The 288,358-nt window shown below is 43.0% G+C and overlaps 1 protein-coding gene across 1 annotated transcript; it reads right to left on the reverse strand.

Annotated features, from left to right (window-relative positions):
• Nucleotides 1–5,077: 5,077 nt before the first annotated feature.
• LOC124798836 (mitoguardin) lies at nt 5,078–118,342 on the reverse strand. The gene is made up of 7 exons (XM_047262367.1): nt 118,085–118,342; nt 76,378–76,479; nt 25,047–25,159; nt 23,968–24,136; nt 23,644–23,877; nt 12,973–13,143; nt 5,078–6,100 (listed from the first exon to the last, which is right to left on the reverse strand). The coding sequence occupies exons 1-7, from the start codon at nt 118,340–118,342 to the stop codon at nt 5,927–5,929; spliced, it is 1,221 nt and encodes a 406-aa protein (XP_047118323.1). The 3' UTR covers nt 5,078–5,926.
• Between the last annotated feature and the right edge of the window lie 170,016 nt (nt 118,343–288,358).

Genomic DNA, 288,358 nt, shown 5'->3' on the forward strand with positions numbered 1-288,358 from the left:
TGACTGTTTTGATTATCTAATTGTTTTCATTTCTTCATCCTGTATTACTTAATATGAAGCACTGACTATTTAATGTGTCTATTCAGTGAATACCAATAAATGTCAGTGGTCCAGTTAACCACACTGAATGGATCAGTTAACCTCCTCCAGGGGGTTAAGTGGACCACTTGCAACTATATTACATTTTGATCTCTGCTTTTTAAAATATTTTGGTTGGGCTCTTAATTTTTTTTTGGAAACATTCAGTAAATATCAACAAAAATAATGGTGTGCTAAATGTTTACTTATTCTGCAAAATATAGATACAAAAATGAAAATGTCAGAAGTGGTCCAGTTAACCTAACTTTACCCTGTACTATGTAGGCTAGACACTAAGCCATGTGTAGTAGCAACATCTCCTCCCCTCCCCCAAAATTTTCCAAATTATTGAAACAAAATTTATGCATGAAGCATCTGGTGATGCTCTGACTTAGCACTACAGAATCCACTAGAAATTTATGATGAGTCTGATTAGAAGCAGGTGTTTCAAGAAATAGAGAGATATCATGAGCATCTATGTGCAGCCTACCTGATTGAGGACATTGCTGCTAGATGGACAGCCCAAGAAATCCTTCAATAGGACTTCCGTGAGTCATTCCTCTGTATGTCACTTATAATCCAATGCTTTGTGAACATTTTCATCTCCGTTGCATCAGATGAGAGAAGTTTTTCTAAACTGAAACTAATGACAAATTATCTTCACTCTTCGATGAATCAAGAATTACTAGCCAATCTCTCCATCTTATCAACTGAAAGAAAAGTTTCCAATGAAATAGGTTTCAACAACATAATTGAGAATTTCAGTAAAATAAAGTTATGAAAATACGAGGGCGGTTCAGAAAGTAACCTCCGATTGGTCACAGTGCGGGTTGTGGGGGGGAGTAGCGACGCCATCTGTGGGTTCACGCACTCAACAGGTCAGTCGGCATCAAGCCGTGGTCGAGTGAACGTCGTACCTGCGCTAGTTTAGTTTTTGTGGCAGTTTGAAATGTGTGCTGCAATAGAAAACCCCGTCAAATGTGGAGTGCGTGCTGTCATAAGGTTTTTTACAGCCAAAGGATATGCTGCAGCAGCTATTCATCGTGAGCTTTGTGCCGTGTATGGACCAAGAGTTATGAGTGAAGGAGTTGTCCGTGAATGGGTACGTTTATTTAAAAGTGGACGAGTAAACGTTCATGATGAAGAGAGGAGTGGTAGACCATCATTGGTGACTGACGAACTCGTTCAGACAGTTGATGCAAAAGTTCGTGAAAATCGACGTTTCTCAATGTCGGAGTTGTCTACTGGTTTTCCACAGATTTCTAAGACTCTCTTGTACGAGATAGTGACAGCAAGATTGGGTTACCGTAAGTTCTGTGCACGATGGGTGCCCAAAATTCTTACCGACCACCACAAAACTCAAAGAATGGCCTCTGCATTAGACTTTCTGTCACGTTATGAGGACGAAGGAGAACCATTGTTAAACAGAATCGTGACCGGTGACGAAACTTGGATTAAGTACATGAACCCTGAGACAAAAGAACAATCAAGGATGTGGGCACATTCAAATTCGCCTACCAAACCAAGAAAAGCCTCGCAAGATTTTTCTGCCGGAAAACGGATGGCAACGGTGTTTTGGGATGCCAAAGGGGTGGTGTTGGTTGAATTCATGGAACGTGGTACGACCATCAATCAAGACGTGTACTGTGAAACAGTAAAAAAGTTACGACGGGCCATACAGAACAAACGCCGTGGTATGCTGACTTCCGGTATCGTTTTTTTGCACGATAACGCCCGTCCTCACTCTGCTCGCAGAACAACGGCCCTTCTTGAGTCCTTCAAGTGGGACGTTATCAACCATCCACCTTACAGTCCAGACCTGGCGCCAAGTGATTATCACCTCTTCATGCATTTGAAGAAATGGCTCGGGGTCACAGCGGTTTGATGACGACGAAGAGCTCAAAGATGCAGTCACAGGCTGGCTCCAGGCACAAGCGGGTGATTTTTATGCAGAAGGAATTTCAAAGCTTGTGAAGAGATACGATAAGTGCCTCAATCGCTATGGAGACTATGTAGAAAAATAGTGCAAAGATGTAGTTGTAAGATGTATATATTAAAATATTTTTATTTAACTTGGTGTATTTTTTTAAATCAACCGGAGGTTACTTTCTGAACGGCCCTCGTATGTATCAGTACATTGAGCAAGTTTTGGAGAAAACTAAGGATAAATATAGTGAAAAAGAAACAAAAAATCTGAGGTTTTCTGATGACATTTTATGCTGTCAAAAATGGCAAAGGACTTTGAAGAGCAGTTTAATTGAAAGAATGGTATCTTGAAAAGAGGTTTCAAGATACATGGTGATTGATGGTTATAAGACAAACAACGGAAGTGATGAAATGTAGTCAGCTTAGATCAGATGAGGTTGATGTAATTAGATCAGGAAATGAGATACTAAAAGTGGTAGGGGTGCGTTGCTACTTGGGCAGCAAAATAACTCACAACGGCAAAAGTAGAGATGATATAAAATGCAGACACACATATGCAAGAAGTCCTGAATTTAACTGCCATAAAGGAATTTATGGTGGACTGTGATACGATATCCTAATACATCAAGAAATTGGGAACCATATTTGGTAATGGAGGAAAGTGGAGAGAGGAAGGAGGATGGGGAGGTAAGGCAAAAATTATATTGGAATACAAAACAAGAATACAATAGGCAGATTCAAAAGTATGCAGGCTACAGTAGTTACGCACAGAGGAAGAGGCTTGCACAAGATGGAACAACATTCAGGGCATCCAATGAATCTTAGGACTGAAGACTGCAACAGACAAAAATAGGAATGTAGTATTGTTAGATGGGAAGCAATGAACTTTTTTCAACAAAAAGGTTTTTTTATAAAAATTAATCTAGAACCAATTCTTTAATTATCATTTTATTTAGATTAGCACTAGCCATAATTTCTTGTTAGTACTCTTTAGAAAAGCAGACTGCAGTGAATGCTTTGACAGTTAATGTGGAAGTTTACTTGTTCCAGTAATAATGGGACTTACATGTGAATGAATGAATGAATGTCCTGGTGTAGCATAGAACAGCTTTCAGCGAGGGACTGCCAGTATGGTCTCTGCTAAGCACCCTTAACAAGCCAATGTAACAATATTACTGTTGTATGGGTTATCAGCTACAAACTTCAATGCCTTAAGAAAAATTATATATGAAAATTAAATACACCTCTTCTCACCTACTGATGACTGGTGGATGGTGCACCAGCACAAATGTGATCTGTAAGTCTATGTCCGCAAGGGACTGACTATCTGACCATAATTGAATATGAAATGTAAGATACGACAGATTATGTTGATAACTTTCAGTATGGCTGTATTTTCACCATGCTGACATTTGTTTCCCTACACCACTTTAGACAAATTGTAAGTGTGTTCATTTGGCAAACTAAATTTTTATTTTCTTTCCCATTCTTTTCCAGTTGTTTTTCCACTCTGTGAAGTCATGACCACAGAATTTTAAACTGTATACCAGAAAGATAAGAAAATGGTAAAGTTTACCAATAGTTTGAGATATTAAATATTAGTATTTTTGGTTTTAGTTTTTGAATTTGCTCAGTAGGATGCAATTACTATATTTACAGACAACTTACTGGGAAATTAGTCAATGGCATTTTAAAATTGAATAAGACTTCTTCAAAAACCAAGAAATATTTAATACATTACAAGCACAATACAATAGTTTGTAGCTGTAATTAGGTACCAGTAAATGATACAAGGACAGACACACACATTACCCCTGAAAAGTATATTTGCTGACCAAAGCTTAAGTAATGGAATGTAATCTTGCGATTATTTTCAGTACTCTTCAGGAAATCTTACATTAAAACTCAGATCTCGAATAATATAGAGACAATTGACTCTTACTAGAGATTGGAGTAATGACAAATTATACATTTGAAGCTCAGCTATCACAACTTGTAATCTGAACCATTTTGTTTTTGTTGCCTCACAAAATATGCTGCTTCTCTTCATTACATGGAATGGAAACTTCTATTTAGCACACTGCTATGTCAAAACATAATTCACAGCAGATGATGCAGCATGTCAATACTATACTGAAGGAGTGACAAATGTCACTTTTCACTTTTAAAACTTCAGATGTATTATTTTGTTCAATTTTTTTCAGTTTCAATACTAGATTATTTTTTGCAGATATGAATACAGAGAGGGAGAGAAGTTTAACAAAAAGAGAAAGCCTGTCTCATGGTGAACAGGCAACTGTTTTGCACTACACCCATTCCAAATGCATTCCATTTCATTTTAATGTTCATTCCCTTGCAATGCAATTTCCCCTGCAGAACTGTTTCCTCTTAGTTCCACTACTTGGGAATGGATGTGCGATTCAGAAGGCTTTAGATAAATATTAAATACCCAGCTTTAACTTACTCTCTTTTAATTATTGCTATAGTCAAAAATGGAACACTTCACAGAAAGCAGTTTGCACTGCCCTTACAAAAAGTTTCAAAAATAAGCAGTTTTGTCATACAACTGATTTGTTTTGAACTATTTCCTTATACACCAAAATTTTAATTACATTTACATGTTTAGTCAAATGTCATCAATGTAAATGTTTTGAAGGAAATGTGCTGTTTAAGAGAAATGTTTTTTGCTGGAAGTTTTTTGCCACAGCCTTACATGAGAAACAGATACACACAAAGAAGCATTTCTTTGTATGCACTGCAGTCTTGTTTCACCTCTTTACAAACAGTGTTTTTGTAAGGAAATTTATGCTACCTTTTTTCTATTAAATGAAAGTACCACATATCTCACAAAAGCCCAAAAAATACCTACTCTAAGGCATAATGAACGTTGACCAAAATGCAACACAAGCATTGCTGATGTTAATAAAGAGTTAACCAGTCTTTTTTCACTGCAATAAAACTTACACGTAAGACTGGCTGCTTTGTCTTTTATGTCTGATTAGTGCTTTGTCATTTCATTAATACCAATTTTCATATAATTTCTTATATCTTAAGACAACCTCTTCGACATCAATTTTGTTTACAAAATGCTAAAAGCAGTTTATTAATAATATGACGGCACAGCACAACAGTATGAATCACACACACTAAGATACTGATGTGTAAGCGCTAATGAATTATTGCTCGTGAACACCTCCACTCCACAGACATCCATCCTACCAAAAGAATTACAAATAAAATGTGTGACATGTTACAGTTTCTTCCCTAAAATCACTTACAGTACTAGGCATGCTACACCAGAAATTGTAATACTTAATTCCAGATAGAAAATAATATTACAGAAAAGGGAAAAGGTAGGCTGCAGAAAGGCAGAGAGAGAGAGAGAGAGAGAGAGAGAGAGAGAGAGAGAGAGAGAGAGAGAGAGAGAGAGAGATAACAGGAAGAAGAAGAAGGGAGAAGAGACCTGATCAGCTGAAAACCAGTTCTATAAATGTCTGCAAAACCCTAAAAAATAAAAATAATTTGAGAAAAACAATACATTTGAACATGTCACTAAATAGTTATTCCATACAATTTTCTGTAAAAGTTTTAAGAAAAAACAAAAAACTGAGATTCCACTTAATTCACAGATTCTTGATGTCACTTTCACATAATGATGAGAAAATATGAATTATGTACTTTAAACTGGAATGATTGTTCATAAATCATCATACAGCCAACATCACAATCCTAACATGGAAACAATTTGTTTGCACATCCTACATTTTCACTTATCAATGCAGCACCACACTGTGTAGAACATACAGGCGAGTATTGGTGACTAATAGTTTCACTATAACAATTTCTGTTAATAATAAATGTAATACTAAGTTGTCAAATACTGTTAAACTTCATCTACATGACACATGACATCCATTAGGATCTATGACATATTCAGTTTATCTACACCTATTTGTTCTTGTAAAGACATCTTTAAACTTAGACTTTCTGCTCTTCCTTTTGCATATTTTAATACATCTTCAGCAAGCTCCTCCACAGTTGTAAATCGAGATTTCTGGAAACTAAAGATGTCCACAAGGAATCCAACAACATGGTCCTGGGAACAGAAAAAGTAATGCCGAGTATACAGTATATGTAAAAATTGAGCAATCAGTAATTCCAGCTAGTAAAATGTTTAATAACAAGCACAAACAGAAGGGTAACAGCTGCATCCGGCTTTCAAATTGGAACAACGGACACTGTGCAGACAGATCACCATAATGTTCAATTTACAATATTTTGTAACATTTATATTTTCTTAGAATAAGCTATTCCAAAAGTGTTCCATCCATGAGAGTGCTCACTAGCGCAGCCCTGAGCAGCAATTAACTCGCTGCCCTCTTGTTAAATGATGATGAAACTGATGTTCACTGTTGCCCTTGTGTTGACAGAGGCAGCACCATAAGATTAGACATGGACCTAAGCTCTCACAACCAGTACCCATGCTCTCAAAGTGAGTTATGAACAAGGAAAAGATTAACCAAGACAGTTAGCAGCCTCTCTTTGGGAGGACATACAGTGATACCAAGATTTATGAAACTTGTTGCTCTAGAATGTTTTAAAACATGTTGATACAGACTGTTCACTGTGGGATCTGTACTAAGAGAATCAGATGTCTGAGTAACCTATAAAATTACTCTCACTATAGCAAACAGGAACAAACCTGAATTAGTGGCATGTCTTTGATAATATTTCCAGATGGAGGAGGCGTGGGGTGGGTGTCAGGAAGAGAGAGAATTTCATGCAAATTAATGCATTTGTCTACCGAAGCAAACACTATATCTGATATATATCTGTCAACACAAGGGCAACAGTGAACATCAGTTTCATCATCATTTAACAAGAGGGCAGCGAGTTAATTTTCCCACGTGGAATGTTTCCTTCCATTATATATATATATATATATATATATATATATATATATATATATATATATATATATATATATATATATATATATATATATATATATATATATATATATATATATATATATATAAAAAAAAAAGCAAATGTATGCATTTTCTTTTAATTATGCTTGACAAAAGTACACATACCTGGCTGCACAGTTTTCACTGTATGTATAGTTCTCAATTATAAAACACAAAGCTGTTTACTATCTATAGAAAAATTTACTGTCATAGCAGCTCAGTATGCATTTATCCACATATGTAAGATCTTACATAAGGCATTTCTGTATAACTTTTTTAGCTTCAGAGGGATTTCGGGAAGGACACTGACTTTTCACAAATGCATTCTTTATTATGCAAGACAACAAAATCTCAAACCTACAAGTGCTCCAGATGAATCAGGCAGCAGATTTAACAAGCTGCCAAAATCACTTAAGAAACAAAAGGAATCAATTTCTTTTAAATTGTTTAAATCTGTATTTCACACAGATATGTATATACAATATGGGTGGTATTAAATATCACGATAAATATTATATGTTACATTGTAATGGAAAATACGTAACAACCTCTTGTGTCTATAAAATTGAATCCTATTTCCTTTACTGTACATTTATTTTACACACACTGTGCAAGAGCTGTTCAAAAAATTCTGGAACTTTGTCCACAGATTTTTTCTACACTTATCTTTTACTTATTGTGCAAGGTCTCCTTTGAAATACTCTCCTCCATAATTGATACACTGCTCTCAATGCTGTTTCCACTTCCAGGAGCAGTCTTGGTACACCTCTTGCTGAAGCATGCAAAGTGCCATTTGTGAATTATTGTTCACCTCATCTATAATTGTAAATCCTTGTCCTTTCAATGGGGGTTTCCAACTTTGGAAACAAAGGAGAGTCCACAGAGGCCCGGTCCAGAGACTGGAGTATCAGGCAGCATAGTGATTTAGTTTTCTGTGCAATAGTGATGCACCAAGAGGAATGAATGCGCAGGTGCATTATCATGATGCAAAACCATGAACTGTTTCATCAAATCTCAAACTGTTTCCTTCTCACATTTTTTTGTAAGCATCGCAGCACATTCTGATAGTACCATCAATTAACAGTTTGTCCTTATGGCATGAATTCTTGAAGAAATAATCCTTTGAGGTTATAAAGAACTATCAGCATGGTTAACATTTGACCCGACCTGATGACCTTTTTTGGTCTTTAAGGACCTGTCCCAAACCACTGAAGACTGAACCTTGGTCTCAACATCATAACCGTAGATCAACATCCCATCACCAGTTACAATTGTCTTAAGGTACATCTTGTTTTCATTTGCATGGTCCATAAGCTCTTCACAGATTGAAACTTTGTGGCAGATTAAAACTGTGTGCTGGACCTTTGCCTTTCACAGGCAAGTACTCTACCAACAGAGCTACCCTAGCATGACTCACAACCTATCCTAACAGCTTCAGTTCTACTAGTACCTCGTCTCCTACCTTCCAAACTTCAAAGAAGCTCTTCTGTGAACCTAGCAGAAATAGCACTCCTGGAAGAAAGGATACTGCAGAGACTGGCTTAGCCACAACCTGGGTGATGTTTCCAGAATGAGATTTTCACTCTGCAGTGGAGTGTGTGCCAGTTCTGCTAGGTTTGCAGAAGATCTTCTGTGAAGTCTGAAAGGTAGGAGATGAAGTACTGGCAGAACTGAAGCTGTGAGGACAGGTCATGAGTCGTGCTTGGGTAGCTCATTGGTAGAGCACTTGTCCGCGAAAGGACAAGGTCCAGAGTTGAAGTCTCAGTCTGACATACAGTTTTAATCTGCCGTTTCATATCAACACACACACACACACACACACACACACACACACACACACACACACACACACACACACACACACTGCAGCAGCAGAGTGAAAATCTCATTCTTCACAGATTGTGAGGCACAAGTCTTTCTGGTCTTGACTCATGAGCTGTAGGATGAACTTGGCCACAGCATGATTCATTCCAAGATGCTGTGTCAGGATTTCATGACATGATCCAACTGAAATGTTACATTTTTCTGCAATCTCTCTGACAGTCTGATTGGCATGCACAATTTCGTTGATATTCCTGACATGAGCATCATCAGTAGACGTCGTAGAGTGTCCTAAACAAGGGTCATCTTTAAGTTCCATCCTGCCGTTTTTAAACAATTTGAGCTGCCCGTAGCACCAAGTATGGCTTAATCACTCGTCACCATTGGGATCCAGCATCATTTTTTGTGCGTCTAAAGGTTTTCTTGTGCGTCTAAAGGTTTCCTTGTGCGTCTAAAGGTTTCCTTGTGCGTCTAAAGGTTTCCTTGTGCGTCTAAAGGTTTCCTTGTGCGTCTAAAGGTTTCCTTGTGCGTCTAAAGGTTTCCTTGTGCGTCTAAAGGTTTCCTTGTGTTTCATGCAAAATTTAATGAAGACGTGTTGCTCTGCCTTCTCGAATTCACAAACTATGTGACTTAACACTCTACTCAATGCAGCACTGACAACAGACATACAACAATGAAAAATCCGGCAGTTACACATGACACACAGGTAAGTGCAGGGATGCCAACTGCATTTCACTCCAACACACTATTGGCACAAAATTACAGATGTTCCAAAAGTTTTTGAATAGGCCTTGTATTGACGCATTTATGTAATGTAACATGGTAAATGCAGTTAGAACATATGTTCATCTGTCTTTGTCTTATATAAAATTGTATAATGCTCCCTATACTCTCAGCTGAAAATGATCAACTGGAGTCCTTGGACAAACACAAACGAACAAACACACAGGCAGGCAGGCATGAAATGAGTTGCAGGGAAAAGGTACAAATTTTCTAGTGAAAGTGTACTGTAAATCATCAGATCAAAGTATTTTTGAACGATATAGAAGTGGGATACATGAGCATACTTTACTATAGCACTGTGTCGTAGCGTATTTGACAAAAATCTCTTTCCTTTGACATTCACAATTAAATTGATCATTCTCTCCAAATGGAAGCACAAGCAATGTAATATGTGTATGACCAAAATTGTGCATCAGACTTAGCATTCTGAGAAGACAACTTCATTTTTGCACTATAAATTTTCGAGCAGCTAATAATTTACATGCACAATGAATCTACAACTAAAAGGCAAATCAGCAATCAAAAATTAACATTATTTTATCATGTAACTTGCCTAAAATTACAGGAGGGTGTTGCTCTTTGTTACTACCAAAGCAACATATACCATTTAAAACGTTTAAATAATGAACAGGAAAGAAAATATTCAGCATACTTTCACAACTTCAGAAAATGATTTAATGTCATCAAACTAGTTTTAAGTTTTAGAATTTTCTGAATCCACATTTGCTGAAAGGTACTATAAGACACAAAATTCATCATCTATTACTTTTTTTTGATGTCTTTTTCTGAGATATATGCTGCTCATGTGAATATTCAGGACAAAATTTTACTTTGAGTAGCTTCTCGTTTATTAAAAAATAAAAAGCAAAAACGATAATTTCTTCAGAACAAAGAAGAGTACCATATTTGTGTACAGACTATGGGAAGAACGATTACGTAAACTGTCTGTGCACACTAATTAGTCTTGTCTTGCAGTCACTGTGGGAGTGATACACCAATCAGTCAGAATATTATGACCACTAACCTATTATCAACATAACCCCATACAGGCGCTAGCAGCATCATCTATGATGAATGACTGCTAGTCGGATGCATGCACTGTGCCTGAAGTTCCAGTGATCATGTTGTCCTGAGTAGAATGGGGAATGGGTACGATCTGAGTTTGACCAAGGACAGATTGTGGTGGCCTGGAGGCTTTGCACAAGCATTTAAAAAACTGCATGATTTGGCTGGTGTTTGAGGAGTGCTGTGGCATCTTCATCACATGGCAAAACCAAGGTGAGACCACATCCAGATGTCTTGAGGTTGGGTGGCCGCCCATCATTACACATGTCAGATGTTGTAGGCTTGGTAGACTGGTAAAACAGGATAGGCAGTGAACTGTGGTGGAATTAACATCATCAGACTAGTGCTGGGCAGAGTACAAGTGTGTCTGAACACACAGTCCACCAAACACTCGTAACAATGGGCTTCTGCAGCTGACAACACATTCATGTGCCAATGTTAACAGCATGACAGCGACAACTACAACTGAAAAGGCATGTGACCATTGGCACTGGCTGTTGGCACAGTGGTGGAGGGTTGCATGGTCTGATTAATCCCAATACCTTCTTCATCATGCCAATGGAAGGGTGCGAATCCATCATTTTCCAGGGAACAGTTCCTCGACACCTGTACTGCAGGACAGAAACAAGTTGGCAGCGGCTTCATTGACCCAGTGGAGCTTGTGCAATGCACCATGATGGCCACAGATGTGATGCCAACTCCCCCCAGTGACCTACCAAGGCCTCATTGCTTCCATGCCATGACATATCGCCAGTGTTATCCATGCCAAAGGTGGGCACACCAGCTAATAGGTAGGTGGTCATAATGTTCTGGCTGATCAGTGTACATGGGACAGTGGTATATTCCCAGATTTCTCACTACTGGTTCTTGGAACTTTTTAAGCAGGCTTTTGCAGCTGATAATTTGTATTTGCTATTACATCTCAAGTTTCAGAAAATATATTTAGTACCCTTAGTTTCCACACATCTGTATTTATTGAATTGCATACTGATTACACTATTTGATGCATAATGAGGGCATAGTTGTTCAACCCTAGGAAATTAGTGAGCCATGTTTTTAATATCTTCATCATACTTCTGCCCCACTTGCTGAGCAGCTTTAATGGTTGAGGTACAGAGACTGTCAGCAATCAGGTAAGCCTGGAATGTCACAGTACTTTCAGAATTTTGCCACAATTACAGAGATTGGATTTATGCAGAGAGGTACTGAGGTTGCCCATACTTGTCACAGCATATTTTTCACCAATTGGATGCAAACATCTCACAATCATAGCTAAAAGTCAGTAGACCTTTCACAGATTATAGAAGTGCAGAGATTTCTGCAGTAATGAATCTCAATCCTTGTCTTCCAAACAAAATATAGAAGGGGATTTTGGGGTGAGCGCAAGTAAAATCATTAGAATTTTGCATGATGCTTCACATGAATATTCCTTTATATCTATCATGAATTGAGCAAATAATTTACAAACTACAATGGACTTCTGCAATTCATATCTGAACCAAAATCTGAACTTTTCAATTCTTCATTCTATGAGTACATGAGGACTAGTTTGAATCTTATACATTGTAAATATTCACAGTACTCAATACAGATCACAAAAAAACTTTCACTTGTTACATCAAAAAGACAACCAGCAAATCTTTAGCATAAATACTGTTGACATCATTCTTTATCAAATTGTCAAATGATTTTTGTATAAACAATTAAATGGTGATCTGTACTCTAAACTCCTCCCAAATACACAGATTCTCCAGAATAATTTACAAGCAACATGGTGTCTGATGTGGTTGCAGGTATGGCATATTTTTCTTGTTTTTCCTTAACAAAATTATTTTTGGTTTATGAATTGATAGCAGAAGCCCAATTATGTGCCCACTGTGATCTTTTTCTTTTGTGAGCATGTAAAAGACCCTGTGTTCTCAAGAGCATTACACACCAAGAAGTGATACTAGAGACTGAATTTGCACAGCATTCCAGTCATTCCCAGATGCAGACTTTTCAGAGTACTCAAAGGAGACTAAAGTGAACTGTGCTTTGAATAATGCAGGAAACCTTTAAAATAGTGGATGGTGATGTCTTGCAAGTTTCATAACACAACTCTGTACTGTGTACACTAATTTTATCTTAAATCAGTAACCAGCATTTCCACCTTTCTATTTAATCTTAAAATAATTTCCTCTGCTTAAAGTTAAACAGGTCATTTAATTTATCACAGATCACTGCATGGAAACTTATATAAAATATTGAAATTAAGTACGTGCTGTGCTGTGCTAAATGTAACAATATAGAGCAGAAACCACATCATTAAGAAACTAGTATCATTACAAACCTTGAAAGCATGGCACATTTCTCTTAGATTTTCATCAGGACCAAGGTATCCCCAGGCCATGAGTGGTGAAACCTGTTCTGAAATTGCATAGAAATGAGCCATGAACCCATAGGGGAACTTCAGTATCCGGCGTTTTGCTTTCAATATTGACCACACTGCAGTAGCAAGAGCCTGTAATTTTGCAAATTCCATTTATTAGTGAAGAAATATTTACAAGAATAAATGAAAAAATGCATAACACATGTAGCCTATTCTTTGCAGCAATTCTTCAGGAAAACAGGAAATATTTCTGTTTACACTAAAATGAGCAAATCTTTAAAATAATATTTAAATTAGGAATAATGATCACGTAAGACATTATCAGGAATTATTTCAGATTTAAGTTGGGAATGAAGTGTAGAATTCACATTTTCTCCTATTATCTGTTTCTGGGTAGGTAGCCATAGAATGCTATATAAAGTATCTATGTGATAATACTATTAAAAATGAAGAATATTTATAGTTTTCAATGTTGTATCTTTCCCATTCATTTGACATTATTAGTTGTGACATGAATAATTTCCACAGTTTGTAAAAGTGTATAAACTGATGGGGAACGAATGGATATCTGCATTTTTGTCTTGTTTCCAGTCTTGTTTCTTTAACACCCATGTTTTACATTCCATTAATCCTCTCACTTTTAGATTCAAAGTCCCCTTTACTAGGTGAATTTTCATTATTTTCAACATTTACTCCCATTTTTCCATACTCCTGAACCACTTTTCTACACCACACTACGTATCACCATACCACCTTTCCTCCCCCTTTCTTCCTGGCACTCTACTCTCCCCAGCATAGATGACTACCACCACTCCTGCCAGTCATATCGTAGCATCAGGTATGTATCTACCTGCATAATTCACCATCTGGCATTAAGAAGAGTTACAAATATACTAAAGTATGTTTCTATCAGTATACTTACCAGGAGGAATTTAATGTTAGAATGCACATCTTGAGAAATAACTTCACTGAATTTCCTGTAAAGCATGTCTCAAAAGTATCGGATTTCAACACTTCTGGTGTCACAATTCTGTGGCCCTCAAGTGTCTTAAGACACTGACAGCCTTGGACATTTTGGAGAACAGGCCAGTAGGCTGAGTATTTATGGTGGTTGGGCCTTCTGTTCACAGTGTATAGCATCTAGGCAATGTGGTAAGCCTGCAGCACCAAGCAACACATGAAGAGATGTTTCACATGCTATCTTCCACTAAAATGGAAATAACGATACCTCTTAAGAAAATGGAATGGCTATTCCAGCAGCTAGTGATGGAACAAGGTGCAACCAACAACACACTGTGGAGCACATTGGAACAATAAGTGCATATAGTTTGGGGTCTGAGGACATATCTACGATTCCAACAATTGACATGGAAAATTAAGAGGAGCCACCTTATTTGTGGAATTTCAGCAAAGCTCACCCGCAGAATTGTTCCCAGAACTGGTTGGAGCTCTCTGGCTCTAAACTGTGTAGAAGACTTGGTTCTGTGACAAGGTAGACTGCAACTTTCTGGACTTTGGTCTCAGTGTAATTGGGCAACTCTCCATCCAATCCAGATAATGATAGATCGCAAAGTATTAGTCTAAGACTCAAAGAAATGAGCCCTACAAATGGAAAGTTTAAAATCCTAGTGATCAACTCACTAAGCAATTACAATGAAGGTTCAAAGTTTTATGCTGTCCTAAAAAGCAGTAGAGCTTACATTATGCTGGGCACAAAGCTAGTTATAACTGTTAACTGGTACACACTTAAATTTTCCTCAAAAATCCCTGTATCAGGAGGACAGGCTAACCAGAAATGGAGGTGATGCATTTTTCATATTGGACTAGAATCTCAAATCCAGTAAGTTACGAACTGAAGCTGCATGCAAGATTGTTTGGCTAAGACTCAGTATAAAGGATCCTACTGAGCACCAGACTCAGCCCAGATGTGCTCCGAAACTTTACACAAAACCTCATTTTGCTAGTACAAGTGTTTCCAATGCTACTGTCTTAAGTGGAGGAGAATTTAATGATCTAACTATAAATTGGATTAATTATAGTTTCAGTACTGATGGATGCAAAAAGACATTCTGCAAAACATCATTAAATACCTTCTCTGGAAATTACTTACAACAGATAGTTGAGAAGCCCAATCATGACAAATATTCTAATTAGACCTAATGCCAACAAATAGACCTGACCTCTTTGAGGAATTCCGTATTGAAACTGGTATCAGTGATCATGAGGCAGGTGCAGCTACAACAATTACTGAAGTACAAAGGGCAGCTAAATCAAGTAGAAAGGTTAATAAGTTTGGTAAAGGGGGGGGGGGGCAAACATGCAATATCTCAAAGAGGAACTCAAAATATTTACTTCTGAGCAGGAGCATGCAGAAGAACTACAGCCCAAGTTTAAAAACAATTATGACCATGCACTGGCTAGATATGTACCTAAGTGGAACAGTTAGAAAATATTAATAGTTATTAATCTTTATATACATGCCTCAGCATTGTATGCAAAAAACAATATAGCAGATTTTGAAATTAGGGAAAAAATACACCACCATAATGCCAGAGGCAAAACAAAATTAGACATACCTAGGCACAGGCTGACAAGAACAGGGAATTCCCATCTAATCAATAGTCTAAAAATATTTAATAAACTTCCATTTTCTTCTCGGTCAGCTCACATAAGTAGATTCAGGAGCAAGCTCCTAAACTGGTTACTAATCAATTCTTTTTATAATATAACAATTTATGAACATAAAATCAATTGACATTAATTTTTAAGGATTTCATTATGTGATGTCACTGAATGTATTTACCTTATGTTATGGTGTTTGTTATCTATGGGCACTATTTGCAATGCTCATTTAGCTGTAAGGTGCTATTCAAGGAAAATGTTATATGATGTCCATGTAAATTGCCTGTTCCACCTCAGGTGGTCAATGGTGAATAAAGAATCTGAATCCGTGATATAGAATCAGTGTGAACACACTTCTAAAGAAACAGAGACTATTGCACAAAAGTGTAAAACCAAGCATAGGGGCCATGGCTAAACAAATGCTGGATGACATATGTATGTCAGTCAAGAGGGCAGTTCATGAAGTCTTCAATGACTACTGTAGCAGTCTCTTATTCAAAGAACTTTCATATAGCCAAAAGAAATTTTTGGAATTTGTTAAGTTTGTAAGTGGTACCAAAGTCCATAACCAGATGCCACAGGAATCAAAATAAGAGTTTAGGCAAGCAAAAGTATGAATGCTGAAGTAAATTCTCTAATGTTCCTTAACTAAGGAAGCTACAGAAGTACTACTCTATTTCTTCCATAATTGGAAAGATAGATGATGATGTTATTAATGTTAGCAACATTGGGTAACAGCTAAAATTATGCAAGCCTCCTGGTCCTAATGGAGTCTGTCAGATTCTACAAGAATTTGCAGCTGAGCTGGTTCCCATTTTAATTAAAGTATACTGTAGAGCACTTTAGCAAAAAATTGTGCCTAGTGATTGAAAGAAAGCACACATCACACCTCACTACAAGTAAGTTAAAAGAAATTATATACAAAAGTAACATCCACTCTCACTGGCATCCATCTGCTTTAGAATCCTGTAACATATTCTGAGCATGAACGAGATTATGTACGCCCAACAGCATAGGTTCCAAAAACATCACTCCTGTAGATCCCATCTCACTTTTCTCACATGACACCCTTTAGGTCATGTATAAAGGCCATCAAGTTTATACAGTATTTCCTTACCTCACTTTACTTAGTATCACATCAATGTTCATCAACAAAATTCAGATTTTATGGAGGGGGGGGGGGGAGGGTATTAAAAAAATTGTCATTCTTGTTGGGCAGAACACAGCATGTTACCTTGGACGAAGAGAGACTACTTAATATCCAGTTTACATTATGTAGCACACATTTTATATGCGACTGCCTTATTTTTGTGCTATAAACTATTTTCATCTAGTTCCACAGAGTGTACAGATGGCATGTTTCTTGTTGTTTTGGTCCTCAATCTAGAGACTAGTTTGATGCAGTCCTCCATGCTGCTCTTTCCTGTGAAAGTATCTTCATCTCCAAGTAACTACTGCAATGTACATCCTTTTCAATCTGCTCAGTGTATTCATCTCTTGGTCTCCTCCTCCAATTTTTACCCTCCATGCTGCCCTCCAATACTAAATTGGTGATCCCTTGATGCCTCAGAACATGTTCTACCAACCGATCCCTTCTTCCAGTCAAGTTGTGCCACAAATTCATCTTCTCTCCAATTCTATTCAATACCTCCTCATTAGTTTTGTGATCTACCCATCCAATCTGCAGCATTCTTCTGTAGCACCACATTTCTAAAGCTTCTATTGTCTTCTTGTCTAAATTATTCATTGTCCATTTTTCACTCCCATACATGGCTACACTCCATACACATACTTTCAGAAAAGACTTCCTGACACTTAAATTTATACTTGATGTTAACAAATTTCTCTTCTTCAGAAACACTTTCCTTGCCATTGCCAGTCTACATTTTATATCCTCTCTACTTCGACCATCAGTTATATTTCCTCATCTAATTCCCTCAACATCACCTGATTTAATTCAAATACATTCCATTATCCTCATTTTGCTTTTGTTGATGTTCATATTACATCCTCCTTTCAAGACACTTGCCATTCTGTTCAGCTGCTCTTCCAGGTTCTTTGTTGTCTCTGGCAGAATTATGTCATCAGCAAACTGCAAAGTTTTTATTTCTTCTCCATGGATTTTAATTCCTACTCCAAATTTGTCTTTTGTTTCCTTTACTTCTTGTTCATTATACAAATTGAATAACATTGGGGTAGGCTACAATTCTGTTTCACTCCCTCCCCAACAACTGCTTCCCTTTCATGCCCCTAAACTAAAGGCAAAGAGTTTGGGCAGAGATGTCAGTCAAAGTGGAAGTACAAAGGCAAAGATGATGTTGAATGACAGGTGAGGTACGAGCAGCGCCAACTTGAAATTAGTGGAGGTTGAGGCATGGTGGGTAACAGGAAGAGAGGTATATTGAATGGCAAGTTCCCATCTCCGGAGTTCTGATAGGTTGGTGTTAGTGGGAAGTATCCAGATCACCCGGATGGTGTAACACTGTGCCAAGATGTGCTGGCCGTGCAGCAAGGCATGTTTAGCCACAGGGTGATCCTCATTACCAACAAACACTGTCTGCCTGTGTCCATTCATGCAAATGGACAGTTTGTTGCTGGTCATTCCCACATAGAAAGCTTCACAGTGTAGGCAGGTCAGTTGGTAAATCACGTGGGGGTGCTGCCAGATCTCCAGTTGCTTTCTAGTTCACCCTTATCTCTGCCCATATATTTTTATTTTTATTTTGATTTTCATTTTCATTTCAGCCTCATATTACAATTTCCACCTTCTAATACCATGTCACCCTCAACATCCCCACAATGACCCCATTAAGTTTGTTTACATTCCCTCCGCAAACATGCCTTCGCCCTAGCCAGATTGCGTTCCCATATTTTATTTACTCAGGCTTGTCTGACATTTGGCATTACCCCCAAAGGCCTCACACTTAAAGTTCCCATCTCTGGCTGTAACCCTTCTTTCCACCAGCCCCTATACCAGTTCCAAACTGAACAATCCATAGCCCTCACACACCTAATCCTGCACCTACACATCAACTCAGCCAATGAACACACCCATCAACTCCTATCCTCAATAAAAGTCCTCAATCTTTCCTCTCCCACATCCACACCAGCTGTTCAGAGCACCCTCCTACAGGCCAACCGCAAATTAGAACAGCATGCCACCCTCCACCACAAAAAGCTATCCTATCTCCTGGTTTCCCACCTCCGGAAAGGCAACTCACTCACCCTCCAGAACCTTTCCAACAAACCTCAACCTCCTCTCACTGCACTCAGACCCAGTCTCTCCTATCTACTCAATCTCCCACTTCCAGCTCCACTCCCCCCAAAATCTCAAAATTCTAATCAACACAATCTGGAACCACAACACCCTAATTCAGTAGTTAACCTTTCCTCCAAACCTCTCTCCCAATCCGAAACCTCTGTCCTGTCCAAAGGCCTCACCTTCAGCCCTACTCCCCAATTCAACCAAACAGCCCTCGTCAAAGATCTACCATCCTACACTCTTACTCTCTGCTGCAAATCACTTTGCCACGAAGAAAAATAATCCTAACCCTACTCCTAATGATCCAACTCCCCAAGACACTATCCAAATTGAACCCTGCCTGGAACAGCTCCGTCCTCCGTCACAGCGGGACCCACCTCTTCCTCAAAATCACCCTCTCCAAACCTTCCAGGAATTTCTCACTTCCAGCCTTGCCTCTCAATCCTCCTTGAAAAACCTTAATCCTATTCCCAGCATCACCACTGCTGAAGCCCAGGCTATCCGCGATCTGAAGGCTGACCGATCCATTGTCATTCTTCTGGCGGACAAGGGTTCCACGACCGTGGTACTTGATCGTCGGGAGTATGTGGCTGAGGCACTGCGTCAGTTTTCAGACAACACTACATACAAAGTTTGCCAAGGTAGTCCCATTCCTGATGTCCAGGCAGAGCTTCAAGGAATCCTCAGAACCTTAGGCCCCCTACAAAACCTTTCACCTGACTCCATCAACCTCCTGACCCCACCGAGACCCCGCACCCCTACCTTCTACCTACTTCCTAAAATTCACAAACCCAATTATCCCAGCTGCCCCATTGTAGCTGGTTACCAAGCCCCCACAGAACGTATCTCTGCCTACGTAGATCAACACCTTCAACCCACTACATGCAGTCTCCCATCCTTCATCAAAGACACCAACCAGTTTCTCGAACGCCTGGAATCCTTACCCAGTCTGTTACCCCCGGAAACCATCCTTGTAACCATTGATGCCACTTCCTTATACACAAATATTCCGCACATCCAGGGCCTCGCTGCAATGGAGCACTTCCTTTCACGCCGATCACCTGCCACCCTACCTAAAACCTCTTTCCTCATTATCTTAGCCAGCTTCATCCTGACCCACAACTACTTCACTTTTGAAGGCCAGGCATACCAACAATTAAAGGGAACAGCCATGGGTACCAGGATGGCCCCCTCATACGCCAACCTATTCATGGGTCGCTTAGAGGAAGCCTTCTTGGTTACCCAAGCCTGCCAACCCAAAGTTTGGTACAGATTTATTGATGACATCTTCATGATCTGGACACGCAGTGAAGAAGAACTCCAGAATTTCCTCTCCAACCTCAACTCCTTTGGTTCCATCAGATTCACCTGGTCCTACTCCAAATCCCATGCCACTTTCCTTGACGTTGACCTTCATCTGTCCAATGGCCAGCTTCACACGTCCATCCACATCAAACCCACCAACAAGCAACAGTACCTCCATTATGACAGCTGCCACCCATTCCACATCAAATGGTCCCTTCCTTACAGCCTAGGTCTTTGTGGCAAACGAATCTGCTCCAGTCCGGAATCCCTGAACCATTACACCAACAACCTGACAACAGCTTTCGCATCCCGCAACTACCCTCCCGACCTGGTACAGAAGCAAATAACCAGAGCCACTTCCTCATCCCCTCAAACCCAGAACCTCCCACAGAAGAACCACAAAAGTGCCCCACTTGTGACAGGATACTTTCCAGGACTGGATCAGACTCTGAATGTGGCTCTCCAGCAGGGATACGACTGCCTCAAATCCTGCCCTGAAATGAGATCCATTCTTCATGAAATCCTCCCCACTCCACCAAGAGTGTCTTTCCGCCATCCACCTAACCTTCGTAACCTCTTATTTCATCCCTATGAAATCCCCAAACCACCTTCCCTACCCTCTGGCTCCTACCCTTGTAACCGCCCCCAGTGTAAAACCTGTCCCATGCACCCTCCCACCACCACCTATTCCAGTCCTGTAACCCGGAAGGTGTACACGATCAAAGGCAGAGCCACGTGTGAAAGCACCCACGTGATCTACCAACTGACCTGCCTACACTGTGACGCATTCTATGTGGGAATGACCAGCAACAAACTGTCCATTCGCATGAATGGTCACAGGCAGACAGTGTTTGTTGGTAATGAGGATCACCCTGTGGCTAAACATGCCTTGGTGCACGGCCAGCACATCTTGGCACAGTGTTACACCGTCTGGGTTATCTGGATACTTCCCACTAACACCAACCTGTCAGAACTCCGGAGATGGGAACTTGCCCTTCAGTATATCCTCTCTTCTCATTATCCATCAGGCCTCAACCTCCGCTAATTTCAAGTTGCCGCCACTCATACCTCATCTGTCTTTCAACAACATCTTTGCCTCTGTACTTCCGCCTCGACTGACATCTCTGCCCTAACTCTTTGTGTTTACAAATGTCTGCTTGTGACTATGTGCAGATGGATGTGTGTGTGTATGTGCGAGTGTATACCTGTCCTTTTTTCCCCCCTAAGGTAAGTCTTTCCGCTCCCGGGATTGGAATGACTCCTTACCCTCTCCCTTAAAACTCAGATCCTTTCGTCTTTCCCTCTCCTTCCCTCCTTCCTGATGAAGCAACCGTTGGTTGCGAAAGCTTGAATTTTGCGTTTATCAACCTGCCAGCGCTTTTGTTTGGTAAGTCACATATATACACTCCTGGAAATTGAAATAAGAACACCGTGAATTCATTGTCCCAGGAAGGGGAAACTTTATTGACACACTCCTGGGGTCAGATACATCACATGATTACACTGACAGAACCACAGGCACATAGACACAGGCAACAGAGCATGCACAATGTTGGCACTAGTACAGTGTATATCCACCTTTCGCAGCAATGCAGGCTGCTATTCTCCCATGGAGACGATCGTAGAGATGCTGGATGTAGTCCTGTGGAACGGCTTGCCATGCCATTTCCACCTGGCGCCTCAGTTGGACCAGCGTTCGTGCTGGACGTGCAGACCGCGTGAGACGACGCTTCATCCAGTCCCAAACATGCTCAATGGGGGACAGATCCGGAGATCTTGCTGGCCAGGGTAGTTGACTTACACCTTCTAGAGCACGTTGGGTGGCACGGGATACATGCGGACGTGCATTGTCCTGTTGGAACAGCAAGTTCCCTTGCCGGTCTAGGAATGGTAGAACAATGGGTTCGATGACGGTTTGGATGTACCGTGCACTATTCAGTGTCCCCTCGACGATCACCAGTGGTGTACGACCAGTGTAGGAGATCGCTCCCCACACCATGGTGCCGGGTGTTGGCCCTGTGTGCCTCAGTCGTATGCAGTCCTGATTGTGGCGCTCACCTGCACGGCGCCAAACACGCATACGACCATCATTGGCACCAAGGCAGAAGCGACTCTCATCGCTGAAGACGACACGTCTCCATTCGTCCCTCCATTCATGCCTGTCGCGACACCACTGAAGGCGGGCTGCACGATGTTGGGGCGTGAGCGGAAGACGGCCTAACAGTGTGCGGGACCGTAGCCCAGCTTCATGGAGACGGTTGCGAATGGTCCTCGCCGATACCCCAGGAGCAACAGTGTCCCTAATTTGCTGGGAAGTGGCCGTGCGGTCCCCTACGGCACTGCGTAGGATCCTACGGTCTTGGCGTGCATCCGTGCGTCACTGCGGTCCGGTCCCAGGTCGACGGGCACGTGCACCTTCCGCCGACAACATCGATGTACTGTGGAGACCTCACACCCCACGTGTTTAGCAATTCGGCAGTACGTCCACCCGGCCTCCCGCATGCCCACTATATGCCCTCACTCAAAGTCCGTCAACTGCACATACGGTTCACGTCCACGCTGTCGCGGCATGCTACCAGTGTTAAAGACTGCGATGGAGCTCCGTATGCCACGGCAAACTGGCTGACACTGACGGCGGCGGTGCACAAATGCTGCGCAGCTAGCGCCATTCGACGGCCAACACCGCGGTTCCTAGTGTGTCCGCTGTGCCGTGCGTGTGATCATTGCTTGTACAGCCCTCTCGCAGTGTCCGGAGCAAGTATGGTGGGTCTGACACACTGGTTTCAATGTGTTCTTTTTTCCATTTCCACGAGTGTATATCAGTGAATATTTCATTATACCACTGAACTGTGGTATGATGAAATATTCACTGAAAGGAACATAAAAATCAACAGTACTCTCATAAATACTCTATTCTTGATCAACACTGTTACTACACTGTTTAATCAAGGAAATATATTGATCACTACAAAAACTATTCATGTAAAGGTCATACCATATTGCTTCCCTCCTCTAGCCATTTTGATCAAGGTTTTCCATACTTTTACCAAATAATTGCATATTAACATTAGAAGAGTTTTGTCTCCCTTTCTTCTCACACCAGATGAAGCACCTCCATCCCAGTTACCAAATATGCCATTACAAGAGATATATGTGCAACAATTTGCAAATTTAATGAGAAAATGTTTGCTGTTACAATATTTGCACTAAGTACGTAGCTGGTAGCCATATCATATGAAGTAAAAATCATAATGGGTTCCAGAGAAAACAATTTTATTTGTGCATCCCCGGAAACAGAGGAAAACAATGTCGTAAACAGATTTTAATTTCTCAACTACTAAAAGGTGCATAACTCAATAAATGTGACAGTTATTCAGTGGCAGCTAGAAAGTAAACAAATGAGACTACTGTGCCTGTGAGAAAGAGAAAAAATTAAATCTTACCGTTTCTTTAAATCCATTTGAGAGCCATCTGTTCTGGACAACTGCTGTAACTGAGGATGGTGGAGAATCCAGGTCTTCAAAAGCATCCATCAAAATATAATCAAGCACTATATCGTAAAATGTCATGGCTTTAACTCCTTTCAAACTCAGTTCCTGCTCAACTTCAACCCAGTTGCTCTCATTATGTAAAAATTCTAACATACTCTCATAGGCAACCAAGAATTCTTTTGGATCCTGTGAAAATACAGAAGTTTTTTTGCAGTTATTTACAACAAGGAAATATTAGTTAAAGCCTTATTACAATTAGCTAATAACAATTCTTACCCTGTCTGCAAATAAAATAAGATCAGTAAGAACTTGCCGACCCGTATCAGCAAACCATCGAGAAACTCCTGGGTCTCTAAACAAATACTGGAAAGCTAATCGTATACAGTGAAGTTTGCACAGATACTCTACATCAGATGAACAATGTACCATTTCAGTTCGTAAAGACCTGCAAAGTAAGCAAAAGTGTAGCATTACACATAAATGTTTTTAAGTGTCATTCCTGGGGTGAATTACCAGAAATCACAGTTAGTTATTCATATACAATACAGGGTGATTCAAAAAGAACACCACAACTTTAAAAATGTTTTTTTTAATGAAAGAAACATAACATAACCTTCTGTTGTACATCATTACAAAGAGTATTTAAAAAGGTTTTTTTCACTCAAAAACAAGTTCAGAGATGTTCAATATGGCCCCCTCCAGACACTCGAGCAATATCAACCCAATACTCCAACTCGTTCCACACTCTCTGTAGCATATCAGGCGTAACAGTTTGGATAGCTGCTGTTATTTCTCGTTTCAAATCATCAATGGTGGCTGGGAGAGGTGGCCGAAACACCATATCCTTAACATACCCCCATAAGAAAAAAATCGCAGGGGGTAAGATCAGGGCTTCTTGGAGGCCAGTGATGACGTGCTCTGTCACGGGCTGCCTGGCGGCCGATCCATTCTCTGTAAACTGTTTATACCAACGTTTAATACACCACCTATCAGGAGGTTTAACACCATACTTCGTTCGAAATGCACGCTGAACAACTGTTGTCGATTCACTTCTGCCGTACTCAATAACACAAAAAGCTTTCTGTTGAGCGGTCGCCATCTTAGCATCAACTGACGCTGACGCCTAGTCAACAGCGCCTCAAGCGAACAAATGTACAACTAAATGAAACTTTATAGCTCCCTTAATTCGCCGACAGATAATGCTTAGCTCTGCCTTTTGTCGTTGCAGAGTTTTAAATTCCTAAAGTTGTGGTATTCTTTTTGAATCACCCTGTACAAGCTTTGAACTTTACGATTTTTAATAAACAAGATTTAATTTCTTGACAAAAATAAGAACTACAGATGTACCAACATACCTGTAAGGAATACCAGATTCTTCAAATTGTTTTGTTGCTGACTGATACAATGCAAGACTTCCTATGTCAGGAAATATGTCAACAAATTCTTCAAATTCTCTCAAGTCAGCTACCTGAAAAAAAAAAGAAAAAAAGTAGTAGTAGTAGTAGTAGTAGTAGTAGTAGTAGTAGTAGTAGTAGTAGTAGTAACAATAATAACATACTGTTGGAATGGGAAGGAATCCTAATGTGTAGTAAAATGCTAAGTACATTCTGCCGTGCATGACATATAGCTTGCAGACTATGAATACAGATGTAGAAACGAAAGTTCTGCTGTTTACCTTTCAAAAATTAAAAATTAAAGAAAAATCAGTTGTTTAAACTGTAAACAACTTCTTGCAAGATATGAACTACAATACACATCCACTTTCAGTAAACAGGAAATAATATAGGTCATTGATTCAGCATCCCATCCAATACTGAAAACAGAAAATGGGCAGTAAGGCATACATAATAGCAGTTTCTTTATTACTAACTCATATACTCAACAGCACCTTAGAGACAGATCTCTATATCTTTGGCACCTTTTTCTACCCAATTATTGTGATAATGCTTCATAGTATGACTTCAGGAAGCCTTTTGATGGTTTATAAAATTTATATCTATTGCTAGCTGTGGGTAGCAAAATAGGTCCCAAAAATGGGACACATTACTTAAGAGCCAAAGGAAACAGAAAAATGAATTCCTAAACCAGAAAGCCATCTCCATTACCTCTCACTAGTTCTAGTTATAAACTGTGAAACACAATGATTCTAAATAAAATTAGTAAAAAAGATGCGGAGAGCATCCCATATCAACAAGTGGGTTGTTAAACAAGTCAGACACGTATAGATCAAGTGCAGTGTCTCCAAACTGTTACAGAATCAAGCTTTAAAGAATACTTTAACACAAGTATTGATAGTATTAGATATTACTCATGTTAACACCTAATCCACTGGTATCTACTGAAACGACATTGACAGATGGTCTAAGTCTTATGACACTGGTATCTTAAGTGGTAATGGGTTGGTTGGTTGGTTTAAAATTGGCGAGGAGGGACCAAACTATGAAGTTATCGGTCCCTCGTTTCTAATAAAACAGTGCCACAAGTGTGCGAATAAAACAGACAAGACATATAACACAAAACGGAAAGAAAGTAAAAACCACAGGAACGAAGGAAAGGCAATGAACACTAAAAGGAACAAAAGAGGACAAGAAAACAACATAGGTGCTAGAAACAGAAGAGAGTAAAACAAGAAAGAAGATTACAGTGGCTGCCCGGCCACAGCACTAAAGGAAAAGCCAGCCACTCTGCAACACATTAAAACCTCCACTCTAAAAGCACTAGGGTGGAGGACACAGAGGGACAAAGGACATGTGCTGAAACTTAGATCAAACGTAAAACCCACCCTAACAAATAAAACGTAAAACTAAATGCAAAGCCAACATTACCATCAGCCATTGAGCTATTGGTGTAAGCCACTTCAGAGTCCCGGAACACTTCAAGAATTGAGAGGAAGTGGCAATGGAGAGCCGCAGGGTTAACAGAGTCCTTAGGGCCACATGAAAGATCCAAGCGAAGATTCGGCCTACAGCTACACCATGGAGGTGTACGTGAATGGACCTCGAGGAGAGGTGGTGAAGGGAAGGACTCCAGTTCAGACAGAAGCAATCGCATACAAACCTCAATCGTTAGCCCTGACCTGGGCCGCCTATGTGGCAGGTGAACCTGTGTTGTTGGGAAACGAAGACGGTAATTAGGATGTTCAGGAGAGCTATGAATGTGTGCATCGTAACTGACGAGCAGTTGTGCACGTCTGATCTTCAACGGAGGGACTCCAGCCTCCACCAGTACGCTTGTCACCAGACTTGTCCTAAAAGTTCCTGTCGCTAGTCTAACTCCACAATGGTGCAATGGGTTGAGCAAACGCAATGCTGATGGCATCGTCGACACGTAAATCACACTCCCATAATCAAGGCAGGATTGAACCTGCACCCCAGATGGTGTTGCTCAGGCAGTGGGAGGCACTGAGGTGCTGCCAACACTTCCATTTAAGCTGACGAAAATGAGGAAGCCAAGTCAAACGAGCGTCGAAAACCAGACCTAAGAATCGGTATGTTTCCACTTCAGTGAGTGGATCGTCATTAAGGTAAAGTGCTGATTCCAGATGAACGGAACGACGCCGACAGAATTGCATTACACACGTCTTCACGCCGGAAAACTGGAAGCCATGGGCTAGAGCTCATGACCGTCTTGTGGATGGCTCCCTGTAGGCGACACTCAGCATCACCAGTACTGGAGCAGCAGTATGAAATGCATCGTCTGCATACAGAGAAGTTGAGACGGAGGGCCCAACAGCTAATGCTAGACCGTTAATGGCCACTAAAAATAGAGAGAGACACTCAATACAGAGCCCTGCGGGACTCTGTTCTCCTGGATATGGATGGAACTATGAGAGGCACCAACTTGGACACGAAAGTACAGAGCGACAGGAAGTTTTGGATAAAAATAGGGAGCAGGCCCTGGAGACTCCACTCATACAATGTGGAAAGGATATGTCGTGGCCAGGTCGTGTCATATGCTTTACATAAATCAAAAAATCGGCAGTCAGGTGTCGGCGCCTGGAAAAGGCTGTTCGGATGGAAGACTCTAGAGAAGATTATCAGCGACCCTGGCGGAAGCCGCCCTGACATGGAGCCAGTAGGCCACGTGACTCCAGGACCCAACCCAAATTCTGACACACTATACGTTCCAGCAGTTCACAAACAACGTTGGTAAGGATGATGGGCCGATAGCTATCCACATCAAGCGGGTTTTTACACAGTTTGACCACCAGATTAACGGTGCGCTCCTGCCATTGCGATGGAAAGACGCCATGCGCCAGATCCGGTTGAAGATAACGAGGAGATGTCACTTGTAGTCAGATAAGAGAAATTTAATCGTCTCACTGTGGATCCTATCTGGCCCAGAAGCAGTGTCGGGGCCATGTGCAAGGGCACTGAGCAGCTCCCACACTGTAAATGGGGCGTTATAGGATTCACTGTGTCGTGTAGTGAAAGAGGACTTTCCCTTCCAGCCGCCGTTAGAGTGCGAAAGGCTGGGGGGTAATTCTCCGACGCAGAAGCTCGAGCAAAGTGCTCAGCAAAGTGCACGGCAATCGCGTTTGCATCGGTAGATAACACGCCATTTATGGTAACACAGGGAACACCTGTTGGGGTCTGGTACCCGAAAAGACGTTTGACTTCCCAGACTTGGGAAGGTGACGTATGGCACTCAACGGGCGCGACGTATCTTCCGTCGTTTGATAAGTTGGCAACCCTGGCATGGAGTCGTTTAAAAGCTATGAGGTGCTCCAGGGAAGGGTGCCACTTATGCCGCTGTAGAGCTCGCCGACGCTCCTTAATTGCTTCAGCGACTTTCCGCGACGACCAAAGGGACTGCCTTGCACCAGGAGCCCCCTAAAGAGCGAGGGATCCGGTTTTCTGCCGCAGAGACAATTGTTGTGGTCACCTGCTCAACCATCACATTGATGTTATCATGTAGGGGAGATTGAACAGTGGCAGCAGAGATCAAAGTTTCCCAGTCCGCCTTGTTTAAAGCCCATCTGGGCAGGCGTCCGTGGGCATGACGGTGGGGCAGCAACAGGAAGGTGGGGAAATTGTCACTACCACACAGGTTGTCATGTGCTCTCCTGTGCATAGATGGGAGAAGTCCTGGGCTGCGAACTGATAAATCAATGGCCGAGTAACTACCATGAGCCACAATGAAATGCGTGGTGGCAGCAGTATTTAAGAGGCAGAGGTCGAACTCAGACAGTAAAGTTTCGACATCTCTGCCTTGGCCAGTAAGCACAGTGCTACCCCACAAGGGGTTATGACGTTAAAATCTCACAGAAGTAGGAAAGGTTTAGGGAGTTTATCACTCAGTGCAGCTAATACGTTCAGGGGTACTGGACCATTTGGAGGAAGATATACGTTGCAGATAGTTATTTCCTACGTCATCCGTATTCTGACAGCCACAGCTTCAAGAAGGGTTTGAAGAGGCCCAGTGTCGCTATAGACTCAGTTTAGTACATAAACGCACACTCCACCTGACACTATTATTGTCTCTGTGGTTCCTGTAATATCCCTTATAGCTGCGGAGGGCAGGAGTCTGCATTGCCAGAAACCAGGTCTCCTGGAGAGCAATGCAGATAGCAGGTGTAAAGCTTAACAGTTGCAACCGCCGCAATTCCACTGGAGGATGACGTCACCGTGCAACTGGGAAGGCATGGAATATTCATTAAGGCAGTTCACGCCTCAGGGTCACGTGCTGCAACCGACTTATTGCCTGAGCAGTCTATATTCATTGTGTCTGAGGGTCTGGCGAGATCTAGGTCCTCAGCGGACGTCAGAATCTCCACTCCATTCTCATATGCAGAGTTCGTAGTTAGCGGTGGTGTGGGTGACACAGCAATTTCCTTGGTCTTAGGGGTCTTTTTAAATTTCTCTTGCTGCTCCTTGGGTTTTCCTGTTTGGGAGAACTTCACTGGCTCTGTCTCTTGGACTGAGGATGAGCATGAAGCCCTATGACCAGCTGATTTTGAGCTCTTCAGTCACTGGTGGGTGTCATCTTTCCCACCTGGGAAGTGAGTGACCCAAGGGATCCCTTACTAGCGAGAGAAGCCGAAGAAGACTTACGCTTCTCCAGCTTATAAGTGGGGACAGACGTCCCTGACGGTTGGGGCGGGGGATTGTTGCTCCTGAAGTAGATGGTGCGGGAGCAACAGGGAGGGAAACTTCCAGCTTTTAAAGCCCCCATCAAAGGGGCAGGTGCAGTCTTCCGCCTAAGAGGTGGCTGGGGTTGGCAGAGCTGCTGGTGCCAGAACTGTTGTAATAGCGGTGTAAGACGATGTCATATGTAGAGGATGCAGGTGTTCAAATTTTCTCTTAGCCTCAGTGTAGGTCAGTCGGTCCAGGGTCTTTTACTCCATGATTTTCCTTTCTTTCTGGAGAATCCTGCAGTCTGGCGAGCAAGGTGAATGGTGCTCTCCGCAGCTGGGAGGCGTGGCACATGGAGTATTGGGATGTGATCTGCATCCGGAATCTCTACATGTGACGCTGGAAGTACAGCGGGAAGACATAGGGCTGAACTTCCAGCTTTTAAAGCAACGCGTTGGGGGAGGGGTATAGGGCTTTATATCACAGTGGAAGACAATCACCTTGACCTTCTCAGGCTCTGTATCACCCTCGAAGGCCAAGATGAAGGCACCAGTGGCAACCCGATTATCCCTCTAATCCCGGTGGACACTTCAGACAAAATGTACCCCTCGCCACTCTAAATTGGCGTGCAGCTCATCGTCAGACTACAAAATAAGGCCTCTGTGAAATGTGATGCCCTGGACCATATTTAAGTTCTTATGGGGCGTGATGGTTACAGAAGCATCCCCCAGCTTGTCACAAGAGAGTAACGTCCGTGACTGGGCAGAGGATGCTGTTTTGATCAAGACTGATAGAGATCTCATTTTGGACAATCACTCCATCTCATAAAACTTGTCCTCTAAATGCACAACAAAAACTGAGGCTTCATCGTTATGAAAGATTCCCCATCAGCTCTCGAACATACAAAGTACTGAGGTGAATAAGATCCGCTGCCATCCTTAGCCTGACGTTCCTCCCACTGTGTGGCCATGGAGGGGAATGATTTTGGGTCATACTTCTGTGCGTTGAATTGAGCTTGTGAATGCTTAGAGACTGCTGGTGTTTCACCACCAGCAAGAGGTGATGGACTACGCTTCATAGCGTGTCATCCGCCCTGATGCCACCCACTCTGACCAGGGGCCATCCCCATTTGCGCCGCCCAGCTGCAGCAAAGGCCACCTGGCAGGGTGGCCATTGCCAAGAGTCTCGAGGCATACATGAGGAGTTAACGGCACAGGCATCAGCAGAGCTATCCCCGTGTGGTCAGGGGGCTACAACCAACAGGGTACATGGCAGCTCTACCACGACGGACTAGCTACCGTGCTGGGTATCAGGTGCAAAGAAGTCCAGGGTCATCGTCGACGCAGAAAGCGACACTGCACAGTGCATGGTGGAAAATGCATCCAGGAAAGAGTCCTCGCCTAAGAGATGGAGAATGAGCAGGACTGAAATGCGACGACGAGAAAGTGGACTTCCCCAATTGGCTCGCTCTTCATGAAAATTTGGAAGAATGATGTCAAACCCTACAGGGGACCATCACATAAAGGTCGAAACGTGTGAAACTCTTTTTAGTCGCCTCTTACGACGAAGAAGAATACCTCAGTCCTATTCTTACCCTGAGACCTGCAGGGGGATCTTAAGTGGGGACTTAAATCCATCCCAAGTGAAACAGAAATAACGGATTGATGGAGTTAAAGGAACCAAACTGAGGTCACCAGTCATTTAATCCCTCTTGTGTCAAGCTGGGAATAGCCCCAGAGTGGAAGGAAACAGAACACAAACCCCAATGGATTTTATTGTATCTAAGTATCAAGCAAACCAAGAGACAGAAGTGTAAAACAGGGGTAAACGGGTGAAGATGGGAGAATTGCCACACCCAGAAAGCAGTTGTAGGCCACTGGGACAAACTATCCAAGCGGAGAGATACAATCTGCATCTGACCACTCGTTTCACACTATTACCACAAAGCAACAAGCTACAGGGACAAGATAAAATCTCAGGAAAGAGAAAACGAGTATGTCAACCATCAACAGATGTAGGGGAATAAGAAGAATTAAAAAGGTTGGGAATGGCAGGAGCAAGGCCAGAACACCAATCTCGGGCAGACATGGGCCCGTAGAGTCAGTGACAGGCCATTACTTCAAGCCCTCAAGCAGCTGATTACAGTGCCTTACATAATGAACAGGAGTAAAAACCACTTCCATGGGTAAAACGTAAAACCAAATGAGCCACATTGGCATCGTCCGTTAGCATCACAGACAATGTGCCAATAAGTTTAAGGCTTCACTGTAAGGTGAGCAAATTAGGGCAGTCCAGTAGGATGTGAGCCACCATAAGAGGGCACCACATCCACAGTGGAGAGTATCCTTGTGGATGAGGATGTGGCTGTGTGTCAGCCATGTGGGGGTCTTGTGAAGCCAATAGAAGACAGTTGATTGCCTGTGAAGCACAAAAGGAAAACTGTCACATGGTCGTGGTCTACTTTACAGTTTGCATTTTACTTGGAGTAACCAGGACACACCGATCAGTATTCCAAGCCACCAACAACTGTCAACAGAGCCGGTCAAAAATTCAGTTCTGGTACCCCCTCCCCCCCCATCGCTAAAGTCGGCATCCTGGTAGCCAACTTGGCCAATCGGTCAGCATCTTTGTTCCCTGGATTCCTAATGTCACTAGGGGTTCATACAAAGATTACAAATCTTCCCGTGTGGTCGGGTTCATACAGGAGAGACTGGATAGTCACAACCGTCTTGCGTCTAGAGCAGCAGTGCTAGACAGCCTGAACACTACCAAGGCGTCACTGCATATTAAGAATGACTCACCAGTGCAGGAATGAAGGTGGCTGAGGGATCAAGCAATGGCCACCAATTCTGCAGTGAATAGACTGCATCCATTCAGCAGGGAGTGTAGTTCACAGCACCTTGTATGTGTGCAGGCAAAACCGGTTAACCCATTCACTGTGAAGTCATTATGGTATACCATGCCTGAACCCAGAAATGTGTCAAGGGTATCCAGGAACAGATTATGAAAAACCATTGTCTCTCTTGAGTCGCTAGATAGAAAGGAGATGTTGAGGTAGATCTGAGAATGGAGTACCCACAACATGGGCACACCCTGGCAAGAGGTGACAGTGGGGATGCTGGAGTTCAGAACAGAGACTGTACACAAGCTGCGATCATGACTTGTCACCTTATTCCTTGCTGTGGGAGCAAGATCTCCCTGTCAGCAGAAAGGACAAAGTAGTTTGGATCCTCGTGGGAAAAGTGAATGTTTATTGCATAGTTGAGCAGCAGTTGTCAGGGACACCAGTCTATTAGCAGGCTTTTCCCCAGATCTGGTCCAAAAGGTGCCTATCCCAAGTCTGATTCCACAATGGTGTATCATTTCCAGCATCCACAATGCTGAAGGGGATGCCAAGCCATACAGCATGCTCCCATAATCAATACATGGTAGGATCAGAGCTTTGTAGAACTGCCAAAGTGCAGAGTGTCTGCACTGTAGCCAGTGTTACTGAGACAGGGTATTAAGGTGTGACCAGCACATCTGCTTAAGTTGCTGAAGCTGGGGAAGCCAGATCAACTGAGCATCGAAGATCAACCCCAAGAAACGATATGACTCCACCATACTGAGAATTTGGACACTGAGGAATAGTTTTTGTTGTAGATGGACAGTACAACAGCAACTATCCATGACACATTGTGATGGTTGAAAACTGGAAGCCTTGGGGGAGAGCCCATCACTGCTTTTTTTAAGGCACCCTGTAGGCAGCTTTCAGTAAGACCTACAGTTGAGGAGCAATAGTAGATGAACTCATCAGCATACAGCTAGTGTAACACAGCAGACTGCACAGCTGCAGCTAAACCACTGATAGCCACTAGAAAAAGAGGCAGAACCATTATAGAGCCTTGTGGAACACCACTATCTTGTGTATTGGGAGTACTGTGGGAAGCGCCAACTTGAGCCTGGAAAGTAGGGCAAGATAACAACTTCGACAAAAATTGAAAGTTGGCCCCAAAGATTCCACTCATGGAGGATAACAAAGCTGTTGTGATTCCATGTGGTTTCACAAGCCCTTTGCAAGTCAAACAAGACAGCAGCAAGATGTTTATGCCGGACAAAAGCTGACTGAATAGCAGATTCCAGGCAGTGCAAATTTTCAGCAGCAGAACAGCCTTAACTGAAACTGCCCTGTTACAGAGCCATAAGACCCCATGACTCAAGGTACCAACACAGCTGTTGGCTCTTGGTACGTCCAACTGAACTTGCAGAGAACGTTAGTGAGGCCAATTGGGCGATAGTAGGTCATATCGAGGGGAGTTTATCTCCTTTCAGAACTGAGACAGTCATGCTTTCTTGCCATTGAGAGGCAGACTTGCCATCACTCCAGATGTGGTTGAAAATGGCAAGGCTGTGACTACGGTGATTCTTTAAGAGCTTTTAATTAGGAACAAATAGACAAATAGGACGTAGATATGGGTTTGAGATTTCTCTAATTGGTAAATTCCATTGTTGTAAAAATCTATAAATGCAATATGTCACAGTCCAATGAAAGCATTACTAGGTCTGGTTTAAGGCTTTAGTGACCAGCAGCAGCTTCAAGCGCGAAGCTGAAAAAGACTCCAGAGGCAAGTGCAAAATTTGTACACAGGTTATCGTAATTAGTACCGAAAAATGATACGGGTGAAATTATATGATAATACTGTAAAGCAAAAAAGTTCCAGTAAATGTGGATGAAGGCATACAGCAATAGAAGCAAAAAAATTTAGTAAACGGGGGTCCGCAAACGAGCTGTTAGCAAAGTAATTACTGCTGTGTGGTTACGAACCGACAATGACTTCAGTACGAAAATTATCCAATTGTTGAGCCGGCCTAAGAAGTTCCCTGACAGCTCGCAGCTGTGTTGCCAGCTTCCAACTGCTAAGGGCTAACGGCTGGAGGCGAAATCTGAAGCCGTCCACACAGCTTTACAACACGGAGGCCTTGCGATAGAGGCGTTTACAAAGCCGCATTACCTTATTGGTTGAGGTAAGCCCACGAAGCTGTCGCGCCCTGCCCATTGCAGATGTCAAGGACTAACTTCCGCCGACTGAACTATAGTTGTCATAAATGAGTTTGAAATGTCACTTATTCTTGTCTGCAGTGAGTTAGGAGAACGGTGGAAAACTTTCCTCGAACAGACCTTGAGCATTACACAACCTGTAATCCTTGTCTGGGACAATGGACAAATAAATCTTTTCCACCCACAGTCAGGGCAGTGTTTTCGAAATTTTTACTTTGGTCATCAGACAAATGGCAAAACTGGAAACCACCTCTCAAATATTTCCAGCTGGGATATTCTCCTCTGCCCCGGTCCCAGTCTGCTTGCAAACCTATTTGGATGAAAGAAACCAAACTGTATAGTAGAGATTGGCAAATTTGTTCGTCCTTAGGAACTAGTTCACTGGTGAACTCCCTTTTTTGGGAACCGTTAATTTTTACTCGCTCGCCATTCATTTGTGCTTGTTATATGGTTCTTATGAAAAGTTAGTAGCATAGGTGACAGAAGATGGAAGGCGCCAAGGGAGGGCACTTGCCTTCCCCTGGAGTACAGAGTTTTTATAACGGAATTCTCACACAATTTTCGTTATCCTGCAAAACTTCTCGTTTAGCCAACTGTAGCGTTATGTGGCTGATCGCAGTGAAACAATGTTGGGTGACGCACGAAAAACCGGCCCCGAGTACAGACTGCTCCCCAGTTACGCACGATTTGTTGACCGCTAAGAGCAGAATAGATGAACACGTAATAATTAGGCAGTGAATAAATAGCAAAAAAGCTAATGCAAACAACAACAACAACAACGAAATAACATGATTGGTAGGAGACAGTGAGCAGTCTAGTACTCGGGGCAGATTTTTCGTGCGCCATCTTGTACCATTGAAATAATATTGTAGAAGTTATATTGTCTTTAGAAAATGTGACACCGACACTATTATGGAGCGCGGGCTTCATTCGGTTGTAAGTCGGTCTGCCTTCCATAACAATGGACATGTCCTTTTACCTTGGATTAAAAAAAAGACGGACAATGGCCACTCTTGTGTGCCGTGCCAACTTCCTTTGCATTTGTAATAAAAAATCTTGCCTTTTTACAAGTATTTCTTCTGCTATTTATCGAAATAGTGAAGTAACTTGATATCCCGCTTCGTTACGTAAAAAACTGTATGTATTAATACCACGTTATTTTTATGTAATTTACGTAATTATGAAATACTTTATACTTACCGGTCATTGACGCTGGATAGAATACGAAAAAAAAATCAGAAGTTCAGAGTTCAAAAAAGGTTTGAAACAACCAGAATGGGCGTGCGCAGCAGACGAAACGAACAACTCTATACTGAACTAACTATGAGCAGTCGGCAGTGGTACTGCGACGAGTGGCCACGCGAAGAAGGAAGAGTCCGGTCGTGCGAGACCGAGACAGACGGGAACGGGACCGAGGCTGGAACGAGACCGGCCGACGTGCCGTTGCGGGAACGAGACAGACTGTTTCCTGCTCCCAGGAACTAGAAGTAGAAAGCTGCGACCGAAGTGAACTATGAAAGACCTTTCCTTAGAATTCGTTCCTCGCTCGTTCCGTTTATCTTGGCGAAACGTTCCTTTGGACCCGTTAGTTCGCGAACGACCCATCTCTACTGTACAGCAGCCTAGCCAGCTCTCCTGAATTGGGGGGAGGGGGAGTGGGGGGAGGGGGCGTGCGGTCGAAAGCCTCATATTATTTGTATGTGAATGTCGTTTTATTCGACCTAAAAACACTGAGCAGTACTCTTATTCCTTTCCAAAAAGGAGTTTCCCTACAGTTCTCTCCTATGGACTATTAAAATAAATGTCGTTTAATCCCACTCCCTGCTAGGAACAGGTAGATGAGTTGGTGTGGCTTTATGTATATAAAGCCACGGCACTTCACCAACCTGTTCCTAGTAGGGAGTGGGATTAAACAAAAGTCAACAGATTAGTCAGTTCAGGAAAATTAATTACTGGCAGGCAGTTCTCTAAACGTCACTTGGTTCCGAATTTGGTCTTGGCCGAGTAGTGCTGGAAGAGGAAAACTGTCTATTTTCTATTAACCTCTGTTTACACAAAACTAAATGATGCCGAAATGTACATTCTTAACATGAAACCTGGCCCTCAGCCGACCGCCCTCGTGATTAAGTTCGTGTTGTTAACATAGGCGGCCGCCCATCAGATTTCTAAGTCCAGTAATACGCACAGTTTGGCAACACGGTAGAATACGCAAGTGTCTGGAGGTAGTGTTGTCCACCTCGAGTTGTTACCGTGTCAATCGCATTTCGACCCTTTGCCATGGTTATTAGTATCATGGAACCTCAAAGATAATTCACTTCACTGTCTAGCCCCTAGTAATAGCAAGAATTTTCGTGAACAGTTCCGCAAAACAGCTTGCGGCTGAGAAGATCAGAACAGTATACACTAGTGAGTTTTCACGCCCATCGCGGCCACCGGCTACAAGCAACCGGCCACACGCCATCCGGCGCCTCAAGTACTGTCCGACAATGCGACCGAAAGGTGTCTCAGTAGTTGGTAGAGCACATCATCTTTTTTGAAACACCAGATGAAAAACTGTGTTGACACCGCCCTTTGCTCGAGTACATATGTTGTTGGGGCTCAACCGCTAATTTCTTCTTAAGAAGTTAACATAACTGCATCTTAACTTGTCATCAGTCACAATATTCCGCAGGGATGCTCCATGAGCAAATTGATGGCGTCCATACAAATATGCCGTAATATTAACCATTTTAGTTTTTGTTGTTTTGGATTAGAGCATGTAATAGTCTTAAACCCCACTTGTGAAGCTCGCCTGTTGAATGCAAGTGTGACGACGGTTAAATGGTCGCTGTTAATCACTTATGTCAGTTACCGAGACTTCCTGAACTTTGAAAGCCATTCAAGTCAGAATAACTTTTCTTCAAACAATATTTTCTGACGTTTTGCCGAAAGCACTCACACCTCACACAGAATACAAAGGATTCGAACTGCCACCACTGCCTTTACCTCTATATTAACCCAAAGCGAACGATGTCACAAATGTGAGACTTCCCACTCGCAGCTCTGTTTTACAGCACTTAAACGACGTTCATGAGTTTCAAGTACGCAAAATCCAATACGTAACTTCAGGATAAATACTAGAACTTCAAAGAAATGACCTGGTCGGGCGGGACAAAATATGTGAGGCGGTGGGCGGTGTGCGCGCCCTGTTGACGGTAACCGGCGACCGCGGTAGGGCGAGGCAAGTCTAGCGTATACTGCTCTGAACTTGCACTAATGAGCTGTTTTGCTGAACAGTTTCTGGAAGTTTTTGCTGTTACTGGTAGGTTACAAAGTGAAGTGAATTTTCTTTGAGGTTCCATTAGACATAACTTTAGCAGACAGCTCAAATGCTGTTTAAAAAAGCAATGTATATGGACTAACTCGCGACTTCGTGACTTCCGCTTTCTACTGTGCTGTCAAATCGTGCGAATGGCCGAATTTACAATTCTGAGGGCGGCCATTTTATCAGCTGTCTTAAGTGAACGACTGACAGTCCTTTTGGCGGCCAAGTTTTATGTTTAAGACCGTACATTGGAACCAACAGACATGAATTACTGCACCTCATGTCAGTGAAAGTGTTCTGTGCGAACATGATTCTACTGCTTGCGAAATGACTTTGAAAAGTTTGTGAGGGTAATTTGCAAGACCTGAGAAATCACAGAAAATTTGAGAGACACGAATCGCATGATACTGTGTTATATAGTTGTGCAGAGTAAAAAGCCTTTCTTGCGGAATTTTACCGGTTCCAAATGATTTGCGACCCTTTTACGCAAACTGGTGATTGTATTACGCATTTAGTACAGGCTTAGGTGGGGCAAGCAGTCATTTCTGGACTGGAGACTGGAAAGACTGAATCTAAATCGCACTCTTACTACCTTCACATCCAAAGTACAAGCAAAATGCCTGTTCAGGCTCCATCTGGAGAGCTCTCAGCCGCGTCTTCCAACATTTCTTCATCCTTTAGGTCTATTCTCTCATAAAGGCCTAGGTAGCCTTCAGTCCTTTCTGCTGGTATCATCGCATTTCTTCCAACTTTGTGTTATAATTTTAAACACATTTAATTCTTTTCGTCTCTTAACTTATCCTAGCCAACCTAGAGCATCCTTCCCCAGTTCCATAGAATCTCATTTTCCGCTGTTTGGATATCGTTCGAATCCCTCATTTCACATCCACATATCAGACTTGGCACAACCATTATCAATTTTTTCCCTAGTGTCTTCCCTAGACTGCTTATTCAGCGATATGCTGCTGCTCCCACACACTACGTAAGCGTTGTAGTTTCATATCTACATCTCTCTTCTTTTAATTTACTTCGGTATAAATAACCAAGGTTTAGTATATGTTCAATGGAAGTGTCATGATTACCTATGTGTGTCTTTGGTGTGATGGGCCAGTTACTTTGCAAACAGTCACTTAATTCTGGAAGTAATATGTCTTGGTCTTATTGTTCTGAAATGTGTTCTAATTTGTGAACGGACTTTCCGGCGTTTATCACTTTCCTCCTTATGTCCATTTTTCAAGTACATTAAGAACGAATAGGGCTTAATGTCTCCTTAAAGTTGTTTGAAACATCGTAAAGATATGACTAGGCTGGTGCTGCTTAATCGAATGCGATTTATTTACTTGGCCCTACGCCGACAGGAAGCAAGATAGACAACATTCCAAGCCAACACTACGCTTCCCCTATCTGTAGTCTCGTTCAACTAAGGGACCTAATTTTAGAAGAGTATACAACAACCCCCCCTCCCCTTTTTCTCGATCTCTCCCATTACATGGATAATTCGCCTCTTTGAACTAGGCTTTTGTTTCCCAAGCTGACAAACTAAAAACCATTACCTTGTCACTTCGACAAATATAGCAGGTGGATGTTAATACGACGTTAGTAATTGGGGAATGCATGTATTACAAGACAATCTGGATTGACCTTCACTGAGTCACTGTCGAAAGGACGGCAGAATATTCCAGACGAGTTTAACTTCTGACACGCTAAATTTTAAGCAATACGTAATCTATTTCGTAATAAATATTTGGTTATTTTGAAACAATTCTCTCCGATAATTACGATGTTACCTAATAAAAGAAGAAAGTCTAATGTAAAACCGGTGCATCTGGTGAAATTAGTGTAGTTTATCTTTAGGTTCGTGATAAGCACCTTAAGATGCCACAAATCACATCTTATATTAGCATAATTTAAGAAAAATATGTTCCTAGTTTTTTCTAGATTATATGAAATTTCCGTTTTCAAGAAAGCATGTGATTTTAAATGGAGTTCACCTTACGAGCTGACAGGCTAACTCCCGTTGTAGTTACGACGTCCATAAATTTTATAGACGGTTAAGGAGAATTTGAACGCCCTATGTAGTCAATATTAAATGTGCTGACTATCTCTGCAACTGTAGCAGCTAGAACTTTGAAATTTTGAATTCGACATGCATTGTTAGCTCACTGAACTAGTACGAATGCTTGTTGGTACAATATTTATATTTTTACCCTTATATTTGAGGATATTTTTATAGAACTTCCTGTGATTAGAAAATAAGTCATGATTCTAGTTGAGTAGTCCATTTTACTACTGAGTACCATATCTGAAAAACTGAATATTAGTGATTTAGTGGTTCGTGAGATGCATTTCTCACCTGAAAATTTCGAAAGTTAACACTTGAGATTAAAGCAATTTATTATGAGAACTCTCAAATGTTTTTGTTTTGTAGTCAGAAGTTGTCTTGCCGAGTAATTCTTCTTTTCCTTGCACTCTTGGTATTAAAATTCAACTGTGTTTTGATTATTGCGTATTGGCACTTTGTCCAGAAGCTGAAGACTTCATAGTATTAACATCAAGAACAATGGCACGCGTTTTCAAGACCAATAATCTACCAAGATAACCATCATTAAATGAAACAAAATCACTGATCACCAGTTCAAAGTTTTTATCCTAATAAATACCTATTTAGACATATTAATGCATGAACGGCTGTTTTTGAGCCTGGGTACGATTACGAAGTAATTTTCTGAGAACGTTTGGTTGCCCCGAATCTGTGTATATTACTTTAATTACTTCTATAACAGCCACTGGGACAATTTTTATGTTAATAAGGAACTCTAGTAGCTTGTGGTTTTCTATATGTGCACCACGAGAGGGGGTCGCCTGGAAAAGCGAAATCGAATGGCTTATCATTAGTCAACGATCGGTGTAACTATGTTGCCATACAGCTGGCCTCATTTCCAGCAAATAATTTACATTATTTCTTATTGCCATATCATAGTATTGCTGAAGTTCGGTTATAATTTTATCTGGTAAGCGACCTATAATACTTTTTTCCATACGAAAAAGTTGTATGCTTTAGATTCTGCTTTAGTTTCCTTACCCAGGTGCCCATTCTTTTGTGAACTCGTCCAACGCATTCCAGTACATTGAAGTGATGTGACCAAAGTCGTGGAATAGCGATATGCATACATGCGGTAGTATCGTGTACACAAGGGATGAAAGCGCAGTGCACTGGTGGAGTTGTCATTTGTACCCGGGCGATTCACATGAAAAGGCTTCCGACGTGATTACAGCTGCATGACGGGAATTAACAGACTTTGGACGTGGAATAGTAGTTGGAGATAGACGCATAGGACATTCCATTTCGGAAATCGTTAGGCAATTCAGTATTCCGAGATCCACAGTATCGAGAGTGTACCGAGAATACCAAATTTCAGGCACTACCTCTCACCACGGACAACGCGTGGGCCGACCGAAAACAACGGCGTTTGCGTACAGTTGCCAGTGCTAAGAGACAATCAGCATTGCGTGAAATAACAGAAATCTGAGCGGGACGTACGATGAATGTCTCCGTTAGGACAGTGCGGCGAAATGTGGTGTTGATAAGCTATGGCAGCAGACTACCGACAAGAGTGCCTTTGCCAACAGCAAGACATCGTCTCAGCGCCTCTCTCGGGCTCGTGACCATATCAGTTGGAGCCTTGGCGAGTGGAAAACCGTAGCCTGGTCAGAAGAGTCCCGATTTCAGTTGGCAGGAGCTGGTGGTAGGGTTCGAGTTTGGTGCAGACCCACGAAGCCATGGACCCTAGCTGTACAAGCTGGGTGGCACCATAATGGTGTAGGCTGTGTTTACATGGAACTGTATGAGTCGCCTGGTCCAATTGAACCGATTATTGACTGGAAATGGTTATGTTCGGCTACTTGGAAACTTATCTCAAATGTGTGTGTGAATTCCTAAGAGACCAAACTGCTGAGGTCATCGGTACCTAGACTTACACACAACTTAAACTAACAAACTTATGCTAAGAACAACACACACACACACACACACACACACACACACACACACACACACACACACACACACACGCCCAAAGGAGGACTCTAACCTCCGGCGCGGGAGGGGCCGCGCAATCCATGACATGGCGCCTGAAACCGCGCGGCGGATACTACCTGCAGATGTTCGTGGACTCTACGTTCCTGAACAACGATGTCGTGTCACTGGGCAACAATTGTTAGCGATTAGTTTGCAGAACATTATGGACAATTCGAGCGAATGATTCGGCCACCCAAATAGCCCGACGTGAATCCCTCTAACGTTTAGAGGATATGTTCGAGAGCTTAGTCCGTGCACAAAACCCTACACGGCAACACTTTCTCAATTATGTATGACTATCAGTAAGCATGGCGCAATATCATTGACGACTATAGAGTCACCAGGACTCAATATTTCTGCAGGGGACTTCCAACGACTTGAGAGTCCGTGTCACGTCGACTTTGACTACGCCGAGCAAGAAGTAGTCCGACACTATATGAGGTGGTACAGCGTGACTCACCTCAGTCTACCGCACAAACCGCTTGCCTAATTTCCTGCAAATGATTTACGTTATTTAATATTGCCATGCCATATTACTGCTGAAGCTCAGTTACAATTTTATCTGTTAAGCGACTTCTAATAGTTTTTACCACCTGAGAAAGTTTTTTGTTTCGAATTGTGAGTTTGCTTCGAGAGATGGCCGTTGTTTTGTGAACACGTCCAACTCATTACAGTATAGTTATTGTCCTACTAACGTGTGACACCGAGTCCATGCCTTTTGTTTTCGGAAATATGAAGGCCTTATTACGACACACGTCCTATTCTGAGCGCAAATACAATTTTCAAACTTTAAACATTTCTAAACTTCATTTCTTGATTCTTGTACTATTTTAAGCGGAAAATTCCAGATTTTATAGGCTTAAAATGTGTATCATTCTGCGGCATTCCGACTTCCCTCAGCAAGCGTGCAGAGGGGAGCGAGGCGATATTACCACGAGACTGTGGCAGCTGATGGATCAGTTACGACGCAACATTTGCATCTGCAGCACTGGTTGAAAATTATTCTGAATGACAGAATATTCGTCAAAAATCGAAGCGCACTCAGTCACCTACAACGTCGTAATTCTGTGCGAGGCGCAACGAGGAGGGAGAGTGAGAGAGAGAGAGAGAGAGAGAGAGAGAGAGAGAGAGAGAGAGAGAGAGATAAGAAACTGTCGCTCGCCAACAGAAGAGTATCGAAATTTCTGCACAGAATGCGAAGACTTTTTAGATCCGCACACTTTAGGTGTCTACAAAGGATCATTTTCGCTGGAAAGTTCACCCCTCCCGTAAATGTCTTAGAACCAGGTAGGAATGTAGCACGTAAAACGCGATATTACACTATCTGGTCGAAAGTATCCAGACACCCATATGTTAGGCGGAATTTGCCACTAGATGTCACGAGACGGACTCATCAGCATAAAAGGAGGTGGGACTATCGGGTTGTCAGTAGAGAAGCAGTAACAGCAGATTGAGTCGGTCAGGAGAGCTCAGAGACTCTCTAACTTTGACTAGTCACTGGTTATCACCTGGGTAAAATTCATCGAGTATATATATGAAGATGATATCTTCTTTCGGACATCTCCGAAAGAACAGATACCATCTTCAAATATATAGTTAAGGCTCACCGGCCATTTGACTATCTTCTTCTGTGCGGATGCACAAACAGTGCCCGAATTCTTTCGGGAATCGGCAGTAAAGCCGCGAGTAATGAGTATAATGGGCGGGGGCACTATGAATATAGTGCGCGACAGTAAGTTGCGAATGTGGGTCTCAAGGGAGGCGTGCCAGAGACAAGTCCCTGCAGTCGCGCTATCCTCCGTGTCCTCGGTGGTTCAGATGGATAGAGCGTCTGTCATGTAAGCAGGAGATCCCGGGTTCGAGTCCCGGTCAGGGCACACGTTTTCAGTTGGCCCCGTTGACATATCAATGCCTGTATGCAGCTAGGGGGTATTCATTTCATTGCAAATTCATCGAGGACATTTCAGTCATCCTAAAGCTGCCCAAGTCGACTGTTGGCCATGTGACTGAAGTAGAAAGTGAAGGAAGAACCACAGCAAAACAAACACCAGGAAGACCTCAAACGGACAGGGACCGTCGAGCATTTCGTGAAGTGATTGTAAAAAATCACATCGAATCAGCGGAAGAAATCACTCTTGACTTCCATACTGTTACCAGCAGTCCAGCTAGTATTGTGCGCTCATGGAGTTAAAAAGAATGAGCTATAATGGTCAAGCAGTCTCTGATAAACCACACATTTCTGTAGTCAATGCTAAGAGTGACTTGAGGTGTTAGAAAGAGCGACGGATGGATGACAGTCATTTGGAATAGCGAATCACACTCTACCTTGTTCCAATCCGATGCAAGGGCCTGGGTTTGACGAAAGCCTGGTACCATATATAGTGTCAACAGTGAAGTAAGGAGGAAGAGAGCCTGTTAGCTATGGAGTGTTTTTCGTGATTAGTATGTAGCCCATTAACTGCTATTAACAAAATCCAAATGCCAGAGGATACAGACACCTGCATTGTGTACTGTGTACAGGAGAGAAACAGTTTGGAGACTTTTGTATCAGCATGACAATGCACCCTGCCATGAATCAGATTCAGAGAATGGTTTGTGGAAAATAACATTCCTGAAATGGCCTGTCCTGCCCCGAGTCTCGACCTGAAGTCAATGAACCACCTTTGGGATGAGTCAGAAAGCTGACTTCGCTCCAGACCCCAGCATCCAACATCAATACCTGTTGTTTCATCTCTTGAGAAAGTATGGGCTGTTACTCGTGCTGCCATCGTGGCCCACGGAAGAGATGAAGTCATCGTAAGGGCGATGTGTGGACACCCCCAACACCATTACCAGGCATGAGTCGCCTACGTTCGACACACCAAATGTGCTCCATGGTGTACTTTCACCATGACACAGTTCTAGCATGGAGAAGTCCGACCCTACCACCCACAGATTTCGATCACTTTTGTCATTAGTCGCCGGCCGGAGTGGCCGTGCGGTTCTAGGCGCTTCAGTCTGGAACCGCGCGACCGCTACGGTCACAGGTTCGAATCCTGCCTCGGGCATGGATGTGTGTGATGTCCTTAGGTTAGTTAGGTTTAAGTAGTTCTAAGTTCTAGGGGACTGATGACCTCAGAAGTTAAGTCGCATAGGGCTCAGAGCCATTTGAACCATTTTTTGTCATTAGTCGGGGAACTTGCTAAACTACCGCCTTTGAAACGGTAACTCACTACACTTCCATTAAAAAAACATCTATGTGGAAGGTCAAGACGCAGCGTCAACCGCGGACAAGGTGAAATCATCTTAACACACCAATTTATGCAGTTCCGAAAAATCTAACAATTAGCATTTTGAGGCCTTGGCCAGTTAACAGAAGAATTCCTCCTCCGGTACATCTGCGGCGCATCGAAATCCCAAATCCGAGTTCTTAGAAAGAATTAAGTTTCAGGCTGAATGTGTAAATAAAAATTCATTTTCGCGTATTCTAGAGATTCCTCATGGTCCGAAACTGATTCGGCACCATGACCCAGGACTTCGAATTTTTTTAACCGAAGCTTACGAAGACAACATTGCAAGTGCTCTAAACTGATTTCCAAGACAATTTCCGCGTGGAATAGGAGTCAAAAGAAGCGAACACGTGTATCGGCTTCTCCGCAGATACTCGACCGTTTTCGATAAAATGACTGTCAAAGTTTTCTAAGTTATTTAGATGCCTTTTAGGGTGCGATACTCTCAGCCGAAATGATGGCACATTGGTTACTGTAGTCGCCTCTCATCTAATTATCTCTGAGAACTGAGAATTTGAGATTTCGATCCGCCGCAGTTATACTTGAGGAGGAATTCTCTTGTTAACTGGCCAACGCGTCGTAAATACTATTTCTCTGAATTCTCGGAAATGCATAAATTGGTATGTACAGATGATTTCTCCTTTTCCGCAGTTGACACTGAGGCTTGACCTTCCACACAGATTTTTCTAATGCAAACGTAGCTACTTGTCAGTGATACATGGCGTTCTAATTACTGTAAAATTATAACTGGGTTTCACAACAAGTGTCTGCATGGTGTTTTCGAGGGTTACAACTTTTTAAATTCTCGTTCTTGTATTTCATTCTTATACCAATTCTTATTTTAAGTGTTATATTTTATGCTTATGTTTATTCGTCAGGAAGATTTGGTGCAGTCCCTTGGATGATACCGGTCGTAGAAATATTCGGAACAAAGTCCGAACAGCACGAACTGAGGCAGGTTTGCCGCAGTGACATTTCTATGCATGAATCTCACTCGGGAAAAACGTCGTTACCATTGCTGATGATTTCATGCGTTGGCAATAATTTGGCGGCAAACCACGCATGACGGATCACGTTTCCGAAAACTGGCTGCAATTTATTATGAATCAAGATAAATTACAGGAATTTCACCAAAAGCAGTTTCAAATAATTCTCTTTTTTTAAACTGATTCACGAGACATACAATTAGTAGACGAACAGGGACAACGGTATTTCAGCGAACACATTATTAATTAAGCACTTGGGCAGATAAACGAGAAACAAAAATATATGGGTTTCGAAAACGTGGCACAAAACTGTTAAGCTGCAGCGCTAGCCACTATGCCACTGCTTCAGGATAACTATATACTCGATAAAGGGCATTTAAAGCCCCTCGATAACTTAAGTTCAAATGGCTCTGAGCACTATGGGACTTGACATCTGAGGTCATCAGTCCCCTAGAACTTAGAACTACTTAAACCTAACTAACCTAAGGACATCACACACATCCATGCCCGAGGCAGGATTCGAATCTGTGACCGTAGCGGTCGCGCGGTTCCAGACTGAAGCGCCTAGAATCGGCGTTTTGTTACAAAATGTAGAGTATCTACCGATAAGCCGAGACAAGTGTTCTTTTCTGGGAAATCGGGTTACCGCACTTGCCGTATTCTTCTCGTTAATGCTCTAAACCCTTTCACAGGAATGAATCTAATGGTCTTCTACTAGTGTGTCCAAGATCGTCTAAATCTGTGGGTCACAGTGTCTGGCCTCTTTGTAATGTGTCTGAGACGGTCGTTACTAGTAAGGCATATTTCTTAACTACTTATATTTGCATCAAACTGGTAATGACTTAGTAAATCAATTAAGATTGGTAACATTTAGCGATCTCTAACTTGTTTACTTGTATTTATAGAATATGATTGACCACTGCCCAGTAGATGAGTAGGGGGGGGGTAAACACTGGAGGGACAAGAATGTGGTATTTGAGGTTTGCTGGACGCGGTGGTCTAGCGGTTCTAGGCGCTCAGTCCGGAACCGCGCGACTGCTACGGTCGCAGGTTCGAATCCTGCCTCGGGCATGGATGTGTGTGATGTCCTTAGGTTAGTTAGGTTTAAGTAGTTCTAAGTTCTAGGGGACTGATGACCACAGCAGTTAAGTCCCATAGTGCTCAGAGCCATTTTTTGAGGTTTGTTGACGACATGGTCCCTTTAGCAACAGAAGAAAAAACAATTACAGCCTGCAGTGGACAGCACTGAAGCTAAAGGAAAGGTTTATGGAATGAAAATCAACACAAAAGTAACGGCACTAAGAGGAAATGAAAGGTAAAGATAATATTTAACAGAAATATTAGAAAGCGTGTAAAGCTTGAAATACCTTAAGAAGCAAGATAGAAACGGATTGGAACAGAAGCACAGAAGTCAAAATGTGGATAGCAATGACGAATGAGGCAGTTGGTAAGGAAAGCAGAATTTTCTAAGGCAATATAACCAAATATTTGACGAAAAAGACGAATAAAACGTTTTGTACGGAGTAACCTCTTATATGGTGCTGCAACGTGGAGCCGACTAAGAAACACGGAATAAAGGCTACAAGCTTTTGAGATGTGGACATGGAGGAGGATGGAAAGAAGTTGGATGGGTAGAGAGGAAAGCCGAGAGGTACAGAGACTAATGGGAGAGCAAAGATAGTTACAGACAGTAATAGAAAGGAAAGGAAACGATTTGACATGTACTACGAAAGAAGGAGCCTATAAAAACAGTCTCAGAGGAGTACATGGAAGCGGAGGTGAGGGAGGAAGAGGTTTCAGATTGTGGATAACGTGCTATACGGCAGCATCAGGAAGGAAGCAGTGGACTTAATGAATTATTGCATTCTATTTTGATTAATAAATCTGCTCTGAAACGATTTCTTTGTTGATTAACGATTATGGCACACTCCCCCTACACGGGCGGTGCAGGGGGAGCACCGCACCTGGGCGTCGGCTCCACGGAGCTCCCGATGGCTGAGCGCACCATCCATCACTAATTATCTATCTCTATTATTTCCCATATAAACATGGCTAACATATCCTCTTCACATCAGTGAAAAGTTTCGCACCTGACAACACGTTACACAACGGAAAGTTACATACTAATGAGTAGTATCATAGAAGACTGTCGCACTCATGAAAGCATAGGAAGGGAAGTGTCAATACCTTGAGGTATCGATACTCTGATAAAAACATTATAGTTGACATGCTGTCGGTTTAAGCCTCTTTAACTCTTTACAATTCAGATGTAACAAATAACTCCCAAATTTATCAAAGCATTTGAAATTAGTTTTTCTGGCTAATGAAGCTTTTCATGTCATATCGCACGGCTAAGAGATATGATTAATTTTTTGTCATCAGGCTTATGACTCGTTTGATGAGGACCGCCACGTATTCCTCTCGTGCCCAACTCCAGAACTCAGTGTGGTCCACTGATCGTGACCGGACCAAATATCTCTTGAAATAAGCATCAAACGAAAAAACTACAACGAACTAAACTCGTCTAGCTCGAAAGGGGAAACCAAATGGCGCTATGGTTGGCCCGCTAGATGGCGCTGCCATAGGTCAAACGGATATCAACTGCATTTTTTTAAAATAGGAACCCCCATTTTTTATTACATATTCGTGTAGTACGTAAAGAAATATGAATGTTTTAGTCGGCTCACTGTTTTCGCTTTGTGATAGATGGCGCTCTAATAGTCAAACGTGTAAGTGCTATCACGTGACATTCCGCCAGTGCGGACGGTATTTGCTTCGTGATACATTACCCGTGTTAAAATGGACCGCTTACCAATTGCGGAAAAGGTCGATATCGTGTTGATGTATGGCTATTGTAATCAAAACGCCCAACGAGCGTGTGCTATGTGTGCTGCTCGGTATCCTGGACGACATCATCCAAGTATCCGGACCGCTCACCAGATGGTTACGTTAATTAAGGAAACAGGAAGTGTTCAGCCACATGTGAAACCCCAACCACGACCTGCAACAAATGACGATGCCCAAGTAGGTGTTTCAGCTGCTGTCGCGGCTAATCCACACATCAGTAGCAAACAAACTGAGCGAGAATCGGGAATCTCAAAAACATCGGTGTTGAGAGTGCTACATCAACATCGATTGCACCCGTACCATATTTCTATGCACCAGGAATTGCATGGCGACGACTTGGAACGTCGTGTACAGTTCTGCCACTGGGCACGAGAGAAATTACAGGACGGTGACGGATTTTTTGCACGCGTTCTATTTAGCGACGAAGCGTCAATCAATCAACAGCGGTAACGTAAACCGGCATAATATGCACTATTGGGCAACGCAAAATCCACGATGGCTGCGGCAAGTGGAAAATCAGCGACCTTCGTGTGAATGTATGGTGCAGCATTATGGGAGGAAGCATAATTGGCCCCCATTTTATCGATGGCAATCTAAATGGTGCAATGTATGTTGATTTCCTACGTAATGTTCTACCCATGTTACTGCAAGATGTTTCACTGCATGACAGAATGGGGATGTACTTCCAACATGATGGATGTCCGGCACATAGGTCGCGTGTGGCTGAAGCGGTATTGAATAGCATATTTCATGACAGGTGGATTGGTCGTCTAAGCACCATACCATGGCCCGCACGTTCACCGGATCTGACGTCGTCAGACTTCTTTCTGTGGGGAAAGTTGAAGGATATTTGCTATCGTGATCCACCGACAACGCCTGACAACATGCGTCAGGGCATTGTCAATGCATGTGCGAGCATTAGGGAAGGCGAACTACTCGCTGTTGAGAGGAATGTCGTTACGCGTATTGCCACATGCATTGAGGCTGACGGACATCATTTTGAGCATTTATTGCATTAATGTGGTATTTACAGGTAATCACGCTGTAACAGCATGCGTTCTCAGAAATGATAAGCTCACAAAGGTACATGTATCACAATGGAACAACCGAAATAAAATGTTCAAACGTACCTACGTTTTGTATTTTAATTTAAGAAAGCTACCTGTTACCAACTGTTGGTCTAAAAGTGTGAGGCATATGTTTGTGACTATTACAGCGTCACTATCACAAAGCGAAAAAAGTGGTCCAACTAAAACATTCATATTTCTTTACGTACTACACGAATATGTAATAAAAATGGGGTTCCTATTTAAAAAAACGCAGTTGATACCCGTTTGACCTATGGCAGCGCCATCTAGCGAGCCAACCATAGCGCCATCTGGTTCCCCTTCAAGCTAGACTAGTTTCGTTCTTTGTAGTTTTTTCGTTTGACGCTTATCTCTTGAGATATTTGGCCCGGTCACTATGAATGGACCACCCTGTATATTCAAAGATTTGTTAAATGTGTACGTGAATGTAGACTTTCCCGGCATATGCAGTTGATGAAAACTGCTCTGGTCTCCAGATAGGTGGCAGTATTATAAAACCGCGACGTTCCGACGAGTGACATATCTTCGACGAAGTTTTAAGATTTTGCGGATGCCGTCCTACTTTTATCTGTAGTGTGCCCCCTCTACCTGGAGGCAGGGTACAGAGGCCGGCAGAGGTGTAACTGCGGTGGTAGGGGTGGCGGGCGCGCCGTGCGCATCTGTCAGAATTCTGGTCCTGTCTTGGGAGGCGGACGGCGGTGGGCGGGCTCTCGACGAATTGCCTCCTGGAGTCAGGCGCAGAGGGGCACGCGCCAGATGTAAGTAGGACAGCACCAATAAAACAACCACATTGCGGCAGAAGACGAGTGTCACACGTCGAAACGTCACCAGGTTGGAAATCTTAGAGCTTTTCATCAATCATTATTTGAATGTATTCCACTCTCTTTTCCTATAGTTTTCACCGTCTCCACCTTCTTTTAGTACCACGGAAGCTATTCCATGATGTCTTTGGTTGGAGGTTAAGGGGCTGAACAGTGGAACTGTCAGCCCCTTCCCCCGACCCCCCCCCCCCCACCCCGCCCCGCCCCCCGATCAAGAGTGAGTTCATCTGGATTTAGTGAAGGCCGTCAAAAATTTGATCTAATTGTGACAGAATGGGAAAGTAGTAAACATGAGGCACAAAATTATATAGATGCCAGGGCTAAGAAGTACGTATATGCCAGAGGGCTGGTTGGATTGTAAGAACAGAGTTGAAGAGGCTGAAACCGATGCATGTCAACTATGTTTTTATCAGAGTATCGATACCTCAAGGCATCGACACTTCCCTTCCTACACTTTCATGAGTACGACAGTTTTATACCAGGGTTCTTCCATGGCTCAACGTTGGCGAGAGGAACTCCACTCGCCTATCCGACTACGGGCAAAGACAGTTACAAATTGAAGGATGCCTTCTAGTAGGGAGATACGTAATAGTGAAACTGCGGAGGCTAAAAAGTAATGGTTATCAGTTGGATCGACTAAAAATAAGGCGATGGAATAATTGGGTCAGTAGGTGGCCAGGGTTCTGCATCCGACAGCGGCCGGGACTGTACCTTCCACAGCCCTCTCTCCGTCCCCCAGTCCGTTCCAGCCAAAGTTCCGAAGAGAGAATAGCACCCACTAATCAATCGGAGTTGTTCTATAAAAAGGGAAAATAGGATGCTGCAAAAAAAAAAAAAAAAAAGAGGGAGGGCTAACCATACCTAAAAGCCGCAACAGAGTGGGAGGGGGATGACTGAGGCAGCTGGCAAAGGGAGCAGTGTCGAACGTCCCCAGATCGAGAGTTCAGTGGGAGATGCGCCAACCCTAAGCACCCAGCCACCAGGTCACAGATTTGTGCGCAAGTTAGTAGCGTTTCTGTCTTGCATGTTGGTATTCCGGTTGCTATGGGTTTACTTACCGATTGTCATTTATTTGTAGTTCACTGTTGCTATTTTAGTTTAGGTATTGTCATTTTGTCGTTTGGAGATGAGTGGAACTGTGGACGCTAAAAAATGGTGCCAAGTGGAGAAATTTGAACATTTCCGACATATGCCGAGGAGGCAAAACATTATGACCACGACCTTAACAGATTGTTTGACCGTCTTTGGAACGAAATATATCACTGATTCTGCGTAGCAGGGATCCGACAGTGTGTTGGTATGTTTGTGGAGGTATGTGGCATTAGACTCGCGTAAACAGGCAGCTGATTTGCATCAGCGGTGATAGCGATCCAGATGGGTTCCACAGGATTTATATAAGGAGAATTCGGTAGCCGAGACAACTTGAGTTCACTATAATGCTCCTCAAACCACTGTAGCACGGTTCTGGCTCCGAGACACAGACAGTTATACTGCTGAGAGATGACGTCGCTGTCGGGGAAGACATGGTGGGATGAAGGTGGTTCGCAGCTGTCGGCACGTCTTCGATTACTACCGCAGGTCCCATGCAAGCGCTGGAGACTGTCTCCCATAGCATGAGACTGCTCCCAACAGCTTGCTTCCGTCGCGCGCTGCACGTTTCGAGCCGCCCTTCACCTCGATGATGCCATTTATGGAAACAAGCGACCTAATGCAACAAGAATGTGATTCATCCGAAGGAGGCAACAGGTTTCCATTAATCGGCGGTCGAATCCTAATGGTCCCGTGCCCACTGCAATCTTAACTGACGGGTCGTTACGTCATCATGTGAACAGGTAGGGGTGGTCTGCTGTGGAGCTCCAGGTTTTCAGCGGTGAGCGCGGAAACTGCGGGCACCAGTATTGTGCTGTTTCGGCAGAGATGTGATCGATAATCTGTCCTACTTTACAGAGCAGACAAACCCCCAAATCCCACTTTCTGCGAAGTGTCGTGGACGTCCAACTATTTAGGGCCTAGTTTTAGTTCTACTGTCCTCTTACCTCTTTCTGTTGATGCTCACAACTGTAGCACGTGAATATTGGATCAGCTGCGCTGTTTTCGGGGTACTCTTTCACAGGCTCTGCATAATAATAATAATAATAATAATAATAATAATAATAATAATAATAATAATAAAAGAATAGGCCTTCGGTATGTTCTGCCAGTCGTTAAAGGCGACGAAAAGAACAAACCACTAATAGGGTTAACCCCCCTTTTAGTGTGATTGGTTGGTTCAGGACAGAACTAATGAAGCCTCGGACAAGAGCTGTCATGGTCGGGGTCGACGCTTGAACCCTATGCCCGTCGAAAATGGTAACGACACTGCTAGCCACACGGAAAATGATTTAAATCCAAATAGAGGTGTTTTGCAGGATATGCTTCCTGCAACCACTATAGAAGGAAAACAAAGACAGAGGATGAGACGGTCAGATGAAGTTAACCGACACCTCATGTTCTGTTATTACCAAGCAACAAACATAAGAACCAACACAACTGGATACAGATCACAAGTATACACAACATTTATTACCAGATACCCAGAATTAAAATTTTTAACAGAACAACGACTAGCTGATCAGATCCGTGTAATAATCAAAAATAACAGGATACCCTAGTCAGAATTAGAAAACATCAAACAACAAGTACAACAAATACTGGAACAAAATAATGTGCAATCAGAAGAAGAAGAAGAAGAAAATACAGTAATGGACTCAAACATCCCAGAGCAAACAAACAAAGAACAACACGCATCAATTAAACAATCAGAGGAAAACGAAATCTTAAGACAGCCACCAGAACAAGCACAAATAGAACACGAAGTGACACACGTGATAGATACAGAAGAAAAATTTCAGCTCACATATATAGAATACAAAGACACAAATACAGACATTAGACCATTCTTGCATAGACCGCCAAATAACCCACAAGTCGAAACAACAATAAAAACTATCAACACAATCATACACAACAAAATAAATGAAAATAACTATGGAAGAGTTACAACTACTGGTTTATATAGGAGCACTCACTACACTAAATATACACACTAGGCAGAGATCAGAACCAACCAACACACAGAAGAAACCCACAAAACCAGCATGGCAACACAGGCTACAGATCAGAATAGAGAAACTGAGAAAAGACATCGGACAGCTAACACAATTTATAAGAAATGAAATGTCAGAAAAAAACGAAAAAGGTTAGGTAAAATCTCACAACAAGAAGCGATAGAGCAATTAGATGAAAAGAAGCAGAAATTACAAGCGTTGGCCAAACGACTTAGAAGATACAAACAAGTGAAAATAGAAGGAAACAAAACCAAACATTCAACACAAACCAAAAGAAATTTTACCAGACAATAGATAACACACATTAAAATAGACAATCCACCAAACGTAACAGACATGGAACACTTCTGGAGCAACATATGGTCAAAACCCGGTACAGCATAACAGGGATGCACGGTGGATACAAGCACAAACGGACACATACAAGATGATACCACAAATGCCTGACGTGATAATTTTGCAACATGAAGTCACCCGGGCAATTAATTCTACTCACAATTGGAATGCCCCTGGAAAAGATAAAATAGAAAATTTCTGGCTAAAGAAGTTCACCTCAACACATTCACATCTAACCAAATTATTTAATAGTTACATTGCAGACCCATACACATTCCCTGATACACTTACACATGGAATAACTTACCTGAAACCTAAAGATCAAGCAGACACAGCAAACGCAGTTAAATATCGCCCATAACATGCCTACCAACAATATACAAAATATTAACTTCAGTCATTACACAGAAATTAATGACACATACAACACAGAAAATTATAAATGAAGAACAAAAAGGCTGTTGCAAAGGAGCACGAGGATGTAAAGAGCAACTGATAATACATGTAGAGGTGACATATCAAGCTAAAACTAAAAGGTCGCTGCACTACGCATACATCGATTACCAAAAAGCTTTTGATGGTGTACCCCACTCATGGTTACTACAAATATTGGAAATATACAAAGTAGATCCTAAATTGATACAGTTCCTAAACATAGTAATGAAAAATTGGAAAACCACACTTAATATCCAAACAAATTCAAATAATATCATATCACAGCCAATACAGATTAAGCGTGGAATATATCAAGGAGACTCATTAAGTCCTTTCTGGTTCTGCCTTGCTCTGAACCCACTATCCAACATGGTAAATAATACAAATTATGGATACAATATTACTGGAACATACCCACACAAAATCACACATTTACTATACATGGATGATCTAAAACTACTGGCAGCAACAAATCAACAACTCAACCAATTACTAAAGATAACAGAAATATTCAGCAATGATATAAACATGGCTTTTGGAACAGACAAATGTAAGAAAAATAGCATTATCAAGGGAAAACACACTAAACAAGAAGATTACATATTGGATAACCACAGCGACTGCATAGAAGCGATGGAAAAAACAGATGCCTATAAATATCTAGGATACAGACAAAAAATAGGACTAGATAATACAAATATTAAAGAACAACTAAAAGAAAAATATAGACAAAGACTAACAAAAATACTGAAAACAGAATTGACAGCAAGAAACAAGACAAAAGCTATAAATATTTACGCTATTCCAATATTGACCTACTCATTTGGAGTAGTGAAATGGAGTAACACAGACCTAGAACCACTCAATACACTTACACGATCACAAAGCCACAAATATAGAATACATCACACACATTCAGCAACAGAAAGATTCACATTAAGCAGAAAGGAAGGAGGAAGGGGATTTATCGATATAAAAAACCCACATTATGGACAGGTAGACAATTTAAGAAAATTCTTTCTAGAACTAGCAGAAACTAGCAAAATACACAAAGCAATCACCCATATAAATATATCGGCTACACCACTGCAATTTCATAACCACCTCTACAACCCTTTAGATCACATAACAACATATACGAAGAAAGTAAATTGGAAAAAGAAAACACTACATGGCAAGCACCCATATCATCTAACACAGCCACACATCGATCAAGATGCATCCAACACATGGCTAAGAAAAGGCAATATATACAGTGAGACGGAAGGATTCATGATTGCAATACAGGATCAAACAATAAACACCAGATATTACAGCAAGCATATTATTAAAGATCCCAATACCACAACAGATAAATGTAGACTTTGCAAACAACAAATAGAAACAGTAGATCACATCACAAGTGGATGTACAATACTAGCAAATACAGAATACCCCAGAAGACATGACAATGTAGCAAAAATAATACATCAACAGCTTGCCTTACAACATAAACTAATAAAACAACACGTTCCCACATACAAGTATGCACCACAAAATGTACTGGAGAATGATGAATACAAATTATACTGGAACAGAACCATTATAACATAAAACAACACCACATAACAAACCTGACATCATACTCACTAATAAAAAGAAGAAATTAACACAACTAATCGAAATATCCATACCCAATACAACGAATATACAAAAGAAAACAGGAGAAAAAAATCCAAGGATAAAGTTGACATTATACCAATTATACTCGTACTATCAACTACAGGAGTCATACCACACAATATCCACCAGTACCTCAATGCAATACAGCTACATCCAAACTTATATGTACAACTACAGGAATCTGTAATTATTGATACATGTTCAATTACCCGAAAGTTCCTAAATGCAATGTAACACATACCATACAGTTAAAAGGAAGTGACGCTTGATCAAGGTCTGCGTCACTTTCCATTTTTAACCAGACTTAACGTCTGAGAAAGTAAAGAAATAATAACAATTTGCCTTTTGCCGAAGTTGCTTATCTCCATGGATTTCCACATTTGCAGACCACATCTTCGCGGTAATCCCCCGTCATGTCTGGTCAGTTTGCATAATTTTGTTACAAAAACGACAGCATCGAATGTCATGGTAGGCGTTGGTCGTAATGTTTTGGCTATCAGTGTACTATTCTGTTTGATATCAACAGAGCAGCGGATGCAGCCAGAAATATTTGCGCCAAGTATATGGATAATGTCACTGGACAGAGCGGGTCAAGAAAATGGTTCTCTCGATTTGAAGAGGATCGTTTCGACATTAGTGATCCTCCAGGTTCAGGAAGACAAGGTTTGATGAACCTAAAACACATTAATCCGGCGGAACAGCGACGGTATGGTATGTTACGAATTGCATCCTCGAGGTGCAACCACCGCTGCTGACATTTATTGTCAACAACTGAGACGACTTGCAGACGCAGTCCATGAACAACGAACAGGAAGACTCTGAAGTGGTGCTACTTCACGATAGTGCCCGCCCGCGTTCTGACAAACACTGTACAGGAGTAGGGTTGGTAATCCAATCCGCACCCACCTTCTTCACCTGACCTTGCGCTCTCAGATTTTCACCTTTTCCGCTCTCTGACGAACAACATTCAAGGATCTTCCTTTCCAGGTGGAATTGTGCTCCAAAGATGGCTCGACGAGTTCATTGCCTCAGAATCACGAGATTTCTGCAGTCGCAAAATCTAAAGGTTACTCCAGCGTTGGCAGACTTGCAAATAATGAATAGAAGTATATTATTGACGACTAAAGGCTCTGATGTGTATCTGTTGCGTTTATTAAACTTGTGGAAAAACGCTACGAACTTACGCATCAACCCAATATATTATTCAGTGAACATTGTCTACATTTCATTGGCGAACGAAGGGTGACAAAGACGCGATACATCAATGTCGTAAAAATTGCTGGAGGGTGGCTCCTCTAGTTACAGACGCTTATTTTAAAATTTGTCGGTATGGCGGCATGACAACCCGGTGTTGTGAAGAACAGAAGCGGCCCGCACAAGCGACCGAGAGCAGAGCCTCTCCCATTGATTTACGCCGGTCGTTCAACAGCGGATGCTTTTTCAGCGTCAGTCAGGCAGTGTCCTCTCCAACAGCGTCCGTTTACATATCGTTTCGTAGACCTAAGCTGCTCGAGTTCTATAGCATGTTAGTAACGCGACTAATTACAACGAAAGGTAAGCCCTGTCTTCAAGGATGGTCATAGTTACCGGGTGGAAAAAAATTTGGTAACTATACGAAGTGGTTTTTCGTAAATTCCGAACGGAATAAGTGCTTCGGCCGTTTAAAAATTATAAATAGTAGAATCGTGGCTGAACAACATTATTGCTCACCTGACTAAGCAGATTAAGAAATGAATGCATAACTGCAGGAAAATGACAGCACCTGTTTTCCAAACTTTTGAAGAGCGATTTCTAGACTTTTAAATACATTTCGTCGCAAATATGCCAAATGAGTACTCCAAGACAGTGTCTAAAGCAAGAAGAGAAGCTACTAGGACGACCCAGAACGCTTACCCTAGTTCGGAGATCCAAATGATCAAAAACATTTTGAAATGAACTGAAGGTAATAGTTTTTTGTAAACTGATGATGGGTCTGTTCCTGGCAAAAAATCTTCGTTTTCTGCTGTGAAGAAGCGGAGAAAGACGTGTGTGAAAATGGAATTATTCTGATGGAAGGGGCTACTGATAGTTGCTCGAAATGGTTCAAACAATTCTATATCATACCGGTTGACATCGGAAGCACAGAAGAGGTTTTTTTCGATTTTATTTGCTTTTCTCCCACACGACTGCATAATATGACTTTTTCTGGACTGAAAAATCAGACGTCTGGGTGATTACCGAAAACTACAGTGCTAGACTGACATGGCTATAATTAAAACAATGTGAACAGCGTTCTTCGAAACATCGCTTTCCCGTTGCAATTTTCACTTCAAACATTGTGTGAAGAAGAAAATACTTTGACTTGTATTAACGAAGGAATACGGGGATGGAGAATAACTCCGACTGTTTTGCCGCATGTGGGCTGAAACGGCACATCTTCCACCAAACAGTGTTGATGTAGCGTGGATGGTAATAATGGAGGAAATACCCAGTGGAGATCATGAAATTCGCGGATTATATGGTCAATCAACTGATAGAAAATCCTAGTATATCAACTGAAATGTGGAATGTTTTTAACCACAGCACAGGAGCACGATTACCATGCAAGGTCGGCATACGAAACTGAACAACTGACGTCAGTAAATCATAAACATCCAAACACACAATTTCTGATAAACTGAAGTTGAAAGCAGTAAACGCTATCTTTGAAATTTAAGAAAGAGATTACACTGGCCTGCCTCTTCAAACAGAAACAAAGTTACGCAGATATTGACAAAAGGTTAGAAGACATAAGAATATACAAAGAATCCCTGTGGTTTTAAGAAGTAGTTTAAAATATCTGCCTTACTTACACAAAACTGAGCGAGAAAATTAGTAATATAAGGAGTTTAATCATTTGCTGCAGTGAAGTTAAAAATAAAATTAAAAGGTGAAAACAAAAGTGTTAAACATGACTGTACTATGTGCATAACGGGTCCTAATCCTGGATAAAATGCGAAAGGATGTTACTACAAAATGGTCAGCAGAGCCAACAGTAGCGTTGCGACTACCCCCCCCCCCCACCCCCCCACCCCACACGCCTCAAATAGCTGTGGTCGGCAACACCACGTTGACATCGCGGGTCGAAAAGCCACGGTCGAAAAGCCCATGAAACCGCTCGGGGAGGGGACAGCTGTGGAATCAATGGTGCGATCCTTGCGTGATCAGGGGCTAACACTGTACGGGTAACTGACGACCCTCCACAAGGACTGGGTACCATGGCCGACACCCTGACTCCCTCCCCAGGGCCTAAATATTCTGTAAAAGTTTTGGAAAGGTGAAGGTCAAACAGATCTTGGCACGAAACATAACCAAAATGTTTCTTGTAAAATAATGGTAAAAAATAGTTCATAAGCGACGTCGTCTATCCTACGACCGAGCTAGGTTGTCAGTAGGAAAACTGTTTAAGAAAGTAAGTTTGCGAAGAGACACAGGTAGTCAAACTTCAGCACAGGAAAGGAGGAAGTACCGTACTGCACTTGCTTGGGGCCGCACGCTCGCCTGGTGCATACTCTGAGTTGTGAGCCCCTTAGGGTACCGTCCGCTTTGTTTCTACATATTTCTGAATGGCATAACATCAAGGGGATACATTCAGCGTTCCATTAAAATCTATATTGTCGCCCATTTACCGAAGACCTTTCACAGTGTGAGGGAAATTCTTGAACAACATTGAAGCTGTATGAATTTAGCTTTGTTAAACTAATACGTTTTGTTTATGTTATGGAAAGGAGATACCTTTGTTGAGAGTCACTGGCTGCCAGTACAATTTTCAGGCCATGTTTGCGAACATTCACACTCAGTTTAGCAGAGCTTATGTTATCCCTATTCCAAGGCCATATCTCAACAAACGTCACTAGACCCATATTCTGGACGTAACATGTGTACCTCTCAGTATAACGGATCCGCTTGCCCTAGGATTTTGCAAACAGCTCGCGATGTGTGCGAATCTCTCAGTTTGTTGCGTAGGGTTTTAGTTCACAACGCGTCCTTAACATTCGACGAGATATGGCTGTGCACATTTTTTAAAGGCCCATTTATTTGAGAAAGTATTTAGGCTGCATTTTACTAAGGATGTCAACGCTAGCAGATGTAAGATGATGCGAGATTTAAATCTACATAATACTCAGGGGGGGTACTCCCGGTATCCGTTTCCACTAGCGAATGGCGCGATGATCGTTGGGAACCCTATTTATTAGCTCCAATTTCTTTAATTTTCTCGCCGTGGTCATTTCGCGAGATGTGGGAGGTTGTGATATGAGGCTCTACTCTTCCAGGAAATTGCTCTAGAAATTTCAATTGTGAAGTTCTCCGCAATGTAACCTCTGCCACCGGAGTGTATTGAGCATCTCTGTAATGCTCTCGCTCCGACTAAAGGATCACGTGACGAAACGTGCCCCTGTTCGTTGGATATTCTCTCTCTCTCTCTCTCTCTCTCTCTCTCTCTCTCTCTCTCTCTCTCTCTGGTAAGGATCACAGATTAAAGAATACTCCTCAGAATAGGACGAACAAGCTCCTTGTAATCACTTCCTTCGTGGGCGAGTTACATTTTAGTGTGTGTATGGGAGGGGGGGGGGGGGGGGCGCAATATGTTACATTTATGATCAGACCCAACTACATTATTCATCAATCCTCTGCTGATCAGTCTGGAAATCTATACTGTCTTCTGTCGTTGCTGCTTTCTTATTGACACTCCATCGGCAAACAAGGAGCTTCCAGCGCTTTCTACTATATCATTTACATATATTTTAAACATTAACTATCCTGTAACACTTGCAGTTGGTACGCCAGAAATTACCGTTATACTGCAGATTTTGTTCCATTTTGTTACGCAACAAAGCCAGGTTTCATGGACGACAACATTGTTTAGATCTACCAGTAGGCCTATTGTTTCGTTAGCTTATAATTCAGTTGCAGTCATAGACTTACTAAATAAAAACTAGACCGCGAAATTGGCGCTAGTGTCGCGTCACCACATTGAACGTGATAGAAGCCGCCATTTGCAGGCAAACAGTGCATAAACATGGTTCGTTCGTGTGCTGCTTTTAACTGCAACAGCAAGAATGGAAGCAAAGAGGAAGACGGAAACAATGTTACATTTCACAGGTCAGTCATTTCTGGTTGTTTGTTACTTTTGATTACTTGTATATAGCATTTTCATGGAGAAATAATACATCGCGAGCGTTTGTTTTTGTTTAGGTTTCCCCTTACAAATGATGCCTAAATCGGAAATGGATAGTTGCTACTTGGAGAGAGAACTTCCAACCGACAGCAAATCATTTGCTGTGCTCGCTCCATTTTGAAGAGAATTGTTACATGGAAAATTATGTAAACAGACGTCAACTGAAGGACGATGCTATACCGACAGTGTTTGAATTTCCAACTCATTTGAAAAAAGTATAGTGTCCTGGAAATCGTGCAGTATAGGCCTAGGTTAAATAGTGTGGACATAGTGTCTGAGTGTATAATTTTGAACGTTCCTTTTCCAGGTTACCAAGGCAAGAAAACCTCCAAAGCCAAGAAATGAGACAGCAGAAAACGCGTGTGTTGATGTGCACGTTTCTGGTTACACTGGGGACCACAATTATTCATTTCCATCAAGTCCAAGTAAGCTGAAGGAAAAGTTCGAAGAAATTGTAGAAAGGAAGGAAGCAAGCAAAAATTGTGCAGTATACGAATATGTTAAATACAGTGATCAAAAAGCGCAAAAGACAGACGTAGAAGATTTGCAAAATATTTTAAAAGAACTAAAAGTTAAAAACTTAGTAAACGATAAAGTAATCTCGCTTATTAACGCTACTCACAGTGACATGTTACTGGAGATCCTAGATAGAAGCAAAAACAGATGACAGCAATATTCGGATAGGTTAAATGCTTTTGTTATAACTTTAAATTTTTATTCACCTGCTGCTTACAGGTATGTTTGCAGCAAATTTAATTTATCCCTACCACATGCAAGTACCTTACGGGGATGGTACAATAGTGTTGAAGGTTTGCCAGGTTTTACGTCAGAAAGTTTTGACATTATAAAGGCAAGAGTTGCAAAATCGTCTCGTGAAGTGTTTTGTGCGTTAATGTTTGACGAAATGTCAATAAAGTGTTTTGAGTGAGATGGAAGTGAATTTGTAGGCTATGTTAATTATAGGTGTGTGTCAACATCAGGACTAGAGGGTGTTGAATGTGAAGAAGCATTAGTTCTTATGGCAGTAGGTGTCAACGATCATTGGAAAACCCCTATAGGATACTCATGGTGTTTCTGCCTGGGAGAAGAAAACAATTATTGAAATGGCCTTTACAATGTTGTATGATGTAAATGTCAGTGTGTTAGCTGTTACTTGTGATGGACTTTCCACTAATATTGCAATGGCAAAGGAGTTAGGGGGCAAATATTGCTGTTGATATGAAACCCTATTTTTCTCATCCTGTTACAGGTAACAATGTATATATAATTTTAGATCCTTGCCATATTATCACGTTAGTTAGAAATATGTTTGGTACATGTAAGAATTTAGTTGTTGGGAGTGGAAGGAAAGTCTCCTGGCAATATATAGAAAAGCTGCATTATACACAAGAAAGGGAGGGGCTTACTCTAGCTAATGAACTGAAATTATTGCACCTGACCCTTGGACAACAAAAAATGAAAGTGAAGTTAGCAGTCCACGTATTAAGTGCTTCAGTTAGTTCTGCACTGCAATACTTATGCTGCGATTTAAAATTAGAGGAATTTCAGGGATCTGAAGGATCAGCAGACTTTTGTCTTATTTTTGATCAAATATTTGATATGTTCAATTCAAAAAAAATCCTTTGGCTAAGGGATACAAAGCACCAATACGGGAGAGTAATAAGTGTGTTTGGGAGCCTTTCCTTGAGACGGTTATTTGACATCCCTGAAAGATACAAATGGGAAGCTATTACGTAAAGGTAACAGGAAGACAGCTATACTTGGGATATTAGCACTGTGTGAAACTATTAAAGGCTTGTGTAATGATGTAATCATGGCAAAGATGAACTACTTGCTGATGTACAAGTTTAGCCAGGATGATCTGGAAATGTATTTTTCTTTAGTTAGATCTAGGTTAGGATGGAATAACAATACATCCTACCTGCAGTTCAGAGAGCATATAGGAACCTCCTTTCAAATGAGGCCAGACTTAAGGCAATTGCTAACTGCTGAAGTAAAAGAAACTTACTGCACAACAGACAAATCTTGTGAGATCCGGAGGAACAGCTTCAAAACTAAAGATACTAAATGTGACCATAAAGAAACCGTTGAAGGATAAGCTCGGGAAAAAAATGTATTCAGATTGACTCCTGGAAAATACCACGTTCTTATACCGTCTCCTAAGATTAAGATGCCACCATTCATCCTCTTTTGCGAGTGTATTCTTGTTTCAAGGTCCTCAATATCAGAGTCAGTACGTCATCAAGGGGTTCAAGAAACGCTGCATATCGAATGCGCTGGGTGGCATTGAGGATGACGTACTATGGGAACAGAATGAAGAAAATAATAGAAGTGATTGATGCAGTGAACACCGTTACTGATAGTGATGATAGATGACAAAATGTTGCCGATGTGTTTTATCAAATGTCTTACTTTTAACTACATATAAATTTTTGGTCATTTTTCTTCTCTCAGTATGCAGCTTATTTACAGGCAAAAACATTTGTTTTACCTCTTCCTCGAAATTTAGGAGTGCAGCTTTAACGCCATGGCAGCTGATTTTGGGCGAATATGGTACTTCTATCCTCTAAGAAATATGAGGGAAATTATACGTTACTCATAGCTTCAAGGATAAAGCAAGCAGTCACCAATTACTTTGTAACTAATTTTTTAAATTCAGATATTTGTAAAGAATAGTGGTCTTTTTATCTCAAGCCAGCGATAACAAGACCACTTTGGTTTCACAAGAGCAAAGGCAGAACTGTAAATTAATGCATGGTTTCACAGCAATGTGCACTGATAAAATTTTCTCGAGCTTCCAGCCATGTCAAGTGGTTTAAAATCCGCGGGCTTTCGGGAGAGTGCATCTCAGCCATTCTCTCAGGTGGTGACTCACCACTTATCAATGGCAGATCAGTACTCAGGCGAAAGAGCTTGTGGATTTTAAACCACTTAACGTGGCTGGAAGTACGAGAGAATTTTATAAATAGTAAATACAATGGTATTGCATACATCAGAAGAACCGGGGTGTCAAACTTTGCCGCTATGGGAAAGTAATTTCACAAATTTTATCGGCGTCGAGAAACTAGTAGAATTTTAACAGACGGTAGAAAAAATATACTGACTGTAACTACGCAAAAAGAATACTCAAAAATTAACAGCATTAAAGCAGCTAATGTAGGAAACCATGCTCACTATCCATGGAAATGGACTAGAATGATTAACAGCACCAAAAAGTTTGAGGACACTGCATTTGTTTTATTATGATCTTAAACAATTGTGCAAAGGAACAGAGTTTTAAGAGATTTGACACTACCTTATCACATCTAAGACTAGAGAAGTACAAAGAACTAGAGCGACAACCATAGATATATGCCAAAACAAATTTAGAAATATCTCCATAAATAATAAAGGACACGAATTCTGTAATTCAAGTAGTACATTAATCAGTAATAGCAGACATATACATATCAGAAGAACTGCAGTTGCCAACCAATGCCATACACATAATTACAATCAGTACAAGACAAAATATTTAGGGAAGACATTTGTTTTGGGTATTTTACACTATCGATGCGATAAACGCCAAAGCAACCGCAAGGGGGGGGGGGGGAGATAGATATGCATATGGGTAAGAAACAAACAGCCTAAATAATAAGAATCTGATGCGTAAGTAACGAGGGAAATGATTGAGACAAATGTTATTTGGTAACAGACGAGAAAGTTATTGGACCCATCATTCACTATAACAACCTCAAAAATACTTCTAAAGAAGAGACTGCAAATCAGATCTCTAAGAATACACCCATGATGGCAGAAATACAAAGTACGATTACATTCACAAGGCAAAATCTTCACACGATTTGTCTTTACTCTTCGGTCAGGACTCTTGTGAGAGGGGACGTATTCGATTCCTTGCTATCACTATACATCTACCACCCTAGGATATATCCCGAGTACAGTGTCACCCTGCAACAGCAACTTCTAAGACGCGACAGTGTTAGGAAATACAAGTCGGCAATATATCATTTAGCACATTCATACAGCAGGGAGGGGGTGCTGTTATACCACTCCTGTTGTACAGCCCGTGTACAGCCTGTGTACAGCTGACATACCAAACACAAGAGGCCCTGATTAAGACATAGTGCTGTATGAAGACGATAGCGTGTTCTGAGTCAACCCCTCAATCTAAGCGATGTCTGCAAGGGCTGACTGATACATAACCACGTTACAAGAATAGAAAAATGGCGCATACGCTGAAACCCACCCAAGTCGCAAGTAGTTGTACATTGAAACAGTTTATTGAAAAAGACACCCAGCTAAACGGCAGCAGTCAATCTAAGGGGAAGAGAACAACACAGCTAACAGGTTAATATCTTCAAATCACCTTAAATCTTCTAATATGTAGTGACGCCACCACGCAGAAGATCGCTGCAGCAAACAACGAAAACAGTCAAGATCAATGTAATACAATATAGAACACGTGGGGCAGCGGCACCAGTAACGTTGCAGATGTACGGAAATGTTCCTGAGGCCAACCCTGGAATATGCTACACAGGTATGGATAGATCACTATGCGTGGTCAGCATAGATGGCTACCATGTGGAGGACCCCGGTTCGATACCTGGTACTGCTAAGGATCTTTCCGGGGGGGGGGGGGGGGGGAGGAGGGAGGGACTGGTACAAGGTGCACTCAGTCACGTGGTGATGCCAACTGAGGGGTTTAGTAGTAGCGACTCCGCGATCGGGGAAGTCTGCAAAGCGGCCCAGTGAGGATGTGTTGACCGCACGGCCCTCCATACGGCATGCGCAAGACGCCGCAAGGCGGCCGGTAGAAATCATTTAGATCGTCACGACCGGGAAGAGGAGGCTGTTTAGGTAACGGACTTTCGTCCATTACATAAAATTATTTAAAATATTTCGTCCCTTTCAAATTTGGTTTCTCTTCTATGAATTATCCCCTGCTTACTAAAATGTTTCCGCAGTAACAATGTTTTGTGGAAGATAACTTCCATAAAACAATCCACCTAAATTTGGTATAAAAACATTGTTCATCTTGCTTCCCAAAAAAGTGTAAAAATTCTTTTGAAGCATTTTTCTATTTCAGTGGTGCAGGACGTCAAAATACGTAACATCTGATAACTAGTTTCACTTAGACTTTATTATTACGGCGATGTTTTTAGGATTTTCCACCACTCAAAACTAACAATTTGCATGTGAGCAAGAGCGGCAGTCTGTAAGGGATTCCAAATGTAATTTTAATGCACTGAACTATCTGTGTTATCAGCCACTGCTGTAACTTAAATTTACACGACATTTCAGTCAAAAGACCCACCATCACTCTGACGCAAGGCTTGTGTGGTGCCGTGGGAATGACGTCACTAGCCCTACAATAAAAGCACCAGCCTCATGTGAAGGGTTGTCTTTACTGTCAGTGGCTCCTGGGTTGACGGTGGTTGTGTGTTTTCAGAGGCCCTGATGTGTTTCCAGGATAGCACAACATTGTTTTGGATAGGATTAAAGTGGCAATACTGACTCCCTAAGGCAGCAAGATACTTCAGGCGTTTGGTGCAACGATCTCATGCTGACGAACAGAGTAATAATAAAGATTAGATGAAGTGTGTGTTATTTATAAAGCTACAAGATCACCTCGGACATAGATATGAAGCTTAGACCTGCAACCCTGCACAACAAGATAAGTATATCAACAGGAGTAGTGGATTTGGGTATACACGTTATTAGTGGGGGCTCCGAAAAATGTCATTTACTGTGAAAAAAAATCTCAACCGGACACCAAGTAAACAAATCATGTCAGCAGGCTGAAGAATGCCGCGAATTACAGGAAAACTGTCCTCGATAGATTGATTTAGGAGGCTGATAAATATGGGCTAAACAGAAACACTGAAGTCCCAACTACTAACGGAATCATCAATGCAACTATCAACGACTAGGTTGTAACCTCCCCACCGTAATTTTATAAGAAAAGACAAGGACAATACTTAATAGAAATGGGACCCGAGTGTAACCTCCCCACAAAAATTTTAAAAGAAAAAGGATGATACTAATTAGAAATGCTGATGGACATGGCTCTATGCGTAACCTGCCCACAATGAAATCTACTGACAATGGCAACAAAAATGTGAAATTCGCAATCTGACTCAAATATAAATCCTTCAAAAAATTAAAGTCCATTCAGTGACAAGAAAATTCAATTAAACCGAAATATCGGTCTTTGGCCCTGTGTAAAACAATCAGAATTAAAGTCTTACCTCAGAATAAATGGATGTCACATATCTGCTCTTGTTGTTGCGCACCGCTTGGAGGAACTGCATTGCAAATAATAATATTCTCTTTTTTTTGTGATTTTAATGGAATTTTTCTTCAAAAGAAGTGGAATGAAATGGGAAGTGCAACGAAATCTTGAGTTCAATAAAAAATTAAATTTTTGAGAAAATGCTTTTGAAATAAAAAAAATTATTATTGGGAGACTTGTTGGAGAATAATTACAATAAATAAAATTTTTCATTATCTAATGATTATATTAATTAACCGTATACCTTATTCCTCATCTTGACCAGTGTTGCCGACCGCCTACATCACACAACCGCACTGGGCTGCTACTACTGACCGACCGCTCTGCATGACGACTACAGACTGAGTACAGCTCTCAACTAGACAGAGCTACAGACTCGCAACGACTAACTTGACCGACTCGCAACGACTGACTACTGACAGAGAATCGCTCGCAACACTCGCGCGGTCAAGCGCATACTCTCTGGTCACAGATGCTACAATGCCTCGCCATCGCTGCTATGTTACATACGTGTTTCAAGGTTCAAGCACCCATATCCAACGCATAGCATATCTGTAATCCATACTAATCTACAGTTTTATCCCAATATTGACGACATCTTGCAAACTTTACCTTCAAGACCAGAGGAAGATCACTGTGCACATAAGATTTCGTAATATGACTGTAAACGTCCATGTATGTGATAAAGGGGAAAGGTTGTTACCAAAAAATCTCGGAAAGTACCAGTTTACTTCGAATTTCTGCATTCAGATGAAATAATGGACAAAATTAATGTAAAATTAAATGTCTGACAAAATTAATTATCCCGTTAAGCTTTTCTACCGTGAGAAACTGCAGCGGCACTATCCGTCTTGTGTATAATAGCATCAGAAGTAACTAGACCGCGGGCCGATCAAAATATCTAACAGAACCCGAGATTTCCGGTACTGTTCGAACAGTTCAAATCGTGCTCACAAAGAACCCTACTTGAAACAGTGAAAACAGAGCTGAAACAACAGAGGACGAATTCTCCAAGAAAATACAATGAGATTCTTATCGCAAAATGTAATAACAGATGGCGCAATTAATTTTTTCATAGAGGTGAAGACATCCATTCGTCACATTCTGTTAACACACAATGATTCAAATACGCCCTTCGATTTAAAGCGATTGCAGTTTCCCCAAGCGACTTGCTTTGACTATGAGTATCAACAAGGCCCAGGTCCAATTACGTTATGTGGCAGATATGAAACATTCCGGGCAACACCGGGCACTGCAGCTAGTATTACGTAAAAAGAAGCAAGGAAAACGTGTGCACATCATGCCAATAGTTAACATCACAGTCAAGGAAGCACACTTACAACAGCACTATAAAAGAACTAAAGACAGGATAAAAACGGAAATGCAAGAAGAAACATCAAACGATGTAATACTTCCATCCCAGCTGGGGATCTGCGAGAGGTTTCCCACTGGCGACATTAAAATGCTGGAGTTGCGTATTTCTTCTCTTGACGGAACTTAGGCAAAACAAGCGAACCTAAGGCTAGACGGGATATTAGGTCCTCCAAAAGCTCGCCCGCTTTCCTCCAAACTTGGCGAGGGAGAGAGAAAGAGGTCGTTGCTGAACAAAATGGGTACATGTGGATGTATTCACAACCGGCACGCTGCGAATAACCTTGACAGAAGAGTAGAGCAGAGGGTAGACTTACCGGTGCGAGCAGCGCGGCCATGGCGGCTGCGGCTCCGGAGCGTCCCTCCAGCAGCTGTTAGCCGGCCGTTCCTCTACTGACGGCCAAATCGCACTCTGTCCACCGACACTGCGGTACGCCGCTTATCGCAGCGACCTCTACACTCCAGCAAACCGTGCCGGCGTCCCGTGCCCGTAAACAATGACTTCTCCATTTCGCGGCACGCGTCCAGTCCTTCCCGACATCATACGATGCAGGGGGTCGTCAAAACTAAATTAGACGTGTGCAGGCGTTTTGACTGACAGATCGACGAACCTTCCTTGTCTGGTTGTTGGGCGAGCATGACCACACGACAGCTGACACCCCCACCCATCTCCAACAACAAATCGTGCCGTGTGTAGCGCTGTCGTGCCAACCGCCAGACAAAAGTTCGTCTTTTGTCATTGTGCGCAGGATTAAATGTGTTCTAAAGTACGTGACAGCTAGAAGTCGGACGAAACTTTAAGGATAGAGTTTCTGGAGAATTTTAAAGACTTCAAGACTGCAAATGTTTGTGGAACACGTCGTGCAAGGAGTACAACAATATAGACGCAAGAAATAAGTACTTTTTTAATTTTTTTAACGACCTTCAGTGTTCCTGTTTTTAGATTTTATTTCCGATACTTATCGGAAATGAAACTTATAAACAGAAATATCGAGTTTTAACCAGCGTTAATACATAAAATATACTTGCTTCATTGTTGTAACTGTTAAAAAAGTCCAGCCTATATCCAAGCCCTCTGATATGAAGAGAAAAGTGCTGGCTTTTTATTTTATTTTTTATTTGTACAGTTCTAACAGTTAACTATAGTCCGATGGAAATGAGCGTTTGGCGTCATTGGCCAGGAGGCCGCTTGCAGGGCAGGTCCGGCCGCCTTGGTGCAGGTCTTATTACATTCGACGCCACATTGGGCGACCTGCGCGCTGGATGGGGATGAAATGATGAGGAAGACAACACAACATCCAGTCCCTGAGCGGAGAAAATCCCCGAACCAGTCGGGAATCGAACCCGGGCCCGTAGGACGGCACTCCGTCACGCTGACAACTCAAGCTATAGGGGCGGACACTATAGTCCGATTAAAATGCTGGTGTCTGTCACTTGCCGCTACAGGGTTGCAACATCCGCTGCCGGCTACCGCTCGGTTATAGGCACGGCGAGTCGCTTCACAAATGTTGTTAATGGGTAACGCGGGACGACGTTGGAAGCGGCCGCCGCAAGATATGACGGAAATGGGAGATGCTGTGTCGACAGTTGATTTTAAGTGACCAATGACTGAACTGAGGCAGAGGACGCGTTCCGTAGCCCTAAATTCACACTCATATCCTAAGCTAACCACAACCTCACGATCTGCAAAGTATCCGAGAAAACGGTGCTCAGCTGTCTATGGCAGAACTAAAATCAAGGCCACATTGTTCACAGCGTTTAAGGCTAACCTCTACGAGCAAACTCAAGACAGAAAATTTTCCTAATATTTTTGTTTGCACAGCCATGATCCGCAGCCAAATTTCAGTTTAGTAAAAGCAAACTGTAATTTCTGTTTACCACCGGTTACCTGAAACTATCCTCATGCTGGCTAAACAGGACGTCGCGTTACCAACCGATGAGCAGTCCCGGTTGGCACTTGTTTGCAGATTATAGGCGACACAAGCAGGTTCCAAAGGAAAAAAAGAATGACAGGAAGAAAAGTAAGAGAAAACAAAAAAGTCAATACGATGATGGAAATGACGCGGCAGAATATTAGAAATAAAAACTATTGCATTTAAACCAGTTAATTAAATAAAAATGATAAAATCTTCTGATAAGATTTAAAAAATAAAAACTTTCGCAAAATTTGATGGTATTCGAACCTGGGACGTTTTACAGTCAGGTTACAACGCTTACCAATACACCACGGCATTACTCTGCAGAAAGTTGGTGTATTTATGACTCTCGTGACCAGTCGCAATGACTAGTTGCAGCTTTCAAAAATTCGACTTCAGGCAATGTCGTGTGAAGCTTATCTAATCTAAGCCGATCTCTGTGATAATAATAACTGTACATGTGACGCAGAATCACCCCTTGTGCCGAAGGTTCCACTTGTGTTTGGTTAGTGCTATGTATGAAATGTATTTCGTTAGCGTCGTTGTGTGTGTGTGTGTGTGTGTGTGTGTGTGTGTGTGTGTGTGTGTGTGTTTGGTGTGGTTTGATGAAATACGAAATATAACGACCAGACACAGAATACTGGATCCAAACCAATCAAGAAAGAAAGCCGGACAAGGAATTCGAAGTGAACTAGTTGTTCAGGCAGTTTGGCAACGGCGAACAGTTCGGGAGTAATGCTGAGGGCTCTGAAAAAAATGGTTCAAATGGCTCTGATCACTATGGGACTTAACATCTGAGGTCATCAGTCCCCTAGAACTTAGAACTACTTAAACTTAACTAACCCAAGGACATCACACACATCCATGCCCGAGGCAGGATTCGAACCTGCGACCGTAGCGGTCGCGCGGTTCCAGACTGAAGCGCCTAGAACCGCTCGGCCATACGGCCGGCGAGCGCTCTGATTGGAGGAAACCAGCTACAATGCTTGAAGTGTCAACTATTAGGTAATTTTCCTCCGGAGTATAAAGCTTCATTTCTTATGTATCTGTTGTATTTATTAGAACTTCAAATGAGTTTCTTAAACTTACAGGTCACCTTTTATGCTATACACATAAATAAATTAATGTTTACATGAACTTGTTTTGTTTTATATATTTTGCTTTGCCATGATGTATTTTCTTACTCAACTACAAATCTTTTTGCAGGTTTCAGAAATCGTTTTGGCGAATGAATTTGAGGTCCTCTTAACTCCTGTCACTGGCTAGAAATCATAATGTAGCAAACAGCCTCTCCTCGTACCTTACAGCCTCTCTCATGACTATATTGTTTTTCGTTAAGAATGGTTTGATGACAACTTCGTGTTCAGCGGAGCTCGTTCGCGCCGCGCGGACGGTTTCGTACCACGTGAGACCACACAGCGCCGGTGTCGCCGGCGCCAAAGCTTTAAAACTTGTGATGCGAATGTGAAACCACACTGTTTAGTGTCGAACTGGTAGTGATGAGCCACTCTCGCGAAACATTTACGACTGTGCTGATAAAAATCACACACCACTGCGATGAGTGAATTTGCAACGGATATCGTGCTGCTTTACAACACACGTTTTGGAAATACCTGGGATATTTTTCTTGTACGTACATTTATCCTGTTGTTGTAACTTCAGTTTATCGTTGTTTTTTCTTTTTAAATTTCTGTTTCGAATATTTCACATTTAAAAATCGTTTTCACTGTAGAGCATGTTGAAATCGCAAGCACTGAGCAAGTGATTAATACCTCTCCGTGTGTGTCCATTGTTGCCGGCTCAAAATGAACGAAATGTTAGAAATCTGCAGTTGCAAGAAACTAAAAGTGTTTCACAAATAAGCCGTTCATTTACTTGTTGGTAGCAGTACATAAAAATGTATTTCATCATACTGGATTGGTGCGTAACTTCGTAAAGTTTTTCCGCAAGTTTAATAAACGCAACAGATACAGTAACGGAGAATTTTGTCGGCAATAATATATTCTCCTTCACTACCTACAACAGTCTGCCAACGCTGGGGTAACTACTATTCGATCCCGTAACTGTAGATATCCACGTGATTTTGTGGTAAAGAAGTCGTCGAGTCATTTTGGGAGCGCGTTTACACTTGGAAAGGAAGTTGATTAATGGTTGTTCGACACAGAGTGGAAAAGATGAAAATCTGAGAGCGCACGATCAGGTAAGTAAGACTGCTGCGGAATGACTGCCCAACCCAGTTCCTGTATAGTGTGTTTTCATCAGTCTACCAGAACGCGGGTGGGTGTTAATCGTGTACTAGCATCACTTCACGCAGTCTTCCTGGCCTTTGTTCATGGGTTGCGTGTGCAAGACGCCTCAGTTGTTGACAATAACTATAAAGCAGTGGTGGTTACAGCTTGGGAAATCAAATACTAGTACACCACATCGTCGCTGTTCCACCGTATGCATAACATTATCTTTTGCTGATGTGCACAGGTCATTGTGAGGGAAGTTGCTGCTTTTTTTGGACCCAACCATTCCTTTCTTTTCCTTACGTTAGAAAAAAAAGACACCATTTCTCGTCACCCATAACGATACAGGGTAGGAATGAATGGTCATGTCGTTCACGAGCCAGCTGATGAAGAGCAAGCAAAGATGCATTTACGGTCACAGGCAGATTTTTGTGATTTCGGCTTAGAGCATGCGGTACCCAACCACCAGATTTTCGAACCTTTCCCACTGCTTGCAAATGTCGGTAGGGAAATGATCAGAGCTCATCGCCGAGGTCGGCGCCCTCGTCGTTAGTGTGTTGTGTTACAGTAGAGTCTCGATTATCCGATCTTCGGTTATCCGACCTTCTGTGTTATCCGACCCTTTCACCGCGCCGGCGGTGCGCAAGCCGACGACAGGTCAGTGACTAACGTGTTTTTTGTTGTTACTCAGTTCATTGTCGCCCTCTGCTACTCCTCACTTTTCAGTGCTTAGATCTGTAGTGGAGCGGATGTGTTGCACTTTGTTTATTGTAAAAATTTGTGGTGATGACTTCAAAACGGAAAAAGGTGGTCGTTGCAATGGAAGAAAAACTTAAAGCTTTAAAAAGAATAGACAATGGTCAAACTTTATTAAAAGTGGCGCAAGATTATAATGTTGGGAAAACAACAGTTTGAGACTGGAAAAGGAACCGCAATGAAATTGAGAAGTGGTATTCTCAGTGGGCAACCTCGGTTGTTTTGGAAGATCGGAAAAAATGTGATTACGAAAAAGCAAGTGAAGCTTTGTTCCTGTGGTTTACTCAACATAGAGATAAAGGTGTACCCATGTCGGGACATATTTTGCAGGAAAAAGCCTTAAAGTTTCGTAAAGAACTAAACGAAGGTGAAACTGATTTCACAGCTATTGTAGGCTGGCTCGATAGATGGAAGAAAAGATATGGAATTCGGCAACTTAATGTCTGTGGTGAAAAGCTTTCAGAAAATTTTGAAGCTGTTAAATTGTTTAGGAATAAACTTCATAAGGTATTGGACAAGGAAAACTTAATAGGCGATCAAATTTTTAACTGCGACGAGACTGGTCTCAATTACAAAATGTCACCGGAAAAAACATAAACATCAAAGGCCGAAAAGGCAGCGCCAGGCTACAAACGTAGCAAAGAAAGGGTGACAATTCTTGCATACAGTAACGCTACAGCAAATTTGAAATTGAAACTGTCTAAAATACCGAGAGCATTTATAAATGTATCTACAAATGCTTTACCGGTGAAATATTACAACCCAAAAATGCTTGGATGAGCTCAGACATTTTTAAAGAATGGTTTTTTAACGAGTTCGTGCCACAAACGGAAAGGTTTTTGAAAGCTAACAACTTGCGCCGCAAAACACTATTGCTTCTAGACAATACCACTTGTGATCCTAATGAAGATGAACTTCAAGATCAAGATATAAAGGCCATGTTTTTGCCTCCAAATGTCACATCCTTATGTCACCCTATGGACCAAGGGACCTTAGAGACACTGAAGAGAAAATACCACAGAAACTTGCGTTTCTCTTTAATTAATGCTATGGACAAGGGAGAAGACATGCTCGAGCATTTGCGCCGTATTAATTTGAAAGACGTAGCTTATAATGTGGCCCAATCTTGGGAGAGTGTTGGAGCAAATACAATTGCAAAATCCTGGAAAATTTTGCTACAGGAAAATCAAGAAAATTCTCCAGATGATGAAAATCTACAGCAGCAGACCGAACCAGAAAATACTACCCTGCTTTCATTGTTACCAAAAGTTCCGGGATGTGCTGAGGCCACAGTAGATGACATAAATGAATGGATTGTCCAAGACAAAGAATTTGAAGTGACAGATGAAGAAATAGTCAACATGGTAAACGAAAAAGAAGAAGACGAAGAAGCGGATTTAGTGGAGGAAAGGGCGCGCATGATTTCTCACAACGGACACAAAGCCTTAGAAACTGCTTTAAAATATGTAGAGCAATTGGAGGAAACATCGTCTACCGAGGTTTTACTTCTTGAGAGGCTACGTGATTTAGCAGCAAAAAAAAAAAAAAAAAAAAAAAAAAAAAAAAAAAAAAAAAAAAAAAAAAAACGGCAAACAGCAGGCAAACAAAAGACAATTACTAACTTCTTCACACAGTAAATATCTATTCAGTCTAATTTGATTTGTATTTTACTGTATTAAATGTTTACCTCATTTGGCCTACTTTAGTTTAATTTTTGTGTTGTTTTTTTGTATTATTTTGCTTGTTATCCGACCTTCCCACTTATCCGACCTTGCCGCGGCCGGTTTAGGTCGGATAATCGAGACTCTACTGTAGTAGGTCCGGCAACTTGGTGAGGCGGCTGGCAGCGCTGCGATGTAGGAACATGGTGGTACGTACCTCATCCTGGGCGGAGACGAAGGACTCTGGGTTGGAGGTGTACGTCGTCATGGACTCCCCGTACAGCCGCGCCGAGCTGTCCGTCCGGAACAGCACAGACCTCTGCAACAGCACAGGAAGGCGGGGCGGTCAGTGTCAGAGTAAACGTGGCGCGGATTGTTTACTAATGCAGTCGTCTCGTCTAACGAGTACGACTGGTGCGCGCGTCCCGCCGCCAAGGACGCCTCGGAGCTCCTACACAGGTGCCGGCTGCTCTCTGCAGCCCCCGATACTACTTAAAAAGATATGTTAGCAAGTCCTTTCATGGGATCCTGTATCGGGAGGTGGTCAGAGAATAAAATAAACAAGAAAAGAATTCTCACAAACTCCTCCATCTGTTACATATACACAGCTTTATAGTATCTCAAAGGAAGGCCTCTTTCCAGTCATGCTTGCGAAACGTTCCTTTCAGTCTCTCTCCGGTATAGGGGATTACAACTGTTATACCACGTGTACCGGTATGAAACGAGCGTTAAGATACCAATGTGTCGATAGGGAACATTGAACATTTGTTGTGAACGAGCCTTAATTTTTTTTTGGTTGGTTGGTATGACATCTGTCAAAGATATTTGGTATACATCAAGTCATGGAACAAACATCATCATATGTTTTCATCGTGTTAACAATGTCGAATTTTGTACCAGAAAGTGATGATTTGCGGAAAGCATTAATTTTTTGTTTTCATTTGAAAAAAAAAAAAGTGCTGCAGAGTCGCATCGAATGCTTGTCGAGGCATATGGTGATCATGCTCTATCAGAAGCAAAAGATGGTTTCAACGGCTCAGAAATAATGATTTTGATGTAAGAAATAAAGAACGTGGAAGACCACCAAAAAAGTTTGAAGACGACGAATTGCAAGCAATATTGGATGAAGATGATACTTTGAGTCAGAAGCAAATGGCAGTAATGCTAAATGTTGCAGAACAAACAATTTTTGATCGTTTGAAAGAGATGGGAAAGATCCAAAAGTGTGGAAAATGGGTGCCACATGAACTGAATGAAAGACAGATGGAAAACCGAAAAACCATTTGTCAAATTTTGCATGAAAGACATGAAAGAAAATCAGTTTTGCATCGAATTGTTACTGGCGATGTAAAATGGGTTTATTTTAAGAATCCTAAACGGGAAAAATCATGGGTTAATCCGGGACAACCATCAACATCGACTGCAAAACCAGATCGATTCGGCAAGAAGACAATGCTCTGTGTTTGGTGGGATCAGAGGGGTGTGGTGTATCATGAGCTTCTAAAACCTGGTGAAACGGTGAATACTAATCACTATAGACAACAAATGATCAATTTTAACAATGCATTGATCGAAAAAAGACCAGAAGGGGCCAGAAGACATGGCAAAGTAGTTTTTTTACACGACAATGCACCTGCACACAAAGCAAAACTGGTTCAGGAGCTGGGAGCTGCTACCCAACCGCCGTATTCACCAGACTGGGCCCCTTCCGACTACCATTTGGTTTCATCAATGGGACACGCATTGGCTGAGGAACACTTCGATTCCTACGAAGAAGTCGAACATTGGGTGTCTGATTGGTCTGCCTCAAAAGACGAACATTTCTATTGGCGTGGTGTCCACAAATTGCCAGAAAGGTGGTCAAAATGTATAGAAAGCAATGCTCAGTACTTTGAATAAAAGGTTTTTACTTTTCAATTCAAAATTAGTGTTTCATTTTCACAAAAAAACGCTCATTACGTACCGGTACACCTGGTAATACACACGAGGCGCTGAGAAACACATGGTCCTCAGGCACACGGTCGTCGATTTTCAGATTGTAGCATGTATGCATGCTCCTGACATCCGTTAAGAAGACAATAAACTCTCTCAAGAATAAAATCTCACATGGAATTGATGGCATTTCCAGCAGGATAATAAAAGCTCGTTACCAAGAGATAAGTGGGATTCTTAGCCACATATGTAATAGCTCTCTGAAGCAGGGTATTTTCCCAGATAGACTGTAGTAGGCCATTGTTAAACCACTGGATAAAAAAGGGGATACGTCTGATGTCAAAAACTACCGCCCAATCTCTCTTCTGACTGCCTTATCCAAAATTCTTGAAAAAGTAATGTATTGTAAAGTAGCTTCACACCTTCGAAAAAATAAAGTTTTAACAAAATATCAGTTTGGTTTCCAGAAAGCTTTATCAACGGACAATGATGTATATACTTTCACTAATGAAATATTAAATGCTCTGAGTAACCGAAAGTCACCCGTTGGGATTTTTTGTGATCTTGAAAGGTGGCTACACTGTGCCACTGCGCCAGAGATTGCGCCAAAGAGTACTATTAAGCCGCCTCCACAGTAGTTGTCGGGAGTTCATGGGAGTCAGTGCTTGTTAGGAGATCGGAGAGGAGAGTGTGTGTTAAGAGTTCGTGCCGAGATGTGCTAGTGGGCACTGCTTGTCGTGAAGTCGGAGTAAGATGTAATAGTGGAGAGTGTTGTTCCATGTTTTATGCAGTTATTTGGATGGGAGAGATAACAGATGTTGTTGTAATGATCAGAGTGCATTTCGTGAATATATATGAAGGTAAAAACCACAATGTTGTTTTATTATTTGTGTGTTTGAAATAATGCGTCACTACAGGTTCAGTCAACAAAGCACCTGGCTTGTGTTCTTGTATTAGAGTGAATTCTGGTTTTCTTGCGTAATCATAGTTTTTCTAAATTTCTTTTGTCACGTCAGTATAGTTGGTATTTAAAAATTCTTGTCTTGTTGGAGAAGAACCGTGCCAGATGTGGACGTTGAGTCACACTCCCACATACAGAACAGTTACTCTTGTGCTTATTGGTTTTGTAGGTTTTATAGTTGCTGGGGGACTTAATTAATTAACTGTATTTACGAAAATTTTCTTACATTGTTTGTTGCAGTCAGATAGCGTAATAATACTAGTCAGGGCCAACCGATTACGAGACACTGCGTAATCGGACATACAGCTACCAAAATTTAAAAAGTATATTCAATTTTATTTAACTAAGCCCCCATGCACGTGGCGACCGCTGCTTCGGATCGTCCCTTGGATTCTACTGATTGTAAAAATAGTAGATGGTAGTATTGTTGTAGTAATTTGTAGTTAGTAATTGTAGTCTATTTTGCATGTGTAGATTTGGTGATTGTCATTCTTCTAATGGTATTTTTTTTCTCAGAATTTGATTTGTTGTCTTGTTTACGCGTTTGACAATCTAGTGCAATTATGTCAATTGTTTGTTAATCATGTTTGAGGGAAACATTTCATGTGAATGGTTTTGTTGGAGATAAGGAGTCATTGTGTGTAATTTTAGTACAGTGACGAATTTTTTTTTTATGTTTTGTAAATGATTACGCGATCAATGAAAAAGGCAAAAATGATGAATAGTGAGAATGACGAAATTGTTATCATGGCGAACTCGCCGACAGAGGAAAACAGTATGATGGATAATGAAGGGGAAAATAATGTAATAAGTCGGGAAAATAGTCCGGAACCATTTCAAAATTTTTCTCAATCAGATAATTCACAGAATCCGAGATTAACGATAGAAGATTCTGGAATAGTATCGAACACAGATAGCTTTACAGCTATGACGAAGGAAACTGGTTTTGCGGGAAATGTTAGGGGCGAAAATAATTTTGAAACAGTTACTATGGGGCAGTTGATGAGTGCTATATTAAAAATGGAAACACGAATGGAAACTTTAGGATCTGAATTAAAAACAGATATAGGAACAATTAAAACTGATATGGGAACAATGGAAACACGGATGGGAACAATGGAAACTCGGTTAGGATCTGAATTTAAAGCAGAGATGGGAACTTTGGAAACACGGATAGATTCACGAATAGGGACATGTTTCAAAAATATGAAAGATGAATTAAAGAAAGAAATCAGGGAAGAAGTACAACCGATTCTGAATTCTCACAATAATAGATTAATTGCAGTAGAAATCAGACAAAGGGAACAGGATAGAGAACAGAAAGAAAGAGATCGCGTGATAGTACAAAAATTTTCAGAGTTAAATTTACAACGTGCAAACGATAAGAAAGAAATATTTGAAAGAATCGAGGAATCCGTACCAAATGACAGATTAAATAATCTAACACAACAATATGAACAATTAACTACCAAATGTGTCAATACTGAAACCCGAGTCGCGACACTTACGGAAGACGTAAATAAACAGAAAGAACAATTAGGTGACTTATCGGAAAGAGTTGAGGAAATTTCAGATAAACTGACAAATCTTAGTTTACATGGGGACAGAGATGCGGATGATACAGCTCCATTACCATTTGCAGAAACCGAAGAGTATCAGAACATAAATAAGCATGTTGAAAATCAAGGAAAATTTAATGAACGTGTGAAAAGGGAATTTGAGGCATTACGAAAGCAAGTCAAGCAGATCGAAGGCGAAATTGTAGGAAAAGATAGCAGAAGAAATTTAGAATCACAGGTAGCAGAGGGGTTTGAAGAAAATAATTTGTTTCATTTACGGGATGCAACAAGAGAGCGCCAGGCGCGCGAACTTTACAATAATCGACATTCGGACTGGGACAGACGCGTTAGGTCTTTGTCGCCACGAGGCGAAAACTTTGACTATAAACACTTTTTGACTGTCCGGAAATTTAAGATCTTCCGCAATTCTAAGAATGACATACATCCATGTGCATGGTTAGATCAATTTATGTACGCACTTCCACCAAATTGGCCACTAAGTCACAAACTGGAATTTATGTGTGGATATTTAGAAAACGAACCGGCGACGCGGATGCGCGCACTCATTAGAGGTTGTAATAATCTAAATGATTTTTATCATGCATTTCTATCTGCATATTGGTCCGAAAACACGCAAGACAGAGTCAAACACAGTCTTATTATGCAGCGTAATTTCAAACAGTCTGAGTTCCGCACGCCGGCAGAGTACTTTGAAGACATGATTCGAAAGAATCAGTTCCTTTCCAACCCTTACAGCCCGACTGAATTAATTCGCATTTGTTTAACTAAGCTGCCACAATCCATAAGACAAATTGCTTTAGCCGGAAGATGTAAAGACGACATTGAGACTTTTAAGACTTTGTTGCAAGAACTCGAGTATGACAACGATGATGGGACTTCCTGTAATTTTTTCAGTAACAGTAATTACAATAGATTTTCAGAGAAAAGGGATAGTGATCGGAACGGACGTTATATGGGTAATGTTGAGAATGACAGACGTAACAGACAGGACAATAGATACCAGCCCTATGACAATAACAGACGTTCTAACAGAAATTACACAGACAACTATAACAACGGTAATTCGTATCGGAATGATCAATCATACGGAAAGAGTAATCGGTATTATCAAGACAGAAATTATTCAAACAGTAATAGAAACTCTTACTACAGAAACAATCAGGGTAGTAGATACAACAATAATTTCAGAAGTGACAGTCGAAATTACACAAGAAGTAGTTATGCAGACAGACAGGAAAATAGAAATTTTAATAACAGACACAACCCAGAATTCGCATCTAACAGACAGGAGGGACCTAATTGGCATCCTCCACGTGACAGAACTTCTGAGAGACAAGTGCAAATCGTAGAAATTGATCCGCGAAATGACGGGAATAATCAAAGACGTGACGCAAACAATCGACAATGACTTGCAGCTTCGGCTTCTGGCAGCAATATAGACGGTTCAGAAAGTAATGACAATACGACTTTACACTACGTACGCCTGGAAGACATGAGAGACATTTTGCTAGACGAAAAGGAAAATAATGTAGACGCATTTTTACATCCTGTTATTGAAGTATGTGTGGGTAAGAATAAGTTCACTGCAGTATTAGATTCTGGGAGCCCATTGAATGTCATTAGTGAATCAGTTTTTCGTATATGTGTAAGAACTATTGCTTGTCCTGTGTTACCTATTTCTAAAACTACAATTCGAGGTGCGATTTCTGGAAAAAGTGTGGAAGTCAAACAACAGACCAATTTAAATTTCCTTTGTCAAGGATACGAATTTTCTGCTATTTTATTATTGTTCCATTACTCAATACCCAAATTATATTAGGTATGGAATTTCTTAACGCACATAAGGCAATTTTGAACTTTAAAGAAGGAAGTGTGAATTTGACTGTTGCCGGAATGCCGAAATGTTTGAAATTTTTTCGAGTGTTTAACAAGATCTGAGTCAGATATAAAATGTTTAAGGTTTCTTACTTCTGATGTTTTCGTTGAGCATTATGACGACAGTGTGTTTATTCATGACAATGACAATAGATACAGAGATGCGATGGATGATATAATTAATAGCGAAGAATTAATTAATGAAAAGGTTAAGAAAGCTGAAGTGCCAGATGACGTTGCAAGAGAAGAGCTGCACCAAATTTTGACTTCACATGCTACAGTGTTTAGTCATCACACAGGAACTATACAAGGCCTACAATATTTATTTAAAGTAAAAGAACACACACCATTTCGCGGAAAAACGTACGCTATTCCTTTGGTTTACAGAGACAAGGTTAAGAATGAACTTCAGTACATGTTAGATCAGGGCATTATTGAGCCTGCAGTCAGTCCTTATACTAGCCCATTACACGTTGTTCTTAAAAAGGATGGATCAATTCGTTTGGTTCTGGATTCCAGACAGATAAATAACATCATCATTCCTGAAACTGACCGCCCACAAAATTTCGATGAACTTCTTCAACATTTCCATGGAATTAAAGTCTTATCCACGATTGATATGCGCGCAAGTTTTTGGCAAATAGAACTCCACCCTGATTGTAGAAAATATACTGCCTTTTTAGCCTTTGGTAACTGTTACCAATTTCGAAAATTACCGTTTGGACTTACTGTATCTTCAGCAGCATTCATTCGTAGCTTAAATGAAATTTTACCTGTTAAATTCGTGACAACATTACTTCTTATGTTGACGATATTCTTATTGCTAAACGTTCTTGGAGTGAACACAACAAAATTTTGGACTCATTATTACGTATCTTTGCAAAAGTTGGCATTACAGTAAACTTGGAAAAATCTGAATTTGGTCGTTCTCAGGTGAAATTTCTCGGTCACATTATTTCTACAGAAGGTATTCTTCCTGATCCAGAAAAATTAGATGCTATTCGTAATTATGCTGTTCCTACTACAAAACGTGATGTTCGTAGTTTCCTTGGTGTTTGTAATTTTCTTAGACGTTTTGTTAGATTAGACGATTTGGCCACACCTCGTTTATGTGAACTATCTGGAAAGAAATCTAATTGGTGTTGGGATGAGGAAGCTCAGTCAGAATTTGAACAGCTTCGTGATGCTTTAGTTGCTGCTCCACTTCTTTCACATCCGGATTTATCTAAAGAATTTTGTTTGGCAACGGACTCATCATACAAAGGACTAGGTGCACATTTATTTCAAGAGATAGAAGAAAACGGCGTTGTAGTACAGAAGACTATTGCATTTGGAAGTCGCGTTCTCTCTAAATCCGAAAAGAATTATTCGATTACGGAACTTGAAGCTTTGGCTGTTGTATGGGCTTTCACAAAATTTCGCACATTTTTGTTTGGCAGACATACTAAGGTTTACACCGATCATCGAGCTCTGGAATTTCTTATGTCAACGAAATTAACTCATGGCAGATTGTCACGATGGGCGTTGTACCTACAGGAATTTGACTTTAGTATTGTTTACATACAGGGTTCTTCTAATATTGTTGCCGATGCTTTATCACGTGCACCTATGGGTTTGAAACAAAGTGCTGAAGAGGACTGCAAGGAAAACAATTATTGTTTGATGTATATTCAAGGTGTTGCGTTTGAGAACTTTATTTCGTCTTCGCCCCAGGACATCGCTAAGGAGCAAAATAAGGATCCAATCTGGAAGGACATTAAGGAGAAGTGGAGGAGAAAGGAAAGCGTAGCGATTAGACAGCATTATCTAGTTCGCAATGACATTCTTTTTAAACGAAAATCGGTCGACAACTCCGTTTGGTTAGTTTGTATTCCTGATGAGTGGGTCAATAAATTGATTTGGTATACGCATTTCAGTTATGCACACTTTGGTCCCCGAAAATGCTTTCATAAATTACGAGAAAATTGCTACTTCAGTAATATGGAAAAACGTATTCGATCTGTTCCTGCCAAATGCAAATTATGTCAAAAGGCTAAGCCTCCAACGATTTCTCACAGAGCACCGTTGTTTCCCATCATTCCAGCGAAATTAAAGGAGATGGCTGCAGTCGATTTGTTTGGTCCAGTGGTTCGTTCTACTAATGGTTTTGCGTACATTTTCGTAGCAGTGGAGTTGACGTCAAAATATGTGTGTTTTACACCTTTACGCAAAGCAACAGCTCGTTCAGTATCTAACGCTTTCATCAAACATTTTCTTAAAGAAGTTGGTCATGTTGATAAGGTTATATCAGATAATGGATCACAGTTTCGTTCTAAAATTTGGCTTCGTACTCTACAGCGTCGTAAAATTAAACCAATCTTCATTTCACTTTTTCACCCTCAATCTAACGCTTCAGAAAGATGGATGAAGGAAATCAATAAATTTTGTCGGCTTTATTGTCATCAGAATCACAGAACTTGGGATCAGTATCTTCATATTTTTCAAAACATTCTGAATGAACTTCCTAATGACTTAACTTCTTTACCGCCTCTATTGATATTAAAAAACAAAGCACCGACAAATCGCATTTCTGAAATCGTTCCATTTCCGCCTTCACGGAAACTGCGGCATTCTGAAGTTGTCAACCTGGCTCTACAAAATATTGCATCTGCGGCTGCTAGAAGAGAGAAATCAGCGAAACGTCCTGGTCGTTTAAAAACTTTTTCAGTTGGTCAAAAGGTATTAATTAAGTCCCACCGTTTGTCTCACAAAGGAAAAGGCTTGTGTCGCAAATTTTTTCTGCTTTATAACGGTCCATATAGAATTCGCAAAATTATACATGATAACACTGTTGAAGTAGAAACTCTTAAATCTCGACGCTCTAAAGGAATACATCATATATCAAACGTTAAAATTTTTGTGGAATAACATACTTTAGAGAAACTAACAGCTACATGTAAACATGCGGAGAGTACAAGGATACCGCGCTGTGTTTTGGCGGCGGCATATACTCAAAGCAACAGTCAAGTCTGCGCGCCGCACAAGGCAGTCGTTGACCGCGAACAATTGCTTCCTACGTCAAGCGCCTACAGCTGATCGAGCGCTCAGTGCGAATGCACCGACTGCCGTAAACAAATACATAGTTCAATTTCTCCGATTAAATTCAGTATAAAGCTATAGTGACTTGATGAATTATGTTATTAACATTCAGTATTTTGCAGGATACGGTTGTATAAAGTATTTAAGAACTTCAGGTAAATTCTGTGTGTCTCCGACGTTAAGAGGACTTGCTATCGAGAAAATTTCAGAAAGAATGTAATTTCCAAGAAGAAACTAATAAACTAAACAGGTAACTATTAATTGAGTTTATTTTTCAGGTAACATATTTCCACTTAGGTACGTACTTTAGACGTAATTTGCTGCTCACGATTACGTGATTCATACTTTGTGCTAATTTCATGTTCTATGAATTTACTTGTGAAGCGACGTGCTTGCGTACGTTAACTGATTTTGTCAATGTTTATTAATGAACAGGATTGTTATTTGTATATATTATGCATCGCTTGGCTGCTATGCTTTTTCACTGATGTCATATTTTTTTTAATTATGTGCCTGCTGTGCTTATTTATTTAAATTATAATTGTAACCTGATTTATTGTGCTGATATGTTTAGGTATGTAAGTTATACTTTGTGATTTATCTGCTTGCGCCTTCATGTTTACTTATTAAGATGACATATGAACATTTATTTGCTTATGCTGATATGATGCTAATGGCCTGTTTGCTGCTATGCGTATGTATTGCATATTTATACATTTCTGTTTTGTTGTCATAACTACTCTTTAATCTGGTGTATAGAAATGCTGATATACTGTGTATAAACATAGAGTTTAGGTCACACTACTGTATTAATTATAGATTGTTCGCTTGGTAGAGCCTCGTTGTAGGAATTGTGCTGCATCCACTTGTTGACATTCTGTTCTCTACTGGTATATTTACTCGCTATTGCTTGTTTTGCTTACGCTCAGTGCCTTATATTTTTAAGATAAGAAAATTAACTGCTATCATTCGACGAACGACATTAGTACAAGAAAGTCATAGAAGTCACATGAGCTGGAGGTTTTATGGAAGCTGTATAAATTTATGCTAATAGGAAGGAAGCTAACGACATGACATACCAACACTAGGTTTAGACCATTGACAGTCATTACACTGCATTTTTCGTGAGCAATTGAAATAGGAAGTGACACTTGACACAAAAAATACTCCACATGTTTGCTTCTGTTTGCCATAATTCTTGAAGTGGTGTACACACTGTGAAATATTATGATTATTCACACTCCGTAATCGTACTTAATTACTGAGAGTTATTCGAACTAAGTCTGTTAGAGGTCAGGTATGCATTTCTTTTATTTAATGATGGACAAGGAACCAAAATGTATCTTATAATTCATAATGAGTAGAAGATTGGGCTCAGATGGATTACACAGAGGTTGTGTGTGGACACTGTGTCTTCGGATTGTATGGGATGCTGAATTGAAGTTGCATTAGGACTTTATCTGTACTTGTTCGAGGAGACTGACTAGAGGAAAGAGTTGTGTTGGAAGTGAGATGATGAGGTTTGCATTAGGATTTTATCTGTACTTGTTCAAGGAGACTGACTAGAGGAAAGAGTTGTTATGGAAGTGAAATGATATTGGTGCTGAGGTTTATATGTAGCGACGTATTATTGAGGTATTGAGAGTATGTGAAGTAGATGATTATTGGAGTTTTTGTGGACAAGAGGTAAGGTAAATGATATTGATGATCGATGTATTGAAGAGGTATTAGTGAAGTATTGAGATTAAGTTGATGATTATTGGAGTTTTGGTGTATATGTATCGACGTATTGAAGAAGTATTAGTGACGTATTGAGATTATGTGATGCTGATGATTATTGGAGTTTTGGTGTATAAGAGGTAAAGTAAGTGAGGAGCATATTTTTTTTTTGGTTGGTCTTATGGAACAAGGAGGATGAAGATAGCAGACTAGAACACTAATGTAGAAGGAAGATAGTCTATACACACACTTTGTTAAATCACTAAGCAGTATATACTTTTTTTTTTTGGAGAGAGGAAGTAATTGCATATCTTGGCTCACTGACAGTTGTTCAACAACAGTACATTTTGATCTGGCTTGGCAAACATTGGTCTTGACATGATGACTATGACGTTGACTTAACTATTAGTGACTGTTATACATTGCTGCCAGTACTACTTGATACACATGATGAACATTAAATTTTGACAGAATTGCATTTACACAGTTAACACTATTCAGTTACACAGTAGCACTAATGTGGATGAAAGATGAGTGAGTGTGTTTTGTGTGTTTTCCTTTCTTAATCCTACCCACCTATCTCGTAAATATTATTTTATTTGTTTGTAGTGGCTTGCACTGACACCCATGAATATTATAGGTTTACTGGTATTTGTGTATTGTAATAGTTAATAGGACAATTATCTGATATCATTTGTGTGTTTGTTATGATTTGTATGTTACTGTAAAAGCACTGTATGTGTATTCAAACTATTGTTCATGCCTGGACTGTCTGATTAGTGAAGATAAATATTCTGAACTGTTACCTGCACTTTTTCAACATGATGTGTGACATTTAGTCATGTTTAATTTCTGCTGATGAACTGTGTGATCAGTGATTGTAAAAAAAAATTATGGACTGCTACTTGTATCTTTTCTACATGATTGGTGCCACTAGGACATGTTTAGTTTGTGCTCATAAACTCTGATGAACAGTGTGATCAGTGTTAGTGAATTTTGTGGAACTGCTTCTGCTGAGAAATGTGACTTTTTGGTGTCTGCACCTGCTCTCAACATTGCTGGGTGCAACTGATGGACTGTTTCTACTGAAATGATGTCACTTGTTGGTGTCTGCACCTGCTCTCAACATTACTGGGTGCAACTGATTGACTACTTCTACTGAAATGATGTTACTTCTTGCTGTCTGCACCTGCTCAACATTGCTGGGTGCAACTGATGGACTATTTCTACTGAAATGAAGTCACTTGTTGCTGTCTGCACCAACTCAACTTTACTGGGTGCCACAGATGGAACTGCTTCTGCTGAAATGATGTCACTTGTTGCTGTCTGCACCAACTCAACATTGCTGGGTGCCACTGATGAACTGCTTCTACTGAACTAATGTGACTTGTTGCTGGGTGTACCTGCTAAACTTTACTGGGTGCAGCTGTGATGAACTGCTTCTACTGAACTAATGTGACTTGTTGCTGGGTGTACCTGCTAAACTTTACTGGGTGCAACTGATGGACTGCTTCTACTGAAAAGATGTCACCTGTTAGTATTTTTTTTTTTGTATAACTAATCATTGAAAGCATTATATGTGAACATTTGTATAAACTGATTTTTTGTATATTGTGTAAACTATTATGTAAAGCCACATGCATGAAAAGAAGTTGTATTGCTTACTGTATTTCATATATTAGGTTAGTGAAAAGTCAGTGCAAAGCCAAAATTTTTAACTAATTATGTGATATTTAGGTATTAATATTATCTTTTATTTTTGTCTGTATTTTTCTGGTCGAATTTGGTGGTATTTTCACCACCAATGCTGGCAAAAATACCATCAAATTCTGGCCTGTGGAGGAGGGGCATATGAAAGGTGGCTACACTGTGCCACTGCGCCAGAGATTGCGCCAAAGAGTACTATTAAGCCGCCTCCACAGTAGTTGTCGGGAGTTCATGGGAGTCAGTGCTTGTTAGGAGATCGGAGAGGAGAGTGTGTGTTAAGAGTTCGTGCCGAGATGTGCTAGTGGGCACTGCTTGTCGTGAAGTCGGAGTAAGATGTAATAGTGGAGAGTGTTGTTCCATGTTTTATGCAGTTATTTGGATGGGAGAGATAACAGATGTTGTTGTAATGATCAGAGTGCATTTCGTGAATATATATGAAGGTAAAAACCACAATGTTGTTTTATTATTTGTGTGTTTGAAATAATGCGTCACTACAGGTTCAGTCAACAAAGCACCTGGCTTGTGTTCTTGTATTAGAGTGAATTCTGGTTTTCTTGCGTAATCATAGTTTTTCTAAATTTCTTTTGTCACGTCAGTATAGTTGGTATTTAAAAATTCTTGTCTTGTTGGAGAAGAACCGTGCCAGATGTGGACGTTGAGTCACACTCCCACATACAGAACAGTTACTCTTGTGCTTATTGGTTTTGTAGGTTTTATAGTTGCTGGGGGACTTAATTAATTAACTGTATTTACGAAAATTTTCTTACATTGTTTGTTGCAGTCAGATAGCGTAATAATACTAGTCAGGGCCAACCGATTACGAGACACTGCGTAATCGGACATACAGCTACCAAAATTTAAAAAGTATATTCAATTTTATTTAACTAAGCCCCCATGCAATCTCTCAAAGGCTTTTGATTGTGTAAATCATGGAATACTTCTAGATAAGGTCAAGTACTGTGGTATGAATGGGACAGCGCTCAAATGGTTTAAATAATACCTAACTGGAAGGGTGTAGAAAGTTGAAATAAGCAGTTCACATAATATGCAAACAACTGGTGATTTCTCGAACTGGGGAACAATCAAGAATGGGGTGCCGCAAGGTTCGGTCTTGGGTTCTCTGCTGTCCTTAATATACATTAATGACTTGCCATTCTATATTCACGAAGATGTAAAGCTGGTACTTTCCGCCGGTGATACAAGTATAGCTATCACACCAAACAGGCAAGAATTAACCGATGAAATTGTAAACGATGTTTTTCAGAAAATCATTAAGTGGTTCTCTGCAAATGGCCTCTCATTAAACTTTGACAAAATACGGTATATACAGTTCCACACAGTAAATGGAATGACATCACTAATAAATATAGACTTCGATCAGAAATCAGTAGCTAAGGTAGAATATTCAAAATTTCTAGGTGTATGCATTGGTGAGGGGATGAACTGGAAAAACACACTGAAGATCTGCTGAAACGTTTGAGTTCAGCTACTTATGCTATTAGGGCCATTGCAAATTTTGGCGATATACATCCCAGTAAATTAGCTTACCACGCCTATTTTCATTCTCTGCTTTCATATAGCATCATATTCTGGGGTAACTCATCATTGAGTAAAAGAGTGTTCATTGCACAGAAGCGTGTAATCAGAATAATTGCTGGAGCTCATCCAAGATCATCCTGCAGACAGTTAAAGAGCTAGGGATCTTCACTGTCGCCTCACAATATATATATATATATATATATATATATTCACTTATGAAATTTGTTATTAACAACCCGAACGAATTCAAAAGTAATAGCAGTGTACATGGCTACAACACTAGGAGAACGGATGATCTTCACTACTCAAGGTTAAATCTAACTTTGGCTCAGAAGGGGGTAAATTATGCTGCCACAAAAGTTTTTGCTCACTTACCAAATAGCATCAAAAGTCTGACATCTAGCCATATAGCATTTAAAAGAAAATTAAAAGAATTTCTGAATGGCAACTCCTTCTACTCATTAGACGAATTTTTGGATACATTAACTGGCTAATTTGCCCACCTCCCACAAAAAATATTAAGTGTCATGTAATATTTTGTGTAATGTAATATCTTGTATAGACACCTTTTATTAACCTGACACGTTCCACATCATTACGAAGTGCCGTATTTATGATCTATGGAACAAGTACTAATCTAATCTCGCGGTGAACCAGCTTTATCAGTGCTCTAGCCCTACACTGTGTATATGAACATTTGCGATAAGCTGTCTTTAGCATTTCTCTGATATTCATTTCCATATGGGTCTAACACACACATCTTCATAGCTGTAGGAACACTCATTGACTACAAGGGCTCCCCTTTCTTCATAAAAACTGGAAGTACTTGAAGGAACGCCCCACAGTAACCTCACATTTCGTGATTTCAGCATTCCAGTCTGCAAAATGTGCGCTGAGCATTTCAGAACCGTTTAAGAGTGTCACTGACCTCACTACCAAACTAAAAATGTATATTTGTGCTAACAGTGCACATTTCATAAATTTTACATCGATGAAGTTTTCAACAGGTTGCCATGAACTGTTGTTTAAAATAACAGAGTCTTCACTGAAGTCGTGGGACTCCATTTCCTTCAAGTCACATACAGGCAGACTACCATTTTTTTATTTCACTACAGTTTGTAGATGCCTTGCAAAATCTAGTGTCCAATTATGAGAGTGAAAGGCAAATATCAACCTTGGAAACCAAGGACTTAACAAAACTGCTAAATCATACTTGAAACACACAGGATTAAAAAAAAAACTACTACGTATCGTGCCTGAGGAGACCTGAGAGTTTCATCTGAACCTCAAGCCAGGGAACACGCTTAATGAAAAGATGTTAACGAGCACCATGAAGTGTTTGAACAGGTCATAAATGGGTGTGTGGTACATTTAGTATCTGAACTTTATGTTCTGATTCTAGTTTTCCATTAATTACAAACTACACAATAGCGAAAAAGACATTAGTCTATATATGAAAATTTTGTGGATTAACATTAATAATAATAATCCTAAGTATTAAAATTTAATAATATAAAGTGAATACATTATTTTCTATAGGAAACAAACCATTCCGGCACGTGGGTAAAAATCAAGTCAGTACTACGAGACTGGTGATACGTCTATAAATTTGATGTTCACAGACGTGTACTTTTCTCAAAACTTCGTGTCTATGCTTTGTACCTTTATTGTTCTCAGTGTCTCATACGTATTACTTTCGTAATAGATGCGTTAGTGCAAATCCTGGGCTGAATACAAGGCTTTTTTTACTACTGTAGATAAAAACGAAAATGGAGGGCAGAGGACAATGAAATGAGCAAATAATCCTAATAAACATAGATCTCGAAACAAATGGTTTCCCTTACGGTTTGCATAAGTGCAGCCATACCAATGTTACAACACTGTTCATGTCTAAAAGGTTACGTTTATTTCGAAGCACCGCAAGTGAAGCGTAAATTACACAGGGATAAACTATCCTCGTTTGATTTTATCTACATTTCGGATACGTAGGTACTGGTAAATAGCGTTTCGACAACCAGTGTGTCGGTAGTGTCTCGCCGATATTACCTCCCAGGTCCAATGACTTGAACCTATTTGATTTTTTGTGTGGGGATGTTTAAAACCTTTGGAGTTCTCCAGCACTGTTGGCAGCGTCGATGCATTCCGGGAAAGCAATGTAGATGGTTGTCAGTGCATTCGGAGCACGTCTGGGATTCTTTAACGTGTACGATCAGCGACGAGACACGGCTGACGTCAGCCTTCACATAAAAGGAGCCCATATGGAACACTTGCTGGAATGTATTTGTCCTCAAGTGCGTATCTTCAGTTTGAATTCTTGGGGACTCTGTTTTAAGATGTTCAAGAGCTCAGTAATAACACGTGGTATCGGTGAAATCACTGGTTACCGAACCTACGTTTATTAGGATTATCTACTATGATAGTCAAACATCCTATACAAACGAAGTTACTATCAAAGAGAACCATTCGCCGTATATGGAAATCACTGGGCAACGGATCGGAACATAAATAAGAAGCTCAATATCGTATATAGATTTTCGCATACGTTGAAGAGTGGTACGAAAACTGAATCTCTGTGCACTGCAGAAGGCCGCAAGTTCACTCCTTATTTACGTGTCAGTACGTTGATCAATGCTTCTTCTGCATAATGGATGACAATAATTACGTCTTTTCTACTGTAGTCATTTCTAAATTGTCTGATCCAATACGTTACGTCAACATTTTAAAAACCTAATTTCCTTAATACGAATGTTTCTAGTACGCAGTTATTCATTTACTTTTCTATAACGCATTGGAACGTCAGTATTTCATAACATTCCATTCTCTTCTGTTTCTGTGTTCCGATTTTTAAGTAAGTATTTGTCATGTCATACACACCTCCTATTTTGACAGCTTTTTCTGTATGAATAAGCTTCAAAGTCATAAATAACATCACAGCCTAAATAACAGAAAAAGAAATTGAATAAAACAAGTCAATTATTTCCACAACCCATTAATCATTCTCCTCCCATATCTAGTTAATCATTCCACATTCTACTCAGCGGAACATGTAACGTGTTTTAAATACCCTTGCCTTTGTCTGCAATTACGTTTGCTCCCTATACCTTTTTCAGTGAATGGTTAACTTCGTTGCGACGCTTCAGCACATATCCCAGCACGCTTTCCTTTCTTCTGACTCAGACTGTCCGGACAATTATTTTCTCGTTTATTCTTTTTCGCGCCTCCGATTTTTGCACTTCATCACTTTATTTAATTTTTTACATATTTTGTTGTAGGTGCATAATTCGGCTGTGTAACTGCATCATCACTAGCACAACTTTTCTTTTTGGAGGGGAAATTTCCGATACAAACATGAATGATCTCGTCCAGTAGTTGTATACCTTCCCCAGCAAGCTATTATTGTAGCTGCCACAGTACTTAAACAGAGGATATGCTGCACTACTTCGTTTGATAAGATGGACGCTGTCATCAGAAACAACAAAATTGTTATTCTTCGGGTACAAGGATGGAATGTTAGATCATTTACTTAGGTAGGTTGGTTAGAGAATTTAAAAAGGAAAATGAATGTGTTAAAGCTGGACATAGTGGTATTTACAGGATGTTTCAAAAATGACCGGTATATTTGAAACGGCAATAAAAACTAAACGAGCAGCGATAGAAATACACCGTTTGTTGCAATATGCTTGGGAAAACAGTACATTTTCAGGCAGACAAACTTTCGAAATTACAGTAGTTACAATTTTCAACAACAGATGGCGCTGCAAGTGATGTGAAAGATATAGAAGACAACGCAGTCTGTGGGTGCGCCATTCTGTACGTCGTCTTTCTGCTGTAAGCGTGTGCTGATCACAACGTGCAAGTGTGCTGTAGACAACATGGTTTATTCCTTAGAACAGAGGATTTTTCTGGTGTTGGAATTCCACCGCCTAGAACACAGTGTTGTTGCAACAAGACGAAGTTTTCAACGGAGGTTTAATGTAACCAATGGACCGAAAAGCGATACAATAAAGGATCTGTTTGAAAAATTTCAACGGACTGGGAACATGACGGATGAACGTGCTGGAAAGGTAGGGCGACCGCGTACGGCAACCACAGAGGGCAACGTACAGCTAGTGCAGCAGGTGATCCAACAGTGGCCTCGGGTTTCCGTTCGCCGTGTTGCAGCTGCGGTCCAAATGACGCCAACGTCCACGTATCGTCTCATGCGCCAGAGTTTACTCCTCTATCCATACAAAATTCAAACGCGGCAACCCCTCAGCGCCGCTACCATTGCTGCACGAGAGACATTCGCTAACGATATAGTGCACAGGATTGATGACGGCGATATGCATGTGGGCAGCATTTGGTTTACTGACGAAGCTTATTTTTACCTGGACGGCTTCGTCAATAAACAGAACTGGCGCATATGGGGAACCGAAAAGCCCCATGTTGCAGTCCCATCGTCCCTGCATCCTCAAAAAGTACTGGTCTGGGCCGCCATTTCTTCCAAAGGAATCATTGGCCCATTTTTCAGATCCGAAACGATTACTGCATCACGCTATCTGGACATTCTTCGTGAATTTGTGGCGGTACAAACTGCCTTAGACGACACTGCGAACACCTCGTGGTTTATGCAAGATGGTGCCCGGCCACATCGCACGGCCGACGTCTTTAATTTCCTGAATGAATATTTCGATGATCGTGTGATTGCTTTGGGCTATCCGAAACATACAGGAGGCGGCGTGGATTGGCCTCCCTATTCGCCAGACATGAACCCCTGTGACTTCTTTCTGTGGGGACACTTGAAAGACCAGGTGTACCGCCAGAATCCAGAAACAATTGAACAGCTGAAGCAGTACATCTCATCTGCATGTGAAGCCATTCCGCCAGACACGTTGTCAAAGGTTTCGGGTAATTTCATTCAGAGACTACGCCATATTATTGCTACGCATGGTGCATATGTGGAAAATATCGTACTATAGAGTTTCCGAGACCGCAGCGCCATCTGTTGTTGAAAATTGTAACTACTGGAATTTCGAAAGTTTGTCTGCCTGAAAATGTACTGTTGTCCCAAGCATATTGCAACAAACGGTGTATTTCTATCGCTGCTCGTTTAGTTTTTATTGCCGTTTCAAATATACCGGTCATTTTTGAAACACCCTGTAGAAGTGGTGTGCAGGAAGAACAGACCTTCTGGTCAGGTGAACATAGGGTCATATATACAGGGATAACGCACGAGGAGGTCAATACTAAATAGGAAAATGGAAATACGGGTAAGATATTATGAAAAGTATAGTGAACGCATTATCAAAGCCATGGTAGATATGATACTAACACTCAGCACAATAATAAAAGTTGCCTACTAGTTCCGCAGAAGAGGAAGAGAACGAAACAATATATGATGAAATAAAAGAAATTATTGAGATACTTTAGAGAGATGAACATTTAATTGTGATGGGCGACTGGAATTAGATAGTAGGAAAAGGAAGAGATGGAAAAATAGTAGGAGTAGGAAAAGGAAGAGATGGAAAAATAGTAGGAGTACATGGAATGGCAGAAAAATTGAAAAGGAAGCTGCCTGGTAAAATTTTGGACAGAGTTTAAGAATCACGAAAGAAGGTTGAGTACATGAAAGAAATATGGAGACACCAGAAGGTTTCAGACAGGTTATATAACGGTAAGGCAGTGATTACGAAACCAGGAGCAAATGGAGATTCAGAACATAACTTATTATCTATGAATGCCAAATTAAAGCAGAAGGAACTGCTAAACTATAGGTTCAAGTGGCTCTGATCACTATGGGACTTAACATCTGAGGTCATCAGTCCCCTAGAATTTAGAACTACTGAAACCTAACTAACCTAAGGACATCACACACATCCGTGCCCTAGGCAGGATTCGAACCTGCGTCCGTAGCGGTCGCGCGGTTCCAGACTGAAGCGCCTAGAACCGCTCGGCCACACCGCTAAACTGTAGGAAGTAAGGAGATACGACCTAGGAAAATAGAAAGCATCGGAGTAGTTTAGAGTTTCAGAGGGAGTATTGGGCAACAACTGACTGAAACAGAGAAGAGGAACACAACAGAAGACGAAGGAATAGGATTGAGAGATGAAGTAGAGCAGATGGCAGATGATAAATAGAAATGAAGACAAGGCCCATTAGAATTCCTTGGATAACAATGACGAAAAAAGAAAACACATAATAGCAGAAAAACCAGGCACAAGGGAATTTAGACTTCTAAAAAATAAGATTGACAAAAAGATCAAAATGACTGAACAATAACAACTGAAAGACAACTGAAGGACTGTAGAAGTATGCAGACTAGCGGCAAGACAGATGTTGCACATAGGAAAACTAAGGAGACCTTTGGAGAAAAGAGTTATACGAATAATGAAAGCTCGAATGGCACGCCAGTAATAAGCAAACAAGGGAAAGCCAAAAGGTGTAAGGAATATCAAATAGAAGGGTTATACAAGGGAAATGGATTCCAAGACAATGTTATAGAAACAGAGGAAGAAGTAAATGAAGGTAGGATATGATACTGCGAAATGAATTTGGCACGACAAAACTATTCCACCTGGTGTGAAAGATTTCTGAAGTAGGCGAAATACCCACAGGCTTCAAGAAGAATGCTATAATTCCAAAAGAAGGTAGGTGATGGCAGGTGTATTACCGAATTATCAGTTAATAAGTCATGGTTGCAAGATACTGATACGAATTATTTACAGAAGAATGGGGAATCTGATAGAAGAGTCTCGGGGAAGATCAGTTTGGGTTCCGCAGAAATTTAGAAAGACGCGAGGCAATGCTAACCCTACGACTTATCTTAAAATATAAATTGAGAAAAAAACTTGTGAGAGTCGAAGGACATGAAAGGGAAACAGTAGTTGGGAAGGCAGTGAGACAGGGTTGTAGCCTGTCACCCACGTTATTCAATCTGCACACGGAGCAAGCAGTAAAGGAAATCAAGCAGAAATTTGTAAAAGGGAATCAAAGTTCAATGAAAAGAAATGAAAACTTCGAGATTTGCTGATGACAGTGTAAGTCTGAAGGAGACGGCAAAGGACGTAGAAGAGCAGTTGTAACGAAATGGATAGTGACTTGTAAGGAGATCATAAGACGAACATCAACAAAAGTAAAATGGAACTTAATCGAATTAAATTCGGCGATGCTGAGGAAATTTAGTCAGGAAGTAACACACTTAAAGAAGTAGATGAAGGACTGAAAATATGTGGGTAGGGGCGGAGAACAGACTCGGATTAGGGAGGGATATGGAAAGAAATCGACCGTGTTCTTTCAAAGGAACCGTCCCGCTGTTTGCTTTAAGCGATTTAAGGAAAACACACAAAACCTGAATATGGATTTCCGGACGAGGGTTTCAGCCTTTATCATCCATAATGCGAGACTAGTGTGCTAATTACTGCGCCACCTCGTTCGGCAGAAGTAGACGAAGTTTGTTATATGGGTAGCTAAATAGCTGATGATGACGGAAGTACGGAGGAACTACAGACTGGCATTACCAAGAGTAGCATTTCAGGAAAAAACGGAAATTTTTAACGTCAAATATCAAATTAAATGTTAAGAATTCTTCTTTTAAGGCTTCTGTGTGGAGTGTAGCCTTGCCCGTAAGCGAAACGTGGACGATCAGTAGTTCAGACAAGGAGGAAACAGGAAGGTTCAGAAATGTGATGCTACAGAAGAAGGCTGAAGATTAAATGGGTAGATCGATTAAGTGATGAGGAGGTACGGCAGAGAATGGGTGGAAGAAAAAACTTATGGTACAACTTGACATAAAAAGGGAGGCATCAAGGGCCTGTTGGTTGGTTTGGGGGAGGGGACCATCAGCGAGGTCATCGGTTCCACAGGATTAGGGAAGGATGGGCAAGGAAGTCGGCCTTGCCCTTTCAAAGGAACCATCCCGGCATTTGACTATTAATTTAGTAATGAGGGAAGCGTCGGTATTAAAAATTGTAGAGGGAGGCCAAAGCTTGAACCCAGCAAGCAGGTTCAAAGCGATGTAGGTTGCAGTAGTTATGCAGAAATGAAGAGGCTTGCACAGGATGGAATAGCATAAAGGCTGCATCAGACCAGTCTTCGGACTAAAGAGCATACCTTCTGTCATTAATTTACTTATTCATTTTCTTTTTTCCTTCTGGTTTAAATAAGCGTCAATTAGTGTCTGGATGTTCATTGAGAACTGGTCGCTTCCTTGTGGCGTTATCTGCTACCTAGCAAGGCCACTAGGTGCTTACAACGATCTCTATCATCTGGATACCTTCCAAGTCGGCGTATCAGTAGACATGTTGACCTTCTTAACTGTCCGTATACACTTGCCACGTTCTCCTTGAATCTTTTCAGAACTTCCAACTCGTCTCGGTAGTCATTGAAGCAGCGGGCTGAAAAATTTATCGAGACGAGAAATATTCTTCTCTATTATTCGTTTTACAGGCTGTCTAGTCTCTGGAAATGTTCATTGACTGAACTGCATCTCCGTAATCGATAATCGACCTAATTTAGGCGCAGAATATACTACGTCTGCAACGGATAGATAATTAATTCTACGTCTACATCTACATACACTCCTGGAAATTGAAATAAGAACACCGTGAATTCATTGTCCCAGGAAGGGGAAACTTTATTGACACATTCCTGGGGTCAGATACATCACATGATCACACTGACAGAACCACAGGCACATAGACACAGGCAACAGAGCATGCACAATGTCGGCACTAGTACAGTGTATATCCACCTTTCGCAGCAATGCAGGCTGCTATTCTCCCATGGAGACGATCGTAGAGATGCTGGATGTAGTCCTGTGGAACGGCTTGCCATGCCATTTCCACCTGGCGCCTCAGTTGGACCAGCGTTCGTGCTGGACGTGCAGACCGCGTGAGACGACGCTTCATCCAGTCCCAAACATGCTCAATGGGGGACAGATCCGGAGATCTTGCTGGCCAGGGTAGTTGACTTACACCTTCTAGAGCACGTTGGGTGGCACGGGATACATGCGGACGTGTATTGTCCTGTTGGAACAGCAAGTTCCCTTGCCGGTCTAGGAATGGTAGAACGATGGGTTCGATGACGGTTTGGATGTACAGTGCACTATTCAGTGTCCCCTCGACGATCACCAGTGGTGTACGGCCAGTGTAGGAGATCGCTCCCCACATCATGGTGCCGGGTGTTGGCCCTGTGTGCCTCGGTCGTATGCAGTCCTGATTGTGGCGCTCACCTGCACGGCGCCAAACACGCATACGACCATCATTGGCACCAAGGCAGAAGCGACTCTCATCGCTGAAGACGACACGTCTCCATTCGTCCCTCCATTCACGCCTGTCGCGACACCACTGGAGGCGGGCTGCACGATGTTGGGGCGTGAGCGGAAGACGGCCTAACGGTGTGCGGGACCGTAGCCCAGCTTCGTGGAGACGGTTGCGAATGGTCCTCGCCGATACCCCAGGAGCAACAGTGTTCCTAATTTGCTGGGAAGTGGCGGTGCGGTCCCCTACGGCACTGCGTAGGATCCTACGGTCTTGGCGTGCATCCGTGCGTCGCTGCGGTCCGGTCCCAGGTCGACGGGCACGTGCACCTTCCGCCGACCACTGGCGACAACATCGATGTACTGTGGAGACCTCACGCCCCACGTGTTGAGCAATTCGGCGGTACGTCCACCCGGCCTCCCGCATGCCCACTATACGCCCTCGCTCAAAGTCCGTCAACTGCACATACGGTTCACGTCCACGCTGTCGCGGCATGCTACCAGTGTTAAAGACTGCGATGGAGCTCCGTATGCCACGGCAAACTGGCTGACACTGACGGCGGCGGTGCACAAATGCTGCGCAGCTAGCGCCATTCGACGGCCAACACCGCGGTTCCTGGTGTGTCCGCTGTGCCGTGCGTGTGATCATTGCTTGTACAGCCCTCTCGCAGTGTCCGGAGCAAGTATGGTGGGTCTGACACACCGGTGTCAATGTGTTCTTTTTTCCATTTCCAGGAGTGTACATACTCCCCATACGGTGCGTGGCGGAGGGTACCTAGTACCACAACTAGTATCTTCTCTCCCTGTTCCACTCCCAAACAGAACGAGGAAAAAATGACTGCCCATATGCCTCTGTACGAGCCCTAATCTCACTTATCTTATCTTTGTGGTCTTTCCGCGAAATGTAAGTTGGCGGCAGTAAAATTGTACTGCAGTCAGCCTCAAATGCTGGTTCTCTAAATTTCCTCAGTAGCGATTCAAGAAAAGAACGCCTTCTTTCCTCTAGAAACTCCCACCCGAGTTCCTGAAGCATTTCCGTAACACTCGCCTGATGATCAAACCTACCAGTAACAAATGTAGCAGCCCGCCTCTGAATTGCTTCTATGTCCTCCCTCAATCCGACCTGATAGGCTCTTTCACTCAGGAAAAGATGCAATGGTCCGAAGCGTTGCGCTGTCTTCTTAAGAATTTCAATACTGTACTGTTGCCAAGTAAGTTGTGTGCCCAGGGTGACTCGATGCGCCACTATGATAGCCAGATTTCAATATCTTGATGAGCTTATGAAAGCCTATAGTGTTCTGTCTGTGGCCACCAGCTTCTAGTGAAGACGACTGTGTCATCTCCATAGATTCCTCTGGTAACGTGTAGTATCTGCGGGGGTTCCGTTGTATAGGCAGAGCACAACAACAGCTCTAGCATTATTGTTTCTTTGAACCCTGTGCCACGCCAGCCTATACATCCTTCGTATTCTCCTCCCGCTCGTACTACAAAAACTCGATCCATTGGGTACGTTGTTAATAGTTGCACTTCCCATGCTTCCCAGCGCGAAGAGCTTGTACAATAGCCCAATGTGCAGCACAATGTCTAAGGCAACGGGGATATCTCCAGGAAAATCGTGCAGCAGGATTCTTTGCTGCTCAAAGTCACTTTAACTTCTTTATCAAACAACGACACAATTGTGTGGTGAGGTGGCCTGCCCGAAAGCCGAATTGCTCCTCAAATAAGATGACTTCCAAAAGAGGCTCTGCAGACGACTGCCACACCAGTCGAGCAGTCACATGACCAGCAAGGCCGCCCAGCGGATTCAACGTAGGACGACGCACTGAATATCGCCGGCAGTTCAACAGTGATTCGTCCGATGATTACAGATGACTCTTCTGGGCTGTGTGGCCGTGGCCGAAGAAAGTTTTCGGTTCCTGACGTTTCTACCAGAGCTGTGCTGGACATCTTCGGAGGTGCTCCTGGCGACGCTGAGTCCTGACTGACAAGTCGGACGTCGGAGAGCGACGTAAATGCTATGTAAAAATGGAAATCTGTGGTAAGGTGTTATGGGACCAAACTGCTGACGTCGTCGGTCCCTAAGCTTACACACTACTTAATCTAACTTGAACTTATTTGAACTAACTTACGCTAAGGACGACACACACACACACACACACACACACACACACACACACACATGCCCGAGGGAGGACTCGAACCTCCGACGGGGGAAGCCGCACGGACCGTGACAAGACGCCCTACACCGCGCGGGGTCTAGTGGGCGTAGTCGAGTTTACACGTGATGTTCGTCAGAGAAAAACTTAATTATGGCTTGTCGCCTGTCAAGGATAAAGACTTATCTATCGATTCTGCAGAGCCACTGTCCATATATCACTGAGTTTCATGGATTCTTCTTTTGTGTTAAAATTATCACTGCGCTTATATATAGCGATTGCTTCTCTATGCAGCCGTGGCTAACAGTTTCTCATAGTAGATAAAGTTTTGGTTTCGGAAAACCTCACTTCATTATTTCTTGACCGGAAAGCATGCACTGCTACAGCTGTTTTCCCTAGTCGGCGAAGACTTTTACGTTGTTTCAGTCTTGCATTCACACTTCTCTTTGTAGTTCCAATTAGACCTTTCCATAAGTACACGGAATCTCGTACACTCCACTTTCTGACAGAGGAGAGCGTTTGTTCTTTACAGATGCGAATACTTGACATATTTGTTTAGTTCGTCTAAAAACAGAAGACGGAAAACAGAAAAGTCAGCTGCAGCAGACTACGCTCTTCAGTCCGGAAATCATGAAGTGAAGTCTTCCAGATTCAAATTTTATCTACTATGACAAACTATTATCCAAGACTATATGGATAAGCATAGTGATAATGTTAACAGAAAAGAAGAAGCCACAAAACTCAGTGGTATATGGATAATGGCTCTGCAAAATCGATATATAAGTTTTTATCCTTAGCGGGCGACAACCGATAGTTGAGTTGACAAAGATTATCTGCGTTGATTGCGCGTAAACTAGACCACGTCCACTCTACATAGTATTTCTGTCGCTCTCCGACGTCCGACTCGTTGCCAGAAGCACCTCCGAAGACGTCCAGCGCAGCTCTGGTCGAAACATCAGGAACCGAAAAGTTTCTTCGACCACGGGCGTATAATCCGGAAGACTCATCAGCAACTATGAAATCCGTTCGTGACCACCTTCACTGTACGATTCTTGATGCTTAGTGAAATGATTCAGCCCAGACGTTATTCGATGCATTCAATGACTGCACACACACTACACTTCATTCCAACGAAAGACCAGTTTCTTACAGCTGTAGCTTGTAATTTTATTTTGATGTTCATCTCTTCTTCTTCATCTTCTTCTTTATGGCCTCCGTAGGTAGCCTCTTCATGGGCTGCATTTAGTTATTTTCCTCCCATAACCTCTTCGTCATTTCCCTTCTCTTCACCTTCTCTTCTTCTGAGACCTTCAGTATCCTCTTACCTTGCGTATTCCACTAGTGACTATCTATCCTTCCCCGCTGTCGTCGTACTCCACTCAGTCTCTACTTGCTCCTCCAATTTTCCTTTCCTTCCACCTTGATGTTTATCTCATGTATGACAATCGATTTCAAGACAATACTGTTCCGTCTTCAGGCATCTGTTAGGCACGCTTCATGAATCGAATGTTGTTAGTACTCAAACTGTCGTTCCACCAAGAGAGTCGTCGATATCTACATCTACATCCATATTCCGCAAGCCACCTGACGGTGGGTGGCAGAGGGTGCTTTGAGTACCTCTATCGGTTTTCCCTTCTAAAATTTCGTTTCGACGCAGAGAGTAGAAGGTGTTCGACACGAGCTACCAAATTGTATGGCAGACTGTTATAGGCGCTCTCCTTGATGGAACAACAGTCACAGTACCTACGGCATTCGATTTATAACTCAAAGCTAAGGCGTACGTGAAGATGAGACGATATTGTTTTGAAATCGATAAATCCATTACATGCACATGAGATAAACATAAAAATAAAATAAAAAGTACATCTGTAACAAGCCTACCATTGGAATATATAAATGGCAGCTGAAAGACGTATAGAAAATCGGTACGTAGCCGACTCCACGAAAAAAAGATGGATAGCTGGTTTTAGATGGCAGTGTCCAGTATTGCGGTGCCGACCTAACAGTACATTTTCCCTGGGTGCCCATTTCGTGGTGGTGCTGTCCAGATAAACAGTTCTGTTTCACACTATCAAAATTCTACAGTCGTCTACTTGTACTGTGAACTAGGCTTCACTCTTGACAAAACAGATTCTGGCGACGAAACGTCAGTTGTCTTTTCATTCTGGATTTGTACACAAACGGCTGGTTATACATAAACAAATACCAATAGAAAATTAACAATTCTGAGTATTCGGAGTTTTAACAGCCAGACTAACTCCCAGAAATGCCTAGTAAAAAAACCATTCCCAACAAAGTAATCGTCATTTTTTATCTTCTTCATATGACCACCCACCGGCAAAGAAACTAGTAACGGAGCAACAAGTTTATAACAGCAGGATAAATGCTTCATGGATTTGTTCCGGCGTCAGATTTGTACATCATAACAAGCTTTCGACAACTTCCTCTTCATCATCGTAAAGAGTTACCCGCAGGCCGTGTAGTACTTTGCTTGCGAGGGGCGTTCAATAAGTAATGCAACACTTTTTTGTCTCGGAGATTTTCGGATGAAAAAATGTAGAATTTGCTGTTGGACGTCATGGAACATTCTCGCTTCAGCCCCTATACTTTCGCTACATTTCATTTCATTTCCTGAAGTTCCAATAGGTATTGTATTGTATGTTAACCGGGGACCTAGAAACGACGGAGAGGCTCTGTCCCCGCCGCAGTGGTCCACAACCCTACGACGACTACCGCAGTCCACCCCTCCGCCGCCCCACACCGAACTCAGGGTTATTGTGCGGTTCGGCCCCCGGTGGGTCCCCCCTCCCCAGGGAACGTCTCGCACCAGACGAGTGTAACCCCTATATTTGCGTGGTAGAGTAATGGTGGTGTACGCGTACGTGGAGAACTTGTTTGCGCAGCAGTCGCCGACGTAGTGTAACTGAGGCGGAATAAGGAGAACCAGCCCGCATTCGCCAAGGCAGATGGAAAACCGCCTAAAAACCATCCACAGATTGGCCGGTTCACCGGACCTCGACACAAATCCGCCGGGCGGCTTCGTGCCGGGGACCAGGCGCTCCTTCCCGCCCGGAAAGCCGTGCGTTAGACCGCACGGCCAACCGAGCGGGTTTCCAATAGTTGGCGGCGCCTCCAAAATGGCGTACGGAGGTGTGTTCCAAGCAGATAGCTGTCATTCAGTTTTTTTTTTTTTTGCAGAAAACCACAGCATCGCAGATGTTCATAGGTGCTTGCAAAATGTTTACGGAGACCTGGCAGTGAACAAAAGCACAGTGAGCCATTGGGCGAGGCGTCTGTCATCATAGCAACAAGGTCACTCAAACACGTCCGATCCCCTGTGTGCCGGCCCGTTGCGCACAGCTGTAGTGCCTGCAGTGTTGAAATACACACACACTATCATTCGAGCTGATCACCCTATCACAATCAAACACCTCGATGCACAACTGGATGCCTCTGTTGGTAGTGCTGACACACTCGTCCACCAGTTGGGATCTCAGAGGTGTGTGCCCACTGGGTTCCTCGCGTTCTAACGAGGGACTATAAGAAGCAACAAAGGATAATCTGTGCGGAACTGCTTGCGCGTTAACGTGGCTGATCGTAACAGTTTTTCGTCGAACATCGTCACAGGCGGTGAAAAATGCTCACAAAACTTCACTCGTACCGCTCTTCCTCATCCACCCTACAGCCCAGATTTCGTATCTTTCCACTTCCATCTGTTTGGCCCAATGAAGGATTCGCTCCCGGGATGTAGATGTGGATGATGGAGAGGTTATTCATGCAGCAAGAAGATGGTTCCGACGTCGACCAGTAGAGGCATATAGGCCGTATCAGTGAGGTAGCGTTGAAAATAGGGTTTGTAGGCAAAACAATGGGGAATAATATAGTGTACTAGAATCCTGATAAAACCAACCTGCTTTCAGAAGAAAATATGTTGCAATCCTTACTGAACGCCCCTCGTAGTTAATAACGGAAATAAGCTGCCTCAACGAGTCTGCGATCGTTGCCTATGTTTTGTGAATAAAACCCTATTCATTGCTTAATATATGTTTTTATTTATAACGCCGCTAAGGCTATTGCCATCGTTAAATCAGAGGTGAGAACTTGTAAAACAAGCTTAGTGTCATCTTGGGGTTGAAGCTCTTTTGTCCATATTTGCTTTAACAACACATATATTTTTCGATGTGGTCCGCCTTTAGCGAAACACAATTTTGTTTTTGATATTAAACATGTTTCACTGCAGTTGCAGCATCATCAGTGGGCTTCCATTTCGTGACTTTTAAACATACGGAATATTATTATTATTTTATTTATTTTTTATTTTTATCATTTGTGTGTGTGTGTGTGTGTGTGTGTGTGTGTGTGTGTGTGTGTGTGTGTGTGTAGGGGGAATGGGGTGGGGGGGGGGCTCTATAGGTTGGTGTTATCTAATAATTCTTTGTGTACAGAGAACAGAGTTCCATTGCAGACAGCTGTGTATTCATTTATTACTTGTTTTCCTTCAACTATGGATTTTTTATTTGATAGTTTTCTTCAATTATTAGTTGTTGTGGGAGGCTGTTGCTGCATATGAGAATTTTCAGGTCAATATGCATATATGATTTATGTTTCTTGTCCATAAGGTGGTCACCAAATGTGGAATGACAGCTGTTTCTTTTTACTACTCTTCTGTGTTCTGTGTATTTGGTATTAAAGTTTCTGCTCATCTTGTCTTATATAAACTGATTTGTAGGCCTGACATGTTAGTTGGTAAATACCAGATGTGTTGTGTTTGTCTGTGCTTGTGTTGGTTGTCCTTAGTTTTCTCTTAGTTTAGTTGTCTGTCCTGTAGGCTATTTTTATCCATTGTTTTTTGAGTATGTTGTTTATTCTGTGGGCTGCTTTGTTGTCGTAGGTGAGAGTGAACCACTTGTTTGTTGTTGTGGATTTTTCTTGTTCATGTTTGCTCATATGTGTGTTCTGTGTGTTTGTAAGTTGGTGAGAATGTTTTTGTTTTTGTGTGTTGGGTGTCCTTTTTAATTTTGTTTCATTTTTATGGTTCAGCTTATCTACAGTGTTTGTGTCGTATCCGTTCTCTACAGTTGTTTGTTGGATCGTCTGTAATTCATTGTTATAGTTATTTTCAGTGGTGGAGTTTTATTCAGTCTGTGTAGCATATATTGGAAGCCAGATAGTTTGTGCGCAATCGGATGATTAGAATGTTTGTGAGTGGCTGTGCTGGTGGTGGTCACTTTCCTGAATATGGAGAACTGGTGTTGGTTATTGTGGCTGTATATTGTGAGGTCAAGGAAACTTAACATTTTGTCATTTTCTGTTTCTATGGTGAATTTTATTTTTGGGTGGACTTTGTTTATATCACTGTGGAGTTGTTGGATGCCACTGGGTGTTTCTCCTAGAAGGCATATGATGTCATGTACATAAAGATACCAATATATAATCTAGTATTGTTTGGGTCTTACTATTGTTTCCAATATTTTATTTTCAATGAGATTGAGAAAAATGTTGGCTAGGAGTCCACTGACTGGTGACCCCATTGGAAGCCCATCTTTTTGTGAGTAGAACTGACTGTCAAATGAGAAATAGTTTTGCTTTATGATTAGTTTTAGACTGCTAGCTATTTCTTTTATGTGGGGTTTGGGAATTTCTGCCTGTTATTCTAATTGTTGTTTGATGATGTTGATGGTTTTTGTGATGGCGGTATTGATTTACATGGATGTGATGTCAAATGATGTGAGTATGGCTGTTGTTGATATGTTGATGTGTTTGTTTTTTGTATCAGGTATTTGGTTTTGTGCATGCTTCTGTTATTTGTGTACATGTAATGTTTCTGTGAGTATGTGTGCATTTCTCTGGCTAAGTGATATGTGGGTGTACTTCTGAAATTGACAACGGGGCGTATCGCAATGCCGTCCTTGTGGAGTTTTAGTAGATTGTTCATTGTGGGTACTTGGGGATTGTTTTGTTTCAGCCATTTAGCTTTCTGATTTGTAAATATGTGTGAATTATGTTTTTGAAGCGTTAGTATGTTTTTCAGGTATATTTGTGTTGGGTCGCTGGTTGGCTTTGTTATGTTATTGTCTCACAGAAATTTTAAGGTTTTACTTTTGTATTCATCCTGTTTTATTATTATCGTGGTGCTGCCCTTGTCTGATCTCGTAATGAGTGCCTCATTGTTTTTGAGATTGTTCTTTATTTTTCTGCAGGTTTTTTCTTCTTCAGTTTTTCTTCCTGTCAATATGTTGTTTTTGTTTTCCTTTATTATGCATCTTATTTCTTCAGCAACTAATTCTCTTGTCTGACCTTGGGTTATTATTTCTTTCTTGTTGTTTTATGATGTATTCACTTTCTGTGATAAGATTCTCCACTGTTTTGTGTGTAATGTGTGTGTTGACATTGTATTTTGGGCCTTTTTGTAGAAAATTTATTTCTTAGTTAGTTAGTTGCGCATCAGTTAAGCTGACCAGATGTTTGCAGAATGTGTGGTTTGTTTCCTTTCTACTTTTATGTTCAAAATGGCTCTGAGCACTATGGGACTTAACATCTAAGGTCATCAGTCCCCTAGAACTTAGAACTGCGTAAACCTAACTAACCTAAGGACATCACACACATCCATGCCCGAGGCTGGATTCGAACCTGCGACCTTAGCGGTCGCGCTGTTCCAGACTGAAGTACCTAGAACCGCACGGCCATACTGGCCGGCCTACTTTTATGTATAATGACTTCATTTTGTTTTGTTTTAAAAGAGTGTTTAGTTTTTGTCGTCGTTTATTCCATTTTGATTTTATTTGTGTTTCTGTACTTTGTTTGACTGTATTCATGATATAATTAAATACTTCAGAGATTTTGATGTGATTTCCCAGTTCCAGGTGAATTTTGAATAGTTCAACGTTGAGTTCCTGCTTTTTTGTATGTAAGAATCTAATTCTCGCTTCAGCCACTCAACGTCGGCTCTGTGTTTGGCATGTCGGGCTGCAGGTAACATACTGTTTACATTAACATGTATATGGTTAGGTATTAGGTTATGTGAAAGACAAATTCTGTTGAATTTTATATTAAAAACAGTTTGATGTAACTTGGCTGTGGTCTTCCGGAATTTGTTGTAGAGCTTGCTCGTAAATGGCTGGCAAAAAAAATGGCTCTGAGCACTATGGGACTTAACATCTGTGGTCATCAGTCCCCTAGAACTTAGAACTACTTAAACCTAACTAACCTAAGGACATCACACACATCCATGCCCGAGGCAGGATTCGAACCTGCGACCGTAGCAGTCGCGCGGTTCCGGACTGAGCGCCTAGAACCGCTAGACCGCCGCGGCCGGCAATGGCTGGCAGGGCGTCGAAATAGTCATCTTGGGGCTGAAGTTCTTTTTTCCATGTTTGCTTTAACAATACGTATGTTTTTGGACAGGGTCCGCCTTTAGCAAAACACAATTTTGTTTTTTACCCCAAACATGTTTCACTGCACTTGCAGCATCATCAGTGGGCTTTTATTTTAAGACTGTTAAACATACGGAATATTCTTTACTGTTTGTATACATGTAAATATTAGTTTTAAAATCGTAATTACAGATTTTCGAAGAAACACACAAAATTATGAATTCATACCTTTTTACAACATGGTGTGATTTTCCTGAAGTGTTATGTTTTTACAGTGACTGATTTCTTTCACAGTTTGTCATCTACATCCATATACAACTTAATGTAGGTCAATTATTTAAGCAAAAAATTACGATTTGGAACCAGTTATGTGCAAGATTTGTGTGTGTGTGTGTGTGTGTGTGTGTGTGTGTGTGTGTGTGTGTGTGTGTGTGTGACTAAAAAGTAAAAAAAAAAAATTAAAAAATAAAAGGATACTGACACAAAGTTGTTTTACATGGTCTAACTTCTGATTTGATTATGGCCGGTAGCCGAAATTACGTTATAAATAAAGACATACACAGAGTGATACAAACGGTTTTATTCACAAAACTTTATTTGGTTGGCCGAAGTATGTCATGGAGACATTTCGAAGTCGCGGAACTTACATATGCTACCAGAGATTATGTTTGTTTCTATGATTTAAAAACGCAGGCAGCAATGCCCATTTCGTTAGACGATGGAAGACTCAGCTTATTACCGAGCGAGGTGGCTCAGTGGTAAGCACACTGGTCTTGCATTCGGGAGGACGACGGTTCAATCCCACGTCCGGCCACCCTGATTTAGGTTTTCCGTGATTTGCCTAAATCACTCGAAGCAAATGCCGGGATGGTTCCTTTGAAAGGGCACAGCTGACTTCCTTCCCCATCCTTCCCTAATCCGATGAGACCGATGACCTCGCTGTTTGGTCTCTTCCCCCAAACCAACCCAACCCCCCCTCCCCCCCACCCCTACCCAGCTTATTTCTCTGTTGCCTTGCAATATCAGCGACCTGTAACCACGCACCACTTAGAGTCTAGCCGATCTGGTGGTTAAAGTTATTGTCGCACACTTTGATCTCAACGCTTGCTTTGAGACTGAATCTCTTTAAGTATATGTAAATCTGAGACGAGTAAAAAAACTATTAAACATTTATCCGAGCATGTCACCTCGAAAAACTATGTTCGCACATACTGGGTTATTCGTAAGTACCTCCAGGATTTCTGAAAACCACAAGACATCTACAGGATGACTACCAGATACACAGAAAAATGACACACGTCACTGGATAGAAATTCTCTCCAATTTTTGATTCGAAATATGTGCTGTGGCATAACTGCAGAATGCACCACTAGCAGGCAGGCGTGTCAGACAAATCATCGACTCCATATTGTTGCAGCGAATTAGTTCACGCTTGCAGATAGGCAATCTAAAGAACAGGTTTCCAAAGCGGGCTGACTTCCTTGCGCCTTCCTGGGCAGCAGCAACTACGTCAATGAAATGCACGCACGTATCCTTCCGCTTATATTGGCGTTTGCAGTATGACGAACAGTGTCCGTACTAAGTATCAGCAACGAGAGTTAAAAATTATCACTCCACTGAATCTGTCTACAATGCTGGAGATGAAAATTAGTACTCCTGCGAAGAAGACGTCAATTTTGATCCGATGACAGCATATGCCACCTGGGGGATAGTAAATGTATTGACAATGGTTCTAGCATCGTCCACCAATAGATAGCGTATTGACGTAGCTACCAGAGCACCATCTGTGTCCGCTCTTTAACAGGGAAAGCTCACAGCCAGAAAGATCAGTGTGGTGCAAACATGTGAAGCAAGCAGGCAACTTGCCAAGGAGACGCAGTAGTGGTTCCTTCAGCCAGCAGAGCGAGTTTGAAAGGGGTCAAATTGTGGCCTTCGAGTGGTGGGACGGTGCTTTCGGAGATCTGCCACACAAGTTAGCCGTGCTGCATCAGTTGTGCAACGATGCTGAAACCAGTGGCCACGTGAACATTCGCAAACTCGTAGACGCGGTTTTGGACGTAAGAGCAGCACAGACACCCGCCAGGATCGCCGTATTGTAATGGAAGCAATGTCAGATTATACAGCTACGCCAACACAGAGATTAGCAGTGGGACTACGGATACGCACACCTCTATCCCGTCTCCCACTAATGCCAGAGCATCGACGTGTATCGCTTGACAGGTGTCGTCAGAGGATCATCTGGAAGATGGAATGGCGCTCAGTGGTTTTCACTGATGAAAGCAGGTTATGCTTGCACGCAAGTGACGGTCTTTGTGGGTACGACGTAGACCTATTGAGCGCTGTCTCGCAGAGTGCTTTTTTCCATGAGAAATTGGTCCCACCCCAAGAGTGGTCTGGGCTGCGATAAGCCACAACTATCGTTCACATGTCGTGTTTCTGGAGCGAATGCTAATCGGCACTCGGTTTGTGCAGAATGTTGTCAGACCCGTTCTTTTGCCCATTCATTCAACAAATGGTGATGTGTTGTTCCAACATGATAATATTTCCCACACAGTGTCCATGAAACTCAATGTGCTCTACAAGACATGCAATAATATTATCTTGGAACTCTTCCATTTGGTCCGTGTTTGCAAAGAAAAACAGTAATATCAGAATTGAGTCCGCCTTGATGCAAAACACCTTGTTATTCGTTTGTTTCTTTATTATCCCAAACTAGTTTCGGCGACAAATATCACCATCATCAGTGGTTTTTTTTAATCTAAAACATGCAGAAAATGGTAAGGTTGTACAAACACAGTAAAACATTATTACATTTTTACAAATCGTCTTTTGAAATATACACTCCTGGAAATGGAAAAAAGAACACATTGACACCGGTGTGTCAGACCCACCATACTTGCTCCGGACACTGCGAGAGGGCTGTACAAGCAAAGATCACACGCACGGCACAGCGGACACACCAGGAACCGCGGTGTTGGCCGTCGAATGGCGCTAGCTGCGCAGCATTTGTGCACCGCCGCCATCAGTGTCAGCCAGTTTGCCGTGGCATACGGAGCTCCATCGCAGTCTTTAACACTGGTAGCATGCCGCGACAGCGTGGACGTGAACCGTATGTGCAGTTGACGGACTTTGAGCGAGGGCGTATAGTGGGCATGCGGGAGGCCGGGTGGACGTACCGCCGAATTGCTCAACACGTGGGGCGTGAGGTCTCCACAGTACATCGATGTTGTCGCCAGTGGTCGGCGGAAGGTGCACGTGCCCGTCGACCTGGGACCGGACCGCAGCGACGCACGGATGCACGCCAAGACCGTAGGATCCTACGCAGTGCCGTAGGGGACCGCACCGCCACTTCCCAGCAAATTAGGGACACTGTTGCTCCTGGGGTATCGGCGAGGACCATTCGCAACCGTCTCCATGAGGCTGGGCTACGGTCCCGCACACCGTTAGGCCGTCTTCCGCTCACGCCCCAACATCGTGCAGCCCGCCTCCAGTGGTGTCGCGACAGGCGTGAATGGAGGGACGAATGGAGACGTGTCGTCTTCAGCGATGAGAGTCGCTTCTGCCTTGGTGCCAATGATGGTCGTATGCGTGTTTGGCGCCGTGCAGGTGAGCGCCACAATCAGGACTGCATACGACCGAGGCACACAGGGCCAACACCCGGCATCATGGTGTGGGGAGCGATCTCCTACACTGGCCGTACACCACTGGTGATCGTCGAGGGGACACTGAATAGTGCACGGTACATCCAAACCGTCATCGAACCCATCGTTCTACCATTCCTAGACCGGCAAGGGAACTTGCTGTTCCAACAGGACAATGCACGTCCGCATGTATCCCGTGCCACCCAACGTGCTGTAGAAGGTGTAAGTCAACTACCCTGGCCAGCAAGATCTCCGGATCTGTCCCCCATTGAGCATGTTTGGGACTGGATGAAGCGTCGTCTCACGCGGTCTGCACGTCCAGCACGAACGCTGGTCCAACTGAGGCGCCAGGTGGAAATGGCATGGCAAGCCGTTCCACAGGACTACATCCAGCATCTCTACGATCGTCTCCATGGGAGAATAGCAGCCTGCATTGCTGCGAAAGGTGGATATACACTGTACTAGTGCCGACATTGTGCATGCTCTATTGCCTGTGTCTATGTGCCTGTGGTTCTGTCAGTGTGATCATGTGATTTATCTGACCCCAGGAATGTGTCAATAAAGTTTCCCCTTCCTGGGACAATGAATTCACGGTGTTCTTATTTCAATTTCCAGGAGTGTAGTTTTATATTGATACTTTCCTACTACCTTATTTATTGTATGTTACAGCATGTTTTAAGCAATTACTGGCGCTCTTTGTGACATATTTTCTGTGCTCTTTCTTTTCTGTTGCCACCTTTTTACTTAGCGAACATCATGTCATCTGCAACCATGTGACGGCTGTCAGTAAACAGATACTAAAAGGTGAACTTTGTACGTCAGCAGTGTATACTTGGGTTTGTGGTAATGTTGTGGAAACCAGTTATTTTGGTGTGTATTGAGCTGTTGCTTAACTATTCGTGTACTCACGTTCGTTGGATGGTATGTGGCTACTTTTTACACAGAAAAACAAAACTTCTGCACTTTGTTTCTGATCCAGAATATTACGCCATCTTGCTGTTCAGGTGTGTCGCGAGAGACGTATCGCATGTGGCGAGAAAGGCTATGAAAAACTGTAGCGTGAATTACGACGACTTCTGTTCATTATTTATGTCTCTGTGTGTGATGGGGTAATGGTTCTTTTGCGTGTGTGTGGTTTCTGTTGTGTGTCCGTGGTCAGACATGCAGCAAGTTCCCTGGCCAATATGATCTCTGGACTTGTCTCCAATCGAGCACGTGTGGGATATGATTGGACGAGAAGTGACAAGCGTGACTCATCAACCAATAACTCTTACAGAACTACGTGAACAGGTCGGGCGGCGTGGAATAACGTATCCCAGGGTAATATTCGCTATTTGTTCGATCGACTGGATGCCACTCAGCGGTGCATTGCCGCCTGTGGAGGCTACACCACGTATCCAAAAATGGTTCAAATGGCTCTCAGCACTATGGGGCTTAACATCTGAGGTCGTCAGTTCCCTAGAACTTAGAACTACTTAAACCTAACCAACCTAAGGACCTCACACACGTCCATGGCCGAGGCAGGATTCGAACCTGCGACCGTAGCGATCGCGCGGTTCCAGACTGAAGCGCCTAGAACCACTCGGCCACTCAGGCCGGCACCACGTATTAATATGGGTGTTTCAGCATGGGTCGATACCTCGTACTTCAGCACCACTTGTGCTACTGATCTGTAAATGAAAACATTTCATGTGCTCCATATGCATTGCTGCAGCAATAAATCTTGAGTGGAAGGAAACCTCTAAAAGGGTATATTCATTTTTTCCAGACTGTATTTTCTATATATCTTCTGGTTTTCAAACAATCGTCTCCTGAAACATGGAGGACTTACAAATAACCCTGTATAATACGAGTAGTTGTCTGAAGATACTGAACATGCCGCAGACTTTCGGGCATTACACGGGGGAGACCAGAGCGGCTTAGACCGAGTGGACGCTGTGCATCTACATCTACATCTACATGAATACTCTGCAAATCACATTTAAGTGCCTGGCAGAGGGTTCATCGAACCACCTTCACAATTCTCTATTATTCCAATTTCGTATAGCGCGAGGAAAGAATGAACACCTACATCTTTCCGTACGAGCTCTGGCTGGCTCCGAGCACTATGGGACTTAACATCAGAGGTCATCAATCCCCTAGAACTTGGAACTACTTAAACCTAATTAACCTAAGGACATCACACACATCAATGCCCGAGGCAGGATTCGAACCTGCGACCGTAGCGATGGCGCGGTTCCAGACTGAAGCGCCAAGAACCGCTCAGCCACTTCGGCCGGCCCGTACGAGCTCTGATTTCCCTTATTTTATCTTGGTGATAATTCCTCCCTATGTAAGTCAGTGTCAACAAAATATTTTCGCATTCGGAGAAGAAAGTTGGTGATTGGAATTTCGGGAGAAGATTCCGTCGCAGCGAAAAACGCCTTTCTTTTAATGATGTCCAGCCCAAATCCCGTATCATTTGTGTGACACTCTCTCTCATATTTCGCGATAATACAAAACGTGCTGCCTTTCTTTGAACTTTTTTCGATGTACTCCGTCAGTCCTACCTGGTAAGGATCCCATACCGCGCAGCAGTATTCTAAAAGAGGACGGACAAGCGTGGTGTAGGCAGTCTCCTTAGTAGGTCTGTTACATTTTCTAAGTGTCGTGCCAATAAAACGCAGCCTTTGGTTAGCCTTCCCCACAACATTTTCTATGTGTTCGTTCCAATTTAAGTTGTTCGTAATTGTAATACCTAGGTATTTAGTTGAATTTACGGCTTTCAGATTAGACTGATTTATCGTGTAACCGAAGTTTAACGAGTTCCTTTTGGTACTCATGAGGATGACCTCACACTTTTCGTTATTTAGAGTCAACTGCCACTTTTCGCACCATTCAGATTTCTTTTCTAAATCGTTTTGCAGTTTGTTTTGGTCTTCTGATGACTTTATTAGTCGATAAACGACAGCGTCATCTGCAAACAACCGAAGACGGCTGCTCGGATTGTCTCCCAAATCGTTCATATAGATAAGGAACAGCAAAGGGCCTATAACACTACCTTGGGGAACGCCAGAAATGGCTTCTGTTTTACTCGATGACTTTCCGTCAATTACTACGAACTGTGACCTCTCTCACAGGAAATCAGAAATCTAGTCACATAACTTGTAAAGCTATTGTAAATATAATACTGCCATTAATCTGTATATTTTAAAATCTTTTTTTGTTCCATAATAATTTTGAAAAATTAAGAAAATACTAAACGAGAGTAAGCTTTTGTTAAGTGTAGTTTATCTATTTAAAATAACCTCTTTGACGTAGGTGGAATAAATGTGTTAAAATATATTTTGTAAATAATTAGGTAATATGTCAAGTAGAACTGTAATTAATTATGTCAATTTTGTATGTATATGCTGTTATGCAATTGTAGATGGTTCATACTTTGGTTTTTTGTAAGCAGAAGTGTAAATTAAAAGGTGTAGGGATCATAGGTGGAACAGAACTCCGTTCTGTGGTGGAATGGAAAAGGTGGTGGGGCGCGCAAGTGAGATTTGGCGCGCAGGTGGCTCGTACAGTCGGTAGCTGCCCTGCAAGTAGTGAACACGCATTACGTTGGTCAAGCACTAGAGGCCACGAATTTACCTGCAAGACTGGGTTTTCGGCCTCGGACGTGTCCTACATGATTGGCGCAGTACGGCAATAAATTAATAGCTCAGAAATTTGCAATTTTATCGTCGCCACCAAGAGGAACCCAGAGCTACGTACATCAAGAGCCGTACCTGCGCAATGTTACTACACAGCACCGCCTCACGCCACCTTCGACATCAGTAACAGGCAAAGTACTTTATTTAGAAGTGTATCACAGTATGAACCATCCATCTTCAATCAGTGGAATGTAAGTGTTAAATGTACCTTTGTGTTTAACCGTGATTTTCCTATGTCATTTACCTCAGTAGGGTCCTTACGTAAACGACTTTATTCCGAGTATCCTGATGTTTATTGAAGCTTGAATAATAGTAAATTACTGGTAAGAGTACTGTTTTGGTAGTAAATTCTGAAAATCATTATTAAATACTAAAGTTTGCACGTATCAGTTTAAGGGCCACCGCTTTGCGTGGCCATGAGGATAAATTTTCAATAGTATTTCTGAAAGTAAAGTAACATAATTGTTTAACTACAACAATCTTAACAGTAATTGTTCATGTTGCTTCTCCATGTCAAAGAAAGCCAGACAAATATTGATGTTAGTAAAACGTTAACAAATAATAGTCCTAAAGAAATGAAATTTAGTTGTGTTAAATAGTAGTTTTGGTCATATGAATGATAGCTGTAAGTTTAATATTTTTTTTGTATCCTTGTTGAAATATATGTGTTTTCTTTAAATAATTACTGGAGTGTAGTGATATATTCCATAAGTAACAGAAAGTGGGATTAATAGTACTTACTGCCAAGTGACCATAGTAAGTGAAAGTAGTTACTTATTCAGTGTCGAAAATCGACTTCATCTTGTTGTGTAGACACTGTGCCCGATTTGGGCTGGCGGCCGTTTTATTAAGCGAAACAGTTTATTGTTATAACAGGCTTTGTCTGATAAAAGGTTTACAAAAGTAATTATTCTCACTGCTTTTCCCCCCAAACTGTATGATTCGGAGAAAAATAGTTCGATACTTTCCCATTGGGTTGAACACGGTTAAAATCTCTCTCCGAGAGTCGATGGTTTGGAGTGTTAGTGCTGCGTGGTTTTGTGGTGGTGTTCCTGCCGCTACTTACTGCACAGTTCTGACATTCCGAAATGCGGATCTTCCGTCTTTATGGTGATAGAACTTACAACGTTCTGGTACCGCATTGACGGGAACGCGAAAGTACCGTTGCAAACTGAGGCGATATTCCATAAGCACGCAATCTTACTACGAGCCGCTTGTGTGGTACAGTGTCAAAAGCCTTCCGGAAATCGAGGAATGCGAAATCGATCAGAAATCCCTTGTCAACAGCACTCTGCACTTCATGTGAATAAAGAGCTAGTAATGTTTCACAGGAACGACGTTTCCTAAAGCCATGTTGACTGTGTGTCAATAGGCCGTTTCCTTCGAGGTAATTCGTAATGTTCGAATAAATGGCACGGAGAGACAGAGACTGGCAGGCGGCGCACCTGGTCGAGGAACATGGTCTCGCTGTCGGCCTGGAGGCGGTAGGCGGCGTCCAGCAGCTGCTGGAGCTCCCGCGCGAACTCCGCCTCCTCCTGCGAGGGCAGCGCCAGCGGCCCGCCCCCGCCGCCGCGCTCCACCGTGTAGGCAGCCAGCGCGTCCTCCCAGTACGACACCGCCGTGTCCAGCGCCTCCATGCCTGTAAACAACAACAACAACATAATACAGTCGCTCAGTCTCTTTGGCCATACACTACTGGCCATTACAATTGCTACACCAAGAAGAAATCCAGATAATAAACGGGTATTCATTGGACAAATGTATTATACTAGAACTGACATCTGATTACTTTTTCACGCAACTTGGGTGCGTAGATCCTGAGAAATCAGTACCCAGAACAACCACCTCAGGCCGTAATAACGGCCTTGATACGCCTAAGCATTAAGTCAAACAGAGCTTGGATGGCGTGTACAGGTAAAGCTGCCAATACAGCTTCAACACGATACCAGAGTTCATCAAGAGTAGTGACTGCCGTATTGTGACGAGCCAGTTGCTCGGCCACCATTGACCAGACGTTTTCAATTGGTGAGAGGTCTGGAGAATGTGCTGGCCAGGGCAGCAGTCGAACATTTTCTGTATCGAGAAAGGCCCGTACAAGACCTGCAACATGCGGTCGTGCACTATCCTGCTGAAATGTAGGGTTTCGCAGGGATCGAATGAAGGGTAGAGCCAGAGGTCGTAACACATCTGAAATGTAACGTTCACTGTTCAAAGTGCCGTCAATGCGAACAAGAGGTGACCGAGCCGTGTAACCAATGGCACACCATACCATCACGCCGGGTGATAGGCCAGTAAGGCGATGACGAATACATGCTTCCAATGTGCGTTCAGCGCGATGTCGCCAAACACGGATGCGACCATCATGATGCTGTAAAGAGAACCTGCATTCATCCGAAAAAATGACGTTTTGCCATTCGTGCACCCAGGTTCGTCGTTGAGTACACCATCGCAGGCGCTCCTGTCTGTGACGCAGCGTCAAGGGTAACCGCAGCCATTGTCTCCGAGCTGATAGTCCATGCTGCTGCAAACGTCGTCGAACTGTTCGTGCAGATGGTTGTTGTCTTGCAAACGTCTCCATCTGTTGACTCAGGGATCGAGACGTGGCTGCACGATCCGTTACAGCCGTGCGGATAAGATGCCTGTCATCTCGACTGCTAGTGATACGCGGCCGGTGGAATCCAGCACGGCGTTCCATGCCGGCCGCGGTGGTCTAGCGGTTCTGGCGCTGCAGTCCGGAACCGCGGGACTGCTACGGTCGCAGGTTCGAATCCTGCCTCGGGCATGGGTGTGTGTGATGTCCTTTGGTTAGTTAGGTTTAAGTAGTTCTAAGTTCTAGGGGACTTATGACCTAGGATGTTGAGTCCCATAGTGCTCAGAGCCATTTGAACCACGGCGTTCCATATTACTCTCCTGAACCCACCGATTCCATATTCTGATAACAGTCATTGGATCTCGACCAACGTGAGCAGCAATGTTGCGATAAGATAAACCTCAATTGCGATAGGCTACAATCCGACCTTTATCAAAGTCGGAAACGTGATGGTACGCATTTTTCCTCATTACACGAGGCATCACAACAACGTTTCACCAGGCAACGCCGGTCAACTGCTGTCTGTGTATGAGAAATCGGTTGGAAACTTTCCTCATGTCAGCACGTTGTAGGTGTCGCCACCCGCGCCAACCTTGTGTGAATGCTCTGAAAAGCTAATCATTTGCATATCACAGCATCTTCTTCCTGCCGATTAAATTTCGCGTCTGTAGCACGTCATCTTCTTGGTGTAGCAATTTTAATGGCCAGTAGTGTATTAGTACTTTCATCAACATCGTATCCAGTGAAGTAGTTACACCGCTCAATCTCCTCTTTCACTTTTTACTCTTAACACGTGTTCGCACAACAAGAAACTTTCTTTGTACCTTGCTTCGCAATACACAGGTCCCTTCCCATCACTCTTACATGGATTCCCAATAAAATCCGAAAACACATCTGAGTTTACTCCCACACTACCTGGGAACCATACCGAGATTTGATGCATTCACGAATCTGAAGGTACCCACTAATCTTTGAATATCCCAGCGATGTAGAGGGTTGAAACTTGAGTAGTGACAACTATTTATTTACAACTTATACAATGTAGATATAATTTTTTTGATAATGTGGGGTCATAGTCATAATATTTTTTTTTAAGTCAGTACCGCCATTAAACTGTTGTTTATTTGCAGTGTTACATTTACACTTACACAATCATGATTTCGGCTTCAAAGTGCCATTATCAAGTGTTTTAAGTGTTATACAGTGCCTAAGATGGCATACTGTAGTATTATAAATACGATAGTATGCCATCTTATCCACTGTATAACACTTAAAACACTTGATAATGGCACTCTGAAGCCGAAATCATGATTGTGTAAGTGTAACTGTAACACTTCAAATAAACAACAGTCTAATGGCGGTACTGACTATAAAGAGACAAAGTAGATACATGTCTCGAACTTTTACTCTCCTTCAAAGTAACCGCCATTGTGGATAACCCGTTGCCAGCAATGTGGAAGTCGTAGGACATCCGTAGCAGCGCCAGTTGTGTGAATAGTTAGAAAGGAGCGGTCAATCGCCCAACCAGTCTTTGCAATAGTTATGAAGCGAATGCCTTAAGAGTTGCTTTGAATTTAGGAATCAACTACAAGTCACAGTGGCTTAAGTCCAGTGAGCGTTGTGGGTGGTACAACACTTCCCAGCCCCATCGAAAAAATCAGTCACAGAAACTTCCTGGCAGATTAAAACTGTGTGCCGGACCGAGACTCGAACTCGGGACTTTTGCCTTTCGCGGGCAAGTGCTCTACCAACTAAGTTACCCAAGCACGACTCACGCCCCGTCCTCACAGCTTTACTTCCGCCAGTACCTCGTCTCCTACTTTCCAAACTTCACAGAGTGTGAGGACGGGCCGTGAGTAGTGCTTGGGTAGCTCAGTTGGTAGAGCACTTGCCCGCGAAAGGCAAAGGTCCCGAGTTCGAGTCTCGGTCCGGCACACAGTTTTAATCTGCCAGGAAGTTTCATATTAGCGCACACTCCTCTGTAGAGTGAAAATCTCATTCTGAAATCAGTCACAACTTGCGCTATACGCATCCGAGCATTTCCCTGAAAAATGGTGGGCGGTTCCTGCAGAAACTGTTACCGCTTCTTTCTCTCAGTTCGTCGCAGTCTGTGTACCAGAAATGAACAGCTTAGACGAAAAAGCGCCGACACTTTCTGCCCTTCATTGTGCAAGACAACGCTCGGGCGTATATGGCGCAAATTGTGACTGATTCGTTCGATCTATGGGCCTGGGAAGTGCTGTACCACCTACCACACTCCTCGGACTTAAGTCCTTGTGAGTTCCACTTGATTCATAAATCGAAGGAAACACTTCGTGGCCTTTTAGAGAGTCGGCGGATCACAGACAGCTCCACTAGAACTATCACACACCTGACGCTACTAAGGGTATCCTAGGACTTCAACATCGCTGGCCACGGATTATACACAATACTGGTGACTACTGTTACGAACAGAAACATTTTGAAACATGTAATTATTTTGTGGAAGTTGTACGAAAGTAGTTGCCACTATTAAAGTTTCAACCCTCGTAATTAATGAATATCCGCTTCATTTGCTAAAAAAGTTATTTATTTTTCTCGGCGGTCGGTTTCAGCTTTCACACTAACTGATCAACAGTATCCAGACACCCGTATGTAATACGAAACTGACCACAACATGTCACGAGAGGCGGACCCTCCAGTACGAAAAAATTCGGGAAGTATTGCGTTCTCAGTAGAGAAGAAGTAAAAGCAGAATGGTTCGGTCAGGAGAGATTAGTGACAACATGATCTAGTAGTCTGAGTAACTCACGACATTCGCTTCAGAACTGTTACAGATACTTCTTGGGCAACAGACAGCTCCACTCTATCAACACTTCTGGCGCTGCTAAGGGTATCCTACGACTTCCACATCGTTGGCAACGAGTTATACATTTTAATCTTATACTCAGAATTAGATTTATAAAGAGCTATGTTTAGTCAGTACTTATGTATGGCGTGGAAAGTTGGACGCTGAAGGTAAACGCTATGAACATGCTGGAAGCATTCGAGATGTGGTTATATCGAAGAATCCTTAAAATTCCATGGTATGTATCATGCAATACGACAGAAAGCAGCGTGACTTGACGTGACGGTGCTAGAGAGGGAGACAAAGATATTCTTTATTACTCTGTGGCGGTTAGTGCTCAGATAATTATTCTTAGTGTAGGAAGTCTTTGTTCTTGTTAAGAAGTAATTTATTAGGAGTTTTTCATTCTTGTGAAGTATAAATCGACACCATTGCGAGATTTTGAAGGAAATTGTATTATATATCTGTATATAAGCCAGTGAACAGATAATTCATGTTACGAGAAGAACTTCATTGACACAAAAGTCAATAAAAGATCGTTCATTTCAAGAAGGTACGTGTTTATTCCATAATTGATGTATACTACATTTATGATCTATTAACGAATACCAGCTCGAGAACATTTCCGACGGGAGCGTTCAGTTCTAATTAAACAGTTTGATGCTTTCTTCGGAAAAGGAGTAATTTCACGGATCATTTAAATCCACCAATGTTGGACATTTCTAAGAACTGAAAACAAATCTGATTGCTATGCCCGGGCGAATATTTCTCCGCAACTTTGACTAACACTTTCAGCTTCAACGTCACCAGCAGCTGGAGCAGATCGCTACAACAACGGAAGCGAGTAGTGTGAAAGCAGTTTCACACATCGCCCTGTATCAAACCAACGGTGTAGGTATTCAACATACCAGAGCACATACAGTAACTCATACGTATAAAGACAAACACAAGGTGGTTTGAGAAACATATAGAGAGACACACTCACTAAATAGAAGTGCTCATCAGAGAGACTTTATAATGGAAGCAAGGAAAACAAATGAAGAGACCTTGAGATAAGTAAAAAGAGACCGAGAACTGCTAACCACAATCAAATGTAGGAAAACAGCTTACTTAGATCACGTGATACGAAATGAAAGTATCACTTTCCTTAACTGATAATCGATGGTAAGACTGAAGGCAACAGGGGAAACGGTAGGAAGAGGATGTCATGACTCTGCAATGTCGGACAGTGGACAGGAATAAGAAATGCGGGGGACTTAATCCATAATGGAAGAGAAGACTGGGCGAATGTGTTCGCAAACATCCATCAGTGGATTTTCAGCAGAAGAGGAAGAGTAACAAATCCATCAAGGAAATTTCATCCCTTCTGAAGCTGTCCATCACTGTTGGTGATGTGATTGCGAAGTGAAAACGCGAAGGAACGACCACAGTTAAACCAAGACAAGACATATCTTATGTACTAACAGACTGTGTCCGTTGAGAGTTGTACAGGGTGGTTGCAAAAAACTGCACAAAATTAGCGGAAGGAATCACCCGTGAGTTCCATAGTACTACTAGCATTCCAGCTAGTATAATGACTGCGCGAAGGCAGCTAGCAAGAATGGGTTACGAAGGTCTAGCAGCTTCTCATCAGCCACACATTTCTTCCGTAATTAATGCTGAACAACGCTTGAAGTGGTGTAAACAGCGACGGCCATAGACAGGCGCTGACTAGAAACGAGTGGTTCGGAATGACAAGTGTCAATCCCATGGAAGGTTTTGGGTTTGGCGAATGCGTGGAGATCATTACCTACCGTCATGTGTAATACCAACAGTAAAGTACGGAAAAGGTGATGTTAACAGTGTGAGGATATTCTTCGTCGTTAGGGTCTTGTCCCCTTATTGCGCTTAAGAAAATGTTGAATGCCGAAGGATACTAATAATTTTACAGCAAAGAGTACTGTGTACGGTAGGGCAGCAGCTCGGAGATTATGACTGCTGTATCAGCATGACAGTGGACCCTATCATAAAACAGCATCTGTTAGGCAATGATTTGTGGACAATAAGAGCCCTGAAATGCACTGTCCTGTCCGAACTGCGACATGAACCCACTGGAACACCCTCGGGTTGGGTCAGAACGTCGACTTCGTTCGAGACTCCGGCATCCTACATCACTACCTTCTCTGGTTTCATTGGAATAATGATAACAAAATCAGCGGCTGTATTTCAATCCACGTCGTTTGTTCTTTTAACACATGCTACCAGTTTCGACACCAAATGTTGCCATCTTCAAACCCCAGCCGTAACCTGGCACTTCAGGCCCCAAGCGTCACCTGCCATCCATAACCGTTTTCTTGTGCAATGAACAGAATAGTATGCAGCGAGACAAAATTAACTGCACTCCATACTGTCCGTGGCAACAACAAGCCCAGCATGAACTTCCATCAGATAGCTTCACCTCCACGACTCGCGGTTGTATGGCGAAAACGCAGGCATTTATACCACCGCATAGGGTTTGATATGTACGGCCTAGCTGCAAGTCGAAGGAACCCTGCCATTATACATTCATGCAGCGTTGGAGAATTCAATATGACAATGAAAGTGGCAGTCTTTTCAGTTTCTCTACTATTCCTTCGTGTTCGTTGCTGTATGTCGCCTATCCTCTGGGATGCCCATCCTTGTTTCAGCCCCACTGTGTCCACATCCATAATATCATGGCACATTACCACACCTTGTCTGAGAGAGTTTTCACCCAACTTGTATTTCTTGAGAAGTTCTACCTGATCTGCTAGTTTCGACCAACAAGGAATCATTACGCAGTCGTTTAGTAGATTTCAAAGTGCCAGCAAGTCCTTCCAAACCCTTATGAATATAGAAGGGGGACACTCTTTGAAACGTCCCTTCCTTCCTTTTTATTACCAGATTCACTTTATGATTAATGACTCCGTGAGCCCTGATCCCCGTTCCTGTGACACACACAGTTCCACAGCCGTACCACACGGTGGTCACTGAAACATGCCCAGAGAATATGGTGACAGGGGACTGGGGGCGCTTACCAGCCCCCAACTCAGGAACCCCAGGGTTGATAAGCCTGTATCCAGCAAACGAATGCTGACGCACTGAGGAGACGTGACAGAGACATGGTAGTACAGTGGGATGCGTGTGAATAGACGTCAGTAGAAGTGGTTTGGTATTGGTAAGGTGGTACCATGTCTTCTTGCGATGCTGAAGGTGTTCTGGCTCTGATCAGCTTAATGTTAATCAACAAACGTTTAAAATGCACTCTTTTAAAAAGACGCTTCACGACACAATTATTCGAATGGGACGTAAATCGATAGATATGATGTATAGGTACGAACAAATGATTAGAATATATCAGAAAAATTTGATGATTTATTCAAGAGAAAGAGCTTCACATATCGAGCAAGTCAATAACGCGTTGGTCCACCTCTGGTCTTTATGCAAGCAGTTACTCAGCTTGGCATTGACTAATAGAGTTCTTGGATGTTTTCCTGAGGGATATTCAAAATCCCGAGACGGTTAGAGAATCTTGCCCATAATGTTCCAAACGCTCTGAACTGGGGATAGACCGCGACCTTCCTGGCCAATGTAGGGTTGAGCAAGCACGAAGATAAGCTCAAGAAAGTCATGCCGTGTGCTGGCGGGCATTGTCCCAATGAAATGTACGCCCAGGGTGGCTTGCCATGAAGGGTAACAAAACGGAGCGTTGGGTATCGTCAACATACCGCTGTGCTGTAGGGGTGCCACGGATGATAGCCAAAGGGGTCATACTAGGACATGAAATGGCACCCAAGACCATGACTCCTGATTGCCGGACCGTATGGCGGTCAACAGTCATGTTAGTACCGCGCCGCTGTGCGGGGCGTCTCCAGACATGTCTTGGCTGGTCATCGGAGCTCATTTCGAAGCGAGATTCATCACTGAAGACAATTATACTCCAATGAATGAGATTCCAGGTCAAAGACGTGTCTGGAGATGCCTCACACAGCGGTGGGATACCAGCCTGACTGTCACCAGTCACACGGCCCGACATCAAGGAGTGATGGTTTGGGGTGCCATTTCTTTTCATAGCAGGACCTCTTTGGTTGTCAACCGCGGCGCCCTTACAGCACAGCAGTACATAGGTGATATTCTACGTCTAGTTTTGACGCCCTTCATGGCAAGCCATCCTGGGCTTAAATTTGAGTAAGATAATACCACCCCCACACATGGCGAGAGTTTCTACTGTTTGTCTTAGTGCTTGCAAAACCCTCAACAACTCCAACAATCAATGCCAAGCCGAATAACTGATTACATAAGGACCAGGAGTGGACCAACGCGTTATTGACTTGCGCAGTCTGTGAAATTCTTTCTCTTTAATAAATTTCCAATTTGTCTCTATTTGTAACCAATTATTATAGGTACATGGACATCACATCTACTGATTTGTGTCCCTATCGGATGTTTCCTTTGTTAGAGTGGTGCGTGATTGGGGAACATCTTTAGTCGTGCGCTATTGTGAACGAACGTGATTCTTTTAAGGTATTTACAGAGTCTATATGTATCCCGAAAAGTTTTAGTCATTTTAAAGAATGAGTAGGGAGACTTGATATGTTATGAACAAACACTGGACCATAAGTTTCGAGACAGGATATCCCCCCCAAAGGTATTAGTGAATGCAGAGTCATCACTGCAGCGTAATGTAGACCACATTATACAGAAATCTCACTAAAACCCAGGAAGCCAACAGAGGCCAACAAACATTGCTACGGGTCTGAGGAATCGGCTTCTATCTTAGCCCACATGAAGCATTGTCTTGGCAGAACAAAGGATATATGTATCTACCTAGCGGAAAGATCATATATTAAATCACATCCAGTAAATAAGTAAAAACAATTGCCGAGAAATTTTATAGAAAAACCACATTACATACTCGTCGTGCTTAGTTCTATACCTTCCTTCTCCTCCACAAATAAATGAAATACATTCCTATAACTTTCCCCGCCTCTGATATTTCACTTCAAATTCTTTACTGTTGCCCTCATCACGACTGTTGTGATCGTAAATACATGCATCTTTCTCATCAAGATGTAGTGTCCATCATTATTTTGTATCTGAAAATTTTCTTTTCTTTAAAGACAGACAGGTTACACTTAAATATAACGTTGAATCGCTGACGATAGTCCATCGCTTAGCGCTTGTTTTATGATATGACGTTCTTTTTGATTATCTGTAGTAATTTACTACTCTGGCCTGAGACTTCATACGAGCAGGACGTAACTTTTGACTGCTCCTGTTATTCACATTTATCAGCGTACTTACATATGAAACAGCATGTAGAGTGAATGACTCATGAACAAATCTTTCTTGTAACGTTCACGTTTTATCAGAGAGCTAATTAAATGAGATAAAAGTTTTGGTTCTCGTGTACCTAATTGTAGTTGACCTTTGTTCACTCATTATTACTAATGTTCTACGTCTTCGACTTGATTTAGGGACGCAAAGAAAAGATTTGAAATTGCTGTCACCGTGACATTTCCAAGGAAACGAACTGCAAAAGAGCGAGTAATTTGTACCTAAGCATTATCATCCTCGCAGAATAACTTGCATTGTGATGTGCTAAACAGGGCCTGCTGCACACAGAGAGACAAAAGCTTTTGCCAATACGTCATGCCAACAATATTACACAGATCAAAAAAGTTTTGCATCCCCTCGGTTTCGAGAGTTCCGGAATCTGTACAGAAAATTGGAATAAAGATCAACATAAACATCATTTCCGCCCTTTTAATTGCTCATGAAAACCACACATTGCATGTTGTACGACCATACAGTGAGACCTTCAGAGCTGGTGGTCGAGGGTGCTCTATACACCGGTGCCCCTAATACCCAGTAGGACGTCCTCTTGTATTGAAGCATGCCTGTTTTCGTCGTGGCATACTATCCAAAACTTCATCGAGGCACTGCTGGTGCAGATTATCCCACTCCTCAAAGGCGATTCGGCGTAGATCCCTCAGAGTGGTTGGTGGCTGACGTCATCCATAAACAGCCCTTTTCAATCTATCCCAGGCGTGTTCGATAGAGTTCATGTCTGGAGAACATGCTGGCCACTCTAGTCGAGTGCAGTCGTTATCCTGAAGGAAGTCATTCACCAGATGTGCACCATGGGCGCGTGAATTGTCGTCCATGGAGACGAATGCCGCGCCAATATGCTGCCGATGTGGTTGCACTATCGGTCGAAGGATCATATTCACGTATCGTACAGCCGTTACAGCGCCTTCCAAGACCACCAGCGGCGTACGTCGGCCCCACCTAATGCCACCCCAAAACAGCAGGGAACCTCCACCTTGCTGCACTCGATGGACAGTGTGTCTAAGGCGTTCTGCCTGACCGGGTTGCCTCCAAACACGTCTTCCACGATTGTCTGGATGAAGGCATATGCCACACTCATCGGTGAAGAGAACGTGATGCCAGTCCTGAGCGGTTCATTCGGCATGTTGTACCGCGCTGCATGGTGTCGTGGTTGTAAAGATGGACCTCACCGTGGACATCGTGAATGAAGTTGCACATCATGCAGCCTACTGTGCACAGTTTGAGTCATAACACGACGTCCAGTGGCTGCACGAAAAGCATTATTCAACATAGTGGTATTGCTGTCAAGGTTCCTCCCAGCCGTAATCCGTAGGTAGCAGTCATCCACTGCAGAACTAGCCCTTGGGCGGCCTGAGCGAGGCATGTCATCGACAGTTCCTGTCTCTCTGTATCTCCTCCACGTTCGAACAACATCGTTCTGTTTCACTCCGAGACGCCTGGACACTTCACTTGTTGAGAGCCCTTCTTGGCACAAAGTAACAATGCGGACGCCATTGTACCACGGTATTGACCGTCTAGGCATGATTGAACTACAGACAACACGAGCCGTGTACCTCCTTTACGGTGGAATGACTGGAACAAATCGGCTGGCTGGCCCCCTCCGTCTAATAGGCGCTGCTCATGCATGGTTGTTTACATATTTTGGCGGGTTTAGTGACATCTCTGAACAGTCAAAGGGACTGTGATACAATATCCACAGTCCATATCTATCTCCAGGAGTTCTGGGAACCGAGTTGATGCAAAACTTTTTTTTGATGTGTGTATTATTATTATTTTATTATTATTATTATTGTTAATAATAACGATTATTTATCATCATTATTATCAATATTTATATCTTTTATTGTTAGAGGACGCCACAAAGAATAAGAAAATGAATATTGTACCTACGATCGTCTCTCACTTTCCTGCTTACAGAGACAATTGCACAACCAAAGCAAAAGCTTTTCTAAACTGTCACTAGCACATTTCAGGCATCACATCTCACCACGGACAACGCAGTTGCCGACGGTCATCACTTAACGACCGAGAGTAGCGGCGATTGCATAGAATTTCTAGTGTTAACAGACAAGAAAAACTGCATGAAATCACCACATAAATCAATGTGGGACGTGTGACGATTGTACCCTTTAGCACAGTCCGGCGAAATTTGGCGTTTGTAGGCTATGGCAGCAGACGACCGACGCGAGTGTCTTTGCTAACAGCACGATTCGCCTGCAGCGCTTCTACTGGCCTCGTGACCATATTGGTTGGATCCCACATGACGGGAAAACCGTGGCCTTGTCAGATGGGTCCCGATTTCGGTTGGTAAGAGCTAAAGGTAGGATTCGAGTGTGGCGCCGACTCCACGAAGCTATCGACCCAAGTTATCAACAAGGCACTGTGCAAGCCGGTGGTGGCTCCATAATGGTGTGGACTGTGTTTGCGTGGAACGGACTACGTCCTCTGGTCCAACTGAACAGATCACTGATTGGAAATTATTTTGTTCGGCGACTTGGGAACCATTTTCAGCCATTCAGTGATGGAATTCTTATGGATGACATTGCGACATGTCACCAGGCCACGATTATTGTTCGCAATTGGTTTGAAGAACACTCAGGACAATTCGAGCGACTGATTTGGCCACCCAGATGGCCCGACATGAATCCCATCGATCATTTACGGAACATAATGAAGATGTCACTTCGTGCACAATATCCTGCACCAGCAGCACTTTCTCAATTATTTACGGTTATACACGCAGTACGGCTCAACATTTCTGTAGGGGACTTCCAACGACTTGTTGAGTCATATCACGTGGAGTTGCTGCAGTACGCTGGCCAAAAGGAGGTCCGACACGATATTAGGAGCTATCCCACGACATTTTAATCGTTGGTAAGTTAAATTGCTAACAGGATAATAATCACAACATCACTGAATGCAGCATGAAAAACTACGCTGTTTAACTATACAATTATCATGTTTTATTGGTACCATGTATTGTATCTCCTTCAAAGATCATACGAGGCTTAACGTAAATTTCCTCCAGGACCACATTAACAAATGTTCATGATCATTCAAAAATTTCTTTTTAATCTTCAGATACTCTATCCTACCATCTACATTTAAACTATTTAAATGAAACTTGGATGCACAGCAGTATACGCTGATGTTCAATGTATAAAAAATGAAGCTGCCAATAATAATACATTCCCACTGCCATTTTTGTCGTTTTAAGTTAGTAACTGGATTTGTTCCATTATCAGTTGCTGCTGCGAACATCTGTCAACTGAAAAACCCTCTTCTAACTTATTCACTATGTACTAAATCATATCATTCTTATTCAAAGTGTCTTCTTTAGACACTATTGACTCAGTATATTCAATTAGTCTATCCAAAGGATGCTTGGATTTTACTGACAGACGTTCATGGGGCACTTTATGCTGAGGAATTTTATACTTTCTAAAGGAAAGGAGGATACTCAGATCGGTCTTAACAGATACTGATCGAATAATGTTGGATATTTTATCACTAGTGTCAGTAAAACACAGTAGTACTTTTTATTCATTCTTAATGCGGCACCGCTGTTTCTTCTTTGTGAAGGTAGCACTCAGAAAATATTTGTTTAGTATCCCAAATTGTTATCAGCATTCTGCTCTTGGCACTGTCTGTGACCTTCAAAGCCTATTACCACCGCTTTTTCAAAATTTTCGCTTACTGCATCATGTAAACCTCTGTATGAGAGTACAGCTATCACCAAAGATCGTGGGAGCTTAGGGAAAATTGATGGCAGTGCATCTGGTTTCACCTTTGGGTGACTCCTTACAAGTGTCTTCATGTGTGCATCAATTATAAATTGTTCCGTTTTTACTAGACGTTTTTCACTAAAATGCTTTATGCGTGATATAGCCTTCTTTAAATTGGAGAAGTCAGTGGGAAGCCACTTTTTACTTTAGTTCTTCATCACTGGGTAAAGAAAATGTGTTTGATGTTTCATTTCATGATTTGTAATTCCTTTTACAGCCAGCCACACTACAGCACCTCTGCATTTTTAGTATCTGAGAAAGGACTTTCAGTACACAAAGTTATTATAAATGATTGAAGCGATTTCACAGGCTCGCTGTAGCTAAGTTATTTGGCATATTGTCAGACGGCTTTGCACACGTATAGATAACCGCAAAAAGTTTTTTGACATATTACAAGTGCTCCACACGTGACCCCCTACTGAATCTGCAGATATCGAGTCGATAATCAAGTTATTCCAACGTTTGGCGCAGCACGTCGCTGTTAATCTGTTCATAAACCCTCTTGATGGAAGTTCCCAGTTCTGGTAGGTTTGTTGGTAGAGTTGGAGTAAACACTGAAACTTTCACATAGGCCCACACAAAAAACTGCACAGGGCCACGTCGGGAGAGGATGGAGGCCATGACATGAATTAACTCCCGCCATGATCAATCCGTCTGTTTCTTCATTTCCTGTTTAAGAATTCACGAAGATCATGATGGGGTGGAGCACCATCCTGTTGGCAGATGAAGTGCACACTTTTGATTTACAGTTATGGAATGAGCCAATTTTCCGGCATGTCCAAATACACGTGTTCTGTAACAGTCTTTTCGCAGAAGACTGACTTTATTATTCAGAGTCAGGCCGCGCGTGGTAGCCGCGCGGTCTCAGGCGTCTTGTACCGGTCCGTCGGAGGTTCGAGTCCTCCCTCGGGCATGGGTGTGTGTGTTGTCCATAGTGTAAGTTAGTTTAAGTTAGATTAAGTAGCGTGTAAGCTTAGAGACTGATGACCTACGCAGTTTGGTCCCGCAAGACCTTACCACAAATTTACAAATATTTTTCGGAGTCACGGCGTGTAGCAACTGCAAGCAGTCGTTTCCTTAAAATGTTCCAAACTGTCGGTTGTGTTACGTTCAGTTCTCTCTGTTGTGTTGGCTGAAGAGTCACCACCAGGTTACGAAGGGAGGCCGAAATGCACGCGTTTTAGCTCAAGCAGGCTGGCGTGAGGAGGGAAGAACTATACTGACGTGAGGTCTGGAGCATGACAAGGAATTAGAATTCAGAAAGCGGACGTAATTAGTTTGATACTTAACTTTAATCCATTAATGATGAACGTCGCTCTTGGCGGTACATGATTCACAATATTATTTGTTCAGATTATAGTAACTGAATATGGCGCCTTGCTAGGTCGTAGCAAATGACGTAACTGAAGGCTATGCTAAACTGTCGTCTCTGCAAATGAGAGCGTAGGTAGTCAGTGAACCATCACTAGCAAAGTCGGCTGTACAACTGGGGCGAGTGCTAGGGAGTCTCTCTAGACTAGACCTGTCGTGTGGCGGCGCTCGGTCTGCAATCACTGATAGTGGCGACACGCGGGTCCGACGTATACTAACGGACCGCGGCCGATTTAAAGGCTACCACCTAGCAAGTGTGGTGTCTGGCGGTGACACCACACTCTGCTTGCTCTGTTAGTTGAATCCTGTGGGTTACGTGCGAAACTCGCTCGCACGGGAGGCTGACACGTTGATTTCCCCTTCCAGATGCATTCAGAAGCTTTAAACTGGACATACTATCGCCGAATGGAGTTGGCGGTTGGTGGATCTTTGTTAAACTGACGCAAAGGCAATTCAAGCACAATATACGCTTTCTCGGCGACTGTCGACACGTTGCCTAACTGCTAAATGCTGCGCTCCCATGGCAGAAATCTGAAGTGCGGCTGCAACAACACGAAACTTCTTAGGTTTTCTATATGAGTGTCAAGTTTTGTGACAATATGTGAATTAATGAAGCTACAGTGAATTTATGAAATCGCTTCAGTCATTTATTACAATGCAAATACACAAAATTTCCAAAAGTATTTATACAGGATGTCCCAAAAAAACACCGACAACGCCTGGTATGTTGTGCGGGATGGCACACCGGCCGGTTTCCAGGAAGGAACCCGTATCTGGAAACGCACGGCTTGGGCACTGCAGAGCATCGAAATCTGATATGGGCGTGCGTTCTCCACTGTGTCAATAAATTCAACATGAGTAGCAAATCACGATGTCTACATTACAAACGGAGTTCGGACTGCGTAGTTTCTGAGTCGGCGGTGCTGAGACTCGTGCACATGAGCCAATACGTGCTGGTGTCAATCGCTCCGTGGGCTCGGATAACGGGTGTGCCATACACAATACTCTTCGGTGTCAGATCTGGTGACCATGCTGGCCATGGAACTGGTCCATCTCTACCAATTCATCCATTAGGATATACGACGTCTAGTTGATTCCACACATTGGCACAAAGTGTGCTGGAGCTCCGTTGTGTTGTAGCCACATGTCCATCCGAGCATTTGGTGGCACTGCATCCAATAGGTTGGGCAAATCATCACTGATAAATGAGAGGTAGATCGGTCCTGTTAGTTTGTTTGGCAGTAGGTATGGCCCAATGATATGGTCACCAATTATCCCGGCCCAGACATTAATACCAACCCTGCATAGCGGATTTTCGTCCCCCCAAACATGCATGTTGTGCACGTTTAATGTGCCGTCTCTAATTCACGTGCATTCATCCGCGAATAGCACCGAGCTCGGGAATTGTGGCTGTATTATACATTGTCGTAAATACCACTGCGCAGACTATACCCACCCTCCTCCTGTAATGCTTGGACTTCCTGCACATGATATGGATGGAACCGGTGATCATGGACAACACACCACATAGCACTTTTATCCGTGTGCAGCGCGTGTGCAGCGCATGTGTCACCTGCCGAGTGCTGGTGGCTGTGTCATGTGTCATCTTCGAAAATTGTCAGTACGTCCTCCACAATCTGTAGTGTTACAGCCCAGCGTAAACAACCTGCATCACGTATCGGCACCTACCGAAGGACAAACAGTAGACTAGGAATAGTATTCGCAAGCACCAAGCACGAACTGCTACTACTTTACTTTACAATGGACACACACACCGAGCAGAAAATGCCTACGTGCAACTTTCCGGCTTCCCTGAGGCGTTTCTTGATGGCCGCGAGCGTGAAATGACTTGTGGCACGTCTGTTTACAAAACGTTTCGCATACAGCCTTGCAGCAGCTCTCCCACTGCAGTCGGCTTTGTCGTATGCACCCATCATGTCGGCCATTTCCGAAGCTGTGTACTGGTGCATGTCGCACTGCTGTCAACAACGTTACTGCACTGGCGGCCAACACAAGGTCCACAGTAGGATGCACACAAAGGTTGTTTGAAAGACTGTAGCGCATGTGCAGGAATGTTTTTAGACTCAGGTCGTGCGTCCGCAGTACACATATGACTAACAGGTTGCATACCTTCCCTAGTCAGACACCAAAATGAATCAGAACGAAATGTCACAACCGTTCGCTCTCAGAGTTCGACGTTCTCCAGCGCCCAAGCCTTGCGTTTCCGGATGTGGGCTCCTTCTTGAAAACCGATCCGTTTGTCTTAGCGCGAAACATACTAAGCGCTGTCGGTGTTTCTTGGGACACTCTAGATATATTTCATTAATTTATAGAAAACACGACGACACAATCTTGACGCATAATCTACATCTATATCTCCGTGATTACTATGCTATTCACAATAAAGCGCCTGGCAGAGGGTTCAATGAACCACCTTCATGCTGTCTCTCTACCGTTCCACTCTCGAACAGCACGCAGGAAAAACTAGAACTTAAATTTTTCTGTGTGAGCCCTGATTTCTCTTATTTTATCGTGATGATCATTTCTCCCGATGTAGGTGGGTGCCAACAGAATGTTTTCGCAATCGGACGAGAAAAAAAAATGGCTCTGAGGACTATGGAACTTAACTTCTGAGGTCATCAGTCCCCTAGAACTTAGAACTACTTAAAAGTAACTAACATAAGGACATCACACATATCCATGCCCGAGGCAGGATTCGAACCTGCGACCGTCGCGGTCGCGCGGCTCCAGACTGTAGCGCCTAGAACCGCTCAGCCCCTCTGGCCGGCTCGGAGGAGAAAACTGGTGATTGAAATTTCATGAGAAGATCCCGTCGCAACGAAAGGCGCCTTTGTTTTAATGGTTGCCACTCCAGTTCACGTATCATGTCTGTGACACTATCTCCCTTATTTCGCGATAATACAAAACGAGCTGCCCTTCTTTGCACTTTTTCGATGTCATCCGCCAGTCCCACCTGATGCGGATCCCACATCTCACAGCAATATTCCAGAATAGGGCGGAAAAGCGTGGTGTAGACCTGTTACACCTTCTAAGTGTTCCGCCAAGGAATCGGAGCCTTTGGTTTGCTCTACCCACAATATTACCTATGTGATCGTTTCAATTTAGGTTATTTGCAATTGTATTCCCTAAGTATTTAGTTGAATTTACAGCCTTCAGATTTGTGTGACTTATCGCGTAATCAAAATTTAGCTGATTTCTTTTATTCAAAAATGGTTCAAATGGCTCTGAGCACTATGGGACTTAACTTCTTAGGTCATCACTCCCCTAGACTTAGAACTACTTAAACCTAACTAACCTAAGGACATCACACACATCCATGCCCGAGGCAGGATTCGAACCTGCGACCGTAGCAGTCCCACGGTTCCGGACTGTAGCGCCTAGAACCGCACGGCTTTCTTTTATTACTCATGTAACTTCACACTTTTCCTTATTCAGGGTCAATTGCCACTTTTCGCACCTTGCAAGTCGTTTTCATCATCTGATGACTTTACAAGACGGTAAATGACAGCATCAACTGCAAACAATCTAAGACGACTACCCAGATTGTCTCCTATGTCGTTAATATAGGTCAGGAACAAAAGAGGGCCTATAACACTTCCTTGGGGAACGCCGGATATTAAATCTGTTTTACTCGATGACTTTCCGTCTATTACCACGAGCTGTGACCTTTCTGACAGAAAATCACGAATCCAGTCGCACAACTGAGGCGATACTCCGTAGGCTCACAGTTTGGTTAGAAGACGCTTGTGAGGAACGGTGTCGAAAGCCTTCTGGAAATCTAAAAATATGGAATCAATGTGAAATCCACTGTCGATAGCACTTATTACTTCATTAGGATAAAGAGCTAGTTGTGTTTCACAAGAACGATATTTTCTGAAACCGTGCTGACTATGTGTCAATAAATCGTTTCCTTCGAGGTACTTCGTAACGCCGGAAATGCATATCCTCCTATTTCCATCTATTGTACTATAAATTTTTTCCTTGCTTTGTTACCTGAATATATTACATTTCTGTGCCTTTATATACTATAATTGTTTTACTATTTGTATATGTATATTTATTTATGCATCTATGTCGATGTATAATTGGTTTGTTTTGTAAATATTATTTGTATTTTACGCTGGGTCTTGCCTAGGGAAAACTATGCTGTCGAACGAACACTTCGATAGGTCGTGTGGAGAACCAAAGTGTTTAGGATCTTTGGTAGTGTGAACTAGGCCGCGTGGAGCGCGGGCAGAGCAGAGTCTGTCTGGAGGAGGGCAGTGGAGCAGGTGTGTTGTGTGACGCTCCCGCGAGTTGCCGCGCTTTCGGGGTTTGGCAGCATGTAATTGCGCTCGACTTGCTATGATAGTTTCTGACACGGTGTCGCGGACGGGAAGCATTAGCTGGCGCACATCAAGAGCCCGTTTCGCCTGGTGACCGTGTCGAGAAGAAGGCGCACCAACATCCAGCTTCTGCAACAGCGACGGCCAACAATGAGTGACTGTCGCCACCTCCTCGATCGACGGCTTCAAACCTTCAATCAACCAACAAGGAAGACTGGAAGCACGTAAAGTTTTAGAACTGTATGGCAGACCTCAGCTTTTCAAACTGTTCCATTTTCGTAACTATAATTACAGCAACTTAGCATGAACTTTTGTTGATCATTGTCCCATTTGCATTACCAAGCAGGGTCCCTTCCTTTTCCGGAATGAACACGAGTGTCGTTGAAATTCAAACGCCAGCATTAAAGTAATATTATTCCATTTCACTGCTTTAATTTCAAAGTTCAGTTATAGTATTCATAGCTGGCTACAATATTTAGATTACACAAGCACAAATTAAGAGTGCGAGTTTTGTTACCGTATTTTAGCTTACCTGTGACTGCAGCTCAGTTTGGTACGGACTAAATTTTACTACTGTTAATTGTTCAGAATCATTTAAATCAAGTTCAAAGTTAAATCTCTTATTTCTAAATTGCGTAGATGCAAGTAGCTTTTGAAATGATTGTTGAGGTAGCCCAAGACTAACGGTATTTTACTGAATTTCGATGTGCTTCAGAAACAAAGCTCACTATTAATTTCAGTCACTAAATTAACTTTCAATTTTCCGGTTTTATTAATTCTTTTGCTAAATTAAGTCAGAGTGTAGCGAAATTTATTACTTCTGACAAACTTTCAGTTATCACACTACACGTGTCAACCTTCAGTTGCCACGCTTCTAGTGCTAATTATATGTGTAATAGCCTTTCTTTTTCAGTTACTATAGTAAATGTCCATAGGATTGGCGACCGTAATTTCCCCCAGATCTCAAATATCTAATTACCGCTAGTTGATTGTTAACGTAACGGCCGCACATTTACTTTCTTTATTAACTTTACCCCTTTTCAAAATTAATTTCCACCAGATTCATTTGCATTTTTCCTTTCATTTAGATGTAACCCTTTCCTCCCTCTTTACCGACAGATTAACTTCGATGACGGTTGCTTTTCCCAAATTTCCATTAGGTACACGCGGTTTAATTATTCACTGTCATTAAGGTCGATAAGTGAGGAGGAGGTTACAACTTCATAATGTTCGAATACAGTATATGTTCCAAAATCCTACTGCAAATCGATGTTAGTGATAAAGGCCTGTAATTCAGCGGATTACTCCTACTTCCCTTTTTGTGTATTGGTGTGACTTGATCAATTTCCCAGTCTTTAGGTACGAATCTTTCTGTGAGCGAGTGGTTGTATATAATTGCTAAATATGGAGCTATTTTATCAGCATACTCTGAGAGGAACCTGACTGGTATACAATCTGGACCGGAAGCCTTGCCTTTATTAAGTGATTTAAGCTGCTTCCTTACTCCGAGGATATCTACTTCTATGTTTCTCATCAGTCTGGGTATTCCTTGAAAATACTCACTGACACTGGTCGTTAAGAAATTACAATAACCACTTATGTTAGCAGGTAAGAAACACCGTTGACAGAACTGCAGCTTTATAATGTTCACTTTTGTGTCTGAAGATAACAAAGAATAAATGGTTCAAATGGCTCTGAGCACTATGGGACTTAACATCTGACGTCATTAGTCCCCTAGAACTTAGAACTACTTAAACCTAACTAACCTAAGGACATCACACACATCCATGCCCGAGGCAGGATTCGAACCTGCGATCGTAGCGGTCGCACGGTTCCTGACTGACACGCCTAGAACCGCTCGGCCACATCGGCCGGCAAAGAATAAATAACATATAACTCAATGTGAAAGTTCTGAAGTACGCATAACAACATACTGGTCACCTCACATGCAACAGATCTAATCATGGCCAACTACTTTGCTTACGTCACAATCAGGATGGCTTCCAGTGTCCGGGCCTGTATATTTAGTCAGACCACACGACTTTGTTACTTCACGTCTGTCCGGTAGACGCTATCTGTTATATTGCGTGTGTTACATTTGAAACTAGATGCATGCCTTCTTGTGCCACACCACGCTCCACATTACTTGCTACGTCACTCCGGAGGGCGCCCTACCACACATAACATTGAGAGACTGAAGAGCTCAGGGGACGTTCAGCGAGCGTTTCGCAGCACGAAAATGTCCGCATTATCGGAAACTGTTGCGTGAACAGCTGCTTCATCCTCTTCGTCCCAGTAAAGTACAAGCCTTGCGACCAAATGATCAGCCATTTCGAGTTTGTCCGCTCCTTTCTGCAACAGACTAACGAAGACCCTATTTCTAAAGTTGTTCCGTTTACGGATGAGACTCAATTTACTCCGGCAGTCGCATACAGTTGCCGTAACTCGCTTGTATGGGCGGATGCCGACCCACATACAACGGTTGGGTTAGGTCATCAGAGACAATTTGCAGTAAACATGTCGACCAGCATCGTGGGCGACTACTTGATTGCGGTAGGCCCTACACGCTGCCTCCTCGACGCACACTGTTCTTACAAGAGCACCTGCCGACGTTATTGGAGGATATAGCCGTACGTATCAGAGGAAGGTGCACTCTGCAGAGCCAATACAAGCAGCATTATCTTTGGCAATCAGCGTATCAACCGGGGATGACCTATACATACATCTGCTATAAAATCCCCGTACCTTCCTCCATTACACTTCATTTTCTGGAATACATGATAAGCGAAGTGTATTCTACCCCTGTGGACTCAGAAGAGCAATTAGTTTCAAGAATTAGTTGGTTGGTTGGTTGATTTTGAGGAAGCCGTGTAATTCACGACGCGCGAATTAGCGGACTTTATTCATCCGGTATTTCAAAATGAGAGCTTAGTGACTTGCAAAGAATTTTACAAATATTTTCAAACCTTTACTGCGTGAGCCGTGGCGGCTTGCATGACCGCGCGCACGACCTTACTTGCGCCATCTGTGCGCGCGTTCCATCGTAGTATCATCCTTCTTTGACTGTGTGTTTCCCTCTGGGGCTGTGTAGTGGCGAGTGGTGTGTCGGAACTGGACGGATATGCCTGAGTACGTGGCGTCCTGGCCAGTGCAGCGAGTTGAAACCGTTGAAATGAGCCAAACGCTCATTGGCCGGTAGGCCTCTTGCGGAGCAGGTCCGGCCGCCTTGGCGCAGGTCTTATTACATTCGACGCCCCATTGGGCGACCTGCGCGCCGGATGGGGATGAAGTGATGATGAAGACAGCACAACACCCAGTCCCTGAGCGGAGAAAATCCCCGACCCAGCCGGGAATCGAACCCGGGCCCGTAGGACGGCAATCCGTCACGTTGACCACTCAGCTATCGGGGCGGACAGTTGAAACCGTTGACCGTTGGGCTACGGGGGTCCGCGTTTTCCTGCAGCGTTGACCGTTGCCATCAGCAAGTTTAGCGCGCACGGAGCGGTTCTCGTCGCTTGCAACCTGGTTACCATGTGCATAGTCAACTGTGGTGTGCTAAATACGCCGAGGGTACTGAACAACTTGTTAGCAACTACGAGCAGGAGGGCAATATTATCCGGTATCTATTTGGAATCCTGAAGTTATTGGCCTCATATATGAAGACTGTTTAGTAAGCACTGTACTTAAAGACTGTTAATTGTGCCCGATGTGAGCTGGCCAGGAATCCAGTTTCTTTATGCCTTTCGGTGACTCCTGGCGCCTGTTTGTGTCTCGATCTGGAGGCTTCTGTATGCGCCAGGCTATTAGTTTGCAATGTTAATCTTGTACTTGAAATCATGATTATTTATTACTGAGTATTTGATACTACTCATTGTAACTTTGTTGTAGACCTCATGGTCCTTCCTGGGGCGAGTTCTTGGATCTGACCTGTAACTAAAGTGCGCTTAGCCTAAAGGTACGCACGTGTGAGTTGTATATATACAGGGTGGTCCATTAATAGTGACCGGGCCAAATATCTCACGAAATAAGCATCAAACGAAAAAACTACAAAGAACGAAACTCGTCAAGCTTGAAGGGGGAAACCAGATGCTATGGTTGGCCCGCTAGATGGCGCTGTCATAGTTCAAACGGATATCAACTGCGTTTTTTAAAATATGAATCCCCATTTTTATTACATATTCGTGTAGTACGTAAAGAAATATGAAAGTTTTAGTTGGACCACTTTTTTCGCTTTGTGATAGATGGCGCTGTAATAGTCACAAACGTATAAGTACGTGGTATCACGTAACATTCCGCCAGTGCGGACGATATTTGCTTCGTAATACATTACCCGTGTTAAAATGGACTGTTTACCAATGGCGGAAAAGGTCGATATCGTGTTGATGTATGGCTATTTTCATCAAAATGCCCAACGAGAGTTTGCTATGTATGCTGCTCGGTTTCCTGGACAATATCATCCAAGTGTCCGGACCGTTCGCCGGATACCTACGTTATTTAAGGAAACAGGAAGTGTTCAGCCACATGTGAAACGTCAACCACGACCCGCAACAAATGATGATGCCCAAGTAGGTGTTTTAGCTGCTGTCGCGGTTAATCCACACATGAGTAGCAGACAAATTGCGCGAGAATCGGGAACCTCGAGAAAGGTCGGTGTTGAGAATGCTACATCAACATCGATTGCACCTGTACCATATTTCTATGCACCAGGAATTGCATGGCGACGACTCTGCACGTCGTGTACAGTTCTGCCACTGGGCACAAGAGAAATTACGGGACGATGACAGATTTTTTGCACGCGATCTACACTCCTGGAAATGGAAAAAAGAACAGATTGACACCGGTGTGTCAGACCCACCATACTTGCTCCGGACACTGCGAGAGGGCTGTACAAGCAATGATCACAGGCACGGCACAGCGGACACACCAAGAACCGCGGTGTTGGCCGTCGAATGGCGCTAGCTGCGCAGCATTTGTGCACCGCCGCCGTCAGTGTCAGCCAGTTTGCCGTAGCATACGGAGCTCCATCGCAGTCTTTAACACTGGTAGCATGCCGCGACAGCGTGGACGTGAACCGTATGTGCAGTTGACGGACTTTGAGCGAGGGCGTATAGTGGGCATGCGGGAGGCCGGGTGGACGTACCGCCGAATTGCTCAACACGTGGGGCGTGAGGTCTCCACAGTACATCGATGTTGTCGCCAGTGGTCGGCGGAAGGTGCACGTGCCCGTCGACCTGGGACCGGACCGCAGCGACGCACGGATGCACGCCAAGACCGTAGGATCCTACGCAGTGCCGTAGGGGACCGCACCGCCACTTCCCAGCAAATTAGGGACACTGTTGCTCCTGGGGTATCGGTGAGGACCATTCGCAACCGTCTCCATGAAGCTGGGCTACGGTCCCGCACACCGTTAGGCCGTCTTCCGCTCACGCCCCAACATCGTGCAGCCCGCCTCCAGTGGTGTCGCGACAGGCGTGAATGGAGGGACGAATGGAGACGTGTCGTCTTCAGCGATGAGAGTCGCTTCTGCCTTGGTGCCAATGATGGTCGTATGCGTGTTTGGCGCCGTGCAGGTGAGCGCCACAATCAGGACTGCATACGACCGAGGCACACAGGGCCAACACCCGGCATCATGGTGTGGGGAGCGATCTCCTACACTGGCCGTACACCACTGGTGATCGTCGAGGGGACACTGAATAGTGCACGGTACATCCAAACCGTCATCGAACCCATCGTTCTACCATTCCTAGACCGGCAAGGGAACTGGCTGTTCCAACAGGACAATGCACGTCCGCATGTATCCCGTGCCACCCAACGTGCTCTAGAAGGTGTAAGTCAACTACCCTGGCCAGCAAGATCTCCGGATCTGTCCCCCATTGAGCATGTTTGGGACTGGATGAAGCGTCGTCTCACGCGGTCTGCACGTCCAGCACGAACGCTGGTCCAACTGAGGCGCCAGATGGAAATGGCATGGCAAGCCGTTCCACAGGACTACATCCAGCATCTGTACGATCGTCTCCATGGGAGAATAGCAGCCTGCATTGCTGCGAAAGGTGGATATACACTGTACTAGTGCCGACACTGTGCATGCTCTGTTGCCTGTGTCTATGTGCCTGTGGTTCTGTCAGTGTGATCATGTGATGTATCTGACCCCAGGAATGTGTCAATAAAGTTTCCCCTTCCTGGGACAATGAATTCACGGTGTTCTTATTTCAATTTCCAGGAGTGTATTTAGCGACGAAGCGTCATTCACCAGCAGCGGTAACGTAAACCGGCATAATATGCGGGACGGAAAATCCACGATGGCTGCGACAAGTGGAACATCAGCGACCTTGGCGGGTTAATGTCTGGTGCGGCATTATGGGAGGAAGGATAATTGGCCCCCATTTTATCGATGGCAATCTAAATGGTGCAATGTATGCCGATTTGCTAAGTAATATTCTACCGATGTTACTACAAGATGTTTCACTGCATGACAGAATGGCGATGTACTTCCAACATGATGGATGTCCGGCACATAGCTCGCGTGCGGTTGAAGCGATATTGAACGGCATATTACATGTCAGGTGGATTGGTCGTCGAAGCACCGTACCATGGCCCGCACGTTCACCGGATCTGACGTCCCCGGATTTCTTTCTGTGGGGAAAGTTGAAGGATATTTGCTATCGTGGTCCACCGACAACGCCTGACAACATGCGTCAGCGCATTGTCAATGCATGTGCCAACATTACGGAAGGCGAACTACTACCACAGCAACCCAGGAGATGTTTTGCTGCAACACGATAAGGTTCTGCTCCACACAAGTCTGAGGACTGCTGAACACATCGCAAAAAAGGGTTGGACAGTATTACCCCATCCACCCTGCTGCCCTGACCTGATCACCTCGGACTTCCACTTGTTTGGGCCTTTAAAGGATGCCATTCGTGGAAGACGTTTTGAGGACGATGAGGATGTGATTCTCACAGTGAAGCACTGCCTCCGCCACCAGGACAAGGATTGCTACCGACAGGGCATACACGCCCTTGTTTCGCGCTGGAGGAAGGCCATAGAACGGGATGGAGATTACGTTGGAAAATAGGGTGTGTAGTTAAAACACAATTATTTCGTGTGTGTAATTCTCAGTATGTTCAATAAAGAATTGTCGAATAAAAAAATGCGGTGCATTATTTTCTCGGCAACACTCGTACATGAATTTCTTGTACGTCTATGCTGTTTGTGAAAACTGTTAGTTCATTTACACTTCTGAGCCGTTTCTGTTTACTATATCTGTACCCATATTTGCTTGTAAGGGACTGATGACCTCAGTAGTTTGGTCCCATAAGACATTACCACATATTTCCAAAAAAATTGCTTGTAACGCCATAAGATAAATAAATAAATCTCTGTCTTCCTCACAGAGCTTAAATTTAGCGATCTTGCTCTCACTTCATGTCCCAAGAAGCCGCCCTTGTGCAAAAAATCCCAAAACGCGACTATGAGTCACGCGTTGCCAAATCCGCATCTCCCTCGCTGACTACAGTTAAATAATATATGCAATAAATATCTCACTGGGTCTCAGTTTTACGCGTCCAGGTACATGATCACGGTTCAAAATATTTCTATCACAACAATGTTAGACCTCCTTCCCTCCCTCTCCCTCCCACCTCTCCCCCCCCCCCTCTCTCTCCTCCGCCCCCTCTCTAAAACTCCATGGAGTCGCCAATCAATAAAAAATGTAATGACAACGAATGACTGTAGCATCAGTTCCTAAGGAAGAATTATTATGGTTACCTGACATGATCATTAGGTGCTGTAGGTGATCTATAATATTGTATAGTAGTCTTCTGTTAAAAACCAATTTATTTATCGAGATCGCTAAGTTAACACAATTAATGGATTACAAGTTTCGACACTTTGTATTGCACCTTAAGATTCATAAAACCAGGCAGTAATAGTTACATCATAATACCCTTACACAACTCTGTCACATGAGTACTATACAACATGCACAAGAAAGTCGAGATATTACAATGACATGCCATTTATGCTATCGTAAAGTATGGCACGTCGTTGTAAGGCCTCGACTTTTTATGCATATTTTATAGTCCTCATGTGATAGAATAATGTAAGCATTGTATGATGTAACTACCACTGCCCGATTTTATGGATCTGAGTACGGCAATATATATTGCCGTAACCGGTAAAACTAGTCACCCAGTAATTGTGTTAACATACAGATCTTGAGCGAATAAATTGGTTTCCACAGGAAGACTACAGTACAAAACAAGTATTAACGTGACTCTTCTGTTATTTTGTCAGTTGGTGATACCGAACTCAGGGCTACAACAGGAAGAAATGGACTCCAAAAGGCGATGTTCATTAAAGGCCACGCTACGGCAGGTGTAGTCACGAATTGCTGAAGGGAAGCAGAAAGAGGCACAGGTGTCGTTCTAACAATTCGTTACTATGCGCAGCGCTTTAGGTTTCGTATTGCCAGACAGCGCGATCCACATCAAAATCGGCGTAACGCGGACGGTAAAAGCTGACGGCAGCGGCAGGTGATCGGGTTCCCCTGTGCGACTCGCCGTATTTTGTGTCGATCACTGCGTATGGCCCCGCCCGTGGCAAACAGCCGCCACGCTCTGTGCGCCATTACGTCCGCGACTGTAAACAGTAACACGACTCTGCTGTGTTACTGGGGCACGATACCTGCCATCATGGAGCGGTAGCGTCGGATTATGGGCAGAGTTGTAAAACTATTGTAAGCTACCGCAGATATCGTAAGTGCAGACCTAGTAGCTTTGGTCAGTTAAAGTTGTACCCACATGACGTGGATGTTATGTGTATTGCACACGTATCAGGCGTTAGCTCAGACAGATCGCTTTCTTTATGTGTGTGATCCCTGTCGTATAAGATTTTAAGAATGAAAACACTGTTCAAGTAGGCTATATTCTTTTTATTATCAAAGCAATTGGCCAATTTCAGCCATGGGTCATTTCCAAGCATATATCTTAAGCTTGCAGCTTTATTTCACATTGTAATACATGGCTGGTACATTTGGACAGGCCATTATCGTACTTCTGTGCGTACTTCCCCTATGAACCAGTAGCAATAAGCCATCCAGGAACTGGGTGAGGGTATGAAAATGTCCGAATATTGTTGATTTGTAATGTGAAACAGAGCGTTATTATTGTCAAAATAAAGAAAACACCACAGATGTATCATATAGCGCTAGGAAACTCAACTTCCTCAAAGAAAAGAGGAAAAACCGCAAAACAAAAATACATCAAATATCGCTTCAATACTTCGTCTAAATTATATAAAACTTGTTTCTGTTATTCATGAACACATTCCGCGTTTAGGAAACTATCGCCTTTGACCATGATGAAGAACCTTCTATTGACTACAAAATAACAACTATATACACATATAGGGTGATAATAATTAAAGTTAAACCTTCAAAACACTGTAGAAGTAACACCACTGGTCAGAATGAAGTCAAATTGCAACGGAATATTATCGGAGAAAGGGGGAAAACGTATGGCAGAAGAAAAAAACAATAGTGTGAAAATTGATCAATAGATGGCGCTGTATGTGTCAGAATGCGTAAATGAAAACAAGTCATGCGCAAGACCCATTGAAGTTGGTGTAAACACGTCGGGAACACCGCTTTTCCTCCTCCGCGTCTGCAACGTTTGCCATGACTGTCTCAATGCAAGATCGCGTGCTGCTTGTAAATCTGTATTACAAAAACGATGACTGAGCACACGTCGCTCTGCAGAAGTTCCGGACACTGAGGGATTTGAAAAAGAGACGTTGGTCTGATGATTGCCGTGGGTCTGGCGAAAATGATTCGGAAATTCCAAAAGACGGGTTATTTTCGTGTGAACCTGGTAGAGGGAGGAAACGAATTGATTCGACGTCAGTGGATGGTTCAAATGGCTCTGAGCACTATGGGACTTAACATCGGAGGTCAACAGTCCCCTAGAACTTAGAACTACTTAAACCTAACTAACCTACGGACATCACACACATCCATGCCCGAGGCAGGATTCGAACCTGCGACCGTAGCGGTCGCGCGGTTCCAGACTGAAGCGCTTAGAACCGCTCGGCCACACCGGCCGGCAACGTCAGTGGAAGCAGTGGCCACAGCAATGCAGGAGGAGACGAGTGGCGGTGTGCAAACGTGTAGTGTACGGAGAATTGCCCGAACATTGGACATACACGTAAGCACGGTGCGTAAAGTCCTACTAAACATCCTTCTGTGCTATCGATTCAAAATTACCCATGTGCACGAGTTGCTTCCTGTTGACCTCCCAGCTAGAGAGAACTTTGCTTCAGAATTCTTTGATCGCATGGAAGTGGACAGACGGAGCCCTTCCATCTGACAGGATATGTCAATACACAGAATTGTCGAATATGGGCAACGGAAAATCCACATGCAAATCAACCAGTACCACTTCATCATGAAAAGGTCACTGTGTGGTGCGGGTTTACGGCATCATTTATCATAACGGCCATATTTTTTCGAAGAGACAGACGCTTCCGGTCCTGCTACCTGCACAATCCCTGGCAAGCGCTACGAGTGTCTTTTGCGCAACCAACATTCCAGCTCTCCAACAGCGTGGACGTGTGGATGGGATCATTTTTATGGAAAATGTCGCACCTCCGCACATTGCAAATCCAATTAAGCAGTTGCTGAAGCGCCATTTCGGAAATGATAGAATTATTAGCCGCTATTTCCCTACAATCTGGCCGTCCCGATCACCTGGTCGTAATCCGTGTGACTTCTGGCTGTGGGGCTATCTGAAAGATGTGGTCAGTGTTCCAGGGTGATTATATATATACCATCAAAAGTAATTGGTATGGTTACATAAGAGCGCAGAAGTAACGTGATCAACTAACTTTTATTACTTCTGAAATGCGATTTATATTCTGGAAACATATGCAATCTCCAATGAACTAACTCTGAATGATTTGCGGTTCTAAATATGTGCAAAAGAGAGAGAGAGAGAGAGAGAAATTGTCGGTTCCCAGTTTCCCTCTTACATATTAATTTATGTGTCTTTCTCCACCAATGTTACCAATACTATAGAAAATCCTACCATTTACTATGTCATTTATGTAGTGTACCGAAACTACCGAACCGTTCTTTCGGCAGACCGAAATTCTAATCACGAGCCAAATAAATAACAAAACCTCTGGCTCCGGTAGCCCCCCTCACCTGTACGAACACGTCGTAAACAAAACAAATGATAGCGGATTCACGGCCCAAGTGTAGATGAGAGACATTTTACTCTCTTTTGTGATGTTATTAAACCATCTCCAGGCGAGAATTTTACTGAATGCTGACCACGTAGCCACACACACTTTCAGTTATGTGTATTATGGTCTACAGACACTCTTAAACACTTGTGGCAAACGTCAGGAAGTCGAACAAAATAAAGATATAGAAAAATTCTCTAAAGCAGAGGTGTAAGCCTACTACATGGTGGCTACAAGATTCTGTAGCACGTCAAATATCGAGAGCGTCTTCTTGAATAATAATACCACTGATAACTAAAGGGAAATTTGTATGATCTTGCTGCTGTGGGCGTTGAAATAATGCAACACATGCATTTGAAGATTTGTGACTCGGCCCGTTCTCGACCCTGGATTCTCCGCTTCTAGTGACCAGCCGCGTCGGCCATTCGTACTCACTTCCCGTCCGACTCAAATTCCCAAGTGCTGCTGTCAGTGGCATTGTGACCAGTTTCATTTTCCCCGTTGCTCGCAGCCTAACTGTGTTCACGCCAGGGGTCGGACGACTGTACGTAACCGCATTGAAGGAGTCGTTTTGCCTGTCGAGGCTGAAGCTTCCCTCTTCTATCTATACAATCATATGTTCGGAAGAACACATATCACACATATAACTGTATATGTACGCCTTGACGGGTAATATGACTATTTGAATGCAAATGTATACCATCGTCCTACCCCTGGCGTGAATAAAGTTAGGCTGTGAGCAACGGGGAAAACGAACGGGGTCACACCACTGGGAGCAGCACTTGGGAAATTGAGTCTGACGGGAAGTGTGCCCGATTGGCCGATCCGATCAAGGCGGCTCGTCGCAAGAAGCGGAGATCCCGGTTCGAGTCCTGGTCCTGTCACAAATTTTCAAATGCCGCTGTTGAATTATTTCAACGTCTAAAGCAGCTGCGTCATACAAATTCCCCTTTAGTTGTGAACATAAAGGCTGCTTAAGTCGATCATTGGTGTCTGCTCTTCCGGACATACCCGACAGAACCAGACACCACACATATAATCGCAATAATTAAAATCATTTAATTAATAACAACTAAAGGGAGATACTCATATAAGTCAAATTTTGATCTGCTAATTACCTTGGTTCGAGGAAACTTTACGACCGAATTTGTCATGTTTAGCTTAGTTGGACTGCGCAAGGAGAAATACCAAGAACATCCTCAGGTACAGAAGTGAATGTATCCAAAGTTTCAAGTCGATGTCATACACTACTCGCCATTAAAATGCTACACCACGAAGATGAAGTGCTACAGACGCGAAATTTAACCTACAGGAGGAAGATGCTGTGATATGCAAATGATTAGCTTTTCAGAGCATTCACACAAGATTGGCAAGGGTAGCGACACCTACAACGTGCTGACATGAGGACCGTTTACAACCGATTCCTCATACACAAACAGCAGTGGACCAGCGTTGTCTGGTGAAACGTTGTTGTGATGCCTCGTGTAAGGAGGAGAAATGCGTACCATCACGTTTCCGACTTTGATAAAGGTCGGATTGTAGCCTATCGCGATTGCAGTTTATCGTATCACGACATTGCTGCTCGCGTTGGTCGAGATCTAATGACTGTTATCAGAATATGGAATCGGAGGGTTCAGGAGGGTAATACGGAACGCCGTGTGGGATCCCAACGGCCACGTATCACTAGCAGTCGAGATGACAGGCATCTTACCCGCATGGCTGTAACGGATCGTGCAGCCACGTCTCGATCCCTGAGTCAACAGACAGGGATGTTTGCAAGACAACAACCATCTGCACCAACAGTTCGACGGCGTTTGCAGCAGCATGGACTATCAGCTGCCGGCCGGTTTGGCCGTGCGGTTCTAGGGGCTTCAATCTGGAACCGCGTGACCGCTACGGTCGCAGGTTCGAGTCCTGCCTGGGGCATGGATGTGTGTGATGTCCTTAGGTTAGTTTGGTTTAAGTAGTTCTAAGTTCTAGGGGACTGATGACCTCAGATGTTAAGTCCCATAGTGCTCAGGGCCATTTGACTATCAGCTCGGAGACCATGGCTGCGGTTACCCTTGACGCTGCATCACAAAAAATGGCTCTGAGCACTATGCGACTTAACTTCTGAGGTCATCAGTTGCCTAGAACTTAAAACTAATTAAACCTAAATAACCTAAGGACATCACACACATCCATGCCCGAGGCAGGATTCGAACCTGCGACCGTAGCGGTCGCTCGGTTCCAGACTGTAGCGCCTAGAACCGCACGGCCACTCCGGCCGGCCGCTGCATCACAGACAGGAGCTCTTGTGATGGTGTAATCAACGACGAACCTGAGTGCACGAATGGCAAAACGTCATTTTTTTCGGATGAATGCAGGTTCTGTTTACAGCATTATGATGGTCGCATCCGTGTTTGGCGACATCGCGGTTAACGCACATTGGAAGCGTGTATTCGTCATCGCCATACTGGCGTATCACCCGGCGTGATGGTATGGGGTGCCATTGGTTACACGTCTCGGTCAGCTCTTATTCACATTAACGGCACTTTGAACAGTGGACGTTACATTTCAGATGTGTTACGACCCGTGGCTCTACCCTTCATTCGATCCATGCGAAGCCCTACATTAGCAGGATCATGCACGACCGCATGTTGCAGGTCCTATACGGGCGTTTCTGGATACAGAAAATGTTCGACTGCTGCCCTGGCCAGCACATTCTCCAGATCTCTCATCAACTGAAAACGTCTGGTCAATGGTGGCCGAGCGAATGGTTCGTTACAATACGCCAGTCACTACTCTTGATGAACTGTGGTATCGTATTGAAGCTGCGTGGGCAGCTGTATCTGTACACACCATCCAAGCTCTGTTTAAGTCAATGCCCAGGCGTATCCAGGCCGTTATTACGGCCAGAGGTGGTTGTTCTGGGTACTGATTTCTCAGGATCTATGCACCCAAATTGTGTGAAAATGTAATCACATGTCAGTTCTAGTATAATATATTTGTCCAATGAATACCCGTTTATCGTCTGCATTTCTTCTTGGTGTAGCAATTTTAATGGCCAGTAGTGTAAATTAATTAAAATCCACAATACGGTTGCTAATGAGAATCAGCTGTTGTTCGTTTGAATGCTGCTACCTCGTTGAGGCTTCCCTCCTAGATGCACAGTGAGTGCCAACTGGACGCAGTTCCAACGTCCTTCCCTGCTTTGGTGGGCAGCTGCAGTCACGGGCGCCATATGTGCTAGCAGGTTGGTAGCATGTAGATTCGTCAAGTCTCCGGTTTTTTCTTTTTTGTTTGTAAAATGAGATAATAAAACCGAATGCGCCTCGCCTCACCCTTGTTCTGAGGGTTCCATGCATACTTAATTATGTATCTAGATAACAATAATTATTAATATTATTTCGTGTGGCTCAGTGGGCTGTTGAAAGTCTTTCTAATGGACGTCACTTCGGTGACTTACGTGTTTCTGAGCTACCCCAATAATCCAACCGGGGAAAGAGAGTCTACAGTTTAACGTGAAATCCGAACCACATGTTGCTTCTGACGACCAACATCGTTGAGAAGTTAAAACGAAGACTGAGATTCGATCGCGCAACCTTTGGACCTCCAGGCACGCACGTTACTGTTAGACCGCCATATACACACATCAAAAAACGTCTTGCATCACCCAGGTTCCCAGAACTCCTCAAGATAGACGTGGACTGTGGATATTGTATCACAGTCCCTCTGTTCAGAGATGTCAGTAAACCCGCACAAAGATGTTAACAACCACGCATGAGCAGCGCCTATTAGACGGAGGGGGTCCGAAAACCGATCAGTTCCAGTCATTCCACCAGCAAGGAGGTACAAGGTACATGTTGTCTGTAGTTCAATCATGCTGAGACGGTCAATACCGCGGTTCGATCGCGTCCGCATTGTTACTTTGTGCCAAGAAGGGCTCTCAACAAGGGAAGTGTCCAGGCGTTTCGGAGTGAAACAAAGCGATGTTGTTCGAACGTGGAGGAGATACAGAGAGACAGGAACTGTCGATGACATGCCTCGCTCAGGCCGCCCAAGGGCTAGTTCTGCAGTGGATGACTGCTACCTACGGATTACGGCTGGGAGGAACCCTGACAGCAATACCACTATGTTGAATAATGCTTTTCGTGCAGCCACAGGACGTCGTATTATGACTCAAACTGTGCACAGTAGGCTGCATGATGTGCAACTTCATTCCCGATGTCCATGGTGAGGTTCATCTTTGCAACCACGACACCATGCAGCGCGGTACAACAAGCCGAATGAACCGCACAGGACTGGCATCACGTTCTCTTCACCGATGAGTGTGGCATATGCCTTCATCCAGACAATCGTGGAAGACGTGTTTGGAGGCAACCCGGTCAGGCAGAACGCCTTAGACACACTGTCCATCGAGTGCAGCAAGGTGGAGGTTCCCTGCTGTTTTGGGGTGGCATTAGGTTGGGCCGACGTACGCCGCTGGTGGTCTTGGAAGGCGCTGTAACGGCTGTACGATACGTGAATATGATCCTTCGACCGATAGTGCAACCACATCGGCAGCATATTGGCGCGGCATTCGTCTTCATGGACGACAATTCACGCGCCCATGGTGCACATCTGGTGAATGACTTCCTTCAGGATAACGACTGCACGCGACTAAAGTGGCCAGCATGTTCTCCAGACATGAACTCTATCGAACACGCCTGGGATAGATTGCAAAGGGCTGTTTATGGATGACGTGACCCACCAACCACTCTGAGGGATGTACGCCGAATCGCCGTTGAGGAGTGGGACAATGTCGACAAACAGTGTCTTGATGAAATTGTGGATAGTATGCCACGACGAATACAGGCATGCAGCAATGCAAGAGGCCGTGCTACTGGGTATTAGAGGTACTGGAGTGTACAGCAATCTGGACCACCACGTCTGAAGGTCTCGCTGTATGGTGATACAACATGCAATGTGTGGTTTTCATGAGCAGTAAAGATTAGATTAGATTAGATTAATACTTGTTCCATAGATCATGAATACGACACTTCGTAATGATGTGGAACGTGTCAGGTTAATAAAAGATGTCTGTACAGGATATTACATTACACAAAATATTGCATGACACTAATGTTTAATTTGTTTTTTTTCCCTCCCTTAATTTATATCTAAAAATTCAGCCAATGAGTAGAAGGAGTCGTCAACTAGAAATTCTTTTAATTTATTTTTAAATGTTGGTTGGCTATCTGTCAGGCTTTTGATGCTGTTTGGTAGGTGACCAAAGACTTTTGTGGCAGCATAATTTACCCCTTTCTGCGCCAAAGTCAGATTTAACCCTGCATAGTGAAGATCATCCTTTCTCCTGGTGTTATAGCTATGCACACTGCTATTACTTTTGAATTGGGTTGGATTATTAACAACAAATTTCATAAGTGAATATATATACTGTGAGGTTACTGTGAGGATCCCTAGATCCTTAAATACATGTCTGCAAGATGACCGTGGGTGGGCTCCAGCAATTATTCTGATTACACGTTTTTGAGCAATGAATACTTTTCTAATCAACGATGAATTACCCCAGAATGTGATGCCATACGAAAGCAGTGAATGAAAGTAGGCATAGTAAGCTGATTTACTGTGATGTTTATGTTGGTCTCTATTCCAATTTTCTGTACAGGTACCGGGACCCTAGGAACCGAGTGATGCAAAACTTTTTTTGATGTGTATAGACTGTCAATCCGCAAGTTCTGATGAATGAGTTTGCTGGTATCAAAATATGTGACATATATGGCCGCGTCTTCTGATTGCATTATCTTAGAGCTTAAATTTTTCACAACTGATGGGAATGTAGACTTTAGTATTTGACATAAATTTCTATTTAATACGTCGAGTCCCTCCTAAGAAAAAGGAGATTCAAATGGTTCAAATGGCTCTGAGCATTATGGGACTCAACTGCTGAGGTCATTAGTCCCCTAGAACTTAGAACTAGTTAAACCTAACTAACCTAAGGACATCACAAACATCCATGCCCGAGGCAGGATTCGAACCTGCGACCGTAGCGGTCTTGCGGTTCCAGACTGCAGCACCTTTAACCGCACGGCCACTTCGGCCGGCAAGAAAAAGGAGACTTAACCACTGGGTGGACGGACGGACAGACAGATAGAAAGACAGATGGACTGACAGACAGACTAAAAAATAGTCCTATAAGCGTTCCGTTATCGATTGAGATACAAAACTCTAAAAATAAAGAGGCATGGGTTGAGTACAGGTTATCAACCAATTGTTAGCACTACGGGACATTTAGCATAGTTGATAAAAGCCAAGCATTAGTCAGTAAATACCACAGCAAATCAGCGTCTAACGTAACCAGCGATGGATAGGAATTTAAAGTTTGTCTAACTCTGATTGTTCAGCGGAAACCATTATCTTCAGCTAATTTAAATAGTAACTGCACTCTTTTAACATTAATGGGCAACTAAGTCTAAATGCACACTCATCCGCGCGCTCGTCGCTGATCTGCTATCGTTTCATGGCCATTGCTCCACGGCAGTTGTCTTCACCGAAGACTTCTGCTGCCAGGGCTTACGCCAGTCGAAATCCTGAGAGAACCTATCCCATGGAGCGGGACGGCTAAATACTTAGGGGTCACCCTAGACCGAAGACTCACCTGGAAGCATCACATCCGTGACGTGAAAGAGAGAGCAATAGGACGCCTTCGCGCCCTGTATCCGATGCTAAACCCGCAGTCGTCATTGCCAACGCAACACGGCATCACACTATACCTAACATTTGTCCACCAACTGTTAGAGCATGCGGCCGTGGTCTGGGGGAAAGCCGCAGCTGCTCACATTGTGAGTCTGCAGCAGATACAGAACCGCGCCCTGAAGATTGCCATGCATCTTCCGAGGCACTTCTCGACGCGCCAACTCCACGAGGACACCGGGATCCTGCCTCTCCGAGACAGAATTCGCGCCATAGCCAAGAAGTTCTACGAGAAAGCGGGACACTCCCGTAACCGGCTCATCCGAGGACTGGGCCAACAACCTCATCACAGGCCAACCACGCGTTGGCCTGACCTGCTGAGGGATTAAGTTTTACTAATGCCCCATCGGAGAGTGTCTTTCTGTTTTTCAGGCTCCACCACCAAGGACAAATCAACAAGAATGGTAAGACGATCTACTGATACGTAATCAGTATGGTTTCAGAAAACATCGTTCTTGTGCAACGCAGCTAGCTCTTTATTCGCACGAAGCAATGGCCGCTATCGACAGGGGATCTCAAATTGATTCCGTATTTCTAGATTTCCGGAAAGCTTTTGACACCGTTCCTCACAAGCGACTTCTAATCAAGCTGCGGGCCTACGGGGTATAGTCTCAGTTGTGCGACTGGATTCGTGATATCCTGTCGGCAAGGTCGCAGTTCGTAGTAATAGATAGCAAATCATCGAGTAAAATTGACGTGATATCAGGTGTTCCCCAGGGAAGCGTCCTGGGACCTCTGCTGTTCCTGATCTATATAAATGACCTGGGTGACAATCTGAGCAGTTCTCTTAGGTTGTTCGCAGATGATGCTGTAATTTACCGTCTAGTAAGGTCATCCGAAGACCAGTATCAGTTGCAAAGCGATTTAGAAAAGATTGCTGTATGGTATGGCAGGTGGCAGTTGACGCTAAATAACGAAAAGTGTGAGGTGATCCACATAAGTTCCAAAAGAAATCCGTTGGAATTCGAATGCTCGATAAATAGTACAATTCTCAAGGCTGTCAATTCAACTAAGTACCTGGGTGTTAAAATTACGAACGACTTCAGTTGGAAAGACCACATAGATAATATTGTGGGGAAGGCGAGCCAAAGGTTGCGTTTCATTGGCAGGACACTTAGAAGATGCAACAAGTCCACTAAAGAGACAGCTTACACTACACTCGTTCGTCCTATCTTAGAATATTACTGCGCGGTGTGGGATCCTTACCAGGTGGGATTGACGGAGGACATCGAAAGGGTGCAAAAAAGGGCAGCTCGTTTTGTATTATCACGTAATAGGGGAGAGAGTGTGGCAGGTATGATACGCGAGTTGGGATGGAAGTCATTAAAGCAAAGACGTTTTTCGTCGCGGCGAGATCTATTTACGAAATTTCAGTCACCAACTTTCTCTTCCGAATGCGAAAATATTTAGTTGAGCCCAACCTACATAGGTAGGAATGATCATCAAAATAAAATAAGAGAAATCAGAGCTCGAACAGAAAGGTTTAGGTGTTCGTTTTTCCCGCGCGCTGTTCGGGAGTGGAGTGGTAGAGAGATAGTATGATTGTGGTTCGATGAACCCTCTGCCAAGCACTTAAATGTGAATTGCAGAGTAATCATGTAGATGTAGATGTAGCTGTAGACATATTCTCTCTCCCCTAGGAACTGCAGGAATGACCAATTTTGTTCAAACTGAACCGAGCCAAGGATAGGCTCGTCTTTTCGGCGTCAGCGTCAGCCATTGCTCCACAGCGGTGCATTTCCGACATGTGGTTGTCTGAAAAATTTCGCTCTATTCGACGTCTTTTGCTCTGATGTGACCCCAGTCACGTAGGTTCTCTCTACGCTGTATTAGGCGCTACGGATTAGTTTGGACGTACCTCGGGACCCTGTACACATTCCACACAGGAACTGTACGCCGCCACCTCTTCTCCCCTCGCTAGCTAAATACTGGGGATGAAAACGTGTTCCATTACAGGTTACCGCTGGGTTGACCGCTACCGCAGTAGCGCCTGTGATGTTTTGCACTTACGTATTTAAACGATGGCACAAAGTCGAGAGGTGCACCCTAATATTGTAATCGGATACTGGGCGATTTTGTACACTTCATTTGGTTTAAAATGAATATCCTCCACTGCCAGTGGGAGTGAAATGAGAAGCGGTCACGAAAGAGGATCCGGCAGAGAGGAGGCAGACTCCCCGGTCGCGCCCACCCACTGCCACCCCCGCAGAGCCAACAGATGACGTCAGCGGACGCGGCCGTGACCCGCTTCCGCTTCCTAGGGCTACCGGGCCTCCCGCAGCGCCCCTGGCTTTCTGCGGCCGCTCGCGTGGGGCGCAAATACCGACAGTGACTCGTCTCCCCCCCCCCCCCCCCCTCCTAAGTACAGGGTACTTCAAAAAGAAAGAACAAACTTCAGTTGTTTACTGCAGACAAACTATAAAAGGAAGAAATACATTGCGCATGTCACCGAATAGAGGAAGGTTTAAAGTTCTGTTTTTCTGTAGCAACATGCTACTGTACCAGAAGAGAAATCGTTTTGTGTCTTGGAATTTCCACCAAGTCAATTCACTCTTCAAGTGCAAAGTGCAGCAAGACGCAGTCTTGCACAGGCAGAATTATTACTGGAATACAAAATTCTTGGAAGATGGTTGTCTATGGAAATGGAAGAATACTGCTGGGCCACACACGTCTGACGAAAATGTCGAGCGCATCTGGGATGCGTTCATCCGGAGCCCTCGTAAGTCCACAAGACGGGCAGGCCAGGAACTTGAGCTACCTCAAACAACGGTGTGTCGTCTCTGGAACGACTCCAGCATATGAAGCCATAGAAGTTGCAGTTACTGCTGCAGTTTGTAATATTATTGGATTTCAGATACTCTGCATGTGAGATATTTGCCATAAAAGAAAAGGACAGCCAACGAGCTGTAGTTCGTAAAAATGCTAAGCATCACAGCGCGAGAGTAAAGAGACGAAATATTTTTTTTCAATGTGCGCCTATGCCAAGACGCGCGTCCAGCGTTTAAATACCCGGTGATCAAAAAGTCAGTATAAATTTGAAAACTTAATAAACCACGGAATAATGTAGATAGAGAGGTAAAAATTGACACGCATGCTTGGAATGACATGGGGTTCTATTAGAACAAAAAAAAATTCTCAAAATGTCCGACAGATGGTTCAAAATGGTTCAAATGGCTCTGAGCACTATGGGGCTTAGCATCTGAGGTCATCAGTCCCCTAGAACTTAGAACTACTTAAACCTAACTAACCTAAGGACATCACACACATCCATGCCCGAGGCAGGATTCGAAACTGCGACCGTAGCGGTCCGCCGTTCAAGACTGAAGCACTTAGAACCGACACATGGTGTTGGATAGCAAAACTGCTACCGTGACGGTGAGAGGTACGCCGATATGTTACAGAATCGCATCATCCCCAGCCTGGCTGATAAACACCTGCTGGAACATACGATGTTTATACAGGATGGCGCTCCACTCCATATTGCTAGACGCATGAAAGATCTCTCATGCATCGTTTGTTGATGATCGTGTGCTCAGCCGCCACTTTCGTCATGCTTGGCCTCCCAGGTCCCCAGACCTCAGTCCGTGCGATTATTGGCTTTGGGGTTACCTGAAGTCGCAAGTGTATCGTGATCGACCGACATCTCTACGGATGCTGAAAGACAACATCCGACGCCACTGCCTCACCATAATTCCGGACATGCTTTACAGTGCTGTTCACAACATTAATCCTCGACTACAACTATTGTTGAGGAATGATGGTGAACATATTGAGCATTTCCTGTAAAGAACATCATCTTTGCTTTGTCTTTCTTTGTTACGCTGATTATTGCTATTCTGATCAGATGAAGCGCCATCTGTCGGACATTTTTTGAACATTTGTATTTTTTTGGTTCTAATAAAACCCTATGTCATTCCAAACATGTGTATCAATTTTTACCTCTCTATCTACAGTATTCCGTGATTTATTCAGTTTTCAAATTTATACTGACTTTTGATCATCCGGTACTTTAAATAACGCTATAAACCGCTGGGCGCAGATATTTAAAATCATTGCCGCAGCGCTTGATAGCAAGAAGCTGCGAAACAGAAGAAAGAACAATCTATCTTTTACTAAGAAATATTCTAGAGACTTCATTATCCTTTGATCCTTTGTACTTTTGGCCGCCGACATGTTAAGACGTACTACATAGCATTGCTACAAGTTGTATTTTTATTTTGTGCAAAAATAATGTGAAACGACGAACAAATGTTTCAGTAACTCGGGTGAAGATATAATGTACTTACGCGCACGCAAGGACATTTAATTTTTAAGAAGAACGGACTGACAAAGCAGCGATTATTAACTGCGCCATGTACAAAAGAAATATCAGATGTAAGTCATGTATTTATTGTGTATTTGTCATTGTCTAGAAGTTTAAAGCCAATTTGTTCAAAATATATTAATATTTTACGATGCAATAATTTTCTTCTTATTCCTTTCTTTCTAACCAAAAATGATGTTCAAATGTATATGAGCTTTGTTACAGGTTCGCTCTTTATCACGGTGTCTCAATTGTATTTGGGAGACCGCTAATGTCTTCAATCTCCCATCTTTGTCTTACGAAATTCCATTAATTTGCTTTCATTTCCATTTTCATATTCAAATAGGTCCCGTAGCTATTTTCATTGATGATTCTGGTTGCGTGAAGGCAATCCGAGTCAAAAGAGCAATTAAGAAAACCCCTTCGCGTAATCAATCCATACGTCTCCTGAACACAATCGAGAACAGACGCATCGGTGATCAATTAATAATCTCTTTCTTTTCAAGTCGTACTAAAAAACGGCCACACAGGATAGCCGTAAGTACGCAATTTTCTGTTAGGTTGCATTTTTTCCAGTAAATATTACCAACCAACAGTGACAGCATCATTATTATTATTTACTACTATTTCTTATACAGAATAAGCAAGTTCCTAACGCCAGAAATTGCGTCTCGGCGACCATAACAGATGGTACGAATTTTGCATTTCATTTCTCCACGATATGGCAGAGCACAGTTTTTCCAAACGACTCATCTTTTCGGACGAATAGACGTTTCATCTAGTGGGTGAAATTAGACGCCTTAATGTAAGAATTTGGGTGTCACGGAATCCTAGCTTTATGCCCCAATATGAAAGAGACTCACCAAAACTGAATGTGTTTTTTGCCACTTGACGGGAATGTCACACCTGAACATGCTGCAAAATTGGTTGTTTCTTCAACTACACGAAGATTACAGTGATTACGTTTTCACGCATGGTGGCGCCCCGCCTCACTTGTCGTTATCTTCTCAACACCGTCCCTGAACGCTGAACTGGAAGAAGTGGACAAAAGTTGCTGTTCATTGCTTTTGGCCTCTCACGTCACCCGATCGTAAACCTTGTCATCTTTTTTTTCTGTTCGAGTGGTAGATAAACTACATAGTCTTTGCCCCAACTATGGTACTGACTCTTCAACAGATGAGAAATCTAACTGTAGAGGCGTCGATTCAATAAACAGGGACCTGTTGATTCGTGTGTGAAATGGACTACCGTTTCGATGTTTCTGTCTGTGCGAACATAAAACTTTAACCTTCCTCTATCCAGTGACATGCGCAACGTGTATTTTTCGCAGGTTGCCTGTAATAAATAACTGAAAACTGTTCTTTCTTTTTTAATGGCCTTGTGTTTATCAGGGGTTGTCAAAGTTTTCATTATCACCTCAAAACAATAAAGTTACGTAATTCATTCTTTGGTAGCTGTACATCTCTATGTGGTACCGATTAAAATCCCCGTGCCATGGTACCGTTAGCATACCCGCTAGAGGAGCCAAAACAACATGGAACAGCTCCTGAAGCGGCGTGCTAGCGTCAGGTTTTGGGAGGTCACAGACCAACAAAAAATTATTTGTTATAACTCCCACATTTAAAGTGCCACAGATACATGTTATATTGATAACAATAACAACAAAATACATAAAAAAAGCAATATAATCATAACAATTGGTAACGTCAGCGCGGGAGGGACGTAGGGGCACCCCCCTCCCGGGAACCGCGCCTGGTTATAGTCTGTCGGTAAACTGAAGAGCGAGCGCACGAGTCCCCACTCTGCCAACCCAGCTACGTCACAGGGCGCTTCTACAGGCTGTTCCACAACGTAGCACAGTCCCTGCCGCGGCGCGCGCTTTAAATCTGTGACGACGCCGTGTACAGATGCGTCCCGTCTGCGTTTATTTTTAGACAAATGCGTTAAGATTATAAGGAAAACGAAAGACGACAGCTTCTTCGAAACAAAACATTATAGAGTAAATAATATTAACATAAGAACGGAAGTCAGGATTCTACTACAAACATTGAACCGAATGCCTATTCATATGAATGTATGTTCCTCTATTCGTAAGACGAACCAGATATAGTGCAATCAGTCTGTAGAATTTAAGGCTTGTTCTTACTTTGTGTTTCAACTGAAAGGTAGAAGTTTTCTTTGAAGGGCTGCATTAAAACTTAACGATTCTTGCAACACGTAGAGTGTTTAAAAAGTAACCGGAAATTTATAATTACGTGTGTTGTATTAGTTCGATTCGCACTGCTTTTTTTGTCATTGCCTTCGTAAACATGTCTGAAAAGTATTTCCAGGTAAATCCCATTTCACGCAGTGTCTTGTGTAAAACATCTTTCTGCAACGAAAATGTATTTTTTGTTTCACGCCATTGAGTAATTTCCGTAATGTGGGCATTATTTTTTGGTTTATGTAAAAGTCCTCCATCGTTTGTCGAATGACCGATTTTGTGAAACTGTCTATAACGATGAGTTTCCTCCCCAAATTATTAGTTTTCCTTCGCGGCGATTCCAGTAAACCATGCGGCTTGTTTTCGCGTCCCTTCCTTATGTGTCCTATTGTGGCGAGGCTGACGTTTGCGTAAACTGCAGCGCTTTGATTGGGACTGGTAATATTAGCCAACAGTTCTTTTTGTGTAGCCTCCTTAACACAAGCTGTAATAACGTTAGAGACGATCGAACGCTCGTTCTGTGCAAATATCTCCTTCGTATTCTGCACATTTTCATGCAATGCAGGGCGATTATTCATCACTTCCGGATACTGAAGTATATCAGTGAGTACACAGAGTCAACTGACTGAGATTGGCAACAAAGATCCCACGAACAGAAACGACGTATATCACTGCACGCCGAACTACACCGCTAGATAGGTAGCGGGCAACTGATTTTGGGCTGCCCTGTAGGCCAGTGGCAGGGTTCTTCAGGGAAAGACCACTTCCCCCCACCAAAAGCACTGCTCGCTCTTGAGTTTACAGACAGACTATACGGTATTTGTGCAGGGATTTTAACGAGGACTGCAGACATGTAACTGCAAACTAGCAGACAGGGTACAGAAAGCACACTGCCCAAGGCCCCGTAGTAAATTCATGTACGCCATCAACTGTTCGCCATAATCTACCGTACGATGTGTGGCTGAGGAGAGGTAGTGAACCAGTTTCACTTCCTCCCGTTCTTGTTATATCTAAGGTCAGTACACAGGAGAACTATTGACGGACTTCGCTGTATAGACCCGAATATCTCTAAATTTACCCTTGTGACTGTTACGTGCCAAGTATCATGAAAGAAGTAAAACGTTACATGTTTATTTTCCAACTATGTCACAACGTACCTTGATATCAGGACATCACTGTCATCATTATGAAAACCATCATCAAAACCATTAGCATCAGCTACACTGACAGACAACAAATCCCAGTACCAATAAATATTTAATGTAGAGTGACACAATTTCGGGAATACACTTGTAAGACGTGTATATTTCTATTGTCTATTGCCAAACCACAATTTATGAAAGATGTTTATATTTTATTAATAGGATTAAGTAGGAATAATTAATATTTGTCGTGTCGGAAATAATTGTGGTAGCAGGGAATGTCTGCACCAAAGTATTGTTGGCAGGAGAGACCGCACATTGATATAATTTTAAAAAGGGCGGGAGAGACCGCGTATGGATACATTTTAAGAAAAGAGCGGGAAAGACCGCGCATTGATACATTTTGTAATGGTGGCAGGGATTGTCTGCAACAGAAAGCATTGTTGGCGGGAGAGACCGCACTTCAGCGTTCGTAGGAAGTCAGTACTAAGCGAGATGTGAAGCGAGTCGGTAGCAGGTCTGAAGCGAGAGGTTGAGAGGAGCGGTGTGCCTGCCAGCCACCAGCTATGACTTACAAGACATTATAAACGGATGTACAGAGACATCAGCTAACTATTATCATAAGAGAAACTAATATTATTGAATTATTTTTTTGAGAAACTTAAGACTACTGAAGGTATGTTTGCGCAATGCTAGTTGTAAGATTATTGTAAAAAGGAAGTCCCATCTGAACGTTTGTAAAATTATTTCATTCAGAATATAATTAATTTTTGCCAGCAATGTTGCATTACTGATTATAACTCATCCCAAAAACCATCAACGTAAAACTTTGCAAAATTTAATTACTGTCAAGAAAAAGTTTAACTATGAATTACGTAACTCCAGTCAAATTAATTAAAGAATAACGTCCGCTTTGCTATTAAACAATAACGTCAGCTTTGGTAACAAATACAGCCACTTATTATGACAGCCCACCAGCAGCTAATAGAGTATAGTAAAACAGAGTAAGTATAGTCATGTCGCAGTTCGATGTAGCAGTCAGATGGCGACCTAGTAACAGTAAAAAAGGTAAGGAACAGTTTTGGGTTATTGCAGATAACGACTGAGGGCCACGACGACGACACATTCTATGTTTCGTCGAAATAATCAGAAAAATCACTTTTAACAAGCAGCATTTAAATTTGTATGCGAAGACTGAGAAAGAGAATTAATTTTAAAGGGAAGATTTCATTTGTTATTATTAAGCAAGAGATAGAAATCCTAAGGGAAGGTTTCATAGGTTATTGTAGAAGGGAAGGTTGCGTAAAACAAGAGAGATATAGAGGAGACGGGAAGGTTTCACACTTATCTAGGTAACACATTTAATTCATTAACATTACAAAATCACAGGTTAACGTAAGCGCAAGAAAAGCAATTCCAAATGTGAAATGCTGTTATGTCAATAACTGGTGTAATTGCCAGAATTCTTAAAGCAAGCACGTAAAAGTGTATAAGTTGTGTCGTATAGGTGCCAGATGTCAGTTTGTGGGGTGGAGTTCCGATCCATGCCTTTTGCACTTGGTTGGCCAATACAGGGACGGTTAATGCTGTTTGCGGATGAAGCTGAAGTTATATTCCGATGATGTCTCAAATGTGCTCGATTGGAGAGATGTGAGATCGAGCAAACCAAGGCAACATCTCGAACTCTGTAGAGAATATTGGGTTATAGCAGCAGTATGTGGGCGACCGTTTCCTGTTGGAAAATACCACCTGGATTGCTGTAAAACATGTCCAATCACCAGACCGACGTACAAATTTGCAGTCAGAGTGCGTGCGATAACCACGAGAATGCTTCCGCTGTCATACAAAAACGTATACGGTAACACCAGATATAAGTCTAGTGCGTCCAGCACACAGACAGGTTGGTTGAGGCCTTCAACTGGTTTCCTCCTAACCAACACACGGGTCATCACTAGCACCGAGACAGAACCGACTTTCATCATAAAACACGAGATACCTGCACACCGCCGCTCTCGCTTGTCACCATTGAAGTCGCAAATGTCGGTGGTTTGGGGTCAGTGAAATACATGGTACAGTGCCTCTGTCTCGGAGCTGTCCTTGAAGTAACCGATTTTACACAACTCGTTGTGTCACTATGGTGACAATTGCTACTCAAGTTGCTACTGCAGATGCAGTAAGATGCGCCAGACCCATACGCCCAACACGGTTGTCTTCCCTCACCACCGAGCGAGGTGGCGCAGTGGCTAGCACACTGGACTCGCATTCGGGAGGACGGCGGTTCAATCCCGCGTCCCGCCATCCTAATTTAGGTTTTTGTGATTTTCCTAAATCGCTCCAGGAAAATGCCGGGATGGTTCCGAGACCGATGACCTCGATGTCTGGTCTCGTCCCCCAAACAACCAACCCCCCCCCCCTCCCCCCTTCATCCTTCTCCTAGTGCCACGTGGCCGTCCGAAGCAGGGTCTTCTTACGACCGTACAGTCTAGTGACCACCGTTGCCAGAACAGTTGCTACATTCCTGCCAGGTCCTTCCGCAGTATCGCAGAAGGAACATCCAGCTTCTCGTAACCCTATTACACGACCTCGTTTAAAGTCGTTGACCTATTGATGATGGCGTCTTCGTCGTCTTAAAGGCGTTCCTGTCTAACATCAACTTACTACGTCCAATGTCAAACGTAACTAAGGCTCACAACCTTTCCGGCGGATATTTAAAGTAAATCTGGTTCGCATCCTCACAGTGAAGCTACCAGCACTACTTTTGTGTGTCTGGAGCGAAATTTTAATAGACGTCATCTTTCAGATGTGGAAACACGCCTAGTAACTATCGTTTATCTCACACAACTCTCTCCTATTGTTGGTTTTTTTCCGTTAGTATATGTAAGCCATCTAACATCAACTGGAGAAAAAAGGCCTCCTCTACAAGTACGGTGTTCAGCTATAAACATCTATATTGTTCCTGTATGTTTTGTAATGTCGCCTCATGCCGAACACTCAGACAGGGTGACATGACGAATAGAACGCGGTCGAATAACTAAATAGTTCAAATGGCTCTGACCACTATGGGACTCAACTGCTGAGGTCATAAATCCCCTTGAACTTAGAACTACTTAAACCTAACTAACCTAAGGACATCACACACATCCATGCCCTAGGCAGGATTCGAACCTGCGACTGTAGCGCCTAGAGCCGCTCGGCCACTCAAGCCGGCGCGGTCGAATAACTCACAGCTTTAAACTCCGGCAGAAGGACGGCCCTGCCTGTGATGTCTGCGGTGTACAAATCACCGGCCGCTGTGGCCGAGCGGTTCTAGGCGCTTCAGTCCGGAACCGCGCTGCTGCTACGGTCGCAGGTTCGAATCCTGCCTCGGGCATGGATGTGTGTGATGTCCTTAGGTTAGTTAGGTTTAAGTAGTTCTAAGTCTAGGGGACTGATGACCTCATATGTTACGTCCCATAGAGCTTAGAGCCATTTGAACCGTTTGTACAAATCACTGCACGGCACATTTTAATCGAATGCATTCAGTGGTTTTACCGAGGAGGCAGAAGTAAATTTAAGTGGGCCTCGCCTCCTGGCGAGGGGACGAGAGTGGTAGACTTTTTAGCACTTTATGTAGGGGCCGTACTCCAAACTACACTTTGGGGCTATACCTTCAGCGTTTTTTGTTAGTTCATGGTCACCACATGCATCACGTATTATTTTAGTTCTGTTAACGAAATTACACTTTCTTATTGAAAGCTTCAGAACTGATTGCAGACACGATTTTAAGTGTGTGTGTGTGTGTGTGTGTGTGTGTGTGTGTGTGTGTGTGTGTGTGTGTGTGTTATATTTTAACTCTTGCTGACTTTTTATAATGTATCAGTTCTAAGCACGGTGTAGCAGGGTCGGCGAAAGAAGATCCCTGACATATCTTCTGGTGAACCTTCGCACTGGTCTCGGCGCAGTTGCCTCGCACGTCTGCCTCAAGCAGTCACGTAATGTGATTTTGTAAACATCTCGATAACAACGCCTCAGTGTTGTCGTAGCTCTATAGACGAAAACACTTTCGGCTGCAGCCACTTGCGCGTCGCTGTTGAAATCTAGCGGCGCCTTCGCAGACTCCTCCATAGTCTCATAACTATTTGAATGTGGACGCTAAGGACCTGACTCTCGTGCTCCCAAAACAGAATTTCGTCGTCATCGTCATCCCTTTTGTAATTTCATACATCAAACTTACATTAGGTAATCTCTCTCTTGTCTATTGCAATATGTTGCTGTATAAAGGCTTTTCCAAGCATTACAACCCTCAGCTGCAGCGCCATCGACTCTGCTTCCGTATTTTTTCCGATGTCGTCTGCGTACCATCCACCAAGTCGTCGTCTCAGTCTTACAGCACGGAATCCATCTACCAAGCATTCATCTGTATACGTGCCCTCTCCACGGTCACTTCACTTTCATTACAGCCATAACTATGCCTTCCACTCAAGTCTGTTCCCTGTTCCAAATTGTTTGGTATTCTGTCTCCCTTAAGTTACAGGTCTAAATTTCTCGCTGAGAGACAGTCAGTTTCTGAATGGCTTTCACACAGATAGCCATATCTCTCTGCCATAAATTACTAATATAATTCGTGAAAGTATATTTTTAGACACATCGGAAATTTAGTTTTGTTAGTCCTCTTAAGTACACGGAAAGTACACTACTGCCAGTCCCTTCTGTTTTACATCCAGTGGATGTCTTAACTGCCTGAATAAAAAAAAGCGTCAGTTACATCCATGATTTCACTGTTAATTTCTACTAGTTTGTTTTCTATATGTTGGTGAGTCATTATTTTACTCTTAGTGTAACTGATTTTCAGAACTACTTTCAAATTTATTTTCTTGCAATATTATCGAAGTTAATTTGCAACAGAGGTCATAAATACAATGAAATGAGCGTGTGGCATTGTTGGCCGGGCGGCCTCGTCCGGGGAAGTTCGACCGCCGAGTGCAAGTCTTATTTCAGTCGACGTCATATTGGGCGACTCGAGTGCCGGTGATGAGGATGAAATGATGATGAGGACAACACAACACTCAGTCCACGAGCGGAGGAAATCTCCAACCCGGCCGGGAACCGAAGCTAGGCCCACTGCATGGGAGGCAAGCACGTTACCACTCAGCTAAGTAGGCGGACCATAAATACAATGTCATCAGCAAAAGGAAGCTGATTCAGGTCTGTTCCACTAAAAAGCATTCCTGTTTTCATTTCAGCATTTCGAAATTTTGTCTAGGACTGCTGCGAAAAGTTCTGATGGTAAATTATTTCCTTCTCCGATTGCTCTTTCAATTCTGAATTTCCCATCACGCTGATGAAGTCGAAAGGAAGTCGTGTTATTGACGTGCATTTATTCTTTAGCAAACTAACAAAGGTTGAATTAGTGCCTTCTTCTGAAGAGCTGTCATTTCAGATTTTGTTGAGTGAAAAACTTTATGAACGCCAGACAAAGTCGTAACTCATACTGACTGTGTAAGGGTGTTCGTGACTTGTAATTGTTCCGTTTAGCTGTATCAACTGTTACAGCCAGCTCGTTGCTTCGTCTGAATAATATATTTTTTCTGTGCGACTTTCCCCAGAACTCGCTATATCAGAAAAAATCTATTTCGTATACCTATGAATTATTTTTAAATCTGCCACATCATTATTCTTATTCTTATTATCACTGTTAGTGGCAACAACAGTACAAGTACTGCCAGTATTAACTTTAGTAGTTCATAGTCAGCATTATTAATTCACATTGCTACTATAGACACTCGTATCGTTTTAATACTATTTGTCATATTAAAATTGTTGTTTTTAGATAACTCTGACGTAAAGAAGGTATTGTATGTGTGAAACCCTGGTAAGAAAGGACTTAATGGTTCTAATCAGATCAAGTTAAATAAATCAATGAAAATAAATAATTTCACTAAATATCTTGTGCATTACGAAGAGGAGGGTGATCGGCCTATAGTTTCTTTTATGCCTTATTAGAACATAACAACACTGAAAAGGGACGCATTTAAAATGTATTCCACTCACTGGCAGATGAATGACGTACAGAAATGATAGATTACATTTTCAGCATAACCGGAATGTGTACATGATTAATGTTAACACTAATGACACTGTTTTGTCCTACTCTTACAACCATAGTTGAAAACTTATCAGTATGGGAAGTTTTCGTTCATTTAACTTTTCTGTTTATGGGTTTAGCTTCTGTTCAGTAGTGATGGCACTAGGTGACAGACAATCACCATCCCGGAGGGCGTAGGGCATTGCGCCGCAAAGCGCGAATCGGCAAGCACCCGTAGAGTGAAATGCTTCACTTGTGGTCTGACGACAGGCGTTGTGTCGGCACCATTACAAGCGGCACAGATTTTGGCACATTACTACGACCATTGCAATTATTCCAAGTATTCAGGTACTTTTAATCATCATTACTTTCTATTATCTGTTGCACATGACAATTTCCCTTGAAGGCTGTCAGAAGTTTTATTGTTTGAATCTGAAACTGACATTACCCAGTATACGTAAAGAATGCTACGAGGATGAGTCAAATGAAAACCTTAAATCTGCAATAACAAATCGAAATTTCGCGCCGTTTACTGTAAGTTGGTAAGCGTGCTACAAACAGCGTGCAGAATGGGCTGTAGGTGGCAGCATAGTGCACATGCACACATACCGTCGTAGTATCAGTATAAAGATGGCCGCCCCACTTGCGACTTGCACCAGGGAAGAACAGCGTTCTGTTATTCGGTTTTTGCGTAGTGAAGATGTAAAACCTATTGAAATTCATCGATGAATGAAAGTTCAGCACGGTGATGCATGTTTGTCACAGCACCAAGTCTACGAATGAAGTACGAAGTTCGCAAATGGTGTGACTTCAGTGGAAGATGCTCCTCGTCCAGGTCAGGCACAACGAGTTGTGACTCCACAGAACATTGCAGCAGTTGAAGCCACAGAGAAGGAAAACCGCCTAGTGACACTGAATGACGCAGTGGGAGGAAAGAAGTTCCGTTCTGATGAAGAGGTACGCCACTCGGTGCATGAGTGGTTGCGCGGACTACCAAAAGGATCTTTTTCTAAAGGAATTTATGCACTTTGTAAGCGCTGGAGGACTTGCATTGAGCGTGGGGGAGATTATGTTGAAAAGTGATACAGCTTTGTACCACATATGAACAATAAAGCCGGCCGGTGTGGCCGAGCGGTTCTAGGCGCTTCAGTCTGGAACCGCGCGACCGCTACGGTCGCAGGTTAGAATCCTGCCTCGGGCATGGATGTGTGTGATGTCCTTAGGTCAGTTAGGTTTGAGTAGTTTTAAGTTCTAAGCAACTGATGACCTCAGATGTTAAGTCCCATAGTGGTCAGAGCCATTTGAACCATTTTTTTCTTTTGCACAATAAATAATATTTTAAAAAATATTTAAGGTTTTCATTTGACTCACCCTCGTAGAAACACAGTGGTAATACGGTAAGCGAACTGCAGGAGCAAAATTCTAATTAATGGTGGCAAACGCATGAATGACTGACGAAAATAACGTAACTGTCACACATGTCATTCCTGCCATTGGCTGACATTCTCACCATATTATCTTACTCCACTGTCAATGTCTGCTGTAGCCTAGTGTACTTAATAATGGCAATTCGCTGTCAGATTGGTAGCCCACCACTGTCTGTGACGTCTCCAGACACGTCCTTCACCTGGAATCTCACTGAATGGAATAAAATTGTGTTCAGTGATGAGTCATCCTTCGATCTGAGCGAAGATGAGTGTGGAGATGCCCTGAACAGTCGTGGGATACCAACCTGACTGTTGACCGTCTTACGGCCATTTCTTTTCATAGCAGAATCCCTTTGGTTGTCATCTGCGGCACACTTACAGCACAGCGATATGTCGACGATATTCCACGTCCCGTTTTGTTACCCTTCATGGCAAGCCATCCTGGGCTTACATTCTAGGAAGATAATGGCTGCCCACGCATGACTACAGTTTGCATGGCTTCTCTTCGTGCTTGAAAACCTTACCTTGGCCAACAAGGCCGTTGAATCTCTCCTCAATCGAGAACGTTTGGAGTATTATGGGCAGGGCCCTCCAACCAGCCCTAGATTTCGACGATCTAACACACCAGCTGACACAATTTGGCACGATATCTATTAGAACGACATCCAACAATTCTATGATTCAATGCCAACCCCAATAACTGCTTGTATAAGGACCACAGGTGGTCCAGCGCGCTACTGACTTGCTCAATTTGTGAATTCTTTCTCTTCAATAAATCATCAACTTTTCTGAAACTGCAATCATTTGCTTCTCTGTATATGTATGTCACATCTAGTGATTTTCGTCCCATTCGGGAAATTCCATCGTGATGGTTAAGTTAATTTTTGTCTTAGAGTGTATTTCAACAAGATAACGCAAGACTGCATTTTGCTAGTGCTCTCATGAACTACCGCGATACACACGATATTCGAGTACTGCCCTGGCCAGCTCGTTATCCAGGTCACTCGACCGTTGAAAACACGTGGTCAGGAGTTGGTGAAGGGCTGGCACGCCACCGTTCACAAGCCACTACGATCGGTGAACTCTGACATATACGTGAAGCAGAATGGAATGCAAGCTCATTTCGCCTGGAAGCCCAGCCGAGTTAGAACCGTTGTTCTGCCAGAGGCGGCAGCTATTTACACTAATTTTCACAAACTATTAACCCTTGAAATGAGACGCAACCCTCGAAATGAGACGCAAAATAAATAAAATTTCATTATTTGCTGCCCTTCCTGATGTTGCAATCATTTGTTTATCTGTACAAGTATGTCAGATCTAGTCATTTCCGTACCATTCAGAAAACTCCATCGTGGTGGGTAAATGCAGATGCAGCTGCACGATTTTGACAGCACTATGGGACTTAACATCTGAGGTCATCAGTCCCCTAGACTTAAACTACTTAAACCTAGCCGCGCGGGATTCCGTGCGGTCTCAGGCGCTGCACTCTTGGACTGTGCGGCTGGTCCCGGCGGAGGTTCGAGTCCTCCCTCGGGCATGTGTGTGTGTGTGTGTGTGTGTGTGTGTGTGGGTGGGTGGGTGGGTGTTGTCCTTAGGATAATTTAGGTTAAGTAGTGTGTAAGCTTAGGGACTGATGACCTTAGCAGTTAAGTCCCATAAGATTTCACACACACTTAAACCTAACTAACCTAAGGACATCACACACATCCATGTCCGCGGCAGGATTCGAACCTGCGACCGGAGCAGGCGCGCGGTTCCGGACTGAAGGGCCTAGAACCGCTCGGCCACAGCGGCCGCCCTGATGCTGCAGTTTAATGTCCAGCACTGTACTTGAACAGCTCGAAAATGCAGATGCAGCTGCACGATTTTCACAGTACCTCTGGTGTTCAGGGACGTCGCATTCCTCTCTACTATTACTCAGCCAGCAGGCTGGATATCCATTGTCAACAAACTTCCCGGAACTTGACTTCACAAGGGATAAGGGGGCGGCAATATGTTAATCAGTATCAACGGAAACGCCAAAGGCATGCGCCATGCCACAGACTCTTGGTCGGCGGTTCGTCTTTATCGCAACCGCAAACAGACGATTTGTGGACTTGTCTGTGAAGCCACACACTCGCTGCTCCCACAGGGGCATCAAGGAATTTCCGACACACAGTGTTGCGCGTACAAAAGAGCCCATTCTCCGCTGTGCGGTCAGTGGTGTGCGTTCCTCAGCTGTTACGACTTTCATCACTGTTCGCTATTGTTCTTAGATGGGCGCCTCATTATACCAGCTATCTCCACCGTAATCCCGTCCGTCTACAGGTGAGCCTAATGGAAAAACTTCTACCACAGCGAATTCGTCACCAACTGAGCTCGCACGTTTACAAGATAACTGAGAACGCATCATGTGGCGTACTTCGGAGGAATTACTCTGATTTAGCTGAATGTAGCTGAAGCTTTCCATCAGCAGGGCGTGAGAGTTCTGAATGAGCCGGCCTTTGTGGCCGAGCGGTTCTAGGCGCTTCAGTCTGGAACCGCGAACGCTACGGTAGCAGGTTCGAATCCTCTCGAGCATGGATGTGTGTGATGTCCTTAGGTTACTTAGGTTTAAGTAGTTCTAAGTTCTAGGGGACTGATGACCTCAGATGTTAAGTCCCATAGTGCTCAGAGCCATTTGAACCATTTTGAGTTCTGAATGACACCACTAAATTTGGAGTAAGACAGTTATCAGTTTAATGCTCAAAACAGGGAAAGCCTACTTCCTACGTATTATGATTTCCCCCAAAAAATTTATCGTGCTTTGAAGAATGAAACGTCACTGAAGATGACTGTTTCAATAATACAATACAAGCAGTAGAACTTGCTACTGTTAAACATGAAAGTAAAAAAAAAACCATAGCTGCACCTTTTAGCTAGAACTCCCTTATAATTCATGTACACTGAGGTGACTTTCGATAGCGACATGCACTTTATAGATGTCGGTAGTATTTAATACACACGGTACAAATGGGCAGTGCGTTGGCGGAGATGTCATTTGTACTCAGGTGAGTCATGCGGAAAGATATTCGACGTGGTTACGACCGCACGACGGGAATTAACAGACTTTGAACAAGGAATGGTAGTTCGAGCTAGACGCAAGGGACATTATATTTCAGAAATCGTTAGGAAATTCAATATTCCGCGATCCGCAGTCTCAAGACTGTGCCGAGAATACGAAATTTCAGGCATTACCTCTCACCGCGAATGAAGTAGTAAACAACGGCCTTCACTTAACTACCGAGAGCAGCGGCGTTTGCGTAGAGTTATCAGTGCTAACAGCCAAGCAACACTGCGTGAAATAACCGCACATATCAATGTTGGACCTACGACACACGAATCCGTTGCGACAGTGTGGCGAAATTTGGCGTTTAATTGGCTATGGCTGCAAAAGACCGACGCAAGTACCTTTGCTAACCGCACGACATCGCCTGCAGCGACTCTCCTGGGCTCGTGGTCGTATCGGTTAGACTCTAAGCGACTGGAAAACTGAGGCATGGTCAATTGGTAAGAGCTGATAGTCAGGTTCGAGCCTGGCGCAGATCCCACGATGTCACTGACCCAAGTTGTCACCAAGGCACTGTGCAAGCTGACGGTGACTCCATAATGGTGTGGAGTGTGTTTACATGGAATACACTGGATCCTCTGGTCCAACAAAACCGACCATTGACTGGAAATGTTCACGCTCCGCCACTTGGAGACCATTTGGAGCCAAAAAACGGTGAATTTTTTGGATGATAATGCGCCATGTGACCAGGACACAAATGTTCGCGATTGGTTGGAAGAACATTCTGGACAATTCGAGCGAATGATTTGTCCAACCAGATCGTCCGACAAGAATCCCATCGAAGGTCAGTTCGTGCAGAAAATCCTGTACCGGCAACATTTTCGGAACTGTACACAGCTGGAGAGGCAGTATGGCTCAGTATTTCTGCAAGGGATGCCCAACGACTTGATAAATCCATTCCACTTCGAGCTACTGAACTACGCCGGGTAAAAGAAGTCTTCGACACGATATTAGGAGATATCCCACGACTTTCGTCGCCTCAGTGTAAGTCAAAATGGAATCGAGTTATCTTAAACAGTTTCGGAAATATTTAAGGTTGATAGCTGAAGCAAGTCAGTCTGCATATCAAGTACATTGGGGGGTTAAGTTCATGCAAGAAGCAATTTTTCTATCCAGCAAAACGGATACGAAAATCTTAAATGATGAATGACGAGAAAAATATATTCGGAAGAAACTTAGTAAGTGTGACATTAATACATTCAATTGTGTTTGCTAAACGCTGACTGAATAAAGAGCTATCAGCACACACAGGAAATAGCACGATGTAACGTCTCATCGACGAGGTCGTTGGTTATGCAGCTCCACGTCGGATAGTACAAAGGGTGGGAAGGAAATTACCCGCCTCCTTTTCAATGGAAACATGCGAGCGTTCGCCTTTGTTAATTTATGGAAACCAAAGAAACCCTTATCTGTATGACCAGACAGGGAACTCTGACCCTCTACTCCTGAATGCCGGTTCAGTTTTGTTAGCCCACTGCACGACTTCGCTCGACAGTAGGGAGACTAGAGGCAGAATGGGATAGCAGGCCACAACGAGATTGTGCAGTTTTCTACACTAGAGATTGCTACAACCTATTGTACTGACATGTAGCTGTGTCTCTGAATGAAAGGGAAGACGTGAAAGTCATTTTGACTTGGTTTTGAATGCGACTTCTAAGTGAACGGTTGTCCTTCACGTTTCCAGTCGTGTTTTTATAGCTTTTGGTGAATTTAAACGCAAGATTAGTCGTTAATTCATAATTGCATGCTCTTAAGTGACTTACAGTCTTAAAGTGCATGCCATTCTCTACACGTTACATAACGTTTAAACCCGTAAGTTATTATGCTCGATAAAGCTTAACAACATCAAATGTGCTCTTGGGATGTAACTGGACGGGGCAGAATGGTATAGTGCCCCGTTCTGCTCCTTCATTTTCTGATGAAACTACATTTCAAACTATGTATTTTCTTTTCTTCCTTGCTTTTTCCAGATGGTGTGAACTTACATTACAAGGACTGATACACAGCAATTGGATGTGAAATCAATTGAAATGGCAGTTTCAACCGTTTTATCTTCTTAAAATGGGAGTTTTAAAAGCGTATAATGAGTTAAAGGTACGCAAATCAATTTTGGTAAAGTAAAGAATTATCCCAACTTCAGAGTTGACAGTTAAGATGGAAAATTTTAAAATGTTTGCATTCAGAAAAAAAGACGAGCTGGTTACATGAATGAAGTCAATGGACACCAGACTTTCTATTCCAACCATGAAACATCTGATTAACCTACCAGCTATCAGAAAGAAATGTTTACCACACATATTTTACAAAGGAACTTGTCTACCTGGGCAGGAATGGGTTACAGGATTTATTACTACGCGTCCTATGTTGTTTGTTCGCAAGCCCGAAAATACACCTGTTATACGAGCGATGGGATTCAATAAAGTAACAGTAACAGTTACTTGGTATCAACGATTAAAATAATTGTAAATTTTTCAAAATGACATTAAAATATTTTTTAATTTGTAACTTTTTTTTAAGATTCCATATCGCTTAGTCTAAATTGTGCATTAAACAACTTTACGTTTTAGTTTTAAGATAACATTCGTAAGAATTTCAACAAAAAATTGCCTTATCCCATTCTAACCCGCTGGGTTTGCATCACCTCGGTCCAGAGAGCTGTGGAACCTGTACAGAAAATTGGAATAGTGATCAACATAAACATAATTTCCGCCCTTTTTATTGCTCATGAAAACCACAAACTGCATGTTGTACCACCATACAGCGAGACCTTCAGACGTGGTGGTCCAGATTGCTGTACGCACCATTACCTCTAATACCCAGTACCACGTCCCCTTGCATTGATGCATAACTGTATTCATCATGACATACTACCCACAAGTCCAGATTGTCCCGCTCCTCAACCGCGATTCGGCGTACATCCCTCACAGTGGTTGGTGGGTCACGTCGTCCATAAACAGCCCTTTTCAACCTACCTACGGCATTTTCGATAGGATTCATCTGGAGAACATGCTGGCCACTCTAGTCGAGGAAGTCATTCACAAGATGTGCACGATGGGGCGCGAATTGTCGTCCATGAAGACGAATGCCAAGCCAATATGCTGCCGATGTAGTTGTACTATCGGTTGGAAGATGGCAGTCACGTATCGTGCAGCCATTATGGCGCTTTCCATGACCACCAGCGGCGTACGTCGGCCCCACATAATGCCACCCCAAAACGGAACCTCCACCTTGCTGCACTCGCTGGACAGTGTGTCTAAGGCGTTCAGCCCAAAGGGGTTGCCTCCAAACACGTCTCCGATGATTGTCTGGTTGAAGGCGTATGCGACACTCATCGATGAAGAGAACGTGATGCCAATCTTGAGCGGTCCATTCGGCCTGTTGCTGGGCCCATGTGTACCGTGCTGCATGGTGTCGCGGTTGCAAAGGTGGACCTCGCCATGGACGTCGGGAGTGAAGTTGCGCATCATGCAGCCTATTCGTCACAGTTTGAGTCATAACACGACGTCCTGTGACTGCACGAAAAGCATTTTTCAACATGGTGGCGTAGCTGTCAGGGTTCCTCCGAGCCATAATCCGTAGGTAGTCATCCACTGCAGTTGTAGCCCTTGGGCTTACTGAGCGAGGCATGTCATCGGCAGTTCCAGTCTCTCCTCCATATCCGAACAACATCGCTTTGGCTTAATCCGAGACACCTGTACACTTCCCTTGATGAGAGACCTTCCTGGCACAAAGTAACAATGTGGACACGATCGAACCGCGGTATTGACTATCTAGGCATTGTTGAACTACAGACGAGCCGTACACCTCCTTCCTGGTGAAATGACTGGAACTGATCGGCTGTCGGACCCTATCCGTCTAATAGGCGCTGTTCATGCATGGTTGTTTACATCGTTGGGCGGGGTTAGTGACGTCTCTGAACAGTCAAAGGGACTGTGATACAATATCCACAGTCAACGTCTATCTTCAGGAGTTCTGGGAACCGGTGTGATGCAAAACTATTTCTGATATGTGTACAATGTACAGTATTAAGTGATTGTCAAGTAAGGTACGCTAGGTGATGCTACGAGTTTATTTTGTATGCCTTTAGTATGTGTTTTCTTGTGATCTTTTATTTTATAAAAATTGTTAAACATTAAGTATTCTGTTCGGCTCCAAGTTACCTATGCACAATCTTCTGGAGTAACCACAAGCGCCGGAACGAATAGGAAGAACGGAAAACCAGAAAAGGTGGTGAGGAAACGTCAGCCAATAGCCCGCTAACAAGGACCGCGCCGCGCCAAAAGTGACCTCTGGAAGAAGTGAATATAAGCGCAGCTCCTACCAGTCTCGCGGCTCTGATCGGCTCAGTATTAGCGCGACGATATCAGATTGTAGTGATCTGCATCAAGTGTTTACTTGGACTTTGACTATAGCCAAGACTACTACTGTTTGCATGTCACTTTCGACACCGACGTAACTCCAAAGTAAGTACTGTCAATTGCTTTACAGAAATAAAACTACTAATGTTATTTGTTTGAATTGTTGTATAGCATTCCGGGAACGCAGCGTCCTTTAGGCACCCTATAAGCGACGAGTGGGCAAGATCCAACACACAATGTTGGGGGGGGAGGGGGCTGAAGGGGGGCGCTTGAAAGTGTTACAGATAGCTAATAGGAATAGAAAACAAGATACACATTAATATTTTCCCTGTAAGTAAGTTCCTGTGTAAATAAAATTATTTGGCAACATCATGCATTTAATAAAATCACTGTTGTGCACTTGCATAGTTAGCTGGCACTCATCGTTCATAAATTTTGTATGATTTCATAGGTTTTATGCTGTTTCTGTTATCAAATAAGAAAACATTAGTACCAAAAAAGCTTATTTTATGGATGATGACGGACAATTAAAAGAGTTGACAGGGGAAATTTTTTTCTCAGTACCAACTCCGAGTGAAAGTGAAACTGAAAATAGCGATGAAAATTAAATTTGTGCAAGTAGCAATAACTTCGAGAAAACCCAGAGTGAAAACGGTAATCTTATTGTTTCAGAAGTAAATGCTTCAAATCTACGTGTGACTTCAAATGAATCTGGTTGTGCCCGGCAGTCAATGAATGCAGGCATCTCAGTAGTTACAGCTGGCACTTCAAGTACAAGTGGGTATTCTCCTGGAATATCTGTGCAAGGTAAGACATTAGCTACAGTACACATAAAGGAAATGTGAAGTATATTGCGGAAGATTGGAGGGATTAAGTGTGTAGAGCAACATTTTCTTGGAAGAGAAACTTTACCAAATGAAATATTGACCAAGGAAACTCCAGATGAGTTCTTTTCACGTTTGTTTCCTCGAGATATTTTGGAAACGATTTCACGAACATCTAAGCCTTCGAGTACTTAGATGAGTTAGTCTAAACCCTGCAATGTTAGTGTAGAAAATATTTGGGAGTTTTAGGTGTTTGTATTTTTTCTTGTCTTGCAAAATCGAAGAATTTGAGGACGTACTAGAATACTGATATAGGCCCATAAATCCTACAAGAGAGTATTAGCATGAACAACTTTGAACAAGTGAGGCACCTCTTGGACTTTCAAGACAATTTATGAAATGCTCTTTCACAAGACAAGCTGTGAAAGGTAAGACCAATTTTACACATCGCAATGAAAGATTAGGTTCAATTCCAGTGGAGGAGTCATTAACTGTGGACGGACAGATGCATACTACTAAAGCTAGGCACCATCTGTAAATGTATATGCCAGGTAAACCACACACATATATCTATAAATTGTTTTCATTGTGTGATGTATCTGGGTACGTCTACAAAATGGAAATGCCAACAGGACATGAAAATGAATGGGACAAGAGTCATGCAGAGCTTGATCTTGGAACCTATAGCAATGAGGTTGTTAGATTATGCTGGAATATATCTGAGAACGTAAATCACAAAGTTTACTTTGATAATTACTACACATCAATACCGCTGCTACATTAGTTCAAGGGAAAAGGCATTTTATGTTTAGGAACTGTTAGAAAAAATAGAGTTCACCACAATCAGAAACTCCTAGATGACAAGTCCTTAAATAAAGAAGAAAGAGGTACAATACTGAAGTTCACTGGAAACTATGAAGGAACAGAGATGTCAAATGTACTCTGGAAGGAAAAAAAGACAGTCATGTTGTTATCCACGTTTGTACGAAGTGATCCTGTAAGCAATGATAGAAGTAGGAAGGGACATATTTTTGTACCTTGTCCAAAGATTGCACAAATAATAAGCATATGGGAGGCGCGGACCTTCTGGACTGTCTCACTGGCATGTACAGAATGATAATGCGGAGTGAAAAGTGATACTTCAGATTATTTTGCCATCCTGTGACATAGCTATAATCAACACCTGTGTTCTGTATCGAACGGTTAACAGCATCCGCATTCCAGAGTCTACCAGTTAGAAAATTTTAGGACTGAATTGGCTAAAATTTTGCTCCATATTGGTTTCAGTACTACACCAAAGACGGATAGACCAAGTTATATACGATTTATACACCACCACCAACGATTCAGAAGACAGGTCCACAAGACACAACTAAAAGTGTCAGATTCGATCAGGTCGAACACTGGCCTGTTCATTTAGATAAAAAACAGAGATCCGAACATGAAAATTGCGAAATTTATACGATTGTTAAATGTGAAAAATGTAATGCGGGGGTGCCTTAAACAAGAACAATAACTGCTTCACTAAACACCGAACGCAGTAATTTTAATGTCTTCAGATTTATTTCAAAATTTCAAACCAGTACCTGTCTTTTACGTCACTGCAAATCAATAATCAGACATTTAAATTCAAAACTAAACATCTCACAAAATGTTTGATTCATAAAATGTATTTGTTCAAAGGTTTTCTTGTTTAATGTGCTCTTGTGAAACAGTTGTTTGTTGAAGAGTAAGTTGTGTCTGAATGCATTATGTTACCAAACGGCAACAGGAAGTACATAATGTGTATCACGCAGTTAAATGAGTTATAATTTTTTCAATATTTTTCCCTGTGACTGGTGAACACTTTTTACCACATATATTTTTCTGCAGCTAAAATTAAAATTCGCGCAGTGTTGGTTGCAGAAGAAGACATTAATGCACCAATTTTCATTGGAAGGAAGTAAGGAAGGGATACTTAAGTTTTAACATCTCGTCGACGACGTGGAATTTAGATACATAGCACAGTGTCGGACTCAAGTAGGAAATCGGCATTGCTAAAAGATGTGTACAGACAAGATAACTTAAAACGTTAAGCAGTTTTCTGAATACACACTCACGTAAAGTGTCCAAATAGACTACAACACGTTACACAGACTACCGTACGATAGAAACAAACTATCAAATACTACGAGATGAACGGACAGAGGTAGGGGTGATACCTACTTCCAACACTACCTAATACTAGTTGTGATTGCCATTTATTAATGAGAAGAGAGCGGTTCACAAATGAACATCAATCAGCTATTGCTACTACAGTCAGTTCCACAAGAAAGTGTGCGCCGTTATCTGTATGAAATAACAGACACTATTATAAATATATGTTTACATGGAAATACATGTTATTACTAATTGCACAATTACCTAATAGTTAATTCAATCGCAACCATTATCGGTTATAACTTGGCACTTTTTTGGCACGCTTTTCACGAGATTTTCTGCATATTCTCTCGGTAAGGATCTCCATATCGTCCTGATTTTATATGACAGCTGCTTCAAAGTATATACTGGCTTTTCTTTAAGCTGCCTATTAATGTACGACCAAACATCGATCGGATTTGCATCCGGAGACATTGCAGGCAAATCCATCGTGGACATCCCATTGTCTTATTTCCACGTTGCACAAGGATAGCTGCGATGTTTCGGATCATTATGCCCTTGGAGCACCCAGACTGCCTCGTTCGAACCAAATAGCTTCTTAACGGACGTCAGGAGACATTTTTGATAAATACTTTGTTGTCGCGCACGTTAGCCCTATCACCGGTAAATCATCCACGTTTCCAACCTCTAAATATCGTTTGACTCACTTCGCAATGAATGTCTTTGACTTTCTGAGAATTTTAGCAGCTGCTCCATATGAAAGCATTGGCCCCTTTGAATGGTTTACAAGGAACACTGCCTTGTGATGCTTCAAATATTTTGCACTTATTTTAAATGGCAACGGACAAAACAAAACATTCGATCTCTTGCTGATTATACAGTGTGCAAAAGCGCATTGATTACAGATTCGAGATCACCACCAGAGATGTCGCTGCAGACGTTACATTTAAGCGTTCACTTTCTTGTGGAACTAACTGTATAACACTGTAATTAAGTGTGGGCAGCAGGCATTCACTTAACCCGTACTGTGAGACAAAAGACCAAACGAAAAACTCGTTCTTACTGCTTCTACAAACTGCAAATACAGTATCCGGTCGTATCAAATACGAGGGTCACTCCAAAAGAAATGCACACTATTTTTGTAAAAATACAGTTTTCATTCTGCATGTGTGAAAGTTTTACAGTGTGTAGATACATCCTTCCCGCTTGTTTTTAAACTTAGTTGAACCTGGCGCCGTCACAGTATGTCTTCGAGATGGCTGCTACACTTGACGTTCGTCAGAAGCAACGTGCTGTCATAGAATTTCTGTGCTGTGAAAACGAAACACTGGGAAACATCCACAAGAGGTTGAAAAAGGCGCATGGAGATGCTGCTGTCGATCGCAGTACAGTTAGTCGATGGGCAAGCAGGTTACGTGATGAAAGCGGGCACGGCAATATTGAGGATTGCCCTCGCAGCGGCAGGCCTCGTACTGCACACACTCCAGACAATGTGCAGAGAGTTAACGAATTGGTGACTGTTGACAGACGCATCACAGTGAACGAATTGTCATGCTACGTTGGGATTGGGGAAGGAAGTGTTTGTAGAATACTGAAACTGTTGGCGTTTAAAAATGTTTGTGCCAGGTGGGTTCCCAGGATGTTGACAGTGGCTCACAAAGAAACAAGGAAAACGGTATGCAGCGAACTTTTGGAACAGTACGAGAATGGTGGAGATGAGTTTCTTGGAAGAATTATGACAGGTGATGAAACATAACTCCATCATTTTTCACCAGAGACGAAGAGGCAATCAATGGAGTGGCATCATGCAAATTCACCAAAGAAAAAAACTCAAAACCACACCTTCTGCTGGGAAAGTTATGGCTACGGTGTTTTTCGATTCCGAAGTACTCTTGATTGTGGACATCATGCCAAGTAGAACCACCATAAATTCTGATGCATATGTGATTACGCTGAAGAAACTTCAAGCTCGACTGAGTCGTGTTCGATCACATCGGCATAAGCAGGATGTTTTGCTGTTGCACGACAATGCACAGCTACATGTCAGTCAAAAAACCATGGAAGCGATCACAAAACTCGGATGGACAACACTGAAACACCCGCCTTACAGTCCTGACCAGGCTCCATGTGACTATCATCCCTTTGCGAAACTGAAAGACTCTCTTCGGGGAACAAGGTTTGAAGATGATGACTAACTTGTGCACGCTGCCAAACAGTGGCTCCAACTGGTTGGCCCAGAATTTTACCGTGTGGGTATACAGGCGCTGGTTCCAAGATGGCGTAAGGCAGTTGAGAGGGATGGAAATTATGTGGAGAAATATTGTTTCTAAAGGAAGTATCTACACACTATAAAACTTTCAAATATGTAGAATAAAAGATGGATTTTAAAAAAATAGTGTGCATTTCTTTTGGAGTGGCCCTCGTACATTTAACACTATGACGTAAGCAGAGTCAGCCAGTGATTACAAATAAAAATCCGTTTAGCGTGACGACCTAACACAGCGCGTCCATAATTTAAGTTCTAGTTTAAAAACGCTGTATTAAGAGAACCACTGTTCAGAATGTCAAATTTGGAAAGCAAATTTTAGCAATAAATGGCGCTGTAAGCATCAGAATATGCACACCAAAACACGCGCAGTACACTGCCGTTCCTCAATTTGTGTCCGAGACGTCCAACATGAGTGTCTCCATGAAGATCACACGCTCCTGGTGAAGCTCTTTTACAAGAACGGTGATAGTGCGACAGTAGCCTTGCAGAATTTCTGGACACTCAAGGGTATGAAACAAGGCATTGGTCCGATGTCCGCTAAGGGTCTGGAGAAAATGATTACAAAATTCTAAAAGACAGGTTCTTTTGAAGTGCATTGTGGCAAAGGGAGGAAAACAGTGGACTTCTGTCGAAGATGTGGCCGCAACATTGCAGGTGGTATCCAAACAAGCTGTGCACGGGGAATCGCCCGAACGTTGGACACACCTGCGAGCACGATGCGTAAAATCCTACGAAACATCTTGCATTGCTATCTGTACAATATCACCCATGTTCAGGAGTTCCTTGCTGCTGCCCTGCCAGCTAGACAAATAGAATTTCTTGCTCGCATGGAAATAGTCGCCGACCCGTGTGGCCGAGCGGTTCTAGGCCCTTCAGCTACTGTCGAAGGCTCGAATCCTTCCTCGGGCATTGATGTGTGTGATGTCCTTAGGTTAGTTAGGTTTAAGTAGTTCTAAGTTCTAGGGGACTGATGACCTCAGATGAAAAGTCCCATAGTGCTCAGAGCCATTTGAGCCATTTGGAAATGGTCAATGAATGGTCATGGAACATGATGCTGACAGGCGAAGCCCATTTCCATCTCCAAGGACATGTCAATATGCAGAATTGCAGAATGTGGATACCAGAAAAACCGCACGCACATCAAACGGTACCACTTCACTCTGGAAGATGACAATGTTGCATCAGCTGACGGTATCGTTTATCCTGTGGCCGTGTTTTTTCGAGGAGATGAGTGCTGCGGGCCCTGTCACCTGTACCGTCACTGGTAAACGCTATGAGATTGTTTTGCGCACCAACGTCATTCCAATCCTTCAACAACGTGGATGTGCGCGTAGGGTCATTTTTATGCAAGGTGGCGCACAGCCAGTGAAGCGGCTTCTGCGGAGGCATTCCGGAAGTGCTAGAATTAACAGCAGTCATTTTCCTACAGCCTGGCCGTCCACATCACCTGATATTAATCAGTGCGACTTCTGGCTGTGAGGTTATCTGAAAGATGTTGTGTTCAGTGCTCCGTTACGAACGAAGCTGAACTGAAGGCACGTACTGACCAACTCATTCTGAACGTGACTACCCGAGTCACTCCGATCTGTTGTGGAACGTACCGTTTCTCGATTTCAACTTGTGGCAGAAAACAGTGGACAGCATACTGAACATGCCTTGTGCCGGCCTCACGACAGTTAAAAACACATTTCATTGTAGCTTTTTATGCGGTTTTGGCCTCAGAACAGCTAAAAACCGATTTCCCCATCCAATATGGTACGAACTTGTCCTGGTGGATGGGCTTACCTAACTAACAGTGCCAAAACTGTTGACTGCTGGACTTCTGCAGTCATACGCACTGAAAAGCAAGAATGGTGTAATGTGCTACTGACACCATAGCCCTCTTAGTCATTTGTAGACGACCCCCTTTAGGTTTAGACGGTTATGGTTCATCTATTAGCAACATTTTCGTTTTTCCCCCATGACGTTGCCCCCTGCGTCAACAATACAGGTAGGCTCTTCAAATTTGACGTCAGTCTGAGCAGTAGTTCCCTCTCTCAAACGTTTTGAAACTGGAACATTAATTATGGACACCATGTACATAACATTGTAACGAGACCATTGATAAAACTACACAGTTGTACTGCAGTGTGGACAAAATAATAATGACCTGAAATACTGGAAATTGGAAATTTGTGGTATGGACTATGGGACGAAGCTTGAGGTCATTGGTTCCTAGCCTTACACACTAATTAATCTAACTTACGCTTAGGACAACATACATACCCATGCCCGAGGCAAGACTCGAACCTCCGACGGGGAAGGGGGGGGGGGGGGGGAGGAGCCGCGCGAACCTTGGAAAGACGCCCTAGACCGCGCGGCACCTGAAATAATACCTACAATAAGACTAACCTGTGATTGACCCTTGTTAATGAAAACCGTAGAAGATGCTAGAAACGGCCACTTGTTGACTTAGATGCAGCGCCGTACTTGATACATCGGAGTGTGAGACGCGCGTTGCAGCTCTGCTTGAAGGATAGCAGAAAAAGCATTTCCTGTGGCCTGCTATAGCTCTTCCAGGGTGTGAGGATTATTTGAGTACACTTCAGTTTGTCGCCAGGTAAAAATCGCAGAAAAGGGGGTCTGGCGATCGAAGTGGACAGGAGACTGCAATGCCTCTGCTGATTGTCCTCTCATACAGTGGTGAAAGGTTGTCAAGACTGTGTACATCGTTGCTTCGTCTTGCTAAAAATACGCACACAGTCGTTCATCTTCTGTGAGTTGATCCACACATGCATTAAACAGTTTCTGGACATAAGGTTAGTCACTGTGCGCTGCATACCAATTTTGAAATTATGCAACGGCTCTTCAGTTACAGGGATTTTGTGATATTTATTAATCAAACGAATAACGACTTTAGCTGCTAGTGGGTACTGAAATAAGTGAGTGGGAAACTTGAAAATTTGCGCCGCACCGGGACTTGTACCTGGACTTTCCGTTTCACGATAACGGTAGCCCTGACTGATCCAGATTTCCAACTTATCTACACACTACTGCCGTAGTGCCGTTGCCCATCATCCTCACTGCTCTTAGCGAGCGCTGACAAGAAAGCGACCCGTTCGCGAGAAATCCGGCTTCGAGTCTCGGTCCGGCACAAATTTTCAACTTTCCCTATTGATTTATTTCAGTGTCAACCACCAGCTAATGCCGTTATTCTAAAGCTGCAAGGTCAACGATGGCGTGTTTTCTTTCCGACATGTCTGAAAGAACGGATACCATATGTACATTCTCTGATGTGTTGAGGCGCATGTTCTGTGAGTTCGCGTACCCTGAGAAGCTCAGCCAGACCTTACCCGAAGAAATGAAAAACTGAGGATAGGGAACTCCTGATTCTAATTCACTCAAAAACCACCAGCATATCTCAGCACACGAAAATTCATCCGGTCGGTCCACCTAACGCACAACAGGTTACAGGCTACAGATTATGGAAATATCGTGTGGCTAGGGACACAGATGAGGGTTATTTTTGATAATGTTTCGACACGACGATCTCTTTACTTCTACTTGCACAGACGAGGAGTATTGACACTTCGTCGGACTTTGCTCCAAGCTTCCCTTCACTCGAGCAATGTTTTCTGGTGTTTGAAGTCTTTTCTAGATAGTTACGTTTTTATTGAATACAGAGCCTGTTTCGTGGCAATTTGCCACTAGGTTTTGCGTTGCAGACTCTTCTGAGAGTTTAACCGAAACACTTCCAGACTTAAACTCATGTGCAAACTATCTCGCACGCATTTCTCTAAGAATTGTGCCTCCTCTCACTCATTGAACCGTAATGGCACAGCAGTATACTCGGGACAGAGCATGTATGATATGCACCTGCGCAGAAATGTAGCTCCAACCGATTGGTGTATGGAAACCACGGTTCCAGCATTTTCTGTGATGAGCGATGCCCTGTTCCTTAACATCGGTCACTTCCGCGTCAGCTTTATAAATATTATGTGGGCCAGCCTCATTTTGCCCATCCTGCATTAGACTATTTCGCGTCTTCCATATTCACTGTAGAGATCCCACTTGAGCACCAATTAATTGCATGGTCCAGTCACATTAATGTGAGCACCGCCTATGTTCGTCAACGCACAATAACAACTCACAGACGGCAGGTGGCAACAACAGCAGTGGAGGGCATACAAAGTGGGTTGGGAATGAGGAAAACAGTGTAGTCATTCTTGTAATGCAGGAACGGGGCGATTTATCTAAGTCCAAAAGGGCATGATCATTGGCTTTCGGGCAAAGGGTGGAAGCATTTCCGAAACGGAAAAGTTTGTAAACCGTTCACGTGCAGCCACGATTGAAGTATAGCGCGCATGGCAAGATGGCGCTATCCAAAACAGGCGTCGAGGCAACAGAGGTGCACCACGGGCCATAGATGACAGTGGTGAATAACGCCTGCCGAGATATTTACGAGCGAATGGACGTGCAACATTTTAGCACCTGATCGCCCAGGTGAATCAAGAGGCTACCAACATTGTCTCCTCAATGACGATTAAGATGCGTATGGGCCTCCGCAGCAAGCATGCTCTCAGCTGCTCACCTGCGACGAAGGCTGGAATTTGCACGCCAATACCGAAACTAGATATCTAGATATCCACTAAGTGGCGGCAGGTGGCCTTCTGATGAATCACGTTTTTTGCTCCATCGAACAGATAGCCATTAGTGTATAACGCATGAAACGCATGGAAAAAAGACCCTGCAACAATCGTCGGAAGGGTTCAGGTCTGATGACATGGCCTGGGTAATCTCGTCCTTCTGGAAGCCACAATGAATCAACACAGATATGCATCTATCCTTGGGGACCTTGTACAGCCCTATTTTATTCTTCTTCGACACTGTTGCACCTACCAGCGCAATTGCAGTGTGTCACAGAGCTCACAGTGTACAGGCTTGGTTCGAACAGGATGAGTTTACCATAATCCCCAGCCCACCAAATTCCACGGATTTAAACCGACTCGAGGCTCTGCCGGACCACCTAGATCGGACTGTTCGCGCCTCAACCGAGAAACCTACCGCAGCTGACCACGGCACTGGAGTAGCCGTCGCTCCAAATCCAGTCGGCACCTTCCAGGACCTCATGGACTCTCTTCCTGCAAGTTCCTCGGCGGTCCACGCTGCGAAAGATGGTCATACATGCTTTTGACGAGTGACCGCGATAACGTGACTAGACAGTGTATAATTTTTTGAAAATTTATGGTAAGGTCTTATGGAACCAAACTGCTGAGGTCATCGATCCCTAAGCCTGTACACTACTTAAGTTAACTGAAACTAACCTACGCTACGGACAACAAACACATCCATGCCCGAGGTCGGACTCGAACCTCCGACGGGGGGAGCTGCACGGACAAGGCGCCCCCATACCGTGTGGGTACCCAGCGCAGCCGAGAGTGTACAAGAGTGAGAAAATATTCATTAATGAAGCAACAACCTTTATGGAACTCTTTCAACATCTATGAGGGGAGCATTATTGCACCAGTATTCAATGCAAGGAAGAAAGAAAAACTGGGGTTTAACGTAGAGTCCACGCCATAAAACACGAATTATCGATGACTGGACGGGGTCTGAATTTCTCTTCTCCCGAACACGAGACCAGTTTATTATCAATACGCCCCCTCGCATTATTTCACTGGAATCAAATGGCACCAAGTCCCTAACCAGAGTTTACTTTTATCTGGTTATAATACGAATTAATAGAACGAAAATAAAGGATAAATCAATCCAGCGAATGATCCGATACAGGAAATTGGGCACGCTACAGTAGTAATGGTTCAAATGGCTCTGAGCACTATGGGACTTAACATCTATGGTCATCAGTCCCCTAGAACTTAGAACTAGTTAAACCTGACTAACCTAAGGACAGCACACAACACCCAGTCATCACGAGGCAGAGAAAATCCCTGACCCCGCCGGGAATCGAACCCGGGAACCCGGGCGCGGGAAGTGAGAACGCTACCGCACGACCACGAGCTGCGGACTCTACAGTAGTACAACGTTCAGAAAGCACACCAGCCAAACCGCGCAAAGACTACAGCTGATGAAGTTAACAAGACGGACGACACTTGAAAAAGGGGGAGCCCAACTTCCGCCTCCACTTGAGTTCGTCCATCGACCTCATAGAGCGAGTCACCACGGGTCGAGACAATTGGCCTCCCGCTCTTCGCAGTTTCAGCGGGTGGTGGTTCACGCCTAGCATATCACCACGCAGACCTTGACCGATGGCGTAGAAGCAGAGTACACCATCCAATGAGTCACCACAACTACAGTAAGTAGAAGTGTTTTAACTTACTACACAAGGTTGCGGAACAGGCCTGAGAACATCATACGATTTAGATACTCCAACTATATGTAAGTGCTCTAATATTTTCTATGACTTCACCACTCGCAGTTCTTTCATTTGTGTCTGGTCAGTCAACATCACATAATTTGCGTTACATTTAAACAGAGAATTAAAACACTGAAGGTGGAAACATGGAACTGACTTTATAATCACCTGAAGATGGGCACAGGCACGAAACCGACCTTGTCTAACATAAATCACCTACAGATAACACTGGTAACCGATTTTATTCCACACACTATAACGAATAGTCACAGAGTTCAGCAGCATCCATCATGGATAAAAATTCACTTAATTATACGATTAACTTAACACGCCCTTATCACAACTTAAGGTTGTTAAATAACAATAATCCAGTGATATCTATGAAGATTTTTGCGGTATGTCTGCGCAATGGAATCTTTACTGCCCGACAAAGGGTTTGAATCCTCGTCAGATAAACAGCTGTTACTTGTCACAAGAGGTCATCGCAGTGTATACTTGCCAGAGAGCAGTGATAGGAAATTTACATAACTTACTTCAAATAACCATTAAAACTTTACTTCTTATAGCTCATGAAATATCTTGGACGGAAATTTCCATACACAGAAAATACCTAAGCTGCAGGGGCAACCGTAAATTAAAGAAGATGGAAGATACCGGTACCCAGATTGACATCGTGTTCCTTGCATCTACATCTACATGGTTAGTCTGCAATTCACACGTAAGTGCCTGGCAGAGGGTTCATCGAACCATTTTCATACTACTTCTCTACCATTCCACTCTCGAATGGCGCGTGGGAAAAAGGAACACCTAAATCTTTCCGTTCGAGCTCTGATTTCTCTTATTTTATTATGATGATCATTTCTCCCTACGTAGGTGGGTGTCAACAAAATATTTTCGCATTCGGAAGAGAAAGTTGGTGATTGAAATTTCGTAAATAGGTCTCGCCGCAAAGAAAACCACCTTTGTTTCCGTGACTGCCACCCCAACTCGCGTACCATATCAGTGACACTCTCACCCCTATTGCGCCATAAAACGAAACGGGCTGCCCTTCTTTGCACTTTTTCGATGTCCTCCGTCAATCCTACCTGGTAAGGATCGCACACCGCTTCCTTGTGCTACGTCCGCATTCAGTATACACAAGCTGACGCCGTGTCCGTTGTGTTATTTCCGCATTCAATAGCTACAAGCTTGGCGGATTCACCAGGGGACGTCGCCAAGCGGACACTATTCACGCTAGGCTCCTCAAAGTTCCGGATAATAGTCGCTTAGATTGAGTTCCCGTACTGGAGCTGCTTCATGCTTTTGCTGCGGGTCCTTCAAAATCCGCCGGTAGTGATGTCAGCTGCCAAAGGGGACGCTGAAACCGGAACTGCTTTCATCAGCGAGCTCTCAGTTCCAGGGTTATTCAGCCGGCCGCGGATAAATGAGATGTGTCAGTTCCTGCAGTTTCACAGTTACAGAACCAGTTCCGGTTCCTGTAGTTCGTCCGTGCCACAGTTCCAGAAGACGATGGCCAGCAGTTGCCGCCGTAACAGCAAGCTGCTATTTGCAAGTTATCGTGCTACAGTTAAGCACCGAGTGTCTACTGAATCACAGATTCAAAGACTGCCGACGAAACAGAACTCTATGAATTAGATAGTTAGCTTTCGATATGTCAGCTTAGCTAAAGATATATATACAGGCTAAATAAGTTTATTACATGTTCCATACAGTGTTGCCAATGTTTATCGCTATTATTATTTATTTATTACTAGCTTAGCGCCGGCTGCTTCGCTCGCGTTATTGTTTGATCTGCACAGTATTTTTCTTTTTTTGTTTTTCTTTGATCGAATTTTTATGTTGTTCACAAATTGCAACACCTTCCAAACTTTTCACGTTAGTTAAGTCCATAGAAGCATGGCTCCCCTCCGAACAAAAAGCGATTCGAGTAACTGGACTGCAAGGTTTTTGTCAATCATGCCTCTTGCATTCTTATGGTGATACTTCCGTAGAGACTTTCAACCCTGAACACACATTTCTTTATATCTAAACGAGAAAAAAGCAGCGATTTTCACATATCTCGCTTTAAAATTTTTTTGATGTAACGAAATACAGGGTGCATCGAAAAGAATCATCCGATTTTAAAAAAAATGTAAACTATTATGTTATTTGAGATATGTACGTGAACAATGTACTGTTGAAAAGAGAAAAAAACTAGAGTTTCACATGGTTCCCGCTAGGTAGCAACAGCGTACGCCCACTCCAATTCTAGTAAAAATGGTGTCGGGACGACAGAGAGAGTTTTGTGTTCTACGTTTTGCGCACTGCAGCTCAGTAATAACTATTCCGCATGACTTTCGTACTAAGCATGGTGTGGATCCTCCTACAGCACAGAGCATTAGACGATGACATGAACAATTCCGAGAAACAGAGTGTTTATGTAAAGGCAAATCGCCGGGCCGTCCCCGAGTTCCTGACACAGACGTCGAATGCATCCGCCACAGTTTCACAAGGAGTCCGCAGAAATCCGTTCGCCGGGCAGCTCGACAGCTCAACATGCCCCCAATGTCGTGCGACTAGGGCCTCCCGTCGGGTAGACCGTTCGCCGGATGCAAGTCTTTGGATTTGACGCCACTTCGGCGACTAGCGCGTCGATGGGGATGAAATGATGATCATTAAAGCCCCCAATGTCCGTCTGGCATGTGTTGCGTCGACGTTTGCACGTGAAACCATACAAAATTCAGCTACTGCAAGCTCTTCGTGAAGGTGATAAAAAAAAGTGTGTGGAGTTCTGTAATTTCGTTCTTGGCAGGATGGAGGATGATAGTTTTCCTCCACGCTTAGTATTTAGAAACGAGGCAACATTCCATTTAAATGGAAAGTTGAACCGTCATAATGTGAGAATATGGGGTGCGGAACAACCACATGAAATTGTACAACGTGAGAAGGACTCCCTTCCATTTTTCTTTGCCGGGAACACTGCTACAGGAAGCAAAGATCTCGATATGCTTGAGAACTTCCTTTACCACACTTGGAGATTGATTCGAAGGGCTTCATTTACCAACAGGATGGGTCACCGCCACAATGGCCTCTGGAAGTGCGGGAATTTTTGAATCAAAGGATTACTGAACGATAGATCGGTCGCACTGGACGAAATGATTCAAGGTCACCGGACCTGACTGTAGGTGATTATTTCTTGTGGAGTTTATAAAAGACCCTGTTTATGTGCCTCCCTTACCAACAACAATGAATAAACTGAGACATCGCATAACAGCAGCTGTGGAAGCTGCAACTCAAGATAATTATGCTGGTTGCAGTGTGGGAAAAATTTGAATAACACGTTGTCATATGCAGCGCATCATCTCAAGGGGTGCACGCTGAACACCTATGAAAACGTACTAAAAAAAAAAAATCCTGAGTTTCTCATTCATCAAAGAACAAAATTCATTATATATGTTTATTAGTTTCAGAAATATATACGTGCCACATCGTATGATTCTTTTTGAATCACCGTGTATTTTATAATTTTCATCTCCTTAGGAATTGAATTTCCAAAAAAATGAAACAAATATTTTTTATATCTAAGAGAGAAACCAAATACAGATTTTTACAGATTTATCTTTGAAAATGCTTTCATGATTAAATAATTTAGCATCACTTCTTATCGCCTATTTCACTCCCTAAGAGGGTTGAATTACCAAGAACACAGAAAGACGTACTTTTTTTATTTTTAACCGAGAATTCGAATACCAATTTTCATAGGTGTAGCTTTATAAATGCTTCACTAGTTCTTTAATAATGATTTATTTTAAAAAAACTTTCACCCACTATTATAACCTCTTAACGATGAATTTCAAAAAAATGAAGAAACACCTGTTTTTTTTATTTATGAGTGAGACATCAAATACCAATTTTAGTAGTTCTAGCTTCAAAACTGCCTAAATAGCGATATATTTTCAAAAAGCTTCCATCCCCTGCTTCACCCCCTTTGAAGTGGAATTTCGAACAATTCCTTCTTAAGCGATGCCTACAGAATAAGATACACACCCTCTCCAAATTTACAATTTCTGTTTTTGACTGTTTGGGCTGGACGATGGTGAGTCAGTCGTCTGTCCCTATTCCGGCCCCTTAGGGGTTGAATTTCCAAAAACAGTGAAACACATATTTTTTTACTTCTAATTGAGAAGCCAAATACTATTTTTCGAAGTTTCAGCTTTAAAATGCTTTAGCAAAAAATACTTTCATAAAACATTTCATGCCTATTTCAGCCCCTTAGAGTTGAATTTCCAAAAACAGTCAAATGAATATTTTTTATTTCTAACAGAGAATTCAAATACAAATTTTCATGATTTAGCTTAAAAATGACTGCATAATGAAAAGTTTTCGTAAAAACTCTCATTCCCTATTTCACCCCATAGGAATTAAATTTCCAAAAATGCCGAAACACTTTTTTCTTCACCGAGAAACCAAATGCCAGTTTTCTCATGCCTAGCTTCAAAACTGTCTTAATAACGTTATATTTAAAAAAAAAACCTTTCATCACCTATTTCAACCCCTTAGGGGTGGAATTTCGAAACATACCTTCGCAAACGACGGCTACAGTGTATGATCAACGCTCTATCCAAATTTTAAGTGTCTATCCGTAGCTGTTTGGACTGGGACATGATCAGTCAGTCAGTCAGGATATTGTTTTTACGTTTTCTTATACGTGGCTAGAACTTCGTTAATACAGCACAATAAAAAAAACAAAGTTCTGTCAAACACTGCCGATTTTCTGTTAAATGGACCATAAGCTCCAGAATTCCGCTGCCTCAGCAAGACTTGCTGACTACAGGTTTGTGGTACAAGAATCGAGTAGGTTTCTGCAGACCAGGAGATCTCGTGGATCCTGCAGGTCATCACACTCACAGGACTATCACAAACCCTCACTTCCTGAGGTTCACCTTGCGCCGTGACACTCCTGTCCTCAACTGGTTTACTGCCTTCTGTGTCACATACTGCAGATGAAAGCCCACAGCAGGTTCCTCTTTGAAGTTCTCCCCAATCCTTTCGGTCAATAAATTTCGCGATAGCTCTGTTCGGCGAGTTTCCGATGCTGCTGGAATAGCTGATGTGTGCATGAAGCTTCTCCTTGATTTCGACCTTAATCGTTCATAATAAAACACTGGGTGTCTAGGATCGATCTCCTCATTCTTTTTCTCCGTTCTTCTACGGGTGTCAGGTGGCGGTATACCCACAACCTGACAAATTTTGTTAACAGTTCATAAGTAGCCAGTCACATTGGTTCCTGTCTCACTCAACGCCATTTCCAGGTGTTTGAAACACGTGGTATTTCGCCAGATTGGTGGTGCGTATTCTGCTGCAGAGAGACATAGAGCTGTGGCATGAAAACAGTGAGGCCTTGGAAGGTCACAAACACAAGTCACCTAGTTCTCGTGAATTCCGGGGAGGGGAGCGATGAGCTCTGACGCCACGTTCAGTCACATCCTAGGTGTGTTCGATCGGTTTCAGATCTGGCGAGTTGGGGGGCCAGCACATCAATCTGAACTTGGAGCTGTGTTCCTCAAACCACTCCATCACACTCCTGGCCTCGGGACATGACGCATTATCTTGTTGAAAAATGCCACTGCCGGTGGAAACATATTCGTCATGAAAGAGTGTACGATACTCCTTGGCGGTAGTGGCGTCTTGCACTAGTTCCACAGGGCCCACTTATTACAATTTGTTAAGTTCAACCAGCTGTAATTTTTCTTGCCTGGTTGCCGCTAACGCCCCAGTTACCTGCCCTGGGGGTTAGTGTATGTAACGGCAGTGTACGTTTCCTCGCCTTGCCGCTGTTGTACGGTAAGTTTTGACAGCTTCCTTGATTGTGGACCGATTTGTGGTTCTTCTACTCTGGTGATAGTGATTTCCTTTTCGTTCTGGGCGCTCTAAACACAGTATTCTGGGGACGTAGTGCAGACCGCCGGTTCCGGCTTGGGCGTATTGTTCCAGCGTTGCATTTGGTTTATCGGACGTCAGGTAGCTTCAGCAAGATTATCATTAGTCATTCGTTAGACTGCCACTAATCTGAATTATCATCTTGTGATGTGTATGCAGCTCTTGGCTGCCTATTTCATCGCTCGCGAAAGTGTTTTGTTGCCGGACCTTCTCAGAGGTCGATTCCTAGAGCACCGTCTGTGGCCCCTTGGTTCTTGTAAGACGTGTGTTCTAAAAGGATGTCTAATGGCCAGTAGTTCAGTGTAACGCTCCTTCAGTCCACGCTTTCTGCGGGTATAATCTGCCTCAGTATCCTTTAAGGAACTTATGCCCTCTTCAGTCGTAGTTGCCAATGTCGTGCTCTGCCCAGCGTTAAAGTCTGATGTTAGCTGCGTCACAGATCGCCGCCTGTCATCTTTTACCAGTCTGCCCAACCTATGACGTCAGACATCTGTAATGAAGGGTGGCCGCCCAACCCACGACGTCTGGACGTGGTTTCGGCTTTTGTTGAAGACACTCACGCATCACTCTCAGAGCACCCGACAAGTCGTGCAGCTTCGGAAACGCTCGTATCGAGCCTCCAGGCCATCACAATCTGCCTTCGGTCAGACTCAGATAGATCGCGCGCCTTCCTCATTCTACTTACAGACAGCACACTCCCTGACATTACATGCACCGTGCGCGTGTTTGCCTAGTAGTCATTTCTCGCCAGGTGACGCTGCTATCGCCTGGATGGGTTTATTTTAACAGTAGGTCGGTGGTCATAATATTCTGGCTGATCAGTGTGAATGAAGATGTAAATGGTAGGATTACCGGCAGTAGTGGTAGCACTGGTAGGTAAAGAAACAAAAATGAATACGTAAAGAGAGAAAATGATAGCCGACGAGTATTCCTTTTTTGTTTGGTTGTTTGTTTTGTGCGTAAATAGAACCGAACACCGTTCAGTGTTAACTCACTGTGTATTTTATATCCTAACCGAAAACAAATTGCATGTTATAAGTAATAAAAATTAGTTTATCGTGTAGCTTCTGCGCTTTTATGTAACCACAGCAAATACTTTTGAGGCAAGTGCAGTTTACATGCACAAACTTAAAAAAATGTATATAATTATTGTTATTTTGTACCCAATAAATGTTCTACATCACTATGAAAGGCAGGAGTTTCCTGTTATTATTGATAAACGCAAAAGTTGTTTATGAATAACAAAAACACGTTCCGTACGAGTTCGACGAAGTATTGAAGTGGTGTTTGATATATTTTTTTGCGGTTTTTTATTTTACTTTTTGTTTTTAAGAAATTGCATTTTGTGTAATAAATCTGTATTGTGTGCTTTATTTTTACCACAACAACCCTCTATTTCACGTTACAAATCAGCTATTTTCGAATAAAACTTGAATTAAACATTGACGATTTCAGTTGAGCTGTAAATACTGCTTATTCTTAAGTAACAGGCAGGAGGGCAATTATGTAGAACAAAATTGATCCCTACATTACCTGCCTCTTTATATATCCTCACTCAGTTTGTAGATAGTACCCTTCTTCCGGTTTCTAGAGGAATCTAGTAAGACACTGATCGAATACGTAAAGAAAGCACTCGTTATGAGGTAATGCCCGGTAGGTATGCAGAACACTCAACATACGTGTAATGCAGGTGCTACCTTAACTGCCCAAAGCTACTAGAAAAACTATTGTAGTATATGCTTACTTAGGACAGCCTACGGTAGTTTTACAACCCTAGCTGTAAGCCACAAATGGCGTCTGTAAGTTTAACTGTGATGCTGCTCCAGGCAAATAGTTTTAGCTTTGTTTCTTGGCAATAATCTTTCAATGTGAGACTACGATCCAACTTTACTCTCAGGTATTTTGGTGTGTTGTAATGGCAAAGTTGTTGCCCTCTCCAGGTAATATTTAACTTCCTGCTTGCTTCCTGGTTTGTCAGATGAAAGGCACAGACCTGCATCTTTCTAGGATTTGTCTTTAGCTGCTTTTCATTATAATACTTGCTGAGATCTTCAAGGACTGGTGTCAGCTTCATGTACACTTCCTCTAAGATATTATCTTGGGCTGCAATTGTTGGGTCTGAAAAAATAAATGTTCTTCACTGGTTGTCGTTTAGATGTTGTACTGTCAATACACTAACCTGAGAGAGACTGTTCTTCACTGCCCTCCATCGGCTCTCATCACATACGTTGCGAAGTGTGCAAGCAATCTTCGATGTTGGGCGCTAGCCTTGCTTCAGTGTATACAACAACTTGTCTAACAAGTACATTTTTTATTGTACAGCTGGGAAATTGGTATTGAAGGTCAAGTCTTATGAACTTGAGGGTCCTGAGAATGACATCTTCGGGTAGATTTCCTCCGTCGCTCTGAATGAGATATCGTTTAAGATAGTTTCGTCTCATCTTGATGGTTGTTGCTCGCTTAGCACCACGTGGAGAGCACGTGCAGAGTAACAGAGAGGTGATACCTGCGGAAGTGTCCGCGCCCGGTAGCTGAGTGGATCGCCGGCACGGTAGCTCAGCGTGTTCGGTCAGAGGGTTAGCAGCCCTGTGAAATAAAAAAACTGAGTTAATGGATAAACGACGAACTGAAACGGGTGTCTTGCGACGTCCGCCCCGAGCAGATGCAACGAACTAAAACGACCAAAATGAGATTTTAAAAAAAGTGGTCAGCGCGACGGACTGTCAATCCTAAGGGCCCGGGTTCGACTCCCGGCTGGGTCGGAGATTTTCTCCGCTCAGGGACTGGGTGTTGTGTTGTCCTAATCATCATCATTTCATCCCCATCGACGCGCAAGTCGCCGAAGTGGGGTCAAATCGAAAGACTTGCATTATTATTATTACTATTATTATTACCTGCGGAAGTGAACAACAAATGGCCTTCTTAGATCTAACTGGAGCCTATGATAAATAAACAAGCAGACTACAAACGTAACATCAAAGTTAGAGATCAGACTGTTGGATATTGCGGTACTCCAAAATACCTTGTGTCACCCAAGGCAGATATTCGAAATACAAAATCCATCTCCGGAATGTGGCAGTTATACAATCAAAACTGCGAACAATATACTTCAGAAGCTTACACGAACCGCCTGGGGCCTCAATGTGACAGTCCTCAGATCATCAGAGCTTTCATACTGCTGTTCCATCTGGCTAAACATGGCTCACACTAAAATAATTGACACACAGCTCAGTTAAGCAATGCGCCTCATTATAAGATGTATTCGTCCCACAATGCACGCACTTCTACCGGTTCTTAGTAATATTCCATCATCATCAATACGAAGATCACAGTCACTGCTGAACGTGTGAACAAGAATAAAAAGCAACCCAGAATTACCAATTCCTTGAGAAATTTTACCATCTATTAATCAAAACTCCCTGGGAGCGACCAGCAGATTTTGATCTACCCTGACGACACTGGTGCATACTGAATTGGATCATAACTGATCGGAGCAGCTGTGGAGCACTGCTACACCAATGGGAACGGAAGTCGTCCCCTGAATATGACGGCAGTGAAGAACAGCAAACTGTTCATCACATAGTATTTGAATGTTTCCTCAGGGCACTCAGAGGGACAATGAAAGACCTCCATAATTTGTCTGCATATGCTTCTGACTGGACATCCAACATGGACTTAGAGCTGTGGACCCATTTCGAACTTGAGATCGTGTGTAACGGTGTAGAAATGAATGTAGTTGTTTGTTTTTGTTGTGGTCTTTGCAGCTCTCCATGCTACTCTATCCTATGCAAGCCTCATCATCTCTGAAAAACTGCAACCTACATCCTTCTCAATCTGCTTACTGTATTCAACTCTTTATCTCCCCTCCCCCCCCCCCCCCCCGCCCCCCATCCCTCAATACGTCCCTGCAGTACTAAATTGGTGATCCCATGATGTCTCAGAATATGTCCTATCATCCGATGTCTTCTTCTAGGCACATTGTGCCACTAATTTCTTTCTTCCCCAATTCTATTCAGTACCTCCTCATTAGTTACGTGATCTGCCCATCCAATCTCCAGCATTCTTCTGTAGTACCACATTTCAAAAGCTTCTATTCTCCTCATGTCTAAACGGTTTGTCGTCCATTTTTCTCTTCCATACAAGGCTCCACTCCAGACAAATACTTCAGAAAAGATTTCCTAACACTTACGTCTATATTCGATGTTAACAAATTTCTCCTTTTCAGAAATGCCTTTGTAGCCATTGACACCCACATTTTGTACACTCTCTACTGCGGCCATAAGCAGTTATGTTGCTGCCCAGTTAGCAGAACTCACCTACTGTTTTAAGTGCCTCGTTTCCTAAGCTAATTCCCTCAGCATCGCATGATTTAATTCGACTACATTCCATTATTCTTGTCTTTCTTTTGTTTATGTTCATCTTATATCCCCCTATAAAGATATTGTCCATTCCGTTCAATTGCTCTTCCAAGACCTTTGCTGTATCATTCCCTTCTTAACCGCTTATAACCTTTTATGTCCCTCGACTCTCATAACAACCATCTGGTTTCCCTACAAATGGTAAATAGCCTTTCGCTCACTGTATTTTACCCCTACCACCTACAGAATTTCAAAAAGAGTACTCCAGTCAATATTGTCAAAAGCTTTCTCCAAGCCTACAAACGCTCTAAATATAGTTTTTCCTTTCCTTGACCTATATTTTAAGACAAGTCGTACGGACAGTGTTGCCTCGCATGTTCCTATATTTCTCCGGTACCGAAACTGATCTTCCTTTCCCCGAGGTCGACTTCTAGCAGTTTTTCCATTCTTCTGTAAGGAATTCGAGGTACTATTTTGCAATCATGGCTTATTAAACTGATAGTTGTGTAATAAAATTGAACACATACAGCCGTCCTTATTATGCTATTTATCATATGGATATCAGTTTCGGTGCTTCAGTAAGCCTTCTTCAGGCCTTCACTGACGCTGAGGAGTTTAACTCCAATCGTATAAACGATTCATCAGTGGCCAGCACCTGTGAACTGGTTTTTGCAGACTACCTGTAACAACCATGTTCTGTCTCCAATCGTCAACTACCAAGTTGAATTGGTAGATGATGCTTGCGGACACAACATGGTTGTTACATGTAGTTCATATGGTTAAAATGGCTCTGAGCACTATGGGAGTTAACTTCTGAGCTCATCAGTCCCCTAGAACTTAGAACTAAATAAACCTAACCACGCTAAGGACGTCATACACATCCATGCCCGAGGCAGGATTCGAACCTGCGACCGTAGCGGTCGCGGGGCTCCAGACTGTAGCGCCTAGAACCGCTCGCCCACCCCGGCCGGCTGTTACAGGTAGTCTGCGAAAACCAGTCCATAGGTGTTGGCCACTGGTGAATTGTGTAACGAGTGGAATCAACGCCCTCAGTGTCAGTTAAGGCCTGAACTGATAGTCATTTAATAAGTAACATCGTAAGGACGGCTGTAGATGTTCCACTTTATTACGTAAGTTAACGGCTGAAGTCACTCAAATCTCCAGTCAGAAGGATGGCTTACAAAAGCTGATAGTTCGTTAATATTCACACCTGTCAGCACCTACTTTCTTCAGAATTTGAATTATTATGTTCTTCTTGAAGTCTGAGGGTATTTCGTCTGTAATGTTGCACACCAGATCGAAGAGTTTTGTCATGGTTGGCTCTCCCACGGTTATCAGTAGTTCTGACGGAATGTCGTCTGTTCTTGGGGTCTTGTTCCTACCTAGGTTGCTCAGTGCTCTGTCAGTTTCTTCTCGCAGGATCATATCTCCCATCTCATCTCCGTCAACATCCCCTTCCATTTCTATCATATTGCCCTATAGTTCATCTCCCTTGTATAGACCCCCTGTCTACACTTCTCTGTCGTCTTATCATAAATAAAATAAATTATTTTATATTAAATGCCGTTATAAATCTCGCTCTTTGTGGACTTAAACTCTTGTTTCCCCACCTCTCATCGCTACTCAACAAGTACAGGGTGGCGCACGGAATGTGTTACCAATTGTTTCTTTCACAATTTACGACGCACATTAGATATATACAGCAGTACCAGCAGAGCTTGGAAAAACAAATGAGTTACGAAATGACGTGTAATTCACGATACTGCCGCTAGGAGACTAGTAAGCAGCAATGGCTGACAATGGAAGACTGACGACACAGCAACGATCGGCAATAGTGTTACTTTTTCATGAAACGAAAAGCCTTGTTGTGACTCAGAGGCGTTTTCGACAACAGTTTAACACACGATGGGTCCCTTGCAAGAAGACCATCCACAGGTTGTACGATAAATTTGTACAGGAAGGAACAGTATTGGAAGCGAAGCGACCTCGGCCTAAGCCTGTTTGTTCGCCGGAGAATATTGAAGCGGCACGAGTTGGTGTACAGAGACGTCCCGGGAAATCGTGTAGAAAGGCAGCAGTGCAACTGGGAATATCCAGACGCTTCGTTCAACGCATTCTTAAAAGTGACCTCCATATGTACCCATACAAGATGACCTGTGCACAGAAGCTCACTGAAGAACACAAGCAGCAGAGACTACTGTTTGCTCAGTGGGCGGAGGATAGGGAAGAAACTCTCAACAACGTTTGGTTTTCAGACGAGGTGCATTTTCATTTAGACGGTGTGGTTAACAAACAAAATGTACGCTTTAGGGTCACTGAAAACCCACAAGTGCTTCATGAACGACAACATTATGCTCCGAGGATTACAGCGTGGGCAGCAATTTCCAGTCACGGACTTATTGGACCCTTTTTCTTTGAAGAAACTGTGAACAGCGAGCGTTATTTGAGCATGCTTCGCAATAGCTTCAATCCACAGCTTCTTGCTACTCCCTTGCCCTTCAACACGCAGTGGTTCATGCAAGATGGGGCAAGGCCACATACTGCAAACACAGTGTTGGAGTTTTTACACGAGCACTTCGACATGCGGACCATTTCACTCAAGTTTCCAGGTCGCTTCAATGACGGACAAAATTGGCCCCCCAACAGCCCAGACCTCAATCCATGTGACTTTTTACTTTGGGGGTACCTAAAGGAAAAAAATTTCCCGAAACGTCCACGTGATTTAATGGAGCTCAGAAGACTTATTCTTCAAGCTTGCAATGAAATTACGGAAGACATGTGCCGTAGGGTTATCACTAACTTCAGTGTTCGTTTGAAGGAAGTTAGGAAACGAAATGGTGGACATATTGAGCATGTGCTGAGTTAGAACATTTTTGTAGTGTATGTTCCTTTCAGATTGTATTGACAATAAAGTTTATATTCAAAAACAAAATGGTAACACATTTCGTGCGCCACCCTGTAGGAACCGCAAGTCGCTGCTAATGGCGGCTAACACAGAGCCGCTGCGTGCCGGTCACACTTATGAATGAAGCGTGACGCGAGGCGGGGCCGCCTGGCGTAACGCAGCGTCCACGCACGGCGCGGTGCGTGTGTTCTCGGAATGTGGAGCATGATGTCAGCGGCGGTCTCCACCGGACAATTGGTCTAAGTGCCCGCTGCTCCGCGGTGATATGTGGGTCACCACGGCGGATCGTGACCGGCATGTCCAGGGGCGGCAATCACGCCTGCTTCCGTGCCCTGCAGCCTCCAGTCGCTAAACGGCCGCGTCCAGCGCTCTCTGGAACCGCCCGTCACGTACCACACGCTCACAGACTCATTCTACTCGTGGCACCAAATATTCAGCGAAACAGCGGAAGGGTGGCCAGCCGCTGTTAAATATCGTCAGTGTTTATCCGCGATTCGGTATCATGTTTATTGACGATTCAGCAGTGGGAAAGGAGTACACGCCATGCTTTCAGATGAAGATAAGTATATTTATCAGTCGACTGCGAGCTCTTCGTCTAAGCAGTTCGGACCATATAGGGGAAGGCGGGGCAAGATGGGGAAGCTAACTTTAAACCCTTACAAAAGGGACAAAAATAAACAAATTCAAGTAGGTTTGATTTTCACTTCTTTACTTAACCATTGAATTACAATAGCATGCAAAAAAACCTGAAAACTTGTTACATTTAGTTAGAAATATCTCGATTTGAAACATAAACTACCAATTCCCCGTCTTGCCCCATATGCGGGGTAAGATGGGGAACTAGCATGAATTCATCTCTAAAGCTTAAATAAGGACTGGAATAACGAAATCATGTGACGATAAGGTTTCGAAACATGGTTCTGCGAATTGTAGAATCAGGTATTACGTTTTATCTAGGCCTCTTACTTTCACATAGTACACAAGTGTGGACAGCCTCGTCATCATCACTTTCTATCCCTGCACAAGTGTCGTGGGCCCAGCGTCCGCAGCTAATACACCGTATCCAGCCTCCTTCAGAGAAGTCATAGCAGTATAAACATTCTTCACCCTCTTCCTCGTTGTCATTCGACCTCAGTGCATTATCCCTTGAGCATGAAGGGGTGGTTAAGACGTCAGTAACGTTCGTCACTTTTTCGTTGTCATTATGTCCTTTTGGTGGTATCCCAGGTTTATTATACGTCTTTGAGAAGAGTTTTCGTTTACATGCAGCACGTTTGGGAACTCCTTTTCGTTTAATTTCTTCAGGTAGTTCACTCCTATAAGGAGATTCGGTTAAAACTACGGGTTTTCCACGCCTATTAGATGGTTTCCTTTTGGTTTTCTTTATCCACCTTTGGAATAGCTAACACCATTTCAGGGCTGGTAACCTGAAAGTTAGACGAAACAGAGGCTTGATCGTCAGTTGTTAGTTGTTCAGATGTTTTACGTCTTGACATCTCTGGTATTTGGTCTTAGTTTCTGTGACTTCAGATGTGCGAGCTTGATGAATGTCTGTAGTTGAACAGGGAAGATAATCACTATCTTGAAACACATTTCTGTTTACAGGCCAAATGCCTGTTTTCCGAAACCCGTTCACTGCTGTGGACATTGTAGCTGAATGAATGAAGGCTTTGCCGAATAAACTTGCGGTCTGATGCAGCGTAACAACTTTTCCAGGATGGGTGCGAAGCCACGTTCTTACTTCATCTTCGTAAAATTTACTGAGAGGTTTCATAAATGCCACGTCCAATGGTTGAAGACGGTGTGAGCAGTGTGGTGGCAAACACAGCAAGACAACCCCATTTTCACGGTCCTAATTCTTGGTGTGCGTTTTGTGGCCGTCCAGTATGAAAAGTATTGGCCTTTCCTTTGACGCTCCAGTAAATGCAGTAAACTTCTTAAACCAAGAAAAAAATAGTTCTTTCGTCATCCAACCAGTTTCTTGGACTTCTGCCCAGGCACCAGGCCAGTCTCGAACGCTTGTTGCATTCGTTTTCGAGGATAAATTAACATAGGTGGTACGTAGCACCCCGACGCTGAAACACAGATTTCTGCAGTCACAGTCTGGCCTCTTTCTGCTGAAGTAACTGCTCCCACCTGTCTGCGCCTTTTCAAAGCACCACCTTTGTGTGACCGTTTGGAATGACTGTTAAACCAGTCTCATCGCAATTGAAAATTCTGTCTCCCGTAAACTTGAATGTGTCTAACTGACTCTCTAACAGATCGAAAAACCGATCTACAGCGAGTCGGTTAAACCCCATTGCTCGTGCGATTGATGTGGCCTTTGGTTTTCGTATTGTTAAGGTAGAATTTTGTGGAAGAAACCCATTTAACCAATCTCTCCCAGCAGATTTGGCTGCAGTATTAAATGGATGTTTGATGTTGTTTCGTTCAGCTAGCTGAAAAGCGAGTTCACAGAGTTCTTTAAGTGTTAGGCCAAAATACTGTCCTTCCATCTGTGTTAAGTAGTCTTTAAGTTCTGCCTCTTGTTCTGGGGTAAACACACTAGTGATTGGTCCTAACCTTTTCACAACTGTATAACCAGGATTAGCACGTTTCCTTGCCACATGTCGTTCAATCGTTGTCTGTGGCACGTTGAACTGTCGAGCAGCCCTGAAATAACCCATATGACCTTCTATAACAGCATTTACAGCGCCTTCCATTGACTCCAATGTCGCCGAGACTTGCGAACCATCTGAAATAAAACACGTGGAACGTACTATTGAGTCAGATCATTCCTGGTAATCTATATTATGTAGTAAATACCATATTTCCAATAGTCAGTCGTTAAAGCATAGCAAGAATACTGACATTGCACGTTTTGTGTATTTTTATTCACCATATAGCCTAAGGCATACTTTGTAATTAATTAGGAAACGTTGGAATAACGAATACCATTCTATTTACAATTGTATTCAACGTATAATGTACGTGTTTACGTGTTCAAAACCCGCAGTGAGGTAAACACATGAGACGATAAGAACGTAATGCTTGGACAATTTGTAGTGGCAAGACGGGGAAGCTCCCCATCTTGCCCCACCCTGTCTTGCCCCCTACCATGCTGTCAGGTTACGATACGCCTATATGAACACTATTTAGTGAACATTGACTACTGACACAGCAGTTTACTGTTAATAAGACGTACTATTCAGTGCTATATATACATTCTGGACAAATGTTCATGAAACATATTTTAGGACATCAAAAGATATAAAACATTGCAAATCAGTATAACAATTGTACGTACCTTGCAAAGCTCACAGAAACCGCCGCGAAACTACGGTTCAGCAATGTCAACACACTGGGACCTGTGTATTGATGATGTGGACGTAGCTATCCACAGATGGCACCACTCTAACTGTATCTTATAGCTCTTCCCCGTCTTACCCCACCTCCCCGTCTAGCCACGCCTTCCCCTAATTAGCTTTGACGCAGTGTCACATTTTACAAGGGCCCCCTCCCGCAGAGTGTTTGGCACCAGTTGGTAATAAATTTCAGGTGGAGGTCACTGCTTTGTTTCAGCAAGCTCTTTCTTCGAACTATTTTATGCTTAATCAAGGATTTGTTGAGCAGACTGATGGGTCGCCATGGGAAGCTTCCTTTCTTCTCTGATGGCAAACTGCTTTGTGTATCAGAGGCACTGAAATGAGAACAGGGCAGCAGCCACAATGGGACCGTGGAATGCTTCTATCCAAAAGCAATCACCATACGCGTTGAAACATTTGACCCACTGGGAGATGAGACGATCAATTCCTGTTCCGTCAAATGAAATCGGCCGCTGATGGATCCACAATGTGAAAATCACACTGTGATGGATCTGGGCTGTACGGAAGATGCTGCAGTGTTTCCCAAACAAATCGGTTAAGTGTAGCCTTTGTCTGATTGGCCGTGCGTTATCGTGCAACAGGATGACTCCGTCTGACAGCTGTTCCGGTTAGGTCAGGATGACTTCATCTTCGACTGTAAGGACTCTCTGCTCGTCTAGTTCATCAAATATGGAACAGCAGCCAACGTTCACAGCTCTGAAGGCACTTTGCAGAAACTGCAATGTACCATAAAGTTAAACTTGCCACGATTGCTGTCGAATGGAATCATCCTGTTGGACGATCACGTCCGCCCCAAAACTGCCAGTCGGATGAAGGCTACAGTTCAGATATTTGGTTGGCGACCACTGCAACGCCATACATACATCCCGGACCTTCCACCGTGTGATTTTCACGTCTTTGCCGACCTCAAGAAAGACAGGTGCGGACGTCGGTTTCAGTCGAACGAGGAAATGAAAGAGTGGCTGCGGTTGTGGACCTATCAGTGGCCGACTGCTTTCTACGATTTGGGAACTGATTGTCTTGTCTCCCAGTGGAATAAATATCTTATCAGGTGTGGTGATTTCTTTTGAATGGAATCACTCCATGGTCCGTTGTGGTGAGTGATCGGTTTTCATTTGACGCACCTTATAGGACTTTGAAGGGAGACCGTTTTAATCAGTGGTCCTTATAGCAACCCTAGTTTGTAGGTATGTGGGCGATACTTTGATAGTGTGACGTCATTAAAAAATCCCATCCATAACAGAGTTCAATTCACTATGTAAATAGAGAAAGATGGTTGTCTCCCTTACCTGGATGCTGTTGTTAGAACAAAGAATAATGACTTCTTTCAGTTTAACGCAAGCCCATTCATATCGATTTGTATTGACAATCGGCAGGTCGTCATCATTTGTCGCAAAATATGAGCGTGTTTAAAACACTTGAACACAGAGTTTACACAGCCTCGGATCCAGATACTTTGCCTGAAGAGTGCGCTCACTTACACAGTGTCCAGAAAAAAAAAAAGATATTCTACCCAGCAGATTAAAGACGCACTATCCGTTACTATCAGCAACCAGGAAATCGATAAGGAGGTGATTACGCTGGTAAAATGACTAGCGTTTCTTTCCTTTGTTGACAATTTTTCATTCAAGACAGGCAGAATGCTCCAGAAATTTTAGGTTAAAATGGTTTTCTGTTCACTATGTAACGCTGTTGGCTCCTCTCCCCTTTAGCAACTGTAATCAATTAATTTCTTCTTACACTGGAAAGATAAAATTGTACATCGCCACTGTAATTATTTCAAAGCCATCGTTGCTGTGATTTTCATCTTTATAAATAACTGAAGCACGAATCGTCTCTTAGCTTAGTCTGCATTCTGATGTGTTGCATACTATAAACACGCCATTTTATTTGCTCGCTGCAAATTACGAAAATAGTAACTATCTTCATTAACTTTATACACGCTTTATTTATTGGAAATGATACCACTGTCCTTTACTAATGATATATAAAGTTTTTATGTTTTAGCTCTAGTTACCATGGGAAGCGATTGGTTTGGTGACGTGTCGGTTCGCGCGTCATCCGAGCGCCACAATATGCAAATTTGCACGTTGTGAAAGTAGAAACTTTTACTGTAAATTTCTTTCACAAAGTCAGATTAATGTTTTCCTAATTTAACGCAAAATATTTTATCGCATTGTACTCCATCACGGTCCACCGTTATAGAAATTGCCTGCTCGGCAACAAAGGCTCTGAACCAACGACTACACACGCACGTGACAAAAGAAGTCTTCTTCGACTATCAGCAGGATAAGTTATTCGGGACTGAGAATATCTGAATGTGGCTCTCCATGTTCTGCTCCTGCTGTGTTCACTGTGATGCATCCCGACTGTGAACAATTAGTTTTCGGAGTAATTGAGTACACTCACTGCTTTTCAGCAATTTTTCATCTTTTATTTTGATACACTACACAACCAATCAAGTCTGCTATTTCTGTACGTTTAGATCTCCATCGGACATTCAAGGGAGTATGATAAAACAATAAATCTGGAAAAAGTAAAATTTCTTCGGAAACCGTTCTTTAAATAATCCGTGGAAACAGGCAAGGTGGAAAATGTAATGAAGCGTGAAAGCGGGTACCAGTTGGATAATGTGTGGAACCCCAGCATTTCCACGTTTTTTTATTATTTTTATTTTTTTAAGACAACGGAGTAGCCAATGGCCATGGCGAACGACAACCCTGAGGACATCTGATTGTGAGTTCCGAAATTCGACGAGCGAGGGCACAGGTAGTGTGGTTTATCTGCCAGCACTATGTTAACGCATACGCACGACACACACACACAGGGCACAAACAAATTGCGGAACGTGGAAGTCTTCTACAGCTGACATCGGAGATTAGTGGACACGTAATGTTACGTAACAATATGCAGCGCAGTAGCGGCAGCAAATAAGGTGGTATTGTTTAAGCTGCATATAACAGCGACTTGCGAGCTCGCTCCTGTATTATTAATACAGATAAGAACGTGTGCGCTGGTCAAATGTATCAACGATGCTAAAAAATAAATGAAAGAGGAAGTTACACTTGTTCCTCAAGGGCAATTTTCTGGAACTGCAATCGTACCTACCACAGAAAACCATTACGACCACAAAATTGCTACCAAAAATGGTGTTTAACATGAAAAGGACAATTTGATCAGATAATAGTCCACGTTTTCCAGTTTCTAAACAAGAAGCGTTGTTTGGCCTCAGGATATGCCTGAAATACTAGTGTAAGCAGCCATACATATCTTCGTACTTCACATTTAAAACAAAACAAATACCTTGTAACTCAGACAGAATTTTTTGAATTCCGTAGTATTGTATTACAAGATTCTTAGACATCATAAGTCTAAGCAATAATAATTTTATTTAACACCTCACAATGTGGTTAATAAATCACTGCCTGCGACACTAATTTCATTTCAAATATTACAACACAGTTTAAACTTAAGGAGTAACAGCAGTAATCCACATTCCAGCTGTGGAAAACTGTTTCCATTTCGAACAGGGCATCGTATGTCTACAATAACTGGTAGTCTGGAAAATGTGCATCATAGTACCAGCACTGATCAAAATACAAATCGGTGTATATTTAAGAATAATATTCCTCTTTGTTTATACAGTGTGCGAGAAAAACATTTACCTGTTTTAAATTACGCACCTTTTTGAACACGGCCACTACCTGACAAATGTGGTGTCCGAAAATGTCTGGCAAACCCAGCTGTCCGCATTTATCGGCATTCCTGTCTACAGCTACTGAACTACGTACCATAATGTTCTACAGTCAGTTTTTAAGTATGGCATGAGCCATTTGTTAGATATGTAATTAATTTAATAAAACCTCTGCTTGTCTAAAAATTGCTGAGATCATACAATGCAGGCTTTCACACCGGTATTTGTGAAGATGGTGAGTTTTGTTATATGGTCATTCCGTCGTGGCCCCAGGAATATTTCTTTCTTTGCCTAACATTTCGAGTCCTAATGCTGGTAACAGTATCCGAGGTTACAAAGACGCAGATACCAAACTTAAACTAGCTCATATGCCCATAAAACAAAATTTACCAAAGGCTAATCTATTGTGATTTTCATCATCACCACAGAAAATAGCAACTGGTCCGGTGTTGTTATTTAATCCTCGTAATACTTGGACAGTGAACACGAAAATATAATTAATAGTCGAGCAACTTTCCGGAAATTAAACTGTGATTCATGAGAAATCCCGCGAGGGAAATTCCGTCTTATACACGACAGTTTTATATTTTTTGTTTCTATATAGACATGACAGGTTTCAGCACTTTATGTGCTATGTTCAGCGGGATTATTTGTTTATTTTCTTTCTCACACGGCGCTATTAGTTGCGTATCCACATAACGCTATTCGTTGCGCACGCTGACAGCTTTAAATCTACCGTATATTCTAAAGCGGATCACTGTTTTGCCGTTGCTGTTTCCCTTGCTTGTGTCATGTTAAGGCACTTATTTCTTTAGATGTTGTCATTGCACAGCCATCTATTCGGATAAAAAGTTGCACAAAATACGTATGTAAATTTGCTAGCAAGTAATCTTACTGAAAGTGCTGAAACATGTTGCTCGAAATAAGTTTAACTACAAAATCCATAAGATGATTATCAGAAATTCTGTTTCGCAAGTTAAAATTCACCGCCGGCCGAAGCGGCCGAGCGGTTCTAGGCGCTTCAGTCTGGAACCGCGCGACCGCTACGTTCGCAGGTTCGAATCCTGCCTCGGTCACGGATGTGTGTGATGTCCTTAGGTTAGTTAGGTTTAAGTGGTTCTAAGTTCTAGGGGACTGATGACCTAAGATGTTAAGTCACATAGCGCTCAGAGCCATTTGAACCATTTTTAAAATTCACCGAAGCCTTGAACGATCTTAAACACACGTCGTAGAATCGGTAACGCTGAATGTATCACAGTGCACCATTCTAAGGTTATGATGATGCTTTAGAAAATGGAAAATGTCCGGCGTAAGGCAGTGCGAGATCACATGCAATGTAGTCAAAAAAAGTCTGACAAATTTGTAAGGGTGTTGCGAGGTAGCTTACGCTGACAAATAATATAAGGGTTGAGAATGATATAATCCAAAGGCACATAAAGTAATTTGTCAGGACAGTGTTTTAAAATTTGGAATAAATCCATAAATCTGATATCAATTCTTCTGGATATCCAACACAAGTAGTTTATTTCTCCAAAATCTTAAATACACGTGTGCATAGTTATTTTCTGAAAAAGTATCATATTATTAACAAAAAGTTTATCGCTGGATGACATAACACTGGGCTTTGACCTGTCTCATACTAAATGAACAGGTTTACGAAATTGCGAACATCAACATATGACATAACTTAGAATAGTAGTGACTTCAATATTTCAAACAATGTAATCAATATCTATTATCTCTGTGTCATTTCCCTGATTTTCTTCCCTTGTTTCACTCAGACTCTTGAAGTATCGCTTCGAAACATGTGATATATGTGTATGTATGTATGTATTTATGCGTGCGTGCATGTGTGTGTGTGTGTGTGTGTGTGTGTGTGTGTGTGTGTGTGTGGTATTAATGAAATAACATATTTCAGTTTTTTCTGATAAGTTGGAATGGGTTTTAAGTATACTCTTGATAGCTGGAATGGATTATGCTCCTAATGTGATCCCCCTTTTCTAGAGATATTTGCAGTTCTGGATTCTTCGAAATAAGTGTATTGACAGCTGAATTTTAAATGTGATGGCATTCATTCATAAAAACGAAAAGCTATCACTTCCGAAAATCGGAACTGTAATCGATCATCATGTTTGTCCTTCTTTGCAATATTTATCTGTAAAGCCGTCATATCTGTCATGTCTGCTTGGTTCATTTCAACAACAGGAACTGACTTGTTTTCGCAAGAATCTTCAATGATTGCAACCCAATCACCAGAAACTGTGGGGTTTATGTTCTTAACATGCTTCTCAATTCGACCGAATTCTCGGTCACAAGGCAATCGTATGTGCCCAACTTGCGGATACCAATGTTCAACGGCCCTAAATATTCCTGATTGCACTAATGATCTCTCTAGTGGCACAACTGCCCAGTTTTTATCTTGGCTACTACAATTATCACTAATGATGTGAACAATGGTTGCTTGAGACTTCCGTTTCTAGGAATTATATCTGACAGCTTCCTAGCTGATCAGATCCATGCTTTGCATCATCTTCGCTCCTCACGAACATATGTCCCTTTTCAGATTCACAATCACGAATACCTATAGTGCGTTTAAAATTAGTTTCGACTTTTTACGTTTAGCTGACAGGAGGGCGACGTGACGTCGTAGCTCAGATTACACCAATGGCTAGCCGGTTTTCCCTACAACGCCACCAGCGGATAGGCTGGTAGTGAGCCCCAGTTGCCACACCATGAATAAACAGTACCACGTAGTTCCACGTATTAGATGCATCAACGTTTGTCACTTCTCACTGTAACGTCGTATTTTCGGGCGTTGAAGTGTTTTGTAGACGTCAGGTATTGTGAACAAGTGTTTTGTGTTGGCGTTGCATTAATAACAGTGCAGTACATCTGAATACTAGATCCTCAATAAAAGTCTTCTCCGAGAAGACGTTCATGGGCTGGGTAGATAAACTTCTGCTGCAAAACATTCCTCGGAATTCTAAAACAGTAATGGACAAATGGATTACCACTCTGTTGTGATGCATAAAGCTCCAACAATGCCGTGAAGGAAAGCGGATATTTTGCGGGTACAAAGAAATGTTCCTTGAGATAAAGTGAATCTAGCATGTATAAGGCGAAAATAATCGAACTTGTAGTGCTGTACAAGCCAAAACTTCACGCTACCGGGTAGACGAACTGGCTAACGATGAAGGGAATAGTTTAATCACGCTTCATCCGCACCATGCTCATTTAAATACAGCAGAGCATGTGAGCCTAGGTGAAAAATAATGTGCCAAAAAACAACAAGAAGTTTACGCTCAGTGAGGTTGGAATGCTGACAAAAGAAGCCACTAAAAATGCTGCACAATAGGACTGGTCTTGATCTGTCAGCCATACCAAGAAGGCAGTTCATGGGACATTGATTCATGAAGGATTAACGAGTTTTGACGGATACGTAACTTCTCTTGTTGCCATGTTAAAATCTGCTGCTTTTGTCAAAACACGGCAGAGTTTAGAAATATTCTTCTCACTACCATTCTAATGCAGTTGCATTTGCGACAGAGACCTGAAATAGTGTATTATTAAACTAACAACTGAGTGCTAGTCAGGTCAAAAGTTTAGTATAAAAATAAACTTGTAGCCTATTCACTTATATTGTCACAAAACCCACAGCAATTCTCGTTTCACCATTTATCGATGGCTCTCAGTAATTACATTATTCCATAGAAAAAAAAATCTGTAGTCGCTCGAATATCGCGGAAGATATAGAAGTTTCGCATATTAATCGTATGGCAAAACACTCTCGTCTTTGCGCGCTATCATTTGCCAAAATCTTGTTTGGGTATCTCGTACCATTTATGAGATACGAGGATTTTATGAATATTTTATTGTAGGTTTTTCACCGAGCACTTTATATGCATTATATTTTCTCAAAATTGAAAACAGACGGCGATATCCTTACAAGCATAAAGAATAATTCAATATATCATCTACATTTAATACGCAGCAACATGTAACCTATCACGCACCAAACAAATTCATAGCGATACATATTTTTCACTGCAGACTAGGAGTTCCTTGCAGTAATTTACCTACTATCGAAGTATCACAATAACTATGACCATTAACGAAATGATAGCCGGTTCATCAACAAGCTGACGATCAAACTATACGATGTGTGAGAATTAGAGTTTATTACCAAATAGTTTCTTTAAAAACGTTGGACAAAGATCGCAGATCAATCGGCTTGGGCGGCGTTCCGTTCACGGAGTTACGCGAGCGTGCCAGGTTCCACGCCGAGTAGGCCTGGCGTTATGAAACTGTCACCTGCCGACGCACCAGCACACGCTGGCAACTACGTCTCCCTCCACTCGCTCCATACTGGACTGTCAAAATATGCAATTTATTTTAAACGCACTATAAATATTATAAGGCCATAATTCCCTCTTACAGAATGCAGGCCTCTTCCGTCGCTTGGAGAAGTGCATTGGCCATCACCATTTCTGTAAGTTGTTAAGACACTGAAATATGCCTTCTGAATACCAAAATATTACAGCTATTAATCCTAACCAGGTACAGAAAAGTAACCATTCGCCATGAAATAGCGATTTTCCTTTTCTTTGGGCACCTGAAAACATAAAATACGTTAATCAATCAAAATAATAATCTTATCTATAAAAGGTACGTAATATAAAATACGAATTTCTGATTTTCATTAATCAATCAGAACATCTTAATGTAACTCAGACGGTAATTATTTTGATAACTGAAGTCGCCCATATCCCACAAAGAATGGAATACCTGCTCTATACATTCATGAAATTTGCCTCAGCACTTGTTTTCACAAGTACATTCAGGACATAGAATTTTAGCATCAATAGTCTGTCTTGTTTTATCAGATGTGTACTGTCTGCTAGAATTTCTACGACATTTACAATGTATGATACCACCAAGAGTGAACTGTTCTGCATCTAGTGAGTGGAACTAAAATATTTTTGCAGTAGATTTCCCTGTTGAATATAAGTTGAACTAACATTAAAAGCACTTTTTGAGAAAGGTGGGGCTTTTGACTATATCATTTCATCCCTTCAATTACGCAAGGAAAAATTCGATGCGTTGCGGCTGTTCCGAGTCAATTAACACTGAAGTTAGCCAAGAAGACCGCTGGGCGCGCAAATTCAAGCGACCAGCTAGAGACCGTGTCGCCAAACGTCTCTTTCATTTGATTTCCTGAAACCGAACAAGGGAGCGATACCAAAATTGGACATGGTACGGTAGTAAGTATAGAACCCGAGACATAGGCAGACAAAGTCGCGTGCGCTATCATCTACGCTATTTGAACAACTGACACTAATTTTATCTGACGGGCGGCTTGAATTTACGCGCGCAGCGGCCTGATTGTCTAACTACGATCCTAATTAACTCGGAAACGGCGCAACGTGTCTATTTTTTCCGGACAAATAGTTCTCAGCACAACCTACTCTGTAACATCCTTACAAGCTTTTCCGACTGTTTCCGGCCGCCCTGCGTCTGGCGTTAAGTGCACGACAAGTCCAATGATATCTCCAAGACAATAGTCTGTCGAGCTTACAGCTGCCATAGGAACCGCAGTTTCCTTGCAAACGGTTTATCAGAACAGTCGTATCAGACTTCTTGTAACCGATTCAAGGCAGTGCTGAGGTGGCCTACATGCATACGAATTCCATTGTACAATGATTTTCGTCTGATGTTCGTTGAAGGGAAGAAGTAGGAGGTACAATTACAAGACTCGCTGGTAAGGGAAAGCTTCATTCTTGAGGAACCTTGGGAATTTCATATCTTCGTTAGTGTTTGGAGGAATACTGTTGGCGCCAAGAGGCTCTGCAGCTGGTCCAGACGTCTTTTTTAACAGAAGATAACGCCCGTTCGCATCGAGCTGTTCTATTGGATATATGTTTTGCACGTGAATACATCTGCCGTTTGAACTGGCCAGGAAATCTCGAAAGCTTAATGCTATAGACCGTGATCCGGCTTGTGAAATTTTGCATACGTGGAACATTCAAAACACTCTGAAAAGGTGCATATTAAAATGTCCACACACCTTCACACGATGTTATATCACAAAAAGATGAAAGAAATACTGTATATTTAAAGAGGTGCTGTTCCTCCCGAACTTCCCGGGAATAAAGGGCACAGGCGGCACTGGGGGTACAAAGAGCGCCATAAGCTTTCGAATTTCTGTGAACGCCCACGTGCTAACGCTCCTTTCGCGCGAGTAGCACACATGACTGCCTTTTCTAAGCGTCCTTCTTTTTTATATACATGTATATGTAGACAGGTTGCTGGACGCCTACATTAATTTTGACGTCAGTGGTGATATTTTGAGGTCACCGCATCCTTATACCCAGCGAGATGCTGTTGTGGTAACGGCAAGATCAAAGGTAAGCACTAAGGGCAAACATGAACTAAAAATTCATGGATTAAATCTTCTCGATGTTCAAAACATATTTTTCGATTTCTTGAGCTGGAAGGTTCGCTACTTCATTTGCAAAAGTAATCGTTTTTACCTGAATCCCGAGCTTGCAAACGCGAAAATATCCTTTCGGCTGTATGTTTTCGATGACTACCTGGACAGAAATTCAAAGCTTTTTCCCAGTTGTTCTTGCCATAAAAAATACTTGATCACCAAATTTTATTTAAATGCTTAACATCTTGCCACTGTTAACTAGAACGGTGTGTCACGTCGCAAGCAGTTCGGCTGCAAGTTTCAGTATGATGGACCAGACTAACCAAGTGAGTACTACTACTCCGAAGCTGGTAGCAAAGTCTCAGCTGATCGCGGGGGTTTCCTGGAATAGCTGTACTGAACACGAAACTGTTTTACGACGCACATGTAAACGACAGCAAACTGTCCTGGTGGATGAGTACTGAACAAAGCGACAATTTTGGTCGTTTCTGCTTCAACTCACTGCCCCTACGCTGCAATACGGCTGCACAGTGAATTTTCAACATTCACTCATGATGACACTTACATCACTTTTCCCGCCGAAAAAACGCTTCTTTCGGTGTGCTTTCAGTTTTGGCAGTCCTCTGTTTTTACTGCAGTTTTTGTCTCCGACGCGTACTGGTAACCCATATTTCATCTACTATCACTCAACGTCCCCAGATCTGCATCGGATTATGCTTCAAGTTTACCAAATACGATTCTGAAATGTCCTTTTTGGAGTATTGTTGGCATAGTGATGCCAAACGCGGGTACCCAGGCATCCATAGCTAAAAAAAAAAAAAAAAAAAAAAAAAGGGTTCAAATGGCTCTGAGCACTATGGGACTTAACATCTATGGTCATCAGTCCCCTAGAACATAGATCTACTTAAACCTAACTAACCTAAGGATATCACACACATCCATGCCCGAGGCAGGATTCGAACTTGCGGTCACGCGGTTCCAGCATCCATAGCGCTCTCATCTTTGTTTACACAAAGAATTTAATTCAAGATTTACGTATCCATCTGTATGATCTCTAGAATATCACTAATATTAATATCTCTATGTTCTGTCACAATAACATCAATCTTTTCAACCATACCCGCAAAATAAGCTATCTAATCTCCAGTGGCTACGAGACCACACTTTTTTCATTTATCCGATGATAGAGCGGCTTTGGTGTTGGTGCAGTGCCCGCGAATTTGTCTCAAATTCGTTTGTATCTGGGATGTAACCGGAGTATTGTAAATAAAAATGTTTCATCACTGCACCATTGTCGTTTTTATGTATTTCTACAAAACCCGTGTTCCCGATCACTCAAAAGAAATGGGAACTATCAACTGCGCGCTGCATCTGCATAACTAGCACTCGTTGAGACATAGCTTAGCCACAGCCTGGGGGATGTTTCCAGAAAAAGATTTTCACTTTGCAGCAGAGTGTGCGCTGATAAGAAGTGCTAGTTCTGCGAGATTCGCAGGAGAGCTTCTGTGAAGTTTGGAAAGTAGGAGACGAGGTACTGGCGGAAGTAAAGCTGTGAGGACGGGGCGTGAGTCGCGCTTGAGTAGCTCAGTTGGTAGAGCACTTGCCCGCGAAAGGCAAAGGTCCCGAGTTCGAGCCTCGGTCCGGCACACAGTTTTAATCTGCCAGAAAGTTTCATATCAGCGCACACTCCGCTGCACAGTGAAAGTCTCATTCTGGGTATCCGTTTGGTGTCCTACTGTGTGAATAAGTCCGTAACTGCCTGGTGCACATCCTTGTGAGACAGGAATCGTCGACTCTTCAAAGCCTTTTATAAGGAACCGAAGCCGTGATAATCGCTGGAGGAAAGATCAGGACAATAGGCCTCGGGTGTCTCCCCCTTGAGCCGACGTAACGTCTAGGTTATGACTTTTGCGATATGGGGACGACGTGCGTTATGATGAAGAAATACCTCCCCTTGGCGCACCATTCCAAATGGTTCAAATGGCTTAGAGCACTATGGGACTTAACATCTGAGGTCGTCAGTCCCCTAGACTGAAAACTATTTAAACCTAACTAACCTAAGGACATCACACACATCCATTCCCGGGGCAGGAGTCGAACCTGCTACCGTAGCAGCAGCGCGGTTCCCCACTGAAGCGCCTAGAACTGCTCGGCCACAGCGGCCGGCGCACCATTCTACAACGGTGGTTTTCGGCTGACATGTTGCCCTCATAGACGTCCTTCATTCTCCGACGGATGTCTACCGCTATTTCGCCTTCGGCGGCCAAGAAAAGAATAACAGCACGTTAGTTATGTTTGAACGCGTTTGGTAATAATGTTGCCATAGTTCACGCTTCCCCATTTACCGTATGCATGTCGGAGAGACACGAATGCCACACTAATCCCTTGGCTACATGTCGGTGCTTATATACAGGGTATTACAAAAAGGTACGGCCAAACTTTCAGGAAACATTCCCCACACACAAATAACGAAAAGATGTTATGTGGACATGTGTCCGGAAACGCCTAATTTCCATGTTAGAGCTCATTTTAGTTTCGTCAGTATGTTCTTCCACCTACGCTCAATGGAGCACGTTATCATGATTTCATACGGGATACTCTACCTGTGCTGCTAGAACATGTGCCTTTACAAGTACGACACAACATGTGGTTCATGCTCGATGGAGCTCCTGCACATTTCAGTCGAAGTGTTCGTACGCTTCTCAACAACAGATTCTGTGACCGATGGATTCGTAGAGGCGGACCAATTCCATGGCCTCCACGCTCTCCTGACCTCAACCCTCTTGACTTTCGTTTATGGGGGCATTTGAAAGCTCTTGTCTACGCAAACCCGGTACCAAATGTAGAGACTCTTCGTGCTCGTATTGGACGGCTGCGATACAATACGCCATTCTCCAGGAATGCATCAGTGCATCAGGGACTCCATGCGACGGAGGGTGGATGCATGTATCCTCGCTAACGGAGGACATTTTGAACATTTCCTGTAACAAAATGTTTGACGTCACGCTGGTGCGTTCTGTTGCTGTGTGTTTCCATTCCATGATTAATGTGATTTGAAGATAAGTAATAAAATGAGCTCTAACATGGAAACTAAGCGTTTCTGGACACATGTCCACATAACATATTTTCTTTCTTTGCGTGTGAGGAATGTTTCCTGAAAGTTTGGCCGTACCTTTTTGTAACACCCTGTATATCCGCATCGGACTTGCGCTACATTGCATATGCGCTGCAGCAACGCCTTCAAATGGAAGCTTTTTGCTCGCTCTTTATATTTTAAGTAGCTTCTCGTGTAAACAATCAGTTCAGTTTTAAGAAAGCAAAAGCACCCACATATCGTGGTCTCTCAGTCTTTAAAAGGAAATGCGCTGAAATTATTCGTGCAGACATTAAAAGTACGGTGGACAGGACCCCAAGTTTGGTCTTCGTGGATAGTGTCGTATGAAAATAAATTCTACGTAGACTGGATAAGAAGATGGAGAACTGTCGCAAAAATTTTATCAAGAGAAACACAATAATGTGGAGGTTACATAGTATCAGTTTACTTAGTTAACCGGTTTCCGGCTTGCAGGCCATTATCAAACTATACTGCTTAGCATCAAAGATGATGCAGTACCGGTGACCAATCTATAAAGATACTCCGCCTGGAGAAGGTTGCAAGAACCCTGTAAATGTCATCTTTGACAGTGCAGCCACAATAAATTGAAAATATTTAGATCAAATAGTAAATAAATGTGAAGGGCATACGCCAAAAAACATAAAAAAAACTCTGTGTGTGTGGGTGTGTAAGAGATGGAAGAGGAGGACACCATGAGCAAGGAATTGCAGTCAACAAAAGACACGATGTGCAGGCGTTAAAACAACAGAATAGCGTACTGTCAGTTCAATTTAAACTGTTACATTGGCGAGTTTATCGTTTTATACTCTTTTCAGGACGTTTAGCCTTCATGTTTTCTGGTACGTCGTCTTTACATTTATTCACTGTTTAGCTAAAATGTTTTCAATTATGTTAGAATTATACTGCCAAAGACGACATTTACTGTGCTTTTACACCGCACGCTCCACGTGCGGTCTTTTTGTGCGTAGTTTTTTTTAGCAAGCAGCGACGGGAGAATGGATTAACGTGTCACAGAAATGTCTGAACGCAAATGTGTCAGGTGTGACTCAATAGCAAAGCTCTGCCGGCAGGAGACAAAACATCCATACTGCTTCTAATTCCAATCAAGCGCAAACTTTTTTCGGCGACGGAAGCTCAAACACTAGCGTACGACGAGTATTTCATGCGGTCAGGCCGAGCACTGTTTGATAGGATGTGCAGCGTACCCATCACTACACAGCACAGCTGCAAAACTATGACAGCCAGGTAACGAGCACGAGGCGCAGAAGATGGAGTGGTCCTTACTGTCGACCAGGCGTTTGTTTGGTCAGCGAGAGCTGTCCGGATATGACGTCACGAGCCCCGGGCGCATCCACTCTCTCGACCTCCCTCTGCACTGACATTAGCTCCCAACTGGCGGTTAGCAATCAGAGCTTCATTTAGCCAGCTGTACTTTTTCTGGAGTCCCTGTGAGCAGAGTTCTGAGAAACTTAAAGGCATTCGTGAATACCACTCTAATCTAGCGATCTTCAAATCTCTTTACTAAGGGCTACTGTTCAGTATCTTCCGCATCGGTTCTCTCAGATAAGGACTGGAAGATAACATACTCAAGAAAGCTTTGATTTGAATTATCTTGGCCGTCTCGTCCATGTAACAACGCCCATTTCTTGTCTCCATCTAAGGTATTTCAGTAAAATGGCTTTAATCCTCGAAATCTCTAAGTGTAGAAATACACCTCCTTCCTATCTAGTTTCGTTTCATTGACACACATCACTCGCAGATGGTAATTTTCAAGTTCCAAACTCGATACGCTAATTCATTCATAGCATCTTGATATTCAAATGTTCACAGTGGAGGAGATGGTGCAAAATGAGACCAATCACAAAGGTAGTAACTTGAGAATTTTCGAGTACTCTTCCACATGGATAACTTTCGCAGGTTCGTATTTAGTAATGTCATCACTATGGTGCCGACAGTTATCCAAGAACCCCTTTTGTCTGTACAGTTCAACTTCAGTCACTCGGAGGTGACGAAGTAACACCTCTAAAGTCAAACCTTCCCAGGAATGGGAACCAAAAAACTGCGTTTCTTCCTCCCGACTCCACAGACGCTACAAGTGAACGGTTTTATAGTATCAGAATACCTCATTGTCAACCCCGCAGCTAGTCGACCGGTACTCTCTTCTTTTGTCCGATGCGTGGGCTACAGAGCTACAGTACTTGTGCTTTAGCAGGAACTCATAGGCATCAAAGAATTTTGAAACCCCGGCAGCCGTGTTGAAGCAAGTGATAGAACTTGGCCCGCTAGTGTGGCAGAGCGGATCTAGGCGCTTCAGTCTGGAACCGCGCGACCGCTACGGTCGCAGGTTCGAATCCTGCCTCGGGCATGGATGTGTGTGATGTCCTTAGGGTAGTAGTTAGGTTTAAGTAGTTCTAAGTTCTAGGGGACTGATGACCTTAGAAGTTAAGTCCCATAGTGCTCAGAGCCATTTGAACCATTTTTTTATAGTGTGTGTTAAGATCCAAACCTAATCCTATAATAATTACTCAACCGAGTCATTATTAGCATAAGCAGGATGCACTTCCTATCATCCTAGAAACCGATTATCACGTTGTTAAGATGATAGAAATTCATCATAAAAATATTATATTTGCCAGTAAGAAAGCTGTAATTTTTCTCTTCCATTGAGAAACACATACTCGCTGGTTACAATAATCGATATTATTAAGTATTTTTGTATCACAACAATATTTATTACCGTTTTGAAAATGAAGTTCATTAAGTGATAAATTGTATACTCTCACTCAGATACGCTATTTAATTTTTTTGTTTAGTAACTGTGTGAATCGATCGATCTTGGGTATCATATTTCGGCGTTGCCTTAGTATATTGCTGCTAATTGGGACATTTATACTTAAATTATTTTTTAAATAATTTTTTTTGATAACGAATTTTAAATATTTGGAAGAAGAGGTCAGTTACGACTTAGTGGCGGTGAACGTTACCGTGAGCTCTCGCAACTACATCATTATTAAATGAGATAATAAGTCAGTCGGTTTCGATTTTTAATGATTCGAAAATGTTGACTATAAGCGTAATTGAATAGTTTATTTCAGAAGGGGCCTATATCCAACTGGTTTAGTTTTGGGTAAAGTGGAAAACTCTGTTTTAATATTTTACAGGGCACTTTCTTAATTGTTTGCTGTGACCATGTGAGAGATACCACTATGAAGAATTATTCTGATTATTGTATACTAAAATATTGTGTCTATTTATTGACCAGAGCAGAATATTACTCTTGGACGTAGGGATTTTCTGAAATAAGCAAGAAATAAAAATCTTAAAACCTTTACATCACACAAACGAACTATTTAATGAACATGTACATAAATGTTACAGCCACAGAATTCAATATCTGTTCATGAAAACAGTTTATCAATATTGGATATCACACATTACACATCTTCTGTGTCCGGTGCTCCGGCAGCAGTTGGCCACTGACGAACAGCATTCCAGATTTCTAAGATGTGTTCTTCCTGTATTATGTAAGCAGCCGACTTCCTTACATCTATCATCTTCATTGCGTTGATAGGAATGCAGTTATCTGAAAAGGCTGGACTTGCTGGAGTTGACGATGGATCGAGTAACTCCAGGAATTCCTAATCTAAATGTGTAGGTATTTAAACCATAGATCATACAGCAGGCTGTTAAAGTCCCAAATACCTAATCACTGTTGACAAAATGATGAAATGTTGAAACATTGAATGCTATTTTCACGTCCCTTCGTCATGTAACTGTCTCTAATGAATGGGTTGTCCTGTAAAGTCTCGTCCACCACCACTTGACAACAAAGATTTCATCTATTGAGATAAACTTTACAGAGAATTTTCATCTTGCTCTTGATAATATGATCAGCGTAATCCATAAAAGTATATGCTCTGTCAGTTCTTCGGAGTGATATCTTGATTGTGCTCCATCAGACGGCAAGAAAGAGTGTTGCCTGATGGAAAAGCAAACCTCCATTTTCAGAAATTTTCCAGCATCCGCGAAAGCTTGACACATTCTTATTAAACAGTGTTTTTTTATTTTGCGCTGGGCAATTATCACAAAACAGACGAACAATTTTTGTGTCCTTGTGGACGCACGTAGTGAGGTAGTGATACAAGTAATTGCACACTTCGTTAGGACCTTTGTGGGCGACATGTTTGTGACAAAGGTAATGAAATGCCGTATTATCTGTTTTTCAGAGTCTGAATGCCTAAAACATTAACAGTCAGCTGCCAGAGACAAAATAGGTCTTGAACAGGTACTCTTCGTAGATGAAGATTCTGCATGAAATCTAAGCTGAGACTCAAAATATGTTTATTTTCGTTGCACAGCGTTTCACTTACATTCAAAGCAGTATAAAATTTATTAGCTCTTCTCTTGTGCGCCATTAAATCACAAACCTAAATTCAGCAGAAGTATTAAAAAAAAAAAAAAAAACAGAACTCTAGAACTATCGCAGCACTCTCAGTAAAGTCTAAGGAAATGTATACTTCTCGAAAGTCGGGTGCCAACTTCACATGACTCAGCCGAGATGAATACGTGAAAGTTTTTTCTATTAGAGGAAGCACACTGCTGTGCTGCATGCGAGGAAACGAAGCTATTGAGAGATGATGTCTCAGTCCCAGTTCGTTGCTGCTCCTACTGGGCTTCACTTCGTGACTGGCGGTAGCGCGATAATTGCGCCATTTTCGCGATACATGTGTTGGCTTCAACCATCCTGGAAGCATCCATGCATAGTCAGTCAGTTGCAGACAAGGCACCTGCAGTAGTGTGCTCTTGGCAATTTCGTGCCTGGTTAACGTGCAAATGCGTGATTAGCAACACGAGCAACCAGCTTTACGGTGCCACCTATGTTAAGAGCGAGAAGCGTTTCACACAGCCGCTGTCTGTGCCCTTATATTGCGTAGTTACTCATGGTTAATTACTATTTGTCATGCTTCTGAATTCCGAACGCTTATTTCTCGTTTTCTGATTAATAATGTCTCTAAGGACTGGACAAGTTGTCGTTGTTCCTCATTTCCTCGAGCGACTTTGTTTCTTTTTATGTACAACTCGCTTGACTCATTACTAGGGTCCGGATTTCAATTACCTAAAAAACAGTGAAATATGCAAGCATCATGACCTAAAACTTACATAAATATGACCTTAAAAAATAAAATATGACTTAATAGAAGTTTATTTAAAGCGTTCTTGTTTGTTTATTTAATTTTTTTATTCACCATAAAGTAAAACAAAATTCACTTCTCAAAATATTGTAAGTATAGTTCTTTCTTTCTGAGTTTTTTGAATGTCTGAATGTTTTATTTTTTAAACACAAATAACAGTGAAAAGATCATCCATCGAAACAGTAAAACAATATTTTATTTCTACATATTATTTAAAGCGTTTCACATTATTTAATACCGTATGTCAATCTTCTGTATCTGCAAAGTTGCACTGGATCACAAGGTGTATTTTCAGGTTTTCCATTGTCAAAGATCTACGGTTGTCACTGAGGATAGTTTTGTACCTGGAAAAGCTACTCTTCACTTCACAAGACGTCATTGGAGCGTATCTGAATGCAGCCAGGTCACTGGAGTTCAGCTTTGTTTCAGTATCATCAAATGTTGCGGCATTCCCTGAAAGACTCTCACTAATTTTGCACAATGGAGAATATCCAGGATTCCGTTGGAGAACACTTTGCAATTTGGTTTTCACTTTGTCAACCACACGAGGTCGACCCAACTCTCTCTGCGCATGTTGCACAATACTCAGGGCCTCACATGGCTGAGTGCCAACAGCTTCCAGTCGTTTGATGGCTTCTGACATCACTGAAAAATTGGCGTTGATGTATGCCAAGTTTCGAGACAATGTATCTGTAAAAACTTCTTTCACAATTTTGATAGCACTCGATTCAGCGCTATCAAGCTAACAGAAGATTGCCTTTATTTGGGTGTAGTTGGTGCAGTAATACTCAGTAGCATTAAGCCAAGAAACCCATCGTGTAAGAACTTAGGTGGGAGGTGCATTGAAGGTGCTTGTTCCTTGAATTTCTGCACCCATAGCGGAGCCTTCACATAGACTTTCTTGCCACAGGAAATTAATTTGTCCACGTCAGAGTAATTTGATCGCACCTCTTCGGCAACTCTGTGCAACGCATGTGCAAGGCAAGTGGCGTACACCATAATGGGGTAGAGAATCTGAAGCCCTTTGGCTGCTTTAGCCAAATATGAAGCACCATCTGTTACAAGCAGCAAAACGTTGTCTCTTTTCACACCATCCGGCCACAGTAGCTTCAGAGAGTTGTTAAACAAAACAGAAATCGTCGAATTGTTTACCCTATCGAGAGCTTCACACGTTAGAAGGAACATATCTCCGGGGCCATCAACTTTTAGAACACCACCAACAACATTTGCAATATATCGCCCATTAATATCCGTAGTTTCATCTATCGACAGCCAGATCTTTTGCTCAGCAAATAGTAATTCGAATTTTGTTGAGCACATCATTGTAGCAAACGGATAAATAGTTCTTTCTCAGAGTAGATTCATCTAGAATTGGATGTGTTGTGTACTTCTCCAAGAACCGCCTGAAGCGTGGATTCTTCAGCTTTTCCAATGGGATGTTGCAGGACACCATCATCTCACACAAATCCTTGCAGAGTGATGCACGGTTGACGATTGACTTGGCTGTTCAAATAATAGCGTTTGCCTGCTGTTATTTTCAGCACTTCGTTTCACACAGCCGCTGTGTTTAGCGGTATTACAGTGTTGTTGCACATTAAAGCGCTTTTCTGCACTTACTTTAACTTCACACAGTTTACAAAATAATATTTTCCGATCAGTACTAAAGAACTTCTCTCCAAATTCTCGAACATATCCTCGCAACTTCACGCTGTCGTAGCACTTTGCTTTAGGCATGTTGAACAAGGCAAAGGCTGTATTCAAACGGGTTACTGGGAACACCTGTGCGACTGCGATGATTATTACGGCAGAAGCCGCCTTTGTTGGCTCTGAGAGCGTATTGTCGACTCTGCACAACAATGTTTTATGTTCGCGAAACGACTGTTGTGGTACACCGATTTTCTGCTACAGTCCTGAGAAATAAAGCTGTGTACTAATTTGTCTGTTTATCTTTCATAATAGCACGTTAAATACTGTCTCGTAAGCAACATATTCATTTTCTTATTCGTGTGTCCCGTACGATACGAGAAAAACGGTATATGCATTTTTGGCAAAAGTTGACGTAAATATGACCTATTACATTAAAGGTTAGCCGCAATATGACCTATTACTAAAATCTGTTGAAATATGACTTTATATGCACAATTAAAAGTACATTTTTCGACACTAAAATGCCTTAATTTGTGTATAAATTGTTGTAAAATTCACCCTATAGTTCAGAAAAAAATATGACTTGTCATTAAAATCCGGGCCCTACTCATTACAAACAGCAGATCGCCGTATAGTCCAAAAGCGTGGACTGGCAAATTTCCACTTTTTGTGACAATACTGCCTCGCCGTTCTGTTCTTATCGAGATTATAACTGATCTGATTACAGTTGTCTGTTACTGAGCAGTAGTTTCACGCTTTTCCCTTCATTAAACTTAATTATCTGGAGGAGAGAATTCCCTGCTGTAAGAAAAGTTTTCTGATATCACCACGGTCCAAGGAACAGAAGATTACTAGGTGAGATCATTTTAATCCGAGGGTAGGAGAAGCCGTGACAGGCAGGACTTGTCGATTCTGTTACTTCAATTTTCAGTTCACAACATCTATAGAGGACGACATCGTCATTTCCTAGTAGGCTCGTAGTGGACGACCGCTAGCCCGTAGAGCCAGCAGCAGCGGCGTGGTGGCTGCCCAGCAGGGGTCGGGCCAATCAGCGGCCGTTAATTGGCAGAGCCTTCCCCGGGCCCCAGGCGCGCTCAAGGGCGCAGCCTCCGGGCGACGTACTTTTCCGCCTTCGTAAACACGCACGTCCTGCGTAGCGAGGGGCTATGGGTGGCCATCGTGGCACTAATGGACGTCCAGGGTGCTCGTTAAAGGGAAGCCAGACTTGTGGCAAGCGGCGCAGCGAAGGTCACCAACAACAGATTCCTTGTTTCACTTGCTGTCGTCAAGAGTTCTTACCGAAGGTGACTTACAGCAAACAGTGTAGGACAGCACGCTACGAGTAGTGTGTAGACCGTCCGTCCAAAACGCCCCTGGCGTATGAGCGATGTCAGCACAGTAAATACGGTGTCAGCCTGCACTAGCAACTGTCAACAGCAGAAGTTGCAACTACATTCGCTTGCGTGGCCTCGGACGAGGCCAACCATATGCGACGGTTTGTTGTTGTTGTTGTTGTTGTTGTGGTCTTCAGTCCTGAGATTGGTTTGATGCAGCTCTCCATGCTACTCTATCCTGTGCAAGCTTCTTCATCTCCCAGTACTTACTGCAGCCTACATCCTTCTGAATATGCTTAGTGTATTCATCTCTTGGTCTCCCTCTACGATTTTTACCCTCCGCACTGCCCTCCAATGCTAAATCTGTGATCCCCTGATGCCTCAGTTGTGCCACAAACTCCTCTTCTCCCCAATTCTATTCAATATCTCCTCATTAGTTCTGTGATCTAACCATCTAATCTTCGGCATTCTTCTGTAGCACCACATTTCAAACGCTTCTATTCTCTTCTTGTCCAAACTATTTATCGTCCATGTTTCACTTCACTGGCCACACTCCATACAAATGCACTCCTGGAAATGGAAAAAAGAACACATTGACACCGGTGTGTCAGACCCACCATACTTGCTCCGGACACTGCGAGAGGGCTGTACAAGCAATGATCACACGCACGGCACAGCGGACACACCAGGAACCGCGGTGTTGGCCGTCGAATGGCGCTAGCTGCGCAGCATTTGTGCACCGCCGCCGTCAGTGTCAGCCAGTTTGCCGTGGCATACGGAGCTCCATCGCAGTCTTTAACACTGGTAGCATGCCGCGACAGCGTGGACGTGAACCGTATGTGCAGTTGACGGGCTTTGAGTGAGGGCGTATAGTGGGCATGCGGGAGGCCGGGTGGACGTACCGCCGAATTGCTCAACACGTGGGGCGTGAGGTCTCCACAGTACATCGATGTTGTCGCCAGTGGTCGGCGGAAGGTGCACGTGCCCGTCGACCTGGGACCGGACCGCAGCGACGCACGGATGCACGCCAAGACCGTAGGATCCTACGCAGTGCCGTAGGGGACCGCACCGCCACTTCCCAGCAAATTAGGGACACTGTTGCTCCTGGGGTATCGGCGAGGACCATTCGCAACCGTCTCCATGAAGCTGGGCTACGGTCCCGCACACCGTTAGGCCGTCTTCCGCTCACGCCCCAACATCGTGCAGCCCGCCTCCAGTGGTGTCGCGACAGGCGTGAATGGAGGGACGAATGGAGACGTGTCGTCTTCAGCGATGAGAGTCGCTTCTGCCTTGGTGCCAATGATGGTCGTATGCGTGTTTGGCGCCGTGCATGTGAGCGCCACAATCAGGACTGCATACGACCGAGGCACACAGGGCCAACACCCGGCATCATGGTGTGGGGAGCGATCTCCTACACTGGCCGTACACCACTGGTGATCGTCGAGGGGACACTGAATAGTGCACGGTACATCCAAACCGTCAACGAACCCATCGTTCTACCATTCCTAGACCGGCAAGGGAACTTGCTGTTCCAACAGGACAATGCACGTCCGCATGTATCCCGTGCCACCCAACGTGCTCTAGAAGGTGTAAGTCAACTACCCTGGCCAGCAAGATCTCCGGATCTGTCCCCCATTGAGCATGTTTGGGACTGGATGAAGCGTCGTCTCACGCGGTCTGCACGTCCAGCACGAACGCTGGTCCAACAGAGGCGCCAGGTGGAAGTGGCATGGCAAGCCGTTCCACAGGACTACATCCAGCATCTCTACGATCGTCTCCATGGGAGAATAGCAGCCTGCATTGCTGCGAAAGGTGGATATACGCTGTACTAGTGCCGACATTGTGCATGCTCTGTCGCCTGTGTCTATGTGCCTGTGGTTCTGTCAGTGTGATCATGTGATGTATCTGACCCCAGGAATGTGTCAATAAAGTTTCCCCTTCCTGGGACAATGAATTCACGGTGTTCTTATTTCAATTTCCAGGAGTGTACTTTCAGAAACGACTTCCTGACACTTACATCAATACTCGATGTTAACAAATTTCTCTTCTTCAGAAACGCTTTCCTTGCCATTGCCAGTCTACATTTTACATCCTCTCTACTTCGACGATCATCAGTTATTTTGCTCCCCAAATAGCAAAACTCCTTTACTACTTCAAGTGTCTCATTTCCTAATCTAATTCCCTCAGCATCACCTGACTTAATTCGACTACATTCCATTATCCGCGTTTTGCTTTTGCTGATGTTCATCTTATACCCTCCTTTCAAGACACTGTCCATTCCGTTCAACTGCTCTTCCAAGTCATTTGCTCTCTCTGACAGAATTACATTGTCATCGGCGAACCTCAACGTTTTTATTTCTTCTCCATGGATTTTAATACCTACTCCAATTTTTTCTTTTGTTTCCTTCACTGCTTGCTCAATATACAGATTGAATAACGTAGGGGAGAGGCTACAACCCTGTCTCACTCCCTTCCCAACCACTGCTTCCTTTTCATGTCCCTCGACTCTTATAACTGCCATCTGTTTTCTGTACAAATTGTAAATAGCCTTTCGCTCCTTGTATTTTACCCCTGCCACCTTTAGAATTTAAAAGAGAGTATTCCAGTCAACATTGTCAAAAGCTTTCTCTAAGTCTACAAATGCTAGAAACGTAGGTTTGCCTTTCCTTAATCTTTCTTCTAAGATAACTCGTACGGTCAGTATTGCCGCACGTGTTCCAACGTTTCTACGGAATCCAAACCGATCTTCCCCGAGGTCGGCTTCTACTAGTTTTTCCATTCGACGGTACTCGGGTTTAAAATTTGTCTGCTATGGTTTGGTTGATATTTGGTGCAGTTCATGGGAAATAACCCAAAAAAATTAAATAATAGAAATAAAGTCTGGATGTCCACTGTTTACAGTATAGTTCTGAATCTCCACGTGCTAATGCATGAAATAATATTCAAAAAGAACAATCAACAAAGAAAGACGGAACAATGGGCAATCCTAGTGTGTGGTTGGGTTTCGATATGCTGGTTACGCAACATCTGAGGGGGCCAACACACACACACACACACACACACACACACACACACACACACACACACACACCTGTCGCATGTTCCCAGTACTTCAATTACAGTCCAAATAAATGGGGGCAGCAATTGCTACTCTCAAATCATGTACCTACTTACAGCAGTTTAGATTTTACAGAAACCTTGGTTTATTACTTTTCGTCACCACATATGAAACTAAAGTTCACAAATTAAATCAGTGTTCTACTGAGGGTTTATATGCAATGGAGGCTATCATCAAATTGCGATAAACTCCGAAAAACTTTCTCCAGAATGTTAACGTTCAGCCAGCACCACTTCAGAATACAAGTCCCACACTGTCTAATCGCGAAAAATATACTAAGTTCAACCTGATAGCTTGGTGCAACTGCAGAAAAACTTGAAGTCCAGATGAGTTTGCCCCACACAAAAATTATTATAATTTCGCTTGCGCACAAAAATATTTCATGTCCAACTCACAATCTGAATGCAACTACGACAGGGTCTTTGTTCACCCGAGTTGCCGGACGCGAAAACTTCCAAATTAACTCAGAAAAATATTCTAATCTCGCCAACTACACTCCACAAAAATGCATACTCCGTCATCAGCGAAATGCGACTCTCTTGCCGCCCTTGTAGATTAAACCACCGCAGGCCGCGCTTCACCAAGCTTCTAACAAAATGGACAAAATGGTTCAAATGGCTCTGAGCACTATGGGACTTAACATCGGAGGTCATCAGTCCCCTAGACCTTAGAACTACTTAAACCTAAGTAACCTAAGGACATCACACACATCCATGCCCGAGGCAGGATTCGAACCTGCGACCGTAGCGGTCGCGCGGTTCCAGACTGAAGCGCCTAGAACCGCTTGGCCAAACTGGCCGGGAAGCTTCTAACCACGACCTTCTCTTCCAAAATGGCTACACCATTTGGAAACCCTCGTCCTGACGTGAGTCAAAAGAAACACTTCGTATTACGTTAAAATACTAAAAACATAATGTTAACATTTTACACACATATTATATATAAAATAAAATAGAATTTTACTAGCTATTTGTATGTGACTTTTGATTTTTCTGTCTGTAATGGTTTATTCATAAATAATGATTTTGTGCTGACGATCGTGTTTTTCCAGGTTTAAAAAGTAAATAAATATGAATAATTAGAGTTTACCATATTGATGTTTCCTACTTACATCTCGTCGAGGGTATTGACGCTTTTTTTTACGATTTTAATTACTATTTAGCAAAACAAAAAATTGTGGAGCAAAAGACACATTCCAGGCAGTAATTGAAAAACTGTGTAATATTTTCACATGTCAGCCTGACTGCCTGATATGATAGAGCTCAACGAGATCTACCCATTGACACCTCATTTGTTCTACATGCATAATGCATTTCTGAAGTATAAATTTTTGGTAGCTACGACAATATAGCAAATATTCAATTTGCAATAATTTATAAAGTATTTCAGTTATCGATAGCACGTTCTTACTGGCACAATCTTCTTCACACCGAGCGAGGTGGGGCAGTGGTTAGCACACTGGGCACGCATTCCGAAGGACGACGGATCTAACCAGCGTTCAGACATCCTGATTTAGGTTTCCCGTGATTTCCCTTAATCGCTTCAGGCAAATGCCTTTGAGAAGGCACGGCCGACTTCCTTCCCCCTCCTTCAATAATCCGATGGGACTGCTGATCTCACTGTTTGGTCCCCCCCCCCCCCCCCAAATTAACCAACCAACCATAAATTCACAGGAAAGGGCAACACTTTGACGACGTGCAGGCCAACGTTACGCGAGATTTGAACAACATCCCAGACAATTTCACATGGTTGTATGGACGTTCTGTGCGTTGTACTATGATGGGGAGACATTACGTTCAACACCTGTAACCGATAGTTTAACTTTTCTCTGTTTATTGCTAATCCAGTCTTGAAACTTCTTCCAGTGACAGGGTACAAATAGCGTGCAGTGGAAGAACTCTGTTACTTTTGTAGCTACTCCGTCGACAGACCCTGGCGGGCGCATCGGTACCGACCTACCGCCGTGTCATCCGCTGCCAATGGCATTGTTAGATACGATATGGAGGGTTATGGTGTCAGCACACAGCTCTCCCGACCGTTGTCAACTTTCGTGATGGAGTCACTGCTCGTCGGTCAAGTAGCTCCTCAGATGGCATCACGAGTCTTAATGCACCGCGGGCCAGTCGTCCCACTAAGGAAATATCCTCACAGTGCCGGTATCGAACCCAGGTCCTCTGCATGGCAGTCGGTTGCACTGACCACTCAGCTACGGAGGCGGACCGATGTTACTTTACTGCAGCAGTATCCAGGTTACTTGATACATTGGCGTTTTCTCTGGAAAAAAATAAAAGGATCGACATGGTATACTGCGATCGTAGAAAAATACGACGTTATATGTTGGTAACATTACGCACAGGGCCCAACGTGTCTGCTCTTTCCAGAATGAATTTTTCATTCTGTAACGGAGTGTGTACTGTTAAGCAATTTCCTGGCAGATTAAAACCGTGTGTCGGACCGCTACACACAGCTGGAGCTTTACATATCGCAATAAGTCCCCTTACTGGTGGAGCCATCGAGACATGTGTCCTTCTCAAGAGAGTCCAAGTCTCGCGAAGTTTGTAGGGTAACTTCTTTGCAGTTTGTTGCACTGGAACCTGTCTTAACCATCCCTAAGAAGATAGATGATTCTAAAATCTGTAGCTGGATCAGAAGGCGGCACGTAGAATACTGGAGACAGGATCCTGCAGACCGCAGCATGTGCGACGATTGTACAGAACAACTGTAATAGCTACGTGTACGTTTGTTAAATTTTTTTAATTGCCATGGGAACCTGAGGATGAGGTTCATACCTCAAATATGTTGTCTCACTAAATAATTTAAGTAAGTCAACAAATTGTGTGGCTGCTGAAGATCAGTTTCATATTAAGACTATAATGCGCGGAAATGTCCGCTTTCAGCTGTGCCAGTTCAAGCAAAGTTGGAAAGAGGGGAGAAACTGTCTGATGAAGTGATAGGAGGAGAAATGGGAGTCGACACGTAAGACACAGGGGTTTAGCATTACAGTGTGTGGCAGAGCTTTATCAGTATTCAAATTGGTGTGTAGAATCTACGAAACTGGAGACATACCACCAGGCTAAGGGAAAATATGCACACAATACCGAAGGTGGTGAGGGCAGACAAAGGCGATAAGTATCACACTATCAGCCTAACAGTTCACGCATCCAAACTGCTAACAAGAATAATGTTCAAAAGAATGGAAAAGAAAATTGAGAATCTGTTAGCGAAGATGAGTTTAGCTTTGGGAAAGGTAAAGGCAACTGACAGACTGTTCCGACGTGTTTGATAATGGAACAAGAATTAATCAAAATCAAGACACGTTCATAGAATCAGACTACTTAGAAGAAAGTTCGACAATATAAAATGGTGCAAGATGTTCAAAATTCTTTGATAATTTTTGTAAGCTATAGCGAAAAACGGGTAATATAAAAAATGTACAAGAACCAAGTAGGAAGAATAAGAATGGACGGCCAACAACGAAGTGCTCAGATTACAAAGAGTTTCATCCTTACTGTTCAATTTATACATCGGAGAAACAATGACAGAAGTAAAAGAAAAGGTCAGTAGTGGGAATTAAATTCAGGGTTAATGATATCAATGATCAGATTAGTGGTGATAACGGTATCCTCAGCGAAAGTGAGGACGAATTCTAGGACCTGTTGATTGGAACGAACAGTCTCATAAGCACATACTATCGATATGGAGTAAACTGAAGAAACGTGCAAGTAATGAGGACTAACGGAAATGAGACTGATGATAAACTTAACATCAGAGTTGGGGACCGCGAATTAGCGATGTGAAGGAATTCTGGTTTCCTGAAAGTAAGCACGTAATACATTACGGGTGACGCAAAGAAAATATTAAAAATTGACTAGAACAGGCAAAGATCACATTACTGTCCACTAATATCAAACACTGGTCTTAATTTGAGGATGAAATTTCTGAGAATGTTCGTTTGGAGCACAACACTTCCTGGAAGTGAATCATGGACTGTGGGAAGCACGGAAAAGAGAAGAATCGATGCGTTTGAGATGTGCAAAAGGAGGATGTTAAAAATTATGTGAACTGATAGGAAATGAGAAGGTTCTCCTCAGAATTGTCGAGGAAGAAAACATCTGGAAAGTACTAACAAGAAGAAGAGGAGGGATGATAGGGCATGTTTTGAGACATCAAGGAATAACTTCGATGGTACGAAGGGCGTTCAGCAAATGACGCAAAACTTTTTTTTCTGAAAGTAAGTTGCTTTTATTCGGGATTCCAATACACCATATTACTCCCCAATCTTTTGGAATCAAAACCCTATTTCTCAACATAACCTCCGTTAAATGCGACGGTCTTACGCCATCTTACAGGTGGGGCCTGCATGAGCGCATGATACCACTCTACTGGTCGATGTCGGAGCCAACATCCTGCTGCATCAATAACCTCCACGTAATCCACTTACTGCTTCCCGCGGAGAGCATCCATCATTGTGCCAAACAAATGGAAGTCGGAAGGCGCGAGATCAGGGTGGTAGGGTGGATGAGAAAGAACAGTCCAATGAAGTATTGTGATCTCCTCTCGGGTGCGCACACTTGTGTGAGGTCATGCGTTGTGATGGAGAAGTTTGTTTGCATTTTTGTTGCGACGGATACCCTGAACTTGTTTCTTTAGTTTCCTGAGGGTAGCACAATAAACTTTAGAGTCAATCGTTGCACCACAGGCGAGAAAATCAAACAAAATAACCCGCTAAGGGTCCCAGAAGACCGTAACCATGACTTTACCGCCTGATGGTGCGGCTTTGAACTTTTTCTTCGGAGGTGAGGCGATGTGGCGCCATTCCATGGATTATTGTTTTGTTCGAGGTGATGAATCCATGTTGCACCGCCCGTGACTACGTTCGACAAAAACTTGTCACGATCGGCCCGATAACGCGCAAGCAATTCCGCACACGTGGTCCACCGTTGCTGTTTGTAGCCGGTGGTCTGTTAGCCGGCGAGGAACCCAGCTGGCACACACTTTTGAGTGCCCCAGCTGAAAGACGAGTGTGACGGAGCTACCAACAGACACGCAGTGGTGCAGCAAGGTTTTCGGCTGTGATCCGTCGATCACCTCGAAAGAGAGTGTCCACACGTTCCATTATTGCAGGAGTCACAGCCGTGTGGAGCTCGCCGCCAGGCGGGAGATCGGACAGGTTTGCTTCACTCTGTTGCGATGATGACAGAGCGCTCGCCCAACGACTCAGCGTGCTTGTGTTAACTGCCATGTCTCTGTGGACATTCTGCAAATGCCGACGAATATTTGCGAAGCTATGTTTTTCCTCCTGAAGAAATTCAATGGCAGCTTTCTGCTTGGAACACACCTCCGTTACGGACGGCATTTTGAAGGCTACGTATAGCACAGCCACCTATCGAAACCTAATGAAACTATAGGGACTGCTTTTTTTTTTTTTCAACGGAACTGGCCGAGAAAAGAAATGGATTGAACGCCCCTAATACCTGAGGGAGCTGTAGAGGGTAGAAAGTGTAAAGGAAGACAGAGATTGGAACATGTCTAACAAATAATTGAGGGCGTTGTGAGCAGGGACTACTCAGATATAAAGAGGTTGGCACGGGAGAGGAATTCGACTCCTCCCGGATGATGCCCTCTCCCTCCATTAACCCCTTCTATCAAAAATGGTTCAAATGGCTCTGAGCACTATGGGACTTAACATCTGAGATCATCAGTCCGCTAAAACTTAGAACTACTTAAACCTAACGACATCACAAACATTCATGCCCGAGGCAGGATTCGAACCTGCGACCGTGGCAACAGCGCGGTTCCGGACTGAAGCGCCTAGAACCGCTCGGCCAGAACGGCCGGCTATACCTTCTATCAACTCTGATCCTCACCTATCCCTCCCTTCCACTGTCCTTTCCCCTCTGCCCCCCATCCATCCTGTTTGTTTTCCGCCTACCCTCTCTCTGCCTTCCTTCACTCCGCTGAGTCCTTTTGCTCTCCCCTATACTGCCTTTCCCACTCCTTCTCATGTCCGCCTAACCCCCCTTTCTTTCTCTGTCTCCTCCCTCCATCGGCCCCCCCTTTTTCCCCTTCATTGGTCCAGGTACCCCCCCCCCCCCACTCCATCTACCGCCGTGTAGCCTCCACAGCGCTGTTTAAGTGAGTGTTCAGTGTTGTGCGTCCCCTGACAGTGTTGCGAACAGCCACCATACTGTCGCTAGTTGTGTTTTTATCTCCTGCAAACAGAAACCAGACTGTCGCCGTGTTTTTTCATTGTGCATGTCTCCTTCCTGTGTGTCTTTATCCGCATCGTCAACGCCGTGCTTTGTACTTTAAGTTCCGCAATTTTCCGTCATTTTACTGTTATTAGAAATGTCATCGTTTTATTGCCTTTTTATATTCTTTGTTCTCTCACCATTGTTTGTTTAATTTTTCTCTCGGCTGTAGAGCAGCGTATTAAGCTGCTGTCAGTCCGCCCCTCCCAGGTAGGGGGGGGGGGAATGAAAATCAATAAAGGAAAAAAAAGGAGAGGAATTCGTGGAAGGCAACATCAAAGCAGTCAGAAGATTGCAGAAAAAAGAAAAACGAGAAAAAGCCGAAAAGAGCCAGCGCCTCTCCTACTGCCGTCGAACATATGATATGAGCAAAAAAGTGCATACCACCTCTTAGGATAAATATTGGCAAATTGTAGTCACACAAGGGGAGACCACCACGTTTGGACCACGGATTTACTTCAAACTTTGTACACTTTCAGTTGTCCATTAAGACAACATGATGTGGAAGTTGTAAGGCGTCCTATTTAGGAGATTTCGAGAAAATCGCAAGAGAAGCATGTACGGTACATTGAGCCCCGAGCACGAGATGGAGGCGGTCATGTTGTCAGCATTCAATCTTCGTAATCGATGGATTGCTGGATCGAGTCTCACTCATGTTTTTTAATTTATATTTTTTCCAGCACTAGTCACACTATTTGATACATATTACATCTGGATTGTAATATGATGAAAAGAAACGTGCATTTGCATGAATTTTTATTAGTTTTCGAACCTTATTTGGTTGTTTGCTAGTTTTTAATATCGCAATAGATATAACTATCGACAAGTAAACGACCAAATGGATAAAGTTTTCCTGAAAATATATGCCTGTTGTGATCTCCGAAATGCATTGTACCTGCTATCAGGTAAGGTACCGAGAATACTCAGAACTTCTCTGCACCTGGACGCTTCGACCTGCTGACACAGATTTCAAGTACGAGGAATAGGCTTGGAAAGCCCAAGTCAAACATCGTAAATAAAGGTGTAAATAACTTTCTTCAGTAATACAATGAGTTACAATATACCAGAATGTGATAGTAATTTACGATTAACCGTCGGATGTGGTTTCGACGTTACAGATTGTTGGATGATATTTTTTCATACAGACACCGAAGAAATAAATTAAAACAGCATCTACTACATCGAATCAATACAATTTTCCCGCAGGGACAAGGAATCTTTAGAATTTTTAAGGAAAAAGAATATGCCGTTGACATTTTCAAAAAAAAAAAAAAATCCCTTTCAATATGGAAGCAAACCATGCGTAACGCAACATTTTCGTAGACATAGGTGACGAAAAATGGCGATGTACGATAGAATATATTTCAATAGCATCTTCACGAGGAGCATGAACAAGTATCAAGTGTTTTATAAAGATGTTTAACTTGCTTATAGAAATAAAAGTCGTATACTACACTCATGCTCATAAATTAAGGATAATTGCAGAATGTGGTACCACACAACATGGCACTAAACAAAACTGGCGCTATTAGCATAGGCACATAGGGAACACACACGACAGAGATCTGTAAGTCCAAGGTATTGGTAATAAGTTGTAAAAACCGTCCCAAAACACATGTACTACAAAACGCAACTGTTTCCTATGCATGTACCCCGACATCAGTAAGGGATATGATCACCATGCACACGTACACAGGCCGCACAATTGGTTAGCATACTCTGGATCAGATGGTCGAGCAGCTGCTGGGGTATAGCCTCCCATTCCTGCACCAGTGACTGTCGGAGCTCCTAAAGTGTCGTAGGGGTTTGAAGACGTGCAGCCATACGTTGAACGAGAGCATCCCAGACATGCTCAATGGGGTTTAGGTCTGGAGAACAGGAAAACCACTCCATTCGGCTGATATCTTCTGTTTCAAGGTACTCCTCCACGATGGCAGCTCGGTGGGGCCGTGCGTTATCATCCATCAGGAGGAAGGTAGGACCCACTGCACCCCTGAAAAGGCGGACACACTGGTGCAAAATGACGTCCCGATACACCTGACCTGTTACAGTTCCTCTGTCAAAGACATGCAACGGTGTACGTGCAACAATCATAATCCAACGCCACACCATCAATCCACGACCTCGACGCAGGTCCCTTTCAAGTACATTAAGGGGTTGGTATCTGGTTCCTGGTTCACGCCACATGAAAAACCGGCGAGAATCACTGTTCAGACTATACTTGGACACATCTGTGAACATAACCTGGGACCACTGTTTCAATGACCATGTACTGTGTTCTTGACACCAGGGTTTACGGGCTCTCCTGTGACCAGGGGTCAGTGGAATGCACCTTGCAGGTCACCGGGCGAATAAACCATGTCTGTTCAGTCGTCAGTAGACTGTGTGTCTGGAGAACTGTTCCAGTGGCTGCGGTAAGGTCCCGAGCAAGGCTGCCTGCAGTACTCCGTGGCCGTCTGCGGGCACTGATAGTGAGATATTGGTCTCCTTGTGGTGTTGTACACTGTAGACGACCCGTACTGTAGCGCCTGGACACGTTGCCGTAATCTTTAGATTACACTTTGTGGCTCACGGAGGGCCCGTGCTACGACCTGCTGCGTTTGACCTGCCTCCAGTCGCCCTAGTATTCTACCCCTCCTAACGTCATCAATATGTGTTCTCTGAGCCATTTTCAACACACAGTCACCATTAGCACGTCTGAAAACGTCTGCACACTTACTCGCTCCACCGTACTCTGACATGTACCAACACACCTCTGCGTATGTGGACTGCTGCCAGCGCCACCGTGCGACGACCGCACGTCAAATGCGCCGCATGGTCATACCCTGAGGTAATTTAAACCTGCAAACCGCCCACCAGGGCATTGTTTCACCATGTGCGAGCATTATCCTTAATTTATGAATGCGAGTGTATTTGTTGTAAAAACAAAAATTAGTAACCAGCGAAATACCATCTGAAACCCATTAAAAGTGTATGCAAATAAGCGTGTGTTTTCATCATATTTTCTTTGAAATATAAAAAGTGTGAAATAATATGACTAGTGTTAAAAAATATATAAATTCCAAAGAGCCTGAGCGGGACGCGATCCAGTGATGCACGACTACACAGCTTGAACGCTAACCACATGACCGCATCCATTTCGAGATCGCAACGCACCGGTAAATCATCGATGTGTAGAACTTGTCTTGCGATTTTCTCGAAATGGCCTAAGTAGAACGCCTTATTGCTTGCACGTTTTTGTGTCAGCAGAAGAGCCAACACCGTGTTACGAGTGGAGGCCGAAATGCACGCGTTTTAGCCCACGCAGGCTGGCGTGAGGAGGGAAGAACTATTCTGACGTGAGGTCTGGTTCATGACAAGGAATGAGAATTCAGAAAGCGGACGTAATTAGTTTGATACTTAACTTTAATCCATTAATGATGAACGTCGCTCTTGACGGTACATGATTCACAATATTATCTGTTCAGAATACATTCTTGAAGTAATTATAGTAACTGAATATGGCGCCTTGCTAGGTCGTAGCAAATGACGTAGCTGAAGGCTATGCTAAACTGTCGTCTCTGTGAATGAGAGCGTATGTAGACAGTGAACCATCGCTAGCAAAGTCGGCTGTACAACTGGGGTAAGTGCTAGGGAGTCTCTCTAGACTAGACCCGCCGTGTGGCGGCGCTCGGTCTGTAATCACTTATAGCGGCGACACGCGGGTCGACGTATATTAACGGACCGCAGATCTTGGGGGTTGGGGGGTGGGGGGAGGCGGCGGCAGAGGCGTCATAATCGATGTGTGGTGTGGTGCGCGTGTGGCGGGCGGCTGCTGCGGCGTTCCAGCCCAGCCAAGCCGAGGCCAGTCGTAATCAATGGGCGCCGTCGCGTCGCGGCGGTGCTTGCCGTGCCGCGGCGTGGCGTACTGTAGTGTGGGGCTGGGGGCGGCAGGCTGGAGGAGGGGCGCGGCCCGCCCCCGGCACGGCGCCACCCCCGCCGCCGCTGGCCGGATCACCGACAGCCGCAGCCGCAGTCCCCACTGGGCCACTGGAACACCGCCACCAGCGCGAGGACGGGCCATCGCTCTCTGCCCCCGTCAGCATTCCTGGCATATTCGCACTTGCTCAGCCAACATAATACCAGCTACGTGAAATGTATTCGCTATTGCGAATACGAACAACCATCAACTTTATAAGGAATTGACGACAATGAAAATTTGTGGCCGGCCGCTGTGGACGAGCGGCTCTAGGCACTTCAGTCCGGAACCGCGCTGCTGCTACGGTCGCAGGTTCGAATCCTGCCTCGGGCATGGATGTGTGTGATGCCATTAGGTTAGTTAGGTTTATGTAGTTCTAAGTTCTAGGGGACTGATGACCTCAGATGTTAAGTCCCATAGTGCTTAGAGCCACTTGAACCATTTGAAAATCTGTGCCAGACCGGGACCAAACACGGATTTCGTGGTTTACACGAGTGGTCGGCTTAATGGATTACACTATTCGTGCACATATTTTGATTAAATAATTTTCTTTGATTAAACAGATATTGATCCTCCTCCCATCAACCATGGATCTTGTCGTTGGCGGGGAGGCTTCCGTGTCTCAGTGGTACAGACAACCACAATGGAGAGGTATTATCTGTTGAAGGGCCACACGAACGTGTGGTTCCTGAAAAGCGGCTGCAGCCTTTTCAGTAGTTGCAGGGGCAACAGTCTGGATGATTCACTGATCTGGCCTCGGAACATAAATCAAAACGACCGTGGTGCGCTGATAGACGAGCAGGTGAAAGTAAGAGGACACTACAGCCGTAATTTTTACCGAGGGCATGCAGCTCTACTGCATGGTTAAATGATGACGGCACCCTCTTGTGTAAAGTATTCTTGAGGTAAAATAGTCCCCTATTCGGATGATCGGGCGGGGACTACTCAGGAGAAACTCAGGAGAAACAAAACTGGCATTGTAGGGATCGGAGTGTGGAATCAGTTATTTTACAGAACATTTCTCGTGGGGGAACAGCTGACTGGCAAAAATCACTTTAAAAATGATCACAAACGGTTTCGACCACAAAAACATTTATGATGGTAACCGGTTTTCGCTCAGTTTCTGACAATCTCCAGACTCTCATACATAATTATAGGCGGTGGCAGTGAAATGAGCTGATGTTGTAACCACACGAACGTCAACTAGAATGTTAGATCCTTTAATGGGGTAGGTAGGTGAGAAAATTTAAAGGGGGAAACGGATAGGTGACAGTTAGATAATGTGGGAATCAGTGGTGTTCGGTGGCAGATGGAATAGAACTCCTGTTCAGGTGAGAACACAGTTATAAATACAAAAGCAAATAGGGTCGGCCACACCCAAACTTCCATATCTCTCAACCATGTGGCCACAACCAGTACTCGTGCGCACATTATGTAATTTCCGTACGTGTGTATGAGCTACATGTACGTCCAGAACTTGGTCTACGGGTGTGATGTGTTCCACAGACCACTGCTGAAATCAGCGACACACCGCAGATACATTGTGCTCAACATATTCAGCAGTCAGTCTATAGTTCCATCCAGCTATGCGACCCTGTTCGAATGGTTGAATCAACAGGAGTACGTATTCGTCTGTGGAGCATGGTTTTATCCTCGAATCAATCATCTCTACACTCAGCACTGTCACTGCCTGCAGGCTCAAAACAGAGTGTGCACATGGAGGTCTGCTGAGTGGTATCTGATCGCCCATGACCGTGCCAATCAACAGTACTACAGAGACTCAGTACATTAAATACTACACTGAAGAGCCAAGGAAACTGGTACACCTGCCTAATATCGTGCAGGGCCCCTACGAACACGCAGAAGTGCCGGAACACGACGTGACATGGACTCGCCTCATGTCTGAATTAGTGCTGGAGGGAACTCACACCTTAAATCCTGCAGTGCTGTCCATAAATCCGTAAGTGTGTGACGGGGTCGAGATCTCTTCTGGACAGCACGGTGCAAGGCATCCTAGATATGCTCAATAATGTTCATGTCTGCGGAGTTTAGTTGTCTGCGGATGTGTTTAAACTCAGAGAGTTTTCCTACAGGCATTCTGTAGCAGTGTGGGGTTGGCATTGTCCTGCTGGAATTGCTCAAGTCCGTCGGAATGCACAATAGACATGAATGGATGCAGGCGATCAGACAGGATGCTTACGTACGTGTCACCTCTCAGAGACGTATCTAGACGTATCAGGGGTCCCGTGTAACTCCCAATGCACACGGCCCGCACCACTACAGAGCCTCCACCAGCTTGAACACTCCCTGCTGACATGCAGGGTCCATGGATTCATGAGGTTGTCTCCATAGCGTACACGTCCATCCGCTCGATACAATTTGAAACGAGACTCGTCCGACCAGGTAACGTGTTTCCAGTCATCAACAGTCCAATGTCGGTGTCGAAGGACCCAGGGGAGGCGCAAAACTTTGTCCTGCAGTCATCAAGGGTATACGAGTGGCCCTTCGTCTCTGAAAGCCCATATCAATGATGTTTCGTTGAATGGTTCGCACGATGACATTTGCTGATAGCTCAGTACTGAAATCCGCAGAAATTTGCGGAATGGTTGCACTTCTGTTACGTTGAACGGTTCTCTTCAGTCGTCGTTGGTCCCCTTCCTGCAGGATCTTTTTGCGGCTGCCACAATGTCGGAAATTTGATGTTTTACCGGGATCCTGATATTCACGATACATTTGAGAAATGGTCGTACGGGAAAATCCCCACTTCATCGCTACCTCGGAGATGGTGTGCCCCATCGCTCGTCCGCCGACTATAACACCACATTCAAATTCATTTAAATCTTGATAACCTGTCACTGTAGCAGCAATAACCGATCTAAGAACTGCGCCAGACACTTGTCTTATATGAGCGTTGCCGATCGCAGCGCCTTAGTCTGCCTGTTTACATATCTCTGTTTTTGAGTAGGCGCTTCAGTTTATTAGGTAAATTGCCTTTTATGGTACTCCATCCCATTAATTTTTTTGGAGCGCTATTGCTATATAATCTTCTGAATACATCGAAAATCATATTGTACCATCAATAGCTAATACGGAAAATCTTCTTTATTGGTAAGCGTTTCGATTATGACAAATGATAATCAGACACAAAAAGTTTTTCAGTAACAGTATTTGTATGCATACATGCGTGACGTCGAACATTACTTAATCTCATCATCATAGTCATCATCATCTTCGTTATCATCATCATCAGCAGCAGCAGCATCATTACCACCATCATTATTACCACCATCACCATAAGCTGTTCTCTCTATTGGCAGATGACATCACTGCTGTCTCTTCCTCGCCCCGTTTCAAGCCAAGTGTTTTATAGTCTAGTGTTTTCCTCTTTTCGCTTCATCCAGTAGTTTTACTCTTCTCATTCCTATTTTATTCTACAATTCCACTACACATTATCTGAACAGAAGTATTCAGATACTCATATGTAACGCGAAATTGAACGCTAGATGTCACGAGAGAAACGGATCCGGCTGCATAATAGGAGGCACCTAATATTCGGTTGTCAGAAGAAAAGCATCAACAGCGGAATGGGTCGATAAGGACAGCTCAGTGACTTTGAACGTCGACTAATCATTGGATGTCACCTGAGTAACAAATCCACCTTGACTTTTCGTAATGTGACTGAAGGAAAACGCGAAGGAAATGCTAAACCGAGCACTGGGTCCATTGATCATTCCGCAGGGTGGCTGTAAAAAATCGCATGAAAATTGCAGAAGGTACCAATCATAGTTGCAAACTGCTGCCAGCAGTAAAGCTAACGCAGTGACTGTGCGAAGGAAGTTTTTTTTTTTAAAAAAAAGGGGATACAGAGTTCGAGTAGCTTCTTATAAGTCACATATTTCTGTAGTCAGTGTTAAGCGACAGTTCACAATGTGCGAAGAGCGACGCTGCTGGAAAGTGGACGACGGGAAAAAGAGTGATTTGGAGTGATGAATATCACTATATCCTGTGGCAAGCCGATGGAAGTCTCTGGGTTAGGCGAATGCCTGGAGAATATTATCTGCCATCATGTGAAGTGCTAGCAGTAAAGTACAAAGGTTTCGCGTGTTAGTATGTCGTCCCCCTAATGCGCTTAAGAAAACACTAAATCCGGAAGGATATGAACACATTTTACTGCTATTTTGTACCTCGTATGGTCGAGGAACAGTTTCGGAGACGACGACCGTTTGTATCAAAGTATCAATTTCAGAAAAATGTGTAGATTCAATCAAGTGAAAGAGCTTCACAATATGCGCATGTCAATAACTCGTTGGTCCTCCTCTGGCCCTTATGCAAGAAGTTATTCGGCTTGGCTTGATTGACAGAGTTGTCAGATGTCCTCCTGAAGGATTATCGCCGGTCGGAGTGGCCGAACGGTTCTAGGCGCTTCATTCTGAATCCGCGCGACCGGTACGGTCGCAGGTTCGAATCCTGCCTAGTCATGGATGTGTTTGATGTCCTTAGGTTAGTTAGGTTTAAGTAGTTCTACGTTCTAGGGGACTGATTACCTCAGATGTTAAGTCCTATAGTGCTCAGAGCCGTTTGAACCATTTTTTGAAGGATTATCGTGTTTCTGTCCAATTGGTGCGTTGGATCGACAAAACCCCGAGGTGGTTGGCGGGCACTGTCCGTAATGCTCCAAATGTTTTCAGTTGGGAGAGATCTGGCGACCTTGCTGGCCACTATAGGGTTTGGCAAGCACGAAGACAAGCAGTGGAAACTCTCGCCTTGTGCGAACGGGCATTTACATTACTGAAATATAAGACCAGGATGGTTTGCCATGAAAAGTAACAAAATGGGGCGTAGAATGTCACCGAAGTACCGCTGTGCTGTAAGGGTGCAGCGGATGACATCCAACGGATTCCTGCTATGAAAAGGAATTCCACTCCTCGATGTCGGCGACAGTCAAACTGGTACCCCACCGCTGTTCGGCATGTTTCCAGGCACATTTTTGGCCTACAATCTCATTGATTGATGTAGAATTGTCTTCAGTGATGAGTCCCGCTACGGACTGAAACACGATGATCAGCGAAGACGTGTCTGGAGATGCCCCAGATAGCGGTGCGATACGAACCTTACTGTCGTCCGCCATTCGTCACGACCAACAGGGGTGATGGTCTGCGGCGCCATTTCTTCTCATAGCAGAACCCCTTTGGTTGCCATCCGCAGGAGCCTTGCAACACAGCGAAGCGTCCACTCTGTTCTACGCCCTTTTTTGTTGTCATTCATGGCAAACCATCCTGGTCTCACATTTCAACAAGATAAACATAGCGAGAGTTTCTGCCGCTTGCCTTCGTGCTGGCCAAATCCTGCTTTGGCCGGTAAGGTCGTCGGATCTCTCCCCAACTGAGGACGTTTTGGGCATTATGTGCAAGGCCCTCCAACCAGCTAGGGATTTTAACTATCTAACGCGTCAGTTGGACAGAATTTGGCACGATATCCCTCAGGAAGACATCCAACAGCCCTATCAAGCAACGCCAAACCGAATAACTGCTTGCATAAGGGCCCGAGACGGACCAACGTATTATTGACTTGTGAAGCTCTTTGTCTTGAATAAAACATGCATTTTTTCTGTAACTGTAATCATTTGTTTGGCTGTATCTGTACGTCACACCGATCGATTTCCGTTCCATTCAGACAGTTCCTTCGTGATGCATCTTTTTTCCCTTAGAGTTTACTTCTTTATTTTAAGAATTGGAAAGGAAACTGGCCCAGGATTTTCTTGGATCGATTTAGGGAAATCACGGAAACAATAATCTGGATGGTTGGATGTGGATTTGAACCTTCGTCCTCCCGAATGCGAGTCCAGTGTGTTATGCATTGCGTCACCTCGCTCGGTATTGACCTTGACAACGCACTCTTGTTACCAATAGCACCTGTTAGGCAGCTGTTTGCGGATAATAATATTCCCGAAACGGACTGTGCTGCTCAGAATCCTGGGCTGAACCCAATGTAACACATCTGGTACGAACTGGGAAATTCACCCGAGGCTGGAGACGCGCCATATAAATGTCCACTAACATGTGTCAGTTTACTTTCGATGGCTGTAGTCAGAATTCCTTTTCCTCACAGTATATGCCCCCACCAGCCGCCTCCTTTCCTTCCCTTAACCCAGTTTAGGATAACTCTCTGTTTCTTTACCGTTTCCAGTACTTCTGTGTTCTTCACATTATCCAGTCATTTTATTTTGTCCGTTCATTTCCACAGCCACATCTTGAAATCAACAAGATTGTCTGTGACTCTCTTCTCCAATGTCCAGCTTTCACAGCCGCTCAGATATATGCACTCCACACGAGGCATTAAACCCTTCTTCTCATTAACTCCGACCCCAATTTGCTCCATAATAAGCTTTTCTCTAGAAATCTTTCTTTCCCATTGCAATTACTGACCTTATTTCTTTTTCACTGGTCCAGTCAGAGGATATTTATTACAAGAATCCATGCCTATTCTTTTAATGTTCAAACATACTTCGGCTCCTTTGCATCATAATGAGTGTGTATTTTTAATCATGTCTGTAAAACATATGCATGATTCAGTAAATAATTATTAAGGAACGAAATTTAGGCCTAAAAATGTTTATGCCTGTTGTGATTATTACTTCACTCTTTAGAATCCTAGGTTCTGGAGAACCTTCATTACATTATTACGCAACTTTCCATCTCCAACTAAAGCCAAATTATTTCATGGATGTACAGTGCAACAAAAATGTTTAGTGCTTGTCAAACATCTAAATTTAGTGTTTATTATTGTTCGCAGCTTCAGCGGCTTCTAATCAAATTGCTTCTTGGATCTGGAGTGTTGCTTCAGTTTTGCTACTGGATTCGCGACTTCCTGTCGGACAGGGAAAAGTTCGTAGTAACTGATGGAAAGACATCCAGCAAAAAAAAAGTTCCTGGAGGATGTTGTATAGGCCCATTTTTATTCCCAATCTGTGTAAACGATTTAGGAGCCAATCCGCACAGTCCTTTTACATTGTTTTCAGACGATGCTATCATTTACCGTCTAGTTAAGTCATCAGAAGACCACAACCAATAGCAAAATGATTTAGGCAAGATACCTGTACGAAGCAGAAAGTGGGAATTCACTCTAAATAATGAAAATTGTGAGGTACTAGAAGGACTCCGTTAAATTTCGACCAGACGATAAATCAAACACACCCAAACGCTGAGAATTCTAGTAAATACGTGACAATATAATTACGCAAGACTTAAACTGGAATGATCACATAGAAAATGCTGTGGTGAAGGCGAACCCAAGACTGCGTTTTATTGGCAGAACACTTGGGAGATGTAACAGAGCTACTACAAAAAAATGGTTCAAATGGCTCTGAGCACCATGGGACTTAACTTCTGAGGTCATCAGCCCCCTAGAACCACTATGGGACTTAACTTCTGAGGTCATCAGTCCCCTAGAACTTAGAACTACTTAAACCTAACTAACCTAAGGACATCACACACATCCATGCCCGAGGCAGGATTCAAACCTGCGACGTAGCGGTCGCGCGCTTCCAGACTGTAGCGCCTAGAGCCGGCCGCGGTGGTCTAGCGGTTCTAGGCGCGCAGTCCGGAACCGCGCGACTGCTACGGGCGCAGGTTCGAATCCTGCCTCGGGCATGGATGTGTGTGATGTCCTTAGGTTAGTTAGGTTTAATTAGTTCTAAGTTCTAGGCGACTGATGACCACGGAAGTTAAGTCGCATAGTGCTCAGAGCCATTTGAACCATTTTTTGTAGCGCCTAGAACCGCTCGGCCACCCCGGCCGGCAGATGCACTACAGAGACTGCCTACACTATGCTTGTCTGTCATCTTGTGGAGTACTGGTATGGGATCTGCAACAGAAGGTTCAAAGAAGGGCGACTAGTTCTGCATTATCGCGAAAAGAGAGAGAGAGATTGTCACGGATATGACAGGAGTGTTGCGGTGGCAATCATTAAAACAAAGGCGTTTTCCGTTGTGGCGAGATCTTTTCACGAAATTTCAGTCACCAACTTTCTACTCCGAATGCGAACATATTTTGATGACGGCCACCGGCATAGAGAGGAATGGTCATCGTAATATAATAAAAGCATTCGTAGCTCACATGGAAAACTTCAAGTGGTCGTTTTTCCCGCGTGGTATTCGAGAATGGAACGGTAGAGAGATAGTCTGAAAGTGCTTCGATTAATTCTCTGCCAAGCACTTGTGTATGACCTGCAGAGTAATGATGTACATTTAGATGTAGGTAAGATGTAAAAGACGAAAATAAGTTAAAAATAGAAATTTCAATCGTGAAAGTTAAGAGGGACATTCAATAATTATAGAAACAAATTGATGTAGAAATGAAACAGTTTGTAGGGCAATTTCTGTACTTTCGTGACTTTAGGTTGGCATCACTTGGATAAGCTGAGAACAGCTAACGGATAAAAATCGTATTGCTCATAAGCCCAATATTGCATTTAAAAATAGTGTGCCCATTTAAAGTTTTCACATTCGTTGAAAAAATTTCAGTGATCCGTTTTCCGACTTTTCAAGGTGAGACACCGGCTAAAATCTTTTGTCGAATGATTTTGCAGTATGGTCAAAGTTGTATGAATGAGGAAAGTTTGTAAGTGAGTAGAACGGTTCAAAAACCGTCGAGCTGCATAGTCTGACGAGCAACGTCCTGGGCGGGCAGTTGAAGTGTCAAGTCCTTCGCTTGAAACCCGCACTGACGACGTTGTTTCTCTGTTGATCCATCAGTGTAGGGGTCAGCGGTCGGTCAATTATTTACCAAAGTAACTCGCCACCCGTAGTTACCAAAGTTATTTTATTTAGACAACCAGTTTCGACTTCTCATTAATGCCATATTCAGGCCCCTATGCACTCCATGCAAAGACAATCAGATATATCGATACTTGCATAATTGGAGCCATCAGTATCAATATCTGAGCTGTTCCCAAGTCTTAGAAGTAACCACTCTATAGACGTATTCGCGGAATCCAGATATTTATGGCTCCAGTTATGCAAGTATCGAGATATCTGACTGTCTATACACGGAGTGCATAGGGGTCTGAAGAAGGAATTAATGAAATGCCGAAGCAAATCGTCTAAATAAAATAATTTCTGAAAGCATACGCCTGTTTGACGAGTTTCTTCGGTAAAAATTTCATTTGTTTGGTCCATTCTAGAAGGTATTCGTGGAAAAAAGTCCAGCCAACGAGAAGATCAAAGAATCTGTGGGAAGAACTTCTTTGCGTCAGGTATAAAAAGAACTAGCTCACCTTTGGAGAAGTCTATTAATACTGGTGGGGGTTACGTTGAGATGTAGTAAAAGTCTCATTTGATGAAAATACACAGTTTTTTTACAGGAATTTGTCTCTTTAATTACTGAATGCCCGTTAGATAATAAATAGTGCAGTCGGTGGCGAAGGTATCGTCATTTTAAAAAACTCATCGAGACTGTAATTCCAAAACAAATGTTGAGTGATTCAAAAAGAAAGGACATAAATTGTTTATTACAAATAAACTTTGAAAGCTAGAAACACATTTCCCATTTCGCTGCATACAGGAAGCTTCAAAACTTTCTGTTTGCAGAGACGCTGTACCGTACCCTCAACATGGGCATCATGCGTTGTTTGAGAAACATAGAAACGGTAGCCCATTTCATTCTGCACACGAATCAACAGGTCCCTGTTTATTAAATAGACAGCTTCAATAATTCGATTTCTCAGCTCTTGAAGAGTGGCTGCGATAGGTGGAACAAAGCCTCTGTCTTTTATGTGCCGCCACAGGTCTGGTGGTCTGGGAGGACAAAAGCAATGAACAAGACCTTGGTGTCCACCTCTTTGAATTTAATGTTGCGGGATGGTGTTGTTAAGATAACGTCGCGCCTAAAGGTGAAAGTGTATAAAAATGAAATCGTTGGGATCTTCGTGGAGTTGTGGATACAACCAGTTTTGCAGTATGTCCAATTACGATATTCTCGTCACAGTTTCCTCCGAAAAAAAGGAAGATCCATAAACTTTGTGAACAGAAACGACAAAAAAAACTTTCACTTTGGGTAATTCTCTTTCCTTCTCAATGACGACGCCTCGGAACCCATAAATTCTTACATTAAGGCGGTTAACTTTACCCAAAAAGATTCGTCGTTTGGAAAAATACAAAATTAGCCAAGACGCAGTTGCTGCAGTAACTGCAACTTGTAAGGCTTCACACATAGGCGTCATTTCAGAAGACGCCACACCGTTGTTTGACGATGTTGAAATTCCCGGCCTGCCTGTCTTGTGGACTCCCGAGTGCTCCGCGTGAAAGCGTCTCGGATACGCTCGACATTTTCACCAGATGTGCGTAGACGAGCAATGCAATACCATTTGCATATGCAACCAACTTCGAGGAATTTTGAAGGTCAGTCATAAATCTGCTTGCGCAGAGGCAGCTTCTATCTACATCTACATATACACTCCGCTAGCCACCAAGCGGTGTGTGGCGGAGGGCACAATTCGCGCCGAATTCATATTCCCCCTCGCTGTTCCACTCGTGGATCACGCGAGGGAAAAACGACTGTCTGAACGCCTCACTCAGTACGAGCTCTAATTTCCCTTATCTTTGAATGGTGATCATTGCGCGATTTGAAAGTTGGTGGTAATAATATATGCTCTACATCCTCGGTGAAGATCGGATTTCGGAATTCAGTGAGCAGCCGCTTCCGTTTAGCGCGTCGTCTATCTGCAACAGTGTCCCACTTCAAACTTTCTATGAGATCTGTAACGCTCTCACGATGGCTAAATGTACCAGTCACGAATCTTGCCGCTCTTCTTTGAATCAGACCCAACTGGTAAGGGTCCCAAACAGGCGAACAATACTCTAAGACTGGACTAACTAACGTATTGTAAGCTATTTCCCTCGTGGAAGGACTGCATCAGCTTCTCGCTGAATCGACGGCGGAATGCACGTTGAACTTGAACAATGGATTGACTTCGCGCAAATTCGAACGCACAATATGATTTCTCGTGTGGTGTAGTCGCTGTGTCAAAACTTCGAACCTTCCTCTATCCAGTGGCATGCGCAATGTGTTTGTGTGTTTCTGTCTTTTACAGGTTGTCTGTAATAAACAGCTGAAGTCTGTTCCTTCTTCACGAATAACCCCAGTACAATTGTGTGAAGAGTGCCGCATTCCTGTATAGTGGTCTCGGACGGGGGCTGCTAGGGCACTGCACAGCTGAGGCGGCGTCGCCTGCCGCCTGGCGACGCCGCCTCCGCCGCCACCGCCGCCGCCGCCGCCGCCTTGGCGCCCACCGGGCGGGCGTCGCGGCGCCCCAGGGTCAGCCCAGGCCGCGCCGCTTATAGGTCACTCCATCTGGGGCGCCGCCTCTCAGCGCGTTCCTCCCCTCCGTCGACCGCACCTTCCTTTCCGGCGGAACTTCAGCATCCAACTCTCACTGCATCGGATAGCCTCGTTGGTTGGTACACTGCGGCAGGCGAAAAGTTCTGGCACTGGTAGAGCACAACGAGGTCTTTTACCTCAATCGTCTTTCGCTCACTTTTTATCGCTGAACACGAGAAGCACAACCAGCTCGGATGATTATGCGTGTTACAGCGCCACTTCCGGGACGTGGAGGTGCATCGGCCCCGGATCGATCGGCGGATTAACGACAAGTACCGCTGTGCAGGCCAGTCTGGATGTGTGAACAGTGGGCTGGTACCCAAGTTTCGCCTCAGTAACACAATCCGCAAACATTTAGACAACTTTCGCTCACTGTCACACGAATAAAACCTACACACAGACAATTAGCGTACACATATTCCGTCCTGGGGCACAGCTGGATGGCGACAGGAAGGGCATCGCGCACGCCCCTTAAACTAACCGCTAATAAATCCGCTAATAAAGGGGATCGGTAAAAGGAGCCAGTTATTAATTTATTCCGGTTGTCTAATATAAACTCTGAAACAGTTGCTGAACATTTCAAAGAAAACTCGAGTCTCATCGCAAATAGGTACCCTACTCATACAATTATAGTTGGCAGTGACTTGAATCTACCTTCCGTATGTTGACAAAAATACATTTTCAGGCTCTATTGTAGATAGAAAACAACTTCCGTAATTGTTCTAAATTTTTTTTGTCAAATTATTTTGAACAATTAATTCACGAGGCCATTTAAATTGTAAATGATTACGAAAACACATTTGGCCTCTTGGCCACAAATAATCCTGAGCATCACGATGGATACACGGACTAGTGAATACACAGTCGTAGCGAGGTTCAATTCCCTAAGAAAGAAATTCAACAAAACTAAACGCGAAATATATCTATTTACTAAGAGCAACTAAAAATTCAGTTGACGTCTTTCTAAGACACAGTCTCCAATCCCTCCCAACTATGTAAGTGACGACATATGTGGCTTAAGTTCAAAGAAATAGTATCAACAGCACTCGAGAGATTCATGCCAACTAAATTAATAACAGTCGGAACTGATTCCCCATGGTACACAAAACACGACAGAAGGCTGTTGCAGGAGCACCGAAAAAGGCACGTATAATTTAGACGAGCGCAAAATCTCCAAGATTGGCGAAGTTTTACTACTGAGGCACGAAATTTGATGCGGATTTCAATGCGAGATGCATTTAATAGTTTCCACAACGAAACTCTCTCAGAAATGTTGCGGAAAACCCATAGAGATACTGGTCCTATGTTAAGTAAACCAGCGGAAAGGCTCAGTAAGCGAAAAGGGGGGGGGGGGGGGGAGGAGGAGGGGGAGACAAGGAACCCAACCCTTCGGAGCAGGTAAAATCGTGGTTAATGTCCGCACACCGATGGATCGGTCACCAGCTCAATTGGGGGGGGGGGGGGGGGGGGGGCAATGGCCGACAAGTCAGCCTGTAGATGGACGGCTTAACGTGGTGTTTTTTATGATAGCTTCATCGCCGAGTGAAACCTGGGGGACGGGTGCTATTGTTCGTTTACGACTTCTCTCCAGCCTAGAGGCCGAGCAGCGAGAGACCGACGTTCTGCTGTGTTTTAAAGAGTGTCTTCAGCAGATAACGGTCTAGTGCTAAAGAAACACGGTGTAGCCTCGAACGTAGTTTTTTTTTTTTTTTTTTTTTTTTTTTTTTTTTTAGGACGTCTGAAGCGAGGCTAGCTGCTAAGCGTGAAAATGCGTGACTGGTAAAAAGTCTTATGATGTCAGGGAGAAGAATTATAGGGATAAGTTTTTTGGAAAAGAGGGGTGGATCGAAAATTCACTGGAGTTTTAACACGTAGCGTTTTTTTTCTTGGGGGGATTTTTTGCGGAAGAAGCAATCACGCATTTGGTTGCCTCAGGGTTCTGGTACAGCGATTGGCGGCCATGTCTTGTTTTGCAGGAAGGAAAGAGGAGGAGGCTGTACGATTCAGCCTTCAGCTAGAAAATTGGGAGTTCATGCAGGGAGAGAGAGAGAAGTGTGTATCTAGGAGTTCGACGAGATCTTGGCATGGAATGAATTGCTGTGAACTACTGTATCCACTAGAGCAGCCGACTGGGGGTCCAGGGTTCATACTGGCAGAAGCATGACCCTTGTTCTGTACATCAGAGGCGCAATTGTAACGTCAACGCTCTGCACATCTCATGCTGATAATTCATGGTGAGCATTATTAGCTGCAGTGGCACCTTAGGACAACCTTGGTCAGACTTTAGTCAGATCATTATAGTTATCTATCTCAAGTTCAGAGTGCTTTGGTAGATGGATTCTCAGTCTAAGAGTCAGGCTAACACTCACGGTGTTCATTTATTTAGAAGCTCGTAGATCATTTTTAGAACATCAGTTTTGTCTAAGAGGCACGTTGTCAAGACTTCCAAATAACCCTGAGAGCTAACAGATTCTCTTGGCGTAACCAAGCTGTTACCTTTGTATTATCAGCTGAGGTTGTTACATAGATTGGTTCCATGCTTGTGTCTTAATTGAATAACTTAATGTTCATTTAAAATTTGTTTCTCTTAATGCCTTTTATTAATATCATGCTTGATATTCAGTAATTCTCCACTTTAGGATCCAGAACTAGGGCAATAAATTCTTCACGTTAGTTAATCAATTTGTGCACAGTAATTCAGCTTGCATCTTAAAGGTGTGTCTGGCTCTTACTTAATTTTCTGTGTCAGACCAACTATTTGAAACACCACGCAGGGTTTTGCAAGTTGGATGTTCCAAAGTTTCTTACTTCAGGTCTTTTATTAGTTTTGCCATTAAGAAGCGGCTTTGTCGGTAAGTTTCTCGTCCCGACGAGAAATTTGTTTTTTCTATCCAAGCGTATTCCTTCAACTGGCCAGTGGAAAGATTTGCATAATACTCACGAATTATTGTTTCACCTGTTGTTAAATACCAATAACAAGAATCCTTCAGACATTTCAAAAAATATCGTTGAAAGGGAACTGCTCTCTCATTTTACATTCTTTAAAAAGTTGTCAAAAGAGAGCTCCTGCCGTCTGTAGCGCATATAACGGAGTCAGGTCCAGAATTTTGGTAAACTATCGGGCAACAGAAAACGCTAGCACAGAAGGAGCAAGTAATAAGGAACCATATGGAGCACAGTAGCGCCATAAATCAGACCTGTTAAGTGAAGTAATTAATTCTGCCGTGATGTAATATAAATACAAAAATATGACAGGGTCTAGATTCGGTAATGACTTGAGAATAATGATCATAGACTGAACTGTCTATAATGCAAATCTACTACACCATTAGCCCTTACCAACGACATAAACTAACAGGCACACTTAATTATTACTTCAGTCAGACATACATAGAAAACTTAGCATATGTTGTGCTCTCGTGGATCCGAGAAGCACTTACTATCATACAAAATTTGGCACAAGTGTCCATACTCTGCATAAATAAATCATAACTTATGCAACAGAGGTAACCTCAAGGATCAAGTGAATAACACATGTTCATGGTCAGGCACACTCACAGGAGACGAAAGATTTACACACACGGGCTACACAGTGCAATATGCAATCAAACTACAACGAAAGCAGCCGATGCTCAAAACACAGAAGAAAGTTCATTAAGGTAACGGCTCAGAGGAAAGGCTCTATCGTGAATGATGGCTTATGGCCATGAGATCAGTCCCCGTGGGGTAGAATTAAAGCTAATGTAGCACAAAAAACAATAATTTTAAAAAATCCGTTAACCTGGCGGAAAGGATATATGTATATACAACTATTCATTAAGCAAAGAATCATGTCATAAATCTCGCTAAACTAATATTTAATCGCTACTGGGCGACCGGCGAGCATATGTTTGGAATCTAAGCGCACACGGGCGGCTACATTCGAGTCTACCTTTCATAGTAAACCGAGTCTCACAAATATCACTACGCACACTACTGTGAATGTAAAAGAGGGCCTGAATTTCTACGGTATACGAGAGCAGGAACAAAGTAGTCTACCTGCAAGTGAAGGCTGCAGACTGGCGATTCCAGATCATTACACAGAAGCTTCCTTATCTGAGGTGGGAATTCACAAAAAAGTTTATAACGGAGGGAACAGGCTTCATCAACCAACTGTATGGAATGTACTATATTAAACGGGCAAATAGCACTTTAAGAATTCTGCTCTGTGTGTAAGATTACTAACGTGGGTTGGAACACAAATCATTACAAACCAGAAAAACTCAAATTCGCCGCGCGGGATTAGCCGAGCGGTCTTGGGCGCTGCAGTCATGGACTGTGCGGCTGGTCCCGGCGGAGGTTCGACTCCTCCCTCGGTCATGGATGTGTGTGTTTGTTCTTAGGATAATTTAGGTTAAGTAGTGTGTAAGTTTAGGGACTGATGACCTTAGCAGTTAAGTCCCATAAGATTCCACACACATTTGAACATCTGAAGTCAAATTCTCGCGAACTATGACTCTTCCTGATTAGTACTTAAATATAAACACGCAGTTCTGCAAAACTGCTGAAACACAAATTAAGGAAACATAATCCAGATATGAAGACGGTTGCAGCAGACTATAAGCCAGACTGAATATTGCAAGCCTGATGGTGAAGACTAACCCAGAAGACGCGCTGAAAGTGTCGCGAGCGTACTCATACTCTGGGTATATGAGCCGCGAGACAAGTCTGTGGGGACACGGGTCAGGTACAAAGCCACAGCGGGGAAAAATTTCCTTTCTGAGCCTCACACAATGCTGACCACCCTTGGCGACACTCTGGTCTACTTCAGAATGAGTAGTATATGCCTCTCATGCTAAGGGGAACATACCAGTATAGAGGGGGTAAACAAGAGATTACTGTCCTGCGCAGGGCAAGCGCTCCATCAGGAAGGCTTTAACATATACACACATGTGGAGTGGCAAGGATATACTGCTTATTTTGCTAAAACTGGATACCAAGTGTTATGTAATCCTATAAGAAACATCAAAATATTGTATAGTGAGGTGGCAAAAGTCATGGGATAGCGATATGCACAAATGCAGAGCCGAGCGGGGTAGCCGCGCGGTCTTGGGCGTCTTGTCACGGTCCGCGGGGGGCGTCTTGTCACGGTCCGCGCGGCTCCCCCCCGTCGGAGGTTCCAGTCGTCCCTCCGGGTATGGGTGTGTCTGTTGCCCATATTGTAAGTTAGTTCAAGGTAAATTAAGTAGTGTGTAAACTTAGGACCGATGACCTAAGCACAATAAGATCTTACCAAAAATTTACAATTTTTTGCACAAATGCAGATTCCTGTAGTATAGTGTACACAAGGTGTAAAAGGGCAATGCATTGGCGGTGCTGTCATTTGTACTCAGGTGATTCACGTCAAAAGGTTTCCGATGTGATTATAGCCTCACGACGGGAATTAAAAGACTTTGAATACAGAATGGTAGTTGGAGCTCGGTTCATGGGAAGTTCCATTTCAGAAATCGTTGGGGAATTCAATACACCGAGACCCACAGTGTCAAGAGCCTGATGGGAATATCAAATTTCGGTCATCATCTCACCACGGACAACGTAGTGGCCGACGGCCTTCACTTTCGACCGAGAGCAGCGGCGTTTGAGTAGAGACGTCAGTGCTAACAGACAAGTAATACTACGTGAAAAAACTGCAGAAATCAATGTGGGGCGTATGACGATCGTATCCATTAGGACAGTGAGGTGAAATTTTGCGTTAATGGGCTGTGGCAGCAGACGACCGACGCGAGTGCCTTTGCTAATAGCACGGCGTCGCCTGCAGCGTATCTCCTGGGCTCGTGCCCATATCGGCTGAACCCTAGACGACTGGAAAACCATGGCCTGGTCAGACGAGTCCCGATTTCAGTAGGTAAGAGCTGGTGGTAGGGTTCGAGTGTGGCGCAGCCCCCACGAAGCCACTGATCCAAGCTGTCAACAACGCACTATGCAAGTTGGTGGTGCCTCAATAATAGTGTGGGCTTTGTTTACATGGAATGGACTGGGTCCGCTGGCCCAACGGAACCTTTCATTAACTGGAAATGGTTACATTCGGCTACTTGGAGAGCGTCAGTAGCCATTTGAGGACTTCATGTTCCTAAGGAACGATGGAATTTTTGTGGATGACAATGCGCTATGTCACTAGGCCGCAGTTGTTCACGATCGGTTTAAGAGCATTCTGGACAATTCGAGCGAATGATTTGGCCACCCATCAACATTTATAAGACACAACTGAGAAGTCAATTCGTGCTCAAAATCCTGCACCAGCGGCACTTTCGCTATTATCGACGACTAATAAAGGCAGTGCGGCTCAATATTTCTGCAGGGAGCTTCCAGCGACTTGTTGAGTCCACGTCACGTCGAGTTGGTGCACTATGCCGGGAAAAACGAGGTCCAACATGATACCACGAGGTAAATCTGGCGTTCATGGGCTGTGGAGCAGACGGCTCACGCGAATACCTTTGCTGACAGCACGACATCGCCTGCAGCGCCTCTCCTCGGCTGGTGACTTTTGTCACCTAAAGTGTGTATAATAACGAACTACAAACTATGTATAAATAAACCTGTAACATTTAATATTATACAGTTAGGAAATTTTAGACGAAAAGCTGGCCACATGTAGCACATTTGGCGTGGCCTTCTTGAGCTCCTCAACAGTGCAGGCGTTTTGGCCTAATTCTAACTTCATGATGTACACTCATGCTCATAAATTAAGGATAATTGCAGAATGTGGTGCCACACAACGTGGCACTACACAAAACTGGCGCTAATAGCATAGGCACATAAGGAACACGCACGACACAGATCTGTAAGTCCACGGTATTGGTGATAACCGTCCCGAAACACATGTGCTACAAAACGCCATTCTTTCTAGCGCATCTACCCCGAAATCAATATGGGATATGATCACCATGCACACGTACACAGGCCGCACAACGGGTTGGCATACTCTGTATCAGGTGGTCGAGCAACTGCTGGGGTATAGCCTCCCATTCTTGCACCAGTGCCTCTCGGAGCTCCGGAAGTGCCCTAGGGGTCTGAAGACGTGCAGCGATACGTCGACCGAGAGCATCTCATACGTGCTCGATGGGGTTTAGGTCTGGAGAACAGGCGGGCCACTCCATTCGCCTGATATCTTCTGTTTCAAGGTAATCCTCCACGATGGCAGCTCGATGGGGGCGTGCGTTATCATTCGTCAGGAGGAAGGCAGGACCCACTGGCGGACATAACTGGTGCAAAATGACGTCCCGATACACCTGACCCGTTACGGTTCCTCTGTCAAAGACATGCACCAATCATAATCCCACCCCACACCATCACACCACGACCTCCATACAGGTCCCTTTCAAGGACATTAAAGGGTGGGTATCTGTTTCCTGGTTCACACCAGATGAAAACCCGGCCTGAATCACTGTCCAGACTATACCTGGACTCGTCTGTGAACATAACCTGGGATCACTGTTCCAATGACCATGTACTGTGTTCCTGACACCAGGTTTTATGGGCTCTCCTGTAACCAGGGGTCAATGGAATGCACCTTGCTGGTCTCCGGGCGAATAAACCATGTTTGTTCAGTCGTCTGTAGACTGTGTGTCTGGAGACAACTGTTCCAGCGGCTGCGGTAAGGTACCGAGCAAGGCTACCTGCAGTACTCCGTGGCCGTCTGCGGGCACTGATAGTGAAATATTGGTCTTCTTGTGATGTTGTACATTGTAGACGTCCCGTACTGTAGCGTCTGGACACGTTTCCTGTCTGCTGGAATCGTTGCCATAATCTTGAGATCACACTTTGTGGCACACGGAGGGCCTGTGCTACGACTTGCTGTGTTTGACCAGCCTCCAGTCGCCCTAGTATTCTACCCCTCATAACGTCATCAATATGTGTTCTTTGAACCATTTTCAACACACAGTCACCATCAGCACGTGTGAAAACGTCTGCAGACTTACTCGCTGTACCGTACTCTGACATGCACCAACACACCTCTGCGTATGTGGGCTGCTGCCAGCGCCACCGTGCGACGACCGCAGGTCAAATGCACCGCATGGTCATACATTTAAACCCTGAAGCCGGCCACCAGAGCGTTGTTTCACCTTGTATCAGCATTATCCTTAATTTATGAGCATGAGTGTAGACAGTAGTCCGTTCTTGTCCACAATGACACAGCTGATAATCCTCAGTTATACATGTTGCTCCTGGTTTTTGCAACTCTGGAACGTAGTCTGTTCAAAGATTTCTGTATGTTCCACTCCTCTGTATGTCGTGGAAAGAGTTTTCTTCCTAGGTACATAGCAATCTAGGAGGTGGAATTTTTTCTTGTCACATTTCTGCTCTCGTTTTTTGCGGTTCAGTAATGAAATTTTCTGTTGTATGCAGAAAACTCGCCTTTCATTTAAGTCAGCGGCTGGCTGGTTGGTATACAGAAAGGGGATGGGCCACCGATGTAAATGATTTAGGTTTTTCCTTCCTCGCTGCCAATTCGCGCTTGATGCTACCGGGAGTGATATCGTCTAGGCATTACAGCTAGCCACCGGTGTTGGCCTCAGACAACCTGAGGTGACGCGACATGGTGCACTGAATGGGAAGTCCACTTGTTTGGCATGGCTGGAGTTACATTACACAAGGCATACGAACTTCCGCAGCTGAGAAGCACAAGACTGAAGCTGTAGTGTCCTGGACTGTGCATCCCATGCAGCGCCTACTAGTGTATGTCGTTTTCAGCAGCTACTTCATGCTTCGTGTTCATGCAGTGTTCTCTGTAGGTGAGTGCCCTATCTGATGTGAGACCCATGTATACCACTGATAAAACGGGAATACAGCCACGCTACACCGTCCACAGTCTTCCGAACTCATGAAGCAGAGTTCGCCCCCTTCAGTGCAAGGCCATCAGTGCTATTGTTACTGCTGGATTTCGGCGTAAATTGATGCGCTCTCATCTCATTGAAATTAACAAATCGACGATAAAAAACGGAAGGAACATTTTCGAAACATCTTAAAAACTATTTAGTTTTTTGTCGATATTCATAAATGCGGCATTTGCCTTGCGCGAAGCTTTCTTGTGTATCATTTCGCTCATAAATTGTAATGCAATTTTTTCATGTTATGCGTTGTCACCACTATTCTCACCTTTCAATCGACAATTGCCCAGATTCATTAGTTTTCTCGTCTGTGGTTTCGATTTCGGATGTCCATACGTGGATCCACTTCAGCCGGCCGCTGTAGTCAAGCGGTTCTAGCCGCTTCAGTCCGGAACCACGCGTCTGCTACGGTCGCAGGTTCGAATCCTGCCTCGGGCATGGATGTGTGTGATGTCCTTAGGTTACTTAGGTTTAAGTAGTTCTAAGTCTAGGGGACTGATGATCTCAGATGTTAAGTCCCATAGTGCTCAGAGCCATTTGAACCATTTGATCCACTTCATGCGAGGTATGAATGCAGCAGCCTATCTTATATCTATCGAACATAATGGAGCCGATTAGTTGCCGCCTGTAACAAATTGCAAAGACTTGTCGTAGTTTGAAGTACACACACACACAGATTTTATGACACCACAGTTTCTTCAGTATACGTCAGTGATTCGGATTTCTCGCCTAGCCCGAGTATCAGAGAACAATTCACCGACTTTCAAAGGATTTCCGTATTTTGAAGTAGACACACACAGATTTTATGACACCACAGTTTCTTCGGTACCCGACAGTGATTCGGATTTCCCGCCCAGCCAGAGTTTCAGAGAACAATTCAACAACTTTCAAAGAATTTATTTTTAAGTAGACACAAACAGATTTTATAAGACCACGGTTTCTTTAGTATCAGACGATGATTGGGATTCCCCACCTTGTGTGTCGACAGGGACAACACGTCTGAGATACTCCGGCTGCAGACGACAACCGCTGTTTGCGCCCGTACGAGGCGCAGTTGCCGCGGGGAGCACATGTGGTCGCGCCGCCGTCTGGCCAATGTCCACCGCTAAATACCGCAGCCCGGCTATTGCTACCCAGTCTCTCGTTAGTCACTGAAAGCCCGTCAGTTATCCGCTCTTGAATAGTAAAGTTTTAACCTTGCCTGATTTACGTTTGCGATTTCGATTGCTCTCTGGATTGTTGTTTACGCTTAGGACGATCTTTCACCGCTCTGGACTTGTTTCAGTTATTCGTTCACTTCGTGATCTCGGCGGTCATTTACTTCCGGAATTGCCTGTTTCGTTCTGCCTATCTCTACGTTACCAACTGTGCGAGTTATTATAAACTGTGTTCTACATATGCAGAGTAGGTCAGAAGGGTTTCCAGTTTACACTTTTGAACTACACACACACACACACACACACACACACACACACACAGTCGTCCTCATAACAAGTGGCTTAACGACATAACAGTACCCTATAATGCTGAAGTTGGTTGAGTTAGTTTACAAGTCATAAATCACGGTCATTCTTACATGTTTTGACTGCTGACGCCTTCACTTGCGTCCATATAGTACTGTTCAAGTATTGTAAGGCGGCAGTATCTCTCTAGCCGTTAAAATGAGGGTGGACGAAAATACTCCCCTTCTTCCAGACACTCTTGTCTTCCATGACGGCCCATTGACAGCTGTCTTCTTGTCAAATGCTTACAATATGGCACGAGACAAATGGCACCTACCACCGATACTCGTAAACCAGTAAACGTGACATACTGACATATAAATAATGGCATTTTCAATGTAACAAACGGGCATGAATTTTTAGAACAAAACTTGAAAAATGAAAAATAATATCTTAAAACTCGCCCTGTTCATTAAGAACGCAATTTTCCTCTCTTCCTATATACAAGTGACACAAATTTAAAGTGTTATGTATCTTAAAGTTACTTTGCGATTCTGTTTAATGTTTGTGCTTTTATCGGTATTTACTTTGGTTTATCTGTACCGGTACTGAGTGCTTGTTGCCTTGTATAAAGATGCTATACGCGGAAACACCACCTTCGCTGTGTGAACGAATGCTGTTTGCCGATATATTTGACATTTAGTTACATTTTACATGTAATACTGCAGTAATTATGCCGCAAGGTGTTAATCAATTATTACTTCATCTGCATGTACAGCTATACTCCGCAAGCCACGTTATGGTGTGTGGCGGAGGATTCTTGGTGCACCACTGCCATTTCCCCATTTTCCTGTTCCAGACGCATATGATTCGCAGAAATAATGACAGCTAGTAACTCCCCGTGTGGGCTCGAATCTCTCTAAATCTATCTTTATAGTCTTTTCGTGAGGTATACGTAGGAGAAAACAGTATTTTGGTTGACATTAACAGTAGACTACACCATGATGCAGAAGGCCTCTCTTGCAGCGTCTGCCACTGTAGTTGACTGACCATCTCCGTGACGCTCGTTCTTACTAAATGAATCTGTAACGAAGTGTGCTGTTCTTCTTTGGATCTTCTCTATTTCCCTATCAAACCTATGTGATATAGGTTCCAGACTGACAAGCACTATTCAAGTATTGGTCCAACGAGTTTTGTAACCTACCAGCCTTCTTGATAGACTACATCTCCTGTGGATTCTTCCAATGAATCTCAGTGTGGAATCCGCTTTACTCGCGGTTAATTTTATGCGGCTGCTCCACTTAAAATCGATCCTTGCGCATACTCCTAGACATTTTATGTAAGTAGCTGCTTCCAGAGGTTGTAACCACACAATAAAGGTTCTCTCTGTCTATGTATTTGGAATACACTTGTTTATGTTGAGGGTCAATTTGAAAGACGGTGGTGCCTTCCGGGCAGGCCACTGCCGTGGTAATACCTGTCAGGCACTTCCCCTTTCATTTTCTTTCACCTTTGGTGTATTTAAATTTTCCCTGATTGATATTAATCTGATGCACTATTAAGGTTAGGGAAACAACTGATTGTTCTCACAGTACTTGCATGACTTGAGTAGCAGTAGTAGAACTTAACTTGGCTACAGAGACAGATTTTTGGACACTGGAGGTGGTCATTGCATTAGGGGCAGCTATAGAACTCTCCCCGAGCAGCAAGTAAGTTCGAGGAACCTTCTCATTGCTAGCCTTCCTCTATGGGCCGCCAATCTGGCGGTCGGCCTTGTTCCGCTAGCCGCCGAAGCAAGAGGGTGGGGGCGCCGTGGCTGAATGCGAAATGACACTCCTTTGAAACTGGCGGCGCCGGGCATCCTGGCGCCAGCCTAACCGCTTTATCAGCGAGTGGACGTGGTGTGGAAGTCTGGCCTCCTTATCCCGTGTGCGGATCTAGGTAAAGCGGCGTCGGGCTAGCACCCAGCAAATGTGTTTATTACAAGAACTGTGTACCCTGTGAGACGGGAGGACGAATTTCTCTGGATGTCGTGTTTTTTGGATGCCGCCGCGCCTCGCTAAAACAGCGCCCACTTAATCGTTTTATGGACGAGACGGAGCTTGTTTTCACTAGAAAGCTTCCCTCATCTTGTGAAATGCGCCGGGCGTTTGGCTGCAGGGCCTCTAGGCATTGTATGATGTCTTTTTTTTTTTTCAGAGAAAATAATGTGTACTGCACTGCAGCGGTTGGTTAACGATGATTGGCATGGTAACCATTGCTGGGCCATGATAGGTCTATCAAGAACATAGGGGGAGAGGGGGGGGGGGGGAGAACGACAGTTTGTTGGTTGAGCAACGGTAGAGGCTAGGTCTTACTTCTCGACCATCGCGGAGTACAGTCGGGGTTCATCGCCCGCAACACGACGCGCCACCGATCCTAGCAGCTTCGGCAGCGCCCACACACAGATGAAAGCATTTCGTCTTTCACGGGCTATATCAGTAATGTTGCGCAAATTCAGAGGCCTATCAATCGTTTTCATGGCCATCTTTTCTTATAGCAGCCTTGTGCTTGCAATAGTCTCTTCCAGTGTCCATTGCATGCTTAATTATATTTTCATACGACAGACCAATCAGTGGAAGGATACAGCAGAGTGTGCTTGGCTAGACTGGCTTTCTTCCACTAACAATAGCCAGTGTCACGTACACGTAAATTCTAGTTAGGTTCCCCAAGTCTGTTGCCAACCAACCTGAGTTTGTGTTAATGAAATGTCACACAGTTGAAGTTTATGTTTATATGTTTTTTCTCTTTTGACCTTGATATTAGTTAATAAATCTCTTTGTGATACCGTAGGTCCTTGTTATTAATTTTTCAGCGACACTCATTCTCATTCCTTACAAAGTCATTTATTTTGTTGTGGTTTAAAGGAATTAAATTAATTTTATGTCAAGTTAGTCAACTCATTAGGTCATCCGCACAGGGGCCACTATTTAACGAATGTCAGATTTCCGCGCGCTGTTGATAAACGTGGCACCTCTTGGGTGTGGTGGTTACAGCTTTTTCGTCGCTTGGCAGACAAAGAACCGCCACCACCATAGGATACCTTGCAAATTGTCACTCCGCGTATCAAACGTCGGTCCTCTGTAGATCTTCCTGCATTTCGCTACTGTCTTCTTTCTAATGACGCGACTTCTCTCTCTAAAACAGCATCACCCGCGAAAAGCATCATGGAACTTCTGATGCTGTCTACTAGGTCATTTATATGGACATATTGTGAACACTCCCTGTGTCTGCGCCCAACGTTACTTTTACATCTGAAGATTTCTCTGCATCGAGAGTGCTATACCGTAGTGCGTTCTGTTTGCTAGGTCTACAATCCAATGACATACATGTTCTGATCACATACGCTCGTATTTCGTTCATTAGGCGGCAAAACGGAACTGTATCGCCTTTCAGAAGTCAAGGAACACTATATCTAGATGGAAGCCTTATCTTCCACTCACAGTGAGCTGGGTTTCACAGGAATAATGTTTTTGAAATCCATGTTGATTCCGACAGAGTAGACTTCTGGTCTCCACAGACCTCATAATACGCGACCATAAAACATGTTCCAGAGCTGTACAACAGATCTACGCTAAAAATATTAGCCTATAGTTTTGTGTGTCTGTTCGACGACTCTTCTTGAAAACTGTGATTTTTCGTATCATTAAGAACGCTTCTTTCCTGCAGAGACCTATGATACACTGCTGTTAGAGAGGCAAGTTCTTTCGCATACTCTGTGTAGAATCGAATGGCCTTTCCTCTGCTTTTCTGTCCGTTTGTCACTATTTCGATATTTGTCATTTGGTTACGCACCAATACGTCGTGAACCGGACTATACGAAGGTAATTCAGTAAGTAAGGGCAACTATGCTATGCGAACGAGTGGCATCACCGTAACTGCTGTAAATACATTTGAAAACCCGTGGGGAACGTTACCGAAACCAACCGACAGAGCCGGCCGGAGTGGCCGTGCGGTTCTGGGCGCTACAGTCTCAGGTTCGAATCCTGCCTCGGCATGGATGTGCGTGATGTCGTTAGGTTAGTTAGGTTTACGTAGTTCTAAGTTCTAGGGGACTGATGACCTCAGAAGTTGAGTCCCATAGTGCTCAGAGCCAACCGACAGATTGGGACCGCATGCAAGGATGACTCATTATCAGCGCCTAAAACATTCATCAGTGAAAGGCTGGATGTGCTGCAAGATGTATCCTGCGCCACCCAACTCATCAGATCTCAGTCTGTGTGATTTCGGCCTCTTCCACAACTGAGGAAACCATTGCGTGGGAGGCACTTTGCAAACAGGGCGAATGATGGCAATGCTACTGTGTGTGCGCACTGAGGGACTTTTCTGAAGCACAGTAGTTAAGTCTGATTCATTTTTATTCCATTTGTACTCGTGCATAAAAAATTTACAGAGCCCTAATTCAACCTTTACCGTGGGCTCCTACACAAGAACCCTATTTTATCTTAGAATTCAGATACACACTGCTGTACCGGTTCGATACACATCGTGGAATTCTCCATGTTGTCGCATTATCGCAAGATATACACACATCAAAAAAAAGTTTTGCATCACCTCGGTTCTGAGAGTTCCGGAATCTGTACATAAAATTGGAATAGAGATCAATATAAACATCATTTCCGCCCTTTTTACTGCTCATGAAAACAACACATTGCATGTTGTACCACCATACAGCGAGACCTTCAGAGGTGGTGGTTCAGATTGCTGTACACACCTGTACCTCTAATACCCAGTAGCACGTCCTCTTGCAGTGATGCATGTCTGTATTCGTCGTGGCATGCTATCCACAAGTTCATCAAGGCTCGGTTGGTCCAGATTGCCCCACTCCTCAACGGCGATTCGGCGTAGATCCCTCAGAGTGGTTGGTGGGTCAAGTCGTCCATAAACAGCCCTTTTCAATCTATCTCAGGCATGTCCGATAGGATTCATGTCTGGAGAACATGCTGGCCACTCTACTAGGGCGACGTCGTTATCCTGAAGCAAGTCGTTCACAAGATGTGCTCGATGGGGGCGCGAATTATCGTCTATGAAGACGAATCCCTTGCTGATATGGTTGCACTATCGGTCGGAGGACGGCATTCACGTGTCGCACAGGCGTTATGGCGCCTTCCATGACCACCAGCGACGTACGTCTGCCCCACATAATGCCACCCCAAAACATCAGGGAACCTCCACCTTGCTGCACTCGCTGGACAGTGTGTCTAAGGCGTTCAGCCTGATCGGGTTGCCTCCAAACCCGTCTCCGACGATTGTCTGGTTGAAGGCACATGCGACACTCATCGGTGAAGAGAACGTGATGCCAATCCTGAGCGGTCCATTCGGCATGTTGTTGGGCCCAACTGTACCGCGCTCCATGGTGTTGTGGTTGCAAAGATGGATCTCGCCATGGACGTCGGGAGTGAAATTGCCCATCATGCAGCGTATTGCGCATAGTTTGAGTCGTATCACAACGTCCTGAGCTGCACGAAAAGCATTATTCAACATGGTGGCGTTGCTGTCTGGGATCCTCCGAGCCATAATCCGTAGGTAACGGCCATCCACAGCAGAAGTAGCCCTTAGGCGGCCTGAGAGAAGCATGTCGTCGACAGTTCCTGTCTCTCTGTATCTCCTCCATGTCCAAACAACATCGCTTTGGTTCACTCCGAGACGCCTGGACACTTCCCTTGTTGAGAGCCCTTTCTGGCAAAAAGTAACAATGCGGACGCGATAGAACCGCGGTATTGACCGTCTAGGCATGGATGAACTACAGACAACACGAGCCGTATACCTTCCTCCTGGTGGAATGACTGGAACTGATCGGCTGTCGGATCCCCTCCGTCTAATAGGCGCTGCTCATGCATGGTTTTTTACATCTTTGGGCGGGTTTAGTGACATCTGTGAACAGTCAAAGGGACTGTCTGTGATACAATATCCACAGTCAACGTCTATCTTTAGGAGTTCTGGGAACCGGGGTGATGCAACACTTTTTGTGTACCATAGCTGTCATGATTTATGGAAAGATCCTCATATATAGCCTAGATGCTGGTCATAGGCATGAAATTATCCGCAAAAGAACCTAGAAGTCTTTACACGATCAATTCATAACTAGCAACTGTTGGGCAACTTGGTGTATTACGTGTTTGGCTATGAGACAGACCAGTGTAAGCAGAGAATCGTAATAACCATGTGAGCGATGATAAAGTCGCAAAGAACGGGCTTGGCGAGGCTGAGCTGAACGAATAAACTGTATTTCATGTGATATGAAAGTTTTCATTCTCCTGTCTCTTACTTTTACTTACAAACTTCTCTCCACGTGAAGGTGTTTGCGGAAGACACTACATTGCTTGCCATTAAATTTCAGTGCCGGAAAGGATAGGAAATAACCAATTTTTAGTTATTTTGCGTAACCAGTAGAGTAGGAAGGGCATGTAGTTTCATTTTTAACTGACTTGGCAGTATACGGGGAGCTAAATTTAGTGCACAGAGCTGCCATCTGCAGGAGCAACAAGGGCTCTAACTCGGCTGGGCATAGAGTTCGATGACAGTCAGGGGTATGTCATTCCATACTGCTTCAATGCTAAGCTAGAGTTGTTCTATCAGAGTAGATGGTGAATAGTGCGCAGCGGCAGTCTCTCGACAACCCATGACCAGGCATGCCATCACTCAAATTGCCGATCCCGGATAAAGACTACGAAAACCCAGGACATTTTGATCAAATAGGATTATTTTCCCCAACAAATGCGCTCATTAGTGTCCTCTTTTTAACACTGGATATTTGTTTTGCAAGTCGTTTTGAATATGCTTTAACGTTTTAGCATTTTGCATCTGGAAGCAAGAAATAGGCCACGTTATTGGGATTTTACAGTGACCTGCCAGGTTAGCCGAGAGCGCTAATGCGCTGCTTCCTGGACTCGGGTTGGCGCGCCGGCTCCGGATCGAATCCGCCCGCCGGATTAACGAGGGCCGGTGTGCCGGCCAGCCTGTATGTGGTTTTTAGGCGGTTTTCCACATCCCTCTAGGTGAATACCGGGCTGGTCCCCTCGTCCCGCCTCAGTTACACGGCTCAGACATTTGCGACACATCTGCGCTTTTCCATGATTTACACTGGACGCAGACAGATGGGGCACTCTGATTCCATCCCAGGGTGGCGGCAGGAAGAGCATCCGGCCATCCCGTCACATTAACCATGTCAAATCGTACTTAACCACGCCAACCCCGCGCAAAATGCGGGACAAAGGCGCAAGCGATAGATAGATTGCGATTTTACGGTGCTTAATACAGTATCCTGATTATTATCATGCATGTAACTAACAGAAACAGGCAAGACATACAAGTAAAACCGTGACGAGTTGATAAATCATAACGAATACAAATAATGCAAAATTACATAAGTCGATGTACTGCACCATGAGATACGTTTGCGGCACAGACGTGTGGAGTGAAAGGTATACTTGCACAATTCACTTGTCAGCATCAAGGCTGGCGGTGCATGCGGTCGTCCATTGTCAGCGGCTCCTCATTGATCTCAATAAAGAAGTACGGCAAATAAGTGCATAGGACAGAGTCTAAGAGCTCTTGCCGCTGTTTTTTTAACAAAAGGCGAAAGAAACTATGTACGCCCTAGTCTTCCTTTAATGCATTTCAACTAATATTTATTAAATTGTATTTATTTCCAATCAATCGAATTTTTCCTGTGATCTGTAGGAGGCCTTTCCCAGCAGAGGACAGAAGGATGATAATTACTGAAAGAATAATAATCCTACCGTATTTGGGGGGAAGTATGTCCTGTGAGTTCAATCAAAGGGGTAGAAGACGCCCTGTGGGATCTGTAAGCACTAGAAGATGTTGCAGTGGTGCATGGTATGGAGCTGTACCACTATAGTGTTACTTCGCCTCCACTATAAATGGTTAGATACGCTACATAAGACGTATCGGGTGAATCACCTGTAATTTGCACCTCTAATACTGTGGAAATGGAAAGTTTCTATTGACGTGCTATTCTCACAGAAGGATTTGGTAGTCAGGAGCTGGTATCGTTAGCCAATAAATAGATTGTAATAATATTTAGAAGTCTATTTTTTGGACAAATGTACACTCTTTAAGTGGAACAATATCTATTGACACTAACAAATTAAAAAGCAGGGCAAAGTAGAATGACGGTATTCACCATCTACTCTGATAGAACAACTATAGCTTAGCATTGAAGCAGTATGGAATGACATACCCCTAACTGTCATCGAACTCTATGCCCAGCCGAGTTAGAGCCCTTGTTGCTCCTGCAGATGGCAGCTCTGTGCACTAAATTTAGCTCCCCGTATACTGCCAAGTCAGTTAAAAATGAAACTACATGCCCTTCCTACTCTACTGGTTACGCAAAATAACTAAAAATTGGTTATTTCCTATCCTTCCCGGCACCGAAATTTAATGGCAAGCAATCTAGTGTCTTTCGCAAACACCTTCACATGGAGAGAAGTTTGTAAGTAAAAGTAAGAGACAGGAGAATAAAAACTTTCATATCACACGAAATACAGTTTATTCGTTCAGCTCAGCCTCGCCAAGCCCGTTCTTTGCGACTTTATCATCGCTCACATGGTTATTACGATTCTCTGCTTACACTGGTCTGTCTCATAGCCAAACACGTAATACACCAAGTTGCCCAACAGTTGCTAGTTATGAATTGATCGTGTAAAGACTTCTAGGTTCTTATGTGGATAATTTCATGCCTATGACCAGCATCTAGGCTATACTTATAAGTCATGCAGGAGTACAGAACAAGTCGTTTATGAGATATCGTATTTAGAATAGTTTGCACGCCGAAACTTGAACAAAACCTGTGGAAGCACATACTTAAAAATAACACAAGTGCATATACTAGTTATGTGGACTATAACCAGTAACGACATAACTAATCATCACAGGTTGTGTTCAAATAGACCATCGGCAGCGGCAGTATACACTTCCAGCCTGGTATGGAATGCCCTCTGCACACGTGGTAGCATTTCAGCGCAGATTTCCGAGCAGGCTGCAGTAATACGTGATTACATATCATCGGGTATAGTTGGTATGTCCTTGTAGACGGCCTCTTTTAGCTTTCACCACGAAAAGAAGTCTACAGGCGTCAAATCTTGGGAACGGGCAGTCCAAGGTACAGTGCCCCTGCGTCCAGTCCAACGATTTGGAAACAATTCATGAAGACATGTTGGTACCACAGGTTCCTCCTGTCTGCAGAGGAACGTCTTTAACATCTACGTAAGATGGTCTGTTAGGAGACTGCGATACTTGTGCACTTTCAATGTGCTGTCTACGAAGGACCGGCCTATGAGCGGACGGTGCACAATCCCACATCACACGTTTACGATTCATTGAGTTGGCGTTCCACGTGACGAAGCCAACGGGGATTGTAAACAGACCAATACTGCATGTTTCGGCGGTTTACCTGGTCTTGATTGGTAAATGTGGCTTCATCACTAAACAAGATGGATGATACATCTGAAGTATCCTTTCTGAATGCCCACGTACAGAAGTTAACACTTAACGATGCTTAGGACACTTGCATGACTCATACCACTTCCTTGAGCGATTGCGCGGGAGCTAACGTCCGATCAACTGCAACAGATGCAAGAACATTAATTTCCCCCTTTCCTGTCTCACTTGCTTTTCTTCTGTTACGTTCTTTAAGTGTTACACTATCACTTGAACGTAACTGGTTGAAGAGGCAGGTAAATGAGATGGTTGACATCTACTGGGATATCTTGCCACATACTTCGTACAATAACGAATTGCATTCTTACTACACTCTCCATGCACTATGAGCATACCGGCTTTTCTGTAATGATAAAAACCAGCGTCCACTCACAACCTACTGGTTGGACTGTCACGCACTGACTGACTAGCAAGTCGTAATGCACTCAAGGAACACACAAGCACACTGTAAGCAAACATAACATCGTACCTGGCAAATAACCAGATCGAATGGCACGAACAAGTGTCGGTGGGGAAACTTTCCTCGCACTAGAATCCTGCAACAAACACTACTGAAATCCTAATTTGCCATGCTTTTAGTTTCCTAACGTCAATAGGAATTGTTTCATTTTTAAAAAGTGTACATTTGCACAAAAAACAGTAAGTATTACTACAACGTGTTTATTGGCCAACATTACGAGCCCCTGCCCATCAATCCATTCTGTGATAACTGCACATCAATAGAACATCCCATTTTCGCAAAATTTTCGGCGCAAATTTCAACACGTATGGTTGCAGCAGTTTCAAGAAACCTTTACCCGTCACAGTCGCTGTGATCCTCATCCAAAACAGATAAAAGTTTCACAACTAAAAAGAACTTACATTTTTATAAACAGACATAAAACATGAAATTAACATTAGATTTATTTTCAAATCAATTTAATTCGAAATTTTAATTGCGTTCGGATTTATGAATGTTATTCCATAATTTATTCTGAGTAATAAGTTGGTATTATTTGTAAAAGAATTAATTAATTTCGTACAAATGTATTTCAATGTAATATATCGATATTTTGCAAGATGGCTGAGCAGGGACTTCTTGTATTGTCTTCGATATTCTTGTAAAACTGTTGTCACGCCGTCAGTGAGTTGTGGTCTGTTAAGTTTGGTAGTTTATTATTGTTTGGAGTATAACTGAGACTGATTTGTGATGTTTGAAAGCAGCAATGATCAAATTTAAAGTAAGAAACTATATCATAGCTTAAGAAATAAAATAAAGTACAATATTATTCTTTTGAGTCATCCGTGTTTTCAATGAGCTACATTATCAATGAGCCACTACAATAAACAGTTGAGTAAACTTGCTATTATTCAATCTTTCTACTTGCTTATGATGTTTTCACCTCACGAGAGGGTACCCAAAAGAAACCGAACTTATTTTTTGGTGGGCAGAGCTATTGTAGTACCACCTTCTGCCGCTAGGAGTGCATAGAGCGAATACTCCAGTCAGTAAGCTGTGTGACGTCGCTCAAAAACGTCAGGACTAGTTTCGGCGGAGTTTATAGTGACAAGTGTTTTGTGTGATTATGGTTTTAGCAATGGCTGATTTGAATCAGAAAAAGTAGAACAGAAACTCATGAAATGTTAGAAACGGCATACATGGACGATGATATGGGGAAAACGCAAGTGTGTGAGTGGTTTTCCCGTTTCAAACTTGGTGAAATGATACACCTCGTTCTGTTTGTCCTCTCATAGACCGAACACATGAAAATATTGAAAATATTCGCGCAGTCTTCATAGAAGATCGACGGAGATCCACTAAAGAAACTAAGAAGCTGTGGGGATGGACTTGGGAGTTCAGTGGAGTGAATTTTGACAGAAGATTTGAGAATAAAAAGGGCGGCTGCCAAATTCGTGACAATGCCCCTGCTCACACAGCCCTGTCTGTACGACAATTATTGACCAAAAATTGGATGACCTCTGTTCCTCACCCCCTACACTCTGTTCGTCACTCCCTACACTCTTCCGACCTTGCCCCATACGACTTTTCTTGTTCGTAGAAAGAAAAAGAGACTGAGCCATGCTGTGGCTAGCGTTGGTGCTGTTGGTTGGTTCCGCCGTCTGTTGGAGGCCAGACCATATCGTTAAGTTGACATGGTTGCGGTTGTTTGTCTTCTTCTCGTGGTGACTGGCGCCACTTTGTTTCGCAAGCGTTGCCTGTCCGCTAGTGGCAGCAGCGGCGGTTATCGATATGTAGTAACTGTGGCCCTATCTTTGGGTCGATGTCGTTGTTCTTCTGGGTCGTGTCAGTGTGCAGTTCAGTTGGGGACTCAGGAGGAGCGAGGTCTGCGCAGTGCGCGAACGCGCCTGGACTGCTGGCGGCGCACATGGACTGCCGGACCGAAGGCCTGTGGTCACGAGGGTGCACGAACTCGTCACAAACCGGATTCTGCAAGCTTTGAGTTGAGTGCATTTGGATTCAAGTAGAGAAACCTCCACCATTGTGAGATCTTGCGATTCTCCAGCGACATGGGTTCGTGTTGCTGCTCATAGTGTTCATGAGGTGAATAGCAGCGAGTGGAGTGCTTCGAGAAGGCGGATCTGATTAGCTTTCGTGGACTTCTAGTTACTATTTATTGCGTTCAGTTTGTTACCGTTTGTTGAGTTCAACCAGCGGTATTTTTCCTGCCTTGTGACCGCTAACACCCCAGTTACCGGCCCTGGGGGTTAGTGTACGTAATGGCAGTGTACGTTTCCTCACCTTGTCGCTGCTGGCCGGTGAAGCGCGTAGTTTTGACAGCTTTCTTGATTGCAGGCTGCTTGGCCATTCTTCTACTCTGGTAGTAGTGATTCCTTTCTCGTTCCAGGCGCTCTATGCACCGTATTCTGAGGGCAGAGTCCAGAGTGCTGGTTCTGGCTTTGGCGTATTTTTCCATCCTTGCATTTGGTTTATTGGACGTCAGGTAGCCTCGGCAAGATTATCATTAGTCATTCGTTATACTGCCACTAATCTGAGTTACCATCTTGTAAAGTGAATGCAGTTCTTGGATGCCTATCTCATCGCTAACGAAAGATTTTTTTTTTCCCCCTGGGACCTACTCAGAGGTCGATTCCTGGTGCACTATCTTTGACTGACCCTTATGTTTTATTATTGTATTTGCTGTTTTATTATATGTTTCTAAATCTTTTTATATAATTGCCAGTTTTTTATATAATTGTCATTCTTAGCGTTACAACAGGTTTAAATGGTTGTGCTACCAAGTTTACCATCATTTTGTCTCACCCGTTTCGTGATCAGTTGCCTGTCTTTTTAAATTAACCTTTGCTATAGCATTGCTGTTTTACAGTATGTTCGTGAATTTTTTTATAATTGCCGTTCTTGGCGTAAAAGGGCTTCAGCCGTGGCGGCGGTTACTTGCTTTAAAATTCTAATTGGGATCACATTGGCTTGTTTTTAAAACATTATTTGTTGTGTCTGTATTTTATGCTCATTTGGTAAATTGTAAAGCACTGAAAGTACTATTCAATTACGTAGTTGTTTATTCCTTCATTAATAACGTGTGATATATTTATTTATTGCTGAGTCTGGAATTACCGTTTTAAAATAAACGTGTGTAATTGGAAAAGGGAACCAATAGTAACTGATTACGGCCCCGTCCAAAATCGTAAGCGAATCCTGCCTTCCTTGATTACCAGGCTTCAGAGACATGAAAGGTAAGCGTTTTGCTGAAGTTGCTGAAAGGAAGAAAGAAACAACGAAAGGGGTGTCAAGCATAAATGAATTTAAACATTGTTTTGAAAAATGAAATAAAAGGTTGGACAGGTGTATTAATGCAAGTGGAGAGTGCTTTGAAGAGGATTGAAGGTTTGTGCTTAAAATTTGAATAAATAAACTGGAAAAAGTACTATTCTTAGGTGCACTTGAATATAGTTTCTCGTAGTAAGATAGCGGAAGGTCCGGAATACCTACTTCATGCGGTTGCACTGAAACGTTAATGAATTGCATAACCAAGCATGTCGCACACACCAGTTTCACAGTTGCATTCCGACTTCACGATGTTGCAATTTGAATCAGCAGCAGCGTAACTGGCTGCTAAGTGGCGGCGACACGCGATGCTGCATGTTCCGATCCAGTGGGTGGATACGTGGGATTTTCGGCGAAGCTACTGAAGCGGCACGAGGTAATAGGATATGTAACCTTAATCTTGCCTAAGGGAAACTGGTGACCCTCATGTAGTAAATATTTCACAAGCACGAGGGTGTGGGAAAATTAATTCGGGTGAGCTGATTAATCTTTCTTTCGCCTACGGCGGCGGAGTAATTAAGCCGCAGAGCGAACTGATTTACCGCATCCCGCCTGGAGCATATGAACTGCAGCTGCGCGAGCTTGCTTCGCGACCGCGCGGAGGAAACGAACGTTGCAGTAATTGTGAGAATATTTCTCGCGCTGCTTTCTAGCGAGAAGTCGCACTAACAAACAAAACTAATGACTGATATCGATGCATATTGTGCTCCACGCCGGTGGTGTGAAAGATACCATTGTTATTGCGGTCTTCAGTTCGAAGACTGGTTTCATGCAGTTCTACACGGTAGACCACATCACGCAGTTCTCTTCGTCACTGTGTAACTAGTACATGTAACAACTACTAGAAACAGCTTATTGCACTTAAGTCTTGCACTCCCTCTATAATCTTATCTTCCTCATTTTCCTCAAATACCAAATCGACAGCCCCTTGATGCCACAAGATGTGTCCTATCAACCGATCAGTTCTTTGATTCAAGTCGAGCCATAAATTCCTTTCCATCCCGATTCTATACAGTACCTCTTCATTTGGTATCCGATCTTTAGCATTTTGCTGTAGTACACATTTGAAAAGCCTCTATGCTCTTCTTGTCTGAATTCTTTAAAGAAATCCAAGGGTTTTCTTTTTTTCAGAAACCGCCTTTATTAGTCTTTGCAGTCTGCATGTTGTATCCCCTCTATTTCGACCATAGATAGTTTTTTTGCTACACAAGTACTAAAACTCGTCAACTGTTTTTAGTGTGTCATATCCTTATCTATGAGGGGCAGTCAAGTGAAAACCGAACACCCACCACAACGGGACCACGGAATGGTGCCATTCAATAGTACTCACCACACGCGATAACAGAGTCATCCCAGTCGGAGACGAGACGATCAATCCCTGTTTTGCAGAAGGCGATAGGTCGCTGACGGATCCCTGACCGCGCCCACTCTTGCACTTTCTCGTTCGGCTGAAACCGACGTCCACGCACGTCCTTCTTCAGATCGCCAAAGATGTGAAAAATCACACGGTGAAAGGTCTGGGCTGTACACAGGGCCTTGCAGTGTTTGCCAACCAAATCACAGAAGTGTAGCCTCCATCCGATAGGCAGTGAGGAGACGGCCGTTACCGTGCAACAATATGATTCCGTCCGACACCATTCCGACACCCGAGGGCAAACGGCAAAGCCAACACCAGAAACATCCCACGTCTCTCTGGCCAAAGAAAGCCAAAGCTGTTCACAGAAGTGCCGGTAAGGTCATGATGACTTTCTCCATCGACTTCAGGGGCCCTTTGTTCGTCGAGTTCCTCGAGCGTGGAACCACAATCAACGTGCAGCGGTACGAAAACACTTGGCAGAAACTGCAACGCACCATGAAGTAAAAACAACCGGGAATGTACGGCGTAACTTTCTGAAAATGCTGCTAATTCATACAACGATAACTGTGCCGTTATTCTTATTCTATGAAGTGGTTTTGAAAATACTCTTTCATGTGTGTTAAAAGCCACGGCTACATTTTCTCAGGGCACTATCGCCACAAATATCATACGTATCTCAACGTGAACACATCCGTCTTACACACGATGGATTAAAAATATTTCTTTAATGTTACGCGATAATCCATTAAACACAATGCTTTTTTTTTTTTTTTCTCTGAAGCTCGATGCTACAGGATACCTGCCTATGTGCAATGGCAGCGTAAGCATTTATAAAAATTCCTGTGAATAAAAAAACTGTATCTCTGGTCTAATATGAATTGGAAAATATTACAAGACGCCGTTTTCCATTTACTGAAATTATTCTTTTTAACACTTTTAGCATGAAATGACTATTAAAAGAGCTTATATCATTTTTATCAATAATGGCGTCGCTACAACAATGAGCCTACACAAGTTGGCTAGGGTAACATTTAATTTTTACGTAAGTAAATCATATTCAGGAAAGGTACTCGCTACTGACAAAAAAACATATTTTAACCAATAAAATGGTTCAAATGGCTCTGAGCACTATGGGACTTAACATCTGAGGTCATCAGTCCCCTAGAACTTAGAACCAATCAAACCTAACTAACCTAAGGACATCACACACATCCATGCCCGAGGCAGGATTCGAACCTGCGACCGCAGCAGTCCCGCGGTTCCGGACTGAAGCGCCTGGAAGTACAAGTGATTATAAAATCGTATAAAATTAACGTAAATGCAGAGAACATTGGCTTGCTCGTTATTTATTTAGTTTAAAGTGAATGTTAAAGTCAAACTACAGTTTTCATTTATTGTATCCTTTTCTTAAGGCTATTTACAAAATTCACACACGAGGGGAGACTCATCGTCTTCGCTATCTATTCCTGCACAAGAATTGTGTGCCCACTTTTTGCACATGGAATAAGCGACCCAACATTCAACTGATTTTGAATAAAACTCACCACAATATAAACATTCAGTGTCAGAACTTTCCTCATAATCATTCTCGTTAGTATTGAATGCTCTCTCCTTCTTTTTTCCATTTATCTTCAGGCCTTTTCGTTTCCTTTTTGAATTCTTAATTTTATTCTCTTTCGCAAATAGTTTTTCTCTGCTCTTTCTTCTTTGGCAAAGTTCTTTTCCTCTATTTCATTAATAATGTCTTCTAACTCTTTTCTGCACGGCGAATCAGTTAAAACAACGGTCTTCCCCCTCTTCTGTTTTGCCCTTTTCGTGCTTTCGTTAACTTTTGGCAAGGGCATCAGAATTTCAGGTGAAATATGAAATGAGGAGGCCGTGTTGTCAGTTGTCATCCAAGAGCACTCAGGACTAGAACAATTAGCCTCAATAAATTTGCCATTTTTAGGCGGCAGTTCATTGTTACAATTCGCTGAAACCTCGCCAGCTTGATCATCCAACCCGTTGGCGTCGTCTTTTTTAGTTGGTGTGCTAGGTGAAGGCAATTCCAATTGTTCAGCTCCAAATATAATACCCTCTTTATCTGACTGCCTATCAAGTCCGATGTCAGTTGTGTCTGCTGGAGGAAATCTGCATCTTTGAATATGGATGGGTCCGCGGGCCATATTCCAGTAGCTTCGAAACCTTTAATAGCCGTTTTCATTGTTGCACTTTTGATGAAAGCTTAACCAAAAAGCGTCGAAATTTGAAAGAGAATGACGACTTTCCCTGAGTTGCTTCGTACCCATTTTTGAAGCTCATCATATAATGAAGACTTAAAGGCTTCATAAAAGGAACATCAAACGGCTTAAGTCCGTGAGGGCAACGTGGAGGTAAACATAGCAACGAAACGCCACTCTCCCTCGCGTAGTCTACAACGTCAGTGTTCTTGGTGTGTGTTCAGTGGCCATCTAATATAAGAAGAACTGGGACGTCTTTTGATGCCTTAGAAAATTCCACAAATTTTCGAAACCATACAAAGAATGACTCTGTGGTCATCCATCCGGTGCTGTGGACCAACCTCCTGGTGGCAGTCCTAACTCAAATTCTTTCTGCTTCTTCTTTCGTGGAAAAATAAGCACTGGAGGCATGTTAGCTCCGCTTGTTGACATACAAATGAGGCATGTTTCAGTTTCTCCCCAGATGTTAACGATCCTACTTGACGTTTCCCCTTGCAAGCTACGACCTTTGATGGGTTTTTAGAGTTAACTGAAACGCCTGTTTCATCACAATTAAATATTTGAGAAGCCATTAGTTTGCGTTTGTCAATTACATTTGACAGTAACGAAAAAAAAACCTGTCGACAGCTACTTTACTAAAATCCATGGCTCCTGCACTAGCTTGGGTTTGCGAACAGATAAAGTAGGATGTCTTTTAAGGAATCGGTTGGTCCAATCTTGTCCTGCAATTTAATTTTTAAATCTATGAACAATGCCATTTCTTACAGTCAACTGATAAGCTAGGTTACGCAAGTCTTTGATTGTTAAGCCGAATAACCTAGTCTCTATACTTTTTAAGTACTTAACGAGCTCAAGTTCATGTTCTTCTGTAAATACGTTTTTTAACTTTCCAGCCATTTTATCAATTTTGTAGTCAGCGTTTTCCCTTCTTTTTTTAACGTATCTTTCCAGAGTAATCTGGGGAACATCAGAATGGTTTGAAGCCTTCAAATATCCACAATGGCCAGAATTAACTGCCTCCTCAGCATTGTTCATGGCCTCAGTAGGCCATGACTGCCTATTTGATTTTCTCTTGTATACTCGAACCATCTGAAATCGAAAGCAAAATAGATTAGGAGCCTAATAAAAGCGACCTCTTTGTTAAAAATGTAGCGATGCAGAATGAGGTACTTCCCCATTCCGGTCTAAGTACATTGTTTAGGTTATGGAGGTAAGGCCACTAAACAAAGATACGAAAACAAACATTTAACCGCATGAAACTAAAGATTATTAAACATATTTTAAGCATCTACTAACAACAGTCGTATTGTAAATAAGTAGGTATACCTTTTCTTGCTTCCAATTCGCCAGAAGTTACAAGGCAGGAGCAAAAATTAGTACAACGAAAACTTCACGATCCAGCACTTACGAAAACCAAACAAACATGGCTGCCAAGGTTGAGCAGTAACTGTCTGAACTAGTTCTACTTACTGCTGATTGTTGGCAGGACCTCCTTGACACGAAAATACGTACATCTTCATTCTGTCCCGGTACCCCGTTCTACCGCGGGTTCCCCTAGTGTGACACTTGCTAAGGAACAACGGATACCTGCAACAGAACAACTGCCAGTTGCTAAAGAACCACCGACAATTGCTACAGATACCCGACCAATGATAATAAAAGGAAATGTAGAGGGTGGGAAGCCTCTGCATGAACGCTCTGTATGCATTTGACAGTTCACGCAGTATAATGTGTGACGAAGGTGGTTGTGGAATCGATTAGTACGACATTCCACGTGATAAGGCAACATGTCTGCAAGACATCATTTGACTGCTTTCAATCGTGGACGATCAGTTGTATGTTCAAAGCCCGCCAAAGTGCCATTACTGTCCCCACAGCACTGAGTATGTCATAAAATATCATCTCGCGATTCAAAAAAGGTTGCTGAAGGTGGAAATGCTACCGAAAGCAAGCCGGTAGATGGACCACCGCACCGCAGGAAGATCGTTACATAGCCCTAGTGGCGAAAACAGACATCTCATTCCTAGGCAGATCGCTGCAGACTTTGCAACCGCTAGTGGGACTCGTATCTCTGCCAGAACCATTTCATGGCGATTAAATCAGGCTGCTGTGTGTGCGTGGAGGACTGTTAAATGCATCCTACTTCAACCAAGTCATTGTCGACACGGAGTTCGTTGGGGTAGGGAGCATGCTGCCTGGGATCAGCAACAGTAGTCCAAACTGATGTTTTCCGACGGAACCCCCGTCACTGGGGAAGTGACTTCGGCCACCAGTTAATGTAGAAAGGGAGGGTAACACGTTACAAACCACAGTGTGTTCATGAACGTCATCGCTGCGGCCTAGCCGTAGCACATATTTGAGTGAGGTATCGTTACTGCACAGCGATATTGCTGGGAGATTATTCTGAATAATGTCCATCTGTTTAGAGGTGCGGTAGGTTCCAACTTCCCGTTTACTGACGACACACAAGACCGCTGCGATGTCGGGCACACTGTAAAGTGAAAATATTGAACGTATGGAATGGCCTGCGGACTCCCCAGACCTAAACCCTGTTGGGTATGCCTGGGATACTCTTGGTACACGTGTGTCTCAACGTACACCCTTTCCGCGGAACGTGCAAGAACTGAAAACCGCCCTGAGAGAGAAGAGGGACAATGTCTCCCAAGGACTCCACAACGGTATGGAAGCCAGCATGAATAACAGATGCAAAATGTGCATTAGTGACCGAGCAGGGCACCTTCCGTACTTAGAGTCCGTTATCTACCTTTGTGTTGGCAGTCAGACTTGTGTCAAACATGAATTTATTTAAGTCTGTTATTCTGCTTTCACATGTGGTGAATGTGTAACATTTTTCTTTATAAAAATACAGTTCCATGTCTATTAAGTACGTGCCGTGTTTCACATCGTACATGATTCCTTGCGATTATTCCTGTCCCACAATATCCCTGTCCCTTACCAATTCTGAAGCAGTGTATTTCGCAGACAGATGGCATATACATCTAGGTTAAGGTGGTGCTCTTGGGGGGAGAAGGAGCGAGTTGAAAAGGAAAGGTACCACAGATATAAAATAGCAGTAAGATAAATCGAACTGGGCACCAACATAAAGTGCTAACGACAGAGAGAGAGAACGGAACAAGAATCTTTTTCATAAAACGAAGTCGTAACACGTTTATAGCGTGAGCGGTATTACTACTTTATTTTAACGTCTGTCTCAAAAGAAACTTTCACGGCCACATTAAACAGCACTTACTCTCGTAGCTGTTAAAGGTGGGTTTACTTCATCTTGGCTAAGTGGAATTAAGGAAATTTATCGGAGTGTCAACTGAATAGCTAATCACGAATGTTCCAAAAAATTTCTTAACATTCAGGTTCTATTATAATGAGAAGATGAAAGGCGAAAGACAGTACTTTGTTGCCGACTTCACATAACTTCGTTAACAGCAGACAACTTGTTCTGTCGAATGGCACTCTCTTACGAGCTCTTTTTCCCCACTGCACTGAGGTAGAGCAAAACAAAAAAAAACTGTAGTAGCTATACAAGAAACGACAATACAACCATTTGTCATCTACATCCCCCAGCACAACCGAGCATTTTAGTACACAAGTCTTTGCAGAATAAGGACTAGTCGATTAGGTCTAATCCACTAGCTGAGACCCGAGGTGAGTCATTTAGTCTCTCTACTAACGAGAAATTGGCGAGTGGGCGAGTGTGGCTTTAGTTGGTGGTAGGGTCAAGAGTGTAATGTACTGAAAGATGATCTGTAGAAAATGAGTCAAGTTATAAGTCTCGCCACAATACTTACCACGCAAGATGGGGGAGGAGAAATGAAAAGAAGAGAATCTCGTCGAAAAATCTGAAGCGTGCTCCATGGAGAAGTCACAGTTGAAGAAAAAAAAAAAAATTACGTTTCTTGAGATTCGGTTCCTATTAGAAAAAGGACGGCCAGGAACGTAGAGCACTAACTCTCAACTAGAGGAAGTAATATATTCAAAGAACTCGAGGCAGTGCTATAGCTTCTTGTTACTAGATACACCATATCGCCGGCCGCTGTTACCGAGCGGTTCTAGGCGCTTCAGTCAGGAACCGTGCTGCTACTGCGGTCACAGGTTCGAATCCTGCCTCGGGCATGGATGTGTGTGATGTCCTTAGGTTAGTTAGCTTTAAGAAGTTCTGAGTCTAGGGGACTGATGACCTCAGATGTTAAGTCCCATAGTGCTTGGAGCCATACAGCATATCACGTTGATATACGTCATTCGCCTTGGAAAGTCAGCCGTACACGCAACATCTACTATTCCTGTCCCGTAAAAATAGTAACAAATTTCACGAGTTGCGACACAGTGGCAGCAAAGCTCAGTGTGGTCCAGGAAAGCATTTATTGTCTTTACTCCAATTACAGACCACAATCTTATAGAACAGGTAATCAATTTTGGTCAGTGATGATCATCTTCAATCCCTGAGTACAATTTTTTTTTTTTAAACGTCCATAACATATTGTATCGGTAGTTTTGTCGAGATTCCAAAGATTCATGCTGTTGAATCACAAGGTAAAAGAGACGGCTGATAATAGAAAGCGAATTGAACTCTTCTGTACAGGCACGTCTAGTAGAACGCTGCTGATGAGTTGGGCTCTGGTAAGCAACTCGGCCATCTGCAGTACAGTTTACTGGAACTTATACTGTATGCGAATTCTTTTCAATGAACTACTCTACCAAATATTTTTCGAGTATTTTAGGCATTAAAACACTCATCCACTGAAATAATTTGCTGGCCTAGTACGAAATGTCGTTTAACGAACTCAAAAAAGAGCAAATGTTGTCACTGAAGTCACTTGTTATAAGGTTATTTTTAGCTCTTTGTCCGGGGTCCGGGCGGATTTTTACAGTGTCCGGCTCTTTTGTAAAGTTGAGCGTAATACAGTTAAATCTACAATTCGTCCCGTTCTATTGCTCTTTTCTTAAATTATTTAACTATTGGCACAGCCTTCGTGATAAACACGCACGAAAACGTGTGTTAGTAGGTGGCACCAGGGTCGTCGATCGACCTATAAGCGAATGCAAATATCGATTATTTAAAATTTTCGTTTCGTATCTTCGCTTTGTATTGGCTTGGCTTTCTGTAGTGCACGTGTGATTTGTGAGTGTAATTTTTAACCGAATGAGTTACGTAAAATATTTGGCTATGCCTAAACGAAAGTGTACATTTTCTGATGTCCTTTCCTGCAAATATCTGGCTTTCAAGAAAGGGAGAAATGAATTTGAAGCGGAATGTAAGGTATGTGGAGCTGGAATGTACATCTCAGTGGCCAATAAAGGTAAGAAATAACTCGACAGATTAACTGTCTTGGTTTTATTTCAACAATTGACAACTAGTTTTAATTCCCGGCAAAACACGCAATCTTAATGGCTGCCTGAATGCTATAAAACGAAATGCATGCTGCCTTGTCACTGAAATGTTAAAACTTCTTGCACAGGTGGCCAAGATCTTGAACATCACATTTCCACTCAGAAGCATAAAAAAAAACCTTCAGGCTTCCAGTTCAGTGTCTACGATAGAGACATTATTTCAGCAACAACAATCTACTTCTGCTATAAGCCACAGAGTTCTTGTTGGAGAAGGAGCATTAGCATTCCATAATGTTAGGCACCATTTTAGCTACAGATCAATGGACTGTACGCCAAAATTAAATGAAGCAATTTATTTCGACTCGGATGTTGCTAAAAAGATTTTCCCAGCCAGAACAAAAACTCAAAGTGTTGTAAATAATGTGATTGCTCCGCATGCCTTGACTGTAACAATGGAAGATTTGAGTGGCATATCTTGTTTTGGTGCCTCTACCGATGGAAGTAACCATGGCAATATAAAAATGTTTCCGATTGTTATATAATATTTTGACTACAAACAGGGTGGTTTAAAAACAAAAGTAATAGAGCTAAAATCTACTCCAAATGTAACATCTGAGACAGTTGCAGAGTCCACTATAGAAACTTTACAGCATTTGGGTATTGTTAGTAAGTGTGTGTCATTTACCGGTGATTATGGAAACACAAACTTTGGTGGTATTAACCGCAAGGAAGGCAATAATATATACAGCAGATTAAAGAAATCTCTGAAAAATGAGCATTTAATTGGAGTGGGATGTCCAGCTCACATTTTACACAATAGAATTCAGCATGGAGCTGATTTGTATTGGTGTAGAATATGTTATTGTAAAAATACATAATTATTTTTCTATTTACACAGTTAGAACAGAACAGTTGCTATCTTTCTGTGAATTTCTTGAAGTTAATTACAAACAAGTCCTGTCTCATGTGAAGACCAGGTGGCTGTCTCTTTTTCCAGGCATTGAAAGGGTACTGGAAACGGGTGCTGCTCTTAAAGCTTACTTTCTCTCTGAAAGCAAACCACCAAAGGTTTTGTTTCAATTTTTTGAGAACAGGTTGAGTGAAGCTTACTTATGGCATTTGCATTCATTGATGTCTTTTTTCAGTACAAGTATTCTGGAATTAGAAAAGGAGGACAACTCTGTGGTTGATGTCATTGAAATTTTAGGTGCTTGAAGATCGATTAAGTGAAAAATTCATTTGCCTTAAGGTCAAGAAGATCCTGATAATTGCAACGGAGGAAGGGTTCGAGAAAGAAGTCAAACTTTTTATGGAGGAAGCTATTTTACTTTATCAATCATGCCATGAATATTTGAAACGGTGGGTCTGTGTGTTTGAGGAATTTTCATGTTTTAGATAGATGTCACTTAAAACTGATTTTTGCTACAGTGATGTTGATAAAAGCCTTGAGTATCTGCAGGAGAAATGTAAGGCCTTTGAAATTGAAGATGCAAAATGTTTTGGTCATTTCTGCAATTTCAGGCAATTTCTAAAAAGGAATAATGATGATCTAGAATTTAGGACTTCATCTTGTAGTAAAAAATGGGCGAAGTTTTTTGTGACAGTAAGTCAGTTGACTGTCACACAGAGTTGCTGAAACTTGCTGAATACTTTTTCAGTATTTCAGGGCATAATGCTAATGCCGAAAGAATATTTTCTCTAATTGACACGCAGTGGACTGATGAGAGAAATAGATTAAACCTTGAATCAGTGAAAGGTCTGTTGATGTTCCAATATAATTTAAAAGTATTTTCATGTGTGTCATTTTACAGTTATCTGTTAAGTAAGCCTAAACTTCTACAAAAAACTGGTGCCTCCGAGAAGTATCAATAATTGTTAAGGAATTTATGTATGTTATATCTATAAATAATATACTCATTTATTAAAATTGAGCGTATGTTTGATGGGAAATACTGCAGATAAGAATATCACCCGTCAGCTTTGGACAAGTCACATGAAAGTAGCCAATCAGGAGTGGCGTTTAGGCAGCCGTCTTTGTTAAATCTTAAAACTACGCGTAAATATAAAAACAATTGATGCTACACTGTCACCACAATCAGTGCTTTTAGTTTAAAATAAAAAATATTGCTCTGGGAATCACCACCTGACCACCAGTAACAATTAACTACTAGTTTTACCGGTAATTCCCAGCAGTCACGTGACTTGCCCAAAGCTGACGAGTGGTATCCTCATCTGCAGTTCACTCGTTTGATGTGTCCTCCTTTTTCTTCCTTTGTCCTCCTTTTTGAAGCTGTTTGTCCTCCTTTTTAAACAATTGCATCTGGTCACCCTATGAAAACTGGAAAGAGGAACTACGTCGGACGGACTGGTGAGCGTCAGGTACTAACGGCACAGCAGCGTGCTGTCGGCTGTTCGTTTCCTGTGCTCGTCAAATGTAATGACGTCAAGGTGACACACGCGAGAGGTAGGTACCCAACGATCGCAATTCAATGCCACTGCAAATTGCAACATAAGTGCACAAAGACGGGAGCAGGTACGGCTTCGCTAACAGCGTTCCTCGTTAACCGGTAGCGACAAAAACCGGAAGACCTTGCCGAAAAAGGACCTTCGCCGTCTCCTGCACGTGCAGCAGTCGTCTGGGCAAACTGGAAGCTTACACCGGATCAGATTGAGATGTACGTATCCTTAGATGAAAACAAAAATCCCGTGCACAAACGCTTTTTACGACAGCTATAAAACAATGATTAATTTAGTTTGGGCCAGAACAGATAACGTACAATAAAAAAATAGATTGTTCACTGCATTACGTACGACTGTTTCTCAGAATATTTCGCTACACGGAAAAACACATACAATCTGTTCATCACATTCACGTACAATACATCCGCGTGCTCTTTGATTTAGAAATCTGAGACGTTCAATTCGGCAAATTGACTAAGTACTATTATTATTTTATTATTTATGTAATCAGTTTTTTTGTTCCAGGCAAAGCCCATTTTACCAGATAGAATTATTTTAGATATTGATACAAATAGGACACTGGTCTGACTTCATCACAAAATATAAAGCATAAATGAACAAGATAATTAATGCACGAAGTACATTAGTCTGTAATGAAACGCCTCGCGGGATTAGCCGAGCGGTCTAGGCTCTGCAGTCATGGACTGTGCGGCTGGTCCCGGCGGAGGTTCGAGTCCTCCCTCGGGCATGGGTGCGTGTGTTTGTCCTTAGGATAATTTAGGTTACATAGTGTGTAAGCTTAGGGACTGATGACCTTGGCAGTTAAGTCCCATAAGATTTTACACACATTTGACCATTTTGTAATGAAGCATAAGAAAAGATCCTGATATTTTAAAGTTCTCTTTTACAAAGTCGAATGAAATTACAAATAGTTGTACTCCAGCAAGAGGCACAGACCCTGTTGTGCATCCGCACTGAATTTGGCTGACAGAACAGAGAGCAGACTGTTGTTTGATACAGCGGCCATAATACCAAATTTCGGAGTAGTGACCGACTCCAGCGCCAATCGAGCATCGAAATAAGTCGATGGTGAAAGGTGAAAAGTTGTGCCGGACCGGGACTGCAAACCGTGTCTCCTGCTTAAAGAGAGCGATTACCTTAACCGCCTGGTCATCCGGACACACCTCCTGTCCGATCTAGATTCTCAACTAGTCACACGCTAGTTCGATATTTACGGTCGTTGTATCAAATAGCAGTGTGGTGTCCGTTCTATCGGCTATGTCCGACCCAACAGACACCACACATATATATTCTTAATTTTTAAAATATTGTACAACTGGCTGGTTCAACTGGCTCTGAGCACTATGGGACTTAACATCTGAGGACATCATTCCCTATAACTTAGAACTACTTAAACCTAACTAACCTAAGGACATCGCACACATCCATGCCCGAGGCAGAATTCGAACCTGCGACCGTAGCAGTCGCGCGGTTCCAGACTGAAGGACCTAGAACCGTTCGGCAACCGCGGCCGGCAAATATTGTAAGGAGTAACTCTTCTTCGAGTAATGTATTTATCACATTCTACTAGCATGAATGTCCTAGTCAATGAGGCAAGAATCATAGCTTAGAGAGCGAATTAATTTTAACAGATATTTTTTTAAGCATACAC

The sequence above is a fragment of the Schistocerca piceifrons genome, chromosome 5 (assembly GCF_021461385.2).
Source record: "Schistocerca piceifrons isolate TAMUIC-IGC-003096 chromosome 5, iqSchPice1.1, whole genome shotgun sequence".
Lineage (NCBI taxonomy): Eukaryota > Metazoa > Arthropoda > Insecta > Orthoptera > Acrididae > Schistocerca > Schistocerca piceifrons.

What these genes read in the sequence shown, in the direction of transcription:
- LOC124798836 (XM_047262367.1), bottom strand. Translation starts at nt 118,342, where the DNA reads ATGGCCAGTAGTGTATGGCCAAAGAGACTGAGCGACTGTATTATGTTG. An exon ending in AGACCATGTTCCTCGACCAG is followed by an intron (nt 76,480 to 118,084) that starts GTGCGCCGCCTG and finishes GTGCTGTTGCAG; the next exon opens with AGGTCTGTGCTGTTCCGGAC. An exon ending in AAATGTGCCATGCTTTCAAG is followed by an intron (nt 6,101 to 12,972) that starts GTTTGTAATGAT and finishes TTCTGTTCCCAG; the next exon opens with GACCATGTTGTTGGATTCCT.